General features: G+C 48.8%; 1 protein-coding gene across 8 annotated transcripts; it reads right to left on the minus strand.

Annotated features, from left to right (window-relative positions):
• Nucleotides 1–26,693: 26,693 nt before the first annotated feature.
• st6gal1 (ST6 beta-galactosamide alpha-2,6-sialyltranferase 1) lies at nucleotides 26,694–213,227 on the minus strand. Of its 8 annotated transcripts, XM_072474622.1 has the most exons (10): nucleotides 157,919–158,117; nucleotides 129,745–130,010; nucleotides 111,254–111,365; nucleotides 100,040–100,177; nucleotides 92,755–92,845; nucleotides 70,859–71,723; nucleotides 54,193–54,290; nucleotides 50,227–50,328; nucleotides 40,482–40,656; nucleotides 26,694–30,563 (listed from the first exon to the last, which is right to left on the minus strand). In XM_072474622.1, the coding sequence occupies exons 6-10, from the start codon at nucleotides 71,670–71,672 to the stop codon at nucleotides 30,313–30,315; spliced, it is 1,440 nt and encodes a 479-aa protein (XP_072330723.1). In that variant the 5' UTR covers nucleotides 71,673–71,723; nucleotides 92,755–92,845; nucleotides 100,040–100,177; nucleotides 111,254–111,365; nucleotides 129,745–130,010; nucleotides 157,919–158,117; the 3' UTR covers nucleotides 26,694–30,312. The 8 variants fall into 8 exon arrangements, 7 of the variants coding, with proteins under 7 accessions (XP_072330723.1, XP_072330720.1, XP_072330722.1 ...); XM_072474619.1 differs by lacking the exon at nucleotides 92,755–92,845; XM_072474621.1 differs by lacking the exons at nucleotides 92,755–92,845; nucleotides 129,745–130,010.
• Nucleotides 213,228–288,358: the final 75,131 nt, after the last annotated feature.

Genomic DNA, 288,358 nt, shown 5'->3' on the forward strand with positions numbered 1-288,358 from the left:
TAGGCATCACTCCCACCTGCGATCCAGCTATATCATTACCCAAGATAAACTGTATTCCTAGACAAGATAGTTTATCTATTACTCCTACTACCACTTCACCACTCTTCACTGGACTTTCCAACCTTACCTTATATAATGGAACGCTACTCCTCTCACCCTGAATTCCACATATCACCATCTTTTCTGGCAACATTCTTCCCAAACTACATAATTCCTCATCTCTTACCATTAAAGATTGACTCGCTCCTGTATCTCTTAAAATTGTGACTTCTTTACCTGCTCCTCCTGATACACATGAGTAAACTTTACCCACACAAGTAAATTCTTTAAAGACATCTGGCACCTTCTTAACAATTACTTCTTGAACAGGCTGTACAATCATTTGCACCTCCTTCGCTTCCCTTGGGCTTTCCTTTACCACTCTAACAAACCCCACTGTCTTATCCTGTTTTACCACATCAGCCTTCCCAGTGCTTTTCTTCAACCACCAACACTGTGACTTTACATGGCCTAGTTTATTACAGTGAAAACATCTGAAACTTTTCATTTCTTTTCCACCCTCCTGGATTTCTTTTTTAATCTGAGGTACACTCTCTTTATTGTCTCCCATCAGATCTCCTTTACCTTTACTACTTGAGTATTTCTCATGTCCCCAGTTTCTATCCCTCACTGGCTGAAACTGATGTCGGAAACCAATCTTTGATTTATGAACTAATTCATAATCATCTGCCATTTCCGCTGCTAATCTCGCAGTTTTAACCTCTTCCACATGAGTTCTCACTACATCAGGAATTGAATTGTTAAACCCCAAAAGTATAATTTCTCTGAGAGCTTCATACGTTTGGTCTATTTTCAAAGCCCTTATCCACCTATCAAAATTACTCTTGAGCCTTTCAAACTCCATGTACGTTTGACCAAATTCTTTCCTTAAATTTCTAAACCTTTGTCTGTAAGTTTCAGGTGCTAGCTCATATGCACTTAAGATGGATTTCTTCACCTCCTCATACGTTCCAGATACCTCCTCCGGTAGTGATGCAAACACTTCACTAGCTCTGCCTACCAGCTTTGTTTGAATCAGTAACACCCACATGTGGCCATTTCATTTGTTTACCTACCTTGCCTACCTTGGGCGGAGAGATGGCAGATGGAGTTTAATCCGGACAAATGTGAGGTAATGCATTTTGGAAAGTCTAATGCAGGTAGGGAATATACAGTGAATGGTAGAACCCTCAAGAATATTGAAAGTCAAAGAGATCTAGGAGTACAGGTCCACAGGTCATTGAAAGGGGCAACACAGGTGGAGAAGGTAGTCAAGAAGGCATACGGCATGCTTGCCTTCATTGGCCGGGGCATTGAGTATAAGAATTGGCAAGTCATGTTGCAGCTGTATAGAACCTTAGTCAGGCCACACTTGGAGTATAGTGTCGCCACACTACCAGAAGGATGTGGAGGCTTTAGAGAGGGTGCAGAAGAGATTTACAAGAATGTTGCCTGGTATGGAGGGCATTAGCTATGAGGAGCGGTTGAATAAACTCGGTTTGTTCTCACTGGAACGAAGGAGGTTGAGGGGAGACCTGATAGAGGTCTACAAAATTATGAGGGGCATAGACAGAGTGGATAGTCAGAGGTTTTTCCCCAGGGTAGAGGGGTCAATTACTAGGGGGCATAGGTTTAAGGTGAGAGGGGCAAGGTTTAGAGTAGATGTACGAGGCAAGTTTTTTACGCAGAGGGTAGTGGGTGCCTGGAACTCGTTACCGGAGGAGGTGGTGGAAGCAGGGACGATAGTGACATTTAAGGGGCATCTTGACAAATACATGAATAGAGGGATACGGACCCAGGAAGTGTAGAAGATTGTAGTTTAGTCGGGCAGCATGGTCGGCACGGGCTTAGAGGGCCGAAGGGCCTGTTCCTGTGCTGTACATTTCTTTGTTCTTTGTTCTTTGTTCTCAAATGAAATGAAAAAGGCTTCCACTTCCTTCTCGTCAAACCTTGGCAATCCTTGGACATATTTAAATAGATTCCCACCAAGCCTTCGACTATGACGCTCTTTCTCACTATCCTCATCATTATCATCCAACTGTACGTTTCCCTTTACGTCTGCCAATTTTAACTGATTGTCATGTTTCATGGCCATTTTCTGACGTTCAAATTCCCACTCTTTATCTTTTTCCCTGAGCTGTATCTTCCTTTCTTTTCCTTCTGCTCGGGCTATCATTCTTTTCTCCTTTCTTCTCTATCCTTTTCTTTTTCCTTTCTCTCTCCTTGTCTTTCTTTTTCCTCTCTCTCTCTTTCTCTTTCTTTTTACATTTGTTTAATTTGTAACTGAATTTTTGCCATTTCCAATGAGTCAAACTATATCTCAGGCAACTTTAAATGCTTAACCACCGCCATAATTACCTCACCTTTTCGAATTTTGTCAGGTAATGTTAACTGCAATGTTCTTGCCAAATCTAACAGTCTGCTTTTCGTTTCTGTCCGTAAAGTACTACGTGTGACATTCTCCACCCCCAAAAACTTCTGAGCCTCTGAAAGAGCCATTGTTCACAACACTCTCCCCACTTAAACTAAAATACCACACCGGAAAAGCAACAATGCTTCACTGCTTTAAGTTCACAAAAGCCAATCCAATGGATAGACTTTTATCCCCCTCGAGCCCCCAGTTGTTATGGGCAAGGCGTTTTCAGAACCCCAAAATGTATCATGGAGTTCAACCAACCTCTCCCTTTAATGTATTTGTTGCTTTTCCTAGCACACGGCTTGTTCCCCAGGCGTGGGATTACAATTATGGACACATGGGTTTTTAAGCACAAAACAATGTTTATTCCATGAATTCAATTTAACATCTGAAATAAACATTGGATCTCTTAACACCCCTTACTTCAAAGATAACTCAGAAAATATTGCAACAGTAAATAATTCCTCAAAATGTTCCTTCAAACTTCCAAGAGACTTAACACCTTTAAACAGAATCACATCAGGTTAAAGGCTTTACTATTATGAGTTTAAATCACCCAAATGATCCAGAGATTGTCTTTCATGGCAGATATTCAGCTCACTGCAATCACAGACACTCCCCGAGCTCTTTTTCTCCAAACTGCAGCTCTCTGGAAACACACAGACACACAAGCTTTTTAAAACTGCAGCGCTCTGGAAACACCCAGACACACACAAGCTCTTTTTCCAACTGCGAAACTAAACTGCAAAATGGCTGACCTGACCTCAGCTCCACCCACTCTCTGACATCACTGTTTTCTTAAAGCTACATTGCTTAAACATCCATGTCTTAAAGGTACTCTCACATGACACAATGTTGGGCAGTTAAGTCAGAATTTTGTTCCCCTGACTTTCATGGCATCTTAAAGGCAGATCGAGTGTCCCCGGATCTAGGTCGGGAATCCTATTTGCATCTCATGAATGCTCATTAAAAACACACATTTCGGCATCTTGTTCCCGCCTCCAAATTAAGTGCCCCGACAGCAGGAATGTAGAATATTCTTTTCAGTGACTGTACATAAATGACATGCACATAGTGAGGTAGCCTTCTTCCTGCAATAGCACATTATTGGACTCTGCTTTTACCTTCTGTTCACTCTGTCACAGATGCTGTGTCGAGGCTGGCCATGGAGGTGGTGAGGAGACCACGCTAACACTGGGGAGGGGATGGCAAGGAGTCAAGAATGAGAGTGGAAGAATGAATGACTATCTGGGTGACATTTAAATATGGTACACGGACATTGGTGCCTTTGAGGTGATGATGGGGTGGGTCTCTTCCTGTCCATCCCATCCAATCACAAGATTCGATGTGCTCCTCATGGTTGCATAGTTAACGAGCTGAACAGCACATGATCTCACGCGTTCAACTGCCTAGTTCCGAGCGGGAGTCATTCAAAGTTTTGTTCCTGCCACCAGTCCTCGGGCCCGTTTCTAATCACCCCCCCCATAAAATAGTGGGAGAGCATCTAAACGGGGTTCTGTGCCAAGTGCCAAAGGAGCACAAGGCTCCCGCCACGTGACACCCGTCGTTGGGCGAGAACCAGGTGGCCGTATTTAAATTGGTCCTTCAATTCATTTAAATATGCTCAGCCGGTCCAAAGCCAGAGTTTACCGGATCCAGAGATTCTCCAACTCACCCAATACAGCCGGAGGCCATGGGTGTCATGATATGCGGACACACACATAATGATGTACAGACAAGCAGCTAATGGACACGGAGCACATGACCAATAAACAGGCAGGACACTCAGGGGTGGGATCTGACTATAAAAGACACGAGGCACTCACAGTCCGCCTCTTTCCACTGATGAACATCTAGAGAGTCAGTCAATTGAGTTGTTACAATCTCACACCTCCACCACGTGGCTAAGAGCTAGTCTGGTTCAGTCAGACAGAGTAACCACACTTAAGTTGGCAGAGAGTCGAACTCACAGAGAACTGTGCTAACTGTGCTATTAGTTCAATAAACCTGATTGAACTAACTTCAAGGTCTGGAGTATCTTTTCGTCAAAGCTGCATCCAGTTGCAGCCTGTGCTATCCCAGAGTACATAACACATCATGCTACCAGGAGACTGCTTAATCTAGGTGGTTTGCCTCAGTCCGTTCCATGACGACCAGCGAATGTATCCCGGCACCATGGAGAAGATTCAGGCTCCTCAGTCTCGTGTTATTCACCCTGGGGTAACACGGACTGCAACTGAATGCAGTTGTACTGTAAAGTAGACACCAAACTTAGATGTTAGTTCAATACGTATTATTGAACTTCTGGAGCAATGCACACAACTTGCTGTGGGTTGACACTTTACTAATCTAAGTGTGCTAACTACAACTAACGAGACCAGACTAGCTCTGAGGCATGTGTAGAAGGTGCTAACTGATATATGCACCCTGACTGTCACTACAGTTGTCACCAGTGGAAAGAGGCAGAGTGCTGATGCCTCGTGTGCTTTATAGTGGGAAACCCCCCTCTAGTGTTCTGCCTGGTGATTGGTTGTGTTCTATCCTGTGTGTTGATTGGCTAACCTGGGTGTCTATCACTGCCTGTCTGTATCTCATTATGTGCATGAGTGCATATCATGACACTCACCAGCTCAGGACCTCCGGCAATCTCAGTGCCAACTGGTGGACATTCAAGCAAACGTTTCTGCTGTACATTGAAGCATCAGACCTCGTGGGTGCGTCTGGTGCAAGGAAGATCGCGCTTCTTCTTTCTGATCTAAGCTGCAGCCAGTGTTAGACCAGTGTAGCTAACACGACATGATACCAGGAGACTACTAATTTAAGGTGGCTTACCTCAATCCGTTCCGTGACGACTAGCAAATGTATCCCGGCACCATGGAGAAGATTCAGGCTCCTCACCAGCTCAGGACCTCCGGCAATCTCAGTGCCAACTGGCAGACATTCAAGCAAAGGTTTCTGCTATACATCGCAGCCTCAGACCTCGAGGATGCGTCTGATGCAAGAAAGATTGCGCTTCTCCGCTCAACAGCAGGTGATCAAGCCATCGAACTCTTCAACTCATTTAACTTCACCGAAGGCCAGGACAAGACAAAGTTTCAGACCATCCTGGACAAGTTTGATTGTCACTGTGAAGTGGACACCAATGAAATCTTCGAGCGCTACATATTCAAACAACGTCTTCAAGGTAAAGTTGAATCTTTCAATGCCTCCTTAACCAGCCTCCGCCTGCTAGCGCTCTCCTGCAACTTTGGTGATATTGCTGACTCTATGATCAGAGACCAAATCGTGTTTGGAGTTCACTCTGATCCTTTGAGAGAGCAGCTCTTAAAAATCAAGCATATGACCCTGCCAGTTGCGATTGAAACATGTACAGTGCATGAGCACACAAAAATCGCTATTCCCAATACAAATCGGCTGAAAATGAGAAACTTGCCTCCCACGAGGCAGTGAGTGTGCAGGCCATCTCCCAGATGCAGCGCCTCAGCATTGAAGACAGTGGCCAGCTCGCGCACTTTTCCTGGAGCCCCACGCATGCGCGATGCGAACGGGATAACGAAGCGGCCGACACCACACTGTGCAGGTGCAGATGTCTGCCAACCACACTGTGCATGTGCGATGACGTACACCGCGTCACGGCGCCGACGTCATGACGTGCCCGAACTGTGGCAACGCCCACTTAAAGGGACACTGCCCTGCAAGAGACAGGCGCTGTTTAAACTGCGGGAGGCCTGGACTCTGTGCAGCCTTGTGCAGGTCTGCACCACCAGTCAGAGGCCAGCGCTCCCAATTCCGACGACGGCGCGTCTATGATCAGAATGTGAAACAACGATTAGAGGATTCTGATCCTGGCAGTACAACAGGTCCAGAAGCCTGGAGTCCGCCTTCCGAGTGCGCATCATTACCACACGTGAACCCGCCACACCTAACTCATCTCGCATTCAGTCCATCCTCGCTGTGGATTCGGAGGACGAATGGCGTGCGGTGATGCAGGTCAACCGCTGCTCCATCCAGTTCAAGCTGGACACGGGTGCTTCTGCCAACCTCCTCTCACAGGCAGACTTCAAACGCATCAAGAAGACCCCCAATGACCTTCCAGCAACCTGCCAGCTCCTGGACTATAACGGTAACACAATCACGGCACTGGGGTCCTGCCATCTACTCGTCTCCAACCGGAGTACCCATGCACAGTTAAGGTTTGAAATTGTGAAGCCGGAGAGGGCATCCCCACTGGACGCGCAAAAAGCTAAACCTGGTGCAGCAGGTTTATTCAACGACATCCTCCAACGTGGATCTTCAAGCTGGCATTGACAACATACTCGCTCAGTAGCCAGATGTGTTTGACGGGATGGGCACTTTGCCATATCGGTACAAGATCCTACTGCGACGTGATGCCAAGCCAGTGGTCCATGCACCACACCGGGTCCCGGCTCCGCTGAAGGAGCGCCCGAAGGAACAGCTCAAGGAGCTGCAGCAGCAGTGGATCATTTCCAGGGTAACCGAACCGACTGACTGGGTCAACTCGATGGTGGTGGTCAAAAAACCCTCTGGGAACTTCCGGGTGCGGCGATGACCAGCTAAGTCGCACGTTTCGGCAGCTCCCGGTGGAACGGACTTTTGGGCTCTTAATAGGAGCCCCAACGGCAATTTTAACGGCTAAAAACGCTGTGCGGTAAACCAGAAGGGAATTCCCCCTGGATACGGATGGAAAAAGGAGGGGAAAGTGGCCGGATTGCAGTGGATCCCTTAGAGCAGCGGCAAGGAAGGCAAGCAAAAACCAAGATGGCGTCGGAAGGTGGCAGTTTAACATGGGGCCCTGAACAACAAGAGCTCTTGAAATGCTGTGTGGAAGAACTCAAAAAGGAAATGAAGAAAGAGCTGTTGGCCCCGATATTACAGGCGATCGAAGGGCTAAAGGATGAGCAAAAGACCCAGGAGCGGGAGCTTCGGGTCATGAAGGCAAAGGCTGCCGAGAATGAGGACGACATACAGGGCCTGGTGGTGAAGACGGAGATGCACGAGGCACACCATAAACGATGTGTGGAAAGACTGGAGGTGCTGGAGAACAACGCAAGGAGGAATAACTTAAGGATTCTTGGTCTTCCTGAAGGTGCGGAGGGAGCAGACGTCGGGGCATATGTGAGCACGATGCTGCACTCGTTAATGGGAGCGGAGGCCCCGGCGGGCCCGCTGGAGGTGGAGGGAGCATACCGAGTGATGGCGCGAGGACCGAGAGCAGGTGAAATTCCTAGAGCCATAGTGGTGAGATTCCTCCGTTTCAAGGACAGAGAGATGGTCCTTAGATGGGCAAAGAAAACTCGGAGCAGTAAGTGGGAGAACGCGGTGATCCGCGTATACCAAGACTGGAGTGCGGAGGTGGCGAGAAGGAGGGCGAGCTTTAATCGGGCCAAGGCGGTGCTTCACAAAATGAAGATAAAATTCGGGATGCTGCAACCGGCAAGACTGTGGGTCACATACCAAGGGGGGCACCACTACTTTGAGATGGCGGATGAGGCGTGGACTTTTATCGTGGAAGAAAAATTGGAATGATCGGGTTATTAAAAAGAACGTTTGGAACAAAGTGGTGTGGCGAGTATGGGGGGGCGAAGAGGGGGGTTAAAAAGGGGGAAAAGAGGAGTTTTATGTTATTAATCCTGCGATGTGGTAACTTTTCTCTCTTCCACAGGTGGTGGTGGGGGGAGGAAAAGAGGTGGAGGAGATGGGGCGTTGGCCATTGGGGGCGGGGCCAAGGGGGAAGCGCGGGCTTGGTTCCTGCGCTATGATAATCATGGCGGGAATAGGGAAGCAGGAAGGAGGGGGCGTCGCACGGTGCGAGCCGAGGTCACGGGGGGAAGCCGAGGTCGGCCAGAGTTTGCTGACTTCTGGGAGCAACATGGGGGATGTAACTACGCTAGTGGGGGATCTAGCGGGGGGGGGAGGGAGGGGGGAATTATTGGGTTGCTGCTGCTGGGGAGAGGGGGGAGCTGGTATGGGGTGGGGTGAGCGGGGGGGCACCGCCTGGGGGGACACAGCTGCGTGGGAACCGGGGGAGGAGCTGGAAAAAGGGGATGGCTAATCAACAAGGGGGGGGGGTAAAAAGCCCCCCAACCCGGCTGATCACGTGGAATGTGAGAGGGCTGAACGGGCCGATAAAAAGGGCAAGGGTACTCGCACACCTTAAGAAACTTAAGGCAGACGTGGTTATGTTACAGGAGACGCACTTGAAACTGATAGACCAGGTTAGACTACGCAAAGGATGGGTGGGGCAGGTGTTTCATTCGGGGCTAGATGCGAAAAACAGGGGGGTGGCTATATTAGTGGGGAAGCGGGTAATGTTTGAGGCAAAGACCATAGTGGCGGATAGCGGGGGCAGATACGTGATGGGGAGTGGCAAATTACAGGGGGAGACGGTGGTTTTGGTAAACGTATATGCCCCGAACTGGGATGATGCCAATTTTATGAGGCGTATGCTAGGACGCATCCCGGACCTAGAGGTGGGAAAGTTGGTAATGGGGGGAGATTTCAATACGGTGTTGGAACCAGGGCTGGACATGTCGAGGTCCAGGACTGGAAGGAGGCCGGCAGCAGAGGTGTAGACCCGTGGAGATTTAGCAGACCCAGGAGTAAGGAGTTTTCGTTTTTCTCCTATGTCCACAAAGTCTATTCGCGAATAGACTTTTTCGTTTTGGGAAGGGCGTTGATCCCGAAGGTGAGGGGAACGGAGTATACGGCTATAGCCATTTCGGATCACGCTCCACACTGGGTGGACTTGGAGATAGGGGAGGAAACAGAAGGGCGCCCACCCTGGAGACTGGACATGGGACTAATGGCAGATGAAGGGGTGTGTCTAAGGGTGAGTGGGTGCATTGAAAAGTACTTGGAACTCAATGATAATTGGGAGGTCCAGGTGGGAGTGGTCTGGGAGGCGCTGAAGGCAGTGGTTAGAGGGGAGCTGATATCAATAAGGGCACATAAAGGAAAGCAGGAGAGTAGGGAACGGGAGCGGTTGCTGCAAGAACTTCTGAGGGTGGACAGGCAATATGCGGAGGCACCGGAGGAGGGACTGTACAGGGAGAGGCAAAGGCTACACGTAGAATTTGACTTGCTGACAACGGGTACTGCAGAGGCACAGTGGAGGAAGGCACAGGGTGTACAGTACGAATATGGGGAGAAGACGAGCAGGTTACTGGCCCACCAATTGAGGAAAAGGGGAGCAGCGAGGGAAATAGGGGGAGTGAGGGATGAGGAAAGAGAGATGGAGCGGGGAGCGGAGAGAGTGAATGGAGTGTTCAAGGCATTTTATAAAAGATTATACGAAGCTCAACCCCCGGATGGGAGGGAGAGAATGATGGGCTTTCTGGACCAGCTGGAATTTCCTAAGGTGGAGGAGCAGGAGAGGGTGGGACTGGGAGCACAGATCGAAATAGAGGAAGTAGTGAAAGGAATTAGGAGCATGCAGGCGGGGAAGGCTCCGGGACCGGATGGATTTCCAGTTGAATTTTATAGGAAATATGTGGACTTGCTCGCCCCGCTACTGATGAGGACCTTTAATGAGGCAAAGGAAAGGGGACAGCTGCCCCCGACTATGTCTGAAGCAACGATATCGCTTCTCCTAAAGAAGGAAAAGGACCCGCTGCAATGCGGGTCCTATAGACCTATTTCCCTCCTAAATGTAGACGCTAAGATTCTGGCCAAGGTAATGGCAATGAGGATAGAGGACTGTGTCCCGGGGGTGGTCCACGAGGACCAAACTGGGTTTGTGAAGGGGAGACAGCTGAATACGAATATACGGAGGCTGCTAGGGGTAATGATGATGCCCCCACCAGAGGGGGAAGTGGAGATAGTGGTGGCGATGGATGCCGAGAAAGCATTTGATAGAGTGGAGTGGCATTATTTGTGGGAGGTGCTGAGGAGATTTGGTTTTGGAGATGAGTATGTTAGATGGGTACAGCTGTTGTATAGGGCCCCGATGGCGAGTGTGGTCACTAATGGATGGGGATCTGCATACTTTTGGCTCCATAGAGGGACAAGGCAGGGATGCCCTCTGTCCCCATTATTGTTTGCACTGGCGATTGAGCCCCTGGCAATAGCTTTTAGGGGTTCCAGGAAGTGGAGGGGTGTACTCAGAGGAGGAGAAGAACACCGGGTATCTCTGTATGCGGATGATTTGTTGTTATATGTAGCGGACCCGGCGGAGGGGATGCCAGAGATAATGCGGACACTTCGGGAGTTTGGAGAATTTTCGGGATATAAACTGAACATGGGGAAAAGTGAGTTGTTTGTGGTGCATCCAGGGGAGCAGAGCAGAGAAATAGAGGATTTACCGTTGAGGAAGGTAACGAGGGACTTTCGTTACTTGGGGATCCAGATAGCCAAGAATTGGGGTACATTGCATAGGTTAGATTTAACGCGGTTGGTGGAACAAATGGAGGAGGACTTCAAGAGATGGGACATGGTGTCCCTGTCATTGGCAGGGAGGGTGCAGGCGGTTAAAATGGTAGTCCTCCCAAGATTCCTCTTTGTGTGTCAGTGCCTCCCGGTGGTGATCACGAAGGCTTTTTTTAAAAGGATTGAAAAGAGTATCATGAGTTTTGTGTGGGCCGGGAAGACCCCAAGAGTGAGGAAGGGATTTTTACAGCGTAGTAGGGATAGGGGGGGGGGCTGGCACTACCGAGCCTAAGTGAGTACTACTGGGCCGCCAATATCTCAATGGTGAGTAAGTGGATGGGAGAAGAGGAGGGTGCGGCGTGGAAGTGACTGGAGAGGGCGTCCTGTAGGGGGACTAGCCTACAAGCTATGGTGACGGCCCCATTGCCGTTCTCACCGAAGAAATACACCACAAGCCCGGTGGTGGTGGCCACTTTGAAAATTTGGGGACAGTGGAGACGGCATAGGGGAAAGACGGGAGCCTTGGTGGGGTCCCCGATAAGAAATAATCATAGGTTTGCCCCGGGGAGAATGGATGGGGGATTTGGAATATGGCAAAGAGCAGGAGTAACACAATTGAAAGATCTGTTTGTGGATGAGAAGTTTGCAAGTCTGGGAGCGCTGACCGAGAAATATGGGTTGCCCCAAGGGAATGCATTCCGTTATATGCAACTAAGGGCTTTTGCGAGGCAACAGGTGAGGGAATTCCCGCAGCTCCCGACGCAGGAGGTGCAGGACAGAGTGATCTCAAAGACATGGGTGGGGGACGGTAAGGTGTCAGATATATATAGGGAAATGAGGGACGAGGGGGAGATTATGGTAGATGAGCTGAAAGGGAAATGGGAAGAAGAGCTGGGGGAGGAGATTGAGGAGGGGCTGTGGGCGGATGCCCTAAGTAGGGTAAACTCATCGTCCTCGTGTGCCAGGCTAAGCCTGATACAATTCAAGGTGTTACACACGGCGCATATGACTGGAGCACAGCTCAGTAAATTTTTTGGGGTGGAAGATAGGTGTGCGAGATGCTCGAGAAGCCCAGCAAATCACACCCACATGTTCTGGTCATGTCTGGCACTACAGGGGTTTTGGGTGGGGGTGACAAAGGTGCTTTCGAAAGTAGTGGGGGTCCGGGTCGAACCAAGCTGGGGGTTGGCTATATTTGGTGTTGCAGAAGAGCCGGGAGTGCAGGAGGCGAGAGAGGCTGATGTTTTGGCCTTTGCGTCCCTAGTAGCCTGGCGCAGGATACTGTTGGTGTGGAAGGAAGCCAAGCCCCCGGGGGTGGAGACCTGGATAAATGACATGGCAGGGTTTATAAAGCTGGAACGGATTTAGTTCGTCCTAAAGGGATCGGCTCAAGGGTTCACCAGGCGGTGGCAACCGTTCGTCGAATACCTCACAGAAAGATAGAGGGAATGGAAAAGAAGAAGGCAGCAGCAGCAGCCCGGGAGTGGGGGGGGGGGGGGGAGGGAGGGGGGGGGGGGGAACCAGAAGGACTCTCAGGCCCGTTAATATATATGTATAATATGTATAGGTTGTTGCTATAGTTAATTGTATATTGGACTGTCAAATCATATTTTTGGAGAGTGTTTATCTGAGACAAGGCAGTTGCCATTTCGAGTTAGTTTTCGTTTTTTGTTAGATATTATTTATTTTTTGTTTATAAAACAGGCCATTGTTATTTATACTGTTATATTACTGTATAAAGGATACACAATGTACTGGGATGGTTGGCCAAACATTTTCAATAAAATATATTTTTTTTAAAAAACCCTCTGGAGACCTGCACTTCTGCATTGATCCCAAGGATCTCAACCAGAATATAATGCGTGAACACTACCCCATCCGGAAGCGGGAGGAACTCAGCTGTGAGATGGCACATGCATGGTTTTTCACTAAGTTAGATGCGTCACATGGATTCTGGCAAATCCAGCTGGATGAGTCCAGCAGAAGGCTCTGCACCTTCAACACACCGTTTGGCAGATACTGCTATAACCGTATGCCATTCGGCATTGTCTCGGCATCGGAGATATTTCATCGCATCATGGAGCAGGTGATGGAGGGCATCGAAGTGGTTCATGTGTATGTGGACAACGTCATCATATGGTCCACGACCCCTGAGGAGCATTTTTCCCGTCTCCAGTAGGTATTCCGCCATGTCCACGGCAATGGCCTGAAGCTGAACAGGGCCAAATGTTGCTTTGGCATGTCGACACTCAAGTTCCGAGGAGACCAGATCTCTCAGCAGGACATGTGACCTGACACAGATAGGGTCAAGGCCATCGCAGCCATGAAGGTCCCGGAAGACAAGAAGGCAGTATTGCGCTTCCTGGGCATGGTCAATTTTCTGGGCAAGTTCATCCCAAACATGGCCTCACAAACCACGGCCCTACGAAACCTAGTGAAGAAGTCCACTGCCTTCGAGATTTAGGTGGCTCATCAGGCAGTATGATTGGAGCTGAAAGCCAAGCTCACCACTGCACCCATAGTGGCATTTTTCGACCCAGACAGGGAAACGAAAATCTCGACAGATGCGAGCCAGGATGGCATCGGTGCGGTCCTGCTGCAACGCGATGACACTTCATCCTGAGCACCGGTTGCCTACGCATCAAGGGCAATGACGCCCACCGAACAAAGGTATGCACAAATTGAGAAGGAATGCCTGGGCCTTCTCACTGGAATTCTCAAGTTTCACGACTATGTCTACGGCCTGCCGACATTCACTGTCGAGACGGATCACAGGCTCTGGTCCACATTATCCACAAGGACCTTAATGACATGACGCCTCGGTTGCAGCGCATCCTCCTCAAACTCAGAAGGTACGACTTTGACCTGGTCTACACGCCACGCAAGGAGCTCATCATTGCCAATACACTGTCCGCTCCATCACCATGCCTAGTGAACCACTGAACGTCATCCAGCAAATTGAGTCACAGGTTGAGTCACAGGTGCAGCTGTGTGCTAGCATCCTCCCGGCATCTGATAAGAAGGTGGTTCGTATCCGTGAGGAGACAGCCAAAGACCCCCTCTTGCAGCGTGTTATGCAACACCTAGCCAATGGCTGGCAAAAAGGGCAGTGCCCTCAATTTTTCAATGTAAAGGACGACCTGACGGCGTTTGATAGTATCCTCCTCAAACTGGACCGGATTGTAATTCCACACAGTCTCCAGAGCTTGGTGCTCCGTCAAATCCATGAGGGCCACCTGTGTGTGGTAAAGTGCAGACGCAGAGCCAGGCAGGCTGTCTTCTGGGCCATGATCAGCCAGGACATAGCGAACATGGTCCTTAACTGTGCGACCTGTCAACGCTTCCAGCCAGCGCAGAGTAAGGAGACACTTCAGCAGCATGAAATTGAAACCTCTCCGTGGTCCAAGGTTGGCATCGACCTCTTTCATGAAAATGGTCGTGATTACGTGTTAATCAGTGATTACTTTTCCAATTACCCTGAAGTCGTGAAGCTCTCAGACCTCACATCTCGGACAGCCATCAAGACCTGTAAGGAGACGTTCTCCAGGCATGGTATCCCACTCACTGTTATGAGTGACAATGCCCTGTGCTTCAGCAGCCATGAATGGTCTCTGTTTGCCCAGTCATATCAGTTCAAACACGTCACTTCCAGCCCACACTATCCGCAGTCAAACGGAAAAGTTGAGAAAGGGGTGCACATAGTAAAGCAGCTCATCTGCAAGGCCACAGATTATGCGTCTGACATTCACCTTGCGCTGCTTGCGTATAGGGCCACCCCACTGTCCACTGGCATGTCGCCAGCACAACTCCTGATGAACAGGGACCTGCGAATGACACTTCCAGCCATACACGTGCCCAACCTGGATCACCTCCCGGTGCTGCAGAAGGTGCAGTAACTCCGAGACCAGCAAAAGAAGGGCTGTGATGCTCATGCCACCGATTTGCCCGTGTTATCCCCGGCAGACACTGTTCGGGTCAAGATCCCTGATGGAGGCTGGTCAGCTCCAGCTGTCGTTGTTCGACAGGCTGCCCCCCCCTCGTATGTTGTGCGCCTGGCTGATGGTTCTGTTGTGCGACTGAGAGTTTTGAGTTTGGCTCAAGAGGAATAGAGCTTGATGGGAAATGGAATGTCAAGTGGAGTTTTGTGTAAACTGGAGTGTCAAAGCTTTGTAACTGTGTACGTGACTTTCGGGATGAATCACTTCTGCTTTTGCACTCGAGAATTTGCAATAACTGGATGCAGGTGGGAATGGGTTCTTCATTCCAAAGATAATTATAGTTTAGCTGAGAGCAATAGAATGTCACAAGTGAGGCCTCCCAATTTTGGGAACCAAAGGGGGCTGTCCCTGATGCTGCATATAACCTGCAGTGTAATGTTTGAAGACTGACTGAGTGCTGTAGCTGTTACTGATATAGCATCTTGGTCCCGGCTGTGAAATAAACTATACGTTGAAGTGACTTGGTGTTCGATTGATCATTTCATCCGGACTGACAATAGCGAATCCTTACGACGAAACAGACGGGCACTGCGCAAAGTTGTCTGCCCGCAACCACATTCTTCTCCGTTTCCTTCTGTTGTTTTGCCACCTCCTGATACCTCGACTCACGAGGTCGCCAGTCAGGCTTCAATCCCGCCCATCAAGGCGCTGTCGCCCCCACCACCACCTCTCCGGTGGTCGACCAGGATCAGACGCAAGCCACAGAGACTGGACTTATGAACATTTGTTCTGTTTGCTATGTTCTGTGTTCTCACATGTACATATGTTCACATCCACTACATGTATATATGTTAATATTGGCCTATTCTTGTAAATACGTTCACATATGTCATCCAAACATTAAAAAAAGGGGAGATGTCATGATATGCGGACACACACATAATGATATACAGAAAATCAACTAATGGACACAGAGAACAGGACATGACCAATAAGCAGGCAGGACACTCAGGGATGGGATCTGACTATAAAAGACACGAGGCACTCACACTCCGCCTCTTTCCACTGATGAACATCTAGAGAGTCAGTCAAGGGTGTTGTTACAATCTCACACCTCCACCACGTGGCTAAGAGCTAGTCTGGTTCAGTCAGACAGAGTAACCACACTTAAGTTAGCAGAGAGTCGAACTCACAGAGAACTGTGCTAACTATGCTATTAGTTCAATAAACCTGATTGAACTAACTTCAAGGTCTGGAGTATCTTTCTGATCTAAGCTGCATCCAGTTGCAGCCAGTGTTAGACCAGTGTACCTAACACGACAATGGGGAATCGGTCTACACGAGCAGGAGTCTCGGGCATCCCAGCCATGTGTTTCTCGGCGGCTGAGGATGGCGTGCCATTTTCTGGCAGTGGAATTCCCATTGAAGCCACCACATCGCCGGGAAACCACGGGAGAGGGTGCGCTGCCAGTGGGATCGGAGAATTCCACTGTTGTGAACGACCAGAGAATTCCAGCCCATGAACGGAGACCAGACATGGTGACCACGCTGGGGGGGCTCAGACGCTTTATGAGCCCTCGGGTGGCCAGGGTCTTGAGACTGCCAGGTTGGCACTGCCTGGGTGCTAAGGGGCACTGCCAGGGGTGCACTTGAGAAGGGACATGCCCATGAAATGGGAGGTGGGCGGGAGGCATGAAGGGGGGCGTTTGAAAGGGGGGAACATGAAGTGGGGTTATGAAGGGTGGGGCATTTGATGACCCCATAGCAGGATGCCAATTACTTGGTTGGGGGGTACTGGTACAGTGATGGGAAGGGAGGGGTGCCAATGCCTGCAAGTGTTGGGGGAAGTCTTTGCCGGTGAGTGTGGGAGGGGGGGGCAGTACTGTAGAGCTGTCTGGAGACTGGAGCTGTCTGAGGGGCCAGTCTTGCTGTCCTCTTTAGGTCCTCATGCCAAATAAAATTCTAAGTGTGGGAGAGTTCAGTGAGAATTTCCCAAGCACCAAATAAATTACCATGGGCGCGATTCAGTGGACAAATGTTAAAGTCCGCTTTTGGATGTGTTGAGCGGGGTGCTTCTCAGCAGGTGCAGCGCAAAGAAACACTCTGCTATTTAACGGGACATGGCTGTTCTTTCTTTGGCCTCCTTGAGGAGGATGATTCCTTGTGGACATGAGGACGTTCAATGTTTTTCTAACACAGGAGACAGGTGAGATGTTTTTTAACAAGGGCAGGGGAGTCTATACCGAGTAAGGATAGCAAACTTGGTTTATTTACAATTACATTACACACGAGTCCCAGTAAATCCCTACCAGGTTTTTCCATGGTCGGTGCCTTACTGACCGACATTTTATACACAGTGGAATGTGGTTCCCCTGCCCCTCGTTGGGGAGCTCGTACTCAGTGAGAAACACGGGGAAGATAATCATTCACCCAGTTGGATATCTAACGTCTTAGTATGGCAGTTCATGAGGTTGAATGGCAATACTCTGCTGTTGGGTGGACAAGGGTGAGTGAAGCAGTGATTAGTGTGGTGGCTTTACAGCCCCTGGTGGTACCTGCCAGTTTCCGTATACGATTCCGTGGTTCCGGTGTTTTGAACGTGTTGCCAATAAGTCAATATCCAGTCAAGAGTGATGCCAAGATGTTTTGGCATTTAGTTGTGAGTGAGACATTGGCCACAGAACTGGGCATGAAGTTCTTCCCTGACCTTCGAGCTGTTCACGCGGAAAGCGAAATCAATAATCTTGGCAGTGTTTGGTCAAAGTTTCCGTTTTCTGAAGTAGGTTTCCAGGGAACGTACATCTTCAATGAATGATTTCTTTCTGAATGCAAAAAATGCAATTATTGACTTATCCATCTCCAGCAATTGAACAATGCATTCTGTGTAACCTCAATAGTGAATTTGCTCGGTTACATTTGGGCCAAGGCAGCTGAGGACATTCCGCAGGTAGGCATCTAACCAGAGATGACTGAATCCTCATTAACATCGATACTCTCAGGGATAGAAAAAAAAAAACAGCACAGAACAGGCCCTTCAGCCCACGATGTTGTGCCGAACCTTTGTCCTAGATTAATCATAGATTATCATAGAATTTACAGCGCAGGAGGAGTCCATTCGGCCCATTGAGTCTGCACCAGCTCTTGGAAAGAGCACCCCACCCAAGGTCAACACCTCCACCCAACACTAAGGGCAATTTTGGACACTGAGGGCAATTTATCATGGCCAATCCACCTAGCGTGCACATCTTTGGACTGTGGGAGGAAACGGAGGAAACCCACGCACACACGGGGAGGATGTGCAGACTCCGCACAGACAGTGAACCAAGCCGGAATCGAACCTGGGACCCTGGAGCTGTGAAGCAATTGTGCTATCCACAATGCTACCGTGCTGCCCTTAAGAACAAATTAATCTACACTATATCATTCTACCGTAATCCATGTACCTATCCAATAGCTGCTTGAAGTTCCCTAATGTTTCCGAATCAACTACTTCCACAGGCAGTGCATTCTATGCCCCCACTACTCTCTGGGTAAAGAACCTAACTCTGACATCCCCTCCTATATCTTCCACCAATCACCTTAAATTTATGTCCCCTTGTAATGGTTTGTTCCACCTGGGGAAAAAGTCTCTGACTGTCTACTCTATCTATTCCCCTGATCATCTTATAAACCTCTATCAAGTTGCCCCTCATCCTTCTCCGTTCTAATGAGAAAAGGCCTAGCACCCTCAACCTTTCCTCGTAAGACCTACTCTCCATTCCAGGCAACATCCTGGTAAATCTCCTTTGCACCTTTTCCAAAGCTTCCACATCCTTTCTAAAATGAGGCGACCAGAACTGTACACAGTACTCCAAAGTGGCCTTACCAAAGTTTTGTACAGCTGCATCATCACCTCACGGCTCTTAAATTCAATCCCTCTGTTAATGAACGCTAGCACACCATAGGCCTTCTTCACAGCTCTATCCACTTGAGTGGCAACTTTCAAAGATGTATGAACATAGACCCCAAGATCTCTCTGCTCCTCAACATTGCCAAGAGCTCTACCGTTAACCCTGTATTCCGCATTCATATTTGTCCTTCCAAAATGGACAATCTCACACTTTTCAGGGTTAAACTCCATCTGCCACTTCTCAGCCCAGCTCTGCATCCTATCTATGTCTCTTTGCAGCCGACAACAGCCCTCCTTACTATCCACAACTCCAACAATCTTCGGATCGTCTGCAAATTTACTGACCCACCCTTCAACTCCCTCATCCAACTCATTAATGAAAATCACAAACAGCAGAGGACCTAGAACTGATCCCTGCGGTTCGCCACTGGTAACTGGGATGCAGGCTGAATATTTGCCATCCACCACCACTCTCTGACTTCTATCGGTTAGCCAGTTCGTTATCCAACTGGCCAAATTTCCCACTATCCCATGCCTCCTTACTTTCTGCATAAGCCTACAATGGGGAACCTTATCAAATGCCTTACTAAAATCCATGTACACTACATCCACTGCTTTACCTTCATCCACATGCTTGGTCACCTCCTCAAAGAATTCAATAAGACTTGTAAGGCAAGACCTACCCCTCACAAATCCGTGCTGACTATCCCTAATCAAGCAGTGTCTTTCCAGATGCTCAGAAATCCTATCCTTCAGTACTATTACTTTGCCTACCACCGAAGTAAGACTAACTGGCCTGTAATTCCCAGGGTTATCCTTAGTCCCTTTTTTGAACAGGGGCACGACATTTGCCACTCTCCAATCCCCTGGTACCACCCCTGTTGACAGTGAGGACGAAAAAATCATTGCCAACAGCTCTGCAATTTCATCTCTTGCTTCCCATAGAATCCTTGGATACATCCCGTCAGGCCCGGGGGACTTGTCTATCCTCAAGTTTTTCAAAATGCCCAACACATCTTCCTTCCTAACAAGTATTTCCTCGAGCTTACCAGTCTGTTTCACACTGTCCTCTCCAACAATATGGCCCCTCTCATTTGTAAATACAGAAGAAAAGTACTCGTTCAAGACCTCTCCTATCTCTTCAGACTCAATACACGATCTCCTGCTACTGTCCTTGGTCGGACCTAACCTCGCTCTAGTCATTCTCATATTTCTCACATATGTGTAAAAGGCCTTGGAGTTTTCCTTGATCCTACCCACCAAAGATTGTTCATGCCCTCTCTTAGCTCTCCTAATCCCTTTCTTCAGTTCCCTCCTGGCTATCTTGTATCCCTCCAGCACCCTGTCTGAACCTTGTTTCCTCAGCCTTACATAAGTCTCCTTTTTCCTCTTAACAAGACATTCAACCTCTCTTGTCAACCATGGTTCCCTCACTCGACCATCTCTTCCCTGCCTGACAGGGACATACATATCAAGGACACGTAGTACCTGTTCCTTGAACAAGTTCCACATTTCACTTGTGTCCTTCCCTGACAGCCTATGTTCCCAACTTCTGCATTTCAATTCTTGTCTGACATCGTATTTACCCTTCCCCCAATTGTAAACCTTGCCCTGTTGCACGCACCTATCCCTCTCCATTACTAAAGTGAAAGTCACAGATTTGTGGTCACTATCTCCAAAATGCTCCCCCACTAACAAATCTATCACTTGCCCTGGTTCATTACCAAGTACCAAATCCAATATTGCCTCCCCTCTGGTCAGACAATTTACATACTGTGTTAGAAAAGCTTCCTGGACACACTGCACAAACATCACCCCATCCAAACTATTTGATCTAAAGAGTTTTCACTCAATGTTTGGGAAGTTGAAGTCACCCATGACTACTACCCTGTGACTTCTGCACCTTTCCAAAATCTGTTTCCCAATCTGTTCCTCCACATCTCTGCTACTATTGGGGGGCCTATAGAAAACTCCTAACAAGTGACTGTACCTTTCCTATTTCTGACTTCAACCCATACTACCTCAGTAGGCAGATACTCCTCGAACTGCCTTTCTGCAACTGTTATACCATCTCTAATTAACAATGCCACCCCCCCCCCCACCTCTTTTACCACCCTCCCTAATCTTATTGAAACATCTATAACCAGGGACCTCCAACAACCATTTCTGCCCCTCTTCTATCCAAGTTTCCGTGATGACCACCTCATCGTAGTCCCAAGTACCGATCCATGCCTTAAGTTCACCCACCTTATCCCTGATGCTTCTTGCGTTGAAGTACACACACTTCAACCCATCTCCGTGCCTGCAAGTACTCTCCTTTGTCAGTGTTCCCTTCCCCACTGCCTCATTACACGCTTTGGAGTCCTGAATATCGGCTACCTTAGTTGCTGGACTACAAATCCGGTTCCCATTCCCCAGCCAAATTAGTTTAAACCCTCCCGAAGAGTACTAGAAAACCTCCCTCCCCGGATATTGGTGCCCCTCTGGTTCAGATGCAACCCGTCCTGCTTGTACAGGTCCCACCTTCCCCAGAATGCGCTCCAATTATCCAAATACCTGAAGCCCTCCCTCCTACACCATTTCTGCAGCCACGTGTTCAGCTGCACTCTCTCCCTATTCCTATCCTCGTTATCACGTGGCACCGGCAACAAACCAGAGATGACAACTCTGTCTGTCCTGGCTTTTAACTTCCAGCCTAACTCCCTAAACTCGTTTATTACCTCCACACCCCTTTTCCTACCTACGACGTTGGTACCAATATGCACCATGACTTCTGGCTGCTCACCCTCCTCCTTAAGGATCCTGAAGACACGATCCGAGACATCCCTGGCCCTGGCACCCGGGAGGCAACATACCTTCCGGGAGTCTCGCTCGCGACCATAGAATCCCCTTTCTATTCCCCTAACCATTGAATCTCCTACTACTATTGCTTTTCTATTTTCCCCCTTCCCTTCTGAGCCCCAGAGCCAGACTCAGTGCCAGAGACCTGGCCGCTAGGGCCTTCCCCCGGTAGATCATCCCCCCCAACAGCATCCAAAACGGTATACTTGTTTTGAAGGGGAATGAGGGATCCCTGCACTGTCTGCCTGTTTGTTTTCTTTCCCCTGACTGTAACCCAGCTACTCTTGTCCTGTACCTGGGGTGTGGTTACCTCCCTGTAACGCTTCACTATCACCCCCTCTGCCTCCCGGATGATCCGAAGTTCATCCAGCTTCAGCTCCAGTTCCCTAACACGGTCTTTGAGGAGCTGGAGTTGGGTGCACTTCCCGCAAGTATAGTCAGTGGGGACACCGGTGATATCCCTCACCACCCACATCCTACAGGAGGAGCATGCAGCTGGCCTAGCCTCCATCCCCTCTTACCTTACAGAATATAGCTGCCCTGTGGACCAACTTGACCTCCGCCCTCCGACTCTGCTCCCAGTCAGCTGCATTCTCTGTGAACTCCTGGCTCCCTTCTTGCTCTTTGCAGAAATGTAGGAAACTCCCTCCTCACCTAACTCCCTCAGTCACCAAACTCTCACTATAGCACTCAAATGCACCAAATTCAGCACTCCCTCAGTCACCAAACTCTCACTATAGCACTCAAATGCACCAAATTCAGCACTCCCTCAGTCACCAAACTCTCACTATAGCACTCAAATGCACCAAATTCAGCAATCCCTCAGTCACCAAACTCTCACTATAGCACTCAAATGCACCAAATTCAGCACTCAGTGCAAACAAAGTCTGCACTGTAGGGGATCACTTTTATACTGTGAATCTAGCCTCTGAAAACTGGCCTAATTCAATTAACTAATTAACAAGCTCCAGCTGCAAGTACCTACAAGTAGAACCTTTGTTTAAAGCTGATTGAAAATTCACCTTCTTCTAAACCAAACAGCGAATTTTAAGTTAATTAACTAAATAAAAGAAAGACTCGACTTTAGACAAAAATGAAGCCTTATACTGTAGCCACCTAAAATGGCTGATTCCCTATTAATTTGGCCAAAACCCGATTTAAAATGGCTAACCGAAAAGGCTGATGGGAAAAGCAGGCAACAGGACACAAACGGACAGCTGCAGACAGAATAGCGTATGCGGCTCTGGGGAAGTCGGCCCAGATCGATACTCAAGACTATTAGCAGCACATCAACCCAGACATCTGCAGTTTAATCGGCTATCCCCGGGAACAATTGCAACATATTAGCAATTGAATGCCGGGCCAGACCTGTCGGCGCCTGCAGTGGCCGAAACAAAGACAGGTGAACGACCACCCCCCGATCGAGGAATCGCCCCGTTATTGGATATATCGAACCCAGTGATTGGGAACAAGTCCAATCACTTGGGACTCAGGGTCAAGGGCCACCCCGAGAGGCGGGAAGCTCCGGGACCCTATAAAGTGAGGAGCCAAGTTCAGATCTCTCTCTCTCTCTCCCTTCTTCGCCTGCTTGCGACCTTCGCAAGAACATCGACCAGAAAGCGTAAGTTTGACTCCAGCGATCGCTACCCGATAGAGACTCCTAGCCATCGACCTGTATCAGCCTTTTGAATCCCGCGGGCCAGATCCGATTCGATAAGCCATTCGTTTCCCTGACCTGGTGGGCCCTTCCTAAAGTTAAGTATTGGCCAGTAGTGGTAGGTTTCTATATAGAGAGTAACATTATTGTGTAAGCATTACTTGTTGTATATAATGAATAACCGTTGATTTCAATCTTACTAAGCGGTGTGCTGACTTATTAATCATAACTCGAGCTTGAACCGCGTGGCGGAATCCGAAAGATACCTGGCGACTCATGAGCAATGGTGACATAATCAGAGGTAATAAACTAAGGCTAATAAGAGCAACAATACTCCCTCAGTCACCAAACTCTCACTATAACACTCAAATGCACCAAATTCAGCACTCAGTGCAAAAAACTCATGTTGGCCTGCTTTTAACCTCACCTTACTCGACATGTGGACCACCTGAGGATGACTATGTTCAACCTCTTGCATACCAGGCCTCCTCTTTAAGACCCACATTGTGCCCTTATGGCCAGCGCTGGCCACCGCAAACTCCAAAATGCTCAGACATCAGGAATCAAGGCGACGAGTCCTTGATAATAAACAGCAGACTCTAGCTTCAGTACATCCTTGCTTCTAACCCATTTCTCCCCTTCCAGAGCATGCTCAAAGGCTCTACTGACCACCAAAAATGATCCTTTGACAATTAGCATCACATCTCTCAGCTGGTGCTTTGGTGATGGGACACACAGCAATGCACGGCAACATTGTGACCAGAGGCTTCTGGCTGCAATACAGACACAATACAAGTTGAGAAACGCTCAAGGTTGGAGGTTTAAGCACCAAGGCAATAATGTGGCTGAGAGGGGCAGAGCTTTGGCAGCTTGAAGAGGCAAGATCCTCCACTTATTGGTCAGCTTAGCAGATGTTTACCCGGAAAGTCGGAAACGTAGTTGGCAGACAACAATGCTCACAAGCTCTGAGGATGAACTCATAGCATGAAAACCCTGCCTGATGACAGAAAGCACAGGGTGTTGCATGATATGTGAACCAATGAGCAGCACGGTAGAACAGTGATTAGCACAGTTGCTTCACAGCTCCAGGGTCCCAGGTTCGATTCCCGGCTTGGGTCACTGTCTGTGCAGAGTCTGCACGTTCTCCCCGTGTATGGATGGGTTTTCTCTGGGTGCTCCAGTTTCCTCCCACAGTCCAAAGATGTGCAGGTTAGGTGGATTGACCACTCTAAATTGCCCTTATTGTCAAAAAGTTAGGTAGGTTTACTGGGTTACGACGATAGGGTGGCGGTGTGGGCTTAAGTAGGGTGCTTTTTCCGAGAGCCGGTGCAGACTCGATGGGCTGAATGGCCTCCTTCTGCATTGTAAATTCTATGATTCTATGATCTCCAGGTGTAAACACATCTCTCCTTATGCACATTTCAAGAATGCAGACAAGATTTGGAGAACACCTCTGCCTCTATTTTCACAGCCAAGGATAGACATGATGGATGGATTTCTCCCGTTTTAAGACTAACTTCCGTGGCAGGCGGATCTGGCGGCAGCTTTCTTGTCGGCTGGAATAGTGCGATCCCTCGGCTTGGAACCTCATTAATTATGCAAATGCACATTCCCCTCTGAGTCACCTGGCAGGCTGGCAGCTAATTCATCCACCTGCTGTCAGCTGGAGGGATCAGAGGTCCTGGCATCATATTTAAATACCAGTCCAGCACATTCATATCACTCTCTCCAGCCCACCTGACTTCACCTGACCGTGCAGGATGTCAGCAACCCAGAGGCTAAATTGAAGTTTACAAACAGCCTTGTGAAGAAGTCTGTTTCTTGATTCAACCAGCCTCCCTCCAAGCCCATCATCTGCGAGGTGCCCATGCCCCACTTGGACCTCTACCCATCGCATCGGGAGTCTTCACCCATCCCCTTCCAGTGAATGATGTGGTATCCCTTTGACCCCCTTGCTTGTGAGCTTTTCATGCAGCTGTATTTGGTTTCAGCTTCCCCCGCCACCTCGGTCTTCTCTCAGCCTTCGAATGATCGTCATCCTCATCCAACTCCTTGCCCCTCTGCCTGCCATTGTGAACCCACCCTTCCTCTTTGCACAGCCCTCCTTCCACATTGCCTCCGCCTTGTCTTTGTCAAGCCACTTCCCACAACCACCCCAATCCCACCACCTCACCCTCTGGCCTCACCTCGCACTTTCCCCCCCACCCCAGTCGAATTTTGGACCTTTGTCGCAATGGCTGTGTGAGCTCTGCAGTACAGTGGTGTACAGATAGATACTGCTATGTGGCACCTCGGGCAGGGAGACCCTGATACTGCCCAAACCCATGTGCTGTATTGATCCCACTTGGTGACACAGGAGGGTCCATGGGTCCAGCAGCTCGGTGCTGTCCATGAAGACCAGTTTGGCCTGAGAGGGCAGGAACCGGTCCATTTGCAGAGTGGTGTGCAGCGCTTCAGGAGCAGGGTAACACTATGATGGAAAGTTGTTACGCTCACCTCAAGGTTCTCTGGCAAACTGAGGACTGCCTCATTAGCAATTAGATATGATGCCGATGTAATTTCCTGCTGTTGTAACACAGGATTGGGAGGCCCTAATAGAATACCAACGGCCAGCTATTTTAATGAGCATTCATGAGATGAAAATGAATGCAAATAGCGTTTGCACCACCTGCCAGCAAGTATTAAGAGAATTGCAATTTGATTTTAGGCCAGTGTGTTTCCGACATTTTGCCTTTTTCCAGATTCTCTGTGCCAGCCCACCACCAAACCAATCGTGTGTGAGTTGAGAGAATTCCGCCTGCCCTGCAAAGCTAGTGAATGAGGTTCCTTCCACAAGCACAGTTAACATTAAGGTTGAGGCATTATTCACATCAAGAATGAAAAGGAACCACCAGTGTGAGGAATACCATGGGTGGGGTGCTTTGTGGTGGTGCAGGATTCCCCATGGAGTCGGGTGTGTGGGGGAGGTCCTATATAGGACTCGATCTGGCTGTTTAAATGTCACACTGAAAGTGGAAGTGGTTTTATTTCTTCTAATTCTTTCAGAGTACCCATTATTCTGATAATGGTAGAACCATCCGAAGTTAGCAATTGAAATCGCTTTGTTGAAATGCTTCGCAGTGCAATTGTCCAGAAGTTGGCGCTTCTGGACAATTGTCACTTAAACCCTGAGCTGGGAACCTCCGAGCAGTATCCGGCAGATCATCTCGGAGTAGTCCCCAAATCTGACACTGGGGAGCCAGGAAGTTACGGGCTGTTGATTTCACCTTTCAGATGACTCCTGGATTGAGATTCCATTGAACTTCAAGAAACAGGATTTCTCAGGAAGCAATTTACTGCCAAAATATAGAGAAAAGTCCTGAACTCCCTCCTCAGTCTTTAGAAATTTCCTCTTCTTTTTAGACTAATGCTATTGCTGAATACCACTCATGACAAGAAGATTTGTGGCTCATTTTAATCACATGGCAGTTAGGAAGGCTTCACAATTGGTGGTCTAGGATTTATGAAGTAATGACATAGACTAAAATATTTCATAAGGTGGTTTTTATTAACCCATCACATTCAATCAGTTATTAAATGCTTTTGTTGAATATCTTCTAGAAAAAATGTCAACTGATACAAAATCTGGCAGACATTTTTTTACCTCAAGTTAGCTCCCCATTAAACCAATAGCACTACTTCACATGCACTGGTAAGGATACTTCACTAATGAAGAATTCACTTAAAGCTGCACCTATAAGCTACTAATTTATTTTTCCATGTTTACCGTAAGGTGCACTAGAGGCAAAATAGGGCATATTTACAGTTGGAGATTCAAAGTGCCTAAGCAAAATGAATTGCTACCCTAATATCAGTCCATTATTTTTCAATGCGTCTTCAATGACCTGACGGAATTTTGCGGCTGTCCCCGCTGGTGGGATCTTCCAGCCCCGGGACCAGCGGATCCCGACGCAGTTTCCTGGCGGCGAGCGGGGGGGGGGGGGGGTGTCGGACGGAGGAGGTGCATACAACAGGAAACCCCGTTGACAGTGGCGGGACCAGCCAGCCAATGGTGGGCCACTACCGCCGTCACGACACACACCGTGGGTGGCACGATAAACCCATCCAGGCTCACGATGTCAAATGGTTTAAAATCACGACCCAGGTTGCACATCGCACAGATTTGATACTAACACAACGCAAACGAACGTCTTTCACTGAGATTAGGTTACAGTTTGAAAATACAACAGACTATAACAGATCACATAGCCTGGTGGTTTACTTCTATCTCATATTTTTAGATTTACAAATGATAGATTACCAATTAAAATTCAATGGAATAAAAACTCTTAAGGCTATGAATTCGGTTAAATTTCAAAACCTCTGCTGTTTGAATCTCCAGGACATATTTAGAACACAGATTATAGACAACATGGAAGCAATTCTTTCCTAGGTTTTGGTTTATTCTTTCAGGCCAATTTCTTGTGCTGGTGCCTGTGGGGGCAGAGGCTGTAACGGTGGTTTGTAAAAGGCGTCACAAAAATCATGTATAAAACTGATAGTAGTCAAATGCTTGCTGGTTAATTGGCAGAAGTAATCAGTGCAAGTGGGACAGTGGCAAAAGTGTCTTCCGATTGGCTCCTGGGAAAGTTGTGCAAAATGGGTAATGGTAAGATCTTTTCCAACTGAATCAAATTTCCCACACATTGATCAGAAAAATGTACCAAACTTTCTCATGTCGCAGTGCTTAGAATAAGAGAACTCACTAGCACAGGATGCACTTAAGTGGAAGCTAGGTAAACGTAAGGAGAAGGAAATAGAAGGCTCTGCTCTTAGGTTTAAGAAAGAGGGCTGATGAGAGAGGCTCATGGACGACATAAAAATAGGACTTCCCAGCTACATCGGTCAGAATGCAACAATCTCCCTTTCTTGGTGCAACTATATATTTCCCAATATTTTTAATGTGGAACATTGGACGGTCTGTTTCTGTGCTGTACATCCTACATAATTCACATTTCAAATTTGAGATTAACTATATACAAGGCTTTCCACACATAATTCAGATAGTTTACTACCATGATGGGATCACTTTCACACACATTTATTGGTATAATCAGAATTATACGTCCTTAAGTTATGTTGCTTCAGATTCTTTCGGCATAATTCTAATTTAAAAAAAAAAATTCAATCCTGGGATGCGGGCGCCGTTGGCTGGGCCAGCAATTATTGCTCATTTAAGAGTTAACCACATTGCTGCGGATGTGGAGTCACACATAGGCCAGGCCTATGAAATAATGTTCAGTTCAACAGGCAATATTCTGACTGCAGGCATGAATCTGTATAGAGCAATGGACTGGTGCGACTATTCTTGTGGTTCAAATGATTGTAGAAACATGGGGGCTAAATTCTTCGCCACCAGTAGCGGATTTCGCTGAAAGGTGGAGAATTGTGTATTTTCTGGGGGGCTTCTTGACAAGGGTCTCTTTTCTGGGGGGCTTAACAGAGGTCTATTTTCTGGGCGGCTTCATGACCAGGGCCTTTTCTGGAGGCTTATGACAGGGGTCTCTTTGCTGAAGAGTCTGTGTGGAGGGGGTCTGTGGGGGTCTATTATTTTGGGGCCACTGTGTGTGTGGGGGGAGGCGGGGGGGGGGGGTAGTACAGGTCGGGTCACCCCCATACTTGTGGGGAGGGTGAACCCAGTAAATATCTGGGGGTGGGGAGGCTGCAGAGTGATGCGGGTGGGGAGGGGTCTGAATTACAATGTGGGGAGGGGAACGGCCAGCTGCTGGGCCTCACTAACGGGCCACCTGCTAGTAATGGCGGCCCGAAAGCAAGGTTCCCTAGAGAATACCTTGTAATCCTCGCCATGCATAAATATGCACGCAAAGGATTGGGAATTGCCTCCTGATTTGTGCTCATGTGCAATTCAGCTCCGGCAAGTGAACATAGTCTCCCAAATGGAAAATGTGACCCATGCAGGAGCTGGTTTAGCAAAGAAGGCTAAACAGCTAGCTTGTAATGCGGAACAATGCCAGCAGCGCGGCTTCAATTCCCGTACCAGACACCCCGAACAGGTGCCGGAATGTGGCAACTAGGGGCTTTTTGCAGTAAATACATTGAAGCCTACTTGTGACAATAAGCTATTATTATTATTTTGCACTTTTACTTTTTTTTAAATTTAGAGTAGCCAATTATTTTGTTTTTCCAATTAAGGGGTAATTTAGCCTGGCCAATCCACCTAACCAGCACATCTTTAGGTTGTGGGGGTGAAACGCATGCAGACATGGGGAGAATGTGCAAACTCCACACGGACAGTGACCTCAGCGCCGCAGTCCCAGTGCTAACCACTGCGCTGCATGCTGCCCTTATTATGCACTTTTACATGCGTGACATGGTCAGGAGCTATGGACGGTGATGGTTGAGGCATCACATGGCTGACCAGGACCAGAATCCGCCCCCCCCCCCCCCCCCTCCCCGAGGCAGGTTCTGGGGCAGTGGGTGTGAAACTTAATGGAGATGATTGCCTCTGGGATTCCGCCTCCCTTGAACAAATGGTAGGCAGGCCCTGCATGGGACCCTTTTAGTTGAGAAATATTTGGTTGCTCGTTGAAAATGCCCCCCCAAGGAGCCATTAAAGGATTCCTACATCCATTTTCTGACACTACGATCTAGGGAAGATCATGTAAAGGCTTTGCTTACTACCTACAAACTGCTTGCAGACCCAAACCATTTCCTCAGCAAGTAACTCCTGGCAATACAATTTATTTAATCCGCCAGAGTATCATATTTTTCTTAAACTACAGTTCAAGAGTTTAGAATCCAGTTCGGAGGCTGCTAATTCAATTGTGGTAAAGCATGAATTGTAAACTTTTATCTTTTAAACATTTTTGAACTTTTAGGATGGTAATTTTCAATTTATCCAGCCGAGTGATAACCAGGTGAAGTGGATTGCTCGCTCATTATAAAGCTTGCTCAATTTTCATTAATGGGCAGAAAACTGGGTAGGTCCTATAACAAGCGAGCAATGCACTTTGCCAGGTTAACACATGCCTGATATGTTCAAATTATCCTTTAATGTGTCTAGATCCAAAAATGACTTGCTGCATATTCAAGGTGACAAGCAGCAATTCAAACTGATGCTTACGTGATCACAAAACACACTGATAGCTCATGTCTCAGGACACTCAAATGTTCTGAATCCGGGTAACGTCACTTTGCCTTTTAAATAGATCTCCTCATCTGGACCCTGGTTTATACGTTTCACCAGATTTTTTTCAAACATCAATGGGTGATAAGCGCCCATTGTACAGGCCTGGTCTTGGAACCTTTCATAATAATGGCAGAGATCTGTTTTTCTCTTTGAGGGCAGAAACTCATAAACATCCGTTTGGTCACAAAAGGTCATCATCAATAGGATACCTGTGAATGAAAAAAATACATTATCTGATGGTGAATGTGCAAGTAGGAGAGGTAGAAACCAACAGGTGAGCATGTTTCTCGAAGAAGAACCACACAATAATATATACTGGGTGTGACGAGTGTAAACATGGAGAGGTATGCTCAACACAACTCTATATCCTTTCTGAAATCTTTTGTGGATGTTGGTTTTAAATCCGATTTATTACTTATAAGCAGGGTGTCTTATGTAAAGGGTGTCCTGAAGCGAGCTCCTGACTACCATAACCCATGAAAGGAACTTCTGCTCAATTGATCAGATTTGTCAGTGGGCACTGATACTATGTGGCCGTAATTTGTCTTCGCTGCCTTGGGCAGTAATCAAGTTGAGCAGGCCAGATCCCTTTGTAGAGGCCACCCAATTTTCATTCCATTGTTTTTGTGTCATCCAAAGCCACAGTTAAAAACACCCAATAATATGCTTGCAAGAGAACATGTGCAACGGGTTATTACACTGCCAAATGCATGTCCTGACGGCCATAACTGATGAGAGGGTGCTTTCTCTGTAGCGATCAGACCCGTTAGGAAGTATGGAATGCATAATACTTCCTGCTTTCAGCTGCAAATGACAGAGAGCTATTCTTAGCTCAGTATTGCTTTTCTAATCCTCACAGTACGCAAAGGAAATTGAGACATGCAGAAAGTTACTTTATTTAAATATTCACTGAGGCACACAAGCAGTTATGTAAAAAATCGGCAAAAGATTTCAGGCGTTGAAATTGAAAAGCAAATTGTGGGCAAGAGGTAATGTTCCACATTGACGATCTTGCCTGAGTTCAACTACAGTTGCATCAATGGCTGTAAGATTTATTGATATTCATAATATAAAATGTTCAAATTACAACATAGAATCATAGAATCCCTGTAGTGCATAATGAGGCTATTTGGCCCATCGAGTCTGTACCGGCCCTCCGAAAGAGCACCCTACCCAGATCCAATCTCCCGCCCGATCCCCATAACCCCACCTGCACATCCCTGGACACTAAGGCGCAATTTAGCATTTCCAATCCACCTAACCTGCACATCTTTGGAATGTGGGAGGAAACCGGAGCACCCAGAGGCAAGCCACACAGACACGGGGAAGACATGCAAACACCACACAGAAAGTCACGCAAGGCTGGAATCGGACACGGGTCCCTCGCGCTGCGAGGCAGTGGTGCTAACCACTGTGCCGCCCTGGTAAACATAAAACTTCACTGCCAGGAGTAACTTATTTCAATTTTGTAAAACTGCTGAATCGCTGATGGAATCATTCATGAGGCACCTGGAGCGATGTATTACACTGGCAAAATAAATGCAAATCCACTTTAAATTCACTTAACTTTTCTCGGTACTTTGGTAGATGGAGGAAATCAGTCCTCTGACCACCCAAATAAGTGTGTAGGTTATTGAAATCAAAACTCAATGAACTATCATCTGATTGGCAGTAAACCTAACCTTTGAAGGCAGTCCGAATCAGAGATTGAACTCAAGAGATGGAACTCCCAACTCCGGCATGGATGGTGAGATGCTCGAAACATATATGGGGTTTCTTCACCACATTTTAAAATGAGGAGGTCTAGTTACAATCAAAGGTCTAAGCGTATTGATGAACTTGAGAAGTTTTGTAGGCCACAAACAAATTGAGTTGGTAAAAAGGAAACTCGGTTCATTGCAAAGCAATTATATTTACAACATACATCACATCCCAGCCAGGTCTTATCTGTCGGTTTCATATCTGGTCAACTTTATAAAGAGCTCAATCATGAATGTCCTGGGCTCTCCACCTCCTTAGCGGGAGAGCTCGTACTCGGGGAGACTCAAGGGGAGACTGACTGCTCCAATCCTGTAGGTCTTGTGCAGGTTATAACATACAGCTCACACATGAGGCCATAGTGCAAGGATTGAGATATGACAATACTAATAGATCCGGAATAAACTGCTCTTGCACTAAAAGCTTTGCTAGTTCTGCAAAGCAATACGACTATCATTAAAATAAATTATTCATGCTCTGTTATATTCAATGGTAGGTTAATGTGACATCAAAAGAAATACAAAATGTTATTATTTTGTCAGTTTTAAAAAATTGACTTTATGCTGAATGAAAAAAGATGGCTGCTACAAGTGATATGACTACAGGGTTGACGCTTTGTTCTCAAAGTTACCAACAGGAGTTACAAGGACAAATAAATTCCTCAGCCTGTGGAATCTCACACCTCATTGTACAGACCCCTTATAATCAAGGAAAACAGAATGAGTGTAGATGAACTGGCTCCTCCATCCTGAGTTATCACAAATGAGAAAGATCAAAACTTATAACGGAAGAGACATTAATAACCACCTAAGGGGGTCTCTCTCCTAAGGGGGAAACAATGGGATCTGGCCAGAAGAACAGAAACTGATTGTTAAGCTGCAATTAACCCATTAATGATCCATGTCACATGACCCTAACCTTTGGCCTTTTGGACAATTTTAACAATACATCTTTGGCCTCACAGGCAGTTCGCTGTTTAATATCCAATCAGTGAAAACCAAGAAGCAAAACCCCAGGCTGAACAACAGCCTGCTCCTCAAAGCTTGTCTCTGCTGGAAGATTTCCTACCAATGCCTGCACAATTGACCCAGGCTCTGTGTACCTACTTCATCTTATGGCATCAGCACTAACTGTTAAGCGAACTCGCCAACTCCAGCCTACAGCCAGCTGAACTCCAGCTCATCCGTGAAATATTTCCTCATTGAGTTCTGATTCTTAAAATCAAGTGAATTAATTTTCATTTCTGTGGTTCCTGTACTGTTGCTATCTACAGTTGTAAAAGGTACTTTCCATCCCCCTGTGCCCTTTTACTGTTTGTGTGTGTTTGGTGGAGTGAGAAGTTGTGAATGCTCCTTTCCCTGGGTTCTGAATATGAAATGAACTAAACTTCTGAGTGAGTCACAACACACGTTTGCTGCAAGTAATTAGTAAATTGGATCACAAAACCTGTTTGGGAACACACGCCACACATACTTGAAAAATAATTCAAAACACCCTCTGTTTACAGATGAGAGGACAGAAGTCCAATTTATCGGTCTCGCTCCTGTCCGTGACATCAGATTATATAATTAATAATCTTATAGACATGCTAAGGAAATGAAATCAATAAATAGATAATTGTTTCCTTCTTCAAATATGTACATATATACGCATCTGATGTTGAGCACAAATCTTTTGTACAGGTGAGTAGGATGCAGCTGCAGTGATGCTGCCAGCACTGGCAGGATATTCATGTTGAATATAAATGAAAGGAAGGAATGACTGGGTGAATGGAGAGTGCTGAATCTCTGCAGTTAATCATTCCATTAGCCTGCTTGCCCAAATTAAAATAGGAATAATTTGCTTATCAACTGCAACAGTCCATTAAACCCATTAGCTAGTAAATCGATGATTGAGATTGCTGCTTGTTCAAAATTAGTCGTTGAAACGTTGATTTGCAGATAATGCTGTTTCGCTGTAATTGTATTCACAGGGGACATGAGAGAGCTCTGTGCATATCTACTCACACACATCCATTCTCAACACAGTGCATCGATTTGGTCATCATTCACTTCAGTAAGGCTTTTGACAAGGTCCCGTATGAGAGACTGATCGTGCATGGGATCCATGGAAATTTGTAAAATGGGATTCAAAATTGTTTTTGTGGCAGGAGGCAGAGGGTGTTGGTCGGAGGTTGTTTTTGTGTCCAGTGGTGTACCGCTGGGATCGGTGCTGGTCCCTTGCCGTTTGTCGTGCACATTGATGGGAATGTGGGGTATGATCAGAAAGTTTGCAGTTGACACAAAAATTGGTAGTGTGGTAAATAGTGAGGAGGAAAGCCTTCGGTTGCAGGGTGATATCGATGGGCTGGTCAGATGGGCAGAACAGTGGGAAATGGAATTTAACTCTGAAAGTGTGACGTAATGCATTTTGGGAGAAGTAATAAGGCAAGGGAAAGCATAATGAACAGTAGGGAGCTAGAAAGTACAGAGGACCAGAGGGACCTTGGGGTGCATGTCCATAGGTCCCTGAAGGCAGCAAGACAGGTAGATAAGGTGGTTAAAAAGGCAGATAGGATACTTGTCTTTATTAGCCGAGGCATAGAATATAAGAGCTGTATAAAATGCTCGTTAGTTCACAGCTAGACTAATGTGTGCAGTTCTGGTCGCCACACTATAGGAATGATGTGATTGCATTTGAACTGCAGAGGTTCATCAGGATATTGACCGGACTGGAGCATTTCACATCCCGGGACTATACGAAAGCAATTTCCGCATTGCCTTTCGTTCATCTTTGGATAAGAACAATGGCTCCGATACACCCATGGTGGTCAATGCTCACCATTGCAGTGGACCCTGTTTGCCAGCATCTTGGCCTTCCTGAGGTCCTGCTGTCTCTTGCTGCTCAGGCTCTTGCTCCTCCTGGCCTCGTGCCAACCTGCAATAGGCCTCGCTCCCCTTGTCTGAATGAGAGCCAAGGCAAGGTTGCCTGCAGCCTACATCACCAACACCTCAATGGATGTGTGAACAGGTTTCCCTCCATCTCAAAGCCAACATGCAAATGCTAAACCCTTTACCTGGCCTGGGTCTAGAAATACCCCTAGCTTTCCAGGCAAAGCACATCCTGGAGACCAGAGATAGGTGTTCCTCCCATCCATACATGAATGCACATGGAGACATTGCTGTTTGATCAGGGTGATGAGAGTCGTGTCCCTGGGCACTTTCTCCACCCTGCCCCATAAGCCTGCCTTCTTGATCCATCCTTTACTCCAACATTCCACCCTAACCGCTCACCCATTCTGCTTTTGGCTGCCTCCCTTCTCCAGACGTAGCACAGCTTTGCTAACAGCTCTTGAGTAAAGTTACACAAGGTCCCCATGAAGGAGAATGCAATATCTACGGACCTCAGAGTCATGAAAGCAGTGTTCCAGGTGCTTGCCACTTACAAACAGTCGTAAAACTGAGCATTCTATATTCTCGCTGGTGGGGAGTCTACTTTGGAAGATGAACTTAATTCCAAGCCAAGTGGTCTTTTAATGAGCATGGAGCATGCATGAGCTCCGAATGCATTGTTCATGGGGAAGCTCGATAGACTTTTTACCCACCTTGAAAGTCAGGAGAACAGAATTTCAACAGTTTATCCTACTGTTGGAAACAGCTCTATTTCCTCCCGCCAAATTTAGTGCCCTTGACCACGATGGTTCCTGCTGCTCATTCTATGAGGGTGAGTACAAGTGATCCCTGAATACGGTTATCACGTGGTCACTCAGCAGCTGCCAACAGTAGAGTTTAATAATCAATCAGAACAACATATTCTACAGGAGAAAAGGGTGTTGATTGGTTGGCAAGCCAACCTTGATTGACAAAATGTTGCCATGGAGAAAGCAACAGGGAACTACAGGCTCCCCAAGCTTCTGGGTAATTCAAAAAGACGCAAGACCTGAACATATTCCTTTTGTTTGCAGAGAACGTGTCCCTGATCTGAATGTATGTCACTTCTAGCAAATGTAAATGAGCCGCTTACTCAACTGATTATCTTAAATTGGTTGTTAGTGTATCTACGAGTGCACTCAGGATTATTCAGCAAGTGCTGTCCATTAGCAGAACCACATCTAACAGTAGATGTTTTGCTTTGGGCTTTGGAAGCGCATGTTGAGTACAGCTATATACTCTGCTTGTTACGAACAGCCAAAGGATTATGTTGTTTAATTCAATTAGCCAATGACTGGGGTGTTTGACCTACATACTGGCATTGGACGAGCACTGAAATTCATGCATGATGTTGCCCAATTGTGTGGTAGGCAGAATGTCTTTTTGGACCAAGGCAGAATCCTGCTAGTGGAAAATACCACTCGGTCGCTACTTCATAGTAGCACCATACAATAGCTTGCTTAACATGCCTCTCAAATGTTTGAGATAATTTGCCTTTCCAGGATATCATACCCACAACCTGCATGAAAAGGGTTCAGATACATTTCTATCCCGTATAGTCACTCTTTCACTTTGATGACAAGCTTTAGCCATTAGGAACACGTATTAGGAAATCACAAACATACTCTGAATCATTTTCTGTCCTTTGAAAATTAGTGAATGTAAATCAAAATGAGCTGTCCTCAGCTTTCCTGAGGGCAGCATGGTAGCAGGGTGGCACGGTAGCACAATGGTTAGCACTGTTGCTTCACAGTGCCAGGGTCCCAGGTTCGATTCCCGGCTTGGGTCACTGTCTGTGCGGAGTCTGCATGTTCTCCCCGTGTCTACGTGGGTTTCCTCCGGGTGCTCCGGTTTCCTCCCACAAGTCCCAAAAGACGTGCTTGTTAGGTGAATTGGACATTCTGAATTCTCCCTCAGTGTACCCCAACAGGCGCCGAGTGTCGTGGCTAGGGAAATTTCACAGTAACTTCATTGCAGTGTTAATGTAAGGCTACTTGTGACCCTAATAAAGATTATTATTATGAATGTGCTGAGTGGATCAGGTTCCTTATTGTAGGGACTCTGCATTATTAGTCCTAGGATATTTTATTCAATCCCCAGCCTCCATTTTAAGCTTGGTAAAGACCTGGAGAAATTTACCTACTTGTTCTCTCAACTGGATCGTAATGCGTTATTTGGGTAGGATTAACTTTCAATATATGAGGAACAACAAGAAGAGTGGACAGCAAGCACTGATTGCAACTTGGTTAAAAAATCTGTGATGTTCACTCTCTGTTGAAAACTTGTATGCTTTTGGTCCAAAGTCTTTTTTTTTACCTATAGTTCAATACTTCCACCTGCTGGTCAGAAATTCAAAAAGAATTTTAAGATAAGCTCATTTGCACTTAACTAAGATGTTTTTTATGAACCAATGTTTTTTGTAAGAGACCATAATCCAGGAATCAGGCATGGGCCAGCGATGGGGCTGTAACCTTTTTTTTCATTATTCATTCTGATGGTGTGGGCACTGCCTATCCCTATTTCCCCTCAGAAGGTGATTGTGGGCCATCTTTTATTTGATACAGTGTAGCAGCCAACCAACAGCTTCTGGGGCTGTTAAGTGCCAATCATGTTGGTGTGGGAGTCCCATAGAAGCCAGAACAACAACACCAATTGTGTATATATAATACATCTTTAATACAATAGAACACCACAAGGCATTTCACAGGAGCATTTAAAAGCCAAGTTTTAGACCGAGCCACATAAAATATATTAGTGCATGTAGCCAAAGGCTCTGTCATTGTGGTAGGTTTTGGGAAGTGTCTTAAAGAAAGAAAAGGAGGTCGGGAGTTTAGGAAGGCAATTTCAAAGCTTAGGGTTGAGGTAGCTGAAGATGAGGCCGCTAATGGTGGAGTGGTTCAAATTGGGGATGCTCAACGGACTAGGTTAATGGGGAACAGATCATTTCAGAGGGTTATCGGGCTCGAGGAGGGTACAGTGATAGGGAGCAACAAGGCCATGGAGTAATTTGAAACCAAGGATGAGAATTTTTCATTTGAGGCAATGCTTAACTGGGATCCAGTGTAGGTCAGTGATGGGTGAACGGGATGTGGTGTGAGTTGAGACATGGGCAGGCATGGCTTAGATGAGCTCAGATTAATAGAAGGCGAAATGTGAGAGACTGCCAAGGAATGCTTGGAATAGTCAGTTCTGCAGGTAACAAAGCTATTAATGAAGATTTCAGCAGCAGGCGAGATGAGGTGGGATGAGTTTGAGAAAGATAGATTTTCTTACCTAAGGACATTAGTGAACTAGTTGTGTTTTTGTGAGGAAGTGGCATATTCATGGCGGCTTTTATGAATAGCAATATTACAATGCACTAACTTTGCCGAGAACACTAGTGTCCTGAATCTCAGGCTAGTGTTCAATGCTAGGAAGGTACGTTGACAGCAGAACTTCGTAAATTTGGCAATTTACTTTTAGCAATCATTTGAGCAATCTTTTCCATCATACCTACTTCGAGATCAAAGGGTGATGTCTCCTTGGACATTACCAATGAGGCTGAGAAGAGCACTATTGTGGATTCGCATTTTTTTTCATGTGAAATTTGTTTGGTGATATTCCATTCAAAAGAAAAAAGTGGCATTTTGATCTTTTAAATGTGCTCGTTCATATCTGTGGCTTTACCCAGCAGTTCTTGAGGTCGAAATGCTTCAAGCCAATTTGGTCAAACATGCCGATACGTGATGTGCAGATCACTTGCACTGATCATTTTGTTTGCCTGGAGCTGTATGGTCCTGGAGGTTAAATTTTACTGTGATTTTTTTTTATTTTGTCCCATTTACTGGAAATGTTCAATCCTTTTTCCTCGCCTCAAATTTCAACTCGAGGATTATCCTGCAGAAATCTATTCCATTCTTTGTTGCTGCATTGTTTTGATTTTTCCAATTCCATTTGATCAGGTCATTAACCTTTGGTTCTTTCTCATATCCCTTTTCAGCCATGTTTCTCTCATCCATCAATGGGACTGTGAATGATTTCAGATTATAACAGTGCAGAAGGAGGCCATTCAGCCCATCGTGTCTGCACCGACCCTCTGAAAGAGCACCATACCTATGTCCACCCACCGCTCTATCCCCACTGGAGTCACTGGAGTGACTCACGCTGCTCCAGCTGCCGAAACCGGCGGCAGCACGGCCGGCGCGGGTCCACGCATGCGCTCCATGGCCGGGGCGAGTTCGTGCATGCCCGTGGGTTGCCTTCTCCGCGCCGGCCCTGACGCAACATGGCGGAGACCTACAGGGGCCCAGAGCGGAGGAATATAGGCCCCCACCGGGATAAGCCCGCCTGCCGATCGGTAGGCCCCGATCACGGGCCAGGCCACCGTGGAGGACCCCCCCTCCCGCACCGGGGTCGGACCCCCCTCCCTCCCACCAGGCCGACCCTCCCGCAACATGAACGGCGAGGTCCCGCCGGGTAGGACATACGAGAACGGCGCAGGCAGGACTCGGCCTAACTCGGCCCATCGTGCACTCGGGGGTTGCTCCGGCACCGCGCCGACGCCAATGGTGGCGATTCTCCAGCGTTGGAGCAGCGTTACATGATTCGCGCCCCCCCCCCCCCCCCTCGCCGATTCTCCGCCAGCTGAAAAGAAAAGGTTATATTACTTCACAAAGAATAACATGGCACAGAACAAGAAAACGATCTATAACCAAGAGCAATTACAAAACAGAGTTGAGGAGAAGCTACTTCTCCCAAAGGGTTGTGAATCTGTGGAATTCGCGCACTTCAGAGTGTGGTGGATGCTGGGACAGTGAGTAAATTTAAGGAGGAATTAGGCAAATTTTAAATTGGTAATGGGTGGAAGGGTTATGGAGAACGGGCATTACGGTGGAAATAAGCCCAGAATGAGGGGCTGGCTTAGCACAGGGCTAAATAGCTGGCTTTTAAAGCAGACCAAGGCAGGCCAGCAGCGCGGGTTCAATTCCCGTGCCAGCCTCCCCGAACAGGTGTCGGAATGTGGCAACCAGGGGCTTGAGGTACCCTCAATAATGACGCTTAGAGATTAAACTGTAAAGAAGGCTTTATTAGACTAATAACTATACTACAGCTAGAGACGAGTGCTGACTGTTACACAGACCATGAGGCAGGCCTTTATGTATGGCTCCCAGATGGGCGGAGCCAGAGGCGGAGTCCCCAGGGTTCCAAGCCCGGTCTTAAAGGGGACATCACCTTACATGATGATAAGGCAGTAACCGTTCATCACAGGGCTTTTCACAGTAACTTCATTTGAAGCCTACTTGTGACAATAAGCGATTTTCATTTCATTTTTTCATTTTCAGAATTAGATCAGCCACGATGGAATGGCAGAGCAGAATCAATGGGCCAAATAGCCCAATTCTGCTCCTATACCTTATGAACTTATGGACTTATTACTGAAGCACACAAAGTCAGCCCCGTTGCTGGAGACTGGTCACTCACCCATCAAACCAGAGGAGGGAGGGTTGCGTTGGATTTCTTCAGCTGTGTTCTCCTGCAAGATGTCCCAAAGTTGCCACTGCATCTTGGGGTTTATTATGTAGAAGGGCTGGTTTGGATTACTTTTACGATACCTTTTGTAATGATCAAAGAAATTATAGTCTGGATGCTTGAACCACTGGAAGAAAATAGAAATAATGAATACCATAATGTAGGGTAGCACTGTTTCCCTCTCCTTCACTGACCAAACTATTGTTGTAATTTTCAAAAAATGACTTGTGCCATTCTGAAGTACATTCACTGAAATTCCACCATCGCTGAGTATTCTGTTAAATTAGAGCAGATGAATCCATTATGTAATTGACAAAAGTAAGCAACTACTTAACTTTCACCTACAAAGAAACGTGAGTGACACTTTAAAAGCAATCGAACAACACCACAATTGTTCTTTTTAAAAAATATATGTTTATTCAAATTTTCCAACAACATTTTTAACAACCCCCCCCCCCCCCCCATAACAAAAAGAAAGAAACACAAACACAAGTCAAAAATTATACAAAACTTATACATTGGGTTTCCCCATACACAGTAACCCCCCCCCATATGGCATTCAAAGGTACCCGTAGGGAAGCCCCCCCCACCCACCGAATTCCCCCCCCCCCACCCTTGCGTTGCTGCTGCTGCTGACCTCCTCCTAACGCTCCGCGAGATAGTCTAGGAACGATTGCCACCGCCTGAAGAACCCCTGCACAGACCCTCGTAAGGCAAACTTTATCCTCTCCAGCTTGATGAACCCTGCCATGTCATTTATCCAGGCTTCCACACTGGGGGTCTTTGCATCCTTCCATAATAGCAAGTTCCTCCGCCGGGCTACCAGGGACGCAAAGGCCAGGATACCGGCCTCTTTCGCCTCCTGCACTCCGGCTCGTCCGTTACCCCAAATAGTGCCAACCTCCAACTCAGCTTGACCTGGACTTTCACCACCTTGGACATAGTCCTCGCGAAACCCCTCCAAACCCCATCCAGTGCCAGGCACAACCAGAACATGTGGACGTGATTCGCCGGGCTTCCCGAGCACCTCCCACATCTGTCCTCCACCCCAAAGAACCTACTCAACCTCGCCCCTGTCATATGAGCTCTGTGAGTAACCTTGAATTGTATTAGGCTGAGCCTGGCGCAAGAGGAGGAAGAAGTAACCCTACTCAGGGGATCAGCCCACAGACCCTCATCTATCTCCTCCCCAAGCTCCTCCTCCCACTTGCCCTTTAACTCCTCTACCGAGGCCGCCTCCTCTTCTTTCAGCTCCTGGTAGATCGCCGAAACCCTGCCTTCTCCAACCCATACACCCGAAATCACCCTGTCCTGAGTCCCCTGTGCCGGGAGCAGCGGGAATTCCCTCACCTGCCGCCACACAAACGCACTCACTTGCATATACCTGAAAGCATTTCCCGGGGGTAACCCAAACTTCTCCAGTGACCCTAGGCTCGCAAACGTCCCATCTATAAACAGGTCCCCCATTCTCCTAATCCCTGCCCGATGCCAGCTCCGAAATCCCCCATCCATCCTTCCCGGGACAAACCGATGGTTCTCCCGAATCGGGACCAAACCAAGGCTCCCACCTCGCCCCTGTGTCGTCTCCACTGCCCCCAGATCTTCAACGTCGCCGCCACCACTGGACTCGTGGTGAACCTTGTCGGCGAGAGCGGCAGCGGTGCCGTCGCCAACGCCCTCAGGCTCGTGTCCACACAGGACGCCATCTCCAACCTCTTCCACGCCGCCCCCTCTCCCTCCATTACCCACTTACGGATCATCGCCACATTGGCTGCCCAATAGTAGCCGCACAAATTCGGCAGAGCCAGCCCTCCCCTGTCCCTACTGCTCTCCAGAAACACCCTCTTTACCCTCGGGGTCTTATTTGCCCACACGAAACCCATAATGCTCCTACCTACCCGTTTGAAAAAGGCCTTGGGAATCATAATGGGAAGGCACTGGAACACAAAGAGAAACCTTGGGAGGACCATCATTTTAACCGACTGCACCCTGCCCGCTAGTGAGAGTGGCAGCACATCACATCTTTTGAAATCCTCCTCCATCTGCTCCACCAACCGCGTCAAATTGAGCTTGTGCAGGGCCCCCCCAACTCCCAGCCGCCTGGATCCCTAAGTACCGAAATCTCCTTTCTGCCCTTTTCAATGGCAGGTCGTCTATCCCCCTTCCCTGATCCCCTGGATGCACCACAAAGAGCTCACTTTTCCCGACATTGAGCTTATACACCTAGAAGTCCCCAAACTCCCTTAGGGTCCGCATGACCTCCGCCATCCCCTCCACTGGATCTGCCACATACAGCAACAAGTCGTCCGCATACAACGACACCCGATGTTCCTCTCCCTCTCGGACCAGTCCCCTCCATTTCCTGGACTCCCTTAGTGCCATGGCCACAGGCTCAATTGCCAATGCAAACAAGGGGGACAGGGGGCACCCCTGCCTCGTTCCTCGGTACAGCAGAAGGTACTCCGACCTCCGCTGATTCGTAGCCACACTCGCCACCGGGGCTCTATATAGCAACCTGACCCAGCTGATGAACCCCTCCCCGAACCCAAACCTCCGCAGCACTTCCCAAAGATACTCCCACTCCACCCGGTTGAAGGACTTCTCCGCGTCCATAGCTGCCACTACCTCCGCCACTACCTCCGCTTCTCCCTCCACCGAGGGCATCATAATCACATTGAGGAGCCTCCGCACATTAGTGTTTAGCTGCCTGCCCTTTACAAATCCCGTCTGGTCCTCATGAATCACCCCCGGGACACAGTCCTCAATTCTCGTTGCCAGCATTTTTGCCAGCAACTTAGCATCCACATTGAGGAGCGAGATCGGTCTATACGACCCACATTGTAGTGGGTCCTTGTCCCGCTTCAGGATCAGAGAGATGAGCGCCCCGGGCATTGTCGGGGGCAAGGTCCCCCCCTCCCTTGCCTTGTTGAAAGTCCTCACTAGCAACGGGCCTAGCAGGTCCACGTATTTCCTGTAAAACTCGACCGGGAACCCATCTGGCCCCGGGGCCTTCCCTGCCTGCATGCTCCCCAAACCTTTAACCAGCTCCTCCAGCCCAATTGGCGCCCCTAAACCAGCAACCTCCTGCTCCTCCACCCTCGGGAACCTCAGCTGATCCAAAAATCGTCGCATCCCCTCTTCCCCCGCTGGGGGCTCAGATCTGTACAGATCCCCATAGAAGTCCCTAAATACCTTGTTTATTCTCTCCGCACCGTATTCCCCCCGCTATCCTTAACTCCACCTATCTCCCTTGCTGCCTCCCTCTTACGAAGCTGGTGTGCCAACATCCGACTCGCCTTCTCCCCATACTCATACGTCGCTGCCTGCGCTTTCCTCCAGTGTGCCTCTGCTTTCCCTGTGGTCAACAGGTCGAACTCTGTCTAGAGGTTCCGCCGCTCCCTGAGTAGTCCCTTCTCGGGGGCCTCTACATATCTCCTGTCCACCCTTAAGATCTCCTCCACCAACCTCTCCCTCTCCCTACTCTCTCTTCTCACTGTGGGCCCTAATGGAGATTAACTCTCCCCTGACCACTACCATAAGCGCCTCCCAGACTACCCCCACCTGCACCTCCCCGTTGTCATTGGCATTCAAATATCTTTCAATGCACGCGCCCGCACACCTCCTCATCCGTCAATAATCCCACATCTAGACGCCACAGCGGGCGCTGGTCCCTCTCCTCTCCTAACTCCAGCTCCACCCAGTGCGGGGCGTGGTCTGAGATGGCTATGGCCGAGTACTCCGTTCCCTCCACTTTCGGGATTAGCGCCCTACTCAAAATTTAAAAATCTATCCGGGAGTAGGCTCTATGGACGTGGGAAAAGAATGAAAATTCCCTGGCCAGGGGCCTGACAAACCTCCATGGATCCACTCCCCCCATCTGGTCCATAAACCCCCTAAGCACCTTGGCCGCAGCCGGCCTCTTACCCATCCTGGACCTGGAGCTGTCCAGTGCTGGGTCCAGCACCATGTTGAAATTCCCCCCCCATTATCAAGCTTCCCACCTCCAGCTCCGGAATCCGACCCAGCATGCGTTTCATAAATCCGGCATCATCCCAGTTCGGGGCATATACGTTTACCAGTACCACCCGCACCCCCTGCAACCTACCACTCACCATCACATATCGACCTCCATTATCCACTACAATATTCATTGCCTCAAACGACACCCGCTTCCCCACCAGTATTGCAACCCCTTTGTTCTTCGCATCCAGCCCTGAATGAAAGACCTGCCCTACCCATCCTTTTCTCAGCCTAACCTGATCTGCCACCTTCAGATGTGTCTCCTGGAGCATAACCACGTCTGCCTTCAGTCCCTTTAAATGTGCGAACACCCGGGCCCTCGTGACCGGCCCGTTCAGGCCCCTCACATTCCAAGTTATCAGCCGGGTTGGGGGGCTGCTCCCCCCCCCCCCCCCCCCACCCCACACGCCGACTAGCCATCTCCTTTTCGAGGCCAGCCACGTGTCCGCGCCTCCCGTACCCTGCAGTCCCCCAGACGGCGGACCCCTGCCCCGACCACCTCTCCTACTTCCAGCTCCCCTTTGGCCAATGCAGCAGCAACCCTATGCCCCCCCTCTTCCCCCCGCTAGATCCCCATCTAGCCCTTTTGCTCCCCCCATAACACTTCCGTAAGTCAGCTGACTCCTGCTGACCCCGGCCCCTCCTGCCATTCCATCGACCCCCCCCCCCCCTCCCCTGGCAGTCAGTGTGCGCTCCTCTTCAGCACCGCCCATCCCCCCCCCGGCCCCCACCACCGTCCTTCCCTAGCGTGGGAAAAAGCCCGTGCTTTCCTGAGCCGGCCCCGCCCCCTCACCCCCTTTCGATGGAGCACCGCCTTAGCCCGATTGAAACCAGCTCTCTTCTTAACCACCTCTGCACTCCAGTCCTGGTAGATTCGGATATCCGTGTTCTCCCACCTGCTGCTCCGCTCTTTCTTGGCCATCTCAGGACGCACTCTCTGTCCATAAAGCGGTGAAACCTCACCACTACTGCCCTTGGCGGCACGTTGGCCTTGGGTCTCCTTGCTAGGACCCGGTGAGCCCCATCTAGCTCCAGAGGCCTCGGGAAGGCTCCCACGCCCAACAGCGAATTAAGCATCGTGCTCACATATGCCCCAGCATCGGGCCCCTCCACTCTTTCGGGGAGACCCAGAATCCGAAGATTCGTCCTCCTCGACCTATTCTCCAGGTCCTCAAATCTTTCCGCTCACCTCTTGTGCAGCGCCTCGTGCGCCTCCTCCTTCACCGCCAGACCCAAGATCTCGTCCTCGTTCTCCGAGGCTTTTTGCCGCACCTCCCGGATCGCCGCCCCTTGGGCCTTCTGGGTCTCCACTAGCTTCTCAATTGCCGTCTTCATTGGCGCCAGCATTTCGGTTTTCAGCTCCTCAAAGCAGCGTTTAAGAAACCCCTGTTGCTCCTGCAACCACTCCGCCCATGTTGCTTGGTCTCCACCCGCCGCCATCTTGTTTTTGCTCCCTCTCACTTTTCGCTGCTCCAAGATCACTTTTTTCACCGCTCCACTCCTGGTCCAATCCATATAATGTCGGGGGGACCTTGCTGTCACCTTCCCACACCTATTAAAAGTTGCGGGTCAGGTGAACTCCATGATACACTTTGGGGTTCTCTAAACCCTGGCCCATAACACAATTTACTTAGGGAGGGATATAATTGTCTTGGAAGAAGTTCATAGAAAGTTCACTGGGCTGTTTCCTGAGATGCCACCTGGGAGCAAGCCTGTCACTGCCATGGTGCCCAAGTTGAATGCCACCTAGATGGGCACTACCAGGGTGTCAGGTTAGCATTGGCAAGATGCCAAGTTGTTATTTTTTGCATCCACGCTGTCGAGCGGGGGGTGCCCTGCTTGGGTGTTGGGTGAGGTGCGGTGGGGCGGGGACCCTCCCATGGTGCGTTCATGCTGGGGGGTGCGGAGATTGCTTCTGGGGCCTCGGAGATCGGGTTGCTATTTAAAAATGCTGTACCTATCTCTCGCTACACTGGGGAATTCCTGTGGTTGGAGCTCACAGTGTACAAAATGGGGCTAAGTGCGGTCTCGGCCCTGCATTCCCCACTGATGCCCCTAAAAAAAGGGGGCGGCATGGTGGCACAGTGGTTGGCACTGCTGCCTCACAGCGCCTTGGACCCGGGTTTGATTCTGACCTCGGGTAACTGTCTGGAGTTTGCACATTCTCCTTGTATCTGCATGAATTTCCTCCGGGTGCTCCAGTTTCCTCCCACAGACCTGAGATGTGCAGGTTAGGTGGATTGACCATGCTAAATTGCCCCTGAGGGTGGAGTTGCAGGAATACGTAGGGGGATAGGCCTAGGTAGGATACAGGGTCATTGCAGACTCAATGGGTTGAATGGCCGACTTCTGAACTGTAGGGATTCTCTGAAAGGTTTGTTTTATGAGGAAATGTTGGACCTACGCTCAGTGGAGTTTAGAAGAATGAGTGGCGATCTCACTGAAATATTTAAGGTCTGAGGAAGCTTGACAATGTAGATGTTGTGTGGATGCTTTCCCTCTTGGGGAAATCTAGAACTAGGGGACACAGTTTACAAATAAAGGCTCTCCCATTTAAGACAGGGATGAGGAGGAATTTGTTCTCTCAGTTTGTAATTAATCTTTGAATTTGCCACCTCAGAGAACAATGGAAGTTGGGCCATTAGAGATGTACAGAGCTGCGTTAGACAGATTTTTGATCTAGTGGCAATCAAGTAATATGGGGAAGTGCAGGTAGGTAAGTGGAGTTCTGGGGCGTCATTCTCCGACTTCCCGCCGGGTCGGAGAATCGCCTGGGGCTGCCGTGAATCCCGCCCCCGCCAGTTGCTGAAGTCTCCGGCACCGGAGATTAGGCGGGGGTGGGAATCGCGCCGCGCCGGTTGGCGGGCCCCCCCACTCGATTCTCCGGCCCGGATGGGCCGAAATCCCGCCGATAAATTGCCTGTCCCGCCGGCGTAAATTAAAGCACCTATTTACCGGTGGGACAAGGCGGCGCAGGCGGGCTCCGGGGTCCTGGGGGGGGCGCGGGGCGATCTGACCCCGGGGGGTGCCCCCACGGTGGCCTGGCCCGCGATCGGGGCCCACCAATCCGCGGGCGAGCCTGTGCCGTGGGGGCACTCTTTCCCTTCCGCCTCCGCCACGGTCTCCACCATGGCGGAGGCGGAAGAAACTCCCTCCACTGCGCATGCGCGGGAAACTGTCAGCTGCCGCTGACGCTCCCGCGCATGCGCCGCCCAGACATGTCATTTCCGCACCAGCTGGCGGGGCAACAAAGGCCGTTTCCGCCAGCTGGCGGGACGGAAATTCCTCCGGCGTCGGCCTAGCCCCTCAATGTTGGGGCTCGGCCCCCAAAGATGCGGAGAATTCCGCACCTTTGTGGCGGCGCGATGCCCGTCTGATTGGCGCCGTTTTGGGCGCCAGTCGGCGGACATCGCGCCGTTTCGGGAGAATTTCGGCCCTGATCACAATCAAGATTAGCCATGATCTTATTTAATGGCGGAGCAGGCTTGAGGGGAGGAATAGTCTACTACTGCTTTCTTCTTTTCTTAAGGTTCCAAATGCAGGATTAAGTTTGTGGCGCATAGGATATAAATCTATCAATTGCGCTTTTTCATTGTTTGGGACTCCTAGGCACACTAAAGAAGAAATGGCCTGGTCCACATGCAAGATCTAGGATAATATTGTGTGCTCAACTTGCAGCAGAGTTTGATCCAGGTTCATCTACGGCCCATGGAAAGGTGATAAATTAACAAAGTGATTCAATGCCAATTAATCAAAATTAATTTTAATGTTCTTCCAATGAGAACGAATTAGGCAAAAAATAATTTAAGCTTTAAATAACTTATTTTTGAAGTTTTAAAGCAAAAGCAAATCTGCTATCACAGTACTTTAGGGGGATCTTCTGAGGTGAATTAAAGCGCATTACCAAAGTACTTGCACTCTTCTAGGTAATCAGATTGCTCAATTCAAATATTGAATATAAAAATATTTTCTTTGCTTTAACATTCTATTTGATGAGCTGAAGATGAAATGTAAACATATTTTGGTGGCAATTTCCATCTCTAGGCCCAGCGGTTTGAGGAGTATGGGCGTGTTTCATGCCTGTCCCTGGCCCACTGTTCACTTCACTACTGGTATTCAAGGTTTTCTGACTACTTTTGGAGAGTAAAAGCCAGCAGGCCCCACAGCCTGAAGACTATACCGGGCAGGAGCAGTAATAGGTCACAACTCTTCTAATCTCAGATCATTGGGCTGGACCCCAGGACCCCCACAGATCCTCCATTAACAAGAAGAGTCATGGTGCAAGCTCCACCACCAAGTTTATTGGGGTTCACCCTAAATCTAGCAATGCCACCTCCCCACCTCACGATTAACTATTCTGGGCATGCACCTACTCTGGTTTGGAGGAATCCTGAAAATCCCAGCGTATTGTTGGGAGGGCAAAGACATAGCAAAGTCAGTTTATTACACAATTTCTTACTAGAACTGACTTCCCCAAATATACCTAGAGGAAACTATGTGGGTATTGTGAAAAGGGCATCTCTACCCTTCTTCCTGAAAGTATAACTTGCATTAGAAATCCAAATAGGCTAACTTAATTGTTTTTAAATGAGTTTCTCATTTTTCATTTCTGAATCGTGCTAGAGTATTTTGCACCGACAGCCTCCACTGTCTTGTTAATATGGCCTGTATAAGACACCAATTAGGCCCCATCTGGAGCTTTGCATCAAGTTCTGGGTGCCATACTTAAGGAAGGAAGTAGAGGTGATCCATAAGAATGATTCCAAGGAGAAAAAGCTGTGACTATGAGCAGAGATGAGAGGAGCTGGGTCTGATTTCCTTGGAGAAAAGAAGGCTGAGAGGAGACTTGATAGAGGGATTCAAGATCCTAAGGGATATGGACAGGGTAAGAAGTGACAAGCTGTTCCCACTCAAGACAGCATCAAGAACTAGAGGGTACAGGTTCAAAATAATTGGCAAAAAGAGTAAAAGTGTGTGAGGAAAAACTTTCATTCAGAGGTTCTTTGGATTGTACAAGAGATTTCCTAAGAGGGTGGTGGAGGCTGGTTCTATTAAAGTATTCAAAGGGGAATCGGATTGCTATCTGTAAAGAAATAATGTGTAAGGTTATGGGGATAAGGCAAGGGAGTGACATGGTCCTTCAGAAAGGCAGTGCAGATCGATGAACGGAGTGGTCTCCTTCTGCATTGTAAAGATTCTGTCTTGATGTGTGAGGCTGGACTATGAGTGTTAGCGGGATATCTCTTTGTGGACAGCATCATTGGCAAGCCCAATGCTCCCCTCACTGAACAACCACATATACACAGTCACTGGGTAGTGACCAGGAGCTGGAATCTTGGATGATTTTATATTTAGTGTAACTAACATAAAGCTCCCATTCTCCTACCATTTGCAGCTAACAATGTTTTCAATGACAGTTAACGGTAGGCGAGTAAACATTTTGATCTGTGACCACAGCTGTGGGCAGGGTACAAAGGTTGCATTTCTTAACGTCATAACATTCAAGGCTATGGGCCAAGTGGTGGCTAATGGGATTAGGTAGGCAGGTCAGATGTTTTTCATGTGTCGGTGCAGACTCGATGGTCCGAAGGGTCTCTTCTGTGCTGCATTATTCTGTGACTCTTGCAATTCCTCCAGAAGGTGAGGGCGTACTCGAGTATGCTTAATAAGATCATACCTCAGTAAGATTAGCTGAGTACGGTGCTGGATCCCATGCTAATAAGACACCTGTTCTGTATAAATCTTGATCATGAAACTTGAGCTCTCGTCTTGAGATGACCTGGGAGGAAAAGTTCTGGTTTAGTATGAGGGAAGAGCAAAATAGATTGTTATATACTCAATACATACACTGAGTTTGTCAATTCTAATGGAGCAGTCACAATCTATACTGCTTCACAAAGGAAACTTTAAAATAATATCACCATATAAGTGCTTATAATTGACCTTTGGGAAGTAGCTGGAGCGTTTTAGTGTCTCTCACTATAAAGCACCACAGAAATACAGACCCATCAAAATACATAGTTTAACAAAAGATTATTTTGTATTTTTATAAAATGAAATTTAAAGCTGCAGTGCCCCATAACAATTATTGCAGTGTTAATGTAAGCCTACTTGTGACAATAAAGATTATTATTATTATAAAGAGTGCCTTTCTTTTAATGCCACAGTCTGCATCACTGAACCAGTAACAACGCGCCTAATTTTCACTGTTCCCAAAGCTTCCACATGTGACATAAAGACACACTGGGCCGGATTCTCTGCTTACCGACGTCGGAATCGTATTCGGCGATCAGTGAGAATCACTTTTGACGCTGAAATCGGGGGCTCTGCCTGTTTTGGGATGCTCCACCCTTTTTTCATCATAAGACGAGACACTTCCTTCAGGTGTAGCCTCAAAATTGGTGAATCCAGCCCACTGACAATCCCCAAACCATCAATAAATGTATCACAGAAAATACTCTGCTACTCCTGTACCTATAACCACATCAATCACCAGTCATAACAATCTCCATTTATATACTGCCTTCTTCACATTTTTAAAGAAAAATTGAAACCACAGTGTAATCAAAATAATGGAAGAAAGGGAATGCAAAATATCACTAATGAATGAATTCTCACCCACAATCCAATGATGCTACAAGGTTCATTGGAAACAAACCACAAGCCAGATCCACTAATTGTTTGCAAACTCAGATTCTAGTCCCTTCACAGTAGCAATGGGGCACTGCAGCTTTCAAAGCAACTTTTAAATCTGCAACTTTTTGCAACAAAAATGTCATTAAAAAAGTCAAATTCATCAACTTCTATCATTGAAGAGTCTGAGGTGGAAATATATGCATGTCATGGTTGATTTTTACTTTCACCACTGCTGGTTGCCTGGTGCATGTAAGGCTAAATAGATGCCCTGCAGACGTGTCAGCTTCTTAGAAGCGCTTGGCTTTTTAACTTTAGAACCTCTAATTTAATAGGGGCAGAAATAGGAGCTGTAGCAGCTGTGGTGGACACCCATCTTTTGCTAGGCTTTATATTCAGGTAAGACATTTTAGAATCAATCTTTTGGTGGCAGCCTCCAGGATCCCTTTAAGGAACAGATGGTCTGGCTGCTTCTGTGTGACAAAATGAACAACATCACCAATGGTGTATGCTGTACTCAGCCACATAGGCAATTAACAGACTTCTGTTAAAGGCACTGACTAATCAATGAAGCATATTATTCAAAAATACATACTAATAACAGCCCTAGATTTACAGAAATCATTATTAAAACACCTAAGTTCATCAAGGGTAGCACAGTAGCACAAGTGGATAGTTCTGTGGCTTCACAGCGCCAGGTTCGAATCCCCGCTGGGTCACTGTGCAGAGTCTGCACGTTCTCCCCGTGTCTGCATGGATTTCCTCCGGGTGCTCCGGTTTCCTCCCACAGTCCAAAGACATGCAGGTTAGGTGGATTGGACAGGATAAATTGCCCTTAGTGTCCAAAAAGGTTTAAGGGGTTGTTGGGTTACGGGGATAGGGTAGCAGTGAGGGCTTAATGTGGGTCGGTGCAGACTTGATGGGCCAAATGGCCTCCTTCTGCACTGTACGTTCTATGTTCTATGATACTTGGGGTGGTTTATCCTAAAAAGATAAATGTTTTTTTTAACATTGCCACTGAGCATGTATTATTTAAACAATAATGTATAGCTGAAATCACCTGGAACAATAACAAATGTTGGATAAATTAATCCAAAAATTGCTCAAGCACAAAAGAAATTGGAGAGATTGTATTGGGAAACCATCAATACCTCAGCTAATGATAGTTATATCTATGTAGCCCCTATTGCCATACATATGCATTTTCTGAATATATTAGAATGAGCCTTTGATACAAACGCTTCCAAAACCCATTTGTCTCCAGCATTTTTCAAATTGTTTCATTGATGGACACATGTTTGGGGCTAATAATCAAATGTTTGGCATACAAAACTCTGATGTGTGTTGGATGCCATCTCCCCTATTGTGGTTAGCTGGGCTAGATCATGTTGCTCCATACGGTTGGTTAAGGCTCCAGAATGGTTGCACATCAGAGGAATGCACCAGAATGTGGCTGGAGCACCTGAGCAGCATTCCAGAGGCATAGCACCAGTTTGGAATAAATGATAAGGAATAGGAGCTCCATTTGGTGCACTGAGCATGGTCTGCCATTCAATAGGTTCATGGCTGATCAGATTGTGGCCTTAATACCTTCTTCCAGACTTCCCTCCGTGGCCCTTGGCTCTCTTGTAGATCATGTAGAATGAGTGATAAAGGGGAGGCTGACAAAAATAAATACTTTTGTTCACCTCTAGGATGCTTCCAATGTGGCCTTTCCTCTTTCTCACCCTTGCTTCCGCAACCACCAATAGCAAAATGAGCAAAAGAATTGTTTAACTCTGAACGCGTTCCATTGGCCACGTAGGAGTACTTGACTGGTCACTGGTACCTGACCACCCCCCCACTCACCAGTCCACCCACCTCTTCAATCCTGGGACATCAACTATTTTTACCAGGAATGCTGTCCAATTATGTAAATGATCTCATTTACGTGTGATCACGGGCAGCACCTCAGGAGCAATAGTCTTGGATAGTGCCCTCACACTACGTTGTTAGCACCAATATATCCTTTGTAAGCACATGGTCAGGGATACAAGAATATTAATCCCCAGATTTTGAAAGGCTCATTTTTTTAAAATGGTAATAGAAGAGATCCTAGGGGGCGGCATGGAGTGGTTAGCACTGCTGCCTCATGACGCCGCAGACCCGGGTTCGATCCCAGCCCCGGGTCACTGTCTGTGTGGAGTTTGCACATTCTCCCCATGTCTGAGTGCGTCTCACCCCCACAACCCAAAGATGTGCAGGGTAGATGGATTGGCCATGCTAAATTGCCCCTGAATTGGAAAAAAAATGTTTTCAATTCTAGGCATCAGTTCAGTGATATACGCCCCACAGAATTTAGATAGTGTATTCCAAATTTATCTTTATGCTTGTATTTTGTTTTCCTTTGCTGTCCAGGGGCTTGAAAGGCTATTATTTATTGTCCATCCTTTGAGAAGTTGGTGGTGAACCACCTACTTATCTACTGCAGGTCATGTAGTGATGCACCCTCTGTGCTTTAAGTAAGGGAGTTCTGTGTGTAATGTTGCGGGATTATTTTTGAATAATACTGAATGAAATTTTTAAATATCTGCTCTCCGTTATATATTATCTTCTCCCCTCTTATTGTGCAAACCACTCCCAAACAAGAGGGTAGACCACAGCTTGTTCCCAGGCCACTGTCATTGCTACTCTTGAACCAACATCAAGGAGGTGCACAAGAAGAAGCTTTGATTGACTTGTGGGAAAAAGGTTCCTCCTTGTGGGAATTTGTCTCTTGTTTGCTCATTCCGTCCCCCACCCCAGGTGTGGAATGTGGGTATGAACCAGCATGTTAGCATTCTATAATGCAGCAGCACATCACAACAGCCATCTGCCATTTTCCAGGCTGCACGTTTATGATCATTCTTCTGCAGTGCCACTCCTGAGACACTGACCCCTTGTGGTGCCTGTAAAATACAATTGTAACGTACCACTTTGCTGTCGAACCCTAGATTTTTTCCATGTCGCAGTCAACCTTGCTTGACATTACCTGTGAATTAACTATCCGAATTGTTGTGCGTCTCCCCACATCAGACTCAAATCCTATGGTAGGTGCCCCATTGAACCTCAGAACAGCGTCATGGGCATCTGATAATAAGAGAAAGTGACAAGTATATTCCAAATGTTTATTTCTGTTTAGACCTTTATTATCTATTTGTAAATCCAGAGGGATATCGAGGGAAATTCTCAAAGTGCATGAAGTTGTGTGTAACCCAATAAATAGTTTAATGTTGAAACTGACCTGATGAAACATGAGAGTTGAAGTATTAAAGAAAATACATTTCATAGCATTATGAGTGAGATTGTTTGCCAAATCTTAGCAGGCCAATAATCCAATGGCCACACATGTTCAAAATTGTGTAAATTTAGAATATGTTGATTGTGTAATTAAGCGACACAATCTGGTCAGAGCGAATGCAATGTACTCTCCTCTACTGGCATAAAGAATATCAGTGATGGTCCTTGTACAGCAGCGCCTGGAAAACTGGAGCTGTTATGGATGTTGTTTGAAAGGATATCGACATGAAGAAGGTCAAGGTCACAGTCAGCCTCACAGCCAGTGGCAGGGCTATATTCACCCTTCTCTGAGGCTGCAAGTCTGCCCTCTACAGGTGGCAGATTTCAGTGAACAGACTCATCAGAAAGTGAAGGTGGTGCACACACTGTTCCTTGGTAAGACTGAGGGAAGAAACTGTTCCCTGAAACCTCGAATGGATAAGATGTCCTACTGAGAACTAACCTCCCCTCTCTTTGCTCTCTCTCTGAGTAGCATGATCTGCTCTCTTCTTTCTCTGCTCAATAACCTTGACATGCTGCAGATCAAAGTGGACGGTAACTATAGAATTTGCAATCAGGAGCAACTAATCTGCTGGGAACTGTTGAAGTTGGACCCAAGCCTCATGGGTCCACATTAACACGATACCTTGTTGATTTTCCAAACTTTAATGAGCATTAAAAAATTCACAGTGCTTCATCAAACTCAGAGACAGTAAAAAGCAATCAGCAGCTAATCTGAAAGGTGTTGATGATGCTGGTAAACGTGTTCTTTCTGCTACTTTAAAAAAACATTTACAGCACCCAATTCATTTTTTCCAATTAAGGGGCAATTTAGCGTGGCCAATCCACCTACCCTGCACATCTTTGGGTTGTGGGGGCGAAACCCACGCAAACACGGGGAGAATGTGCAAACGCCACACGGACACCCAGAGTCGGGATCGAACCTGGGACCTCGGCGCCGTGAGGCTGCAGGGCTAACCCACTGCGCCACCCTGCTGCCCTTCCTTTCTGCTACTTAACACACATTCATTAGCCACAACTTTCTGGTCAGAAGAGCCACAGGTTAGTATTAATTCAGCGTTAACCACTGGCTGATTTCACAACCTGCTACTGAGCATACTTCATGTACATGCTCTCACAGCCGTGCTAAACCCAAAATATCCAGTGCTGACTGTGCCAGAACTGTGTGGGTGCAGTGCTGACACCATTTTGCACTCAGCAGCATTAAACATTTGAAATATTCTGCTGCTACACATTGACTGCTGTGCTGAGACAGAGTGGCAGATAAGTGTGGGTCAGGAATGCACTGGTGAATGCACTCCTCTCCCTCTCACAAACACACAGATAACAATACCACTAACAATCACTCAGTAAAATTAAAAACTTGCCTGAAAAAAAAGATAATCAAGAATTTCTTCTGTATGTTCTCCCTACCAGCCGTCATACAGAATATTGGTAGAACCCCAGTTTTATGAGGTGGTATTTGAGGGGGTAAAAGGGGTTTCCGTCGATCATTTGCCAAAGTTAAGTCAATTGGGTGAATGCCTGAGGAACTTCTCAGCATACCTCTTGCCCCATAGCGTTTCAGTGCTGATTCACCTGAATGAGCTTCTTAGGCTCAGATTTTTGTCACAATGGAGAGCCTCTCCATCATGGTGAAAATAGTGGAAGAACCCAGAAATCTAAAGTCCCATCCCTGAAGACAGCACTTCCTATTTCCGCTGGGGGCTGGGGTTTGCGTTTGTGCAAATTACGGGGCAGCTGGCCTCTTAAATCATGAGCTGCCTCCGTTGAAGCGGGATGTTGGCAGACCAGGCATGTGAAACCCGACATGTGCAGATTAGAACAGGAAATTGGTAGATTCATTTGGATAGACACGATACCCCTTTGGCGAGTTAAGGGGTTCCTTTGGCGATATTCCTGGGACACCTTTGGGAGAAGGTGAGGGATCCTATGGGATTGTTAAAAGTAAACATGAATGTGTGCAAAAAGTGCATGAAGTGATTTAAACTGTCAAAACGAAAAGCAACTGGCAAAGAACTGTGAAACCTCAATGGAGCAGAAAAGAGTCCTGAGAGCTGTCAAAACTGTAAATGGATTTAACTGTGTCGAGCTTCAAATTTTAAGAAGTTTAGAGCTCAAAAAAATCAGTGCTTGATAATTAATTCTGTTGACATAATTCTGAGGGCCATCATTATAGAATTTGTGCTTCAATTACTGATCTTACAAACTAACATTATCATTGTGGGGATTCTGTTAAGTGAGCAGTTTAATAGCTTCAAATGGTTCTCGAATAGAAATGTTTGTTTTCATAAGAGGTTAGTTTAAGGAATTTATTTTTGTCAGAGAGTTTTTTGTTTAGAATAGTGATGTCATCAATAGACACATTATTTTAAGTCAGCATGGCTCCTGACGTTTAGCCTTGACAGATACTCGGTGAGTTAGCATGGAGGGTGTAAGGGTCAAGGGTAATAGATTGGGAGCATGGGTGGATACTAATTTGGCATAGGGCCTATAAAGGACCATGGTGAGGTGGGAACATAGCGGGTATGAAGGGCCATGGGGAGTGGATGGAGGGCATGTGTTATCATGGGGAGGTGTGAGCGGCCATGGGGTGAGGGTACCTGACGTTGACATGGATGGAGCATGTGAGGGGGTAAAGGGAAAGAGGGGTGAAAGCTAGATGGCTGGTTTCTGTTTTAACTTTTGTGCTGTTGCGCAGAGGCAGGCCCTCTGCCCAGCACCCGGCAGCCTCCTCACTCCTTCCAGGCTTGGCGAGCCCAAATTTTAATACAGCCCACTGGAACGAAAAGGTGGAAGTGTGGACTTGCCGGAAATTCTCCCATCTCTAAGCACCTGGTCCCGGAGAATACATTTGGGCCGTAAAAACCATGAGGTCAAATAAAATGGCCACCACAGTGGAAAATAAATGTATTTTTTTTCTTTGGCATATGTAAACACAGAAGGGGCAGCTGCTGCATTTGACTTCTCAGTGAATTTTCTAAGTCCCTGTAGGCTGGGAAAATTCCTCAGAGCTGCTCCCAATCAACAAACGTTCCTTTCTCACAAGTATGGCTGCAATTGTGCATCTGGCCGTATTGAATGCAATGTCACTCGGGTATGTCCTGCATTGGGCGGCTGAAACCTCTACAGCAAAGCACTGTTCATGTGGTGAGAATAAAAATGTAACCCCATGTTTGTTAAAGTTACATCCACTAAAACCTCAATCGATCACCCCCCTGTAAAAGGTAGCAAGGTGAAGTCACTTTGCACCTTGCAAAATATCCTGAACGTGGTATGATTTATTACCCGAGTACAACAGTAAACTGTCCAAGGACACTGAAGTCACCAATTTGTGAATGCTAGTAAATCACTCGCGCTAGTTATCAATCCCAGACAGCAAGTTCATTGCATTCCCTGTGACATAATTAAACATAGATCCAGCAAGACATTTTGTTTTCAAAAAGCAAGCAAGAATTAATATGACATGTGAAATCACGAGTGCCTGGAGGAGGCGATCATGAGGTGCAAAGGATGTAAGAATTCAGTTCCAATAGATACTTTTTTTAAAATGAAATAATCGACAGAAGCAGTTTGAGCCCAGCACCTAAATCAATGTCAGCATCAAGAATCTAAAATCTACCTCACTTTCCATTCCAGTGAAATCAAGGACTCAGCTTCTGCCTGGATCCAGATGGTGAATGAACTTGCAAGTAATCCTTGAATTTCCCACCCATGAGATAATCAGAGTGCATTGTGCAATAGAAAATTGAGAACCCAAATCTCTGGACATTGGATACATTGTAACATAGTGTTTGGAGGAGTGTGGACAGCATGGTTTTGCACAGTTACAGTGGGTGAATAAGATGGAATGAGGGTCTTTGATGGGGCAAGGGAGAGAAGGGTACTTTGTGATCACGGGAGATGAGTGGATGTTAGCTTGGGGGTCTGCGTGGGCAGGTGAGGTGCACCTGGTCTACCCAGCCCACAAGCAGTGTTGGAAAAGTGATGACCATTTCCATGCAGTATTCCCTCCCTTTTTGCTGGATTCTCCAAGGTCTGGGAAATTTCCCAAGGTCCATTAGACCCACATTGAAGCTGGGTTAGAGATCAAATCTAAGACAAGCGGTTTCACTAACATATTTGACTCAGTGATGCACCTCCCAGCCCTTCCCAACCCACAGAATGTAGGAGGAGGCACACTCCAAGAAATGCACACAGCGATCCTGGATGCAATCGGCTATAACAGAAGAGACCCCGTAGAGGGCCTAAACAAGTGTGGGCACAAGAAAACAGAGCACCCCACAGCGTTTGCTGGACACTTGTGGATACATTTCACAGCAGTATTCGGAGAGTTAGCCCGCGCCCATTTGTCCGCGGATAATATGGCCAAATGGACTTGAATCCTAGTCTCTCATGCGACAGAGGCAGGACAGAGAGCTTGTGCAAATTACAACCCCTCAAAGGAGGCCCACAACGAGAAATGGGTTTTAAAAAGATTGTCCCGCACTTGGGAACTATCCTTCCAAAGCAAAACAGCATTTGCAAAACCAGAGGAAGAGCAGGCAGACATGAATCCAGTCAGGACGCACCAGAATCCCGCATGGGTAAATGAGGGCAGGAACAGCCCACTGCAACCAAAATCCCAGGAATGCTACAACTGTGGACAATTAGGACACTATGCACGAGAGTGCAACGCGCCCCAAAAGCAGCAGAAAAACCAACAGACAGGCACCCTAAAGAAGAATAGGGCAAAGCTAATCAATAGTGTTAGCGCCCGTTCAGAGAACGCAGACATAAACGGCACCGACTGACGGTGTTCGGGCTCCCCAACTTGGGTGACACCCTTTGGGACAAGTCCGGTAGATCGGTCGTAGCAGGCAAAGTCCGGGGACAGCCCGTAGAATTTCTTTGGGACACAGGAGGGTCCCGCACCACGCTCAATTCCTCCACGATGTTTCAACGAGACACGTGGCCCACAACAGACACCATCACACTCAGCGGCTTTACAGGTAATTTACAACAAGGACACATCGCAGCCCCTGTAGCGATACAAATAGCGAACATTACGACTAAACACCCCGTAGTTTTGGTCGATCTACCCCAGACAGCTGAAGACATCCTAGGAATCGATTTTATGAGCTCCCACAACCTCTCTTTTGATCCAGTTAATAAATGTGTTTGGAAAATGGCAAAGGCAGCACGTGCCCCCGCCACGCTCACAGTTGGAGACTATGAAAACAGAATCAGCGCAGTAGGAGACTTCTGGTTCGACCCTCGAGCCATTAGTTAGGACAAATAGGTTAGGGAAGTCCTGCAGCAACACAAAGCAGCATTTGCACAGCACAAGCATGACTGTGGCAAGATAGCTGGCTTGGTGAACATTACAGGTCCCGACCCCAGACCCCAAAAGCAGTACGGTTTTCCCCAAGAAGCAGAGGGAGAAATCTCAAAGGTAATAGAGAATCTGCTTGATCAAGACGTACTCTGATCAGTAGCCTCCACGAACAACGCACCAATTTGGCCCGTCAGGAAACCCGATGGATCATGGCGACTGACCATTGATTACCGGGAACTGAATAAAGTAACTCCAGTAGCAGCCCCCACCGTAGCCACAAGTCCTGAGACCACGCTCAAACAGGGACCCCAGTCAAAAAAAAATTTGGTTTTGGACATTACCAACGGCTTTTGGTCCATTCCATTGGATAAAGCGTGCCAATATAAATTCGCCTTTACATTCCAGGGACAACAATATACGTGGACATGCCTTCCACAACTCCCCCTCCATTTTCCACCGACAGCTGGCAAATGGACTAGCAAAATTTTCCCGACCCGGTTGTCTGGTCCAGTATGTAGATGACTTGCTACTCGAGACAGACACAAAGGGAGAGCACATTCCGCTTCTCGCCGAACTCCTAGGACTCCTAAAACAGATTGGATGTAAAGTCAACACCAACCGGCCCAGAGTTTGCAGGAAAAGGTTATTTACTTGGGTACAGTAATCACTCATGGTAAACCCGAGATCGAGCAAAAGAGAATTGACTCGATCGTCAAATTGCCCCTTCCCCATAACGTGACAGCCCTCCGGTCGTTTCTAGGACTGGTTGGCTACTGCAGAAACCAAATTGACGGTTTTGCCACAAAAGCAGCGCCCCTATCCGAACTTCTCAAGAAGCAAGCACCTTGGGAATAGCTTACACAGCACACGGATGCATGGATGCTTTAACGAGAGTCCTCAGCACAGCCCGCGTGTAACAGGTCCCAGATCCACTTTCCACGTACGCAATCGAAGTAGCAAGCACCAACCGAACCCTTTCGGCCGTACTCCTCCAGGAATGCCATGAACAATTACGCCCCGTGGCATACGCCTCACGCGTGTTAGATCCTGTCGAGCAAGGATTTTCTGCCTGCGAAAGGCACCTGCTCGCAGTTTTTTGGGCAGTACAGTACATCGCCTACATTACAGGACTCAACCCCATCACTATTCTCACTGAACACACCCCAACATAGCTATTATTAGACGGTTGACTTAAAGATGGCACAGTCAGCCAAATCCGCGCAGCCCGTTGAACCCTTCTTTTACAGGGACGGGACATTACAGTTAAAAGAACCAAGACCCACACTTTCCTAGCTGACAATTTGCAATATGCAGGTACCCCACATGAATGTGAGATCATCACCACAAACCAGAATTCAGGCCCATTTATACCTAAGCCAGCTCCCAGGAAAGCAGGTAATACACCCCAGAGACCGCAGCCCACAGACACATGCGCACTCCTGAAAATTTATGTGGATGGCTCCTCCACAGTTTTGAAAGGAAAGAGAATCACGAGTTGCGGCATTTATGTAGAGGATGCGCAGGAACTTGCCCTTGAAGAGATTTCATTTAAGTTACCAGGACATCTAGGCTCGCAGGCAGCAGAACTGGCAGCCATAGCTTACATTGTTGGTCACCCTGACTCGTTTCCGACCCCAGCCGACATATATTCGGACAGTTTATATGTCTGCAATAGTTTAACGGAATTCCTACCCCTGTGGGAAATAGAGGATACATTTCCACAGACGGAAAGCCCCTACCCTCAGCCCCATTACACCGGCACATCCTAGAGACAGCTAAAGATAGGAGATATGGTAGAATTAAGGTTCGCAGTCATCACCGTTCTTCCCCCCCTTGGTAACATTAAAGCAGACGCCCTAGCGAAGGCAGGTTCCAGACATGGTTACTTTTGGAACCCCCCCCCCCCGAGAGCACCCCAGTACACGTGGTTCAGGTCTCACAGACCAACATTCAGGATCTAGCGAAAGCCCAAAAAGATGAAAAGCTCAGGGAAGTTTTAAAAGGAACCTTCCCAGCCCCGTACGAGAAGTTTAAGAACGCAATAGCCACACATGACGGTGTGATTTTGAAAGGCGGCATTTATGTAGTTCCCAGCCAGGACAGGAACCAGATTATTTGTCAGTTCCATGACAATCATGGACACCAAGTCATTGAACCCACCCTAACCCACCTCAGACCTCTCTGCTGGTGGCCTGATTTGAAAACCGATGTAACCCATTACATTGAAAATTGCTTGATCTGTGCCCAGAACAATCCGGACAGATATGCAAGGAAGGCACAGCTTAGTCACACCCGCCCCGTTAATGGCCCCTGGACGAATTTGCAGATAGATTACATAGGACCCCTACCCCCCTGCAGAAATGGTTTTAAGTATGTGTTGGTGGTCATCGACACCTTCACAAAATGGGTGGAAGCTTTTCCATCCAGAACAAATACAGCCAAAACAACAGCTAAAATCCTAACACAGCACATCTTCACAAGATGGGGCCTCCCACGCAGTATAGAGTCCGATCAAGGCTCCCATTTTACAGGACGAGTAATGAAGAACGTCTTTACAATTTTCGGAATTAGGCAGAAGTTTCACATTGCATACCACCCCCAGTCAAGCGGCATTGTAGAGAGGATGAACAGAACTCTAAAAGCCACTCTCAGGAAAATGGTGCAACAGAACAACAGCATCTGGGACTCAGTTCTCCCATTTGCTTTGATGTTCCTAAGAAACATGGTATCCATGTCCACAGGATACACCCCCCCCACACCCTCATGACCGGACACCCCATGAAAGGGACAGAGTATTTATTAGGACTGGATTTGGCCAGCCCCGCAGTCACCGCCCCCACGCATGAAAATGCTGTACAGCAGATTATTGAGAATATAAAGGCAGCCCAGCTCGCAGCAGCTGTGAGACTTGGGACCAGCAGGAAACAAAGCAAAGCTTGTTTCGATAAAATGGTACACGCCACCGAGTTTGTATTAGGGCAGCAAGTGATGCTTTCCCTATACAACCCCAGTTCATTCCTTTCCCCAAAATTTTCCGGACCATATTCCATCTCTGACAAAGTCAGCCCCTCTATATACAAGATCACATATCCCAACGGCAAGTCTGCGTGGTTTCACATAAACCAGCTTAAGGCTTATGGATCACAGAACAACCATGCACACCACATCTCGCTCGCAGCAGCAGATGAGCACGCCCCGCCCACAGATGACACATTCCTACCCTCCCCCAGCCAATCCAGCCCGTCCTCAGACACATCTTCAACTCTACCCCCAGAGGCACGAATCCGCCTCTCCCTTCCTTCAACCAGCAGCGACAGCGACAGTGATAGCGATAGCAATGACGACAGACACAGCACAACACGTTATGATTACACCCCCTGCACCAGGTACCACTCACAGCGAATCCGAGCATGATTCCAGTGACCCCTTCGAAATCACGTACATCAAGGCCCCTGACCCATACCCACCGCCCGACGATTACGGATTAAAACCTAGTAGCTCCAACCTCGACACACGATTCTGGCACTGAGATAATTCGTTCAGGCTCATCCGGAATGAAGAGATGGACCCCAATTCGCCCCAAGTAGCTTTAGCCAAACTACCCCAGTCAAGAGTATGGCAGCCGGGAGAAGATTATGACATAGAGTCTGACTCCCACCAAACAAATCCCTTTGCGACCCTGTTTGCTCTTGAGCAATGAGGTATCCACATTATGGTAAAAAGGAACCGATGGAGAGATACGGTGTCCTTTCTGATGGAACCTGCACCATGTTTGTTGTATGTTTGTTCGTTTAGTGTACATGTTAAATGTTGTTTGTGAATTTAAAATCTTTCATGGCCCCACGCCACTACCCTTTTGACGCCCAATGGCTGTTAATGGAACAGGTTTGTCGACAGACAACCGTTCAGAGGAACTAGTTTGTCGGCAGATAACACTCATAGCTACTCTTCTGATTCGATCACGAGGGGCAGCCCCCACGACGACCACATTCTTACCCGTTCTTGCCGGTCGCTCAGGCAGTCGAGAAACGGCACTGGCCCCCGCCTTGCCTGAGAACACCCCCTTCGGTCAGCTACGCTCGGGTAGAGCACAAACGGCAATGATCACCGTCCTACCTGGGGATTCCGCCCATACACACCCCATTTTGGCACATTCAATTCAAAATCTTTTTGTTTGTTTCTGGCGACCCTTAGGTTGCTTTTGTATGCTATTTACATCCTCAAAAACTAGGATGGTAGATCGCACAGGCTGCGAGACGGCTCACACTGTGTCAGTATATTTCTCGGATGTCTTGTCCAAATATTCGTTTTTTTTTTTAAATGAGGGAGTCACAGATGGTGACCAATTATAATTGGTAATTGGCAACAAAGGACAGACAGACAGACATACGAGATCTTAAGCAAGATAATAACAGATATTGTGCTTGTGTCCACAGAACTCCGGAACTCAGGAACCCCAGAGGAAGAAAAAGAAGACCGACAAAAAGGAAGGATGAAGACAACCTTCATGTTTTTCACCTGGATCTTAGCGGGATCCCTTCAGTTGCGCGCGGACGCTACCCCCCTGACCCCTACCACACAGGCCTTAAATGATTCCCACCCCCGCCATACACGGTACCCCGAGATAGTTATCTCCGAGATAGTTAACCCCGAGATAATTACCCCGAGACAGTTACCGAAACCCCGACCTGGTGTGACAACTTTATCACCTAGTATTCACTATCTTACATCGTAGAAGCACTCTTAGTACTGGCGATACTCTGCAGTGTCGTGCAGACACTTAGACACAGAAAATGGCGAAGAAGAGCCTCCCACTCTCGCACCCCGGTATACAATTTAGGTCCCCTATTTTCAGACGTCACCAAACCCCCCTACCCCTTGAGTGAATTAAAGTGCATCCGTTTCTTTGTGTGTGTTTTGTTCGTTCAATAAAGAAATGTAAACCTCTGTGCTTGACTGCCAAGCCAGAGAAACCTGTGTTGCTGCTATTTGTACAGTTTAAAGTGTTGTAGATTATTTTTGATTGTTTGAGTGAGGATAGTTTATTGAGGATAGTTAGAGGTTCCAGTTTTTTAAATTTTGTAATGCATGCCTGAATGTCATAGTGCCCCGTAGAGTTTTATAATGATGTATGTATGTAAAATGATTTTAGGTAAAATTGTGATTCATAGGATAGGGCAGTGTAGAGCCCGTGAAGTGCTTATGGGTGCCCAGCTTGGTCAGAGAACGAAGACGATGCGGTAATGTGATCCTTCATGCTTCGCGTTGAGGATCACAAGGAGGGAGTGTGGCCATCTGGGATCGCCACTTCCCGATTACAAAATGGTCTTTGCAAAGATTGCAGGGAAAATGGACAATACTGAGAAAACAAGCAGGTTCAGGGTTTGTCTGCATATTGGAGCCGCAGCTCCCAGACAAGACCAAAACTGTAGGCCCATTAGCATACTAATGGCCCATCTCCGGGAACAAAAGAGTAACATTTGAGTAACCGATACGAATGCAGACAACCCGGTGCCAGAGGAGACCAAAACAAAGCAAGCCAACGGCCACCTAGGACACACCCAGCCATCAGGGCACCCACCCCTTTCTTGGATGAGATCAATATGAATGATCAAGAAACGGCCCAATTGATTGGGACCATGTTCAAGGCCCGCCCAAAAGAGCGCGAAGCCCCTTTGAGTATAAGAAGGAGCCCCCAAGAGAGAATCGTTCTCTTGGACCCGGATGTCACCAGAGACCTGTCCACCAGCTGCACCAGAAGCAAGTAAGTTCAAAGTCAACGCACGCTACCAGACAGACGACCTTAGCTGTTCCCCTTCACCACTTCGACCCCAGCAGCCTCAGAACCGAACAACGGCCATTGTTCCTCTGACTGAGTGGGCTCCAGAAGCTAAGTAAGGCTTTAACAGTAGTGATAGTTTAGTCTGTAGAGTTTCGTGCATGAGTATATTTATCTGTGTGTGTAAATAAATAAGCATTTGACTTTGAACTATCGAGTCTTTGATCAGTATTCGGTTTGAACCTTGTGGCGATATCGAAAGATACCTGGCGACTCTAGAGCAAACATAATTAGAATTAAGGAAGGCGACCATATTGACCGCCATATTGAGAGCCAAATAAATATAGCAACAACCCCACAAACCCTACCGACATGTTTTCCGACGGAGGAGGCGCCTCCCCATTGACTAACGATGGGGGACCTTCTGTCCCTGCCGATGCCGATGGCATTTTGCGTGGCTTGCAAGTCCCGCAGTCAGCGAACCGGAACCAGAGACCACCGTTGGCAGGACCAGAAGATCTCACTGGCGGTAAGGGTCGCAACATTCTGCCCAAAGTTAATCTAAAAAGAACTGAGAGATAATAGTATGGACAGGAAGGGTGATTTTTACTGAATTTGTAAAAAGCAGATCCATTTACACTTTAAGTTCAGAAAAGGCAAATTTCATGACACAACTTGACCAAAATTAGAAAAAGAAATATGAACGGTGCACAAATTGTGTAAGTCTGAGTGACTCAAATGTGCACACTGGGGTCTGACAAAGAAGTCAGATAATTGAGTAGTTAACCTTGATGAACTTCAGAAATGTTATTAGGGTTCACATAGGGTTGACTGTGGTGCAGAATCAATGCAACTAATGTAGGCCCTGAAATGTGTTGCCCCATACAAATGGAGAATGATTTGTTTTTATTCTCATTAAAAGTGTGTTTCTATATTTTATATATATAATTTAGAGTTGACACTGCTTTAATATAACATTTCTGGATAGCTAAGCAGTTGTACTAATCTAATGAAGGTACTCATTTCAATTACATAAGAGTAAAGGCTTTGAAAAACAGGTTGGACTACGGAGGTTGAAGCTTGCCTGGATGGACAGATGCGGGATTCTCCAGATTCACAGCCGTGTGTTTCTCGGCTGCACCATTCGCTGATGGCGGAATTCTCTGCTTCCACCGCTGTCAATGGGAATTCCCATTGAAGCCACTCCAAACCGGCGAAATTCCTGCCAGCGGGGGTTCACTGCTGGTAGGACCAGAGAATCCTACCGTCAGCAAACATCCGGAGAATTCTGGCCAGTATAAGGGTTAACTGACCCATCAAGACTTTACACATGATGACCTGGATTTTCTGTTCTGGAGGCTAGGTTCACCCGCCGGCAGAGAATCACTACACTTCTCCATTGGCACTAGGAGCGGCACCCAGGTGCGAGTCTCTCTCCTTCACCGTGTACATTTATGCATGGGGAGAGCTTGCTGTATTCCGTCAGAATCCAGGTATCGAGCGCCAATTTGAGTGGACGGCCTGATACCGAAGTCCGGGTATCTCCCCCTCACCCCTCCCCGGGAATAACTGGTCCCCTCCCCCCAATAGCACGCACATATGAGGGTGACCCACAATGTTTACAAACACCTATGCTATGATTAACAGTTCCTCTCCACATCAAAAGGAGCTAAGTGCTTTCACTTTCTCTTTTTCACAGCAGAAAGCATTTAGCTCCTTTTGATGTGGTTACGAACTGTCAATCATAGCAAGAATATTTATGAAAATTGTGGTTAACATCAAAGCAAGGTGCATGAGATGCATTCAAGTGTGAAGGGAAAGATAGATCAACAATCCACCAGCATCTGTCTCTGGATTAATAAAATTGTCATTCACTGGCTAGTGCAATGTATGACTGTGTGAAATTGAATGGAAGATTTGCATTTCAAAGGCTAACAAACGATTTGAAGCTCTTTGAAGTGTACTTGGCTTTCAAGGAAGCCTCTGACACTTGTAACAGCTGCTGCTTGAAACACTTTTGTCTGAGGCAGCAGATGTTAGGGAAGGGTAAGCGAAAAGCAGTGATTATTCACTCTATTGCCTGGACTGTTCTTCAGCTGATGGGAGTCTCTGGGAGAGTGTCTGATGGCGATTCTGACGGGGGGGCTCTGATGGATGTTTTGATGTGGGTCTCTGATGGGGACGGGTTGGGTCACCTTCATGTGTGCATGCTGTGGGGGGTGACCCATTATTACTGTGGTGTGGGGGCAGGGGGGGATGCCCTTACTTTTCAGCAGGAGGGCAGGATTTGTTTTGTGGGGGCCTTCCGATGGACTTTGGGGGGCACCTCAGTTAGGCACTGACCCTTTTGACCCACTGCGGGGTCCACCGCATCAGGGCCACATTTGGGCAAACTTGCACCAAGTTGTGGATTTCCCGCTGTGGGTGTCAGTGCATAAGGTCGGGGAGGGGTGGAGGTAGGAGACATAGGCGACCAGCTTGTTAATTAAATGGTGATTTGCATCCTCCCACCAGCATGGGATGGGTAGTGGGCTGAGGTCGCTAGCGGGGGTTCGGAGCTGCCACCAGCTAGTAAGACAGTAGACTCAACAATAAGCAGAAATCGTGATCAAAAGAGCCAGCTTGACAACACTTCCACCTTTGCCTGCAATGCAGTTGTTAGTTCCTGCAGCTGCCCACCAAACACAAGTGATGGAGATCAGAAGGTGGTAACTTTTAGCCACCGTAAGGAAGCACAGTAAGTTGCACTGTGCTTTGAGTCTGAAAAACCTCCATTATCTGACCTCCTTGCAGCTGCAGGAGGAGGGGGGGGGGGGGGTGGGGTGGGGTAGGTGTTGGCGGGGTCCTAGTAACCAAATGTGCGCTGGAGCGGCCATCAAAAATGGCGCTCCTATCTTTGACGGATTAGTTTGCTGGTGGGGCGGGCTCTGCGGCATGCGACCCTGTATGTGTTTTTACACTAAGTCTGGGATGATACGATGGAGAATGCTGCCACTGCTGTCGGCAGCTTCAATGCTGCTTTCCCCGCCTGCTTTAGGCCTTTGCTGATATTGGGCGAAATTCAACCCCAAGTTTTGTGTTTCGCCTAGTACAGAACTCCCTCACATAAACGTGCAACATGCAGTCAACTGTTTCTCAATGCACCTGTGCCAATAAACTACTGCTGGACATAGCTCCCATTCTGAGCAAGACTTGGTGACACAAAGCTTTTAGAACTGGTTCATAATTTTTCATTGCATGTAGAGATTGTTTCCTTTATCAAACTCTTACTAATGTTTCCTCTCCCAGTTTATGATTAAAGGACAAATGTCTGAACCCACAACATTTTTTCCCCTTTTAACCTCATTAAACAGGTGATTGGGCATCTGTCTAGTGCTTTTCAACAGCCGATCTTATGCAAAGATGAGAATAAGGGAGGTCTGTATCTCGTCCTTGCAGGAATCAACATGCTGACAGTCAAAGTTGTGCCAGGTGTGTAAAAGAAGGGAGAAGAAGATCAAATTCAGTTCAGCAGCATGATTGCAATCAGGGGCGTAATTCTCCAGTATCGGCGCGATGTCCGCCGGCCTGCGTCAAAAACGGAGCTAATCAGTCCGGCATCGCGCCGCTCCAAAGGTGCGGAATCCTCCGCATCTTGGGGGGCCGAGCCCTAACCTTGAGGGGCTAGGCCCGCGCCGGACTGATTTCCGCCCCGCCAGCTGGCGGAAAAGGCCTTTGGTACCCCGCCAGCTGGCGCGGAAATGACATCTCCGGGTGGCGCATGCGCGGGAGTGTTAGCGGCCGCTCACGGCATCCCCGCGCATGCGCTGTGGAGGGAGTCTCTTCCGCCTCCGCCATGGTGGAGACCATGACGAAGGCGGAAGGAAAAGAGTGTCCCCACGGCACAGGCCCGCCCGCGGATCGGTGGGCCCCGATCGCGGGCCAGGCCACCGTGGGGTCGGCCCGCGCCCCCCCAAGGACCCCGGAGCCCGCCCGCGCCGCCTTGTCCCGCCGGTAAGAGAGGTGGTTTCACCCACGCCGGCGGGACAGGCATTCTAGCAGCGGGACTTCGGCCCATCCGGGCCGGAGAATCGCGGGGTGGGGGGGGGGGCGCCAACCGGTGCGGCACGATTCCCGCCCCCGCCGAATCTCCGGTGCCAGAGAATTCGGCAACCGGCGGGAGCGGGATTCACGCCAGCCCCCGGCGATTCTCCGACCCAGCGGGGGGTCGGAGAATCTCGCCCCAAGTTTCATCTTTTGACTTTGTGACTCAACAAAATTGCTACGCCCTGAAACCAAGCTGAAAAATATGCCTTTTTATTTTCCTGATAGACAAGCCGTAAATCATGACAATTGCGAGGTCAGATTGGAGGAGAAAGCACTGAAATTAACCTTCAAAGCATAATCGCCCCGCATCTCTTTCCTCCTTCGGACATAAAACAGACTTTCGGGGGTAACACTGCCACATCCCAGCCCACCCAGAATGTGTTGCAATTCCACAGCATCGCTGTACCTGTGAAACCACAAGTATCAGTCTAGACAGCAAGTCTGCTGAGTGTTATTTGACCTTGGGAGCCCTCGCTCTGCCTTAATGTTACTGACCTGAGAAAATGAAAGTCCTAATTGTCTTGGAAGGCATTTTCCCTGCCCATTGAATGCCCTTGAGTTAGAAAAACCTTTAGAGCCAACAGAAAGTTATGGTGCAGAAAGAGGCCATCCAGCCCATCGTGTCCATGCCGGCCAAAAAAAAAGAAAAAAGAAATTTGCCCCGGCCAAAAAAAAAAGGAAAATATAAACTTCCGCTCATTTTAATCCTATTTTCCAGCATCTGGCCTGTAGCCTTGCAGGATACAGAACTTCAAATGCAGATCCAGATACTTTTTAAATGAGTTGCGCATTTCAAGCCTCAAGCACCAACTTAGGCAATGAATTCCAGACGCATGCCACCCTCTGGGTGAAAAATCTTGCCGAAGGGCCTGTACTGTGCTGTACAGTTCTATGTTTTATGTCCCCCCTGATTCTTCTACCAATCATCTTCGATCTATGCCCTCTGATAATTGACCCCTCACAATTTTCCGCACCTTTTTCTGTAACCCTAAGCAACTGCTGTCCTGCTGACATGTACAGTTAATCAATATCTCAGCATAATGGGATTCAGTCTGTACCTTGTCATCCTAATTGCTAGTCTTCAGCCTCTGAAGTTTATTTTTCTAGTGGGAAAGAAAGCTTCACAAAACATTAACATGGAATTGCTGCAGTCAGAGGTTTATGCGTGAAACTCACCTATTTCCCTTCCCAGCCTCGATCGGAGAATAGAGCCAGCTGAGGCCACAACAGCACACGTCTTGAATGGGCCCAGTGCTTGGGTAAGATTTTTGTTTGGGATGCACTCTCGCCAGTCAGAGGTCGTGAATGACTCATCTCCGTACTCAATGGACACCACTTGGACTCTCTGTTTCAGTTCACATAACAGTTCTTTGCTGTTGAGCTTCTTCAGCTTCTTTGTCCCAGTGAAGTTCACAGCATATTTATTCATAGAGACATAATTGTTTTTGACGGTCTGCAGGCGCCGGTTGAGGTTGTTCGACGAGCTTTCTTCGTTCCAAATCATCCACGAATTCCACTGATTTTTAAAATTGAGCTTCACCGTATTGGATTTCGCTGCTGTGTTGAAAAAGATCCTGGATAAGTCCTCTTTAACCACAGATGTGGGCGTGCGATTCTTCGAAACAGTTGTTTTTTTAAACCGAATCTCTGATTTGCTGGACCCGTTCACTCTGCTGTTGTTTGTCCTCAAACTAATTCTAGAACTTAACAAACGGTTTTGTGCTGCCTCAAAGCTTTTCCAAAAGGAAGCCGGGGTGGCAAATGCATGACTTGGCTGAAGTGTATCCTCTTTACCTCGCAATGCCTCCTGTACGGCCCACTGAATCAAATTATATTGGAGGCTCTTGGCCTCTGTGCTGTTCAATCTATTTCTGAGCAACAGGTTTCCTTTTTGACAACACATTTTATAAAATACCATGTAGAGGCAGAGAACTGTGACGCTTGTAAAGAAGAAAACTTTCTTCATGGTCCAAAGTCTACGTCGAGCCATATTAATCCACAGTTCAATTCAACCTATCACTTGCTGGACAGTGTAGGAAACCTGAAAGCAAAACAAAAATCACATTTTTAGAGCTTCTTTCTGCTCATTTCAGCTGTCGGTCTTTGGCAGTTTGACAATAGCTTGCAGCTGGCTGCCTGAAACCTGCTTTCTGGAATAAGTAACACAAATACTACTCTGACACCAAACGATAAGCGCTGTTAGGGAAATTAATTATCAGAACTATTTATGGAAGAGCTAACTAAGTATTTGTCACATTGGTTTGGCTCAACTAATCTCACGGTCTTCTGAGTCATGAAGGTTCTATTCGGAATTCAGATAAGTGAAAAAAAGACTTGAACTAGCAGTATGGAATGAAAAAAGTTGGACTTGCTTTAATAATCTGCCTTGTTTAAAGAAAGAAGTGGTTGAAGATTGTGGTAGTATGTATTGGGGGTCATGTGGGACTGGAAGCCCTAATGTCATTGGCTGACACATCCCGGGTCCTGGTTGGCCGTTGACCTCATACTCCGCCCTGAAGGCGAAGTATAAGAAGCCGGTGCCTTCCCCCACAGGCCAGTTTACTATCGGGCTGCTGGGGAACAGACACGCTTAATAAAGCCTCATCGACTTCACTCTATTTGTCTCACGGAGTCTTTGTGCGCCACAAAGATTCTTCAGGTGGGGAATTAATAATCGACCAACAAACCAAAATATAATGCTTCCATTCTGTTTCACGGACTTTCACTCCCTCATAACCCACACCAAATTCTCAGAACACAGAGTGGAGGGGAAGAATGGGTATCAAATGACACCAAACAAATTTTTTAAGAAAGTCCCACTGCTTCATACAGGGGAAAGAACTGAGTGAAATGCAGAGAAACGTGTACAAAAAAGACAACTTCAGAAACGTTTCAAAAAGTCCCGTTAAATGAAGATATATTATTAACAGTACTACTGCCTAACACACTCTCCACCCCCCCACACACACACATAAAACACTTCATGAAGTAGCTCCTCTGGAAGGTGAAGTGCATTACCTTCATTGGAATCCCTCTTCACTACAGAGGCTGATCTGCTGAACACCATTGTGCTTTTTGAACTACACGCACCTTCATGGCCTATTTGTGTTCCTCCACCGTAGCTAAACACCCTTGTGGTTTTGCTACATCCTTTTCCTGTGCTCACACAAAACTCTAGTTTGTTTTGCCAGCAACAATGTCGAACAACATTCTTGATATAAATATCATTCTAAATTTGTTTGTATTTGGTTTAGGGCAGATAACCACCTGGGAGTTAAAACCTCTTGAGTCACACATTACTGTGGTCAGTGTAGGGTTAGTATAGTCTCACAGCTTTCCCGCCACCCTTCCATCTGATTTCCATTTCTTCAGAGCCACAATTTCTGGAACCTCAGCTTCCTCTTTCCTCAGGATTCCAGCGAATGTACAGGGCACCCTGAGAACTTCCAATTTTCTTTTCTTTAGTAAAGACCAAGGTCAAATACTTGGCAAATGCTTTCTTTGTGATCATTACGTATAAATTGACAATTTGTGACACTCACTTTTAATAATTATTGGGCTGGATTTTCTGGCCATTTCCCCCTCGGTGGGTGAACAGAGCACCAGGAGCACTGTGACATTGGTACACTCAGTCTCTGGTAAACTGAGGAGGACCGCCTTCTGCACGGCACTCTTAGCAGTCGGATTTGACGCCGATGCGATTTCCCACTGGCCTGATGCAAGATTGGAGGGCCTGACGAGACAGCGGTGGCCAGCTGTTTTAATGAGCTTCATGAGATGCAAATGGCATCCACGCCACCTGCCAGCAGGAAGACCAGCTTGCCATTATCCCGCCATTGAGAGAAATGCAACGTAGTCATACGCCAATGGGTTTCTGACTTTTGTCTTTCCCAAGTCAGTCCTAATCCAATCCATTGTTCTAGTTTATGTGCAAACTAATTTTCTTCCTGGTAGGATCTTAAACCTTTGCCAGGGTCGGCCGTACAGGTGGGTCAGTGCTCAGGGTGCTGTGGTCGAGGAAGGGGTTGGAGTTAGGGTGCAGGATGACATGGTGGGAACTGACCGATGACTAAAGATGAAAGGCGACGCAATAATCTTTCACTTTTGCCAGAGCTAGTAAGTGGCAGTTTGAGCAACCAATTGTTCGCGATTAAATTGAGCAGAACCTCCCTCACCGACCCCCTCCCCTCCCCCCACCAGCAAACCTTTCAATAGAGTTCCAAGATTGTGCTGTTAGTTTGTCTGATCAATAATATGGACAGAAGAATCAGTGCTCCCATCGGGAAAGTGGATTAGATGAGTAAATGAATACTGGATTTGTTAACGGTTTGTTGATTATGGTGTTAAGATACATAGATGATGGGCATTGTTTGATTATGGGCTGGGATCACTTATAAAGAGCAGGCTCATCCTGGGTACAATAGTAGGCTTGAGGTCTTTTGTTGCTGTTGGATGCAGCAGAGTCTGAAGTGCATCATTGGCCCCTAAAACGTTGGGCCAGATTCTCCGGTCCCCCAGAAGCCTGTTTCTCGACTGCGCGCCATTTGGTGACGGCGGGATTCTAGCTTCCCACTGCTTGTCAATGGTGTTTCCCATTGAAACCACCCAACAACGCCGCGAAACCCGCTGGCGGGGGGGTGCTGCCACCGGAAAGAGTGAATCCCGACGACCGGAGAATGCCGGCCAACATTTTCATTTTTTCAGTTTCTGTTAAGATTGTGTCCTCTGTCACAGTGCTCCTTAAAGGGACTGGCTACTTCATTTAGGACAATGCCTACAGAGGAGCCCTGAGAGTGGTGTGACGATCACCAGGTGAACCCACAGTTGCCAAGGTTAATGGTGAGCATCAGGGTAAGTTCAGACAGGCTTCTAAATAAATGAATGAATCTATAAAGTAGAAAAATCTCTGTTTAATGCAGACTTTTCCAAAAGGGGGGAGTTGATTTTTTAATATTTACATAAGTAGTGGTCGGGAATGACACTTTGTTTATGCTAATTGTCAAGTGAAATTTGTTTGGAGAATGCAAATTCTTTGGCAGGTTGATATTGTTTATAATGATGAAAACGTTTTTGGACATTTAAATGTGAAGCTTTTATCATTAGCACAAATGGTGGCGAAATGCAAGTTCACCCAGTTGCCAACCCTCCAGGTTTGACCTTGAGACTCCAGGTACTGAAGATCAATTTTTCCGACAACACCCATTTGGTAATCAAGAGTCTTTTTTTGCTTTCCAGTTGGCGTAAAAAAGCAGCGCTCCGCAAGGATGGACACATCTGGCAACCCACGGTGAGCGAGTGGAGGTGTGCAGTTAGGAAGGGAAGAAGAGATCATGTGGTGAATTCTCCAGGATAATGTTCAACTGGAATTGGCAACCCTGCCATTGTGCCGTTTTCCCTCAGGCTAGCCCTGAATTTCCCATGATGGTCACAACTCCCAAGATGCTCACACACATTTAGCCCTGCTCTATCTCAGAAGTCATAGCAGGATCTCGTAACATTATGATCGGCAGAATTAATGACACATGGGAAAAAGCGGGGACAATGCTGGAAAATGAAAACCATTGTCGGATAAGGCGGAGAACTATTCCAGTTGCAAATTATTATCATAATGTTATTGTCACAGTAATTAAAAAGCACCTTCCTTGGGAGTTTTCTTTAATCCAGTTTGTATCTCTTTATTCAGCACCAATGCCTAATTTGTTTTAAATGGCTCCCTGTCTCTCTGATTTCCTGCTCCTGTTTCCATTCAACGCCTGAAGGTTCTCCGTGATTTGCTGCTCTTTTAAATCATGGAAAATCCTGTGTGCAGGTTTTGTTGCTGCCACATCTCCAGGGGACATGAAGTAATTCATGCATGAGTCTGGCAGACATTTGAGGAAACTTAAGTCTTATTTATGTGTCACCTAAAAGCCAGGCTGCACATGTAGGAATAAACTGCAGTCACAGTCAAGTCTTCAGCAAGCTAAAACATTGTGAGGAACTATATTCTCCAGGCAAATATTTCAATCCAGCGTTCCTCCACTTTTAATACGGACAAATGAATTACTGAGATGTGACGCATGATGGTGGAACCAACGACGATTACAACACTGAGGTGGCCATTGTGTTTGTGTCAGCTCCTGATTATAGTAACCCAATACTAACCTTACTGTCCATGCTCTCCGCAAAGCCACGTATCTCTCCCGGCTTCAAATATTTATTCATTTTCAAGAAGCAATAGTCTCTGCTTCAACCTCAATCTGTGGCCCCAGGTATAGAAATTATCCCAAACTGTTTGGGGGGTTGGGGAGGTGGCATTATCGGGAATGTGTACAGCACATTAAACAATCTTTTGCACAAACATTATGATGCCTCTGTCACTTTCTTCCGCAATGCGGGCTGGCCCCAGGACCTTTTGCCTATCTCTCCAGGCAAGCACCCCTCCCCGTGGCACCCACCCACCCTTCGGCCGTGGTCATGTCCCGGGAACTGTAAACCCATTCCCTGTGTGTTCGGATGTTGGCTGCTGCGTGTGTGGTGTTGACTCCCACACAGTGTCCAGGCATCAAGGTGCAATCGGAATGATAGGCAATGACTCCCACATACTACATGACCCGCCAACCCATGGGAACTCACTTGGCATGTGTCAAGTGCTTACTTCACCATGATTGCCAATTCCCATTAGTGATAGCCTACAGCTGTGCAGCCAGCAGCCTCAGCAGTCGGTGGGGGTTATGGGTGATCGGTGGGGCAGACGGGCAGGGACAGGCGTTACCCCCGGAATGGGATCGGGATCCAGCATGGTGGTGCTGCAAACGATTGCCCCCAGTTGCCCCCCCCCCCCCCCCCAGTGCTTCCCCCCAACCTCCCATGGCGGCCCACCCCCCGAAGAGCACTGGGGTGGCAAGCCCAGCACCCCCATTCTCTTTCCCTGTGAACAAAGATTGCTACTCACCTCGGCTCCCCATGGAAGCCCTACCGCCAGGTTCACATTTTTCAGAAGGAGTACTAATCGGTGCCAGTTGTTGGGGAGGCCGCAAAATGACAGGAGGCCGTTGGATGACAGGTGGCTCTCGTTAATTGTATAGAAATGGGACGTAAGTGGTGATAATTGGTTTCTCGCCACGCTATGGCGAGATTCTGATTTTGCCTACGGGAACAGGCCAGTTGCATCGCAAACTGTTTGGCACTTGGCGCGGTTCCCGCTTTTGGCCTCTCTCGCTATTCACCGGCCTTGTTACTCTTCTGCGGGAGTGCAACGAGGCCGGAAGATCGCGCCCAGTATCTTTACTTAAATAAATGGACCAAAACTGCTCACAGTAATCCAGATGTGGTCTCACCAGTACCTTGTGAAGTTGCATCATGATTTCTCTACTCTTATGCTCCAACCACCTTGAAATAGGGGCCAACATTCCATTACTGTACTGATTACCTGCTGCACCTGTGCTAGCTTTCTGTATTTCGTGCTTAAGCACTCCAACTCTGTTCTGCTTTACATGTCGAAAGATTTTTAACTATTGATCAGTGGCCTGTTTGCGAACCTTTCTGCCCAGTTAGTTAAAATTATTTATTACCTCACTGAACCGTTCTGGTCCAAAACATGCCCTTTTTCTGTTTTCTCGTTGAACCTTGCTGTAGCGTGGTCACCATTTCACCTATCCTGACAACCCCTTCATCTCTCATATAGCAGATAGTACACCACACGTACATTTTGTCAGGCACAGCACCTGTTTCAGCTGTGCCTGATCATTCTGACAGCCAGCGGATCATTGATTTCCCAAATTGGTTCCGGATACATTTGTGCAGAATGCAAGAGGCAAGAACGTGGGGCCAATTTTACAGGAGACAGAAATTTTGAGCAATTCTTTATCATATGCATTTGGTAAACTAAAGCAGTATCTTTAGTTAACACACAAGATTATTGGGTTGCAGAATGATCTTCTCTTGACTGCTGCAACTGAAGTTCCATTGCATTACATAAGCCTCTCCATAACTGTGACAAATCTACATTACCTCTTCAGCAATGATTCAGAACAAAATAAATGTTAAAATTAACTAGTGGGAAAGGTGTTGTAGTGAGCAAAAAAATCAGAAATGATTGAAAGAATTCTCTGGCATTTTCTTTCTCTCATGAACAAACCTCTGGGGCTGGATTCTATCAACCCCGACGCCGAAATCGCATTCAGTGACACGGCGTCGGTGGTCTAGGTCCACGGGCTGAGTCCGACATGGAGCACGGCGCGGCCACTGGAGGCCGCCGCTGTGTGCATGCGCGGCCTCTGACCTGGAAGTGTGGGGGGCCGTGTCGGTAGCTGGAGCTGACAGTTCCACAACAGCTGCCTGCTAGCCCCCTGCAAGACGGTGAATCTGTGGCCTTTTGACGCCAGTTTTCCTGGCATAAAAGAACACAGTTTTTACGACGGCGTGGGGACATAGTCCCCAAAACGGAGAATACATCCCACGAGCTCAGTGGGAAACTCAGATAGGGAGCTGGATTCTCCGCGGGCTGGATGCTCCATTTTGCCGGCAGCCCGGGGGTTTCCCGACGGCGTAGACTGCCCACAATGGGAAACCCCATTGACCAGCCGGCGTAACGGAACATCCCGCTGGCGTGCTGAAACAGAAATGTGACACAGTGGGGCGGAGAATCCAGCCCAGGGTTTCAGCTGTACTCCAGGAAGGTTGCAGTAGTGAGCAGAGCTCTTGCGGAAAGTCCAGGAAATTCAATTTATAGCCAATGACATTAGTCACTGGGAAATCCACACTTCTCTGACACTCGCCACATGCTGTCATGTTTTGCCTGATGCGCAATTCACCGCTGCACCGGGAACTTCACTACCAGCGGCAGGCAGGGGCGAATCCACCCTATGCTTCATACAAGTAGTCATTTTCATGAGCGAACCTAACATGTATTACGAGGTATGAAAGGCCTCAAGTTATTCCTCTCCTATTTTGAACAAATCAAATAAACTGAGGGACAAATTAAAGAGGCAGCTCCTTCAAGGGATACTGTCTGAAACAAAGAACAAATCAAAAATAAACTTAAAACACTGAACCAAAACCTGATTAAGAGGGTCAATAAGGCACCCCAGTCCCCTGGTGCTCACCAAGCATGCAAGGCCTTGACGGTGCTGGTAGGCACCATGTGCTCCCTCTCTAGGGACACCTCACCGCGAATGTAGCCATAGTAGATGGCAGACAGTCAGGTCAACACTCTCCTCTGACTGAATACCCAATGCATATGCTTCCAGGAAGGAGTGTGGATAGCAATCTGTTGTGAGATCCATTGGATGTCATGGCTAATAGCCTTTTTAACTATGTAAATAGGATCTCCAAGCTGTGTCACTTCCCTGTCCCAAGGCTTGGGGAGTAAAAAGGGACGTTATCCTCAAATTAATATTGATTAGGTTAATGTTGGTGGAGAAGCTGGGTAAATAGCCACTTAACTCTCAGTTTGTTCTGTGAACTGATATTAATGTAAATGTAACCATTTGCTGTAAGCTTGTTACATTGTACTCTCTCTTGTAATCTGAGGTCACGTGATTTGATCAAATTGGTCACACCAAGAGCAAGCGCAGTGTTACACGAGGGAGATATTAAGAAATTGGGTCCAGAAATGAGACCCCAACATAGCAGGCAATGTAGGGGTTAAACAGATTTGGGAAAAAAAATCTGTTACACAGAGTCAGAGGGGTACACCCTCACCTGATTGAGTTACACTGTCCCAGTCAGACTGAAACTCGTTAGTCGAAATACACATGATGCCCCAGATCCATTGTTCTTCGGGATACTCCTACCTGACCAGCTATTAGCCCAACAGAGTCTGATGGCCTCTTTATCTGTCAATGGGATTAGTTGCATATCAATAGCCTGGCTCTGTTCTTTTATATAAAAGGGAGTGGGCAATCAAACAGCCAAGATAACGGAAAAACACAGCAGAGAACCTTCGTTGAGGTGCTGTGGGGAGCTTAGGGAGAGAGGAGAGAGAGAGAGAGAAAGGAATGCTGTTTTGAATAGAGAAGTCTTTGGAAATCGACCAAGCGGGTCATGAAAGTTGCCACGAGGCATGTTTTGGAAAAAGGGTTAAAAAAATGTCCCTACCAGAAGAACAATTGCTTCATAAATGCATGTATTGCCTTTGTCTGTCTGTGAAAGTGGCTGCATATTCTGTTACAGTGGTATTTAATGGGAACTAGTGTGATAAGGTTAAGAAACTTTATGTAATCTGTCATTATTAGGGCTGAAGTTTAAAAGTTTAAATATGGTTTTACTTTCTTTTAGTAAAGTTTGTTTATAAAATAAACAAGCCCTCTTGGTTATGGGGAACAGCAAGAAAATTGCGGAATTGAGGCCAAGATCTGATCAACTGTGATTTTATTGGATCAGACTCAAGGGTAAGTTGGTCTATTCTTCTGTCTTATGCTCTTATTGGATAATAAAGGAAACAATTGAGTCAAAACAAATTGTGACTCACGGGTAATTAGGGTTTGATATCTGAATAGAAAATGGAGGATGCGAGATGTAGAGCGCAAATGAACAGAAATGAAACAGAGTCCCGTATCAGGTGCATTTAGCCAGGTGTTTCCCGATGCTGGCAGTGCCAAAGAATGACCCCGCTATTAAACAGTACACTGCTTCATTTCTGGGCCTTGGTGAGGATCGCCCTGCCAAGGCTGCACTTAGACTCACTTCCTGCACTAACGAGCTCCGCTCACCAGTTGAGGAAAAGATTTTAAAATAGTGCCCCAATCTCCAAACACCCCACCACGGCCTTCGTACCCGCCCCCCCCCCCCAAACTCCAACTTACCAATTAGGGGGTGATCGAGCCCCTTGCTCCCACCTCTTAAGGGAAGGGCATCCCGACATGGGCAAGATGCCACCTGGGCACCCAGGCAGTGCCATCCGGGCTCCTGGCAGTGCCACCTGGGTGCCACCCTGGCAATGCCAGGGCATCCAGATGGTACTGCCACTGTGCCCAGGTGGCATCGGAAGTGCCAGGATACCACCCTGCCCAGGTCCCAAACTTCCAAGGGCCCCCTACTGCCTGGAAACCCCCCAAAGTGACAATATACCTGGTCCACATTTGTGGAGACCAGTGCTAAACGGTGCCACGTGGGGTCTTCCAGGCTGGGTAGATCCGATGTAGACTTATTGAGACTAACTGCTCACTTGAATATGAAAATCTGGATCCTGGCCTCAATGGGCAGGATCCAGGTCACACTGGTAAATCTCACGAGAGGCTGCTCATGAGACTTACCAGCCTTGTCACATCCCGAATGGGGTGCGACGAGACTGACAGATCGCACCCGTAATCTCAAAAGATTTTCAGTCAATATTTTTACACCCATACATTCTCAGAAAAGCTGCATCAGCAAACAAGCAGCATATGGGAGCCACAATGGAAACATCAGTTATGTCCCCGGGGTCTCCCACTGTGACTTCAGCAAACTGGTAATTCTCAGATGTGGTACAAGCTCTGATATATTGCAATTTCTCTTTCCTTTCATGTGAAAAATATAATTTCAAAACTCTCAGTAAACAAACTTCCACTTGTATATAAAGTTGAACCTTGAAAAGCATCTCGTGATACTCGATAGAGGCTTAAGCAAAATATATACCGAGTCAAAATAGAAATTAGGGGTTGTATTTTCCTCATGGAGGTGGAAAACAGGAACTAGGGGCGAGATTCTCCGACCGCCCAGCGGGTCGGAGACTGGCCGTTGGCCGCCGTGAATTCTGCCCCCGCCGCCCGCCGAATTCTCCGAAGGGAGAAAAGTCGGCAGGGCGTCAATCACGCTGCACGCCTCGGAGAATAGCACGGGTGGGCGCGAGGCAATGGATTTCGGGGCTGCCGATATTCTCCCGTCCGGATGGGCCGAAGTCCCGCCGACGTGATGACGGGTCACGTCGGCGTAAATCAAACCACCTTTCAATCGGCGTCAACCAGTGCTCAAGGTTTACGCCGACCAGCGTGGAGGTGGGTGACGGCCTGGGGGGTTGGCCGCTGGAGAGCCGCTGGCGTGGCCGCAGTCTGTATGTGTGGGGGAGAGGTGTGTGTAGGGTTGTGTGTGTGTGTGCGGTTGGGGGGGGGGGGGGTGGTTAGAGTGGGCTGGGCTCCGGGGAGTGCCGGGAGGGGGGTTGAGTGCCGGGGACGGGAGGATGACTGCCGGGGAGGGGGACGGGGGGGGACAGGGGTCCATGCCGGGGAGGGGGACGGGGGTCCGTGCCGGGGAGGGGGACAGGGGGGTCGGGGTCCGTGCCGGGGAGGGGGACGGTGGGGACGGGGATCCGTGCCAGGGAGGGGTGGACGGGGGGGTCCGTGCCGGGGAGGGGGACGGGGGGGACGGGGTCCGTGCCGGGGAGGGGGACGGGGGTCCGTGCCGGGGAGGGGGACGGGGTCCGTGCCGGGGAGGGGGATGGGGGGAAGGGGTCGTGCCGGGGTGGGGGACGGGGGGGGGGGAACGGGGGGTCCGTGCCGGGGAGCGGGGTGCGAGGGCAAGTGAGTTGGTCCACCTGGCTAGGTGCCAGCCTGCAACAGTCGGACCCATGCGGTCCATGCCACCTGGCTGGGGGAAGAAGGGGGTATGGGCAATGAAGACATGTCGTCGTTCCCCTCCCCCCCGCAGGCCGTCATGTTTTCCGGTCAGCCAGCGATGTTGGCCGCCGTGGCGGCAGCCGCTAATGTCCATGTTGCCCTGGATGAGGAGGAGGAGGAGGAGCGTGCCAGAGAGGCGGCGCAGGCTGCCGCAGAGGGGCAGGCGGCAGCCGACCAGGCTGGAGGGACACCTGACCGACAGGACGAGGAGGGGGAGGAGGACGTCGCGGCCCCACGGCAACGGAGGCACCCGAGGGCACCCCGTGTGTACCGGCCCCGGCTGTCATACCTGGACCTCACGGACCGGGAATGCAGGAGGAGACTCCGGATGAACCGGGAAACCGTGGCACACATCTGCCACCTGCTGGCGCACCTGTCACCGCGTGGCACTGGTGGGGCACACCCTCTCCCCGTGTCCTTCAAGGTTACGGTGGCCCTGAACTTTTATGCAACGGGGTCATTCCAGGCACCGAGTGGGGACCTGTCCGGCATATCGCAGACATCGATGCACCGGTGCATCCGGGCAGTGACAGACGCCCTATATGCCATGGCTCACCGCTACATCCGCTTCCCTGTGGACCGGGCCAGCCAAGATGCCCGGGCCGTGGGCTTCTCTGCCGTGGCCGGGTTCCCCATGGTCCAGGGCGCGATTGATGGGATGCACGTCGCCGTGCAGCCACCTGCAGATAACAGGGCCGTGTTCACCAATAGGAAGGGGACCTATTCAATGAACATACAGGTGGTCTGCGACCACCGCATGATGATCCTGCACGTCTGCGCCCGGTACCCGGGCAGTGTACACGACTCATACGTGTTGTCGCGGTCATACACCCCGGCATGTACGAGGGACGCCATCCCCGGCTGAGGGGCTGGTTGCTGGGTGACAGGGGCTACCCATTGAGATCGTGGCTGATGACGCCTATACGGAGGCCACGGAATGAGGCGGAGAACCGCTAAAATGATGCCCATGTAGCGACAAGGGGAGTGATAGAGAGGAGCTTTGGCGTGCTGAAGATGCGTTTCAGGTGCCTGGACCTCTCTGGGGGCGCCCTCCAGTATCGGTCAGATAGGGTCGGCCGCATCATTGTGGTGTGCTGCGTCCTGCACAATATAGCCCAGCAGAGGGGCGATGTTCCGCAGGCAGAGGACTGCGGAGTGGAGGAGCAGCAGGAAGAGGCGCAGTCCTCCCCAGATGAGGGGGATGGGGGCAATGGTCAGGGCAGACGGGCTAGACACAGGCGGGTGGCTGTCCACCGTTACCGGCTGGGCCAGCGGGCACGGGACAGGCTGATAGACGCCCGCTTCACTGACTAGATGGGCGTGGGAATCGGGTAGTATGGTCACAGACCGCACACCATGGCAACACCCGACCACCCACACACCCCATCCTTCCACCCACCCAGCACCCTCACCCCCCCTCCCCAACCCCACCCACCCCACCCGCATGCACACCACCCCCCCATTGCCGAACCACCTGCGGCACAACGGCCGGACTCACACAGTTGCCGGTGGACGCGTGTCTATTGCAGGCCATGGAGGATGATGACAACCCGCCCTGCGATGAGCTCCTAGCTCCACATCGTTGGACTATGTCTGACCCATGGCCACAGTAACACCATCCACCCGGACCATCCCTGCATGCGGCTGTGACACTGCAGCGCACGGTCCCGTCCTCTGCCCGGGGGGGATGTTGATGGCGGCCCAGGGGGAAGGGAGCAGACTCACCTGGGGCTGAGGTAAGACCACCCCTCACACACACACTTGCGCTCAACGTACATGACACCCCCCGCACACTTTGGACAGAGCACAAAGGCAGCTTCTGTCGGTGTAACATTGACTTTAATAACGAAAGGAGTTCATGCACGTGCCCTAGCCCCTAAAACTCATCTGTGCCCTGCACCCGTGCCAACTTACTCAGTGTCTAATTGTTTGGCCTTACGGACCCTATGACTACGTCTAGGTGGTTCACCAGGCGGTACAGCAGAACTGGAGGTGGATTCCTGTGATTCCTGCCCTCTAACACGGGATCCCTTTGGCGGCCGTTTCCTGGGGCATCCTGGCCGAGATGGGCCAGGCTGTGGCCCGGGCGACTGGGATGGCGAGCTGCCAGCCTGTCCTGCCCGGTGCCCACCCGATGCACCTGGGACGGAAGGGGGGGGGAGTCCGAGGTGTTGAGGTGTTCTGGGACCTCCCATACAATGGGACCCGGAACAGGCCCCAGCACCTCCTCCTCCCTCGGGGTGCCCGATGGCCCCCAGGCCTCTACATGGGTGGGGGATGTGAACGGACTGGCCATCCGACGCCATCCGACGCTGCCAGTCCTGGAGGCCCGTGCTGGTATCAACAAGGATCTGCAGGTTTGCAGCCATGGAGCTCAGGGAGTTGGCCATCCATGTCTGTGTCTGGGCGACGCCGGCTAGCACATGGGCAATGGCACCGATGCCCTCAGCGATGGCCTGCTGAGACTGGGCCATGGCCTGCTGGGATTGGGCCATTGCCTGCTGAGACTGGGCCATGGCCTGCTGAGACTGGGACATGGCGTTGAGCGCCTCTGTCATCTGCCGCTGGCTCATGGCCTCCTGTGAGAGGGCAGCCATGTCCTGGGCCACAGACGCCGCCTGCACGGAAAGCCCCAGGCCTCGCAAACCGCTCCCCATGTCTGACACCGTCGCACCCATTGCCTCCACCGCGGACGCCACCCGTGCGGTGTCGGCCTGGGTGGCACGCATGACCGGCACCACTGCCAGCTCCTGGACGCGGGTGGACTCCTCCACCTGCGACTGCAGCCGCCGCAAGCTGGCCGTCACCCTCTTCGCTCGTCTCCGGTTCGGTGGTTGCATCGGACCTATGGGTGGGTGTGGTAACTCCAGGAACCCGGGTTGCATCTGGGCGGCAGATGTTCGCTTGGGCTGGGCTGCCCTCCGACCGCCCAGCCCCTTTGCTGCTCCTACCTCCACCTGCTGTACCGGGACGGCTGTGTTGTGCGCACCAGTGAGTGTACCAGACGCCTCATCACTAAAGTGCCCAACCGAGGTGAGTGTTTCTGCGATGGTGGAGGGTGTTGGTGACAGCAGTGGCGTTGTGTCGTGCGCATCGTCCGACTCTGAGTCCATGGCACTTTGGGGTGGCGGTTCGTCTCCGCCCATCCAATCTGTGTCACTGTCCTGTACTTCAGTTTCCTGGGTAGTGGTGTCCTGGGTAGGGGTGTCCTGGGTAGGGGTGTCCTGGGTAGGGGTGTCCTGGTTTGTGATTTCGTGGCTCGGCTGTGACGGGGGCCTGTGGCTGCCCCTCTCGTCGCTGGGTGGCACACGCCTGCGTCTTCGCACCCGCACGAGACGGGGGCGTCGTCTCCCTGTTGCTCCAGGTCTCTCCGTCTCCCGTGGTCTCCGAGGGGCATCGTGCGGGCGTCGCATGCCAGAGGGCCCGGGTCTCTCCATCTCCAGTGGTCTCCGAGGGGCATCCTGCGGGCGTCGCATGCCAGAGGGCCCGGGTCTCTCCGTCTCCAGTGGTCTCCGAGGGGCATCCTGCGGGCGTCGCATGCCAGAGGGCCCGGGTCTCTCCGTCTCCCGTGGTCTACGAGGGCATCATGCGGGCAGTCTGCATCTGCGGGGATGGGTGCCTCGACGTTTGCTCCTGCGATACACAATGAAGCATGCATGGTTAGACACGCAGGCAGTGATCAGGTGATATGGGGGAGGGGGGATATGGGGAGGGGCGATATGGGGGAGGGGGATATGGGGGAGGGGGGATATGGGGGAGGGGGCATATGAGGGAGGGGGATATGGAGAGGGGGGATATGGGGGAGGGGGGATATGGGGGATATGGATATCGGGCGGGGGGGGAGGCTCACCCTGGCTGCTTTGACGAGGTCGTTCACCTTCTTGTGGCACTGGGTGCCTGTCCGTGGTGTCAGGGCCACAGCGGTGTTGGCCTCTGCCACCTCCCTCCACATACGTCAGCTGTGGCGTGGGGCGACTCTGCGGTCGTGTCCGGGATACAGGGCCTCCCTCCTATGCTCCACTGCATCCAGGAGCGCCTCAATATCGCGGGACTGGAACCTTGGGGCTGAGCGGCGGCGGCCATCCGGTCGGGTCTTCTGGTCGGGTGGGGGGAGCAGCGCGTCTTATGAGCCATCACGTCGTGCGGCGTGTATGACGCCGCACGGCGTGAACCACGTGAGCCAGCGCGGATAGCGTCACGTCGCTGCTAGCCCATTCCGGGCCAGAGACTTTGCGACGTTTGGGGCGGCGTGATGCAGGTGGGATTTGCGCCGTTTTTGGCGCCGGTTGGCGGACATCGCGCCGATAACGGAGAATTTCGTCCCAGATCTGTTTTTTCCCACATCTGCTGAGAGTTTAACTGGGTGCGCCTTTAATTGATATGAAAACAGGTTTCATGTACACCTATTAAGAGTCAGCTAGGAGGGGGTGGTGGGGCAAGAATGGAGGTCAGTCGTATGAGGTGTAAGTCTCATTTTGGCACCCCATGGCAGCCATCACTGAGGCTGCTGATTATCCTGAGAGAGATCTAGGATTTGTGCCAAAGCCTTCCACTTCATCAGAGGGAAGTGAGCTGTCACAAGAGAGAAGGTGGCCAGGCACACTGGGGAGGACAGACTCTTATTTCATTGATGCTGACCCGGATTTCTTTCCAAAGGCCTCTGTCAGTGGCCCCACAGAGGGGTGAGTAGCCATCTTTTTGAGGTATTTTTTCTCTGATCCTGCTCCTATAGAATTTATCCATACACTTTAAAGGGTTGGAGTGACGATCTGAAGTAACCTGGACTACTGGAGGATGAAAGAGCCATGGAAGCAGCCAGGAAAACAGGTGCACATTTGGTGATCCATAAAACGTAAGAGTAAAAGTAAGTCATTCGGCACATCATAGATTATCATAGAATTTACAGTGCAGAAGGAGGCCATTCGGCCCATCGAGTCTGCACCGGCTCTTGGAAAGAGCACCCTACCCAAGGTCAACACCTCCACACCCTATCCCCATAACCCAGTAACTCCACCCAACACTAAGGGCAATTTTGGACACGAAGGGCAATTTATCATGGCCAATCCACCTAACCTGCACATCTTTGGACTGTGGGAGGAAACCGGAGCACCCGGAGGAAACCCACGCACACACAGGGATGATGTGCAGACTCCGCACAGACAGTGACCCAAGCCGGACTCGAACCTGGGACACTGGAGCTGTGAAGCAATTATGCTATCCACAATGCTACCGTGCTGCTATCGAACTCTGCTCCACCATTCAATGAGATAATGACTGATCTGATATGATATTCCTCAACTCCACTTTCCCACCTTATCTCCATAACCCTCAATTCTATTACTGATTAAAAATCTGTCTATCTTAGCCTTGAACATTCTTAACGACCAGCTGCAGTAAAGAATTCCACAGATTCACTACCCTCTGAGAGACGAAATTCCTCCTCCTCCCTGGCGTGAATAGGCTAAATCTAAAAATTCCTAAATGGGTTGTTCTCGTTGTGGTTGCAGACTAGTTGAATGTTGAAGTCGTGGAAACCCTTCTCATTAATTAATCTCACCTGTCGCTCATTTGGTACGCTGATGCAATCAACAATGTTCTGTATTGGGGGAATCCAGCAATGGCAGCGAAACCCTAAGGTCACTGAACCTGCGATATTTGCTATTGTGAAGTTGTGATATTGGATATGTTGTGAAGCCTTGGCGAAGAGAGCATTTGTCAACTGGGCGAGTGTTATAACCTGCCTGCTTACCATTGGCTGGGGACTAATGACAATCCCACAATCCTGTGGGAGTATGAGCTTCCCCAATGAGGGGGGCGGAGAAACCATTAGTAAACTCCAAGTATAAATAAAGCTGGCCAGTTTGGAAACAGCAGGAAGGAGTGTGCAGCAAGGGAAGTTGCTGCTGCTGTTATATATATATATATGTTATTGTAAATAAATGTTATTACTTTGTATCCTTAAACTCGTGCTGGATTCTTCGTGGCCCTTACAAAAGCGAGGTAGAGGTGTGCAGCTGTCTTTGAGATGCCACAGAGGTCCGCAGCTAACCCTTAGAAGGATCCAGCAGCATGATAACTCAAAGTGGGGGAATGAGGTTGAGCTCTTAACAAGCCACGATCTCAATTGGTTCTGAGTGCAGAATGTTCACAGCCTCACCCTCTGCTGTCACAAAAATGTCCAACCTGGCGAATGGAGGCAGTAGGAAGGATGTCAGCGCAGTTCCATTTTCCTCCATTCAGACTCGATCCCAGCAGTGACTTTCCAACCGTAGGAGGCAGGGCCAAAGAAATTAATGGAACGGGATGGGTCTTAAAGAGGCTATTCAAAGATCCGAGGAAGGTGGAAAGATGAAAGGGTTGAAGATGTGTCTACCGATCACAGGGAATGCAAAGCAGACCAGAGAAATGAAGAATTCCAAAAGGGACTGGAGAAGGCTACAGTGATGGGAGGAACATAAGCAGAAGAATGAGAATTTTAAATGTGAGGTGTTGGGAGTAAGTGGAATGAGAATAGGAATAGATTTTGGTGGTGTCTGGGCAGTGGAGATTGCTGCCTATTGCTATGAACAGATGCCTTGCATTGTGGTGTTGCAACCTCATTTAATTCTGGCTGGTGAGCTATGGGATACCCATCAGCCCTCCTCGCGCAGCTTGGCCGATCGGTGAGGTCGAATGATGAGGGCCCTTTCTAAATGAAGCGAACTGTATCGCTGTGATTATGGAAAAATATGGATACCATTTTGAGGATGTTACTGCCACATGTACGGCAGACACAAGGATCAGTATCAACCCTGGTGCGTTATGCCATGCTTTCAAAGATAGCCTTATAGGAATATGTTGTGAAGCCTTGGCGAAGAGAGCATTTGTCAACTGGGCGAGTGTTATAACCTGCCTGCTTACCATTGGCTGGGGACTAATGACAATCCCACAATCCTGTGGGAGTATGAGCTTCCCCAATGAGGGGGGCGGAGAAACCATTAGTAAACTCCAAGTATAAATAAAGCTGGCCAGTTTGGAAACAGCAGGAAGGAGTGTGCAGCAAGGGAAGTTGCTGCTGCTGTTATATATATATATGTTATTGTAAATAAATGTTATTACTTTGTATCCTTAAACTCGTGCTGGATTCTTCGTGGCCCTTACAAAAGCGAGGTAGAGGTGTGCAGCTGTCTTTGAGATGCCACAGAGGTACGCAGCTAACCCTTAGAAGGATCCAGCAGCATGATAACTCAAAGTGGGGGAATGAGGTTGAGCTTTTAACAAGCCACGATCTCAATTGGTGCTGAGTGCAGAATGTTCACAGCCTCACCCTCTGCTGTCACAAAAATGTCCAACCTGGCGAATGGAGGCAGTAGGAAGGATGTCAGCGCAGTTCCATTTTCCTCCATTCAGACTCGATCCCAGCAGTGACTTTCCAACCGTAGGAGGCAGGGCCAAAGAAATTAATGGAACGGGATGGGTCTTAAAGAGGCTATTCAAAGATCCGAGGAAGGTGGAAAGATGAAAGGGTTGAAGATGTGTCTACCGATCACAGGGAATGCAAAGCAGACCAGAGAAATGAAGAATTCCAAAAGGGACTGGAGAAGGCTACAGTGATGGGAGGAACATAAGCAGAAGAATGAGAATTTTAAATGTGAGGTGTTGGGAGTAAGTGGAATGAGAATAGGAATAGATTTTGGTGGTGTCTGGGCAGTGGAGATTGCTGCCTATTGCTATGAACAGATGCCTTGCATTGTGGTGTTGCAACCTCATTTAATTCTGGCTGGTGAGCTATGGGACACCCATCAGCCCTCCTCGCGCAGCTTGGCCGATCGGTGAGGTCGAATGATGAGGGCCCTTTCTAAATGAAGCGAACTGTATCGCTGTGATTATGGAAAAATATGGATACCATTTTGAGGATGTTACTGCCACATGTACGGCAGACACAAGGATCAGTATCAACCCTGGTGCGTTATGCCATGCTTTCAAAGATAGCCTTATAGGAAATCGATAATGTTCGCCTAAATGGCCTGATAAAGCAGAAATAACTATTCAAATAATGCTGATACCTAAGTAATAATGGCCTGTCAAATGTAACAATAATATTACAATCATAGAATTTACAGTACAGAAGGAGGCCATTCGGCCCATCGAGTCTGCACCGGACCTTGGAAAGAACACCCCACCCAAGCCCACTCCTCCACCCCATCCCCGTAACCCAGTAACCCCGCCTAACCTTTTTTAGACACTAAGGGCAATTTATCACGGCTAATTCACCTAACCTGCACATCTTTGGACTGTGAGAGCAAACCGGAGCACCTGGAGGAAACCCACACACACACGGGGAGAACATGCAGACTCATAGACAGTGACCCAAGCCGGAATTGAACCTGGGACCCTGGAGCTATGAAGCAAATGTGCTAATCACTGTGCCACCGTGCTGCCATGATGGATTCTGATATCCCAAAGTCATCTGAATTCTTGGGCAAAGTGCTCCATTCTTCTTCATTTCTAGTTATACCAGGACTCGATAAATACAAATCTACCAAATCTACCCTCAAGTAAAATATTCTTGAAACCATTGACATTTCAAAGGTATTTTATCAAAAATGTGTCACCTAGCAAGATATGTTATTTTCTTCACCAATGAAACACATGCTTAAAGTCCATGAATTTTAAATTTACTTTTTAATAAATGCTGCTTACACGTGTTCTTGTTTGAACCAATGCAGCTGTTTGAAAAAATTGATTTAAAACGCTTTGAGAAGTTCACATACAGATATATGAAACACCATGGGCGGGATTCTTTGTTCCGCCAGACCCATTTTCTGGTGCGGTGCGGCACCGCCCCTCCCGCCAGCAGTGGGATAGCCTGTCCCGGCAACCGCTTATTATAATAATCTTTATTATTGTCACAGTAGGTTTGCATTAACACTGCAATGAAATTACTGTGCAAAGTCCCTAGTCGCCACACTCCAGCACCTGTTCGGGCACACAGAGGGAGAATTCAGAATGTCCAATTCACCTAACAACAGGGGCGGGATTCTCCGATATCGGCGCGATGTCCGCCGACCGGCGCCAAAAACAGCGCGAATCAGTCCGGCATCGCGCCGCCCCAAAGGTGCGGAAGTCTCCGCATCTTGAGCGGCCGAGCCCTCACCTTGAGGGGCTAGGCCCGAGCCTGACTGATTTCCGCCCCGCCAGCTGGCGGGAAAGGCCTTTGGTGCCCCGCCAGCTGGCGCGAAACTGACTTTGCCGGGCGGCGCATGCGCGGGAGCATCAGCGGCTGCTCACGGCATCCCCGCGCATGCGCAGTGGAGGGGGTCTCTTCCGCCTCTGCCATGGTGGAGACCATGGCGAAGGCGGAAGGAAAAGAGTGCCCCCATGGCACAGGCCCGCCTGCGGATCGGTGGGCCCCGATCGTGGGCCAGGCCACCGTGGGGGCACCCCCCGAGGCCAGATCGCCCCGCGCCCCCCCAGGACACCGGAGCCCGCCCGCGCCGCCGTGTCCTGCCATCCCAAAAGTGGTTCAATCCACGCCGGCTGGCGTGGGTTGACAGCGGCGGGACTTCGGCCCATCGCGGGCCGGAGAATCGCCAGGGTGGGGGGGGGGGGGGGGGGGGGGGGCCGCCGACCGGCACGGTGCGATTCCCGCCCCCGCTGAATATCCGGTGCCGGAGAATTCGGCAACCGGCGGGGGCGGGATTCACGCCAGCCCCTGGCAATTCTCTGACCCGGTGAGGGGTCGGAGATTCCCGCCCCAGATCTTTCGGGACTTGTGGGAGGAAACCGGAGGAAACCCACCCAAACATGGAGAATGTGCAGACTCCGCACAGACAGTGACTCAAGCAGGAATCGAAACCAGGACCCCGGTGCTATGAAGCAACAGTGCTAACCACTGCTACCATGTCGCCCATGTGGCCACCCCGACGCTGTCGGGAAATTCACGGGCGCGAGTGCACTGCCGGCAAAGCAGAGGACCCTGCCGACGGAGAATCCCGCGCATTTGTCCAATACAGTTCTGGGGAAAGTTCCCAACAAAATGTTAATTCAGTTTTCTCGATCAGCTGCTGGCTAAATTACGCATTACCAGCTTTCTTTCGTCGCATGGAGTATATTTTCAGTGGTCGATGGTTCACAATTTTGCATTGGCTTTCACTGAAAATTGGCCAGATTGCAAGGAAGTGCTATGTCAAGCATGCTGCTAATGCTGAGGCAAGTGGATTGTTCAAAATTTATTGTAAGAGCGATCGTTTGATTTCTTGCTTTGACCTGAATTACAGGCATGTTTCCTCCAGATGTTTCATGGCTCATTCGGAATTCTGGCCTTTCTTTTTCTATTGAAAACTAACTGATGGTCCTCACGGTGCTGTTCCAAGCAATTGTCACTCTTTATTCTCACTCTCAGCTAAGGTCGACATTTTAGGTTTTCTATGAGCTGAATCGATCTCATACAAGCAAAAAAAAAGTCTTGATTTCGAAAAGCACTTTGGAAAAACAAGTCCCTTTCTCTCTACTTACCTAATTCTCATTCTTTCCTTTTACTTGTTGACTTTTATTTTCCATACTTTAAAATTAACAACTTGAATTTTTTTCTCCAAACACTTTATTTCTAAAAATAAAAGAAACGGTAAAACTATTTTTTTCATCTCGCCTTCTCGTATTCACCATTCAGTAGGAGCATCTTTTTTCAATTAAAATATTCTTTAGTTGGCTTGAAGTCAAAGTCGTCCTTTGCAATTTAAACCCCAATAGCTGCAGGTTGACAAAGCCAAAGTCTGACATGGAAAATCACCTCACTCTTCAAACACTTTCACAACCGGTGTTCATTGAACACCGTTTGTATCAATTAACGTTCGTGGGTGGTAAGATTGCTCAAACAATGCGATCTAACCAAAATAAAACAGAGTGCTTTTCTGGGCGGGATTAGCAGGTTTGTTTCCGGCACTCGTAGCTGGAAATACCCCACTATCTAATGGCACTCTGTCTTGTTTTCGTTCCCCGGCGGGGTATGTCCACCTGAAGCAACACTCAGTGTAATTTCCTGCACTGAGGCTCTCCAACAAGCCGAGCTCCTCAGTGCACAAAGGGATTGGGACGCTCCCTGATCTCATGACCCTCCGACCCAAATCCCGGGCCCGCCCAATGCCCCAACTCACCTGTCGGGGTGTCCTCAGACACCCGCACCCCACTATATATGGGCAGGGCATCTCCAGATCCGATTCCCAGCACGGGCACAATTCCAACTTGGTACCTTGGCATTGCCAGCCTGGCACTGCCACCCGGGCACCCTGACAGTGCCAGACTGGAACCCAGGTGGCATTGCCAGAGTGTACAAGTGAAACTGCCAGGGTATCAGGTGGACAATGTCAAGGTGCCCGGGTGGCACAAGTGAAACTGCCAGGATACCAGGTGAGCAATGTCAAGGTGCCCGGGTGGCACCAGCAATGCAAAGGTGCCAAGCTGCCTGGAGGTTGACCACCTGGGAGCCTCCAATCACCTGGGAAACACCCCGCCTACCGTTCTGCCTGGTCCGTGTTTGTGGAGACCAGTACTGAACGGCACCCATCTGGGGTCTCCTCTGTAAGGGTGATAGATGCCGGGTGGCCATTCGATCTGGCGAAGGCAGAGGTTAGTGAGCTTCTAAGCCAACTTCACTCTGTAAGACTGGATTCCACTCAGTGTGGGCGGGATCAAGATCGTGACGTCTCGTGAGATCTGGTTAGATCTCGTGAGGTGTAACGGCCATCCCGACATCTACTGGTCACCTCGCGCTCCTGTTCAGTGCCCCAATGCCCCCAAGAATGGATGGGTGTGGGGCAGGCTCACCCTCATGCCTGGGTGGTGGGCTCTGCTAACTTTTATTGATTACGGGGGGGAAGGTTGCCCCACTGGGGTTGAGCGGGTTGAAATGTCGTCGGGAGGTCGCATTGTCCATCCGTGGGTGGGGGTGTGGTGAACACTCAAGCTCATTTTGTGATTGGGTCATCATTTCAAAATGGCGCCCTGATCTCTGAGGACTTGGTCAGGCCAGCGAGTTTAATTCCCCACTGCCGGAAAAAATTCTGGACGGGATTACCCGACCAACCGAACGTGTGTTTTTCAGCAGCAAAGGTGGCCCGCCAGCGGGATTCACCAACCCCGCCATTGTCAATGGGATTTCCTGGTGAATGCACCCCTCATCGCCAGGAAACCCAGAATATTCCACCGGCAAGAACAACGTGTAGATCGCTCCCTAGTGTGGGCTAGGCCAGAGAAAAATCCCCAAACCCCCAGATTTCAAGAGCGGGATTCTCCGGCCACGTCCACCCGGTGATCGGACAATCAATTGCGGCATGGTCAATTGATTTCTCCATTGTCGGCGTCTCAGCCTGTGGCGTTCTTGCAGAGAGCGGGGCGGAAGAATGCAACCTGAAGTGCGGGTGAATACAAGTCTGGTTCTCACCCAAAAAGCCAGCGGGAAACACCTAGCCAAATTTACTCAAAATGACACCTAGGGTGCGATCCAATGGCCACACTGCACCCGAAAAGCAACTCCCCGCGGCACAGCTTTCCGATAAAAGTCAGGAGACCCCACTCCCATGATCTCCCTGGCTCATGAGGTACAATGCAATCTTGCGAGACGTTGAGATGTAAATCCCGCCCATTGTGGGCAGGATCACTTTTTGATTCATCTGCATATTACAGCGAGACAGTTAGCCTCACTCTAATGTGCAGATTCCCGGGTGCCTGAGGTTTTGGGATTCATCCCCTTTGACTCGGAGACCTCGGGTAAGTGCCGGTCAGCACTGGTCCCCACAAAAAGAGACCAGACGGAACTGCAATCGTAGGGGTCTCCCAGGGGATCAGAGGCTACCAGCTATACGCCCTTTGGGCAGGATGGAGCCTTGGCATTGCTGGTGCCAAGTACTGAAGTACCAGCACCCTGGTGGAAGTGCCACTTGGGTGTCAGCCTAGCACTGACATGATGCCCAGATGATATTGCCAGCTGGCATGGCAATGCCAAGCTGGGATTGTTTGTGCGCGCATGATCGGGCCGCAGGTGCCCTATGTGGGTGTTGGGGACGTGCAAGGGCAGGCCAGGGACCCTCCCATAGTGCGTTTGGGCTGGGGGGTTGTTGGGGATCGCTTCGGGGCCTCAGAGATCGGGTTGCCATTTAAAAATGGAGTCCTGACCTCACGCTACACTGGGGTGTTCCGGCGAGTGGAGTTCCCCAGTGTACAAAAATGTGCTGTGTGGCCTCGACCACCTTTCTCGCTGAGGTCCTTTTCGATTTGTATAACCATGTGTTTCTCGCCGCTGCGAGCGCCAGGAAACATGCGGCTAAATATGCTCGCTGTGGGTCTTTGTTCCCATTGAGGTGAATCGAGCCCGCAGTCATTTTTTGGAGTGAATTGCCCAAATTCAGAAACTACAGTGCAAACTATGACAGACTGGAAAGCAGAAATCTCGATCCGAAAGCCTGCTTTGAATGAAGGTCTGCTTAAAGACAATCATCTGAAAAAAAATACTCTTCATCATTTATTTATTCATTTATATCCCTCTCTTCCCCTTTGTGTTTGTTTGTCATGTGAGTAGAGGGTGAGGGCAAGTTAAAGAGGGGGATTAGGAATTAGAAAATAGTTAACCAGTTCATTTTGACTCATTTTTCATTGTAGTTCTTGTTATTAAAAAAAAGTATTGTGTTTAAATTTACAAACCTGGTGACTGTAATTATTGGGCAGTCAAGGGCCAAAGACGTCAGAGGCTGGATTCACTGCTCCCCGACGGCAAAATCGCTTTTTGATTTGGTGTCAAAATCGGGAGTGGTGCCGGTTTCTCCGCGCCCCGAAAATCGACCAAGTATACACCGCCTCAGGCCAGTGCCGGAGGACTGCCCCGCGATGCTCCATTGCCGACAGGCCGAATTCCCGATGGCGTGGCTTACGTGTGCTCACACCCTCTGGGATCCTCACGTGGCGGCTGCGGACTCAGTCCGGGTAGCCACAGTTGGGGGAGGGCCGATCGGCGGACAGGGGGGGCTTCATTCAGGGCTGGGGGTAATGTGGGTGGGCAGTCCGGGGTGCGCGAGCGGCCGATGTGGGGCACTACTTTGCCAGCCCAGGTCCATGGGCTGAGTCTGCCATGGAGCACGATGCGACTGCTGCAGGCCGGTGCCGTGCGCATGTGCGGCCTCTGAACCGGAAGTGCTGGGGGCCCTATCGGCAGCTAGGGCTATGGCGGCTCCCAGCTAGCCCCCAGCAAAATGGGGAATCTGTGGCCTTTTGACGCCAGTTTTCACAACGGCGTCAGCACTTAGTCTCAAAATCGGAGAATCGGTATTTTTCGAAGAATTATTGGTTAATTCAATTGTGTTACAACTCCGTGTTAAGGGGTGGCTGGAATTGACCATGCCTTAGCCCAGGGTGCCGCACCAAAGGGACTAGTTTCAAAAATAAGGTGTCGCTCATTTAAGACCGAGATAAGAGCAATATTTTCTCTGAGGGTTGAGAGTCTTTGGAACTCTTCTTGAAAAGGTGATGGAAGCAGAGTCTCTGAATATTTTTACGGCAGAGGAGGATAGATGCTTGCTGAGCAAGATGGTGAAAGGTTATCATGAATAGGCGGGAATGTAGAGTCGAGGTTACAATCAGCTTGGTCAGATCTAAGTAAATGGCTAACAGGCTCGGAGGGCTGAGTGGCCTACTCATGTTCCCAATTCAAATGTTCAGACAGGCTTCTAAATAAACAAATTAATCCATGAAATAGTAACTCTTGTGTTTAATGGAAAAATGTCACTGAGCCTTGTTCAAGAGAGTAGATTTTTAATATTTAAATATGCAGAGTGTGAAAATAAATTGTGCAGCACTGGCCTATGTTGGTTCTTTGGGGGTTGGCAGTGCCATGGCCAGCACCTGCGAAGCTCTATGTAGTGTCCTCCAGGAATAAGGGCACTCAGCTGCATCTCCCATGTGCACCCGAGCAAATGGAGCTGGGGTTACACTAATGTGATGCCAGCATTGCAGATTTTGAGAATGTAGGTCCTGTGCTGTCCACTCCTTGGGCAAAAAAGACGCATGGGGCTGGATTCTCCACAGCCCCCACGCCTAAATCGTGTCTGGCGCGGGGGCGGAGAATCCACTTTCACGCCGTAATCGGGCCCAGCGCCGGTCTGGCAATTCTCCGGGCCCCGAAAATCAGCGTGACCGCGGAGTACGCCGCGTGGCTGGGGGCCCATTGCCAGAGGCCTGCCCAGCAAACCTCCGCTCCCGACCGGCCGAGTTCCTGTGGTGTGGAACTAACCACCTATTGCCAATCGGGATGCTGGCGTCGCCCTTGTCGGGAGCAGGGGGATCAGAGGCCAGGGGGGGGCCTTATCGGCGGCCGGGGATTAGATCCGCGGATGTTAAGACGCTCTGGCGCGTTTCTGATCGGGGGGGGGGGGCCTCCTTTCTGATGTGTGGCTCCGTGGTCCGGGTCTGCCATGGAGCTCGGCACGGCTACTGGAGACCGCCATGCGTATGCGCAGACTCCGATCCGGAAGTGCAGGGACCCGTATACGCAGCTAAAGCTGAAAGATTTACTCCAGGTCCCTGCTAGCCCTCTGCAGGGCATTGAATTAGGTCAACTTTTTTATCGTAATTTCGGGAGTAAAACACCACCGTCTTTACGCCGGCATGGGGGCATGGTCCCATTTTGGGATAATCCAACCCATGAAATATCACGATGGACCCTGCAATCATGTTAGCCTCCAGCCACTTTGATTGTAGCTAAGTTACGCTTTTGGAACATTGTGTATTAGAAAGTATCAGATTCTCCAGTGCTTTCCTTTTTTCTGGGTGTTTTGGTGCATTTACCAGAGTGTCACTACTTCCTCACAGGGATGTCAAGGATGTAACCTGCACACAGTAGTATGGTTGCACAGCAGCACAGCAAAGAGTTGGATCAGACAATGCAGTGAGTGCAACCTCTGCACCATGTCCTTTGCCACAGTGGAACTGGATTTGTCCATTTCTCTTCACAGCAATGGAAGACTGTATGGCAGGCCTGCCAACGCACCCAGCGGCTCATTGTGTATGACCAGTGACATGCGGTTACTCTCTCTCCCTCTTCTTCCTGCGGCTATTCTGACTGTGCAAGTAGCAGCGTTTGTGTGTTGAAAAACAGGAAATCAGAAGGGGAAGGGTAGTATACAGTCATGGGGTTGGGATAGGAAACAAGTGGCCATGACCAGATCTTGAGCAGCTTGTTTATCATGTCAGATAGCAGGGAAATGAAATGAAATGAAAATCGCTTATTATCGCAAGTAGGCTTCAAATTAAGTTATTGTGAAAAGCCCCTAGTCGCCTAATTCCATTGCCTGTTCGGGGAGGCTGGTACGGGAATTGAACCGTGCTGCTGGCCTGATTCCAAAGCCAGCGATTTAGCCCTGTGCTAAACCAGCCCCTGGTGCTGGGGTGATGGTGTGCTGGGATTTAGAAGGAGCATAAGGTAGGATGATTCCTCTTCCTCAATGTTCTCAATGATGCTGCATTCTGGGGGCATTGCAGCCATAAGACATCGGAGTAGGCCGTTCTGATGTTGAGAGCTCTCTCTTCCTTTGGGCTGAGGAGATACCCGTGTCCTTGCCACCCATAATCTCTCCAAACCCTTCTGCCCCTTTCTATACGGGCTTTGAAAGCAGACCAAGGCAGGCCAGCAGCACGGTTTGATTCCCGTAACAGGCGCCGGAATGTGGCGACTAGGGGCTTTTCACAGTAACTTCATTTGTAGCCTACTTGTGACAATTACCGATTTTCATTTCATTTCATCTGCCATCTTTTCCTGCAAAGAGAGGGCAGAATGCCTGATTGTGTAGCACTGTTTTGTTGATGTTCCTGACACAGCTGAATAGTTGGAGATACATGAGACCAGGGTATGAAGGCCCTAGCATTGGAATGTGTGTGAGGGTGAGGTGGTGTATCTTAATGTTAGATATAAGTCTTTGAGTGCCGGAGATCTGCTGGGTGAATGATGGGGGTGTGATGCATTGAGCAGCATGAGAGGTTAGTGATGTGCTGGATAAGCGATGTTGTGTTAAGATTCATTCACTGACGTTGACCAGCACAAATCATATCCTTGTGGCACTGCTGCCTGGTTCTGGGATGCAAACCCCATGAGTTGACCTTCTCGGCCACCTGCTCCCTCCCTCTTCCGAACGTGGTCTCTGAGGCTCTCCTAGCTCCTCACAAGACTGTGATGTTTCTCACCCTTCCCAACTGTATCACTAATGCCTCCAATGCCACATATATGTGTTTGGATCCTTCTGTCTGCCCTGATATTCAGTTTCCAAGAATTTCCACTGCAATTATCTTCATTTAAAGGCATCATGCTATGTTTAGAGCTCAACAGCAGCGTTAAAAAGGAGAAAGTAACACTAGACACACTGAAACCTGAGTAGAAATCATTCAAGTGAAGTGATTAGGTAGAAAATGTTGTGCCCAAAAATGAAGGTTAAAGGACTTTGCACCTACAGCGGCTAGCGTCACTCTGATTGCCATTAGTCATGGGTGATAATTGCCTGGATGATGCCAATTTATTGACATGTTGCCCTTGTTTATAATGGAGGCAAGTCGGTTTAGGCATTTCAGAGATGTTTCCCCTCATGAATACGTCTGCATAATGAAAGGGTGCTAAAATACATGTTCACCCGAGGGCACAAGACTGCCCTGGGTTTTTCTATTTACTGGTTAATCTCATTGAACATTTATGAGAATTACCCTTTTGTTTTCTCCTTATTGCAGTATGGAAGGTCATAAGCATTTGAGACAAAGATAAAGGACTTACACACAAAACAAGGTAATTTGGCATCTCTGGTACATGCCGGAACTTGCTGAACTGCTGTTGTCGAACTGTTGTCTGTAATGGTGAGATTAGTCTTCACCTTCGACACAACCTGACGCTTAGGGACTCCAAAGCCAAAACCTGAAAGAATAAGGAACATTTGACTCAAAAAACAATAATCGGGTTGATCAAGCATACATGATTCATATACCGAGTTAGTAGCTTTAAAAACACTGCGGTATTTAGTTATCTCGTTCAAGGGAACATTTATGCACTTCGGGACTTAACAGCAGCTAGTGCTGAGCATTATTGAGAGAATCTGACACGGTGGGGAACATACAAACTCCAGACAGTGACCCAAGGCCGGAATTGAACCCGAGTCCCCGGCGCTGTGAGGCAGCAGTACTAACCACTGTGCTGACCCTATGCTGATGATAAAACTAGGTTTATGTGATCACCAGGGTACCTAATGCAGACCAGAAGAGAATCTAATCCTCGTGCATTTTTCTTCAGCTTCTCTCTTAGAATTTTATCTCCTGTTGCTATTTCTATAATAATTCTACATCGCAATCAGCAGTTTTTCCTGTTTTGTATTCCATGTTCACCCTCTCCATGGGCACTTCTAATTTCAATGACATTTTGAATCCCTCTGCATTAACGTTATCCACACTGCATATTGTAGATTTTTAAAGAATTTGAGAACCAATTCCCAAATCCATCCTGGCAGGATGTTGCTGACTTTGATAAGTCTTCCAACACCAGGTTAAAGTCTAACAGGCTTGTTTCAAACACTTGCTTTTGGAGCACTGCTCCTTCCTCAGGTGAATGAAGAGGTATGGTCCAGAAACATATATATAGACAAATTCAAAGATGCCAGACAATGCTTAGAATGCGAACATTTGCAGTTAATTAAGTGTTTACATATCCAGAGATGGGGTAACCCCAGGTTAAAGAGGTGTGAATTGTCTCAAGCCAGGACAGTTGGTAGGATTTCGCAAGCCCAGGCCAGATGGTGGGGGGTGAATGTAATGCGACATGAACCCAGGTCCCAGTTGAGGCCGCACTTCAGGAGGCGCTACAATGCAGAATCGCCGAGCAGAAACTCCTGGGTTTTTATGATATTCTGAATACTTCACAATCACTTTATTGACGTCAGCTCTTTATTTCCGGAATTTTTAAACTGAATCCAAATTCTCAGAACAGCCAATGTGGGATTTGAAATTGTGTTTTCTGGATGATAGGTCCAGCCCTCGAGATTACTACCCCAGTAACACAACCTCACCATGTCCAAAATAGGAATGGGCATGAAAATCAAGCCATTTGTTCAATGGGCAGGCAATCCACGCACAGTTTCATGCCTGGGAAAGCAGTTGAAACTGCCTTCATATGTTGCCAAATATGGTGAATTAAATGTTACTGCGGTAAAAAAACATCAACCACTGAAAGCATTTCCACTGGCACAAATTGGGGAAATGTGGGCTTGAAAACATTACATTTACAAATCTGTTGGCTTTCTGCTTATTTACCACAGCACATTAAATTCCTATCTGTCTGCTGGCAATCTTCAGTTACACAGAATTATAGGTACATATGGAAATAATGAGACGGTCCATCGGAGTTACCTGTCTTCCTGCCTCTTTCAACACTAAGCTACACCATTTAAAATAGGCATTGAAGGTTAGTGATATTCTTACTAGTCAGTAAAGCATCTGCTCCAACTGTACTGCTCATCGCATTTTCCTGACATTCTGTTGAAATCTATAGAGATTGGTATCTGAGCTGCCTTCCAGCTGGAGTTTACTGATGTGGCAAAGAACGAATGCTGAGAGATCGGATAGTGCCAGGATCAAACCACCCACCCTCACACGTTATTATCCACAGGTCCTAGCCCTTCTGTCAAGTATCCGTGTCTTTCTCACAGGTACTTCGGTCCCTTTTAAACCAAACCAACACCAGATGAGATGAGGTTGAATCCAAATCATTACGCTGCTCTAGTTGACAGCTAGATAAATAATGCAGAGCAGGAACTAATGATCATAGTCATTTAATCCAATAGGGTTTATCTTCATATTCTGGTGCAAATCCATAAACACTGGCCAGGATTTTACACCCCCCCCCCCCCCCCCCCCCCCCCCGAGCTGCCAGCAGGATCTTCTGGTCCCGCCGAAGTCTGTGGCTCACCTGCCCCGCCGCTGGGAAACCCACTGTGGGGTCCGCCGGAATATCCCGTCCACTGTATACATTCCCCTATTAACGGTAGCACAGTGGTTAGCACTATTGCTTCACAGTGCCAGGGACCCGGGTTCGATTCCCGGCTCTGGTCACTGTCTGTGCGGAGTCTGCACGTTCTCCCCGTGTCTGCGTTGGGTTTCCTCCAGGCGCTCCGGTTTCCTCCCACATGGCCCAAAAGACGAGCTTGTTAGGTGAATTGGACATTCTGAATTCTCCCCAAATGAACCCGAACAGGCGCCGGAGTGTGGCGGCTAGGGGATTTTCACAGTAACTTCACTGCAGTGTTAACCTAAGCCTACATGTGACACTAATAAAGATTATTATTATAATAGTGGGCTTACCTGTCTTAAAGAAAATAGCTCATTTGTATTCTGAAACTCAATACAGGGCAAAAACACTATTCTCCTTGCACATTTATGTTTGTTTTTAGCTCTCTCACTCTCCACCTGATTCCAGTGCCATCTTTTAGTAAAACAGCCTGTCCTCTCTCTGCATCCAAGAAAATCCACGAGGCTAACTTGGCAATGATCTGTGCTGAGTTCAGATAAATATAGTTTACCAGCAGCACCGCATGTGATTCATTACGAGAATGTGAAACGATCTTTCATTCTGCCCAAAGTGCTGAATTAGATGCTTCTTTTTCTTTTAATGTATTTTATTACAACAAATCAGATGCTTCATGGAATGCAACCTCCTAACAGCAAACTTTGTTCAATCGCAACATTCTTAACGTATATTAAAGGGTGCCCAGCAGCCCATCGGAAATCCCCCAGGATGAAACACTTTAAGAGTCATTTCAGAATTCTAATTGTTTGGCTGGGCTTTTACTGTACCACCCATGGTGGGAATCATCGTAGGAGCAGGGGGAGAGGAAACATAACATTTGGAGAGCAACAAAGGGCTGGAAAATCCCATCCTTTATCTCCAACAAAACAGCTCATGATAATTAACTTTCCAGGGTGGAAACGGTATCAGCACGGCTGCCCTTCATTTTGTTTTGTATCAAGGTCTCTGGATGAGGGAAATTGGGCACCATTCCAATATCACCCATTTAATACAATCCACAAAGGTTTATCTGATCTCCTTGCCTGGTGTAAAGAAAATTCAAGGTTAGGAATTTCATTAACAATCAGACGTACAGTATTGAAGTTTCAAGTGAATTCTAAACTGTTCCAGATATGCAGCTTGTGACAGTGAATCGTGAGAACGTGTTGACTGAAACCCCTAAAAGATGTCACAGTGAGCATTGAAAGGAACAGGTAAGTTAGAAGACGCGGGCTGAAATTTTCCGGCCGTTCCTGCCAGCTGGATCTTCCAGTCGAGCCGACACGAGCCCTCATCATGGGTCCCCGGCGGTGGACAGTGCGACCAACAGAAAAACTCGTTGACAGCAGCAGGATTGGAAGGTCCCGCCCCCAGACAATGGTGGGCAAAACACACCATGGGGGTAGGGGCGAAAAATCCCACGCACAAGGTATGATTAAAGGGGGTAGGCAGAATGTGGAGTTGAGGTCATATTAAGACCAGCCATGATCTTATTGGATGGCGGATAAGGTTCAAGGCATTATGTAAATTGATCGCACTAATTAATCTACACATATGACAACTGGGAAACTAAAGATGTGGTAAAAGGCTTGTCAGGAAGAATACTAAGGAGTTTATTGATTGGGAATCTCTTGCTCAGGTCCTTACAAAGCTGATGATAACACATGGAAATGAAAAGGCATAACTCTGCACCAATATAAATTCTTTCAGAGTTCTCATCAACTGTAATTGATGAGGGGAAAAAATATTATATTGGAATTAGTTTTAAAAGCTTATCCATTTAGCACTGAAGGGGTCAAACACTTCTATATTGATCTGCATTACGCACACAAGCTTTTAGCTGAAGTTGCCAATTGTAAGGATACGCTCAGGACACAATCAGCCTGTGCTCCTTCTCAGACAGAAACTCCAGATAGCTCTCAAGGCCTGTCATAACAATGTGCGATATTCTATCATTTGCCCTGGGCTATGGTGTCTGGAGATAACGGAAGGGAGTCAATGATCAGCTGGAGCTGTTTGTCTACTACAGCATCCATTCCTCAAGAGGGGCTATTAAACAGCAGGGATTCTCGACAAAGAGGGTGATTGGTAGCCACATACCAGATATCACACCACCGATATAAATAAATGCAAGACAACATGTATGTGTGCCTTTGCACCGATAGGATAATATAATTAAACATGCGAATACTTGATGTGAGTGGTTAATTATTCTCATATACTATGCATAATGTAAACCTAATCTATAGTCATGATTGGACATAGATAACTAATAACTAGTGATTGTTATATGCTAATTTCCTGTAACTTAATTTGAAGTATAACTGGCTGCAATTGCTGAAATCAGGGCAGTTAGGTGTGCTAGCTGCAAATGCCACCAGTCCAGTGAGAACAGCAATAAAGGTTGTGTTTATAACTCCAAGAGTCTTCATCTGGCCTCTCATGAGAGTGAGGGTGAAGTACACTTTGAATAGCTGTACAATTTTCCCCACTGCATTAACCAATGCTCATTTCACGAATTTGTCTACATGCGTGTTTGCTCACAGAAGCAACTCTGCAGTTAAGAACAGGAAGCGAGAAATCATCTGTCTAGAGCTGTGATGTGGAGATGCCGGCGTTGGACTGGGGTGAGCACAGTAAGAAGTTTTACAACATCAGGTTAAAGTCCAACAGGTTTGTTTCGATGTCACTAGCTTTCGGAGCGCTGCTCCTTCCTCAGGTGAATGAAGAGGTATGGTCCAGAAACATATATATAGACAGATTCAAAGATGCCAGACAATGCTTGGAATGCGAGCATTAGCAGGTGATTAAATCTTTACAGATCTAGAGATGGGGTAACCCCAGGTTAAAGAGGTGTGAATTGTGTCAAGCCAGGACAGTTGGTAGGATTTCGCAGGCCAGATGGTGGGGGATGAAGGGAAAATTCCTGCCTGGTGATTGTCGCACGATGTCCGTTCATTCGTTGTCACAGCGTCTGCATGGTCTCGCCAATGCCTTCCAGTCGGGGAACACTTCAGCAGTCAAGAGCATTCAGCCTCTGATCTCCGGGTAAGCGTTCTCCAAGGCAGCCTTCAGGACGCCCGACAACGCAGAATCGCCGAGCAGAAGCTTATAGCCAAGTTTCGCACACATGAGTGCGGCCTCAACCGGGACCTGGCATTCATGTCGCATTACATTCATCCCCCACCATCTGGCCTGCGAAATCCTACCAACTGTCCTGGCTTGAGACAATTCACACCTCTTTAACCTGGGGTTACCCCATCTCTGGATCTGTAAAGATTTAATCACCTGCTAATGCTTGCATTCCAAGCATTGTCTGGCATCTTTGAATCTGTCTATATATATGTTTCTGGAACATACCTCTTCATTCACCTGAGGAAGGAGCAGCGCTCTGAAAGCTAGTGACATCGAAACAAATCTGTTTGACTTTAACCTGGTGTTGTAAAACTTCTTGCTGGAGCTGTGAACATAGAGGGCATTAAGAATCAACAATGAGAGTGAATCCCAAGCTGGAACTGAGGAATTCACAGTTCTGAGGTCTTAAAGGAAAGCTGTAGGGCCATTTAGCCAAAAGCCCTTGGAAGGTTCCCTTTAAAATTGTGTACCTCGGAGAATAGCTGGAATACTGTGGGGAATAATACTGAATTCCAGAGAGCTGAGGCAGGCCTTTGATTTGGTACCAGATGGAGAAGTAAATGAACTTTCAAGGTATCAAAGGTACTGACTTTGTTTAATATTTATATACATATATCAGTCTGTTTTTATTTAAAAATGTGAAATCTTGTGCTGCTGTTTTTTCAGTTAATCGTTGCATGTTTGAATTTCTTTGCAAATATCAATAGCCTGGAATGGGGTCGAAATGTTATGAATTCTGATTTTCAATAATATATCATATAAACAATTGGTTCATCTTTCCTGGAACATTTGGAAGTTACCACGTCTTTCGAAATCTCTCCAGCTCCTGAGGATTACATAGAAGATTCCCTGAGTCACGGAAAAATCTGCAGCATCCACAGACCTAACTATTTAATATTTTAATCTATGATATGGATTAATAAGATCTGCAAACTTGATTGAAACTCTGCCAACAAACTGAATGAGGATAAAATAAATCTTGAGAAGAAATATTTGAATCATTAACTTCTGAAGATGAACTAATATTAATAATAATAATAATAATCTTTTATTGTCACAAGTATGAAGTTACTGGGAAAAGCCCGCCTGTTCGGATAAGCTGGTACGGGAATTGAACCCGCGCTGCCTGCCTTGTTCAGCATGACAAATCAGCTGTCTAGCCCACTGAGCTAAACCAGCCCATATTAAATAATATTAGAACCCTCTAGAGATGAAGCAATACATAAATTGTCTTCTTCTACTGATAACCAAGACACCCAGCAAATTCTATATCTATTTTAGCCAAGGTTATCAGAGACAGCTCTTTTAAGTGACGGCAGAAGTTGATTTTACTATGGTACTATCACTTTGGCCTGGACAATTACTGGACCCACCAACACCACTCTGCAAAATCATCAGGAAAGTGTTAACGGCCTTAACCATTTTAAAATGAGGAAGGCCTTCCTCAGGTAGTGTCCTCAGCCCAAACATCTTCAGCTGCTTCATCAATGAAGTTCCCTCCATCATAAAGTTGGAAGTGGGACGTTCACTGATGATTGCCCTGTGTTTGTCCCATTCGGAACTTATCAGATGATGAAGAAGCCATGCCCACACTCAGCTAGATGCGGACAACATACAGGCTCGGATTAATAATTGGGAAGGAACATTCATGGCACACAAGTGTCAGGTATTATCGACCTCCAACAAAAGACAGTCAAATTACTTCCCCTCAGCATTCAACGGTATTACTATCGCTGAATCCTCCACCATGAATATCCTGCAATTACCGGTGACAAGAAACTGAGCTGGATCAGCCACAGACATACTGTGGCCACATAAGCAGATCAGATCCTGAGAAGAAGTGCCAATGATACCCACATCCCAATAACAAATAAAATACATTTTTAGTGCAGTAGATTTCTAGTTGTGCAGATATCCTGCCCTGAAATATTTAAATCAGGCTTCCATATTGCATTTTGGAACCCCATTTAAATTTAACAATTGTCAGCAGGGTTTTCTAGGACTAGAGAAATGCTGTACCAATAGCAGATGAGCGATGCCATTTCCAGAATGTAAATGCCCTTTACAGCACTTCTTGTGGGCCAAGCGAAGCAGACGTAATCTACCGGACACTCCAGGATACCATCAGCCATTCTTCTGGCCAAGTAGTCCAATCATAGGTCTCCCCACCTCAAGCCTTAATCTTTCTCCAGCAATCAATGCTACTTCTCCCCACTCTTCAATCACTTGGTGTAACCCCCTTTCAATAGATAGGTTGTCACGGCTGCCAGCTGGATAGCCTGCCAACTTAGCCAGGTGCTAGGCGGGAAATGGAAGAAAGATAAATAAATTAGGCTGCACTGTTAAATGTGACTGGATCACCATATCTCCACTTTGCCAGGTTTTTCCTCATCCTACCGTATGCCCTTACAACCTCCCAGTTTCTCATAAATATCAGGGTCAGATCAGATTGAGATCATCTCTCAAGCACCAAAACATATTTTATCAATTTATTCTGACTACAGGCATAGCTGGCAATGCTACATTAATTATCAACCCACCAATGCTCCTCTATTAACTCCTTCCAAACCAACAACCTCGACCATCTAGGAGGTCAAGAGCAGCCGACACATGGGAACCACCTCATGGAAGTTCCCCTCCAAGCCACTCACTGTATTGACGTGGAACTATATCACCGTTTGTTCACCATCACTGGGTCCAAATCCTGGAACTCCCATCCTAACAGCACTGTGAATATACATACACCACATGGACTGCAGCAGTTCAAGAAGGTGGTTCACCACCACCTTCTCAAGGGCAAATAAGGATGAGTGATATAAATGCTGGCCTAGCCAGTGATGCCCACATCCCATGACATAATTTTATAAATTAATTGTCCAGAATAACTGAGCTCATGCACTCGGTCACATGAGGGCATAACAGTTATTAATGCAGGGGAGCTCTCACTCCTTACAATCTTGAATATTTTCACATGCCATTATATCTAGGGCTATACTCCGGCTCCCCACTGTCGGCAGGATCAGAGTTCGCGCCCAGGTACACTGAAACCATAATGTTTACAAACATCAATGTCCAGAATCTCCGTGCCCTCATGATTCTCTGGGCCAGTGGGCCAGGAATCACGTGGATACGGATAAAAGCGGGTATCACCAAACGTGAACCTGACGTGGTGGTCCTTGTGGTGGGCCACGGGACTAACTCCTGAAGGGAGTTTCCCCCAAAGTCCATCCGAGGCCCCCCTCTCTCCCCCCGCCACATGCATGCCTCGCATAACCCTCCCCTACCAGACCCCTCCCAACTGCACGCCCACCCAGAGACCCCCTAAAATGGAAGACCACCCCAGGGATCCCCTAACTACAGGGACCCCAACAGGCACCCCCTAACTAAAGGAACCTCCCCACAGGGAATCCCTAACTGGAGGGACCCCACACAGGACCCCTAACCAGAGTGACGCCTTCCCCCCCGCCCCCCACCCCCACCCCCCGGGGGCCCCCAGAAATGATATCCCTGTCTGGAAGCTAGAGAGAAGTCCAGACAGGGGCAGTTAAAAAAAATTACAATTGTAGCACTTACCTGGAAGCACCACATGTCCATTCCCGGAAAGAAAACAGCTGTGACCTGTGTTTAAATCCCTCAGATACAATAACTGCTAGCCATTCATTCATTTCCGGTAGTGGGCTGTGATTGACAGCTTCCAAAAACCAGCTGTTAACATTGCTCCATTCATATTCTTCATGAATGGGTAAGTTTAAGTGCTGAAATCACAATATTTACAAACATCAACCACATCAAAGAGAGGTAAGTGCTGTCAATTTCCAGCTCAGTGCTTCAAAATCACTGATGATTGCACAATGTTCAATACCATTCATGACTCCTCAGACACTGAAGCAGTCCATGTGCAAATGCAGCAAGATCTGGACAATATTCAAGCTTGAGTTGACAATTGGCAAGTAACATTCACACCACACAAATGCCAGGCAATAGCCATCTCCAATAAAAGAGAATCAAACCAACACCCCTTGACATTCAATGGCATCACCATCACTGAATCACTAACTCAACATTCTGACCGGAAACTGAACTGGACTATCCATATAAATACAGTTGCTACAAGTGCAGGTCAGAAGCTAGGAATCCTGTGGTGAGTAACTCACCTCCTGACACCCCAAAGCCTATCCACCACCTACAAGTCACAAGTCAGACGTGTGATGGAATACTCATTTGCCTAGATGAGTGCAGCTCCAACACTCAAAAAGCTCAACACCATCCAGGAAAAAGCAACCCGCCTGACTGGCACCCCTTCCACAAACATTCACTCCCTCCACCACCAATGCACAGTAGCAGTAGTGTGTACCATCGACAAGATGCACTGCAGAAACTCACCAAGGCTCTTTATGCAGCACCTTTCAAACCGACGACCACTACCACCTAGAAGGACAAGAGCAGCAGACACATGGAAATACTACCTGGAAGTTCCCCTCTGAATCACTCAACATGCAAATTGGAAATATATTGCCGTTCCTTCATTGTCACTAGGTCAAAATCATGGAACCCCTCCTCCCTAATAGCGCAGTGGGTGTACCTACTCCGTATGGACTGCAGCAGTTCAAGAAGGCAGCTCACCACAACCTTTTCAAGGGCAATTAGGGATGGGCAACAAATACTGCCCTAGCCAGCGAAGGCCACATCCCATAAAAATGAATTTAAAAAGACCAGGCGTTATACCTGATCTCACGTTTGACCTTACACTTGTCCAGATTTCCCACTTGGAGGAGGAGGCTGGAGGGCAGTATTGTCTATCTTTGGGTCACGGCACCTCAATTATTGTATCAGACCTCCTCAAATTGAACACACCTGACTGAATTTGTAGCTGATTCTCTACCTCCCCTTCACGATTCTTTCCACCAAATTGGCAATGCAGCTCACATGTTTGTGCTGCTTCATTATTAAGTAACAGCATTTGTCATCTTGCAGACAGCCTGCTGGGTACATGGGTGAGGAAGGTTACTAACTGAAAAGGTCAGCGTTTCTTGTGAGCATTGTACAGAAGAAAACATATTTCCTCATTTTGCTTCTTGGCAGCAATGTGAGAAATGCAAAACATGGAAATAAGTATCTTGCCCCACCCCCTCTGTGGTAGAGAGTGCATGTCGGACTGACAAACATTGAAACTGAGGAGGAATAAAGTAAGCTCAAAACTTTTATTTTTAAAACTACTTTGCGCTGAGATGCAAACCACAATCATTTTTCTTACTGTGAGACATGTTGAACAATCATCCCTCATAAACATTACACTTTTTTAAAATGAGAAATATGTGAGAGACGATACTGTTGAACGAAAGATAGGTTGCAAAGCAAAATGAGGCAAAGTCAAAGGGGTAGTTTAAGGAGCATTTTTACAGCAGGTAGAATGGCCAGAGTATGCAACAGGTCAGAATTAGGAGGCTACAGAGGCCCTGAAAGTTAGAGGTAACAAAGATGGCGGAGGGTATGACCATGGAGAGATTTGAAATCAAAAATGAAAATTGTAAAATAGAGGCACTGCCTACTCTACTGTTACCAGAGAAACATTAGAAAATAGAGAGAAAGTTTCCCTTTCATCAAGCAGCAGATCCCTCACCCAACTAATTCATTAAGCGATTTTATGTTGTCCTTATCTATTATTCTGACAGTGAACAAGAAGATGAAGACGGGTAACATTTCTAAAACTGGTGTTTGCTTTTGTCTCAGTTCAATAGTTGGAATGGAAATTTTTACAACCAGAATGAGAGATGACAGATTTTTGGTTTAATTCGCTATGCTTACTTGCATTTCTCAAGCAAGCTTAAAAACATGCACAAAGATCAAAGGTTGGTTAATGTTCTTCCACTTCTGACATCAAAGTTGTGCAATTCTAGCCCATACTGATGTGAATTATCTGTAAGAAATAAATTTGAGTAACTTCAATTCAATTTATAATGACAGAGTATGTAGCATGAAATTTCTTAGCACGTTGGCTGCAGACAATCAATAAGATCAAGGAAAAACTTCAAAGACTTCTCGCTTCTTGAATGAAGCACTGGGGTTCTTGATGAAGAACGGGGCAGCACGGTAGCATTGTGGATAGCACAAATGCTTCACAGCTCCAGGGTCCCAGGTTCGATTCCGGCTTGGGTCACTGTCTGTGCCCTTAGTGTTGGGTGGGGTTACTGGGTTATGGGGATAGGGTGGAGGTGTGGACCTTGGGTAGGGTGCTCTTTCCAAGAGCCGGTGCAGACTCGATGGGCCGAATGGCCTCCTTCTGCACTGTAAATTCTATGATTCTATGAAGGAGGTTGGCAGGTGAAAGAATGTCATCATTCCACCAAGAAACAGGACCATATCATGACATGCTGCTCAGTGATAGTGTCTGGAGCATTAGTGGCTATGCAAGAAAATATTTAATAATTTGACCAGGGTCCTTCCTCTGTCACCCCTGTGCTGATCTACATTGGTTGCTGGTCTAGCAACAGCTACATTATAAATGTTCAACCTTGATTTTGAAGCTCTCCATAAGCCTAGCTCACCCCACTCCATAATCTCCTCCAGTCCTACAGCTCTGAAAATCTCTTCCACGCTCCAATTCCGGTACCTTGCCCACTTTTGTGATTTGTGGCACAGCAGCAGTGGTTAGCACTGTTGCTTCACAGCGTCAGGGTCCCAGGTTCGATTCCCGGCTTGGGTCACTATCTGTGCGGAGTCTGCACTTCTCCACGTGTCTGCGTGGGTTTCCTCCTGGTGCTCCGGTTTCTTCCCACAAGTCCCGAAAGACGTGCTGTTAGGTGAATTGGACATTTTGAATTCTCCCTCTGTGTACCCGAACCGCAGTGTGGCAACGAGGGGATTTTGACTGTAACGTCATTGTAGTGTAATGTATGCCTACTTGTGATAATAATAAAGATTATTATTAATTGCCCCACCACTGGTGATCATGCCTGGGCCCTAGCTCTGGAACTCCCTCTCTGCGAGTCTACCTTAATATTGACCTTTTCTAATATCTCATTATAGGCTTCAGCATCAAGCTTTTGATAGAACACGTGTGAAATGTCTTGGGATGTTTTCCACTGGTAAAGGTCCTGCATAAGTGAGATGTTGATGTTGTCTGACTACTAACAGTAAAGTCACATCGCTCTCTGTATAAACCTGCATTACCTGTAGCCCCACCCACAATTCCTCTTTCCCCCTCCCCCACCCCACCCAACTTTTTGCACACACATACTCCACTCCTCTCCCCCTACTCTGATATTCTGCACCCTCTATAATCAAAGCAAAATTCTGCGGTACTGGAATCTGGGGAACAGAAAATTCCGGGAAAACTCAGCAGGCAGCATCTGTGGGGAGAGAAAATAGAGTTACCGCTTTGAGTATATATGACTCTCCCTCAGAGTTAAAGAGAAGTAGAAATGTGATAGCTTATGTGTTGTGTGGAGGGGAGAGGGGCGGCGGGGGGGGGGGGGGGGGGGGCGGGAGGGAGGTTGCAGCAGGTCGAACAGAGTAGAAGATCAGTATTTGGTGGGAGGGAGCAGAGATTGCAACAAAGGTGTGCGGATCACGAGCCAGAGGAAGCGCCTTCTACTCTATTTGCCTCTTCACACCTCCGAGACCCTACACAAATGGGCCTATTCTGCATTAATAGGCACATCCGCAAAGCATCTCACGTGGTTTTCACTTTCCTTCCGAGTCAAGCTCGTAAGCAATTGTAAGAATGTGCAGCAGAACCTGTAGGGCACATAATAAAGGGTTCTTGTGTTGGGTGAAATGAGTTCTGTTGTTGGGAGTCAGTATTTTTAAAAATAAATTTCGAGTACCCAATTCATTTTTTCCAATTAAGGGGCACTTTAGCGTGGCCAATCCACCTACTGGGCACATTTTTTGGGGGGTTGTGGGGACGAAACCCACGCAAACACGGGGAGAATGTGCAAACTCCACACGGACAGTGGGAATCAGTATTTCAATACAAATGATTAATGGCATATTTGAAAACATAACACAAAATTGTAGCTGGAGGTGCTGGCCTGAGTTTTCAGAACAGTGGGGGCATTGCCCCTGCCATCCAAAGAGTCAGCTGGGAACACAGCCCCAATGCCATTTTATGCACTAACCAGGAGGATGACCCACCTGAGAAGGCTGTTGGCCAGTCTCTCCAGCAACAGCGCTTTAGTGTCCAGAAGAAGAACTGCACACCCCCCCCCTTCCCCCCACGGGAGACTAAGTCCGGGAACCGGAAGACCAGGCAAGTGAAATGCCCCAGGTCGGGGATCGTAGGGAAGGCTAGGGGAAGAGGGTGGAAAGAAGTCAGGTGGTCGCCAGGCCTTCATAAGGAGGGATCATCAGTCAGAACGGCGTTTTCTGATGAAGGCACCCCCACCCCAGTCTAAATACTTTGGGCTGGGTGGGAAACCATCAATGGGCCACTTATGGGCCTTAGTTGGGGCATGGGGTGGACTTTCCATTCGCGGTCTTGCTCTCCCCATCGTAAAATTCCTGCAGGGTCAGGGTGGTTCAGGAAGCGAATCCCTTACGAGCAATTTCACGCTCCATCCTACACCGCTCGGAACCTGTCTGCGAGGGAGCTTAAATCTCTGGCAACTGAAGCACTGAATCTTCAGAGTATAAAGGGGGTATTTAAACATTAGATGAAGTCCCCAGTGTTGCATGGGAAGATTCTGGAGTGAAGAAACCTAAAGCAGGGTTTTTTTAGTATTTGCCTTAGTTCAATGGTAACAACCACTCCTCTGAGTCATTAGGTTGCTGTCGGCAACAATCTCGTTTATTCCTCCAACTGCCGCACAGCAGCTGTCCTCATGTTTGCTGTGAATAACCTTTTAGCTCAATAGCCACAGTGGGCAACATAAAGAATGAAGTTGATGCGAAACAGCTACGCTTTATACACACATATATATATATGTAAATATTTTTCGTTCATAGAATGTAGGCCTTACTGGCTGGGCCAGCATTTATGGCCTATCCCTGAGGGCATATTTAAGAGTCAACATTGGTGTGGAGCTCGAGTCACATGCTGGCCAGACCAGGAAAGGACAGCTGATTTTGTTCCCTAAAGGACATTAAGTGAACCACATGTTTTTCTATGACAATTGTTTCATGGTCATCACTACACTTTTAATTCCAGGAGCGAAATTCACTGGTATCGGCGCGATGTCCGCCGACCGGCGCCCAAAACGGCGCTAATCAGTCGGGCATCGCGCCGCCCCAAAGGTGCGGAATCCTCCGCATCTTGGGGGGCCGAACCCCAACCTTAAGGGGCTAGGCCCGCGCCGGACTAATTTCCGCCCCGCCAGCTGGCGGAAAAGACCTTTGGTGCCCCGCCACCTGGCGCGGAAATGACATCTCCGGGCGGCGCATGCGCGGGAGCGTTAGCGGCCGCTCACGGCATCCCCACGCATGCGCTGTGGAGGGAGTCTCTTCCGCATCCGCCATGGTGGAGACCGTGGCGAAGGCGGAAGGAAAAGAGTGCCCCCACGGCCAGAGTGGCCCCCCGGGGCCAGATCGCCCCAGGACCCCGGAGCCCGCCCGCGCCGCCTTGTACCGCGGGGGGGCGTTGGGAGTGTTGGGGGGGACTGGGACATCAGGGGCGATGTTGGGGGGGTCAGGGGGTTTGGGGGGGCGTCACGGTGCCCAACTATCTACTCGACCCACATGAGCCCCGGGACCCCCCTGGAGCGAACCCATGGCGTGCTGTCTCCTGAACCAGCAACAATGTTGTCAATATCTGCATGCCCTGATGATGCCCGCCTAACGGTGATGCTTTATCCAACCCCCCCCCCCCCCCCCCAGGACAAGACAGCACATAACCAGCGGGAGCGCATGAGAACCGGAGCGGGTTCGCCTATCCTGCACCCCCTAACCGTTCACGAGCAGAGGGCCCTGGACCTCGCTGGGGGATCCGCCACCCGGGAGGTCGCGCCATGCCAGGTCGGAGGCGCAGAAGCAAGTGAGAGAACCCTGCATGTCCTCTCCACCCCCAACCCATCATCACCCCCCTCACACTCTGGCCACTGCACCCCCGATCCCCTCCCCCCTCACACTCTGGCCACTGCACCCCCGACCCCATCCCCCCTCACACTCTGGCCACTGCACCCCAGATCCCATCCCCCCTCACACTCTGGCCACTGCACCCCAGATCCCATCCCCCCCTCACACTCTGGCCACTGCACCCCAGATCCCATCCCCCCTCACACTCTGGCCACTGCACCCCAGATCCCATCCCCCCATACACTCTGGCCACTGCACCCCAGATCCCATCCCCCCCTCACACTCTGGCCACTGCACCCCAGATCCCATCCCCCCTCACACTCTGGCCACTGCACCCCAGATCCCATCCCCCCTCACACTGTGCACCCACCACCACCATACACCCGGGCCACCGTGTCTAACGAACCCCAAATCTTTTATGTTCCCCAGGGCCATCCGCCGAACCTTCAGGGACGTCTCGCCCAGGAAGCAGCGCAACGCCACCCACCACAACGGCACCCAGGGACGCACGCCAGAGGTTGGCAGTTGGTCGGACAGGAGGGCAGACCTCACAGTCTGGGACACAGGACCGGGACGCTGAGACCTCCGGGACAGACATTAGTCAGGGGCACAGGGTGGACAGTTACGCCGAAGCCCACATCACGGCCACCCACCCGCTGGATCGAACTGGAGGTCAAGACGACATGGCCCGCATGGAGCTTGCGCCGGGCCATGAGGGGGAACAATACACACAGACTTCTTGACAGATGATGACCTCGAGCTTGCGGCACTGCTGTCTCCCACACCGTTCACCATCGCAGAGACACTCACCTCGGTTGGGCATATAAATGATGAGGCTCCCGGGTCACGGTCTGGTGCGCACCCTACAGCCGAGCCGGTACAGCAGGTGGAGTTTGGAGCAGCTGAGGGGCTGGACGGTCGGAGGGCAGCCCAGGCCCAGCAACCAGCTACCACCCAGACGGTTCCCGGGTTCCTGGATGTAATTGACCCACCCGGACAACTGATGCGTATGGACACCCAGGGACTGAGTAACGGGATGAGGGCCATCATCCAGGACCTGCACACGCAGCTGGAGGAGTCTATCCGCGTCCAGGAGCAGGGAGTGGTGCCGCTCATCGCAGCCACCCAGGCCGACACCACACGGGTGGCGTCCGCGGTGGAGGCAATGAGTGAAGGGGTTTTGGCCATGGGTCAGGTTCTGCAAGGCGTTGGGCTTCACGTGCACGCGTCATCCATGGCCCATGAGCGGGCTGCCCTCTCACAGGTAGCCATCTCACAGAGCCAACAGGACATTGCCGCCGCTCTCCGGGCCCTGGCCGAGTCTCACCATGCCATGGCCCGGTCCCAGCAAGCGATGGCTCAGTCCCAGCAGTCGGTCGCGGAGAGCATTGACCGCCTGGCGCACGTGATGGATGGCGTCGCGCACTCACAGGTTGAGATAGAACAGACCTTGGCAGGAATGTGGCACTCGCTGGGCTCCATCTCGGCGAACATTCGGACCATGGTCGATCCCGCTGCAGGCCTCCAAGACTGGCAGCGCCAGGTGTCGGGGGTGTGACGGGGCATGTCTCCGAGCGCATCTCCGTCCCACAGTGAGGCCCGGGGGCCACCGGGCTCCCCGAGGGAGGAGGAGGTTCTGGGGCCCGTCCCGGTAGCTCCACCAAGGGACGTCCCGGTACACTCGGCCTCCCCCCGTTCCGTCCCTGGCGCATCTGGTGGGGAGCGGGCAGGTCAGGGTGGCACCACGCCATCCAGCACGCCCGCAGAGCAGCCTGGCCCATCGAAGCCGGGCCGCCCCAGGAAACGTGTGCCGAAGGGGAGCCATGTCGAAGGGCGTGATTCTCAGCAGTCCACCTCCACTCCTGCTGTACCATCTGGGAACACACCTAGACGTCGTGGTAGGGCCCGTAAGGCAAAGTCGTTAGGCACATAAGAAGTTGTCACGGGTGCAGGGCACAGTCTAGTTGTAGTGGGTAGGGCACCTATGTTCACCACACGAATAAACGCACTGTTAAATTTGACTTGTAAGACTGTGTGCTATGTCCGGTGCCAGGGGGCTCGGGAGGGTGCCCGATTGGCGTTGTGGTATAGGAGCCGTTCAAGGTCTGTTCCGGATGTGGTGACCCTTCCCCCCCCGCCCCCCCATAATCGGACACCGTTGTCCTCGGTACACGGACGCCAGCCACCCCACACGGGCATGTGGTGAAATATCCGTCAGGAAGGCTGTGACCACCGGAGTGCATGGTTCAGCTATAGCCATGAGTCAGACCTTGGCTGGCGAATCTGAGCACACAGCTCATCGCAGAGCAGGCTGTCATCATTCAACATGGCACTGATCACACCCGCTTACACAATCATCAATGTTGTGCAATCCCGTAGTGCCGCAGTGGTAAGGTGATGTGGAATTGTTGCCGTGAACGCGGTGTGGGGGTGCGGGGGGGTGGGTTGCTGTGTGGTGCCCGTGTGCAGGACTGACGGTGCAAGTGGCAGTGTTCAGCGAATCCCACCCCCATAGTGCGTGAACCGTGCGGCCACCAACACGTCGCGTGCCCGCTGTCCCCGGCGGTGCCGTCGCGCAGCCTCCTGGACGTAACGAGCTGCCGGGCAGTGTCTGCGTCCTGCGCCCCTCCCCCCACCCTGATGCGCCCCATCATCCTCATCCTCCGCATCCTCCTCTTCCCCATCCCCCTCGTTTGCGTTGGCTCCGGTGCCGTCGGGTCCTCCCACCGGCTCCTCCACCAGGTCATCTCCCCTCTGCATGGCAATGTTGTGCAGCACACAGCAGACCACAACTATGCAACCGACCCTGTCGGGCCGGTACTGCAGGGCCCCTCCTGATCGGTCCAGGCATCTGAAGTGCATCTTCAGCAGCCCGAAGCACCGCTCCACCACACCCCTGGTTGCTGCATGTGCCTCGTTGTATAGGCTCTCCGCGTTGGTGTGAGGCCTCCGTATTGGCGTCAGCAGCCATGACCTCAATGGATAGCCCTTGTCGCCCAGCAACCAGCCCCTCAGCCGGGGGGGGCATTCATCGAACATTGTGGGGATGAACGACTGTGCCAGAATGTAGGCGTCATGCACACTGCCGGGGTACTTTGCACACACGTGCATGATCTTCATGTGGGGGTCGCACACCACCTGAATGTTCATGGAGTACGCGCCCTTCCTGTTCATGAACACGTCCCTGCTGTCTTCAGGCGGGCGTATGGGGACGTGCACACCATCGATGAAACCCTGGACCATCGGTATCCCGGCCACCTTGGCGAATCCACGTGCCCGTGCTTCCTGCTGTGCTCGGTCCTCGGGGAATTGAATGTACCTGTCCGCGATGGAGTACAAGGCGTCGGTGACGGCCCTGATGCACCTGTGGACCGATGCCTGTGAGATCTCGGATAGGTCCCCGCTTAAACGTTTAGGGCCACCGTCACCTTGACGGAGACTGGTAGCGCGTGTCCTCCTCCCATTCCACGTGGTGTGAGGTGCACCACGAGCTGGTATATATGTGCGACCGTCTCCCTGCTGAACCGTAGTCTCCTCCTGCATGTGATGTCCGGTAGGGCCTCGAACGACATTCTGTCACGGTACACCCTAGGCCTTGCTGGACGCCTGTGGCGCCCTGGCACCACCATCAGTGGATCCTCCTGCTCCACCTGCTCCTCCTCCTCCTCCTGCTCCCCCCCAAGCACTTCTTGTGCATTCCTCGCCGTCTGGCGGTCAATGTTCCCCTCGGCATCCCCCTGTACATTCGGGTCCTGAGCGCCTGCGCGGCGACGACGGGCCACTCCGCGGCCATTCCCTCTGCTGCACCGGCGACCGCTGCATCTGCAGCCACTGTGGGCCGTCCGACTCTACGCTGCCGGATGGCAAACTCCAGAACTGCGGCTCCAACCACGGCAGTAAACATCGCTGTCTGGTTGGCATACATGGTGACCTGCAGGAGGGTGGTGGGGGGCAGAGAAACGACATGTTACACCAAGGTTCTTCCACACCTCGCCAGCCGGGCTGCAGGGGATACCTGTGTGCCCCGGTGGCCTGGTCGCGCTGCAGACACGCAGCCAGCCTAACACCTGGTCACTGTCTGCGCCCAACGGTCACTTCACACCGTACTGCTCACCAGTGTGCCACTCGCCTGTGCCCATCAGCCACACGCACCCTGCGGCCGTGTCCTCGTCACTGTCCTGCCATATCAGGGCGGCTGACATGTGGCATCCGCGGATGGACGATACCCTCCACACTCTCCCTCATCCCCCCCCACCTGCACACTCTCCCTCACCCACCTCCCACCTGCACACTCTCCCGCACCCCCCTCCCACCTGCACACTCTCCCTCACCCCCCCCCGCAACCTGCACACTCTCCCACACCCCCACCCCAACCTGCACACTCTCCCTCACTCCCCTCCCACCTGCACACTCTCCCGCACCCCCCCTCAACCTGCACACTCTCCCTCACTCCCCTCCCACCTGCACACTCTCCCTCACCCGCCTCCCACCTGCACACTCTCCCTCACCCCCCTCCCACCTGCACACTCTCCCTCACCCCCCCCCGCAACCTGCACACTCTCCCACACCCCCACCCCAACCTGCACACTCTCCCTCACTCCCCTCCCACCTGCACACTCTCCCGCACCCCCCTCAACCTGCACACTCTCCCTCACTCCCCTCCCACCTGCATACTCTCCCTTCCCCCCCCACCTGCACACTCTCCCTCACTCCCCTCCCACCTGCATACTCTCCCTTCCCCCCCCCACCTGCACACTCTCCCTCACCCCCCCAAGCTGCACACTCTCCCGCACCCCCCCCCACCCTGCACACTCTCCCTCACTCCCCTCCCACCTGCACACTCTCCCTCACTCCCCTCTCACCTGCATACTCTCCCTTCCCCCCCACCCGCACACTCTCCCTCACCCCCCCCAACCTGCACACTCTCCCGCACCCTGCACACTCTCCCTCACTCCTCTCCCACCTGCACACTCTCCCGCACCCCCCCACCCTGCACACTCTCCCTCACTCCTCTCCCACCTGCACACTCTCCCCCCCCCCCACCTGCACACTCTCCCTCACCCCCCCTCCCACCTGCACACTCTCCCTCCCCTCCACCTGCACACTCTCCCTCACCCCCCTCCCACCTGCACACTCTCCCTCACCCCCCCCCCCCCCAACCTGCACACTCTCCCGCACCCCCCCTCCCACCTGCACACTCTCCCGCACCCCCCCCTTTGGCCGCAGCCTTCTCGGGGAAGTCGACCCGGTCTCCGGGCGCTGCGCTACAGTCCGCTCACCTCCTCCCTGCTCAGCGTCAGCCAGCACGACTGGCTGACGACTTTAAATAGCAGGTGTGAATGGCGATGGCGTGAACTGGGGTCACGCCGTCAGGACTTCGGCACATCCGGGCCTGAGAATAGCAGGGGTGCCGGAGAATCGCCGTTTTGGGTGTCTTGGGCGATTCTCCGGCCTGCGGCCCTCGAAACTCGACCGTGCCGTTCCCGCCGCATGGGAGAATCGCGGGAGGGCGTCGGACCGGCGTCGCGGGAAATTTTGGCGGCCCAGGCGATTCTCCCAACCGCCGTGGGAGTGGAGAATCGTGCCCAGGGTGTTCCTAGTGTCCTCACTAATGCTTATCACTCAATCAATGTCACCAAAAGGATTGTCTAGTGCTAGATTGCATGCACGCTGAATGCTGCATTCATTTTAAAACAATGCCGGCTATTTAAAAGTGCTTTCATTGGTCGTGAAATTCTTTGGGATGTCGTTAATTGCCAAAGTTGCTTTAAACCTGCATGTTCTTTCTTTTACAAGTTTGTGGTGAAAATAAGAGAAAAATATATACAGTAGCTCAAAGTATTGAAAAAGGATTCTGAAAATAATACTGAGAAAAAGGATAGTAGAAAATAGCAGGGCCCACAGTAAGGTATTGTTTAGATATGTTAAGACCTCGACTAGACATGTAAGTCCTGATCATAAACAAAGATAACTATATGATTAATAAGTTAAATAAATGCTTTAAATTTATTTTCACTTTTCAGGAGAATAAGTTTCTAGGATAGCCAATTTGATAAATTGGTCCAATCTAAGATTAATTTGGCACTTTATTGTCGCCAAGATGAATGCTTAATTTTTGGCTACAGTTCACAGGTTCTACTCAGTTGTTGTGAGTGAAAGTGAGTTCCTTGTGAGTCTGTTGGGAAAGTTTGAACTAGCTTAGCTGGGATGTGGGAAGCAGGAGATAATGAGTGGGATTCTCTGGTCCCCCAGCCGTGTGTTTCTTGGCCCGCCGCTCGCTGCCGGCGGGATTCTCTCTTCCCGCCGCTTGTCGATGGGATTTTCCATCGAAGCCAGCCCACATCGCCGGGGAACCCGTGGGTGGGATTGTGCTGCCAGTGGAAAAATGGAATCGCAATAGCCGGAGAATTCCAGCCGAAATCAGAGAGAAATACCAAGATACATGGAATATTGGGAAAGATAAATTGCACTAGGGTAGGGAATAGTAAGTTAATAAAAGGCTTCAGAATAAACGAGAAAGTAAGAGGGTGGGATTTTGCAGTGGCAGAGGCGGCCAGCTTCTGATCTTCCAGGACAGGCCAGAGTAAAAATAATTAACCAACAGAAAGCCAACTTCAACTGGGTAAGAATAGATCTGGGTCAAATAATGTGGAATGAAAGGTTGGCATGAAAAATAGTAGCTGATCAATAGCCTCCCTTCAAAGAAGAGATCATTTTGGCTTAGTCAAGGGATATTCCCTCAAAAGGGAAAGGTAGGGCAAACAAATCCAGAGCTCCCCAGATGACGAGGAAGACAGAAATTAAGATAAAGAAGAAAAAGTGTGCTTATGGCAAGCAGTAGGCAAAAACTACAACTGAGAATATACAAGGTTCAGACAGGAGGTAGAGAAACAAAGAGGGAGTATGAAAAAAGATGGTAGCTAACGAAAAAGAGAATCCCAAAGTCAAAGTCATCTATCGATACATAAAAAGTAAAAGGTTGATGAAAGAAGTAGGGCTGATGAGGGACCAAAAAGGGAATCTACGTATGGAAGAAGAAGGCATTACTTTGGTATAAAATGAATACTTTGCATCTGTCTTTGCCAAGGAAGAAGGTTCCACCTTGACCACAGTAAAAGATGAATTAATTCAGACACTAGAAGGGTCTAAAATTGAAAAGGAGGTGGTACTGGAGAGGTTACCTGTGTGATGAGGCACCAGGACTGGATGAGATGCACCCAAGGATATTGAGGGGAGTGAGTGGAAAGTGTAGTGCCCATGGTCATTGTTTTGTAATCTTCCTTAGACTAAAGCGTAGTGACAGAAGACTGGAAGTTTGCAAACATTACACCCTGGTTCAAAAAAAGGATTTAAGGAGTAGCCCAGCAAGTACAGTCCAGACGGTTTTATTTAATAATAATAATCTTTATTGTGACAAGTAGTCATACATTAACACTGCAATAACGTTATTGGGAAAAGTCCCTAGTCACCACATTCCGGCACACAGAGGGAGAATTCAGAATGTCCAAATTACCTAACAGCACGTCTTTTGGGACTAGTGGTAGGAAACACATGCAGACTCCGCACAGACAGTAACCCAAGTCAGGAATCAAACCTGGGACCCTGGAGCTGTGAAGCAACAGTGCTACCCACTGTGCTAATGTGCTTTCCATTCAGCAGTGGGGGGGGGGGGGGGGGGGGGGGTTGCTGCTTCTAACTTGGGACAATGTTAATGGTCACATGGACAATTGTGCCTTAATTAAGGAAAGCCAGCATGAATTTCTTCAGGGAAAATCATGGTTAGCTAACTTGCTGGAGCTTTCTGAAGAGGTAACAGACAGGGTTGATGAGGGCAATACTGTTGATGTGGTTTACATGAATTTGCAAAGGCGTTTGTAACAATTCTGCACAACTGATTTGTGAGAAAAGTTATAGCTCATGGAATAAAAGGAACAGTAGCAACATGTATATGAAATTGGTTGAGTGACAGGAAACAGAGAATAGCGTTAATGGATTCGGCGGGGGCGGGAAGCGCGCCGCGCCGGTTGGCGGGCCCCCCCGCTCAATTCTCCACTAAAATGCCTGTCCCGCCGGCGTAAATTAAACCACCTACCTTACCGGCGGGACAAGGCGGCGCGGGCGGGCTCCGGGGTCCTGGGCGGGGTGATCTGGCCCCGGGGGGTGCCCCCACGGTGGCCTGGCCCGCGATCGGGGCCCACCGATCCGCGGGCGGGCCTGTGCCGTGGGGGCACTCTTTCCCTTCCGCCTCCGCCACGGTCTCCACCATGGCGGAGGCAGAAGAGACTCTCTCCACTGCGCATGCGTGGGAGGCTGTCAGCGGCCGCTGACGCTCCCGCGCATGCTCCGCCCGGAGATGTCATTTCCGCCAGCTGGCGGGGCGGAAATTCGTCCGGCGCCGACCTAGCCCCTCAATGTTGGGGCTCGGCCCCCAAAGATGCGGAGCATTCCGCACCTTTGGGGCGGCGCGATGCCCGTCTGATTTGCGCCGTTTTGGGTGCCAATCGGCGGACATCGCGCCGTTTCCGGAGAATTTCGCCCACGATTTCAAAGTTTGCAGCTAATACAAAGCTTGCAAATACTTTGAACTGTGATAAAGATAGTGTGGAACTTCAAAAAGACACAGACAAGTTGGTGGGATGGGCGGCCAACTAGCAGATGAAATTCAATGCAGAGAAATGGGAAATGATCTGGAAAAGGGAACTGAGGGCATTGTTGCTAAGTTTGCTGATGGTACAAAGCTATGTAGAGGGACAGGTTGTTTTGAGGAAGCAAGGAGGCTGCAGAAGGACCCGGACAGGCTAGGAGAGTGGGCAAAGAAGTGGCAAATGAAATCTAATGTGGAAAGGTGTGAGGTTATGCACTTTGGTAGGAAGAATAGAGGCTTAGAGTATTTTTTAAATGAAAAAAGGCTTCGGAAATCAGAAACACAAAGGGACTCAGGAGTCCTAGTTCAGGATTCTCTTAAGGTTAACGTGTAGGTACAGTTATCAGTTAAGAAGGCAAATGCAATGTTAGCATTCATGTTGAGAGGGTTAAAATACAAGAGCAGGGGTGTACTGTTGAGGATGTATAAGGCTCTGGTCAGACCCCATTTGGAATATTGTGAGCAGTTTAGGGCCTGTATCTAAGTAAGGATGTGCTGACCTTGGAAAGGGGAGGTTCACAAGAATGATCCCCAGAATGAAGGACTTGTCATATGAGGAGCGGTTGAGGACTGTACTCGATGGAGTTTAGAAGGATGATGGGGTATCTCATTGCAACTTCCAGAATACTGAGAGGTCTAGATAGAGTGAATGTGGAGAGGACGTGTCCACTAGTAGGAGGAACTAAAACCCAAGGGCACAGCCTCAGACTAAAGGGACGATCCTTTAAAACAAAGGTGAGGAGGAATTTCTTCAGCCAGATTGTGGTGAATCTGTGGAACTCACTGCCGCAGAAAGCAGTGGAGGCCAAGTCACTGAGTGTCTTTAAGATAGAGATAGGTTTTTGATTAATAAGGGGCCAGGAGTTATGTGGAGAAGACAGGAGAATGGGGATGAGAAACACATTAGCCATGACTGAATGGTAGAGCAGACTCGATGAACCAAATTGCCCAATTCTGCTCCTATGCCGTATGATCTTATGATTCATTTTGGTTGGAAAAAATGGAGAGACCTTATAAAATAGGGGATACAATTCTAAATTCAGAGAGACCTGGGTATATATGTGCATATGTCATTGAAGGTGGCAGGATAGGTTGAGAGCGCAGTTAATAAAACATACAGTATTCCAGTCTTTATTATTAGGGGAACAGAGTACAAGAGCAAGGAGGTTACGTTGAACTTATATACGTCACTAGTTTGGTTTCAGCTAGAGAATTGCCCCCAATTCTGGGCACCACACTTTAGGAAAAATGTGAAGGCATTTTGAGAGTGTAGAAAAGATTCATGAGAATGATTCCAGCGATGAGGAACTTCAGTGATGAAGAAAGTTTGGAGAAATCAGAACTGTTTTCCTTCGACAAGAAAAAGCTGAAAGGAAATTCGATCGAGGTATTCAAAATCATGAGGGTTTCTGGACAGGGTAGATAGGGAGAAACTGTTCCCATTCGTGGAAAGATTGAGAAAGATACAGATTTAAAGTGATACGAGGGGAAAACAATTCACACGGCGAGTGATTAGGATTTGTAATGTTCTGCCTGAGATGAGATGGAGAAAGGTTCGATTGAAACATTCGGAAGGAAATTAAATTATTATTTGCAAAGAAAGAATGTGTGCTGGGTTATAGGGAAAAAGCGGGAAAATGGAATTAGGTGAGTTGCTCAATCAGAGAATCAGTGCAGACACAATGGGCCTAGTAATCTCCTTTAGCGCCGCAGCAATTCTGTGAAATTTTCAAGCTGGCAGAATATAGATTACAGAACGGTTTCCCCGCCTACATCCATAGCGATAGGGGGTCCTCCTTTATGAGTGACGAACTGCGTCAATTCCTGCTCAGCAAGGGCATAGCCTCGAGTAGGACGACCAGTTACAACCCCCGGGGGAACGGGCAGGTAGAAAGGGAGAATGGAACGGTCTGGAAGGCCGTCCTGCTGGCCCTCCGGTCTAGGAGTCTCCCAATTTCCCGCTGGCAGGAAGTCCTCCCGGATGCCCTTCACTCTATCCGGTCCCTGCTGTGCACCACCACGAAGCAAACGCCTCACGAGCGCCTCCTTCTCTTTCCTAGGAAGCCCTCCTCTGGAACGCCACTTCCGACCTGGCTAGCAGCTCCGGGACTCATCCTGCTCCGGAAACATGTGCGGGCGCACAAGTCAGATCCTTTGGTGGAAAGGGTGCATCTCCTTCACGCGAACCCGCAATACGCCTATGTGGAGTACCCCGATGGCCGACAGGACACGGTCTCCCTGCAAGACCTGGCGCCCGCCGGAGCTACCCACACCCCCCCCAACACCAATCACCACCCCCTCACTCCCGCCGGCCCATCCCGCAGCCACCCCCTTCCCGGGGGGTTCGGTTCTCCTCCCAGACCCGCCCAGGAGTAAGGAAACAGGGGACAGCGCTACGCTCCCAGAGACGATAGGACTCGAGCCAGTGCCATCACCACCACGCCTGAGACGGTCGAAAAGGACGACCAGGGCACCCACCCGGCTCATCGAATCACTTTAATTCATCTCAACGTTTTCAGTAGCCCGTTAAAAGCGGCATTATTGTGTATTGTTCTATTTATGGCACAATGCCGACCCTGTTTAGCCGTGTTGCCCGGTAAATGCGGCATTATTGTAGATAGTTTATAGTTATGGCACCATGCCGACCCTGTTTGGCCCGTTGGCCCGGTTAAAGCGACAATTTTGTTTATAGTTTATAGTTACGGCACAATGCCGACCCTGTTTGACCCGTTGGCCCAGTTAAAGCGACAATTTTGTTTATTGTTCAGAGTTACGGCACAGTACCGACCCTGTAAACCCCTACCACCATGCGAACCACCATTCCACCGGGTTCTTTTTGAACAAGGGGTGAATGTGGTGGTATGTATTAGGGGTAATACGGTACACCACGATGCCGACAGGCTATTGGTAGATGGATACCGGGTCCTGATAGGTTCTGCCGCCTACTGGGCTCCACCCAGAAATGCCGGTATAAGAACCCGGATTTCCCCCAGCAGCTGCATTCTGTAACCAAGCTGCTGGGGATCAAGTTCTGCTCAATAAAGCCTTTAATTGATGTTACTTCAACCTGCCTTGCGTCATATTGACGGTACAACACAGTATTCCTGTTTCTCAACCCAAAACTCTGGGTTTCAATCCCAGAGGCCAAACAGATTGAGTATTAACTTGCAAATCCTTCCAGCACACATCAATGGCAGGAGGTAAAAGTGAGAGAGATTCTTGGTCAGCCACACGATGGAAAGTACACTGGAGCCTCTATCTTCACTATCCCATAGCTCTGGACTACAACATGCAATTAAAAGTGGTCCAGTAACTCGGACTCCCTGTGTGACCTGAAATGCAACACCCATTTAACAACATTGTATAAACTTACCTCTGTTAGTTTATAGCAAGAATCCTGTGACATATTCCATTAAGTCAGAACATCTCATTTACCTAGAAATTGGGATGGTAAAGGCACAGAATGGCCCGTAAGGAATGTGAGTTCTACTATTGGGAGCGGTCAGTACCTTTGAACCCAACTAAAATATCCGGTGTGAGAACCCAAAAAATGGAGGAGCGACATTTAACCTGCTATCAGCAAATGGTAATGAATTTAAGTCAGATCGCTGCTGCAGGATCGAAATTGCAATATCCAAAAGGAAATTAAGTCATGGTCGAGTTGCTGATTGATAATTTCCTTCCATTTAAAATAATTCTTGAGGATTGAATGATGGCTTGTGTTATTTAAACTCAGCAGGTCAGGCAGCATCTAGTAGAGAGGGAAAAAAGAGTTAACGTTTCAGGTCTGTGAGCTTTAATCAGGACTGGGAGCAAAGTTAGATACGTAATAGGTTTTGAACTAGTGAAAAGCGGGGAGAAGACCAAAAGGAAAGGAAGGTCTGTAATCGGGTGGAGGGCGGGAATAGAAGCCTTTTAATATGGCATCAACCAAATTAGTTTAAAGCAGTTAACACTGACATTAAAGTAATGCCAGCCAGATAATCTATGCATATGTCTTCCACTCCTTACTTTTGCAATCGGCATACAAATAATCTGAACCTGTTTTCTTGGGATGTTGATACCCTATGTACTAGCCAGGCAGGATGTGCCAATCTCAAGACTATTCTGAAAGTGAGAGTACGAATACACTGGGCATTACAACCTAAATTGTTTTTAACCTCCTCGCTAACCGCTAGCATATCGCCGTACCTGCCCTGTCGCAGGGTCAAAATCCTGGAACTCCCTCCCTAACAGCACTGTGGGTGTACCTACACCTCACAAACTGCAGCAGTTCAAGAAGGCAACTCACCACCACCTTCTGAAAGGCAACTAGGGATGTGCAATAAATGCTGGCCTACCCAGCGACGCCCACATCCCGTAAATCATTAAAAAATACATGGATAGCTTATTTTGTTGAAATCTGATGGCACTATTCGTTCAAGTTAGGATCAAGGTACCTTGCCCAGGTTTTAAAAGCTCCTGTTTGGTGTGAAAACCACATTAAAACACATCTGTTCACATCTAAATCTTGACAAAATGAAAAAATAAACCTTTTGGAACTAATTTTCAGCTAAGCAGAAAAAATATTTTCAGTATTGGTCGCAACATCAATCTGGAGAACAGAAAGAATTGCAGGTACATTGGTTTATTGTTAAAAATAGAACACATAATTTGGATTATATCTGACTGGATTCAAAAATTATTAGACAAAATAGATAAAAAGTAATAGTGAAAGGAAGGAGAGAAAATAAGTTGAAAATGTTTTTTAACTTTTTTATCAATTGTTAGCTTTAATATTTCACACATTTTAAAAGAATCAAACTATTCCTGACCACCATACAGCCTTACTAATATGTTCAGTGCAAAATTGCGAAATGAACAGCCAGTCCAGGCATACTGGAATCTCCCAGCAATCAATGGATTAATTAGGATATTATTAAAACATTTACTTTGGACTGGGTTGTTCACATTTCTTTGGTGTGGCTGCAATAGCTAACTCACGCAGAAAGGATCTACTGTCTTCCACAAGGCAGCTGGTTACATATCACTTGAGGGATGAAGGATTTGAGGATGGGCCCACATGCGGAATGCTACCTTTTCTTTACTCTCCTCCCACCGCTGCCTGACCTGCTGAGCGTTTGCAACATATCTGTTTTGGTATTAAACAGTGACAGCCATTTTTACTGTGGCAGCACACATTACATGTTTTTCTTCACAATATCACAATGTGTGTGGCATACCACAACAAAGTGCGTTTTACACAAGCCATACTCTGGGGCGAGGTCACATTTGTAGGAGACGGAATTCCTATGAATTGAAGTCGTCAAGAAGGAAAATAATGCTGAGCATATGGTGGGCAACTAAACCTTATCTGCCCATTCAATGGCCCTTCATAAATTGAATTTTACCCTCCTTCGCAAATGAAAAAATGAATTAGTTTTACAGGAAAGCGTTGCTTGTCTAAACACAATCTTTAGAAATGCAGCTTATTTACTACATCTTCTGCAAAAGCTAAGAGAATTTGCAATATGTTCATAATCCACAAATAGCAATGTCACAATTCTTTCTCCATGGCATTTAAAAAAAATAATGTTCTGCAGATTGCAGGAGGAAAAATGTTTCCAAAATAGCACACTTAGTCTCACACATTGTTCCGTACCTTGTGTACTTGAGAAGAGCAGCTCTGGCTTCATGCATGGTCCCTGTCATTGATGGTGTTTAACTCCCCAGACGGCCTATAAGTCTTCAGGAATCTCTCTAATTACATCCCCAGAAGCAGTTGTACGCTGCACAGCAAATCAGCAATAACTTGAAGCAGCAGAAAAAATGGCTTGCAGGATGTTCCTCGTATAATAATAGATACCCATGAATCATCAGCTCCAGTTACGGTGGTATGGGAGGGGGGTGGGGGCTTGCTAGTGAGGGCTGCAGAGAGGAAATGGACAGGAAAATTACAGATTGAGCGATTTCATTTGGAAACGGTAAATGTCCTTCACAGCACTAAAGCCCATTGTTTGTATCGAACGCAGGATAGAATCTTAACCTGGGGACTGCTAGCAAAGCCACTACGAATGGAGCCTAAAAATCTGCATGCAGACAAAGTGTGCCAGTGTTTACACTATACTGTTCACTTGCAAATGTAGAATCTCAAGGACGGCCGTGAGGATGTTTGCTATGCTACACAGGGAGATCTGAAAATAGATTCAAACAAAGAAATGTAGACACAGCCCATCTCTATTCAATGGAATAACAAAGGACTGAATCACATTATGGCTTTTTCCCGTTTCAGGCTGTAACACTGCCTCATCTCCCTCAGCTGAACTGAAATGTGAACTGACTTCAGAAAATGGTGACGTTTGTATTTTCTATTTCAAACTTTCTCCAGGAGAGCTGAAAGTTTAGGTGTTCTAATGCAGGCAAATGATAGAATGATTTAATCTCAAGTAGTCACATCTTTGATAGCTTTGAAGAGGGAAATACGCAGAGCTTTTGGCTGGATGTTATTCGAAGTGTCTGTGACACATACAAAAGGAGAATAGTGCATGAGAATGAGGAGCTCTGAAGCATTTTTTTGTGATAGCAAAACCTAATTATTTCACGAGCACTCATTCATGTAAATCACATTTTTTTTTAAATTAGGAAAACTTAGGGAACAAATGGGTTGTCAAGCTGCATGGAGGCCGGAGATGAGTTAAGGTTGGAAGTGGTAGGGGGTGTGTAGGTTATCCAAGGAAGAAAGACAGGCTGTCCGGGGCAGGGATGGAGGCAGCAAGGGAATGGGAGGGTGCAGAGATGAGCGGTGGATGGATGGGCTTTGCTTGTTGGGTCTGTGGGTCCCGTGATTGGGTAGTGGCGGGGGAGGGGGGTGGGTGGGGGTGGGGGCTGGATAGCTGGTTCCTGATGCAGAACAAGGCCAACAACACTGGCTGAGGATATTCATGAAGGCCCCCCTTCTCAACCTTGCCCCACGCCTGAGGTGTGGTGATCCTCTGGCTAAATCGCCAACAGTGAGATCTCCCCCTCAAAGGGGAAGGCAATTTATGGTGATCTGGTACGATGATGACTTTAATTTTTTTTAAATCCTTATTGTCACAAGTAGGCTTACATTAACACTGCAATGAAGTTACTGTGAAAAGCCCCGAGTCGCCACATTCCGGTGCCTGTTTGGGTACACAGAGAGAAAATGCAGAATTCTCAGCTGGTACGGGAATTGAACCCGTGCTGCTGACCTTGTTCTGCATCACAAACCAGTTGTCTAGCCCACTGAGCTAAACCAGCCCCCTTTTACTTTTGGTGGATGGTGTTTCTGAGGAGGAATGGTATAAGAGAGATGTCCTCGAGGGCAGGGACAGTGCTGTCTATGGTGTGGTCCTGGGGGTTTAACTGAGGGCAGCAGACAGAGATCAGAGTGAGAGGGAGGAATGGGGTAGGGCTGGGTGGTAGGTACAAGGTGATAGTTGGGTAACTAAAGGTTTCATGTGTTTTTTGGTGGGTGGGGGCGATCATGCAAATCAACGAAACATATGGCTAGGGTAGAGGGAAGGGGCAGGGTCATGCATAATAATAATCTTTATTGTCACAAGTAGGCTTACATTTGCACTGCAATGAAGTTACTGTGAAAAGCCCCCAGACGCTGCATGGGGACATTCTTAGGTGTAGGCTCAGAGGGGAGAAAAGGCAAGTGGCGGGTGATGGTTGAAGGTGCAAAGGTTTCGTGAAGGTTCACGTGTGACAGAGGGCAGAGGAATGGTTATATTGGGTGAATCAAGGGTGATGGGCAAGCTGTGTGATGGGGAGAGCAGAAGGTGATGGAGCAAGTCTCGAATGTCGCGTGCACCATTTTTGGATTACAAGCTAAGCAACATTGTTGCTCGCCCTTAAAATGGAAAGAGGGTGTTTTTGGGTGAGTGGAATTAAAGGTTGGTGCAATTGACTGACTAAAGTAATCGTGAGGCAACTGGATGCGAACCCAGCTCAGCTGTGTTCTCTCTATAGTGAAGCCCACATAGCAGCAGGTTTGTTCCCAACTAATGGGTCTCATAATATCGAGATCCTAGCAAGTTATGGAGCTGCGCTTCATTCTGTACGATTTGACATCTGCTGTCAGCGGTAGGGATGGAGAGTGAGGCAGGGGGAGGCATTGCGGTGGACGTGAATGCCCCCAAGAGACATAAGTGGTGGACAGCAGCAAACTCTTGACTTCAAACCTCCCGTACCAGCCTCCCCGAACAGGCGCCGGAATGTGGCGACGAGGGGCTTTTCACAGTAACTTCATTGAAGCCTACTCGTGACAATAAGCGATTTTCATTTCATTTTCATTTTCATTTCATTTCATCCTCCACAATGAATAGTCATGGCTTACAAGGGATCATGTGATAAGCCTTTCTATGCTGCCGTGGCAATGGTCTCTCTTTGAGTCTTGAGGGCAATGCAAACAAGCTGAATAGTGTCAGAGCGAAGCTTCTCGCAAAGCCTGTCACCGTCACGGTCAAAGATAAATGTCTCCATGCACAGTCATGCATTAACGGGAGGAACACTCATCTCTGTCCATCTAGGACGTCCTTCAACTGGAACAGGTGGCACGTAGATGCCATGTCTAGAGAGATGCCAGGCACAGAGCCTATCACTGACTTGGTGGCTCTGAGATGGGGATAAACCTGAATGGAATATGCTCCCTAGATTGATTATTGTAATTTTCTCACACATCCACTGAGGCCTAGATGATGCAGGCTCCACATATACCTGCCTTTCTACTTGCTCTGATCCAGATCACAGATGAGGAGGGACTGGCACAGATTGTCTATCTACAAATGAGCAAAAGGCAATGCTGGTGGCACTTTAGAATGTCCTGGAATGTGGTTGCTCACATCTGCCATCTTCTCCATGAGTACCTGGGCTGCAAGGGGAGGCTATCCCATGCCAGTGGCATTAAAGGTCTCTGCTACCTTAAACTTCTCTGTCAGTGGCTCCTGCAAGGGTTCCACTGGGGACCTATGCAGCATCTCCCAGTCAGCATTACACAGGTGTATCCTGGAAGTGCCTGATGCTCTGTTCAGGTGAGCGTACCAATTTGTCAAATGGTTCCCAAAAGCAAGACTGCAAGTGTTTGGTTTTGCAGGTTTCCTACAAGTGCAAGGAACTATTGATTGCACACGTACAGCACTGAAAGGTCTCCGGCAACAGCCAGTTACATTCATCAACATGAATAGTTTCCACTTTTCGATATCTCTGATATATGATCACACAGACAAGCCCTGCATGCCTGTGCTCTGTTTCTAGGGAGCTCTCACAATGCCTACAATCTGAACCACTCCCAGGTACCACAGGGTTCTGAAGGAGCTTGTCGATTGTGGGGCTGGCTCCTTGGAGACACGGGATACTCCGATAAGACATAACTGATGACACCTGTTCGATGTCTGCAGAATGCTGTTGAGCTGAGGGACAATGCCGCATATGCCTCCACCAGTTTGAGCTTACGCTAGGTCTAAAGATGTGAGGTTCAGGTGTTTGGATCACTCAGGCAGGGCTCTCCAATACTCACCACAGTGTCCCAGGTCATCAATATCTGCTATCTCCTGCGCAGCCTCGCGCCACAAAGCAAGGGTGTCCCGGCTGACAAATGTCTCCTCTGGTATTGAGGATGGTGAAAGAGATGGTGATGACAAAGGCCAGGATGTCACAAAGCCACAGGCTGAGGCCATTGCAAGGATGCAATGCAATTGAGAGACCCGTGACAAGATGATAGCTAATAGATTCTAGGCAGAGCAAACTGCGGAGATTTTCCTTTACTATTTTATTTTCTATCCTCTGCTGGTTGGAAGGCTCCAGCTTCGTTTTGGTTACAGACATTGTACTTTATCGAATATACAGTGATTCATTATAGCTGAAATAAATGGCACAACTTAACATCTGCCCGCTCGTGATCTGCTCCTTTGCTGAACTGCTGATATATAGAGCCCTGACATTAAATGTGCATATTAGAACCTGCACCAATCTATTTTCCCACGACCTTGGACACCTGCAAGTAGAATTGAGAATTTTCCTGTGTCCTTACAAAGTCCATATCCATGGCAATTTGGAAGAATATCAAATGGAACCTCAACAGAGATGCACTCACGTCGCTTTCACACCTGTTCTCAATGGGCGCCAGACCTTCAGGGAGTTCTTTGAAGCAGAACCAGAAAGATGGGTCCACAGGAGAAGCAGCAAGAGAACACCATTCGGCCGCTCAAAATCACTCCTCAATGCAGACTGATCAGGAAAGATCATGTTCCTGTTCAACAATCACCACTCGCCCATGGACGGTACAGTGACAGAGTGGTTAGCACTGCTGCCTCAGACCCTGGGGACCGAGATTCAATTCCAGCCTTGGGTCACTATTTGTGTGGAGTCTCTACGTTCTCCTCATGTCTGCGTGGGTTTCCTCTGGGTGCTTCAGTTTTCTCCCACAGTCCAAAGATGTAAGGGTTAAGTGGATTGGCCATGATAAATTGCCCCTTAGTGTCCAGGGATGTGCGGGCTAGGTTTTGGGGTTACGGGGATAGTGCTGGGTGGATGTGTGAGTGGACTTGGGTAGAGTGGAAATAATTCTATGAGTCATAGTAAACCTATATCCTTTGGCATATTTATCATGCCAAAAGGTTTTGAGGTTACTTTGGAGTCTACTAACAGAGTGTGCCTCACTTCCACTTTAGGTTGTTGAGTAGCAACGACTCTAGACCCTCCAATCTCAGAGACTCCTACAAGTTCTAGATGGCCTTACTATTGGTGCAAGACTGTTATTATGGACACCCCAGCCAAGGTAAACATCTTTCCTGCATGGACCCTGCAGAGCCCTGTTAAAGCTGCTGATGTTTTGCATGAGGGACTTGGCAAGGTCCAGCACTCAGACTCACACACCTTATACATTAAAGTCCTGGGGCAGGATACTCAGCCGGCGGGATTCTCTGTTCTGTCGGCAGCGCGCCCACCCCCGCGGGTTTCTCAGTGGCCACAATGGTGAATCCCATTGGCAAGTGGCGGGAACGGAGAATCCTGCTGCCGGTGAAAGCGCGTTGCCCAGGAAAGCACGGCTGGCGGACCGGAGAATCCCGCCTCAGGTCTTTGAATGGCCGATGTGCTATGGTTACAAATATGTCTGCGAGGTCTACTGTCATCCCTGATAAGGAGATGAGAAGGCCAAACAGATATCCATGTGAAATTTGACAAAGGCTTCAGTCAACTGCCTATACACCTCTTTCATCCTACACTCAATCCCTCTTGCAGTCAAAGCTAACTTGCCTGTTGCCTCCTTACTTGTTACCTTCACCTGCATGTTAGGTCAAAATGACAATCACCAAGGAAGGTGATTAATGAATGGACATGCCCACCACATCATTCTCCTAACATTTTGGGACACCTCTGGTGTTCTACTGGTTTTTTTTTAAATTTAGAGTACCCAATTCATTTTTTCCAATTAAGGGCAATTTACCGTGGCCAATCCACCTAGCTTGCACATTTTTGGGTTGTGGGGGCGAAACCCATGCAAACACGGGGAGAATGTGCAAACTCCACACGGACAGTGACCCAGAACCGGGATAGAACCTGGGACCTCGGCGCCGTGAGGCCGCAGTGCTAACCCACTGCGCAACCGCGCTGCCCCTGCTTTTCTACTGTTAAGAAGACACTGTGGAGCATCACTCTCTCAGCCCTGAAACTGCATGTACATTGTTCCTTGTTGCTCACAGAGCAGGTTTAACTTCCGTTGACTACTCGTGGCATCCATCCACATCTGACATCAGAGCAACAGCCCCGGGAGTTGCAATAACTTTGCTGAACTCATTTTCAGAGATCAGAACACAGTGGCTGTAAGTAAAGGCTTGCAGAATGTACGCCTAGGCTGCACACTGATGGCCAGTACTCAATCATGAACATGTGGGATTATTGAGTAATCTCGAGATTGATAACATGGGAGAACTGAATCGAGAAGAGTTAATTATCAGACTCTGATGGGGCCCACATTCCACACCCCTAAATGCTTGCTCTCATTGAAGCGACTTGGGGCAAAATGGAATCCAGGACACTTCTAAGCAGTGCATGTGAACCTATATTTACAAGTGCCAAAAGTATGTGCAATAATTGTACATGTGTGCCAGCTGTTTGCCTTCAAAACGTATTTATCTTACTTCTTCTATGACTACATCTAGTTGCAGACCTGACATCCATGGTTGAGGTGGAGGCAGCCTACTGACTGCTATGACCTGTTGACTGTGATGACCTTAATAGGCATCCTGTTAAATCATCCTCGGCCTGACCTGCTGGAGGCAATGGGGTCACTGGCAGAGGAGAGGTGGAGGGTCAGGGCACCATTGGAGTGTGCTAGGATGAAGATCTGGTGGTGCATAGCTGGTGCTCATCTTTATTGGTGCTCAGTGGAACCTCCCTGACTCCCTGGAGCTCAGCAAGAGCCTGGTTTCCAGCAGGCCTCTGAGTGTTAGAGATCTCAGCTGTCACCTCTTCTGCCAGCTGTAGACCTGTGTCTGTCACGTGCTCACCAGGTTGTGACCCTTGAGCCTACTCTAGATTGTGCACCCACCAAGGTGTCTGTATCTCCATTGGTGGAGGGTTGTGTGAATGCCATAATGGTACATCCTTCCAAGACCTCTCAGATATTCTTCTCAGAGGGAGGGTTGTAGATGGAGCTTTGACTCGTCTGCGTTGTGGGCCGCCCCTTTTCTTGCTGGTATCTGGAATGGAGAAAATAAATATTTAGTGGGTCCTAAACAGGTTACTTTATTAAACCAACTTGTTACTGTGTGGGCGAAGAATTGAAATAACTCAACTTGGGTGTGGTTTAATAGAATATATCACTGGCTTCCTGTAGCAGTCTTATTTTATCTTCAGCACAGCTACAGTCCTACTAGATTTATTTGTGGGAGAGCACTTTGGAGGTAGTGACCACAATTCGGTGTCTTTCACTCTTGCAATGGAGAGGGATAGGACCATACGGCAGGGCCAGGTTTATAATTGGGGGAGGGAATTATGATGCGATTAGGCAAGAATTAGGGAGCATAAGATGGGAACAGAAACTGTCAGGGAAAGGCACGAATGAAAAGTGGACCTTGTTCAAGGAACAAATACTGTGTGTCCTTGATAGGTATGTCCCTGTCAGGCAGGGAGGAAATGGCCGTGTGAGGGAACCATAGTTCACAAAAGAGGTTGAATGTCTTGTCAAGAGGAAAAAGGAAGTGTAAGTCAGGATGAGAAAACAAGGTTCAGTTGGGTCGCTTGAGGGTTACAAGGCAGCAACGAATGAGCTAAAAAGAAGGCTTAGGAGAGCTAGGAGGGGGCATGAGAAGTCCTTGGCGGGTCGGATCAAGGAAAACCCCAAGGCTTTTTACTCTTATGTGAGAAATAAAAGAATGACCAGAGTGAGGTAGGGCCGGTCAAGGACAGTAGTGGGAACTTGTGCATGGAGTCAGAAGAGATAGGAGAGGCGTTGAATGAACACTTCTCTTCAGTGTTCACCAAGGAGGGGGGCTATGTTTTTGAGGATGACAGTGTGATACAGGCGGATAGGCTGGAGGAGGTAGATGTTCTGAGGGAAGATGTATCAGCAATTTTGAAAAACCTGAGGGTTGACAAATACCCTGGGCCAGATGGGATATATCCTAGGATTCTTTGGGAGGCAAGGGATGAGATTGCAGAGCCTTTGGCTTTGATCTTTGGGTCCTCACTGTCCTCCGGGATAGTGCCAGAGGACTAGAGAGTGGGAAATGTTGTTCCTCTGTTCAAGAAAGGGAATAGGAATGACCCTAGTAATTATAGGCCGGTTAGTCTTACTTCGGTGGTCGGTAAGTTAATGGAAAGGGTCCTGAGGGATAGGATTAATAACCATTTGGAAAGATGCCACTTAATCCGGGATAGTCAACACGGATTCGTGAAGGGTAAGTCTTGCCTCACAAATTTGATTGAATTCTTTGAGGAGGTAACTAAGTGTGTAGATGAAGGTAGAGCAGTTGATGTTGTATACATGGATTTCAGTAGCGTTTGATAAGGTTCCCCATGGTTGGCTCATGAAGAAAGTAAGGAGGTGTGGGATAGAGAGAAATTTGGCCAATTGAGTAAGTAACTGGCTATCACATAGAAGACCGAGGGTGGTGGTGGATGGAACATTTTCAGACTGGAGATCAGTTACCAGCGGTGTACCACAGGGATCAGTGCTGGGTCCTCTGCTATTTGTGATTTTTATAAATGACTTGGTGGAGGGGGCTGAAGGGTGGGTCAGTAAATTTGCTGATGACACCCAGATTGGTGAAGTAGTGGATGAGGTGGAGGGCTGTTGTAGGCTGCAAAGAGCCATTGATAGGATGCAGAGCTGGTCCGAGAAATGGCAGAAGGAGTTTAACCCTGATAAGTGTGAGGTGATTCATTTTGGTAAGACAAATTTGAATGCGGATTATACAGTCAACAGCAGGGTTCTGAGGAATGTAGAGGAATAAAGAGATCTTGGTGTTCATGTCCACAGATCTCTGAAGGTTGCCACTCAAGTGGATAGAGCCGTGAAGAAGGCCTATAATGTGTTAGCGTTTATTAACAGGGGGCTTGAGTTTAAGAGCCGTGGGGTTATGCTGCAACTGTACATGACCCTGGTGAGACCACATATGGAGTATTGTGTGCAGTTCTGGTCACCTCATTATTGGAAGGATGTGGAAGCATTGGAAAGGGTGCAAAGGAGATTTACCAGGATACTGCCTGGATTGGAGGGTAGGTCTTATGAGGAAAGCTTGAGGGAGCAAGGGCTTTTCTCATTGGAGCGAAGGAGGTTGAGAGGCGACTTAATAGAGGCTTATAAGATGATGAGGGGGATAGATAGAGTGGACGTTCAGAGACTATTCCCTCGGGTGGATGTAGCTGTTACAAGGGGGCATAACTATAAGATTCGGGGTGGGAGATATAGGAGGGATGTCAGAGGTAGATTCTTTACTCAGAGAGTGGTTAGAGTGTGGAATGGACTGCCTGCTGTGATAGTGGAGTCGGACACTTTAGGAACTTTCAAGCGGTTATTGGATAGGCACTTGGAGGATACCAGAATGCCAGGGAGTGGGATAGCTTCATCTTGGTTTCAGACAAAGCTCGGCACAACATCAAGGGCCGAAGGGCCTGTTCTGTGCTGTACTGTTCTACATTCTATGTTCTATGTTCTACTCCTCCCTCGCTATTATGGTTAGGTGGATTGGCCATGATAAATTGCCCTTAGTGTCCAACATTGCCCTTCGTGTTGGGTGGGGTTACTGAGTTATGGGGATGGGGTGGAGGTGTTGGTCTTGGGTGTGGTGCTCTTTCCAGGAGCCAGTGCAGACTCGATGGGCTGAATGGCTTCCTTCTGCACTGTAAATTCTATGATAATCTATGATAATCTTGGCGGCCTGTCTCTCAAAAGGGGTGATGACTCAAATGTCCAGAATGTCACTGTTGCTAACTTTTGGTTGGTTCAATTGGCTCTGTTTTATAACCTTTGCTCTCGAGTCGCCAGTTATCTTTATGATACTGCCACGAGGTTCAAGTCCAAGTAATGATCAATAACTCAATACACTGATTAGTAAGATTCAAATCAAAGCACATTTATTATACACAGTAATCGCTACTCATGCACAAATTCTACTTCTAAGCTACTTCTACAACGAACAGGCCTATACTTAGCTTCGGACTGGCCCACCAGGTCAGGGGAACAAATGGCCTTTCGTTCGGGTTCTGAGTCTGCGGGATTCGAAGTTGGTACGGATTGGTAGCTAGGAGCGCCTATTTCGTAGCGAGCGTTGACTTAAGACTTACTGGATGTCGGCGGCAGTTGAACCGGTCACGGTCAAGGGTTGGTTCGTGCTGCTGAGTGACCCGGTCAAGAAGAACGATTTGAACTTGGGGGCTTAACTTTATAGTCCCCAGGGGCTTCCCGCCTTTCGGGGCGGACCCTGTACCTGGTTCCAAGTGATTGGACTTCGTTCCAATCGCTTGGTTCGATTTCTTCAATACTGGAGCGGTTCCCTGATCGATGGGCGATCTTGAGGTGTCCGTTAACCTCTTTTGTGTTGGCTCCTGCTGGCGCCGGGGAGTCTGGCTTAGCTTTGTTTGTCCCAAATGTTGCGATTGTTCCCGGGGATCGCTCATCAGTATGTAGATGGCTGCTACATTATTATGCAGATGGCTGCTTGTATCGATGCTGTCTGGGCTTTTGCAGAGTTTAATACACAGTAAACTTGCACCTTCTGGTTTCTGCCTGTGTTGGCTGAATTTCCCTGCAGCCTTTGCTGTTCTCCATTTTACATCGGGAGTTGGCCAACCCAGGTGGCTACATCACCTCCTATCTTGGCCCACACCCTCTTATTGTAGTTGTTTTTGTCCTGCAGGCAGACAGAAGGATTGACTGTCATGCCAGTGTTTGCATGGGCAGTTCAGGAGTGTGCATACCCATGCCAGCTGCTAAGCCTTCTCCAGTAAGTGATTAACAAACAGGATATCCTGCTATCGATAGAACATTGTGAACATGAAGCACTTGGCACATTTATAGTGCAGATGTCCCATCTCCTGCTGAGTCCATCAACCCAAACTTCTGTCTGACGCTCCTGTGCACTTGTACACTTAAAACTGCCTGATGCCCATTCTGAGTGTCAGTTTGCAGTGAGTGGACGGTGTATTTACCTTGGGGGAATGCGGAAGAATGTTCATCCTCTTCCTGCACTGCTGGGCAGTTCCTTGGTGGGCCCCACAGGTGCTAACCTCCACTGTGACCTTCGTCCAGATCTCTGTGGTCAGACGGAAGCAGAACCTGCTGCCACCCTGGAGAAACATTACCTCACACCTTTCCTGGATGCCCTGGAGGAGAGTCTCCAGGGAGGCTCTGCTGAACTTTGGGGCCACACTGTTAGGAATTGGGGAAAATTAAGATTAAAAAACAATGTAAAACAGGGAGTTGATTAGAGGCAGACGTCTGGAGAAATGATGAGATGCAAATTTGCCTATGGGAGAACAAGTATTTTACATATGTGACTAAAGAAAACAGTGGGGTTACAGTGGTGGTAACTGCAATGTGGAGAAATAAGGAAATTGACAGGTACCTGCCAAAAGCCAACTCCACAGGGTGAAAAACATCAAAGGGAAAGAAATGGTGTAACTATGGGAAACAGAGCGACAACGAACATCAGAAGTGCAGCAGTTGCAAATGTAAACTTTCGATAGAAAACAGCCATTTTCCACTTTCACTGAGACTGAAGACTATTTCCCAGACCTGGTCATCTTAACCTGGTTGTGGTAATTACTTTCTGGATTTAGCTCATTGAGTTACTTAATATTGGATGTTGTTTGGGAAAGGGGGTGTCTCAGAGTTGAGATAAATTAGGTTTGGGGACCAAGGGATAGTTTCATGTAAAATTATGTGTATAGTCATCAGTCTACTTTAGTGTTATAGTGTATTATACTCTTCTTGTTGTGTGAGTTTTATCTTTCCTTTAAGTTAATAAGTATTGTTTATAATGGTTCACTCAATGACTGGACTGTTCCTCATTGGGTTCTACATCATTCCTCACATTATACCAAAAAGAAACCCTACACCACTCCGAACCATTGTTCCAAGTGACCTGCCTTGGTTTTGGAATACCCTTGCATTTAACATCAGCATGGTTCGTAACAATACATGGTCTGCTCTGGAACATTCCGAACCGATAGTCCGGTATTACGAGAGTGTCTGGGTGCCGATCAGATATGGTGCTTGGATCTTCGACCCCATGAGGTCTTGGCGGAAATAGCGACCTGTCCCCACATTCGCCGAGCTCCTCATGGGTGCAAAAGTAATGAGCTGAACATTGTAAGTGCATGATCAGGCATCCAAACCCCCAGTGGAAATCACTCCCACTTCTGCTCCCACCACGCAACCTGGACTCCAGAATGGAGGATTCCAGCCCAGAAATGGGGATATTCGCTTTTGATTGCACAGTTTTCAGTCCCATTCACAACTCCTCAGATAATGCCACATGCAGCAAGACCTGGACAATACTCACGCTTGGGCTGATTGGTGGTAAGTGATATTTACACCACACAGGTGCCAGGTATTTGATATTTCCAACAAGGGAAAATCTAACCATCATCCTACAACATTCAATGGCATTATCATCACTGACTCTCCCATTATCAGCATCCTGCGGATTGACCAGAACTTTAACTGAATCAGCTATCTAAATACTGTGGCTACAACAATTGGTCAAGACTGGAAATTCCGTGGTGAGTAACTTACCTCCTGACTCCCCAAAGCCGGTCGATCATCTACAAGGCACAAGTCAGGGGCGAGATTCTCCGACCCCCCGCCGGGTCGGAGAATCGCCGGGGGCTGGCGTGAATCCCGCCCCCGCCGGTTGCCGAAGTCTCCGGCACCAGAGATTCGGCGGGGGCGGGAATCGCGCCGCGCCGGTTGGCGGGGCCCCCCCGCTCGATTCTCCGGCCCGAATGGGCCGAAGTCCCGCCGGCGTAAATTAAACCACCTACCGTACCGGCGGGACAAGGCGGCGCGGGCGGGCTCCGGGGTCCTGGGGGGTGCCCCCACGGTGGCCTGGCCCGTGATCGGGGCCCACCGATCCGCGGGCGGGCCTGTGCCGTGGGGGCACTCTTTCCCTTCCGCCTCCGCCACGGTCTCCACCATGGCGGAGGCAGAAGAGACTCCCTCCACTGCGCATGCGCGGGAATGCCATCAGCGGCCGCTGACGCTCCCGCGCATGCGCCGCCCGGAGATGTCATTTCCGCGCCAGCTGGCGGGGCACCAAAGGCCTTTTCTGCCAGCTGGCGGGGCGGAAATTCGTCCGGCGCCATCCTAGCCCCTCAATGTTGGGGCTCGGCCCCCAAAGATGCGGAGCATTCCGCACCTTTGGGGCGGCGCGATGCCCGTCTGATTTGCGCCATTTTGGGCGCCAGTCGGCGGACATCGCGCCGTTTCCGGAGAATTTCGCCCCAGGAATGTGCTGAAATACTCTCCACTTGTCTGATGAGTGCAGCTCCAACAACACTCAAGAAGCTCGATACCATCATAACAAAGCATCCACTTGATTAACACACTATCCAGCACCTGACACATTCACTCTCTCCACCATAGACACCTTCCACCGAATGCACTTCAGCAACACGCCAAGGTTTCTTTGAAAGCACTTTCCAAATTCACAACGTCTACCTCCTTGAACCGCAAAGGCAGCAGGCTCATGGGAACACGACCACATGCACATTCCCCTCAGAATCACACACAATACTGACTTCAACCTACATCATAGTTATTTTACTGTGACTGGATTAAAACCCTGAAACTCCCTCCCTCACAAACCTTTTGGTACATCAAACATTCATAATTCATAAAGTTGGCTCACCTTCACTTTATCAGCAGAATATAGGGATGAACGGGGACTTCCGGTGACGGCGGGTGGGAGGCAGCCGCACACTGGAGGGCACCCGCTCGGGAATAGAAATTTCAGGGTTTTAACGCCCTGTCCCAGGGGCAACGGAGGCTGAAAAGGCTGTAAGAAGGCACAGGAAGGAGAAATGTCCAAGCTTGAAAAAAAAACGGCTGTGAAAAAGGGGGTTAATGAAAGACCCCCGGTGAGTGGAAAAGTCAGCGCAGGATCTGTAAGGAAAGCGGAGGCTGGAGCACCAGGGGAGGCTGTATCGCTCACAGCAGAAGGAATGACCAAAATGATGGTTATTGAACTTGAAAAACAGTTCACAAAGCACATGGAAGCGATGAAGAAGAAGATGGGGGACTTCCGGTGGCGACTATGAGGGAGTAGGTCGCACATTTTGTGGCTCCCGTTTCGGTCGGACTTTTGGACCTTTTCCCCCGACTTTTTTGCGCTTTTAAGCACGGAACTGGAAAGCAATAGTACTCAGGCACAGGACCCATACAGAATTGTATGGACCTAAGAAGCCGGAGGGACCGTAAACAGCAGAAGAAGTGGTCGAGTAAGGGCACAGTGGAGGCTGTGAGAGAGACCACCATGTCTGGTGTTCAGAGCAAGGAGCCGACAGCCCAGCCCACAATGGAGCAGCTGCTGCAGACTATGCAGGAGGGCTTTTTGGCTCTGAAGCATGACAACTTGGAGCCACTACAGAAGTCGATTGACCAGATGGAAAAAAGGCTGGATGATCAGGCTGAGAAGCACCAGCAGTTGGAGAAGTCAGTGGAGGAGCAGGCTGACTTACAAATGGTGGCGGATGTGGAGATTCAGAGGTTCAGGGACCAGCAAAAAGTGCTTCTGGAAAGGCTGGAGGACCTGGACAACAGATCTCGCCAGCAGAACGTGAGAATCGTGGGCCTCCCGGCGGGGGCAGAGGGGCTGGACGCTGCCGCGTATGTGGAGGGTATGTTTCAGAAGTTGCTGGGGAACGTGGTGTTCCCATGCCTGCCGGTGGTGGACAGGGCACACAGAGTGCAGGCGAGGCAGCCGCGACGAGGGGGTCCCCCACGAGCGATGGTGGTATACTTTCACAGGTAGCTGGACAAGGAGCGGGTGCTGCAATGAGCAAAGAGCACAAAAGCTGTATTTGGGACAATACCACACTGCGTGTTTACCAAGATTTGAGCGCTGAGGTGGCCAGGAGGAGGGAGGCTACAGGCCGCTGAAGGAGATACTGTATAAAAACAAGGTGAAATTCAGGCTGCTTTTTCCGGCGCGACTGTGGGTTGCTTATGAGGGTCAGCACCACTATTTCGAGGAACCGGAGGAGGCGATGGACTTCATTGAGAAGCAAGGGCTGGCCCTAAGCTGAGGACGTTTGGACTCATGTTAGAACTTTTAAGTAGATGTCGTGTCTCTCCCGTTTTGAAAATTGCCTGTATGTTTGGGTCCGTTTTTGTCGTTTCTTTTTTCGACCTTTTTAGGGGGTTGGAAGGTTGTAGTGATGTGTTTTGTTTGCGTGGTTTACCTGAATGTTTCCTGTTTGGGCTCTTTGATTAGTTGGAGTTTGGCTGGGGGAAAAATAATAAAGAAAACAGTCAAAAGGTTTGGGTTAAGATGGATGCTTCAGGGGAACTTTGTGCAATATTTTCCTGTGTCTGTATGGGAAGGACTGAGAGTGCCTGTTATTTCTTATCTCTTTTTTTCCCTGTTTATCTTGAATTGTGCTATTGTAGGGGTTGTTTATGACTTGTATAGAGTGTTTGCTGAGGTAGGGCTGATCTGGGGAAGTGGTATGGATGGGTTGGGGGAGGGATGACTGGGAACAATGGGTGGGAGACGCGCTGGCGCCAAGGCTGGGAGCCCCAGGCTAGCTGAGTGGGGATAGTCAACGGTAGCCGGGTGGGGGGTATGCATATAGTTAGATTAGAGCAGGGGTTAGGTGATAGGATGGTGTTGCGAGGGGGGGAATGTGGGGGAGTCGTTCCGCTGATGGGGATGGAAACTGGGCATGGCAACAGTGAGGAGGTCATAGGTGGAGCCGGTCAGGGGGCGGGCCAGATGAAGCGCGACACATGGCTGGGGGGCTGGCCAAGGAAAGGGGATGGCTGATCGGCAAAGGGGGTGGCCGAAGTGCCCCCCAACCAGACTGATCACCTGGAATGTTAGAGGGTTAAACGTGCCAGTGAAGTGGGTGCGTGTGTTTGCACATCTGCGGGTTCTGAAGGCGGACATAGTCTTGCTGCAGGAGACGCACCTGAAAGTGGCAGACCAGGTTAGGTTAAGGAAGGGCTGGGTCCGTCAGGTCTTTCATTCGGGGCTTAATTCTAAGACGAGGGGGGTTGCGATCCTGATTAATAAAAGGGTATAATTTGAGGTGGAGGGCACAGTCATGGATGGGTTGGCAGGTTCGTTATGGTGCGGGGTAAGCTCGAAGGGGTGAGAGTAGTCCTTGTCAGTGTGTATGCCCCTAATTGGGACATAAGAACATAAGAACTAGGAGCAGGAGTAGGCCATCTGGCCCCTCGAGCCTGCTCCACCATTCAATGAGATCATGGCTGATCTTTTGTGGACTCAGCTCCACTTTCCGGCCCGAACACCATAACCCTTAATCCCTTTATTCTTCAAAAAACTATCTATCTTTATCTTAAAAACATTTAATGAAGGAGCCTCTACTGCTTCACTGGGCAAGGAATTCCATAGATTCACAACCCTTTGGGTGAAGAGGTTCCTCCTAAACTCAGTCCTAAATCTACTTCCTCTTATTTTGAGGCTATGCCCCCTAGTTCTGCTTTCACCCGCCAGTGGAAACAACTTGCCCGCATCTATCCTATCTATTCCCTTCATAATCTTATATGTTTCTATTAGATCCCCCTCATCCTTCTAAATTCCAACGAGTACAGTCCCAGTCTACTCAACCTCTCCTCGTAATCCAACCCCTTCAGCTCTGGGATTAACCTAGTGAATCTCCTCTGCAGACCCTCCAGTGCCAATACGTCCTTTCTCAAGTAAGGAGACCAAAACTGAACACAATACTCCAGGTGTGGCCTCACTAACACCTTATACAATTGCAGCATAACCTCCCTAGTCTTAAACTCCATCCCTCTAGCAATAAAGGACAACATTCCATTTGCCTTCTTAATCACCTGTTGCACCTGAAAACCAACTTTCTGCGACTCATGCACTAGCACACCCAGGTCTCTCTGCACAGCAGCATGTTTTCATATTTTATCATTTAAATAATAGTCCCTTTTGCTGTTATTCCTACCAAAATGTGGTTGGAATGTGGATTTTATTAGGGGGATGCTAGGGAAGATCCCCGACTTGGATTCGAGTAAGTTGATCATGGGCGGGGACTTTAATACAGTCCTGGACCCGAGCCTCGACCGGTCATGCTCAAGAACGGGCAGGTTGCCAGTGATGGCAAAGGAACTGAGAGGGTTCATGGAGCAAACGGGGGGAGCAGATCTGTGGAAATTTAGCCGGCCAATGGCGAGGGAGTTCTCGTACTACTCCCACGTCCACAAGGTGTATTCCCGAATTAACTACTTTGTTGTGAGTAAGGACCTGCTGGCCGGAATTGTGGAAACAGAATATTCGGCAATTGCCATATCGGACCATGTTCCGCACTGGGTAGACCTGCAGTTTTGTAAGGACAGCTTTCAGCGCCCACCATGGAGGCTGGAAGTTGGATTACTCGTGGACGAGGCGGTGTGTGAGAGGCTGAGGAAATGCATGCAGAATTACCTGCAGGTGAACGATACTGGAGAAGTCTCGGCAGCGGTGCTCTGGGAGGCACTGAAGACAGTGGTGAGAGGGGAGCTGTTTTCAATCCGGGTACAGGGACAGGACAGATAGGGCAGAGACGGACCGACTGATTAAGGAAATTCTATGGACGGACAGGAGTTACGCGGAATACCCGAGGCCAGAGTTACTCAGGAAACGACAGAGGCTGCAGGCCGAATTTGGGGTGCTGACTACAGGCAAGGCTGTAGAGCAGCTTAGAAAGGTAAAAGGCGCGATTCGTGAGCATGGGCAGAAGGCCAGTAGAATGGTTGCGCAACAACTAAGGAAGAGGGAGGCTGCTAGGGAAATAGGAAAGATAGTGGATGGGGAGGGAAATCTAGTGGGGGACAGGTATTGGGGGGCCTGAGGGTCATGCAGTCGGGTAAAGCCCCGGGGCCAGATGGGTATCCGGTGGAGTTTTACAAAATTTGCAGGGATAGTGGGGCCGGTGCTGGTCAGGGTCTTTAAGGAGGCAAGAGACAGAGGGAGTTTACCCCTGACGATGTCGCAGGTCACCATCTCGCTTATTCTGAAACGGGATAAGGACCCAGAGGCTTGCGGGTCATACAGGCCAATCTCTTTGATCAACATAGACGGCAAGTTACTGGCCAAGATCTTGGCGACTAGAATTGAGGACTGTGTACCGGATGTAATTGTGGAGGACCAAACCGGGTTTGTAAAGGGGGGGCAGCAGGTGGCAAACCTAAGAAGGCTGCTCAACGTGATTATGATGCCCTGGAGAGTAGGGAGGTAGGGATAGTGGCAGCCATGGATGCTGAAAAGGCTTTTGACCGGGTCGTGTGGGATTATCTGTGGGAGATACTAGGATGGTTCGGGTTCAGGGCGGGGTTCATCGACTCGGTTAGGCTATTATATCAGGCCCCGGAGGCGAGTGTAAGGACGAACAGGATGACATCGGACTACTTTAGAATGCACCGTGGGACAAGACAGGGTTGCCCTCTCTCCCCACTGCTGTTTGCGCTGGCCATAGAGCCGCTGGCAATTGCACTGAGAGCTTCTAGGGGCTGGAAAGGGCTGGTCCGGGGGGGTGTGGAACATAGAGTCTCGTTATAAGCAGACTATCTGCTGTTATATGTATCGGACCCAATGGCGGGGATGGACGGTATTACGGCAATCCTGAGGGAATTTGGCCAGTTCTCCGGATACAAACTGAACATGGCTAAGAGCGAGTTGTTTGTGGCACAGATGAGCAAATTCTTCGGGCTGGAGGACAAGTGTGCTAGGGTCGGCTAACCATGTACACATGTTCTGGTCGTGCCCTAAACTCAGGGCCTATTGGCAGGGATTTGCAGATGTCATGTCCCGGGTACTGAAAACTGGGGTGGTAATGAGCCCTGAGGTGGCAATCTTTGGGGTTTCGGAGGACCGGGGAGTCCAGGAAGAGAGAGAGGCCGGCGTTCTGGCCTTTGTTTCCCGTGTAGTCTGGCGACGAATACGGTTAGCATGGAGGGACTCAAAGCCCCCGAGGGCTGATGTATGGCGAGCGGACATGGCAAGCTTTCTTGGCCTAGAGAAAGTCAAGTTCGCCTTGAGAGGTTCGCTATTAGGGTTCGCCCGAAGGTGGCAGCCATTTATTGACTTCTTCGTAGAGGAGTAAGCGTCAGCAGGGGGGTGGGGGGAGGGGGGGCTAGTGTAGTGTAGAGTAGGGAGATATTTAGGCAGGCCCTTGCGGGAACAGAGCCGTGGTTTGCACTATGTTGAATTTGTGTCTTGACTTCTTTTTTTTTGTACTGTACAATGTCACTTTTTCTATCTGCCTAAAATACCTCATTAAAATTGTTTGTTAAAAAATAAAGAAGGCGATGGGGGCAGTATTGAAAGTGCTGGTGGAGGAGGCGATTGCCCCGATGAGGGCGGCGGTATCAAGCACAGCAGCAGAGGTGCGGGAGCAAGGTGAGACACTGAAGGAAGTGGAAGAGGTATTATCACAGCACAGTGATCAACTCACCTTGATGGGGAAGGTGTTGCGGAAGGTGACAGAGACCAACCAGGGTCTGCGAGCCAAAATGGAAGACCTGGAAAACAGATCCAGGCGGCAGAATCTGAGGATTGTGGGTCTGCCCGAGGGGGTGGAAGGCCCGAGGCCGACAGAGTATTTTGCCACGATGTTGGCGGAGCTATTGGGGGAGGGGGACAATCCCTCTCGATACGAACTGGATCGGGCTCATCGGTCATGGAGGCCTATACCAAAGGCGAGTGAGCCGCCAAGAGTAGTAACTGTGTGTTCCGTAGGTACAGCATGAAGGAGAAGGTCCTGTGCTGGGCAAAGCAGAAGCGGGTGGTGCAGTGGGCTGGAGCTGGTATATGCATATACCAGGACTTTACGATGGAGCTGGCGAGGAGGTGCGCTGCCTTCAGCCAGTTGAAAAAGGCACTGTACATCAGCAAGGTGCAGTGCGGCACTGTATATCCAGCTAAGTTGAGGGTGACCTACAAATCCAAGGACTTTTATTTTGGGATGGCGGAAGCGGCGGAAGAGTTTGCGAAGGCAGAAGGACTGTGGCAGAATTGAGAAATGGGACTGAGAGCGGGTCGTGTACCGATGTTGCCTCATGTAACTTTATTTTTTCACTGCGTGTTGGTGTATGTACTAAATGAGTCGACGCTGTACATTTGGACAAGGGAAGAGTTGGGACTTTCATTTGCAATGATGGTTCTTTGGGGCTTGGGTGTGTATGCTGGGGTTGTGTGCTGAAGGGGATTTCTTGGTTTTCCTGGGACCGGGAAAGGGGGAAGGAGACCCGGGCGGGGGCCTCCACGCTGGCCGGTTTAAGCCGGCCAGTGAACGGGAGTGAGGTGGGGGGAGGGGCTGCGGCCATTGGAGCATGGTAGAACAGGTTTTGGTGAGTCTAGCTGGGTGAAAAGTTGGGAGAAGGAACCACGGTTGGGGGGTGGAGTGGACTATATGTGTCAATGGTGACCAGGGGCGATTCCTGATTCCTTTTTCCACCTTTGTTTTATTTGAGGCTTATATTGTCAGGTGGGCCGTTATTTAGGCGTTGGTGGGAGGATGGGATCGTTGTTGGTAGGGGGATTGACATTGTATTCGTTACCGTTTACTGTTTTGTTGGTGGGGGGGTAAATTCTGAAGAAAATGGAGAATAAAAATATTTTTCAAAAAAAGAATATAGGGATGAACATTTACTGCTATCCTTGAGAGTGATGCCCACAGGCCATGGAAAACAATCAACTTTGTGGTATGATCAAGTTTTAAGTTTCTTCTTGGATTGTGGTATGCTCTCAATGAGGAACAACAACCTGTGAAAAAGTGCAGCCAAGTTGGTTCTTGTACAAGAAATCTGGTCAAGCAAATTCCAATTCTGTAACTGAATCTACCAAACAGTTTCAAACAATGACACATATAATGCATTTAAGCTGGAAGTGTGAAGTAAAAACAGGAAATGCTGGAAATATCTAATGGTCAGTCTGTATTGGAATGAGAATGCTGGACTACTGTTTTGAACAGAGGTTAAAATGGAAGCTAAGAATGGCTGTTTCAACATCGGCATTTAAAGGCTTTTAATGTGATTGTTGCTGCAGTACCAACTGGTGCTTGATTTGATATATGGTTTTTACTATGATCCCGTCCTCAAAAAACTCTTTCATCCTCCAAGAGGTAGATCATATTTATCATAAATTTGAGCTCTATTTGCGCACAAGGTCCAAATTTAAGAGTGAGTGTTTATCCAATATATCCTAATCTCCCGAACGTTTCTAGGTATGCCAGTACTAGTTTATTGTTTGTGGCAGTTCTTTTAAGGGAAGTTGCATTTATTGTTGGTGCTTATGTTGCAGATCACTGAACATATTAAAAGTTCATTTAGTTGCATGAGTTCCCAGGACTGGAAAGAATTTGCTATGAGGAAAGACTGGATAAGCTGAGGTTGTTTTCTTTGCAACGCTGAGAAGAAATTTAACTGAGGCATGTAAAATTATGAGTGGCTGACACTGAGTAGATACGAATGACCTGTTTTCCTGAGCAGGGAGATCAATAACCAGTGGGGCATGAATTAGCTGGTAGCAGGATAAGAGATAAGTTGAGGTGAATTTCTTTCACTCAGAATAGTGGGTGTTCTGAACTTCACCATCGGAATGAGCAGTGCAAGGAGAAACACTCAATCACATTTAAAAAGGTATTTGATTGTGTATTTGGTGTAGTGTCTACTGCCAGCTATGGATTAAGAGTTGGAAAGTGAGGTTAAGGTGGATAGACCATTGTCGACTGACACAGGGACGATGGGCTGAATGGCCTCCTCCATGCCGTACATTTCTATGATCCCATGGTGAAACTACTGACCAATACAGGTGTGTCTATCAACGATGTGTTTCAAGTGCTCAAAAGCAAAAGTCTTACTTACATTCTATTGCTGTGGAGAATTGTTGAATGGTGAGAAAACAGGAGACAATTTAGGTACATACTTCTTGTTCCTGTCTCTCTTCCAAAAAAACATTCTTAGCAGCCAGGTGCTGAGGCAAAACAAAAGCGTACACATTCCAGTACTGATAACAATCTTCTGAAGCCTTGTATATCCATTTATCCATACGAATGTCTAGCAAGGGAAATCAAATGACCCTCAACATGAGGTAAACTAAAAAGTAATCTTGACGTAAGTGATGGCAATGGCAGAGAGGTGACCATCTTGACATTTTGGGTACTTGACCTGTATCCATTAGCGAGGAAGGTTCAAAGAAGCAATTGACAGAAACCTATCAACCCCTAGAGGTAAAGGGCAGGATTTCCAGCCGTTCTGGCCAACAGGATTTTCCGGTCCCACCGACAGAGTCCCCGCCACACATGAAACCCCATTGATAGAGACAGTACTGGAAGATCCCATCGTCAGCCAATGGCAGGCCGCCTCGGGGTGGGGCAGGGGGAGTTCGGAAAAATCCCCCCCAAAGTATATTACCAAGTGGTTGGAGACAGGGGGCAGTCTTCGTCAGGCAGCTGACTTCTTCAGCTCGGCCATAAACCAGGGAGGATGGAGGAAGAACGACAAAGAGTTCCCTAATGTTACAGCTAGAGAGCTGAATGCTGCCATCACAGGTTCTTGAGATCAACATGTGCTATGCCAAATGTTAGTTCATCCTCTGGGATCAGTGAACTATTCTTAACTTTAAAATTGTATACTTTTCCTGTCAAGATTTGTATACATCCCATCTATGGAGCTAATTTAAACTGTTGCTTCTTAATAGACTTAATAAGCTACCTTCAAGTTACTTATCAGTACTAGACTGCCTATCTTAGCTATCTATGGCTCCTGAATCCAAATTCTTCCAGATTTGTGTCAGATGCAGGAAATACAGTAGTTGAGCTGTCACTGGCTTGGAATTTGAGAAGCTACAGTCTTAGACTGTGGTTAAATGCACATTGAGTGGTTATTTAGCAAAAGCCCGGAGTCAGAATGGCACTGGCATATGCTAAGAAATGAGAGATAGATTGTCTAACTGAGAAAACAGGCGCACCTCGAGTGATAAATATCCTCGTAGCTGTAGAAGATTGCGACGGAGATTGTGAGTATTTATTTGATGAGTTTTCGATGAGGCTCCAAAAGGAAAGATTGGGTGGAATTTTCCATCCCCTCCTGTCGGTGGGATTTTCCTGTCCCACCAAAGTCAATGGACGTTTGAATGGTTCACTGCACTTTCTGGCCCTGCCCTGCTGCAACTGAGCCACAAAATTCCACCCATTAAGTTGAGAAAAGGCTGGAATAAGTTGGCCTATGGTGCACTTGTGTTTGTCTTCCAGCTTAATAAAAAGTACAAGGCGTTAAGGGCCAATAGGTTGCAAAAGGAATAACAGCTCGCAGTAAAGTTTGTTTTTACACAATCAGCTGCACTGGGAACAAGAATCGTATGATAGAGCACTTTATACAATAAAAAACTAGATCAAACTCTGGGACTCGTGAGAGCTGAAAGTGACTCGTGAGAAACCATTTGAGTCAAAGGAGGCCAAGACCAGGCCAGCTGAGTTAAAAAGGATCATAATAGAACCCAAGGGAGTTAATGGAGCCAAAGCCAGGCCAGTAGAATTAAACTGGGTCAAGGAAGGACCCGCGGGATTTTAAAAAGACGAAGCGTCTGATTCAGATATTGGGTTGACAGACTTTTTCTTTTCCGAGTTAAATAGGGACCAGGGGAGTCCCAAAACAAACAAAGGGTGGGACTCTCCAGTCATGTCCATGGTGGGACCCGTTGCAAGCGAGAATGGAAAATCTGGCATTCCAGCCAAAACTCCATTCCCTTTCAGCAGCACTAGAAAACCCCAACCGCGAAAGAGGGCCGGAAGATTTTGACCAAACAGATAGTGAGGGAGATGCCTCACCTAGTTGAAGAGCCACAGGGCAGCAGAAGCTAGCCATCCTGAAGAACATAGGACAGACTGGGGACCAACCCATCCCGACTCTAGCCAAATTGGGGAAATCATTACCCCTTGAGCAAAAACACACTTGTTAAAGCCCAAAAGGAATTCAAGTGCTGCAGGCGCCTATTTAACATTTAAAACACCAAGTGACTGTTAAAACAGGGTGTTTGTGTGAACTGAAATGTACTTGTATAGCTGTAACAAGGCTCTTCTACATATTGTTTTGCAATGACATGAATATCAAATTTGGACTTTTCAAAACATTCGTACCGGAGTTAAAGAAGAACTACTAAAATTCAAATTAAAGATGTGTTTTACAGACTGTTTCATTAAAATTTGGTTAAGTGGTGAATATCACAACTTGAAAATTGCTGTAAAGGAGAAATAGGATAACGAAAAGAGAAATGGGAAAGATTATGTTCCTTGTCTACAGCTAGCATGGAGAGTTTACTGTTGCCTTTTTAAGAAGGCGCTGCCTCTTTAACTCTTTTAGTCTTCCATTCGTGATTGTACCAAACGATCTTGGGTGAGAAGACCATAAGAATAAGGCCACTCGGCCCATCGAGTGGGCTCTGCCATCTTACAAAATATTAAAAGGTTTTCAAACAATTGGAAATTAATCTCAAATTTGAAGAAAATATAATTTTAAAATGTTTACAATGGAGTTTGTTTCTTCTTGATGAGGGAAGATTTTTAAAAAAATTACAGGTCAAAACTTCCATCAAGTAGCAGTCAGCATCAGATTGCCGCTCCGCACCGACTTACCCACACTTGCATTCCAAAGTGCCTGTCTCACCCGACCTTCCTGACCCAGGCTGGATGAGAGTCAGGCATCCCAGAACGTTCATGGCTCCAGCAACAAAGTGCAAAATAAGCAGAGCGAAGCAGAGTACACCTCTTTTTTACGATGCTAGCTGCTGTAAAGCAGGTGAGTTTAAATGTCCCATTGAAAATAACAGACCAGGAAGAAGGTAAGTGAATTGGATGTGGGAGGTGGAGGTGCAGACATCGGGGATGGGGGGGGGGGGGGGGGGGGGGGGGGGGGGGAGGAGTCAGACATGGGGATGGGGCAGTCTGACATCAGCGGGCATGGGGGAGAGTCGGACATTGGGGAGGAGAAAAAGTTGGACATTGGTGGAGACATAGGTCATCTGGGGGGAAGCTGGATATCAAGGGGGAATCGGACATCGGGGTGGGTCGGGCTGGTTGGGGGTCAGGTCGGGTTGGGGTGGGTGGGAATCCCATGCGGGTAGTGAATACTTTGTGCAGGTGGGGGGGGGGCTTAGTTGGCGGGGTGGTGTCCTGGGGGCCTGGGGTGTGGGTGCACCCAGTGCAGGCTTGGTCTGGGTCTTTACAATATTTACACTGTAGTTAGGAGTTCTTTTATTTCTTCCAATCGTTTCAGATTAACTGTTAGCATGACACTGGCAAAACTATCTGAAGTTAGTGATTTAAATCGCTTTGTCGGATGATTCCCAATGCAACACAATTGCCCAGGGGACGCTAGCGCTTCTGGACATAAACCCTGACCTGAGAAAGTCCAACAGGGATTCCACAGCACCTCTATGGGGTGTAGTGTGTACTATCTGCAAGATGCAGCATTCATACATAACATTAATGTGCTTCACATCGCACTCACATACATTGCCTGGTGCAAGCCTCTCACAGCTTGGATACACACTGCTATTCAAAGACAACAACTGCATCACCCAAACATTTCACACAAAGCTCACTGACAAATTTCCCTCTCACTTGCAGGATGAGGTAGGCGGCACATGGCCAGATTCAGTAGCACCTAACCAAAGTGGAGATATGTGCCTGAATGTCCTCACGCCATGGAGGATATAGTGCTGTCCATCACTGCTTAGTCTGTGGCCAATGGCAGAGCGGGAATCATTGAAGACGATGACATCTTCTTTTCACATTCTACTTTCCCCTCATCTCACAATATCTTTTTAGCATGCACCTCATTCTTTATCCCCCTCCCGTGCACCAGTTCACTTAACTTTCAGATACTCAAGAGGGGAAACCTGGCCAGGCAGTGGAGGAATACCAAGGAGAGGGTGATGATAAAGAACCACAAATCATTTGATTTCACACCTGCAGCCACCAGCTCAGATACAAATCTTGAAAGACAGTTTAGAACCATGACTTAACCTACACATCTTTGAACATTCAGGGGCAATTTAGTATGGTCAACCCACCTAACCTGCACATCTTTGGATTTTAGATTAGGAGAATTCCCTATGATCCCTGAATAATAAACTTCTTCTGAGCATTCCCCTTACTGCACTTCTCTACAGCTACTAATATTTGGGAATAAAGTAGAAAATAGGGTTGAATGATTGATTGTATTTTAGTTAGTGTGAGGAATGATTGTCCCACTGAGATATTGTTTCACATTCTATAGATGTACACAGTTACACAGTTTGCTCATGGCTTCGGGTGGGGGTTACTGATGCTGTGCAGTGATAAGGGATCAGTAAGAGTCTTACAACACACTGGGAATACTGTGTGCAGTTCTGGTCACCCTATTATAGGAAGGATATTATTAAACTGGAAAGAGTGCAGAAAAGATTTACTAGGATGTTGCCGGGACTTGATGGTTTGAGTTATAAGGAGTAGATGTACGAGGCAAGTTTTTTACGCAAAGGGTAGTGGGTGCCTGGAACTCGCTACCGGAGGAGGTGGTGGAAGCAGGGACGATAGGGACATTTAAGGGGCATCTTGACAAATATATGAATAGGATGGGAATCGAAGGATACGGACCCAGGAAGTGTAGAAGATTGTAGTTTAGTCGGGCAGCATGGTCGGCACGGGCTTGGAGGGGCGAAGGGCCTGTTCCTGTGCTGTACATTTCTTTGTTCTTTGTTCTTTTTGAGAGGCTGGATAGACTGGGACTTTTTTCCTTGGAGCGTAGGAGGCTTAGGGGTGATCTTATAGAGGTCTATAAAATAATGAGGGGCATAGATAAGGTAGATAGTCAACATCTTTTCCCAAAGGTAGGGGAGTCTAAAACTAGAGGGCATAGGTTTAAGGTGAGAGGGGAGAGATTCAGAAGGGCCCAGAGGGGTAATTTCTTCTCTCAGAGGGTAGTGAGTGTCTGGCATGGGCTGCCAGAGGTAGTAGTAGAGGCGGGGACAATTGTGTCTTTTAAAAAACATTTAGATAGTTACATGGGTAAGATGGGTATAGAGGGTTATGGGCCAAGTGCGGGCAACTGGGTCTAGCTTAATGGTAAAAACTGGGCGGCATGGACTGGTTGGGCCGAAGGGCCTGTTTCCATGCTGTAAACTTCTATGATTCTATGAACACCCAGGTTAAAGTCCAACAGGTTTGTTTCGATGTCACTAGCTTTCGGAGCGCTGCTCCTTCCTACCAACGGTCCTGGCTTGACACAATTCACACCTCTTTAACCCGGGGTTACCGCATCTCTGGATCTGTAAAGATTTAATCACCTACTAATGCTCGTATTCCAAGCATTGTCTGGCATCTTTGAATCTGTCCACATTTATGTTTCTGGAACGTACCTCTTCATTCACCTGAGGAAGGAGCAGGACATCGAAACAAACCTGTTGGACTTTAACCTGGTGTTGTAAGACTCTTACTGATCTCACCCCGGTCCAACGCTGGCATCTCCACATCGTGATAAGGGAAGATACGCCTGTTGTTCCGATCTAGCTGAGGTCAGAACACAAGCCTGGGTAACAGTACGGGGAGTTAGCAACAGGGCTATAACGGAGTGCAAATTCCAGCCAGGAGGAAGGAGGGGGACAAACAGTCGAGGGCAATTTGCTTCTACCAACCTCATTTTCACCTTCTTCCTTTTTCTTTCAAATGTATAAAAAAAATAATGGCATTGGGTTGGTTCTTTGAAGGGGGTCAGAATAAATGATTAAAAATGGCAATTCAGCAGACGATCAGTCACCGGCAGCAATTAAAACAAGAAGAAAGCGAAAACCCGTCCCGAAGGCAGGGGGGGAAAGGGAGATCAAACGAGAAGAGGTGGAGGGAAAAGCTGCAGTTTGAAGCCCAGTTTATACCTACAGATGCACAGCGTCAAGAGACCGGCTGTAAACTATCCCATATACACTGGTGAAATTTGAGCCAGTGGTTTTAATTCTGAAATGGCCGAAGTGGCTTTCTTTTAAAACAGCACAGTAGAAACGTATCAGCACTGCTCTCAGTCTGAAGGAACAAGAAGTGGTAGCATCTTGGCAACCGGGCAGCGATCCCCATTGAAACACTGGCCAAGTACTTACTTGAGAAACTGCACCTCCATGTATTTCTGAAGATTGTTTCTGAAGTATTGTATCACTATCATTCTGCAAGCGGCAAGACAGTTGCAGATTGATCGCTGAACTCAATAAACGATTGGCAGACTGTAAACTAGATTACAGCTGATCTGGGGGAAGATTTCACGTCAGAATAGAGCAACAAAGAGAAAAGAGATGTGGTGGGGAAAAAAACTATGCGTTTCTCGTAGAGCCGTCCTCTAAAAGGTTTGAAGTGGGTGGGAGGAGAAAAAATGAAGTTGCTGCGGGAGAGCCAATTGAACTTAGATCGGGACGAGGAGCAGTTTTGATGTTACTGTCAAAAGTTGAAGTACATGGGCTAATTTTATGGCAACGTTTTTCAAACGTTTTTTCTGCGATCCGCGCCGGCCGACCTTCGCGACCCACATCGGCCGACCTTCGGTACATACCATTTTTGCTTACCTTTAATGGGACAGGTGAGCCTGCTTGGTCCTCGCGATCTCACTTGCTTTGTCATTTAATGTTACATTTCTGCTAAGAACTTCAACTGACAATTTAAGTTCTCGCTGCATCCTTTTAAAAAATCAAGAGGTTTGTCCTCAAACTCGCCATGTTTGGCCTTCAAATGTGCTTGAAGTTTTCAGAGTTTTAAACTGTCGTTTGCCAGTACTTCCTTGCATATAACACACGCATTCTGATTTGCGTCGGCAAAATTAACAATGCCATAGCGCTCAAAATCACCTTTACATTGCTTTGTTCTCGATTTCAGTTCCTTCTTAATTGTTTGTTCACCAGAGGCCCTGGAGCTCTGGATACAGCTCACAACAGCACTGCTTTGTCCTGCCGTGGACTCTCCTGTGAAGCTCTCTCCAGCAGATTCAATTGTGAGATCCTGGCCTGTTTGTGTCTCTGGCCCTCTCTTCCTTTATTACAAAATGATCCATCTTTAGTTGTTCACAGGTCCTGTTGCTTGCTGGCATCTACAAAATGGAGGAAGCTCGCCTCTGTGATAGGACACTTGATGTCAGTGTATGGGGTGCGTGGCCTGCTGTCTGCCGCCAATCCTGACGGGAGACTGCATCAATTTCTTTTTAAAATCTGGTTCTGGCACAACGCACTGATATCAGGAAGAGGCAGTCTGTCCCGTTGAGCTCTGGACCTGTGAACTGATGGACCCAGCTAAGGGGGCACCCATGTGTGGGACCGCCAGCATTCTTGAAAGCCGGTCACAGCCGTTGGGCACTTCCCACGATTGGGAAAACCACGACATATCTCTCCGCAACCCCCTCGATTCTCGCCCGCAACTCACCCGTGGGTCGCGACCCTGAGTTTGAGAATGACTGTTTTATGATGTGATGGGATAAGAAAAAATACATTAGCTCAAAAATGTTATTCTAACCAATGGTGCTTGGATTGGATTTCTTTCTTCAATTGAAGGTTGGTACACTAACCCCTGCTTTTGCTTTTCTGATTAATTTCACATTTTGTGCACCTGGGAGACTGGTTTGATTTCTTTTCTTCCTTCCTGTCCAGGTGACGCTGAATACTGGGTTATAGTTCAATGGGCACAGGGTGCCTCCCTGTACCTAAAGTCAAGTGGCCATTATTTGCGCGTGAGTCTTAACAGTGTGTTGTCTGACTAGTCGCTGGTAATACTTTGGGTATTATAGCTGAAATTAATCTTCTCCCCACATACACTCACACACACACACACATATAGGTTGAGGCTAATTTAATTTAATTCACAATAACCAAATTTACAACAGGCTTAGTTGTGGGAGATGCATCATATTGGTGTCTTTGGAAAACAATTCCATAAATTTAGAATCTAAATGACCTGTAACGGATTCAGGTCTGCCATATCAATGCTTTTCTGGTTCATGGATGCTCATTGCTTCATCAAGTTTGGCATTTATAGCTGTTGATTCAAAGTGACCTTTATCTATTTGCACAGTACTGCAATGTGATAGTGTAATCACAGTCTTGTTTTGTGATCTGGACCAGATATTTGGGGATGGTTGAGTACAGGGCTAAATAGCTGGCTTTTAAAGTAGACCAAACCAGGCCAGCAGCGCCAGTTCAAATCCTGTCCCAGCCTCCCGAACAGGCACCGGAATGTGGCGACTAGGGGCTTTTCACAGTAACTTCATTTGAAGTCTACTTGTGACAATAAGCAATTTTCATTCATTTGTACTTCAGTGTCACCAGGGGACGGAGCAAAGACTTGCTGAAGTGAGACCAGGTGTTGTAGAGTCGCAGAGTTTTTACAGCATGGAAAGAGGCCCTTCGGCCCATCATGTCTGTGCCGTCCATCAAGCACCTATTTACTCTAATCTCATTTTCCAGCACTAGGCCTGTAGCCTTGTGTGCTATGGAATTTCAAGTGCTCATCGAAATGCTTCTTAAATGTTGTGAGGGTTCCCGCCTCTACCGCCTTTTTGGGCAGTGAGTTCCAGATTCCCACCACCCTCTGTGTAAAAAGGTTTTTCTTCACATATCTTAAACCTCCCTCCTGCCATTAGCTTAAATATATGCCCTCTGATGATTGATCCTTCTGCTAAGGGGAAAAGTTCCTTCCTATCCATCCTATCTATGCCCCTTATAATTTTATACACCTCAATCAGATCCTCCCTCAGCCTTCTTGGCTCCAAAGAAAACCAGCCAGCCTATCCAGTGTCTCTCAATAGCAGACATGCTCCAGCCCAGGCAACATCATGGTGAGCCTCCTCTGCTCCTCTCTAGTGCATTCACTTCCTTGCTGCAGTATGGTGACCAGAACAACACTACTACAGCTGTGACCTAACCAGTGAGTTGATAAGTTGTTTTATGACATAATAGGCATGTCACAGAATGGCTTTTATGATTGGCGCTGTGCCTGTTGAAGGCAGTCCTGTTAATACCATCATACATGGGCTGCAATCAGTATATAATCTTCTGGAACTGCCTTATATTTCAAAATGGACACCAACAAGGCTGCTAAGATGGCTGCCAAGGGTCAAGTGACCTCTGCACAAGACTACCTCAAGTCCCCAAAAAGACCCTGGGCACGGACTAACTGAATTGCATCAAGTACCGTGTCGAGCACATTTAGCCGGATGTTTCCCGGCACTTGCAGTGCCAAGAAAGACCATGCTATTGAACGTGAATTTATTGCAATTCGTATCCTCAGAGGGGGATACCCTGTCAAGGCAGTACTTCATCACGTTTCTTGCACTGAGGAGCTCCACTTGCTAGAACTCCTCAATGCAGGAGGAGATCGGGACACCACTTTTAAATGCATCGTAATCTCTCGACACCCCCTCCCCCGACCCAATACCGGACCCCCATAAAGCCCCAACTCATTTATAAGGGGAACCCCACCTGACATGGGCAGGGCACCCTTGGGTCCGATCCACAGAAAATTGTTTCCCCCGGGTGCTCCCCACAGTTCCTTCCACAGTCCAAAGATGTGCAGATTAGGTGGATTGACCATACTAAATTGACCCTAGGGTCCAGGTATGTGCAGGTTAGGTTACGGGGTTGTGGGCCTGGGTAGGGTGAAGGCTCGATGAGCTGATTGGCCTCCTTCTGCACTGTAGGGATTCTATGAACATTAGCTATTATTATGCAGGAGGCAAAAGCAAGCGGTTTCCTTTCAGTTCCAGTTTAATGGCCTGCTTCTTTAGTTGTTCCCTTTTTATTTGTTCGTGTCACACTCGAGGACAACAATATACCCATAAGTATTTTGCTATGCAAGCATTGTTCAACCTGTATCTTTCCAGCAGCATTCATACATTTTATTCTCTTTTTATTTCTCCTGGTGTTCTACCAAAAGCAGCCATTGCGCCTGGAGTCACCGAAGACCATGTATTATTCACTTCACCTGTCACAAGTAACAATATATATACCTCGTCTATAGACCTAAATCTGTCACGTCTTGTCCCACTCATGAGTCGTTCTGTACAGATGTATCTTAAAGGGAGAACCACACTATAAAATGCCAGCGATCTAATCCTGTGGATGCATGTCTCCATCATGAGCTACCATGTCTTTGTTTTTGGAGACCAGATATGAGAAGGCTACTGCCAGGGGCTGATAGTTATTCCTCCAACTTCCACACTCCAAATAACTTCAAGTTAACCTTGAATAACCTTTTAGATCTTGTTACCTACCCTGCTGCAGCAGCAGCATGAGCCAAAAGTGGACCACTGAACAAGGTCCTTGTCTGGCAAGTATAAAGTCAGCACAAAATACTTGCTCCCAGTTACACTCACTGAGCTAAAGTATCAGCCTTGGCTCAGAGCAGCATTCTCTTGGTTGAGCCATATAGTTTTGTGTTCAAGCTCCACTCCATGGACTTGAACAGTAAGACCATAAGCCCATACGATGTACTCAGTAGGCCATTCAGCCCATCAGGTCTACTCGGCCATTGAATGAGATCATATGATCTGACATGATAATCCTCAACTCCACTTTCCCGCCTTATTCCATTAGCCCTTTCGGGTAACTTGAGACCATGGGCGCAATTTAACGGAAAAAAACAGGGCGCATTTAGCAAACGGTTTCCTGGTGCTGGCATCGATCCCGTTATTCAATGGTACTCTGTTCTTTTTTTCAGCCGTCGGCGAGGAAGGCCCCACCAAGGTTGCACATACCTTCATTTCCTGCATTGAAGAGCTCTGCTAACCAGTACAGGAAGAGATCGGTACGCCATGTTTAAATAGTGTCCTGATCTCTCGATTCCCCCAATGCAACCCTCAGAATCCCCCAGCGCCCCAACTTGCCAATTAGTGGGTCCTCAAGCCCCCTCACCCCACCTCATAAGGGCAGGGTAGCCCTAGGCCCAAATACCAGTGTGCCACCTGGGCACCCTCAGCCTTGCACCCTGGCACTGCCTATGCCACCTGACCATGCCAACTGGGCATCTGGCATTCACATGGTGGTGCTTGGGTGGCATTGCCAAGGTGCCCAGGTGGCATCAGCAGTGCCAGGGTACCACCCTGGCCAGAAGCCAACCACCTGGGCTCCTCCAATCGACTGAGAGACTCCCAATGCGGTTCGACCTAGTCCATGTTTGTGGAGACCAGTGCTAAATAGCACCCAGCCAGGGTCTCCAAAGTGAGGGGATTCAATCCTGGGCGCTGGGTAGATCTGGCTTAAGCACATTCAAGTAAGCCTAACTGCTTATTTGAACATTAGGAAGGTGGTAGCTATGAATAATTTCAAACAAAATGGTCCAGTACCTAGGACTATGAGACTGCATCACAGGAGAGTTTTTCGCAGACCCCCAAGTCCATATTACAGAGTTAGCAACTATGACAGATAATGGACGGAATTTTACCGGAATTTGGCAAAGTGTCAGGCTCAGGGAGAAAACTGGTGTGGAAGACAGTTGCATAGACCTTTTCTCACCAAATCCTGAGCCTCTTAGTCAAAGGAAAAATGAGTGGCCGTGGTTTACATCATCACTGTGGTGGGATGGGGCCTCATTGAGCTGGCAATGGCCTCCAAAGAGATCTTTAAACGGTGCCCAGATCAGCACTGTTACTTAAAGTCCCCCCAGACCCCGCCCCCTCCCAACAATCCTCTCCAGCATTCCGTTCGCTCCTCCACCTCCCCGCATCCGCTGTCAGCATTGAACACCCCACCTGAAAGCAGAACCAGCACTTCCCCCGCAGCACACATCAGAGCACCCCCACCCATGGGGCTCGCACGAGGGCCTGACCCCGGCACAGGTTGGGACCGACATGTTGGCATGACAATGCTGGTACGGTACCAACCTGACAACCTTGATGATATGCCATCACAGAATTTAAGGGGATGTGAAGTGTTACAGCGGGGTAAATTCCCCATCTCCCCAGCCCCATTGTCCTTGGCGACGCTTTCGTTAACAGCGGGATTCTCCATTCCCACCGTTGGCCAATGGGATTTCCCATTGTAACCACTCCACTCCGCCAGGAAACTCGCAGGCAGAGGCACGCTGCCCGCGGAATGGAGAATCCTACTGGAGGAGAATTCACCCCTGAGTGTTCTTATAAGCCTTTCTCCAACATAACTGTTTTACTGGTGTCTGCATGTGGGAAGGGAAATGCAGAACACAAATGTAAGCAAGGGCAAAGGAATATTACCCAGTACAAGGCAAGGTGAAGAGGCGGCATAATTTTTAATCTAAAAACATTTTTTTTTCAATAAGTGTATAGGGACAAAATGGCTTGCGATTGCCCTGGAAAATATACCACCGAGTATGTTCCTTGAACACTTGCATTTTCACCTTGGGGGTTTCACGTACTTGTGAACTTTTTTTCCCCTTTAAGGTACAAGCTGCATAAAATGGCTTGTTTTAACATGTCAAAGTCATTGTTGAGTTGTCAGTTATTTAGGAATTACCAGCGATATGCTATTTTTCTAGTCTAGTGTGCATGCGTTTTTTTTACATCTTTGATTTCTCATTATAACTGAGGAGCCTTACTGATCATGTATTTACAAAGCTGATGAACAAACACCAGAACTATGCCTTGAAGCACAGCATTTTCTGGATCTAATAGGATGAAACTGGCATCTGAATGCTTGATTCATTTATGTGGAATTCTTTTCCATTTTTGTTTTGACACTGGTGTTAATGGTAATATACGTACGTGGACCTTTGTGCAAACATTGTTTTTTTTGACACCTTGTTTGTGCTTTACAAAACTGTATCCCATTAACCAACCACTATCTAAGTGTGGTTGTCACAAGGCAGCCAGCACTTAAGTGCATAATGTTGTTTTGCAAATTTAGAAGGCTGTGAATTTGTTCAAAGTCAGCTTGGCTTCTAGTTCTATCAGATAGAATTTCCTGTTGAAGGAAATAGCTGCCGTATTGCTAATCAAAGATTACACTTATTCAGGGCAGCACGGGTTAGCAGTGGGTTAGCCGTGCTGCCTCACAGCGCTGAGGTCCCAGGTTCGATTTGGGTCACTGTCCGTGTGGAGTTTGCACATTCTCCCCATGCTTGCGTGGGTTTCGCCCCCACAACCCAAAGACGTGCAGGCTAGGTGGATTGGCCACGCTAAATTGCCCCTTAATTGGAAAAAAATGAATTAGGTACTCTAAATTAAAAAAAAAAGATTAAGCTTATTTGACTGAACCTTTAATTTTGCAACTCGGTTGGCCTCAAAGGTCAGGTATAGTTCAAGTCAACTCTTGGACCTGTCACAGAATTGCACTGCAACAAATCCTATTCCCCTCCAACCCCCTCCGCTGCCCCTTTCCCCCATATAAATTACACACATTTTCTATAAAAGGGAGTTTTGTTTAAAATGTGCCATCAACTCAGCAGCTTCTGCTGCAAAAAAAATTCAATATATAAACATTTAGCCTTTATTTAATGTGGAAAATTGTATTGACAGCAATTGCTGAACGGTTTAGAGAAATGTCCATCTTCTCGGGACACTTTTAAACTTACCAAGGGAGGTATTTTCCATTCTCTGCACAGTGTGATTGGCTGAGGTGAGAAAAATATCACGCAGGCAGTGCGGAGGCCAGAAAATGCTGGGGGCAGCACCACGGTGTCACGCCAGGGGGCAATGCTAGGGCAATTCCAGGACACTCGAGGAGATTCCCAACCTTGCTGGCAACCTAATTGGAAGGAGGCAGGAAGAACCAGAGAATGAGATTTCGCCAGCGGAATCTCATTTTCCATGTCTCGCAATATTGTGCACCTGCATTACGGTTTGCACTCATGGCAAATGGGGGTGCAAAATCATGGCCACAATGTAATATTGAAACAAGCAGTGATAAAGCTACCAAACGTTTCAGAGTATCTTTAATACTGTTATTTGAAGCCTAAATTAGAAATACCTAGAGCAGGAAATATCATTAAATTTGCTCTCCTTCAGCAATTTTGCCCTTTAGAACTCTCTTCCGAGACAATTAGCCTTTATTTATCATGTTGTTCTTCACCTGTGTGTCTGTCTCCCTCACTTTCTATCTCTCTCACTGACTCACACTCCTCTGACCTTGACTTCAAAAGCTTCCAAACAATTCATCTCTTACGCTATCAGTCCCTTCTTTTACATTCCTTCACTTCCACATACAGCTCTTTTGCATTTGAAATGTGTGGCGATGCTTTGGGCTACAGGAGGCTATAGAAATACAAGTTATTGTGTTCATTTTCTGTTCAGTTTTTATTTTTAGACTTTTAATTCTGACTTAGGTCTTGAACCACTGAATCAGAAGCTGGTCAGGAAGTAGCTTTATCAGACACTCCTCAACACTACTGTGCTATACTGCTTTGAATTCTCTCTGTATTCTTGTAATGTTAGTCTTTTAATTTATTTGCTGTGCAGGAAAGTATGATTGAATATTCAAGTCGTGAGCACCGAATTTTTGAACTGATGACAGTGCAGGAATGATTAGATTTAGCAGAAAGAAATCATCTGCAAAATGAGGAAGCTTATTAAAGCTAAGTTTAGGGGAGATGTCATGTTTAAGGAAGCAAGCACATTGGTTACTTCTGCAAAGGTAAAACATTTGGGTAAACATTGGGCTGGATTCTCTGTTTAGAAGATTATGTCCAAAGTTGTGCAGGCTAGGTGGATTGGCCAATCTAAATTGCCCCTTAGTGTCCAGGGAAATACAGGTTAGGTGGGGAGTGGCCTAGGTTGGGTGTTCTTTCAGAGGATTGGTGCAGTTCGATGGGCTGAAAGGTCTCCTTCTGCACTGCAGAAGTTCTATGATTCTATGCTCTGCTACTGGAGCTGAATCACTTCTGGTTTAGGCTGGCACTAGCCACCATTTTGAGTCTGTTTCCGCTTCCTTTTGAAATGCAAATCCTGCCCCTGCATTCCCCCCCCCCCCCGCTGAAAAGTAGGGGCATCCTCCCCTTTCCCCCACTATGTGAATTTCTGGGTCACCCCTCCGCCACAGAACCCATGCATGAGGGTGACCCGACATCCCCACCAACTCCCCACCAGAGACCCATCCCCACCAGAGACCCCCACAAAAGAACCCCAATGTTAGAAACCCCATACAGAGAGCCCCCTCCTTATCAGAGACCCCATATTATATTTGAATACATCTCAAGTACCCTGCTGTGAACCTAACCATAATGTTTATAAACATCTAGGAGTTAAGTGCTTTCACTTCCTCTTTTTATTTGCAGAAAGCACTTAACTGCATTTGGTGTGGTTAGGAGCTGTCAACCATAGCTAGATGTTTATAACTTGCAGCTAGGTTCACAGCAGGGTACCTGAGATGCATTCAAGCATGATGGGAAATTAAAATAAACAATCTTGCCATCTGGCTGCAAGCTATAACCCTGTCAATTGCAGCCAATTAAAAGCTATTTCTCTTTGAAAGTGAATGGAAGCCTTGTATATCAAGAAATCTGAGTGGGTTTAAAGCCTTGTGATGTGTTTTGAGTATCTAACAACTGCTGCTTTCCAGCCATCTGTCTGAGGCAGCAGGATAAGGGTCAAACACATGAAAGAGCAGAGATTCTTCACTGTTTCTGCCTGGACTGCCTTTAAGATTCCTGTAATGATACGTATATGTGTGGATAACTAAAAGGTTAGTTATTACATCTCAGTGTAACACAACCACTAGAGGGCACCACTAGATCCCACTATAAATAAGAACACCTAGAGAATCTTGGTCTCTCTCTTTCAACCAGGAGTGACTAGACAGTAGAGTGTAAGATAGATCATAGCATAGACCATAAGACCATAAGACATAGGAGCGGAAGTAAGGCCATTCGGCCCATCGAGTCCACTCCACCGTTCAATCATGGCTGATTTCAACTCCATTTACCCGCTCTCTCTCCATAGCCCTTAATTCCTCGAGAAATCAAGAATCTATCAACTTCTGTCTTAAAGACACTCAACGTCCCGGCCTCCACCGCCCTCTGTGGCAATGAATTCCACAGACCCACCACTCTCTGGCTGAAGAAATTTCACCTCATCTCTGTTCTAAACTGACTCCCTTTTATTCTAAGGCTGTGCCCCCGGGTCCTAGTCTCCCCTGCTAATGGAAACATCTTCCCTACATCCACCCTATCTAAGCCATTTATTATCTTGTAAGTTTCTATTAGATCTCCCCTCAACCTCCTAAACTCCAAGGAATATAATCCCTGGATCCTCAGACGTTCATCGTATGTTAGGCCTACCATTCCTGGGATCATCCGTGTGAATCTCCGCTGGACCTGCTCCAGCGCCAGTATGTCCTTCCTGAGGTGTGGGGCCCAAAATTGCTCACAGTATTCTAAATGGGGCCTAACTAATGCTTTATAAAGCTTCATAAATACACCCCTGCTTTTATATTCCAAGTCTCTTGAGATGAATGACAACATTGCATTTGCTTTCTTAATTACGGACTCAACCTGCAAGTTTACCTTTAGAGAATCCTGGACTAGGACTCCCAAGTCCCTTTGCACTTCAGCATTATAAATTTTGTCACCGTTTAGAAAATAGTCCATGCCTCTATTCTTTTTTCCAAAGTGCAAGACCTCGCACTTGCCCACGTTGAATTTCATCAGCCATTTCTTGGACCACTCTCCTAAACTGTCTAAATCTTTCTGCAGCCTCCCCACCTCCTCCATACTACCTGCCCCTCCACCTATCTTTGTATCATCGGCAAACTTAGCCAGAATGCCCCCAGTCCCGTCATCTCGATCGTTAATATATAAAGAGAACAGCTGTGGCCCCAACACTGAACCCTGCGGGACACCACTCGTCACCGGTTGCCATTCCGAAAAAGAACCTTTATCCCAACTCTCTGCCCTACATAGTTTAGCACATGTAGTTTGAATTAGTTAATACTTTAATATAAATTACTTGATTACTAGTTATAGTTCTGTGGAGTGTGCAAACTCAATATTAATCAATCTTTACTCCAGAAATTAGTTTGCTTTAAGTTGAAGACTCGTGGTTTCTTCAGAATCACACCATCAGACCATTCTGAATAAGAAGCAATGAGTAACGAGATATATTGCCAAAAAAGTAATATAACATGGCTACATAAACAAGTTAGTATAATCCAGTAAGATAAGAAAAAAGTAAAAACTTAACAGCTATTCGACTGGCGGTGCATCATCTTCCGATTGCAGAACTTCGAAGAATCCCAGCTCGATGGATAAAACTCAAGCTCCTCGACATCTCAGGATCACCAGTAACTTAAATGTAAACTATTGTTTATTCACACAGCAATTTCAGATTTATATAGAAGCTTCTGACTTAACTAATGAAACAGATGCATGTAAAATTGCTCTGCTATTAACTATGGCTGGTCCACACGCAATTGAGATCTAAAGTTCCTTTCAGTACACTGCGGGTCAAGACAAAACAAAGTTTGTGTAATTCTTGAAAAATTTGATAGCCACTGAAAAATTCAAACTAAGAAATGTTTGAGCGCTACATATTTAAGAAGAGATTACAAAACAAAGGTGAATCATTTAGCAGCTTTGTAACTGATCTAAGACGGCTAGCACATTCCTGTAACTTTTCTGCACTTAATGATTCAATGATTTGTGACTAAATAGTGTTTGGCATTAATGATGAACAACTAAGAGAAAGATTTCTAAGGCAAAAGGATCTAACTCTAGAAATTGCGATAGAAATGTGTATTGTTCAGCAATAATCTAAAAATCAGTACTAAGAGTATTTTCCACGTGAAAAGGGCCTGAAAATTCACCACGAGGTAGAGTGTGTTAAAGCAGTGTCACAGATGAAGAAGATGCACATTTTGAATGGCAGCCATCTTGCAGGTGCGCATTCTAATCCTGTACATGCGCACTTCATCAAAAGATGCGAGATGGACGAAAGCCGATCTGCGCATGCGCAAAGAAATGTTGTGAGTAATGACGTCAGCATCATGGCGTATTCAAGTGTGGAACCTCCCACTTTCCGAAAAAATGCCCTGCCTGAGGAAAATAATGCTTACAATGTGGCAGATTAAATTATTATGCTGCACAGTGCAGATCTTCATTCGCATTTAAATCTGCTCAACCGATTTCAAGACAGGTTAGTGTTCACAGTGTTGAATCCAAGGAAGAAGATGTCGAACAGAAATTTTCAACAGATTAAGATAGTTACTCTCTGGAAAATACATTCTTTGCAGGGATCATTGAAAAATATGAAGACTCCATGAAGTAACATCACCTACTAAATTAATTAATTCCATTAATTCCGACACAGAATGGAACACAGTGTTAAAAGTTAACCCAATTAATTTCACGTTGGATACAGGTGCTTCAACTAATTTGCTTTCAAATCTTGATCTTGCGAGGCTTAAGCAAACCCCTAAAATACTTCCAGCTGCCTGTACATTAAACGACTACAATGGCAATTCAATCTCATCAATTGGATCATGCTATTTGATAGTTTCCAATAAGGATGTTGAGACAACACTAAGATTTGAGATTGTCAAGTCAGATAAATCATCACTCTTAGGTGCACAAGCCTGCAAGGAGTTACACCTAATACAGTGAATTCATCTCAACCTGTACTGCATGATGATATCCAAGGTATCATTGATCAATATCCAGATGTCTTCAAAGGCATGGGCACACTCCCATTCAAATACAAGATTTTACCATGGACGGATGCAAAACCTGTAGTTCATCCACGTAGGAGAATTCCTGCTCCACTAAGAGAAAGGTTAAGGCTCGAATTAGAAAGGCTTCAACAGCAAGGAATAATTTTCAGGGTCACTAAGCCGACTGACTGGGTCAGTTCGATGGTTTGCATGAAGAAACCGTCAGATGATCTGCGGATATGTGTAGACTCCAAGGATCTCAACAAAAATATCATGAGGGAACATTGTCCCATTCCAAAACAAAAGGAAATCACCAGCGAGATGGCAAATGCACGCATCTTCACAAAATTAGATGTATCGCAAGGTTTCTGGCAAATGCAGTTGGATGACTCGAGCGGAAAACTCTGCACCTTCAATACACCTTTTGGCAGACTTTAACAGAATGCCTTTCGGAATAATCTCTGCATCTGAAATCTTCCACCACATTATGGAACAGATGACTGAGGGAATAGAGGGTATTCGTGTCTACATATGGTCATCAACAAAAGAAGAAAATATTGCAAGACTGAGCAAAGTTTTTCAGTGCATACACAAGGTATGGCCTGTAGCTGAATCAATCCAAGTGTAGCTTTGGCGTTTCTACACTCAAGTTCCTTGGAGACCAAATTTCTGAAAACGGTGTGTTACCTGACACTGACAAAATTGCAGCCATTCAAGGAATGAAAGTCCCAGAGGACAAAAAAGCAGTTCTACGTTTTCTAGGCATCATCAACTTCTTAGGCAAATTCATACCTAATTTATCAAACCGAACAACAGCTCATAGAAACTTGATCAAGAAATTGACCTCTTTCGAATGAACAAGTGATCATCAAAACGGGTGGCTGGATTTGAAATCACAATTAAAATCTGTGCCAATGTTGGCATTTTATGCTCCAAACAGGGAGACAACAATTTTGACTGATGCGAGTAAGGACGGACTAGGAACAGTGTTGTTGCAGAAAGACGACAGTTCATCCTGGGTTCCGGTCGCATGTGCATTAAGAGCGATAACACCAACAGAATGTCGTTATGCTCAAATTGAAAAAGAATATCTTGGTCTACGAACCGGCATATTGAAGCTCCATGACCATGTCTATGGACTCCCCACTTTCACTGGAGAAACGGTTCACAGACCGTTGATTCATATTATACAGAAGGATCTCAACGACATGACTCCACGACTCCAAAGAATTTTGATGAAACTCAGAAGATAGGACTTTGACCTCGTCTATACACCAGGAAAAGATCTGATCATAGCAGATGCGTTATCACGCTCCATCACTTCACAAAGAGAACCATTTGAGTTCATACAACATGCTGAATCTCAAGTACAGCTGTGTTCAGACAGTCTTCCGGCCTCGGATGAAACGATCAACCTTGTCCGAGAGGAGACAAAGAAGGATGCATTGCTACAACGCGTCATACAACATATCAATAATGGGTGGCTGAAAGGGCAGTGTCCTCAATTTAGAAACGTTCAAGCAGATTTGACGATTGTGGATGGTTTACTTCTTCGACTCGACCGGATAGTCATACCGCTGCATCTCAGACCCATGATACCCAGTCAGATTCATAAGGGTCACCTCGGAATTGAGAAGCATAAGAGAAGGGCTAGACAAGCAATATCCTGCCAAGGTATAAATCGGGACATCACTAACATGGCACTTGGATGTGAGACGTGTTAGAAGTTTAAGCCTGCGCAGTGCAAGGAGACTCTACAGCAACATGAGTTGGATCCTTTCCTTGGGCCAAAGAAGGTACAGACCTGTTTCATTCAAATGGTCGTGACTACGTGCTCATTATCGACTATTACTTGAATTATCCGGAGGTATTGAAGTTACCTGATCTGACATCCAAATCTGCAATAAAACAAGCAAAGACACCTTCTCCAGACATGGGATGTTAGACGTTTTAGTTGCTGTGAAATGAAGAGTCTAAAGTTCTTGTTCCTTTTCACCAAACACCATTTATTTCACTTCCACAGCCTCTGCACACAACTCTTAACACACCACCTGACAGAGGCCACCTGAAGCCCCTTTACATATCAGTGTCAATTAATGGATACTTAACATAAATGAGACAACTAATTGCAATGTCTCTTAACCCATTACTTAACAGTTGTACCTACCACTGTCATGTCAGACAATGGACCTTGTTTCGACAGCAACGACTGGGCCGAGTTTTCAAGACTCTACAATTTTAAACACATCACATCAAGTCCACATTACCCACAGTCGAACGGAAAGGTAGAAAAATGAGTGCATATCATAAAACAACTCGTAAATAAAGCTTTGGAATCTGCGTCAGACATCCATCTTGCGCTGCTATCAGACAGAGCAACTCCTTTATCAACAGGACTGTCACCGGCACAAATGCTTATGAATCGTGATCTGAGAATAACATTACCATCGATACAACTTCCAAATCCAGATAATCTGCCATCGATACAGAAAATGAAACAGCAACGTTATCGTTAAAGAATATACTGTGACATGGATGCTACCAATCTGGACTCACTACTCCCAGATGACACCGTCAGGATTAAGATACCTGATGGAGGTTGGTCTGCTCCGGCCAGAATTATAAGACAAGCAGCACCACACTCATACATAGTCAAGACAGCTGAAGGAAACATCCTATGTAGAAATCGTAGAGCACTTCAGAAAATTAAAACACAACAAGTTTTTCCAGATCAGCAATTCAAAAAAACAATCTTTCAAGATACGCAAACTAACAATCAAAGTAATGTAACAATTCCAGGCAGGGATGATTGATGGGGGGAGGGGGAGGGGTGCTCTGATATGGGGTGGGTGGGGGGTTCTCTGATGGGGGATCTCTAATAGGGAGGGTCTCTGATATGGGGGATCTCTGTTGTGTGGGTCTCTGATAAGGGGAGTCTCTGATATGGGAGGTTCTCTGTTCTGGGGTGTCAAGATACGCAAACTAACAATCAAAGTAGATTTCATAGAATTTACAGTGCAGAAGGAGGCCATTCGGCCCATTGAGTCTGCACCGGCTCTTGGAAAGAGCACCCTACCCAAGGTCAACACCTCCACCCTATCCCCATAACCCAGTAACCCCACCCAACACTAAGGGCAATTTTGGACACGAAGGGCAATTTATCATGGCCAATCCACCTGACCTGCACATCTTTGGACTGTGGGAGGAAACCAGAGCACCCGGAGGAAACCCACGCACACACGGGGAGGATGTGCAGACTCCGCACAGACAGTGACCCAAGCCGGAATCGAACCTGGGACCCTGGAGCTGTGAAGCAATTGTGCTTTCCACAATGCTGCCGTGCTGTCACGCAAAGAACTGTGAAAACATCATCGTCACCTCCTCGTCCACGAAGAAGATCAACGAGACAAAGAAAGAATCCCAAATAGACTGAACTTGTAGATACTTTACAGTAAATTGTGTGATCATTACTCATTTTGCTATGTACAGAGATATACATATCATGTTTTTTGGTTATAATATTGTTATATATTTTTCTTTTTATTAAACATAAGAAAGAAATGTTAAAAAAGGGCGATGTAATGATATGCATATATGTAGATAACTAAAGGGTTAATTACTACATCTCAGTGTAACACAACCAGTAGAGGGCACCACTGGGTCCCACTATAAATAAGAACACCAATAGGATCTTGGTCTCTCTCTTCCAACCAGGAGTGACTAGACAGTAGAATGTAAGTTAGATAGATCACAGCATAGTTTAGCACGTGTAGTTTTAATTAGTTAATACTTTAATATAAATTACTTGATTACTCGTTATAGTTCTGTGGAGTGTGCAAACTCAATATTAATCAATCTTTACTCAATAAATTAGTTTGCTTTAAGTTGAAGACTCATGGTTTCTTCAGAATCACACCATCAGACCATTCTGAATAAGAAACAAAAGGTAACGAGATATATTACCAAAAGAGTAATGTAACAATTCCAGGCATGGATGACTGATGGGGGAGGGGTAGGGGTGCTCTGATATGGGGTGGGTGGGGGGTTCTCTGATGGGGGGATCTCTAATGGGGAGGGTCTCTGATATGGGGGATCTCTGTTGTGTGGGTCTCTGATAAGGGGAGTCTCTGATATGGGAGGTTCTCTGATCTGGGGGTGTCTGATATAGGGGGTCCCAGTTATGGATTGCTAATATGGGTGGGTCTCTGATATGGGGGCTCTCGGCTATGGGGGTTCTCTGCTGTGGGGGTTCTCTGATTTGGGGAGGTTCTCTTATGGGGGGTCTCTGATATGAGAGGGTTCTCTGTATGAGGGGGGTCTCTGTTATGGGAGATTGTCTGATGGGGGCTCTGGCGGGGTGTCTGATGGTATGGTCTCTCATAGGGGTCTGTGGGAGTCTGCTGGAAGTCTCTTATGGGGGGCTGGAGGGTTTGGTTGGGAAGGATTTGCATCGTGGGTGAGGGGCCCTTCAATGGTCTTTGGGGGCATCTACTTAAATACTTACCTCCTTGGCCCACTATGAAGTCCACACATCAGGGTCATGCTGGCAATACTTGCACCAATCCGGCCCAGAGGACCAGAGCATCATGACAATCAGGTGACCCATTTGCATCCTCCCACTAGTGGGGGCGCGGACCCCAATGATGGCACCAACAGGGGACTGGGGCATCACAAAGGCGCCGATCCCATTTTTTCACTTGACACAAGGGACGAGATTCTCCGACCCCCCGCCGGGTCATAGAATCGCCGGCGGGGCGCCGTGATTCCCGCCCCCGCCGACTGCCAAATTCTCTGGTGCCGGGGATTTGGCGGGGGCGGGAATCGCGCCGCCCCGGTCGGGGGCCGTTGGCAGCGCCCCCCCCCCAGCGATTCTCCGGCCCGCGATGGGCCGAGTGGCCGCCTGTTTTAGGCCGGTCCCACCGGCATAAATTACAACAGGTACTTACCGGTGGGACCTGGCTCCGTGGGTGGCCTCCGGGGTCCTCGGGGGGGGGGGGGGTGCGGGGGATCTGGCCCCGGGGGTTGCCCCCATGGTGGCCTGGCCCGTGATCGGAGCCCACCGATCCGTGGGCAGGGCTGTGCCATGGGGGCATTCTAGTCCTCCGCGTCGGCCGCTGTAACAGTCCGCGATGGCCAACGCGGAGATGAACCCCCCGTGCATGCGCTGGGATGGCGCCAGCACACGCTGACGCTCCCGCGCATGCGCCAACTCGCGCCAGCCGGTGGAGGCCCTTCGGCACCAGTTGCCGTGGCGCTAAGCCCCTTCCGCGCCAGTGCGGCGCAAACCACTCCGGCGCCGGCCTAGCCCTGAAGGTGCGGAGGTTCCGCACCTTCGGGGCGGCCCGACGCCGCTCCTTCGTGCCGGAGTTGCCCGCCCCGTCGGATAGCAGAGAATCCTGCCCAAAATTCTCTGCCGCATCAGGAACACCGCTACTGGCGGCGTGCGGTGGACAATATGGCTCATTATCTTTTCGACTGCATGTACTATTGCATATACTGGATACAAACCTGTCTCACCTCCATGTCTAAGAGCCTCATTGAGTAGATAAAATATCTAATTGTGAATTAAAATTCTCTATCACATTCTAATCAAAAACATTTTGTTCTCTGAGTAACAGCCAAATCCCATAAAAGCTGCCATTGTCTTGTGAAAATCCAACCAGTTCAGTCATGACCTTCTGGAAGGGCCCTGCTGTTCCCCCCCCCCCCAGTCTGATCAAATTCTGACTTTAGATTCACAACTATGGGTATGACTCTAAATGGCAAAAGTTCAAATGAGCAGAGATGGCAAAATCTGAGGCAACCAGTAAAAGCAAGAAATTAAATCAACACAAGATAGTTCTCCCAAATTAGTGCCTGGCTCAATGAAATGCACATCAAGGATTAGTTTCATCAAGGGACGAATGCAAAATCTAGTATCGATTAGAAAGCAGATTTAACAGCTTCTGCAACTGTCCCCTTTTGATTATAGTCAGCTGGAGCAAATGTGAAGGTTTATACGGGCATCTCTGAATCCACTGATGTCAGATCAATCTCCTCACATCGTCAGATTCTGCGTCATATTTCACAGAACTGGGTCAACTCCAGGAACCCTTTAAAAATGGCGGGCGAGACCTGGATGCAGGTGTCCCGCTCCCATTTTCAGCAGATTCAGTATTAGCTGACAGCGGGAGGGGGCATGTGTGAATCATATAGAAAGGAAAACTAAACGCAACATGCCAGTTGAAATTAGTGGCGAGTTCAAACAAACCCCATTTTCACTGTTTCAAGGGCCTTAACCCACAATGTAGGAGTTACAAATTGATGGAGGAGATCAAGGAGATGATAAGGTCCATTAAGTGTTATGATCAGAAATTATTTGAATTCCAAGCCCTTCAAACGTGAAAGAAACAAGATACAGCTGTCAGTTAGACTAAAAAATATCCTCTGCTGGAGTGGATTGATTGACAGGCCTTCTGATATTGCTTGAAAAAACATCCACCGTCTGTTCCAGTAGTTTCAATAAAGCTCATTGTTAATATTTCTCAATGGCTGTTATTAGAGCTGAACCCACGAATGCTTGGCTAGGTTTCAAAAGTACTTATCTCGGTCGGGGATATGGCTGACGTCACATTTTAATTGACAGCTTTAAGAGGTTACTAAAGGGATAGCTGTCTTTGTGGGTATTGAATAAAGGTTTGTTTTTATAATGGATGGACCATATGAGATGACTCAAAATTTTTGAGTGGGTTTCATGAAAGAGATTTTTTTGTATCAAATGTGTATGAATGAGAGTTCTCTTTGATTGTTAGAAGTTTAAATTTTTCACCTTCCCAGGTCTGCCTATCGTAAGTAGATACTGGGTAATTGATGGAGGTGGCATGGGCGTATGAGAAGGCTTGGTAAGCAGGGCTGTGAGGACCAGAGGGCTCAGCAGCAGCTTTTAAAATAACTGCAACCAGAAAACCAAGGCAGGCCTGCTGACCAGCCACCCTCGGCACTCACCCCTCCCTGTGGCAGCTACCAATCTCATTCTTGGATCAGCAGGCCTGATTCAATTCCTCCACGCAGTGAAAATTGTGTTGGATGGGGCATTTTTCAATATCGAGGTGGGTCCCAAATTGGGACATTTCCCAATTCGAGCAGCTATAGCGCCCCCGCCGCTTCCCCCCCCCCCCCCCCCACCCCCACCCCCCCCTACCCCCACCCCCCGAGTAGCGAAAACCCAGCCCTCAGGAACTTTTCATAGACAATCTTTCACAATTATTGAGATGATCTGTATTATTCTAAACATCGAACAATTATTGAAATGGGAAAAAGGACCAATAACTAAAAATATACTCTATACCGTGATAATTGCAAATCAAGAACCTAAATTTTTGTATTCAATGAGCATTGCTGTAGTTATACTGTAATACCATACACAGTAGAATAAAAGATGAATACTGTTGGTATCAATAAATTAAAGGCCATCTTTATTTGGATTTTGAAGATGAGATGAGCTGAAAATTTTGTTCATATTCAGCTGAACAGTGCCAGTGACCTGTAAAAACAAAACAAACTTGTGAACTCTGACCTGCAATTAAAAAATCACTGCAACCCCGCAGATTCCAGGGGGTGATTGGCACTTCATTCTTAATTCCGTTGGGTGTATGTGGCTACCAAAACTTCCCAACATCAGGAATCAGTGTAGGTTGAAAGGACCAAATGTCAGAACTCTCACATTCATCGAGATGCTGTCAATCAAGTCTGTCCCTGTACTACCTGCAAACCAATGTCGTGTTTTCCAGAAATATTCGCCTGGATCTTTACAAGATGTACTTTATCACATGAAACGTTAAATCAAAGAAGGAAATTAGCACTTAAGAGCTAGTAGCTTTTCTTATTTTTGCACTTTATGGCTTAGTATTCCATTAGGCAACCGTGATAACACTTCAGATACAATAGATAACACTTAAAGAAAATTGTTAAGTAGCTATGGTTTACGTTAAACCTCTAGTTCTGTGCCTTCCCATGTACATGGCAGGTGAAATGGAGTGATCATGAAAATTCATTGATTGAAGGTTTGAAAATGTGGAGAGCCAACCCTCCCTGGCAGCACTGTGGTGAGGCTTCCAGATCAAATTATTTTAGGGATGAGCATGGCCAAAAGTGCCCCAATATGGTTCAGTCTGGACGATAAAATAGTTGGCTGACCCTTTGTCATTTGCTCGGTAGCTCATAATAGTGACAACAGTTTGCGTTTGAATGCATCATTGTTCATGTTGTACATTAAATTGTTGTGACAAAAAAATTCCATGGTTCTCTTTGTGTTTGTTTTTGTCTCAAATAAAATAAAACCTTTGCTTTCCATGTAAAACTATTTTGGCACATCTTTGAATGCCTGGGTTCACGGTAGCATTGTGGATAGCACAATTGCTTCACAGCTCCAGGGTCCCAGGTTCGATTCCGGCTTGGGTCACTGTCTGTGCGGAGTCTGCACATCCTCCCCGTGTGTGCGTGGGTTTCCTCCGGGTGCTCTGGTTTCCTCCCACAGTCCAAAGATGCGCAGGTCAGGTGGATTGGCCATGATAAATTGCCCTTCGTGTCCAAAATTGCCCTTAGTGTTGGGTGGGGTTACTGGGTTATGGGGATAGGGTGGAGGTGTTGACCTTGGGTAGGGTGCTCTTTCCAAGAGCCGGTGCAGACTCAATGGGCCGAATGGCCTCCTTCTGCACTGTAAATTCTATGAAATCTACTTTGATTGTTAGTTTGCGTATCTTGACACCCCAGAACAGAGAACCTCCCATATCAGAGACTCCCCTTATCAGAGACCCACACAACAGAGATCCCCCATATCAGAGACCCTCCCTATTAGAGATCCCCCATCAGAGAACCCCCCACCCACCCCATATCAGAGCACCCCTCCCCCTCCCCCCATCAATCATCCCTGCCTGGAATTGTTACATTACTTTGATTGTTAGTTTGCGTATCTTGAAAGATTGTTTTTTGAGTTGCTGATCTGGAAAAACTTGTTGTGTTTTAATTTTCTGAAGTGCTCTACGATTTCTACGTAGGATGTTTCCTTCAGCTGTCTTGACTATGTATGAGTGTGGTGCTGCTTGTCTTATAATTCTGGCCGGAGCAGACCAACCTCCATCAGGTATCTTAATCCTGACGGTGTCATCTGGGAGTAGTGAGTCCAGATTGGTAGCATCCATGTCACAGTATATTCTTTAACGATAACGTTGCTGTTTCATTTTCTGTATCGATGGCAGATTATCTGGATTTGGAAGTTGTATCGATGGTAATGTTATTCTCAGATCACGATTCATAAGCATTTGTGCCGGTGACAGTCCTGTTGATAAAGGAGTTGCTCTGTCTGATAGCAGCGCAAGATGGATGTCTGACGCAGATTCCAAAGCTTTATTTACGAGTTGTTTTATGATATGCACTCATTTTTCTACCTTTCCGTTCGACTGTGGGTAATGTGGACTTGATGTGATGTGTTTAAAATTGTAGAGTCTTGAAAACTCGGCCCAGTCGTTGCTGTCGAAACAAGGTCCATTGTCTGACATGACAGTGGTAGGTACAACTGTTAAGTAATGGGTTAAGAGACATTGCAATTAGTTGTCTCATTTATGTTAAGTATCCATTAATTGACACTGATATGTAAAGGGGCTTCAGGTGGCCTCTGTCAGGTGGTGTGTTAAGAGTTGTGTGCAGAGGCTGTGGAAGTGAAATAAATGGTGTTTGGTGAAAAGGAACAAGAACTTTAGACTCTTCATTTCACAGCAACTAAAACGTCTAACATCCCATGTCTGGAGAAGGTGTCTTTGCTTGTTTTATTGCAGATTTGGATGTCAGATCAGGTAACTTCAATACCTCCGGATAATTCAAGTAATAGTCGATAATGAGCACGTAGTCACGACCATTTGAATGAAACAGGTCTGTACCTTCTTTGGCCCAAGGAAAGGATCCAACTCATGTTGCTGTAGAGTCTCCTTGCACTGCGCAGGCTTAAACTTCTAACACGTCTCACATCCAAGTACCATGTTAGTGATGTCCCGATTTATACCTTGGCAGGATATTGCTTGTCTAGCCCTTCTAAGACATAAAATGCCATGGAACTATTTGAACAGGACTCGAGGTTCTTAGCCAACATATCTTTTAAACCAAAATATAACAAATAGTGTGGCCATTTATCAAATTCGCTGCTTACAGGACCTAGTTTTGGGCAAATTAGTTGCCCAGTGCCTGAAACATTTGTTTAACTAACCATAGTGACCTCTACATAATCTCACTATCATCATGTTCAGGACCTGCTCATGCAAGATAAGGAATCGCAGTTCCTTGCTCAGAAATTATTTACATGCGCAGCACCCAAAGCCACCTCAGTGGACTCATGTTCCCACATTAAATACTTCAGCTCTCCCATACCACTCTCCTCAATTGCTCATCTAGTCCTCATTCTCTCATAAGAGGAAATGCACTGGGCATGACTTTGCAGCTCTAAACATCTCCCTATTTTTTCAAGAAGGTCATGGCACTTATGGGGAGGTATTTATCTCTTGTCATGTTGCATGGGGAGGTTGGACTAACCTACAGTCTTGACCTGGTATCCTTGAACAGCTTCACAATCACCTGCTCTGATCAGCTTCTTTAATTTGGAGAGGTCATACACACCCATTCTTTGCTTCCATCTATCTTCCATCCAGACACTGCAGCAATTTTTGGTGAAGGAGGAAGTTGACGATGAAGGTGAAAAGAATGTTATGAACCTGGCCCCCACAGTAGTCACAGCTACCTTTATTGTATTCTCCGAAGAGATTAATGCGTGCCAGATTTCTTGACTTCCTTCTCAGGGAACCAAACCAATGCAGCGTGCGAGACTCTGCCAGGTTACTGAAGATCAACTTTCAGATATGTAGACTGCAACAGCAACAAACAACTAAAACAAGCTGCCATTTGCTAAGAGCCATTTCATTCTCATGATCCTGATGTACAACTCCCATCATAATTTTTAAAAATCATTTATGGGAAGTAGGCTTCGCTGGCTAGGCCAGCATTTTTACCCATCCCTAATTGCCCTTGAGAAGGTGATGGTGAACTGCCTTCTTGAACTGCTGCAGTCCTTGTGGTGTAGGTACACCTACAGTGCTTTTAGGGAGGGAGTTCTAGGATGTTGTCGAGCGACAGTGAAGGAACGGCAAAATATTTCAAAGTCAGGATGGTGAGGGGAGCCTCCAGGTACTGGTATTGCCATGTATTTGCTGACCTTGTCCTTCTAGGTGGTAGAGGTCGTGGTTTTGAAAGGTGCTGCCGAAGGAGCCTTGGTCAGTTTCTGCAGTGCATCCTGCTGCCACTGTGCGTCAGTTGTAGAGGGAGTGAATGTTTGTGGAAGCTTCTGAGTTGTTGGAGCTGCACCCATCCAGGCAAGGGGAGATAATCACATTGCACTCCTGACTTGTGTCTTGTAGATGGTGGACAAGCTTTGGGGAGTCAGGTGGGTGAGTTGCTTGCTGTAGGACTCCTAGCCTCTAACCTGCTATTGTATCCACAGCATGAATATGGCGAGTCCAAGGGTGGCATGGTGGTGCAGTGGTTAGCACTGTTGCCTCCAGGCGGCGAGGTCTCAGGTTCAATCCCGGCCCGGATCACTGTCTGTGAGGAGTTTGCACATTCTCCTCATGTCTGCATTGGTCTCACCCCCACAACCCAAAGATATGCAGAGTAGGTGGATTAGCCACGCTAAATTTCCCCTTAATTGGAAACATTTTTAAAAATCTGGCTAGTCCAGTTCAGTTTCTGATCAATAGTAACCCCAGAATGTTGCTAGAGGGGGATTCAGCGATGCCATTGAATGTCAAGATGTGATGGTTACATTCTCCCTCGGTGGAGATGGTCATTGCGGTGCACTTGTGTGGCACAAACAGTTATTTGCCACTTTTCAGCCCAGGCATAGATACTGTTCAGGTCTTGGACATGGACTGCTTCTGCTATGATCTGTTCCTTCAGGTAGTACTTAGTAGAAGTACTGGCAGAGGTGATAGAAAGGCAGACATATGGGCATCCAAGAAAAGCAGGCAGTAGGAAAGAATACGGGTCATTTGCAATCATTGCTTTAAAGTAGACTGCACCGACAAAGCAATTTGTTATTCATGGGGATTACAAGAAAGGTTGGCTCATTCGTGTTTCACGATTAGGAGAACCACTACCCCCTTAGCTGTATGAAATCACATTGTGCCATCGAATTTGAGGGCAGTAGTCAGCTTCATAACCACTGAGGGGGCAGTTTGGACAGGCATGCATGGTTGCAGCTCTTCAGAAAACAGTTCACCATGGTGCATTGTTGCCTCTTTGTTTAGGGTACACTTCTCATTCATTGTTCCTCAAAGAAATCAAGGTATAAAATTGCTTGATTTTTGACTTAATTCTCAGTTCTCTGCATCAAGGACTAGTTTACTAAGCTGCCTATCAGAACTTCATCCCTGAATGTAAAATCTTTCCCACGAAGGGAGAATCTTTGGTAACTATTTGGTAAGTATGTAGCTAAGTATTTGCTAAGCTTACTTCTGGACGTCTCTGAATAAAATCATTCAGGCATTAAAGATAGGCACCTCTTTAAGATGTGTTGGATGACTTCCATTTTTGTCAACCTGAGCTAGTTTGTGAGAATGCACAACTGTAATATAGCTGGTTATATGGTATTTGAAATTATTTGTCCCAAGCAACAGAGACCCAGATTTTGCAGCCCAATTGTGGCCAATTCTGAGATGTTCGCCACTATTGAGGGCACAAAGGCACCCCAACATTTGAGGATTGCACTTGCACCAAGTAAAGGTGCACCTCAATGGATTCCAATGGTTCATATGCCAATGGTCCCTCGTGTACAGTAGTTGGGATCGGTAACTGGGCAATTGGGCTGATTGCTCACCAGTTAACCTCATTTAACAATTTTTTTTTAGGGCTGATAGCAGGCGCATAGCCTGCGTAGGAACACAGCCACCAATGGGAAGTCACTGGAAGCAGCATTGTTGATGAATTCGAGGGTCATGTTGTATCCAGTTTTTGTACATTAGCTTAATGATAAACTTTCACTGCAATTTTCAGCAACAATATCACTGCCGTAGATGACAGTGTGTAAGTCAACCTTTGAAACCGCCCAGAAATTCTTCCAAAAACGGGAACCGATTTATATACTGAGTATATAATGTGACTCGTCGATGTCGGTGGTTGCCAATTCGAAATGTGAAACAGCATAACAGCAAATCATTCTGAATTGGCATGGTTCATTGAATAAAATAATTGTAGAAATATACTTTTAACCACAATTTTAAAACCGCCAAAATCATTGTCTTCCGTATTTGATTGCAAAGAGTTAATCAAATTAATTGTCAGTTGCTTTGGCTATGGTGCGTTCAGAAGGATCCCACTCTGGATCAGATTTGGTGCTTCGGTTTCAGAATCATCTCTCCACAACCAATCATCTTCCTCTCCATCCATTGAATTAGACATTCTGCATTTTCTTCAATGATCTGATGGCACTTTGTGCATTACTAGCATCCCATAACTTGGTGACAAAACCACACAAACTATCACGTGGGCAGCACACATACTTTCACTCTTTGTGAAGGTTTTTTCCATCAACCATGCACCTATCCTATCCAGCGCAAACATGACGATATCTGAATGGCTTGTTGAGACACACATTCAGAAGTTGAACGACGGATGCTGGACTTCCTGGTATAGCTACAATTTGGATATTATTTCTTCACAGAATCTCATCGGTTTTATGGGATCCTCCATTACTGAGACAATCGGCGGGATTCTCCATTGCCCGACGCCGAAATTGAGAGCGGCGCCTGTTTTCAGATGCCGACGTGATGTGCCAAAACAAATTATTCAGACAGCCTCATTGTTGTCTTTAAAAAGATTAAAAGACCGACTTTTCCCAACTAGTCAGTGCAAGAAGCTGGGCCGTCCTCTCAGAAAACTAACACACAGAGAAACAGCGCTCTAAGCAGTGTGGCTGTTTTGCGTGGAGGATGATGCAGGCAAGGAATGTAGTTTATACTTTCCAAAGTAGTGAATGCAGACTTTTGGACAGCTTAAAATGCTCATGTTAAACCATTTAGCGTTAATCAAGCACATTAACAAGTCATGGGATAATTCATATAAATAAACTTCAGAGACATTTCCTGCCCTCTATGAAAATGATTGCCCTGGGGCTGTTCTCGCTGAGGATCCTTTGACAAAGAGTCTTCCAGGCTCAAAGCATTAGCTTCCTTCTCTCTCCACAGAAGCTTTCAGACTTGTTGTGATTGTCCAGTATTTTCTGTTTTTATTCACTCCTGCATCATTTAGTACAACCTGCCTTTCTGACTCACAGAATCCTAAACAAGACCAAAAAAACTGCAAAGAATTATGAATTGCAATTGCATTCTTTGATGGAAAATTATTGATATCATTACTTGAGGGCATAGAAAGGCATCGCCTGTCTACTGTGGGCTTCATTTTCCTCCTTCAGGCATCATACCCCTAAGATTGGTCCATGATTATTCTTTGAAGAGTACTGCAGTGGCTTTCCATTGCCTTTTGCAATACGGTCAACCAGGCAACTCTCCCACTCTTACCACCTGCCACCATTGGAAGGATTTATAGGCTGTTTTGCCACATTATGAACACACTTTCTGTGGCCATCAGGTCCAGGCGTAGGACTTGAACCCAGAGCTCCTGGCACAGAGGTGGGAATGGTACCCATTGCGCTACAAGACCTATGATAGCTTGTCCAAGATGTTCCTCAGGGACAAACACTGGACATTCAAATTTTGTTAAAGTTTTATAGGAGTATTTAAGCGGCACGGTAGCATAGTGGTTAGCACTGTTGCTTCACAGCACCAGCGACCCGGGTTCGATTCCCGGCTTGGTTCACTGTCTGCACGTTCTTCCCGTGTCTGCGTGGGTTTCCTCCAGGCACTCCAGTTTCCTCCCACAAGTCTCGAAAGACGTGCTTGTTAGATGAATTGGACATTCTGAATTCTCCCTCAGTGTACCTGAACAGGCTCCGGAATGTAAAAGCTATGGGCTTTTTACAGTAATTTCATTGCAGTGTTAATGTAAGCCTACTTGTGACACTAATAAAGATTATTTTGATAAGTCTATAAAAATGCTTTAAAGTATGTTTTTAAAGGATAATGTATTTCATCGTGTTTAAAATCATATTAAACAACTCACCTGCCTTTAAGCTGAAGACTAATTTCAAGGGAGATATTTGTAAAAAGGAGTGTGTGGTTTCATTGGCAATGCGCCTCGCTGTCCAGTCTTGGCTTTGGAACATGCTTCAGTACAAAGTGGAAATTCGCACTGTAGCTGTTAGTGTTTAATTTTTTTGTACAGTCCTTTGTGAAACAAATCTAACTTCACAACAATTTTGAAATGGAAATTATGACTCCCAGACCAAATGAAAAAAATGTTGGAAAATTCCTCCACCACCTCCCCTCACCCCACCTCCACAAGTGGGCCTCACCACAGATGCTGCTGCAGTGGCATTAGCGTTCTGATCCATTACATCTGTTGCCAAAGTCTCGGGGACCAAAATTGGATAGTCCCTGGAAACAGGTGCAGGGTGGCAAAGTGTAATTAATCCACACCTGTTGCAAGCAATGCACGCAGCAAATAAACTTCATGCTGTTTGCTAATTATAAGGATAGTAGCATGAAGCCCAGCGCTGTTGAATGGCCCCATGTCTCAGCAGGGGGCTAAGGTTTTTGTAGGGCTATAAGAACCATTTGAGGCTAGCATGTTCGACTTGAAATGGGCCATCACCTCTTAAAGGCAAAATGTATTTTGGCTATATCAGTGGAAAGAAGAGTTGCAGAAAGAACATAGAACATAGAAAAATACAGCACAGAACAGGCCCTTCGGCCCACGATGTTGTTCCGAACCTTTGTCCTAGATTAATCATAGATTATCATAGAATTTACAGTGCAGAAGGAGGCCACCCGGCCCATCGAGTCTGCACCGGCTCTTGGAAAGAGCACCCTACCCAAACTCAACATCTCCACCCTATCCCCATAACCCAGCAACCCCACCCAACACTAAGGGCAATTTTGGACACTAAGGGCAATTTATCACGGCCAATCCACCTAACCTGCACATCTTTGGACTGTGGGAGGAAACCGGAGCACCCGGAGGAAACCCACGCACACACGGGGAGGACGTGCAGACTCTGCACAGACAGTGACCCAAGCCGGAATCGAACCTGGGACCCTGGAGCTGTGAAGCAATTGTGCTATCCACAATGCTACCATGCTGCCCTTAAGAACAAATTAATCTACACTATATAATTCTACCGTAACCCATGTAACTATCCAATAGCTGCTTGAAGGTCCCGAACGTTTCCGACTCAACTACTTCCACAGGCAGTGCATTCCATGCCCCCACTACTCTCTGGGTAAAGAACCTACCTCTGATATCCCCCCTATATCTTCCACCATTCACCTTAAATTTATGTCCCCTTGTAATGGTTTGTTTCACCCAGGGAAAAAGTCTCTGACTGTCTACTCTATCTATTCCCCTGATCATTTTATAAACCTCTATCAAGTCGCCCCTCATCCTTCTCCGTTCTAATGAGAAAAGGCCTAGCATCCTCAACCTTTCCTCGTAAGACCTACTCTCCATTCCAGGCAACATCCTGGTAAATCTCCATTGCACCTTTTCCAAAGCTTCCACATCCTTCTTAAAATGAGGCGACCAGAACTGTACACAGTACTCCAAATGAGGCCGTACCAAAGTTTTGTACAGCTGCATCTTCACCTCACAGCTCTTAACTTCAATCCCTCTGTTAATGAACGCTAGCACACCATCGGCCTTCTTCACAGCTCTATCCACTTGAGTGGCAACTTTCAAAAATGTATGAACATAGACCCCAAGATCTCTCTGCTCCTCCACATTGCCAAGAACTTTACCGTTAACCCTGTATTCCGCATTCATATTTGTCCTTCCAAAATGGACAACCTCACACTTTTCAGGGTTAAACTCCATCTGCCACTTCTCAGCCCAGCTCTGCATCCTATCTATGTCTCTTTGCAGCCGACAACAGCCCTCCTCACTATCCACAACTCCACCAATCTTCGTATCGGCTGCAAATCTACTGACCCACCCTTCATGGGCACGGGAGCAATAGGTCAGAAGGTGAGAGCATTGAGGGAGAACTAGGGAATAGGGACAGTGGGGCTCTGAGGCAGAGCAGACAGGGAGAAGTTGCTGAACACATCGGGTCTGGTGGCCTGAAGTGCATACGTTTTAATGCAAGAAGTATTATGGGTAAGGCAGATGAACTTAGAGCTTGGATTAGTACTTGGAACTATGATGTTGTTGCCATTACAGAGACCTGGTTGAGGGAAGGGCAGGATTGGCAGCTAAACGTTCCAGGATTTTGATGTTTTAGGCGGGATAGAGGGGGATGTAAAAGGGGAGGCGGAGTTGCGCTACTGGTTCGGGAGAATATCACAGCTGTACTGCGGGAGGACACCTCAGAGGGCAGTGAGGCTATATGGGTAGAGATCAGGAATAAGAAGGGTGCAGTCACAATGTTGGGGGTTTACTACAGGCCTCACAACAGCCAGCGGGAGATAGAGGAGCAGATAGGTAGACAGATTTTGGAAAAGAGTAAAAACAACAGGGTTGTGGTGATGGGAGGCTTCAACTTCCCCAATATTGACTGGGACTCACTTAGTGCCAGGGGCTTAGACAGGGCGGAGTTTGTAAGGAGCATCCAGGAGGGCTTCTTAAAACAATATGTAGACAGTCCAACTAGGGAAGGGGCGGTACTGGACCTGGTATTGGGGAATGAGCCCGGCCAGGTGGTAGATGTTTCAGTAGGGGAGCATTTAGGTAACAGTGACCACAATTCAGTAAGTTTTAAAGTACTGGTGGACAAGGATAAGAGTGGTCCTAGGATGAATATGCTAAATTGGGGGAAGGCTAATTATAACAATATTAGGTGGGAACTGAAGAACATAGATTGGGGGCGGATGTTTGAGGGCAAATCAACATCTGACATGTGGGAGGCTTTCAAGTGTCAGTTTAAAGGAATTCAGGACCGACATGTTCCTGTGAGGAAGAAGGATAAATACGGCAATTTTCGGGAACCTTGGATAACGAGAGATATTGTAGGCCTCGTCAAAAAGAAAAAGGAGGCATTTGTCTGGGCTAAAAGGCTGGGAACAGACGAAGCCTGCGTGGAATATAAAGAAAGTAGGAAGGAACTTAAGCAAGGAGTCAGGAGGGCTAGAAGGGGTCACAAAAAGTCATTGGCAAATAGGGTTAAGGAAAATCCCAAGGCTTTTTACACGTACATAAAAAGCAAGAGGGTAGCCAGGGAAAGGGTTGGCCCACTGAAGGATAGGCAAGGGAATCTATGTGTGGAGCCAGAGGAAATGGGCGAGGTACTAAATGAATACTTTGCATCAGTATTCACCAAAGAGAAGAAATTGGTAGATGTTGAGTCTGGAGAAGGGTGTGTAGATAGCCTGGGTCACATTGAGATCCAAAAAGACGAGGTGTTGGGTGTCTTAAAAAATATTAAGGTAGATAAGTCCCCAGGGCCTGATGGGATCTACCCCAGAATACTGAAGGAGGCTGGAGAGGAAATTGCTGAGGCCTTGACAGAAATCTTTGGATCCTCACTGTCTTCAGGGGATGTCCCGGAGGACTGGAGAATAGCCAATGTTGTTGCTCTGTTTAAGAAGGGTAGCAAGGATAATCCAGGGAACTACAGGCCGGTGAGCCTTACTTCAGTGGTAGGGAAATTATGGAGAGAATTCTTCGAGACAGGATCTACTCCCATTTGGAAGCAAATGGACGTGTTAGTGAGAGGCAGCACGGTTTTGTGAAGGGGAGGTCGTGTCTCACTAATTTGATAGAGTTTTTCGAGGAGGTCACAAAGATGATTGATGCAGGTAGGGCAGTGGATGTTGTCTATATGGACTTCAGTAAGGCCTTTGACAAGGTCCCTCATGGTAGACTAGTACAAAAGGTGAAGTCACACGGGATCAGGGGTGAGCTGGCAAGGTGGATACAGAACTGGCTAGGTCATAGAAGGCAGAGAGTAGCAATGGAAGGATGCTTTTCTAATTGGAGGGCTGTGACCAGTGGTGTTCCACAGGGATCAGTGCTGGGACCTTTGCTCTTTGTAGTATATATAAATGATTTGGAGGAAAATGTAACTGGTCTGATTAGTAAGTTTGCAGGCGACACAAAGGTTGGAATTGCGGCTAGCGATGAGGACTGTCAGAGGATACAGCAGGATTTAGATTGTTTGGAGACTTGGGCGAAGAGATGGCAGATGGAGTTTAATCCGGACAAATGTGAGGTAATGCATTTTGGAAGGTCTAATGCAGGTAGGGAATATACAGTGAATGGTAGAACCCTCAAGAGTATTGAAAGTCAAAGAGATCTAGGAGTACAGGTCCACAGGTCATTGAAAGGGGCAACACAGGTGGAGAAGGTAGTCAAGAAGGCATACGGCATGCTTGCCTTCATTGGCCGGGGCATTGAGTATAAGAATTGGCAAGTCATGTTGCAGCTGTATAGAACCTTAGTTAGGCCACACTTGGAGTATAGTGTTCAATTCTGGTCGCCACACTACCAGAAGGATGTGGAGACTTTAGAGAGGGTGCAGAAGAGATTTACCAGAATGTTGCCTGGTATGGAGGGCATTAGCTATGAGGAGCGGTTGAATAAACTCGGTTTGTTCTCACTGGAACGAAGGAGGTTGAGGGGAGACCTGATAGAGGTCTACATAATTATGAGGGGCATAGACAGAGTGGATAGTCAGAGGCTTTTCCCCAGGGTAGAGGGGTCAATTACTAGGGAGCATAGGTTTAAGGTGAGAGGGGCAAGGTTTAGAGTAGATGTACGAGGCAGTTTTTTACGCAGAAGGTAGTGGGTGCCTGGAACTCGCTACCGGAGGAGGTGGTGGAAGCAGGGACGATAGTGACATTTAAGGGGCATCTTGAAAAATCCATGAATAGGATGGGAATAGAGGGATACGGACCCAGGAAGTGTAGAAGATTGTAGTTTAGTCGGGCAGCATGGTCGGCACGGGCTTGGAGGGCCGAAGGGCCTGTTCCTGTGCTGTACATTTCTTTGTTCTTTGTTCTTTTGTTCAACTCCCTCATCCAAGTCATTAATGAAGGACCCAGAACTGATCCCTGCGGTTCGCCACTGGTAACTGGGCTCCAGGCTAAATATTTGCCATCCACCACCACTCTCTGACTTCTGTCAGCTAGCCAGTTCGTTATCCAACTGGCCAAATTTCCCACTATACCATGTCTCCTTACTTTCTGCATAAGCCTACCATGGGGAACCTTATCAAATGCCTTACTAAAATCCATGTACACTACATCCACTGCTTTACCTTCATCCACATGCTTGGTCACCTCCTCAAATAATTCAATAAGACTTGTAAGGCAAGACCTACCCCTCACAAATCCGTGATGACTATCCCTAATCAAGCAGTGTCTTTCCAGATGCTCAGAAATCCTATCCTTCAGTACCCTTTCCATTACTTTGCCTACCACCAAAGTAAGACTAACTGGCCTGTAATTCCCAGGGTTATCCCTAGACCCTTTTTTGAACAGGGGCACGACATTCGCACTCTCCAATCCCCTGGTACCACCCCTGTTGACAGTGAGGATGAAAAGATAATTGCCAACGGCTCTGCAATTTCATCTCTTGCTTCCCATAGAATCCTTGGATATATCCCGTCAGGCCCGGGGGACTTGTCTATCCTCAAGTTTTTCAAAATGCCCAACACATCTTCCTTCCTAACAAGTATTTCCTCGAGCTTACCAGTCTGTTTCGCACTGTCCTCTCCAACAATATGGCCCCTCTCATTTGTAAATACAGAAGAAAAGTACTCGTTCAAGACCTCTCCTATCTCTTCAGACTCAATACACAATCTCCTGCTACTGTCCTTGATCGGACCTACCCTCGCTCTAGTCATTCTCATATTTCTCACATATGTGTAAAAGGCCTTGGGGTTTTCCTTGATCCTACCCGCCAAAGATTGTTCATGCCCTCTCTTAGCTCTCCTCATCCCTTTCTTCAGTTCCCTCCTGGCTACCTTGTATCTCTCCAGCGCCCTGTCTGAACCTTGTGTCCTCAGCCTTACATAAGTCTCCTTCTTCCTCTTAACAAGACATTCAACCTCTCTTGTCAACCATGGTTCCCTCACTCGACCATCTCTTCCCTGCCTGACAGGGACATACATATCAAGGACACGTAGTACCTATTCCTTGAACAAGTTCCACATTTCACTTGTGTCCTTCCCTGACAGCCTATGTTTCCAACTTATGCACTTCAATTCTTGTCTGGCAACATCGTATTTACCCTTCCTCCAATTGTAAACCTTGCCCTGTTGCACGCACCTACCCCTCTCCATTACTAAAGTGAAAGTCACAGAATTGTGGTCACTATCTCCAAAATGCTCCCCCACTAACAAATCTATCACTTGCCCCGGTTCATTACCAAGTACCAAATCCAATATGGCCTCCCCTCTGATCAGACAATCTATATACTGTGTTAGAAAAGCTTCCTGGACACACTGCACAAACACCACCCCATCCAAACTATTTGATCTAAAGAGTTTCCACTCAATGTTTGGGAAGTTCAAGTCACCCATGACTACTACCCTGTGACTTCTGCACCTTTCCAAAATCTGTTTCCCAATCTGTTCCTCCACATCTCTGCTACTATTGGGGGGCCTATAGAAAACTATAGAAAAGGTGACTGCTCCTTTCCAATTTCTGACTTCAACCCATACTACCTCAGTAGGCAGATACTCTTCGAACTGCCTTTCTGCAGCTGTTATACTAATTCTAATTAACAATGCCACCCCCCCCCCCCACCTCTTTTACCACCCTCCCTAATCTTGTTGAAACATCTATAACCTGGGATCTCCAACAACCATTTCTGCCCCTCTTCTATCCAAGTTTCCGTGATGGCCACCACATCGTATTCCCAAGTACCAATCCATGCCTTAAGTTCCCCCATCTTATTCCTGATGCTTCTTGCGTTGAAGTACACACACTTCAACCCATCTCCGTGCCTGCAAGTACTCTCCTTTGTCAGTGTTCCCTTCCCCACTGCCTCACTACACGCTTTGGCGTCCCTAATATTGGTTACCTTAGTTGCTGGACTACAAATCCGGTTCCCATTCCCCTGCCAAATTAGTTTAAACCCTCCCGAAGATTACTAGAAAACCTCCCTCCCAGGATATTGGTGTCCCTCTGGTTCAGATGCAACCCGTCCTGCTTGTACAGGTCCCACCTTCCCCAGAATTCGCTCCAATTATCCAAATACCTGAAGCCCTCCCTTCTACACCATTCCTGCAGCCACGTGTTCAACTGCACTCTCTCCCTATTCCTAGCCTCGCTATCACGTGGCACCGGCAACAAACCAGAGATGACAACTCTGTCTGTCCTGGCTTTTATCTTCCAGCCTAACTCCCTAAACTCATTTATTACCTCCACACCCCTTTTCCTACCTACGTCGTTGGTCCCAATGTGCACCACGACCTCTGGCTGCTCACCCTCCTCCTTAAGGATCCTGAAGACACGATCCGAGACATCCCTGGCCCTGGCACCCGGGAGGCAACATACCTTCCGGGAGTCTCGCTCGCGACCACAGAATCTCCTATCTATTCCCTTAACCATTGAATCTCCTACTACTATTGCTTTTCTATTCTCCCCCCTTCCCTTCTGAGCCCCAGAGCCAGACTCAGTGCCAGAGATTTGGCCGCTAGAGCCTTCCCCCGTTAGGTCATCCCCCCCAACAGCATCCAAAACGGTATACTTGTTTTGAAGGGGAACGGCCACGAGGGATCCCTGCACTGTCTGCCTGTTTGTTTTCTTTCCCCTGACTGTAACCCAGCTACTTTTGTCCTGTACCTTGGGTGTGGTTACCACCCTGTAACTCCTCTCTATCACCCCCTCTGCCTCCCGGATGATCCGAACTTCATCCAGCTCCAGCTCCAGTTCCCTAACATGGCCTCTGAGGAGCCGGAGTTGGGTGCACTTTCCGCAAGTATAGTCAGCGGGGACACCGGTGGTATACCTCACCACCCACATCCTACAGGAGGTGCATGCAACTGGCCTTGACTCCACCCCCTCTTACCTTACAGAATATAACTGCCCTGTGGACCAACTGGACCTCCGACTCTGCTCCCAGTCAGCTGCACTCTCTATAAACTCCTGGCTCCCTTCTTGCTCTTTGCAGAAATGTAGGAAACAAAATTAAAGGAGCACCTTACTCCCTCCTCACCTAACTCCCTCAGTCACCAAATTCTCATTATCGCACTCAAATGCACCAAATTCAGCACTCCCTCAGTCACCAAACTCTCACTATAGCACTCAAATGCACCAAATTCAGCACTCCCTCAGTCACCAAACTCTCACTATAGCACTCAAATGCACCAAATTCAGCACTCCCTCAGTCACCAAACTCTCACTATAGCACTCAAATGCACTAATATTGTTATAATTAGCCTTCCCCCAATTTAGCACATTCACCCTAGGACCACTCTTATCCTTGTCCACCAGCACCTTAAAACTTATTGAATTATGGTCACTGTTCCCGAAATGCTCCCCGACTGAAACTTCTACCACCTGGCTGGGCTCATTCCCCAATACCAGATCCAGTACAGCCCTTTCCCTAGTTGGACTGTCTACATATTGTTTTACGAAGCCCTCCTGGAAGCTCCTTACAAACTCTGCCCCATCCAGGTCCCTAACACTAAGTGAGTCCCAGTCAATATTGGGGAAGTTGAAGTCTCCCATCACACCAACCTGTTGTTTTTACTCATTTCCAAAATCTGTCCACCTATCTGCTCCTCTATCTCCCGCTGGCTGTTGGGAGGCCTGTAGTAAACTCCCAACATTGTGACTGCACCCTTCTTATTGCTGATCTCTACCCATATAGCCTCACTGCTCTCTGAGGTGTCCTGCCGCAGTACAGCTGTGATATTCTCCCGAACCAGTAGCGCAACTCCGCCTCCCCTTTTATATCCCCCTCTATCCCGCCTGAAACATCTATATCCTGGTTCGTTTAGCTGCCAAATCTGTCCTTCCCTCAACCAGTTTGGATCAGAAATTGGCTAGCTGGAAGAAGACAAAGGGTGGTGGTTGATGGGAAATGTTCAGACTGGCGTCCAGTTACTAGTGGTGTACCAAAAGGATCTGTTTTGGGGCCACTGTTGTTTGTCATTTTTATAAATTACCTGGAGGAGGGCGTAGAAAGATGGGTGAGTAAATTTGCAGATGATACTAAATTTGGTGGAGTTGTGGACAGTGTGGAAGGATGTTACAAGTTACAGAGGGACATAGATAAGCTGCAGCGCTGGGCTGAGAGGTGGCAAATGGAGTTTAATGCAGAAAAGTGTGAGGTGATTCATTTTGGAAGGAATAACAGGAAGACAGAGTACTGGGCTAATGGTAAGATTCTTGGCAGTGTGGATGAGCAGAGAGATCTCGGTGTCCATGTACATAGATCCCTGAAGGTTGCCACCCAGGTTGAGAGGGTTGTTAAGAAGGCGCACGGTGTGTTAGCTTTTATTGATGTGGAGATCTCTACCCAGCTGCAGGAAAGGATGTCCCGAAGCGTGGTACATTGGCGAGACCATGCAGACGCTGCGACAACGAATGAACGGACATCGCGCAACAATCACCAGGCAGGAATGTTCCCTTCCAGTCGGGGAACACTTCAGCAGTCAAGGGCATTCAGCCTCTGATCTCCGGGTAAGCGTTCTCCAAGGCGGCCTTCAGGACCCGCGACAACGCAGAATCGCCGAGCAGAAACTTATAGCCAAGTTCCGCACATATGAGTGCGGCCTCAACCGGGACCTGGGATTCATGTCACATGACATTCATCCCCCACCATCTGGCCTGCGAAATCCTACCAACTGTCCTGGCTTGATACAATTCACACCTCTTTAACCTGGGGTTACCCCATCTCTGGATCTGTAAAGATTTAATCACCTGCTAATGCTCGCATTCCTAGCATTGTTTGGCATCTTTGAATTTGTCTATATATGTGTTTCTGGATCAGACCTCTTCATTCACCTGAGGAAGGAGCAGCGCTCCGAAAGCTAGTGACATCGAAACAAACCTGTTGGACTTTAACCTGGTGTTGTAAGACTTCGTACTTAGCTTTTATTGGTGGAGGGATTGAGTTTCGGAGCCATGAGGTCATGTTGCAGCTGTACAAAACTCTGGTGCGGCTGCATTTGGAGTATTGCGTGCAATTCTGGTCGCCGCATTATAGGAAGGATGTGGAAGCATTGGAAAGGGTGCAGAGGAGATTTACCAGAATGTTGCCTGGTATGGAGGGAAGATCTTATGAGGAAAGGCTGAGGGACTTGAGGCTGTTTTCGTTAGAGAGAAGAAGGTTAAGAGACGACTTAATTGAGGCATACAAGATGATCAGAGGATTGGATAGGGTGGACAGTGAGAGCCTTTTTCCTCGGATGGTGATGTCTAGCACGAGGGGACATAGCTTTAAATTGAGGGGAGATAGATATAAGACAGATGTCAGAGGTAGGTTCTTTACTCAGAGAGTAGTAAGGGTGTGGAATGCCCTGCCTGCAACAGTAGTGGACTCGCCAACACTAAGAGCATTCAAATGGTCATTGGATAGACATATGGACGATAAGGGAATAGTGTAGATGGGCTTTAGAGTGGTTTCACAGGTCGGCGCAACATTGAGGGCCGAAGGGCCTGTACTGTGCTGTAATGTTCTATGTTCTATGTTCAGGTCTCTGTAATGGCAACAACATCATAGTTCCAAGTACTAATCCAAGCTCGAAGTTCATCTGCCTTACCTGTAATACTTCTTGCATTAAAACAAATGCACTTCAGGCCACCAGACCTGCTGTTCTCAGAAACACCTCCCTGTCTGCTCTTCCTCAGAGCCATACTGGCCCTATTCCCTAGTTCTCCCTCAATGCTTTCACCTTCTGGCCTATTGCTCCAGTACCCACCCCCCTGCCATACTAGTTTAAACCCTCCCGTGTGACACTAGCAAACCTCGCGGCCAGGATATTTATGCCTCTCCAGTTTAGATGCAACCCGTCCTTCTTATACAGGTCACACCTGCCCCGGAAGAGTTCCCAGTGGTCCAGATAACGGAAACCCTCCCTCCTACACGAGCTGTTTAGCCACGTGTTTAGCTGCTCTATCTTCCTATTCCTAGCCTCACTGGCACATGGCACAGGGAGTAATCCTGAGATTACAACCCTAGAGGTCCTGTCTTTTAACTTTCTGCCTAGCTCCCTGAACTCCTGCTGCAGGACCTCATGCCCCTTCCTGCCTATGTTGTTAGTACCAATATGCACAACGACCTCTGCCTGTTTGCCCTCCCCCTTCAGGATGCCTGCTACCCGTTCGGAGACATCCTGGACCCTGGCACCAGGGAGGCAACATACCATCCTGGAGTCTCTTTCACGTCCACAGAAGCGCCTATCTGTGTCCCTGACTATAGAGTCCCCTATGACTATTGCTCTTCTGCACTTTGACCCTCCCTGCTCAACATCAGAGCCTTCCGTAGTGCCACTGCTCTGGCTGCTGCTGTTTTCCCCTGATAGGCTATCCCCCCGGACAGTATCCAAAGGTGTATACCTCTTCGAGAGGGGGACAACCACAAGGGATTCCTGTACTGACTGCCTGCCCCTTCTGGTGGTCACCCATTTCTCTGCCCGCACCTTGGGTGTGACCACATTTATATAACTGCGATCTATGACGCTTTCCGCCACCTGCATGCTCCTAAGTGCATCCAACTGCTGCTCCAACCGAACCATGCGGTCTGTGAGGAGCTCCAGTTGGATGCATGAGGTACCCTCAATAATGATGCTTCGAGATTAAACTGTAAAGAAGGCTTTATTAGACTAATAACTATACTACAGCTAGAGACGAGAGCTGACTGTTACACAGACCAAGAGGCAGGCCTTTATGTATGGCTCCCAGATAGGCGGAGCCAGAGGCGGAGTCCCCAGGGTTCCAAGCCCGGTCTTAAAGGGGACATCACCTTACATGATGATAAGGCAGTAACCATTCATCGCATTCACCCCCTGTTTAAAAAGGAGTCCGACGGGGGTGAAGATGCTGTGCAGTGCCTTAATCACCGTGGCTGAGGTCATGTCGGTGCATGGAATGGCGAATGGGAAACGGGAGAACTCATCGATCACGGTGAGGAAATAGGCATAACGGTTGGTGGATGGGAGGGGCCCCTTAAAGTCCACGCTCAGTCGCTCAAAGGGGCCCGAGGCTTTCACGAGCCGAACCTTGTCTGGCCGATAGAAGTGCGGTTTGCACTCCGCACAGACTTGGCAGGTCCTGACCATGGCCTTGACCTCCTTGGTTGAGTAAGGTAGGTTGCGGGACTTGATGAAATGGACGAGCCGGATAACCCCCGGGTGGCAGAGGTCATTGTGGATGGCTTGCAGGTGGTCCTCCTGCGCGTTGGCGCATGTGCCGTGGGACAGGGCATCTGGGGGCTTGTTGAGCTCCCCTGGACGACACTTGATATCGTATGAGTAGGTGGAGAGTTCGATCCTCCACCTCAAAATTTTATCGTTTTTTATTTTGCCCCGTTGCGTGTTATCGAACATATAGGCGACCGACCTACCAGCGAGGTAGTGTCTCCAGCACCGCACAGCCTCCACAATGGCTTGTGCCTCCTTTTCGACTGCAGAGTGTCGAACCTCGGAGGCGGTGAGGGTTCGGGAGAAGAACGCTACTGGTCTGCCTCCTTGATTGAGGGTAGCAGCCAGGGCGATGTCTGATGCATCGCTCTCTACCTGGAAAGGGATGGTTTCGTCCACTGCGTGCATGGCGGCCTTGATGATGTCAGCCTTGATGCGGTTGAAGGCCAATTGAGCCTCAGCCGAGAGGGGAAAAGTGGTGGTCTTTAGGAGTGGGCGGGCTTTGTCCGCATACTTGGGGACCCACTGGGCGTAATAGGAGAAAAGCCCCAAGCACCGTTTGAGGGCCTTGAGGCTGCGGGGGAGAGGGAGTTCCTTAAGGGGGCGCATGCGGTCGGGGTCGGGACCTAGGACCCCGTCTTCCACGACATAGCCGAGGATGGCCAGCCGCGTGGTGTGGAAAACGCATTTGCCCTCGTTATAGGTCAGGTTAAGGGCTCGGGCGGTCTGGAGGAACTTTTTGAGGTTAGCGTCATGGTCCTGCTGATCATGGCCGCAGATGGTGACATTGTCCAAGTACGGGTATGTAGCCCGCAAACCGTACTGGTCCACCATTTGGTCCATCGCCCTTTGAAAGACGGAGACCCCATTTGTGACACCAAAGGGGACCCTGAGGAAGTGGAAGAGCCGGCCGGCTGCTTCGAAGGCAGTATAGGGGCGGTCTTTTGGTCGGACGGGGAGCTGGTGGTAGGCAGATTTGAGGTCGACCGTGGAAAAGACTCGGTATTGGGCGATCCGATTTACCATTTCCGCGATGCGAGGAAGGGGGTACGCATCAAGCTGCGTGAATCGGTTTATGGTCTGGCTATAATCCACGACCATCCGTTTCTTCTCCCCGGACTGGACGACCACCACTTGCGCTCTCCAAGGGCTGTTGCTAGCCTCGATGACACCCTCTCCCAGTAAACGCTGGACCTCTGACTTGATAAAAGCCATATCTTGGGCACTGTAGCGCCGGCTCCTGGTGGCGACGGGCTTACAGTCAGGAGTGAGGTTAGCGAATAGCGAGGGGGGTGCGACTTTCAGTGTCGCAAGGCAGCACACCGTGAGGGGGGGCAAGGGTCCCCCGAACTTCAGTGTCAGGCTTCGGTGGCTGCACTGGAAATCCAGTCCGAGCAGCAGGGGGGCACAGAGGTGAGGGAGGATCTAAAATTTGAAACGGGTGTATTTGGCACCTTGGATCGAGAGATCCGCAATACAGTACCCCGTGATTTGTTTTGGCCGAGTTTGATCGAGGGTGATCGCACCCAGTCGCGGGTAGTCAGAGTCGTCAGCCGAGTCGGACTCGTAAAATGGCCGCTGCCGTCGGTCGCACGTGTCGGGTCGAGAAGATGGTCGCCGACCAGATGGCCGCTCCCATGATTTGCACGAGGCTGATGACGCGTCAGAAGAGGGCGTGTCGGGTCGGTGCGCAGCAGCATTGCGAGGCCTGCGGGCCTGAGAGCCTGATTTTCGGGCCGGCTGTTCTTTGTTTTTCTGGCCCCTGGGTCTGGCCAGGCAGACCCTCGCAAAGTGCCCTTTCTTCCCGCAATCGCTGCAGATAACGGAGTGGGCTGGGCAGCGTGGGCGTGGGTGCTGGCCCTGCCCGCAGAAGTGCATGGTGTGCCACCATGGTGAGCAGGTCACCGCGTGGCGCAGGCCTGTAATACGGTTGAGTCTGAGGATGTCCGGGGGGGGCTGGCAGAGTCCGCGGGGTACGTACCCAAGTTATGTCGGGCCACCTCCAGCGAGGAGGCGAGCGTTAGCATCTCCTGGAGGCCTTTTGCCCCGTTTTCGAGCAGCCGCTGCCGGATGTAGGTCGAGCGGATGCCGGACATGAAAGAATCTCTGATATGCAGGTTCATATGGACTTCCCCTGTCACATCCTGATGGTCACAGTCTCTGGCAAGTGCGGTGAGTTTTTCAACAAACTCGTTGAGCGATTCCCCCGAGCGCTGCCGGCAGGTAGAGAGCAGATGCCGGGCGTGCACTTCATTGACGGGTTTGACAAACCGCTTGCGGAGCAACTCAATCGCTTCCTCATAAGTCGTCGCCTTTTCGAGCGTGGCGGAGATTCTGTGACTCACCCGGGCGTGGAGTAGACGCAGCTTGCGTGGCCCTAGGATGGGAATCTGCGGAGTCCAGGTAGGCCTCGAAGCACCGCAGCCAGTATTTAAACATTTCCTTTGCCTCCGCCGTTCATGCTTCCAGATTGAGCTTCTCTGGTTTTAGGCCTGCGTCCATCCTGAATCTAGTTTAGTCTAATAAATTGAGGTACCCTCAATAATGATGCTTAGAGATTAAACTGTAAAGAAGGCTTTATTAGACTAATAACTATACTACCGCTAGAGACGAGAGCTGACTGTTACACAAACCATGAGGCAGGCCTTTATGTATGGCTCCCAGATGGGCGGAGCCAGAGGCGGAGTCCCCAGGGTTCCAAGCCCGGTCTTAAAGGGGACATCACCTTACATGATGATAAGGCAGTAACCATTCATCACAATGCACTTTCTGCAAATAAAGCCATCAGGGAAGCTGGAAGCCTCCCGGACCTGCCACATCTCACAGTCAGAGCACTTCTGGAAAATCCTGTCCTATAATTCTGCGGAAAGTGACGCGTAATGTACAAATGTTTTTTTTAAATTTACGGGATGTGTGCTTAACTGTGGTCAGGGGTTATTGGTAAAATCAAGAAACTAATATGATTATTTTCTATGGTTTAGAGTATTAGTTGCCAACTAAGTGATGTTCAGCCAATGGTGATTTTAATTTGTCACAGTGAATGTTTTAATTATTGAAACTTTGCCATATAATTACTTTAATCAGTCACTGAGTTCCTGTTTCTTGTTAAAAGTTATCTGTCTCTATAGCAATTTCAGCAAAGGCTTCCTACTGAGAGACCTTCTCCCCATACTGCTCCTTCTGTAAGGAGCTCATCTTCTTACTTGCTGTCTCTAATTATCTCCCTCTCATGCTGAAGTCCAAGGGAGATGACTATTATAGGACCCATGACTGAAAGTAAGTGCTCAGCGCCCTAGCCCTTGCAATCACAACCAATGCAGCACAGTGATATAGTGGTTAGCACTGCTACCTCACAGCGCCAGGGACCTACGTTAGGTGACTGTCTGTGTGAAGTTTGCACATTCTCTGCATGGGTTTCCTCCAGGTGCTCCGGTTCCTTTCCATGGTCCAAAGATGTGCAGGGTATGTGGATTGGCCATGCTAAAATTGCTCCTTAGTGTCCAGGGATGTGCTGGTTAGATGGGGTTATGGGTATGGGGGGTGGGGTTGGGCGGGGGAATAGATATAGGTAGAGTGCTCCTTTGAAGGCTTGGTGCAGATTTGATGGGCTGAATAGGATCCTTCTGCACTGTAACGATTCTAAGATTCTAAGAATGCCTGCAAGGGCGTAAGGTGAAAGGGTGAGGAGAGGCGATTGGAGGAAGAGGTGAAAGGAGGTGGATGACGATGACGAACAATGGAAGGCAAGAAAGACTGAGGGGAGGGAAGCTGGACACTGACAAGGCTACAGGAAGCACACACAGAAAAGTAGGTCAAAGGGATACCATATTGTTTATGGAAGAGGATGTGCTGGGTAGAGATCTATATGGGACATGGGCACCTCACAGCTCTCCGGCTCGGCGGGGGGAAGATGGTTAAATCGAGGTACAGGCTGCTTCTTGAGGCGACTAGCCTTTTGCCTCCGAGTTTGGGGCATCATGTGCGGTCTCGTGAGGAAAGATGGGCTGGAGAGAGTGATACGAGTTTAATGGAGTGGTATTTAAATATAGCATCGGGAACTTCAAACCTGACAGGTGACAGTAGGTGGATGAATCACCTGCCTGGAGATTTGAAGGGAAACTCGCCTGTGCATAATTAATGAGGCTCCAAGTGCAGAATCTAGCCCGGGATCCCGCCATTCTGGGCAGTGTGAAACGTGCGCCATAGCCGCTTGCTACTGCACTTTGTCTCAAAAACGCAGAACCCGCCTCCCAGCTGCGTGTTTTCTGACGGCGGGAGGTGGCACGCCGTTCACTGGCTGCGGCATTCTCAGTTCGCACCACTGTGAATGGGAATTCCCATTGAAGCCACCATCGGAGCAGGATCAGCACACATCAGGCCCATGCAATAATTACTTGCACCAGTTCATGCCCACATGAATCCCGGCCCAGAGAGACATGGAGGCATGGAGAATCCGGTGCCCAGCCGTTGCAAGTGGGTCATCCCGTTTTTCCCCAACATGGGATTCTCTGCCAAATTGGGAGCTCAGGTACCTGCGGCGGGCAGCGGAGATTCCAGCCCTTTATCTTACCGACCAGTTAGTGGCTTACAGAATACACCCTTTATTGGGGTTTCTTTGCTGGAGATGAGGAAAGTTGGACAATACATTCACACATACGTTGAAATACTACAGATATGCTCGAAATATCTAATACAAGCAAATTTCTGTTACCCCAATTATTTTTAAACCAAATATTTATCTTTTGTCAAAAGATCATTTTTAAATTCCAACCTTGGTCCCTTACCATTAAATAGCCACTTTCCTTTAAATAGCTGCGACAGCGCTTGACATCACTTCAGCCACACACAAACTCTAACCCCCTCATAGCGTCAACTCTCACGCATGTTCCAGGCTGAATATTAATATTAGCATGGTGTACATGATTAACCAAGCTTATCTCAGGCACAATCAAACTGCATAATGTTCTAACTGCCTTCACAAAAAATTCCACAAACCTTTTCAGAATTGTCTGTTTATTTTATATTCTGCTGTCTGCTCAGTAACCAAGGGAATAGATTATGCCACCACCTGCAAACCCACAGGTGGGCGGGGAACGCCATCGGTAGGAAAAGAGGATCCCAATAGTTGGTGAATGCCAACCATCAAATATAAGGCTTCATTCCTCCTCTTCAATCCAGAGTTATACTGGTCCAATTGAGTCACTGAATAGCAGAAACAATTTCACAGCGCCTCAAGATCTAGTGTGGAAGTGTAGCTGCATCCAAATGTTGAGTAATAGGTATTAGTCTGGATCTTCCACTCAGCTGTTGTGCTATGATCCCACCTTCAGGAATGAGCTCTAGGCCCCTGGGCAATTTTCCGAAAGTGATGTGCAATTTTCCAGGCAGCGTACCCAACTAATGCCATTAGTCTGCCTGGCTGTAACAGGCATCAGGGGCATTACTGCAGTATTATTGTGCTGACAGCTTCTGTGTTGCTGGCTTAGAAGGGAGGGGGAAGGTTTAAAATGTTTAAAAAGATTGGCTAAGGCTATTCAACCAATTTCTTATGTGGTGTATTTCTACCATGTCTGCAGCATTTATGCCTGCAGTGTTTGAATGGACGCAATTCAACTAATTGGGAACAAATTCCCATAGCAAGCACATTTAACCATGTGTTTCCTGGCACGCGTAAGGGGCCTAAGCAGGGGATGGCTTCCAAGGCTGTTTAAAAAATGCCAGCTTGGCAGTGCCAACCTGGCAATGCCCATGTCAGCTGGCAGTGCCATCTGGGAACCTTGACAGTGCCAGGCTGGCATCCAAAGGGCATGCAGCTGGGGGTCTCCAATCCCCTGAGAGACCCCCACATGTGTTGTTCCACCTGGTCCCCATTTACAGAGTACCAAACAGCGCTTACCCAAGGTCTCTGACGCGAAGGAGATAAATCCCAAAGCCTCAGGTACCTTGGGAATCTACACATTAAAGTGAGACGAGCTGTCTTGCTTTAATATGCAGATTTATCAAAAAGTGATCCCTCCCCCCTCCCTGCACCCCTCCTCCTCCGCCCGTTTCCTGGCACCACCTTTCGCCCTGGGTGTGGTATTACTGTGCTATGTTCCTCTCATCTGTTGTCTTTGTGGTTCGGTTGGAGGAGGGCATCATACCCCCTCGCCTCCTCCCTTTTTACCCCATGTTTTTTTCTGTGACTCCCCCGGGGTCTCTCCTTGCCTCCCCTCCCCCTCCCCCTTCTGCTCCTCTCCATTGTGTCTGCTCCTGTTTGATCTACTTAGTCCCCCCTTCCCCCCTCTCTATTGGTCAAATATAGTCACTATTGGCCTCGAACAGGCTGATGAATAGAACATAGAACATAGAACATTACAGCGCAGTACAGGCCCTTTGGCCCTCGACGTTGCGCCGACCTGTGAAACCACTCTAAAGCCCATCTACAGTATTCCCTTATCGTCCATATGTCTATCCAATGACCATTTGAATGCCCTTAGTGTTGGCAAGTCCACTACTGTTGCAGGCAGGGCATTCCACGCCCTTACTACTCTCTGAGTAAAGAACCTACCTCTGACATCTGTCTTTTATCTATCTCCCCTCAATTTAAAGCTATGTCCTCTCGTGCTGGACATCACCATCCAAGGAAAAAGGCTCTCACTGTCCACCCTATCCAATCCTCTGATCATCTTGTATGCCTCAATTAAGTCACCTCTTAACCTTCTTCTCTCTAACGAAAACTGCCTCAAGTCCCTCAGCCTTTCCTCATAAGATCTTCCCTCCATACCTGGCAACATTCTGGTAAATCTCCTCTGCACCCTTTCCAATGCTTCCACATCCTAATGTGGCGACCAGAATTGCACACAACACTCCAAATGCGGCTGCACCAGAGTTTTGTACAGCTGCAACATGACCTCATGGCTCTGAAACTCAATCCCTCTACCAATAAAAGCTAACACACCGTACGCCTTCTTAACAGCCCTCTCAACCTGGGTGGCAACCTTCAGGGATCTATGTACATGGACACCGAGATCTCTCTGCTCATCCACACTGCCAAGAATCTTACCATTAGCCCAGTACTCTGTCTTCCTGTTATTCCTTCCAAAATGAATCACCTCACACTTTTCTGCATTAAACTCCATTTGCCACCTCTCAGCCCAGCGCTGCAGCTTATCTATGTCCCTCTGTAACTTGTAACATCCTTCCGCACTGTCCACAACTCCACCGACTTTAGTGTCATCTGCAAATTTATTCGAAATAGCCTCCGCACTTTGTGGAAGCCCCCGTCTGGCCCTTGGATGGTGCGCTTGATCTTCTCCAGGTGGAGAAATTCCGACAGGTCTGTGAGCCAGTCTGCAGCTGTGGGTGATGCTGCTGATCGTCAGCTGAGCAGGATTCCCCAGCAGGCGATTAAGGGAGCAAATGCCACGGCGCCGGCCCTCTTCACCATGAATAGTTCTAGCCACTCTTAGGCATGGCTCCATCCTCACCCCCAGAACCTTGGACATCGCCTCAAAGAAGGCTGTCCAGAGCCGACAAGACTGGGGCAGGCCCAGAACATGTGGGCATGGTTGACTGGGCCTCCCTGGCACCGTTCACATTTATCCTCCGCATTCGAGTTCTGATTAGGTGCGCTCTGTGCACCACTTTAAACTGCCTGAGTCGTGGCCTTGCATAGGAGGAGGTGGAGTTTGGCCCTACATAGTGCTTCGCTCCAGAGTCCCCAACCCACTCCCATCCTGAGTTCGTCCTCCTTTTTTTGTCTAGTTCCTTCCAGTGGTGACCTTGGCCTTTCCAGAAGTTGTCTGTAGATGTCCCCACAGTTCCCCTCTCCTTACTGTCCGTGTTTATTAGCTCCTCCAGTAAAGTGGTTTTCGGAGCCCTCGGGTACCTCATTGTCTCCTTGAGGAGGAAGTGTTTGGTTTGAAGGTGCCAGAGTTCCTGTCCTGTCGGTAGCTCCAGTTCTTCCGTTAGTTCGTCCTGGGTCGTGAGTCTGTTCCCTATATAAATGTCCCTGACCGCTAGCATACCCCCGTCCTGACTCCATTTTTAAAAGGTGGCGTCGAGCATGGCTGGCAGGAATTTGTGGTTACCACAGATGGGGGTCCTGGAGGATATCCTGGTTAGACCAAAATGCTGCCTCATTTGGTTGCATGTCCTCAATGTGACTACCACCACTGAGCAGAATGTGTATTTTGCCAGGGGAGGGGGAGTGGAGATGAGAGTGCTGCTGTGGCGAGGGATCGGAGGGTTGTTCCTCTGCAGGATGACTCCTCCACCTCACCCATTCCATGTTGGGTTCTCGTATCCATCCCCTCACCCTCCCGGTTGTGGCTGCCCTGAGTATTGCAGGTTCGGTAGGGCCAGACCGCCCATATTTTTTCTCCTTTGAAGTGTTGACTTGCGGATCCTTGGGTTCTTTCCCCGCCACACAAACGCCATGATCATTTTGTCTATCCCTTAGAAAAAGTCCTTGGGGATGAAGTTTGGTATGGATCTGAACAGGAAGAGGAACCTTGGGAGGGATTCTCTCAGCCTGGGAACGGGCCGGAGAATTCCCGGGGCCGGCGCGAATCGCGCCACGCCGACGCCGGCACGCGATTCTCTGCAGAACGGAGAATTGGTGCCATTGGCGCCGGCGTGGTTGGCGTGGCGCCGGTCGCTGGCCGCTCTACGCGGCCAGCCCGCCGATGGGCTGAGCGACCGTCGTAAAAAAGCCGCGTCCCGCTGGCACTGTCCACACCTGCTCTCAGCCGGTGGGAACTCGGCGTGGAAGAGTCGGCGGATGGCCTGTGGGGGGGTGGGGGGGGGTCCGACCCCGAGGGGGGCCTCCGATGTGGCCTGGTCTGCAATCGGGGCCCACCGATCGGCGGGCAGGCCTCTCTGGCTGGGGGCCTCGTTTCTTCCGCACCGGACCCTGTAGCCCTGCGCCATGTTGCGTCAACACTTAGCCTCAAGATCACAGAATCCCGCCCCTTGGTAGCACGTTCATCTTGATCATCTTCATCTTCCCCGCCAGGGAGAGCAGGAGTGCATCCCATTCCTGTAAGTCCTTTTTTACTTCCTCCGCCAGACTGGTCAGATTCCACTTGTGGATCTGTGTCCAGTCATGGGCTATCTGGATCCCGAGGTAGTGGAATTTGCTTTGGGCTAGTTTGAATGGTAGACCTCCCAGCTCTGTCCCTCCCCAGCATGGGTTCACTGGGAATGCCTCACCGTTGCCCAGGTTAAGTTTGTAGCCCGAGAAGGCCTAAAACCCTTCCAGGAGCTTCATGTTTACTTTCAGACCATTCTGTAGGTCTGAGATGTAGAGGAGCAGGTCATCCGTATAGAATGAGACTCTCTGCTCTTTGCCTACTCTTCAGATGCCCTTCCAGTCCTTCACGTCCTGCAGGGCAATCGCCAGGGTTTCGATTGCCAAGATGAACAAGAGCGGGGATAGTGGGTATCACTGCTTTGCGCCTCTGTGCAGCTGGAAGTATTCAGAGCTGGTGGTGTTCATTGAATTCATGGAATTTACAGTGCAGAAGGAGGCCATTCGGCCCATCGGGTCTGCACCGACCCTTGAAAAGAGCACCCTACTTAAGCCCACATCTCCACCCTCCCCAGTAACCCCACCTAACCTTTTGGACACTAAGGGCAATTTAGCATGGTCAATCCTCCTAACCTGCACATCGTTGGACTGTGGGAGGAAACCGGAGCACCCAGAGGAAACCCACACAGGCATGGGGAGAAGGTGCAGACTCCTTACAGACAGCAACCCAAGCCGGGAATCGAGCGTTGATCTAAATGCTCACCTTGTGGGCGTTGTACAGCAGTTTCACCAACGAGGTGAACCCTGTCCCTAGCCCAAACCGCTCCAGTACCTCAATTACTTCCATTTGACTCTGTCGACGGCCTTTTCCCCATTCTGCGGTTTGATCAGTCTGCCAATGGGTCCTGTACACAGTTGATGTCACCCCCCATGATCAGTCAGTTTGTGTCGATGTCGGGGATTTCCGCCATGGTCTTTTTTATGAAGTCCGTGTCATCCCAGTTGGGAGCGTACACGTTTACCAGGACTACCAGTGCCCCATCGAGGACACCGCTGACCGTGAAGTATCATCCCCCTGGGTCCGTAACCGTCCTTGTCACCGTACACACTGTCCTCTTGCTCATCAGTATAGCCCTTATCCTGTAACACGAGTGCTACGCCTGTCCCACCCAGCCTTTCGTTACCCGCAGTCGGTCCTTCTCCCTCAGGTGTGTCTCTTGCAGGAAGACTATGTCGGCTTTCAAACTTCTTAAATGGGCGAGGGCTCTGGATCTTTTCACTGGGCCATTAAGTCCCCTAACATTCCAGCTGATAATCCTGGTGGGTGTTTCTGTCCCCCCGTTCCATACTTACCTGGTGGACGCACCCCTGCACTCCAGGGTTTCCCTTTGTTAGGGGGCTGTCCACAATGGCTGCCATCATCATTCTCAAAAAGGCTGGCCCCCTGAACTATGGGGCATCTCTTTGTCCAGCATGACCGCAAACTGTGTGCAACGGGATCTCCCGATTTTTAAGGATCTTCCAACGTGGCTGCTTGCGGCGCCATCTTGTTTCCACAACTTGCACCTTACCTGCCAAAGCCAATCTATACGTCAACCCTTTCTTCCCTTTGTGTTCCATTTGTGTTCACCCTCGCCTTTCCCTGTGAACCGGTCTTTCTGATCAGAGTGAGGCATTACAGTCCCGCGCAAACATATTATGTGTCCAAGAGTCTATCTCTCGTTCCTCCTCTGCTCCGCCTTCATCGCTGCCTTGACTGCCCATTGTCCAGGCTGTTAGATTTCACAAATTTGTCTGCCTCCGCCGGGGTGTTAAAGTCATGCTTCTTGTTCTGGAACGTGACCCAGAGCCTGCCTGGGAACAGCATTCCGAATCTTAAAATAATAATCATTTTTATTATTGTCACAAGTAGGCTTACATTAACACTGCAATAAAGTTATTGTGAAAATCCCCTAGTCGCCTCAGTCCGGCGCCTGTTCGGGTATACTGAGGGACTTAATGTCCCTCAGAATGTCCAATTCACCTAACAAGCACGTCTTTCAGGACTTGTGGGCGGAAACCAGAGCACCCGTAGGAAACCCATGCAGACCCAAGGACCTTTTCTCTTGGTCCTTGACTTTCCCTTTTAAGTTCCCTTGGGCCGTCACCAACCTTTTGACTACTGCCTCCAGGGTGACGATCCTGTCGCTCTGGTGTGTTGATGCTTTCTCCAATTCAGAGATTGTTTTTTTCTTGCACTTTCACCTTCTTCCATTGATCCAATCCTTCGATCACTTTTTGCATAGTAACCATCGCCTCTGTCACCGCCAGCTTGACCGCCACTTTGATTTCGACCTTTATCGCCTCTCTCATTGTGGCCTGTTCCTTCAGAAGGAATGCTTCCCATCCATCTCCAGGTGGTGGTGGTGGAGGCTGCTGCGCGGGTTGTCGGCCTCCCTCTCTCTTGGGGCTTGTGGGAGGAAACCGGAGCACCCGGAGGAAACCCACACAGCACGCAGACACGGGGTGAACGTGCAGACTCCGCACAGACAGTGACCCAAGCCGGGAATCGAACCTGGCACGCCGGCATTGTGATGCCATAGAATTAACCACTGTGCTACCGTGCAGCCCATCTCCACCTTACTTTTTGGACACTAAGGGCAATTTTGCATGACCAATTCCCCTAACCTGCACATCTTTGGACTGTGGGAGGAAACCGGAGCACCCTGAGGAAACTCACACAGACACGGGGAGAAAGTGCAAACTCCTCACAGACAGTGACACAGCGGGGAATTGCCCCAGGAGCTGTGAAGCAACAGTAGTAACCACTGTGCTATTTTGCTGCCCAAATGAGTTTGTTGGAAAGGTTGAATTCACGAAAATGTATTTCAGCAGCTGCCACACCACGCCACTTAGACATTTCAAACTTGGAAACAGCTATGAAAAGTGCCAGACATGTGTAAAACAGTAGCAACAACCAGCAACCTGCCAGCAATCAATAATTTCTTTAGTGCTGATGGGGGGAGGGCTCTTCATGCTGCTTCACATTTGTTCAGCTTTGTGAGGTTAAGTTTAGGCATTGAGTGAAAGATGGAGCAGAGTTCCCTATAATTTAAGTTTGTGTTTGTGGCCATTAGTTGCTCGACACAGCAGTGCAGCCACATATGTGGCATCTTAAAGGGAACTCTGGTTGTGCTAGCCTGTTTGTTCCCTGTGTTGTATATTCCAGATAGTTGCATAGCTGCACATCCATATGTCTTACGAAAAATTGGTAAGTGGAACTCCACAATGGCATCAAATCAACATTGCACACAATTAGCGTCATACCTGTCAGCTCTCTATACTCCCAGTGCACTTTAAGTGCACGCGCAGTAATGCATTCACCAAGTACCACCTACCAAACTTCATGTCACATTTGTGTGTGCAGGCCACGTATGTCATTTCATCCCTGCTACTTATTTCCACCAATACTGTGATAGAAACTATTTTGCTGGCGTCAGAACCACAATATCAAGGTAGGCTTTTACACACTTCAAAAGGCACCCAGTCTTAAAAGGGTACCCTAACTAACCATTAGTCATAGGCCGGGAATCGACTTTAAAAGAAAATGTACGAAAGAGCCAGGCATCTACCTATATGTATAAAGCTTATTTAAAATAAAACAACTTATTGCATTTTAAGACCAAACAAACCCTATAGTTTGCAAGCAGACATTTCAAAAAGGCAAAGCAAGTTGGAGCTTGAATGTTTTCATAAGCATTCCCATGGGAATATACCTGCTTTGCGAAATGCTTGCCCACTGTGTGCTGCACATACTTAACCTCTGACACCCTCGTTTCTTTGAAAATTAATCCTTAGTTAAAGGGTTTCTACACAGACCCCAGAAGAAAAACATTGCATTGCAAGGAAAGTGAAGCAGATGTGCTTCACTGCCTTCAGTCAATGGAATCCTCACTGGAGTTCACAAGCTCACTCAGAATGGCTCCCATAGAAATACTCCTTTTACACAATGATCGCAAGCAGCCTTTATCTCTCCCTGGTTGGGTTTTTATATTCCCTGATCTGTCTTTGTGTAAAATGATTTCCATCATCAAATACAAAGTCGACTCTTTATCCCAGCCAATACAACAGCTTAGAAACCTACTTTGCTCATTTTCAACATGCGTGTAAAACAGGCATCGCGGATTGACTACTTATCAGATTGCATTATGTTGAAATAAAAAGTGGGCTAATTTTAAAATGGGTGATTGACTCCCAAATAAAAACAGAAAATGCTGAAAAGCTCCAGCAGGTCTGGCAGCATCTGTGGAGAGAGAAAGAGAGTTAAGATTTTGAGTCCAATGGACTCCTCGAAATCATAGAATTATAGCAATTACAGTGCAGAGGAGGCCATGCAGCCCATTGAGTCTGCACCGGTCCCTGGAAAGAACACCCTACTTAAGCCCACGCCTCCATCCTATCCCCGTAACCCAATAACCCCAACTAACCTTTTGGACACTAAGGGGAAATTAAGCCTGGCCAATCCACCTAACCTGCACAGCTTTGGACTGTGGGAGGAAACCAGAGCACCCGGAGCAAACCCACCCAGACACAGGGAGAAGGTGCAAGCTCCACCCAGACAGTGACCTGAGGCTGGAATTGAACCCGGGTTCCTACAGCTGTGAGGCAGCTATGCTAACCACTGTGCCACCACGCTGCCCCATCAGGCTCACAACGCCAGTTTTAAATCCAGTCAGCAGATTAAAACTCTATCCCCAGTATGTTAAACATGTCAACTCTGTCTCTTTTTAGTTCAAGGATCCTTAAAATTCCAGAATGGTTTATTAAAATGAGCTACACATCACATCTTGTGGAAGCTGCCATTACAGACAGAATCTACTACTGACTGAAAAGTGACAGAGCCAATCTCAGTGGCAGTAATTTTACCTACGACTGATTCAAAATCTCACTCCACCTTCATTTTCAGGTGTGCTATTGTTCAAAGTGGATCATTAGAAAATTCCTATTCCGACTCTAAGCTCCCGGAATCCCCATGGCAACAAATGCTGGAAGAGGTTGAAGGCTCTTGCGAACTCTGTAATGCTGCACCTGGGCAATAGCTTCAGGGTTGAGGGAGCTGCAAAGAAGCCAGCATTCTTGTTCCTGATCTCCCCCCCCCCCACCCAGCGACCCGCGGCATGCGTATGTATGCACATGAAGGAGCACAGGAATGTCTTTGGCTGTTGTGGGTTCTTCGTCTTCTCACTGCTACTTTAATTCAAAAGCTTGCAACACTATGCACACGCATGAGGAATGGTTACTTGGGAATTAAAGCAACTGGAACACAACCAACACGCTTGAATACCCTGCACGAAGAATTTTCTCAGGCAAGGAAAGTGTTTTTTAAAAAAACAGTGGAGTAATCTTTTGGCACTCACTTTCTTACCGTTAGCGGGTGGAGCCGTCAGTGCCAGCATGACTCACTGACTTCAGAAAAAGTGAGAAATGTCACATCATTTCTGTCCCCTTTCTGACATCATATATAACATTGCAAGTATTATTACTTTTGCATTACACACCGTGAAGTAGTGCAGACTACCGATACATTAGTTATTTCCAGTAATGTCATCGCCAAGCATAACATTTGAACTGGTAATTGGAACAAGTCAAATGTAAAAGCACAATAAAGGAACTCATTTTTAAAAATGTGCCAGCAGTTCTAAAATCATTAACTTTAAATCGTTGTTCTGCTCACTAAGCAGCAAATGTGTTTGTACAAAGTACAAGGTGAACTGAACAGACCTGTGGCAGGATGGGGTAACTGGAGTACTAGTCCATTCTGTCTACACTTTTGACTGTCTGTTATCTGAATTATATTTTGCATCAATGCATCCGTTTCATGTATTTTACCACACCTTTGTAAAGGAATGCTTCAGAGCTCTCTATGACAACGTTCACTTCTTAAAGTAAAGATAACACAATAAGTAAGTATTGAAAACAAGGTCTTAATTGAAGGTGAAGAGCAAAAATTATAGTTTAATTTGAGTTTCGCAGTCACTAAGATCATGTAATGCAATACAGTACAACATGGAATTAAGAAACAGGAGACTTCATCTTTCCACGCTGTACTGTATTTCATTAAATGATCTAGAGTGCCTGTGGAACTCAAGTGAAAGACTCAAATTACCTTGTGCTAAAGTACTGTCGATCACTGCTGCAGATTGCTGTTGTAACTTGTCTTTCCCTCCTTGCAAGTTTACATATTCCGTTCCAGTGCCTCAGGAGTAAATTTCAGAAGCCACAGAGCTCATTGGTCACGCAGGCCATGAGGTTTCTGATTTCGCCTTCAATTTAAGAAAGCAAAAACCTGTGAATTGGTTGGTGTTGTAAGCTCTGTCATTGAACTCCTCACACAACATTGTCATGATATGCAAACATGCACCTACTGAACACATAGAATAGGACACGACCAATGAGCAGTCAGGACACTCAGGAGTGGTATCTCACTATAAAAGGGATGAGGCACTCACACCCCGCCTCTTTCCACAGACCAACATCTACGGAGTGAGACAGGGTGTATCCTCAGCATCACACCCCAGCATGTGGCTTAGAGCAAGGCTGGTTCAGTTAGATTGAGTTACTACATTTAGATTAGCAGAGAGTCGAACTCATTGAGAACTGTGCTAATAGTTCAATAAAACACATTGAACTCACTTCAAAGTCTGGAGCATCTTTTACTCAAAACTGCATCAAGTGGCAGCTTGTGTTATTCCAAATTACATAACACAACATGATACCAGGAGTCTGTTCAATCCAGTTAGTTCAACTCAGCAAGACCCGTGATGACCAGCGAATGTATACCGGCACAATGGAAAAGATTCCGGCTCCTCACCAGCTCAGGACCTCTGGCAATCTCAGTGCCAACTGGCGGACATTCAAGCCGAAATTTCAGCTTTACGTCGAAGCATCAGACCTCAATAGTGCGCCTGATGCACGGACGATAGCTCTTTTCCTCACATCAGCGGGTGATCACGCCTTGGAAATATTCAACTCCTTTCACTTCGCCGAAGACCAGGACAAGACAAAGTTTCAGACCATCCTGGACAAGTTTGACAGCCACTGTGAGATGGACACCAACAAAATCTTCGAGCGCTACATATTCCAGCAGCGATTGCAAGATAAAGACGAATCCTTCAACTCATATCTAACTAACCTTAGACTGCTAGCGCAATCCTGTAACTTCGGTGATATCACTGACTCCATGATCAGAGACCAAATCGTTTTTGGAGTTCACTCTGATCCTCTGAGAGAGCAGTTACTGAAGATCAAGCATATGACCCTGCCAGTCGTGATTGAAACATGCACAGTGCACGAGCACGCTGAAAATCGCTATTCCCAGTACAAAACGGCAGAAAATGATAAACTAGCCTCCCACAAGGCAGAGAGTGTGCAGGCCACCTCCTGGATGCAGCGCCTCTACATTGACGAAGGCGGCCATTTTGCGGCTCTTCCCAGGGCGCATCCGCGATGAGAATGGGATAACGAAGCGGCCGAAACCCGCACTGCGCATGTGCAACGACGCACGGAGCGTCAGGACGCCGACGTCATGACGTGTTCGAACTGTGGCACTGCCCATTTAAAGAAATACTGCCCTGCAAGAGGCAGATGCTGTTTCAGGTGTATCCAACCGACACACACAAGCACGGTTACGCTTTGAAATTGTTAAGCTGGACAGGGCATCCCTACTAGGTGCACACACCTGCAAGCAGCTGAAACTCATTCAAAGGGTTTACACCACAGCATCCTCCCATGTGGATCTTCAGGCCGGCATCGACGACATCCTCGCCCAGTATCCAGATGTGTTCAATGGATGGGGACGCTGCCGTATCGATACAAGATTCTGCTACAACCTGATGCCAAGCCAGTGGTCCACACACCGCGATGAGTCCCTGCTCCACTGAGAGAGCGCCTGAAGGCACAGCTCAAGGATCTTCAGCATCTTATCCAAGGTCACCGAACCGACTGGCTGGGTCAGCTCGATGGTGTGCATAAAGGAGCCTTCGGGGGACCTGTGCATCTGCATTGATCCCAAGGATCTCAATGAGAATATCATACGGGAACACTCCCGAAGCGGGAGGAACTCACGAGTGAGATGGCACACGCGCGCTTCTTCACCAAATTGGATGCATCACAGGGATTTTGGCAAATCCAGCTGGAAGAGTCCAGCAGAAGGCTCTGCACCTTCAAGACGCCTTTTGGCAGATACTGGTACAATCGCATTCCATTTGGCATCATCTTGGCATCGGAGATATTCCATCGCATCATGGATCAGGTGCTGGAAGGCATTGAAGAGGTTTGTGTGTACGTGGACGGCATCATCATATGGTCCACGACCCCTGAAGAACATGTGTCCCGTCTCCAGAAGGTATTCCGCTGTGTACATGCCAATGGCCTAAAGTTAAACAGGTCCAAATGTTGTTTTGGCAAATCGACGCTCAAGTTCCTAGGCGACCAGATCTCACAGTATGGTGATCGCCCAGACACAGACAATATCAATACCATCGAGGCGATGAAGGTCGCTGAGGATAAAAAGGCGGTGCTGCGCTTCTTGGTTATGGTCAATTTTCTGGGCAAGTTCATTCCACACATGGCCACACACACCACGGCCCTACGCAACCTGGTGAAAAAGTCAACTGCCTTTGAGTGGAAGGTGGCACACCAGACAGAGTGGCTGGAGCTGAAAGCCAAGCTCACCACTGCACCAGTCCTGGCATTCTTCGACTCGGACTGGGAGACAAAGATATCCACAAGGTGAGTCAGGATGGCATCGGTGCGGTGTTGCTTCAAAGAGATGACACATCATCCTGGGCACCAGTAGTCTGCGCATCAAGGGCGATGACGCCCACTGACACCAGATATGCTCAGATTGAGAAGGAGTGCTTGGGTCTTCTCACCGGCATCCTCAAATTTCATGATTATGTCTACGGCCTGCTGACATTCACGGTTGAGACGGATCATAGGCCCCACATCATCCACAAGGACCTGAATGACAAGACGCCTCGGTTGCAGATAATTCTGCTTAAACTTAGGAGGTATGACTTCAACTTGGTGTATACACCTGGCAACGAGCTCATCATCGCTGATGCATTGTCCCACTCCGTCACCTCGCTCAGTGAGCCACTGGAGATCATCCAGCACATCGAATTGCAGGTGCAGCTGTGTGCTAGCACTCTCCCGGCCACAGATGAGAAGGTAGTTCTCATCCGTGATGAGACAGCCAAAGACCCCCTCTTGCAGCGCGTCATCCACCACCTCACCAATGGCTGGCAGAAAGGGCAGTGCCCACAATTTTACAATGTGAAGGATGACCTGACGGTGATTGATGGTATCCTCCTCAAGCTGAACAGGATTGTCATTCCGCTCAGTCTCCAGAGCTTGGTGCTGCACCAGATTCATGAGGGACACCTGGGTGTTGAAAAGTGCAGACGCAGAGCCCGGCAAGCTGTCTATTGGCCCGGCATCAGCCAGGACATAACGAACATGGTCCTGAACTGTGCTACCTGTCAGCGGTTCCAGCCAGCGCAGAGCAAGGAAACGCTCCAACAGCATGACATAGTGACCTCTCCGTGGTCCAAGGTTGGCATCGACCTCTTTCATGAAAATGGTCGCGACTACGTATTGATCATCGACTATTTCTCAAATTACCCTGAGGTGCTGAAGCTCCCGGACCTCACCCCCTCGGACCGTCATCAAAGCCTGTAAGGAGACGTTCTCAAGGCATGGCATCCCAATCACCGTCATGAGTGACAATGGCCCGTACTTTACCAGTCGAGAATGGTCCACGTTTGCCAGGTCATACAATTTCCAGCATGTCACCTCCAGTCCGCACTATCCGCAGTCCAATGGAAAAGTCGAGAAAGGGGTGCACATTGTGAAACAGCTCATCTGCAAGGCCGCAAACTCTGCTTCCGACATACACCTTGCACTGCTCGCGTACAGGGCGACTCCATTGTCCACTGGCATGTTGCCGGCTCAACTCCTGATGAACAGGGACCTGCGGACGATGCTTCCAGCCATACACCTGCCCAACCTGGATCACCTCCCGGTGCTGCAGAAGATGCAGCAGCACAGAGACCGTCAAAAGCAGGGCTATGATGCCCATGCCACCAATCTGGCCGTGCTATCCCCGGCAGACACTGTCAGGATCAAGACACCGGATGGTGGATGGTCTGCCCAGGCTGTCGTTATTCGACAGGCCGTGCCCCGCTCTTATGTTGTACGTATGGCTGATGGCTCCATCGTGCGAAGGAATCGACGGGCACTGCGCAAAGTTGCCTGCCCGCAACCACTTTCTCCTCCATTTCCATATGTTGAATTGCCACCTCCTGATACCTCGCACCACGAGGCCACCAGTCAGGCTTCCATCCCGCCTGTCAAGGTGCCGTCCCCCCCCCACCACCTCTCCGGCGGTCGACCAGGATCAGATGCAAGCCTCAGAGACTGGACTTGTGAACGTTTGTTTTGTTTGCTCTGTTCTGTTGTCCTCCGTCAGTCACGTTCAACAGACTCATTCACAAGTAAATACATTCACATACGCCAACAAAACATTTAAAAAAAGGGGAGATGTCATGATATGCAAACATGCAGCTAATGAATATATAGAATAGGACACGACCAATGAGCAGTCAGGACACTCAGGGGTGGTATCTCACTATAAAAGGGATGAGGCACACACCCCGCCTCTTTCCACAGACCAACATCTACAGAGTGAGACAGGGTGTATCCTCGACATCACACCCCAGCATGTGGCTTAGAGCAAGGCTGGTTCAGTTAGATTGAGTTACTACATTTATATTAACAGAGAGTCGAACTAATTGAGAACTGTGCTAATAGTTCAATAAAACACATTGAACTCACTTCAAAGTCTGGAGCATCTTTTATTCAAGTGGCAGCTTGTGTTATTCCAAATTACATAACACAACAAACATCACCCCCACTCCCCCCCATCCCCATCCCTAACCTCAGAGCTCCTTCCATTAGCATCATGATATGCGCTACCCTGCAGCAAAGCACTTTCTGTATTGCACAGTCTGTTGACATTTTGAATACAGGTTGCTCAGTCAGTTTAATTATCCTTACAAGAACAGGCTGGGAGTTCCCTGTGTGAGAGCATCTGAAGCAAACTGATAGTGTGTTTATCAAATACTTACAGTGGGGAGGGAGAATCTGAACTAAAGGATTAAACCAGTGTTCTCAAGCTCGAACATGTATGGGCCAGAATTGTTGCCAAAGTAATGGTGAGTTTAATGGTGCGTGTCATTTCAAAGAATAAATTAATCTGGCAACTTCAGTAAGGAAGAGATATTCAATGCATTAAAACTTGCTTTGAGTCACTGGACAGTTAACATAGTGACAACAGGCAGCTCACCTTCAATCTCCCGGTGAGTTTCAAGATATTGCTGGAATTACACATCAGTTGCCAAAGAAATATACTGCGGAAGGTTGGGCCAGAAAATTAACAGTACAGTGTACAAATACCTTTCGAATGAGGAGGTTACGTTTCCATATTACTCAAAAAAAGGAATGGTTGAAACTGGAGTCGCATTCCTATAGATGGCAAATTGGTTCCAGAGGTCCTTAAAATAAAAACTTTAAAAATAATCTTTCATTTACTCTGTCTCTTTTTTCTCTTCATTCCCTCTTTTCACTTTTCATTCCACCTGATTTGTCATCTTCTGTTTCTAACTCAATCCTTGCACCTCATTGTGTAAGGATAGACTGTTGGTCCCACCATTCACTAAAGTCCATGATGCCCCATTGCCCATTATCAGCTCACGCTTACAGCAATTTACAGACAGAATTGTTCAAGTTGAAGGGTTATGAATAAATTCTAACTGATCAGCATTGCTGCCATAGCCAGGGAAGCAGGTACTAGAATGGTGCACATCATCTTCAGTTAGATCAATCCAGCAGCCAGAGAAGTGGGGAGCTTGGATAAACAGCTTTCTCCCAGAGCATCAGAAAATGAATGAAGAGGTCCAATAAACTTTATCTATAAAGTGCTTAAGGACATTCTGAGGTCATGAAAGGCTTTATATAAATGTGAATCTTTCTTTCTTCAGTAAAAAGTCAACTGATCTGCTGGATCTTTGCCAGTATTTAAAATGTTAAGAAAGTGCGGTGTAAAATTCTCTGTGTTGCCGGATGACTCCCTGTAGCTTCCTCAAGTAGCCACTCTTCATTTCGGAATCTAGAGGTTGATTATGGGTCAGCTATTTGACTGTGAAAAGGCGTCACAACCACTTGACCTGAACCTCACTCAAATCTCTCGCATGTGCATTCACCTACCAGAAGAGATCATCTAACAAGTCTGGAAATTGAAAGCTTCGCTCATGCCGATGCCACCTACCATTTTTGCAAGAATAAGAATAGGCGGCAGGTCATGATTCATGGATGTGCATTTTATAGAAGCAGTTGCCCATTTAAATCAGCAGCTGTCTTCACTCCTGTGTGATCTTAATGAAGTAGGACTGTGAAACACTAATGCGCGCAGGTTCGATCTGCTAAGAGCAATTCTGAACGGGTGAATTTTTTGGGATAACCCTGCACCTTTCTCAAGAGGTGAAGGGACTCATTTGGATTTTTCTGCCCCCGAAGTGGCAAAAACACAATACTAACATTCTGACTTAAACCTAAGGGAGTAGGAGGGAGGGGCTGGTAGACCTAGCAAGGTTATATTTGCCCTTACTGCCTCATATAATCAGGTGCCAAAAGCTTGAGAAGGGCGCATTTTGCTTTAGGAGAAGGAAAATACTCACTCTAGATGTTGTATATCTCAGTCAGGCCAGAAGCCAGAGGGAATGAAATGAAATGAAATTCGCTTATTGTCACAAGTAGGCTTCAAATGAAGTTACTGTGAAAAGCCCCTAATCGCCACATTCCGGCGCCTGTTCGGGGAGGCTGTTACGGGAATTGAACCGTGCTGCTGGCCTGCCTTGGTCTGCTTTCAAAGCCAGCGATTTAGACCTGTGCTGAACAGCCTAAACAGGAGAGCACGAAGATCAGGAGGCAGAGGCAACACCATGTACAGCAGGCAGGAGGAGAGTCAGGACAACCTGGTATTAACCTGTGGGAAGGGTGTAGAGACCAAGGACATCCTACCACAATATGACGAATGACCAGTGCCAAAAGTGCCTGAGATTAAGCTGTGAAGTGGAGGCAGACGTGTGCTGCATGGCCCAGCAGCAACTCAGGCCACACTCTATTGATTCCGACACCATGCAAGTGGCTGTAAATCATGGCTATTAATTTTTATGTCTCAAACTTTTCTCTTTTCTCTGAACCCTCTTTCCAGGGCTCAGCAGCAGATCAGCCTGTGCATCCAACTCAGCAGCACACATCTCCATTAAGGCTGTAACTAATTCCCTGTTTCCTTGCATGGGGGAGCACGTTAATTTCCCTGTTGATTTGGTGTCTTAGACACAGAGTGCCACAGCCTTTGCCCAATTCGCTGGCTTCCCTTGGGTACAGGGTTAAAGATTGTTACTCGAGTTGCCATAAAGGCCCCCATTCAAACTGCAGACACCTTTGTCAACTGGAAGCCTTTCCACTCACTCAATGTCCAGGAGGCAGTCTGTGACCACTACAAGGTCTTCTTCCGGAAAGGTGGGGGGAGAGAATGACTGCAAAAATGTTTGGTGCCAGGTATGCTGTGGCTGTGGCTCCAAGTTAGCATGCTGCGCTCCGCAACCACTTACTGCCCTTTACTCCCTCTTAATCACACTGTTATGGCATGACAATGTGAGGGACCTGGTAAAGGCTCAACCGTGTGGCTGCATGTGAATAGATGGGTGACAAGAGTGCAAGTGGATGGGATAATGACTGTTAAACTGTTCATCATTCATCCGCTGAGCATTGGCAGCTAACGACATGACTGAAGAATATCTTTGGCAGATAGGGTTACCGAGGGTAAGGACCCCCCCCCCCCCCCCCCCCCACCATGGCTGTGACTTGTGAATTCAATACTTCAGTACAGTAGGGACATGATTCTCCTGAACAATTTCTAAGTGTGGCAGCGAGCGGAAATTACCGCGAGTTTCCCAGCGCTCAGCCCAGGGAGGCCGGCAACGCTACTCAACGTTAGTTGGTCCACTTAACAAGGCCTCACAGTGCAAATGAAGGCTCTCCAGCCGATTCGGCGGCACAACACTCGCCAGTCCCCGTCTAACAAGATCGAGCAGCATCTAAGCTGCACCTGCTCGGCCAACCCCAGCTAGCTCGCAACAATGGCGCCGAGGAGACCAACCCCAGGCGGGGACGCTGACCTGGGAGGCTGCTAGATGCTGTGGAGGCCAGGAGGGATGTGCTGTTGTCCCGAGGGCCTAGGAGGGTCAGTCAAAGGGCAGCCTGTCCTGCCTGGGACAAGGTGGCGGCGGCAGTGAGCTCGGGGAGTGTGACCAGGAGGAGTGTGACCTACACCGGGCAGCATGAGTGAACAGACAGCAACACCCACTCCCTCCCCTGATACCTTCCCCCCCGCCCCACAGGAATGCCTACACCCTTCCTCCTTCAACCTTCCCCAACCTTTCCTTTACCCCATTCCCCCCTCCAATCCCTCCTTCACACCCCCCCTGCCACCATTGTGAACTACGCGTGTAGTAACGATGCCCCCTCTATGTCTCAGGAAAGCGCTGCCACAACCTCTGGGAGAGGGCCCAGGCTGGCAGTGGTGTGCCAGACATCAGGATCCTCACCACCTTTGAGGAGCATGCCTTGGAGTTGACTGGGCTGGCCGAGGACAGGTTGGTCACCAATGCGGAGGCTGGCGGATAGCGCAGAGGTGAAGAACCACCGGCTCTACCCGGAGGACCTGTCAAACGTGAATAGTGATTGCCTTACTGACTGACCCATCCCTCCCACTGACCACATGCCCATTCTCCCGCAGATTTTCCAGCCAGCGGCGCTGGCCCAACCCAGGCGGCCCCCTCTCCAACCTCCCAGGAGAATACCTCAGAGTAGAGCTCCGAGGATGCCACCATAATAGTCACATCACAATTGTCATCGCCACCCTCCACCAGCACAGATGCACACACCTCGGTAGGAAATGTTAGTGGTCAGGCTTCTGGGGCACAATCTGGTGAGCACTGCACTGCTGCTGATGTACATTAGGTGGAGGCAGGAACCCCCAGGCGAGACGGCAGTCGGAGATCCCAAAACCCAACTGGGTTTCAGCATGATGCTGAGCCTGTGGAAGAGGTCATCCCGGAGCTGATGGAGACAATAGGGTGTGGCCGGCACAATCAGAGAGTGCTGTCAGCGACAGTGTAGCAGATCCATAGCCATTTGGAGGAGTCATAGGTTCATAGCAATTACAGTGCAGAAGGAGGCCATTCGGCCCATCGAGTCTGCACCAGCCCTTGGAAAGAGCACCCTACCCAAGCCCACACCTCCACCCTATCCCCGTAATCCTACCCAAGCTTTTTGGACACTAAGGGCAATTTAGCATGGCCAATCCACCTAACCTGCCCATCTTTGGATTGTGGGAGTAAACCGGAGAACCCGGAGGAAACCCACGCACACACGGGGAGAACGTGCAGACTCCGCACAGACAGTGACCCAAGCCGGGAATCGAACCTGGGACCCTGGGGCTGTGAATCAACTGTGCTAACCACTGTGCTACCGTGCTGCCCCCAGAGTCCCAGAGGCTATGAGTGCCGGAACTTTTGCCGGCAATGCTTGGCACCGAGGTCAACACTGCTAGGGTGGCGACCGCAGTGGAGAGTCTGATGCATGACGTCGGCACCATTAGTGAAGGTGTCCAAGGCATTGTGCAGATGGTGACTGCCATGGTTGAGAGTTTTGACAGAATGTCCGCCTTGCTGAGGAGTGTCACCCAGTACCAGGCTAACCTTGATGAGGTTCTGCGGGACATGTCCCGCTTTCAGATGAAAATAGCTGAGGCGCTGCGGAGTTTGTCCCTGTTGCAAGTGAGCATTGCCGAGGTGCTGCAGAGCATGTCCCAGTCACTGAGGAGCGTCACTGAGGAGCATCGCTGAGGGCATCGACACAATGGTGCGGCCAAGTGGAACTGCCAGGGCTGGCAGAGCCAGATGATGCAGGGGCAGCCGGGGCTCAAACCAGCTGCCCCGCTGTCCCAAGGTGAACCCAGGGCCCTATGGGCACCGAGCGGGAGAAGGGGGTGTTGAGTGCCAACCCAGACATGTCCCATGGAGTGGCGAAATGGCCATCAGCTTCCCTGCGTTCCACCCCTCTGATGAGGCCGTGTCTCACAGCCAGCACATGGGGCAGGAAGGTACGGCTGTGCATGTGCCATCAACAAGTGAGCCGGAACACTCCGGCCTCAGAGCCCTTAGAGAACGCCCGCCAGGGGCCTCAAAGGCACTGGACAGGGTAAGCAGCTGGCTGCCTCTACCTCAGATGTGCATCGTGGGGACACACCTAGACGTAGTGGTGGAGCTCGGAGGGCCAAGCACATTGAGGATCACTGAGGGCACTGGAGTTTGGGAATGGGGGGGGGGGGGGGGGGGGGGGGGGAGTGAGGGAGCTGGAGGTGAGGAATGGGGGAGAGGTCAGCACCATCGGGAGGGTGGGGAATTGTCAAACCCAATAAACACCTTTGTGCACAACCATTATGATGCCCCATTACCTTCTTCCACAAAGTGGGCCGACCTCCGAACTCTTGGCCCATCTCTACAGGCATCTCCCCTCTATGTGGCACTCACCCACACTCCAGCCATGGACATGTCCCCGGAGCTATGTTCTATCCCCTGGGTGTTTGGATGTTGGCTGCTGTGTGTGGTGTTGCCTACCACAGTGTTCAAGCACAGTGTCCATGAATCAAGGTGTGATAGGGATGTTAGGCAATGACTCTCACATGCCACATGGCCCACACATCCACGGGATCCACTTGGGTTGTGTGAAGTGCTCACTTAACCATGATAACCAATTCCCTATCAGCAATAGCCTTCAGCCACAGGCCTCAGCAATCGGTGGGGGGTATGGGTGATCGGTGGGGCAGACATGCAGGGACAAGGGTTGCCCCAGGAATGGGTACACACGATCCAAGGGTTGACATGGTGGCGCCGCGAGCAGTTGCCTCCCGGTTGCCCCCTTAGCAACCACCCCCAACCCTCCCATGACGGCCCATCCCTGCGGAGGGTTCCGTATCCCCAGCCGAGAGTCCCTCGAGCACTGGTGTGGCAAGCCTAGCACACCTGGGCTCTTTGCCTGTGAGCAAAGATGGCTGCTCACCTCCTCAGCTCCCCACTGAAGCCCTTCCGCCAGGTTCAAATTTTTTAAAAGTACTAATCGGCGCCAGTGTGACCTCTTGCGGGGTAGACCGTTGAATGATGGGAGGCCGTTGGATGACAGGTGGCTCTCGTTAATTGTATGAAATGGGGCTTAAGTGGTCATAATTGGTTTCTCGCCTCACTACGGCAAGGTTCCGAATTTGCGTAGGGGGCTGGTTGCACCAAAACTGTTTGGCGCCTGGCGCGGTTCTCGTTTTTGGCCTCTCCCGCTATTCACCGGCCTTGTTTCGCTTGAGCGAGAGCGTAAGGGGGCTGGAGAATCGCGGCCTATACTTTGAATAGGCAGCAACAATGACAGTTCCCCCCCATCTCACAAGAAAGGCCAAAGTGCCATCCGATCCAGGGACAGTTGACAGTTGGGCAGCATTTACAGAGTTCGCCACTCACCTCATAAGTCAATGACCTTGCATTCAAAGCACAGGGACTTTACCATCATTTTCCAACCTCTCAATTGGGCATTATTGTATAGCCTCTTTTTATCTGTGCCCGAGTCAACCAGCCCAGGCTGGGCCCACCCCCTGGCTTCTCACTACTTAAGGAGTCACCTAAATATAGCCAGACTCCTAATACAGCCCGCAAGGGCTGAAAATCATACTTTTGGGGCCAACATTTATAAAAGTTGGGTTTGCGGAGCAGGGGATTCTCCCAACTCTACACCAGGTGCACAGTCAAAAATCCAGGCCTTCATCCTTCTCTTTTCAGAAATGCTGTCTCCAGTGTTTTCTGTTTAGTACTCGCGTAGGGCGGCAGAGTGGCACAGTGGTTAGCCCAGGGTCCCAGGTTCGGTTCCTGGCTTGGGTCACTGTCTGTGCGGAGTCTGCACGTTCTTCCCGTGTCTGCGTGGGTTTCCTCCGGGTGCTCCAGTTTTCTCCCACAGTCCAAAAATGTGCATGCTAGGTGGATTGGCCATGTTAAATTGCCCCATAGTGTCCAAAAAGGTCAGGTGGGGTTATTCGGTTATGAGGATAGGGTGGAGGTGTGGGCTTAAGTAGGGCCCGCTTTCCAAGAGCCGGTGCAGACTTGATGGGCCGAATGGCCTCCTTCTGCACTGTAAATTCTATGATTTGTCTGAATTTATTTTGTCCTCCAGATGTCAGGTCATTTGACTCTGTCTGATTAGCATAATTCTGGATGTTCATAGTCACAACTTCAAAACAAAGTCAATAAACAGATATTCCACAACTGAAGGGTTCTCTGTGGTTTCACAAAAGGCATATTTACTAATGCATAAATTGTGCTATCCTGTTGGCTGAAAGCTTCCCTGGTGGGTTGTCTCTTCGAAAATCAAATAAATTGTTTCAAAAGAGAGAAACAGCCCTGAGGCAATCTGTTTCATGTCAAACAACCGGAACAGCGGTTAACAAAAAAAACTGCAATAACTTTTAACAGTGTGGAGACAGAAATGAAACTTTTACATTAAACAGGACTTTGCTGCATAAGTATTTTTTATAAGCTGTCACAATATGTCTCTGCGATATGCTCGCATGTTATTGAAAACCATGATGTCTTGAAGGAGGAAGGAAGTTCAGCCTGAAGTTTATCGCAGCAACACTTTTTCAACATTTCTGGTCCAGCTGCAACGGATTGAAGTGCAGGAACCAAACAAGTCTGCACTAATCACCAGCATTTGCTATTACCTGATCAAACAGTCTAAATTACTACATAGAAAACAGAGCACCAGGGATCAAAGGGGAAACCTAGGGACAGGAAATGGTCAAGAACCAAATTAAAAGCCAATTCAAATGAAAGACAGCCTGGAGAAGCATTCTCTCCCGCTTCTTTTTGAAAGGCTACAGTCTGGCAGAAAGATGGGATGTTAAGTTAGCCATGAGCAATATTGCCTCTCGCCACTTTGTGAGGATAAAGGTTAAATGCGCAGTTCAAAGGTAAACTTGGAATGAAGTGATGCTTGCCAGACATTGGTCTGCATGGCAAAGGTGAACTTCCCCTTTTGAACAAAAACAGAAGCACTATGATCCAGTTAGTGAGGGTTGTGTGCGTTTCCTGGGACTTTAGCTGCAGTGTTCTGTGGAGCCTGGGTCTTACACGTAGGTTGTGACAGGGACAGGTTTCCTGGTCAGAGGGGGGATGCATGAGATTAGGGGCATGGTGGACAGGCAGGACTTGGAGACATCTCGTGATCCTCAGGGATGGGCTAGCTGATAATGTCACTGGTGAGGCTTTTACTCTGAGAGAGGCAGTGTTCCCGGGAGGCTTCAGTGGCCACGGTACATGTGTTCTTTGTTTGGGGTGAGCTCTGCCAACCCTCTGCGTCCTCTGTGTGGGGCTGTGCTTCTGAGGCGTGCACTGAGGAATGCCAACCTGGTGGGCCCGAGAATGAGGGTTTCCAGATGGACGGACTGGGTGGGTGGGTTTCCACATGGTCAGAAGTCTGCAGAGTATTTTGCAGGATACTGACAGCAGTCTCAACAGACAGAAGTCTGTAAGTTGCATTTAGGGGGTGGGTTTAGATGAAATTGTGCAGCCATGGAGGGTCTCAGCTAGGAAACCCCAATTACAAGGGGGATACCCCCAGTCTACGCAATTTCCAACAAGTCATTCCCCATTACTCCCTGAAGTCCAGGCATGCACCCTTCAACAAGACCAGAAAGTTTGAAACCTTTGCTTCCTCCTTTCTCCCCCTCAACGGCCATGGTGCCCTGGCCCCACTGGTAATTCACTCCCGGGTGATTCCTGACTGAGAGTGCTGGAGCACCACGGGGCTGGGAATCAGACTTCCAGGCCATTAATCAGATGCAAATTGGTGCAAATGACTGATTTGCAGCTGCCCACCAGCATAGGCCGTGTAGCTCGTACACCGTAGTGTTTCCCAATTAGCTACAATAAGCCTCTACTGACTATCATTGTGGGGTTAGTGGGCAGGAGGTAAGCAGGATCTTCCTGAGATCAAGGTAGCTCTAAGTTGACACAACTGGCAATAGAAGTTCAAAACCAACACAACTCTCTGTGGGAGATTCAGTAACACGAGTCCACAGTATTCGGTTAATGGCCGGAATTCTCCAGCTCTTTACTGGCGACGGGATTCTGCTGTCCGGCCAGCAACGCACCCCCGTCCTGGTTTCACGGCAACGTGAGGTGGCTTCAGTGGGAATTCCCATTGATGGCAGCGAGAACAGAATCCCACCGCCAGCGAACGGCGCAGCACCTCCCACCGACAAGAAACACGCGGCTGGGAGGCCGGAGACTCCTGCCCAATGATTGCTCAGCTTAGACTGACGCAAGCCAATACCAGATGGATTTGGATGGTCCTAGTTGCACTTCGCTTTATTAACCTCCACAAGTACTCTTACACACACACTTGGGGTTCCCAAAGCATCAGCTTCACCAACTTGCACCTACGTTTCCAACAGTGCAGCCTCGGTAACCCAAATGCAAGATCTGCACCTGCAGCTCCCTCTCAATTTCTATTCTTATTGAAATTTCCTTATTGGTCGTGCACCTTAATTTATGCCGTGGAACAGAATAAAAGCTCAACTGGGGAATTTTCCTTACGCAGCCAAAACATGCTTTACAATTGATTGCTGAGGTTTAAAACGAGGTTCAATATAATGCAATTCTCATTCATCAAAGGCATGATAGGCATCTTTGCACACATTGCTTAGAAAACATTAACATTTCTGTCCATATATTATGCAATAACAGCTTGTGATTATTTCTGCATTGCATAGGATTTAAAAAAATAGAACATAGAACATAGAACATTACAGCGCAGTACAGGCCCTTCGGCCCTTGATGTTGCGCTGACCTGTGAAACCACTCTAAAGCCCATCTACACTATTCCCTTATCGTCCATATGTCTGTCCAATGACCATTTGAATGCCCTTAGTGTTGGCGAGTCCACTACTGTTGCAGGCAGGGCATTCCACGCCCTTACTACTCTCTGAGTAAAGAACCTACCTCTGACATCTGTCTTATATCTATCTCCCCTCAATTTAAAGCTATGTCCCCTCGTGCTAGACAGTAGTAACAGTAGTAAATAGTAACTTAAGGAACAAAATATTGATTGCATATGTATTTCCATGAACAGGCGCCGGATTGTGGCGACTAGGGGCTTTTCACAGTAACTTCATTGAAGCCTACTTGTGACAATAAGTGATTATTATTATTATTTCCATGTCCCTAAATATTTAATTCAAATATATTTACAATACACATAGCAACACTGCGATCAATATTTTGTCTGCACATTTTCTTCATTCCTATGTTGTAAAAATGACCTGTGGCTAGTTGAATATAGTTATGTTTATAAGAACACAGTGATCTAAACACTTATCTTAAATCTCATCACATAAAGTCATATCAATGGCATTTAATGTTTATTTAGAGAAGGTGCAATATGGTTTGTTTAACTTACACCAGTTGCGATGTACAATGAATAAAATTAAAGTAATAGGAGAATTAATGAGCTACAGGAAATACAGATTGGATGTATTAAAAGAAAATGAGCTTGAAGTACATTGAATGTTTCAAGGAACTTAATAAAAATGTATAAGGCATTTAGAACTATAATAGATTAGGGATGAACCCAAGCACTGTGCAGTTCAATTACAACTTACAGGGCCAGAATTTGCATAAAAAATAACAGTGTGTGAACAATGTACTATTAATTATAGGAACCTCTTTATTAATATGAAAATTGTTGAGAACATATGGTGAGGACTACATAACACATGAATTGCATTTTGTGAAAGCGATATGCCGCACTTAACCTCCCCACATGTTTCATGAAGTTGCTGTAGTTGAACGTTAAACTGTTATTAACAGCTATTAAACTCCCCATATGAAGTTGCATTTAGTGATTAAATGTGTGAGTACACTTTTAATGTCATGATAATTGTTAATGGCTGCCAATCAACCACTCTGAATCAGTAAGTGAACACTTAAATGGAGTCTCAATCCGTCAGCTAATGAATTGCTGTTCGAGATTATAAGCATCATGCCTAGTGAAACCCTGTCCTATTCAGAACCTTAAACGTTGACTGTGCTCGTCTGGAAGCTTCTGGAACTGTCTTTTTTTTTTCATGAAAGCTCTCAAGTTATCGAAGGTAGCTGCCAAGGGTCAGGTGACTTTTGAAACTTCCCCTGGAATGGACATATCAAGACAAATACTATCTGTGGAATTCGCATTTGCCATATTGTTTGGGGATTTACCCAAAACACAAGTCTGACTCCATGGGTGGAATTTGCTGAACAAATGGTAAACTGTCATTTTTGGCATGAAAAACAGATCCCACCGTGCCCGGCAGTGCAATTTGGATCACAGAATGTTTATTTGCCCCACGTGAAAAACACCGTGCCTGAGGCACAGAGACTAATTTGCCCGCCCTGGGGGTCATCTGAGCACTTCAGTCAAGGAGGTATTGCATTTAAACATCTCCATTGCCATTGCTCACAGTCAGACCAGGAGGATAGCAGCTAGAAAACCAGCTCCCAGATTTTTGGAGGGCGCCCTGACTCGATTGCTAGATGCTGTGGAGGAGAGGCGGGCCACAATTTACCCATGGGTTGGCAGGAGGGTCTCCAGCAAGGTCACCACTCCCACCTGGTCAGTGTCAGTGACCTCACCAAGAGGACGGGGATTCCACGCAAACAAAATTAAATTAACTATTACAATCTGCAAGGGTAAGTGTCCCCTACTTCCCCTTGGTTCTCCACCCTTCCATCAGTCCCTTGAATGCCGCCTTGAACACACGTGCCATCACCTTGCAGGTTCTCAGAACCCTTAACCAGGCCATGTACTAAAAAGATTTTTCCTTGCCTTGCAGGAACATCAACCGAAAAGCCTGGCCCATCTACCAGCAGTGCCACCCCCACTGACCACTCTCGACACCACCTCAGAGGAGATCTCTGAGGAGTACACAGATGATATATCTTGGTTATCACCTTCATCATCCACCATGCCAGAGACAAGCATCTCAGTGGGCAAGCTTAGCAGACACGCTTCTGGGTCACTATCTAGTGAGCACCACACTGCTTCTGAAGCATATTAGGTGAAGGCAGGAATGTGCTCAACCAGGGGCTGTGCCTCTGGATATGTTCATCCCTTTAGCAGAACTAGGGAGCATAGCCTCAAAATAAGGGGAAGTAGATTTAGGACTGAGCTTAGGAGGAACTTCTTCTCACAAAGGGTTGTGAATCTATGGCATTCCCTGCTCAGTGAAACAGTTGAGGCTCCTTCATTAAATGTTTTCAAGGACTTCCGGTGGCGACCATGGAGGAGTAGGTCGCACATTCGATAGCTCCCGCCTGAAACGGACTTTCGTACCTTTTTTCTCGACTTTTCTCGGACTTTGGGGGATAGATCGGTGCAGTGGACGATATTAAGAAGGATTCCCCCTCCGATGTATGGCTAATGGGACTAGAAGTGTCCGTGTGAAAAGACTCAGCCCGGATAGAGTGAAGCAGTCGGAGCTGGGACCGCGGTGCAGCATGGCGGAGGGTCAGGACCAGGGAGCGGTGGCTCAGTGGTCTAAGGAGCAACAGATGAAGTTCTTTAAGGACTGTTTCGCTGAGCTGAAAAAGGAAACGTTGGACCCGACCAAGGCTGCGATCGATCAAGTGGTTTTGAATCAGGCGGCCCAAGGGAAAGTGATACAAGAAATTGAGCTGAAGTTGTCCAGCCAGGAGGACTATCTAACCGTGCTGGAGCATAAGGTGGAGGTGTTGGATGAGCGCCACAAGAGAATGCAGGAGAAGTTGGAGGACCTAGAGAACAGGTCCAGGAGGCAGAACTTAAGGATCATTGGCCTCCCTGAAGGAATTGAGGGGTCGAATGCAGGAGTATATGTGGCGAGCATGCTGGAGACGCTGATTGGGCCCGGGGTGTTTTCTCGGCCCCTGGAAGTGGACGGAGCACATCGAGCCCTCGCAAGGAAGCCTAAGGCGAATGACCCGCCGAGGGCCATGGTGGTGCATTTCCACCGTTTTTCGGACAAAGAACTCGTCTTGCGGTGGACCAAGAAGGACCGGAGCAGCAGGTGGGAGATCAGCGAGGTGCACATCTACCAGGACCTGGGAGCGGAGCTGGCCAAGAGACGTGCTGAGTTTAACCGGGTGAAGGCGATCCTCTTCAAGAAGGGGGTGAAATTCAGGATGCTGTATCCAGCGCGGTTGTGGGTTACGCACGAAGACCGGCAATTTTACTTTGAGGCACCGGACGATGTATGGTCTTTTATCAAAGAAAAGAAGTTGGAAGTGTCTTAAAGGACACTTAAGTCTTGATGGAGCTATGTGGCGGTGGTTTGTTATTTTTGTAATTCTTGTATCGGTTCAAATAAGTCTGTATGTGGTTCTGGGTTAAATATGGGGCTGGGGTGGTGTTTTAAGGGTGCTTTGTTTTTGCAGAGATTGGATGCGGAAGGGGGAGGGGAGCCCCAAAGTTGGTGCTACTCTGTGGGAGGGTGGATTTAGTTCCAAGCGATTGTTTTCTGCATTGGTTTATGTTAATTTCTTTTACTTGAGGTTGTTTACTTACTGGGGACGGCGATGTTGTTAAATGGTTTATGCATGTCGGGGAAAGGGGTTCAAACAATAGGGAGACAGACTGTTTGGCACCAGGGGCGGGGGCTGGTCAGGGTCAGCATGGGTCAGCTCTTGGAAGCGAGGTGGGGAGGTGAACATGTGCTAAGATGGTGCTTGACCTGGGGGATTAGGTTTCGGGTGCTGTTGTAGGGGGAGAAGGGTCGGGAAGGGGGAGGCTGCTTCGCTGACGGGGGAGGAACTATTATCAGGGAACAAAAGGGAGGGTGGGTGGTTGCTGCTTGTGGGGGAGCTCGGGGAAACGGGGGCCGCGGGTCCTGGGCTGGCCAAAAAAAGGTTATGGCTAGTCGGCAGGAGGGGGAGGGGGGCTGGGGGGGGAGGGGGGTGGGGGTGGGGGTGGTGGCAGCCCCCATCCAGGCTGATTACGTGGAATATGAGGGGTTTGAATGGGCCGGTCTAAAGGACTCACATTTTCGTGCATTTAAAGGGGCTGAAGGCAGACGTAGCAATGCTTCAGGAGACGCATCTAAAGATTATTGATCAGACGAGATTGAGAAAGGGGTGAGTTGGTCAGGTGTTCCACTCTGGGCTGGACTCAAAGACCAGGGGGGTAGCGATATTGATCAGCAAGCGGGTGGCGTTTGAGGCTGGAAGAATTGTGGCAGATAAGGGTGGTAGATATATTATGGTGAGTGGGAAGCTGGAGGGTGTACGGGTGGTGCTTGTAAACGTATACGCTCCGAACTGGGATGATGTGGGATTTATGAGACGGGTGTGAGGCAAGATCCTGGACCTGGAGTCTCATGGCTTGATCATGGGGTGAGACTTTAACACTGTCATGGATCCCGATCTGGACCGGTCAAAATCCAGGACTGGAAGGAGGCCTGCCGTGCGGAAGGAGTTGAGGGGTTTTATGGAGCAGATGGGGGGGCCTGTTCTAAGCAGGGCGCTAATTCCGAAGGTGGCAGGGACGGAATATTCGATGATTGCAGTCTCTGATCATGCCCCGCATTGGGTGGATTTGCGGTTGAGTGAGGAGAGAGGGCAGCCCCCGCTGTGGAGGCTGGATGTGGGGTTGTTAGCGGACGAAACGGTCTGAGGGCGGGTGAATACGTCCATACAGAATTACCTGGATACAAACGATACGGGTGAGGTATCAGCAGCGGTGGTTTGGGAGGCTCTGAGAGCAGTTGTCAGAGTGGAACTACTTTCGATTCGGTCCCTTAGAGAAAAGGTGGAACGAGCAGAGAGGGAGAGATTAGTGGAGGAGGTACTTCGAGTGCATAAGAGATATGCGGAGGCCCCGGACGCGGGGCTCCTGAGGGAGCGTCGGAAACTACACGCAGAGTTTGAGTTGTTGACCACGGGGAGGGCGGTGGAACAGTTGAGGGGGGCAAGGGGAGCGGTCTATGCAATGGGGAAAAGGCGAGCAGGATGTTGGCACACCAGCTTAGGAAGAGAGAAGCGGCCAGGGAGATTACGGGAGTAAGGAATAGGGGGGGCAACATGGTTTTGGACCCGGGGGGGGGGGGGGGGTGAACAACATTTTTAAAGAATTTTATAGCAAACTATATGAGTCGGAACCCCCGCCTGGTGTAGATGGGATGAGGCAGTTCCTGGATCAGTTGAGGTTTCCGAGGGTGGAGGAGAACCTGGTTGAGGGGCTGGGGGCCCCGATTGATGCAGAGGAAATTGTTAAAGGACTGGAGGGCATGCAGCCGGGCAAGGCTCCGAGGCCGGACGGTTACCCGGTAGAATTCTATGAGAAGTTCTCAGAGGTGTTGAGTCCACTGCTGATGAGGACCTTTAATGAGGCTAAAGAGAGGGGAATTCTCCCCCCAACGATGTCGCAGGCCTCGATCACGCTCACCCTTAAACGAGAAAAGGACCCGGAGCAGTGTGAGTCATATAGGCCGATCTTGCTTTTGAACGTAGATGCCAAGCTGCTGGCTAAGATTTTGGCCACTAGGATAGAAGACTGTGTCCCGGGGGTGATAGGGGAGGACCAAACCGGATTTGTTAAGGGTAAGACAGCTCAATGCTAACATTCGGAGGCTTTTGAATGTAATTATGATACCCTCAGAAGGAGAGGAGACGGAGGTGGTGGTTGCGATGGACGCGGAGAAGGCTTTAGATCGGGTGGAGTGGGAGTATCTTTGGGAGATGCTGGGAACGTTTGGGTTTGGTGAGGGCTTCATCGACTGGGTGCGATTGCTCTACAAGGCGCCGGTAGCGAGTGTCGGCACGAACCGGCTGAGGTTGGGGTACTTTAAGCTACACCGAGGGACGAGGCAGGGGTGCCCCCTCTCCCCGTTGCTGTTTGTTCTGGCTATAGAGCTGTTGGCCATGGCACTGAGAGCATCAAGGAAGTGGCAGGGCCTGGTTCGGGGGGGGGGGGGGGGGGGGGGGGGGGGGCGGGGATGGTGGAGCACCGGGTTTCGCTGTACACGGACGATCTGCTCTTGTACATCTTGGACCCGCTGGAGGGGATGGGGGAATTTGGCAGGTTCTTGGGGTGCAAATTGAACATGGGGAAAAAGTGAATTGTTCGTGATCCAGGCAAGGGGGCAGGAGAGGAGACTGAAGGAGCTGCTACTCAGGATGGTAGAGAGGAGCTTTTGCTACCTGGGAATACAGGTGGCTAGGAAGTGGGAGGCATTCCACTGGCTCAACCTAACCCGGCTGGTGGAGCAAATGGAGGGGAATTTAAAAGATGGGATATGCTCCTGTTATCATTGGCGGGGAGGGTACAGACCATGAAAATGACGGTCCTCCCCAGATTTTTGTTTGTCTTCCAGTGCCTCCCCATCTTCATCCCTAAGGCCTTTTTCAAACGGGTAAACAAGATTATTTTGGGCTTATATGGGTGAATAAAACCCCGCGGGTGAAGAAAATGTTGTTGGAGCGCAGTTGGGGGGAGGGTGGGTTTGCGCTGCCGAACGACTGCAACTACTACTGGACGGTGAATATAGCGATGATTAGAAGTGGGTAATGGGGGAGGGGTCGGCATGGGAGCGGATGGAGACGGCGTCATGCAAAGGCACCAGTTTGGGAGCACTGGTAACGGCACCTCTGCCGTTCTCGTCGGCCCGTTACTCCACTAGCCCGGTGGTGGTGGCGGCATTGAGGATCTGGGGGCAATGGAGGAGGTATAAGAAGGTGGAGGGTGCATCAGTTTGGACTCTGATTTGCAATAACCACAGGTTTGTGCCGGGCAGGATAGATGGAGGGTTCCGAAGTTGGTAGAGAGCAGGAATTAGACGGATGGGGGATCTATTCATAGACGGGAGTTTTCGCAGTCTGAAGGCGCTGGAGGACAAGTTCAAGCTGCCGCCAGGGAATGGTTTCAGATATTTACAAGTCCGGGACTTTCTGAGGAAACAGGTGTTGGCTTTCCCGCTGATCCCGCCACGGGGGATACAGGACAGAGTAGTGTCCGGTACCTGGGTGGGGGATGTAGCGCACAATGACTTACGCGAGACAAGAAGCGATGAAGTCTATCTAGGCTTTATTAAGCGAGACTTGTTCCCCAGCAGCTCAGTAACAGAATGAGGCTGCGGGGAGAACTCGAGCTCTTATACTCCGCCTTCAGGGCGGAACCAGAAGTCGGCAGAGCCAACCAGGACCCGGGATCTGTCAGCCAATAGCCGCTCGGCTTCACAGGTACCATATTACCCCTAATACATACCACCACAGGGGAGGGGAAAGTGTCGGATATCTATCAGGAATTGTTGGAGGCGGAGGAGACTCGGTGGAGGAACTGAAGGGCAAGTGGGAGGAGGAGCTAGATGGGGAGTTAGAGGTGGGTCTGTGGGCAGATGCCCTAAGCAGGGTTAATTCCTCCTCATCATGTGCTAGGCTCAGTCTAATACAGTTTAAGGTGGTACACCGGGCACACATGATGGTGGCGAGGATGAGCAAGTTTTTCGGGGTAGAAGATAGAAGATAGGTGTGCGGGAAGCCCAGCAAACCATGTCCACATGTTCTGGGCATGCCCGAAGCTTGGAGGATTCTGGCAGGGGTTTGCCAAGGCAATGTCCAAGGTGCTAGGTACGCGGGTGGTGCCGAGTCTAGAGATGGCGATCTTTGGAGTGTCAGAAGACCCGGGAGATCAGGGAGTGAAAGAGGCCGACATTTTGGCCTTTGCCTCCCTGGTAGCCCGGAGATGGATCCTTTTAATGTGGAAGGACTCGAAGCCCCCGGGTGTGGAGACTTGGGTCAGTGACATGGCTGTGTTTCTCAAGCTGGAGAAAATAAAGTTTGCCTTGAGGGGGTCAATGCTGGGGTTCTCCTGGAGGTGGCAGCCGTTCGTCGACTTTCTCGGGGAAAATTAAAATGTCAGCAGAAGCAGCATTCTGAAGAGTAGGGGTGGGGGGGGTAGGTGTAATATGGTTAAGGAATGCACAGGAGGGGTTGGGTGGGAAATGTCTAGTTTACCATGTTGATGTTTATGTTATTATTGTTTTGTTTGTTATTGTGAAAAATTTTTGCAAATGCTTCAATAAAATATTTTTTTAAAAATTAAATGTTTTCAAGCTAAAGATAGATCGTTTTTTGAAGAATAAAGGAATAAAGGGTTATGGTGTTCGGGTGGGAAAGTGGAGCCGAGTCCACAAAAGATCAGCCATGATCTCATTGAATGGCAGAGCAGGATCGAAGGGCCAGATGGCCTACTCCTGCTCCTAGTTCTTAAGTTCTTATGTTCTTATGTTCTTAGCTGCTGAAGATGCAAAGGTAGAGCCGGGAATACCAGGAGGGGTTGTCAGTGAAATTCCAGCGGCTGCAATGCCAAATAGAGGAGTCCCGAAACCTTCTTTTACAGGACATTGGACCAACGTTGCTTGGCAACCAGGTCAACACAGCAAGCGTGGCATCCACAGTAGAAAGCCTGGGGCAAGACATCAGAGCCATGACTGGGGAACTCCAAAGCTTGGCTCAGTCCCTGAGGACCATGGCTGAGAGGGTCCGACACCATGGTGCAGACACTGGTGGGCCTCCAGGACTGGCAGTGCCAGATGGTGTTGAAGCTTCTGGAGCTCACTCCAGCTCACCCTCTGTCCCATGGAGTAATCCAAGCGCCAAGAGCACCCAGAGGGAGGAGGAAGAACTGAAGCACCTTGTGGGGCCTTCCACTCACGAGAGCCTGGGAGAGATCAGCTCTTTTGAATTCCCCCTTCCTGATACTGGCACACTTCAGGGGCACTGGGCAACATCGGTACCACCAAAGAATAACCTGGGGCCCTCCAGGTCCCAGCACTCGAGAGGACGCCCGCCAAAGGCATCTCAGTCAACAGGGCATGGAAAGGCAGCAAGCCGCCTCCACTTCTGATGTGCATCTTGAGACCAGGATGAACACAGATGAAGTTGATGCTCATCTAATGAAGGTCCGGTCCTGGGCACTGTACCGTCTGCTCCGGGTGGCGATGGGTTTGCAATCCGGGGTGAGGTTCGCAAAAAGGGAAGGCGGGTCGACCTTGAGGGTCGCGAGGCTGCAGACAGTGAGGGGGGTATAGGGCCGCCGAATTTAAAAGTTAAACTCTGGAGGTTACATTTTAAATCTAACCCTAGGAGCATGGCAGCGCTGAGGTGAGGGAGGACGTAGAGGCGGAAATTTTTTAATTCCCTTCCCTGGACCGTGAGGTTCGCTACGCAGAACCCTTTGATCTCTACAGAGGAGGCCAGGGAGATTTTTTGATTAACTGGGTGGATGGGAAGAGAGCGCCTTACCGTGTTGGGGTGTATGAAGCTCTCTGTGCTCCCGGAGTCGATCAAGCAGGATGTTTTGTGCCTATTGATGAGCACGGTTGTCGTCGCGGTCGAGAGCGTTCGGACCGAGACTGGTCCAGGGTCACCGAGGCAAGTCGTGGCAGAAGTTGGAGGTTTTCCTCGGGCGGTGTGTGGTCATCCGTACCGGGGTCCTGAGACTCCAGCCAAGATGGCGGCGCCCACTGGTCGCACATGGCTGGGGGTGTGCAAGATGGCGGCGCCCATCCGTTGCACATGGTCCCCGGGGAACAAGGTGATGGTGCCCAGGGCCCGCACGTGGCTCTGGAACCGGGTTGGGGTGGCGGTCCCAGTTCGCCCCCAGAGACCGCGGCGACCGCCCGGGCCTGGCATACCGCCACAAAATGTCCCTTTTTGCCGCACCCTTTGTAGGTGGAAGAGCGGGCCGGGCAGCGCTGCCGTGGGTGCTTGGCTTGCCCACACAAATAGCAGCGGGACCCCCTGGGGTTGCCTGGTAGTCGTGCAGCAGATGTTTCTGGGGGGGATGGAGGCTGCATCGGAGTCGGCCGCGGGGGGGTTCCACGATGCCCAAGGGGCCGCCGCGTGGTCGGGTACGTAAGCGCGGGCATTTCGGGAGGCCACATCCAGGGAGCTAGCAAGGGCCCTTGCTTCCTTGAGGCCTAGTGTCTTTTTTTCTAGCAGCTGCTGGCGGATCTGGGAGGACAGCATACCTGCAACGAAAGTGTCCCGGATCAAAAGTTCTGTGTGGTCGCTGGCTGAAACTTGCGGGCAGTCACAGTTCCTACCTAACACCAGGAGCGCATGGTAGAATTCCTCCAGCGATTCCCCGGGGATTTGTCGCCTCGTCACTAGCAGGTGTCGGGTGTAAACCTGGTTTACTGGGCGAATATAGTGTCCTTTCAGCAGGGTCATTGCGGCCTCGAAATCATCCGCATCCTCGATGAGGGTGTAGATCTCTGGGCTCACCCTCGAGTGGAGAACGTGCAGTTTCTGGTCCTCCGTAGGTTCAGTCGTGGCCGTCCTAAGGTACCCTTTGAATCACGCCAGCCAGTGTTTGAAGGTTGCCGCTGAGTTTGCCGCGTGGGGGCTGAGTTGCAGACACTCCGGCTTGATTAGGAGCTCCATTCTTTAAAATCTAGTCCAATAAATTGATGCTCGATCAATAACTCCAGAAGCGAGATTGGATGACAATTGAAGGCTTTATTGGACTAGATGTTTCCCCCAGCAGCGCAGGTACAGAATGCAGCTGCTAGGGAGACACAGGCTCTTATACTCCGCCTTACTGGGCGGAACCAGCAGGCAGGGTTCACCAATGATATTGCTGTCTCAGGTACCTCCCCCACCAATGGTCTTACAGCATCAACCTGGGTAACATAATACTCCTAATACCGACTACCACAGAAGTTCGGCACAGTTGTTGGGGATCATAATGAAATTCCACAATTGCACGTCTCAGCTTATTATAACCTCTTGTTGTTACCAACCTTCAGGCCACACTCTCTTTGACCCTCCCCCCACTGGGAAAGGTCTTCATCCCATCTGGACACAGCTTTTCTCACAGGCCCTCAATATACGGAAAACGGATAGGCCCACTCCAACAGAGAGTAACATACATCCTAGAAGGACTCTGGCATTAATCAGTGAACCCTAGACCTTCGACCCTATTCCCCCTCAAGGACCTCGCCTGCTGTTGCGACAAGTTATGAAAGGCACAGCAGACCACAATGATGCAGGTAATTCTCTGCATACTGCAGGGCCCCACCGGACCGGTCAAGGGAGTGAAAGTGCATCTTCAGCAGCCTGATGCACCACTCTATCACAGACCAGGTGGCACTGTGAGCCTCATTTTACCAGGCCTCTGCATCGGTCTCAGGCCTCAGCATAGGCATTTCAGCCAAGACCACAGAAGGTAGCCCTTGTCCCCAATGAACCAGCTTGCGGCCTGGACGCTTATGTATACCTTGAGGGCTAATGGATCCTCTATGGCAGGTGCAATGGTCTGGCAATAATGCTTCCCCTTCGATCTCCAAACCCAACCCTTTATCCTTGAATCATGAGTTTTCACCCACATCTTTGACTTGAGAATGTGGACAGCTGACATTGTTAAGGGCTAACTCATGATGGCCAATTAGTTTGATAAGCATGAGTCTCAAGAATATTAAAGGCACAATTACTCTCTGAATCAGGGATTGGCAAGACGAAGGGACACCATTCTTACTCAGGCTGAATTACCCCGAGATCTCATTGCCGTCAGGGCTTTACACTTAAAATTTTTTTAGAGTACCCAATTCATTTTTTTCCAATTAAGGGGCAATTTAGCGTGTTTTAATAATCAGAGTATCCAACCACCCCGCCCCCCCCCCCCCCCCCCCTTGGTACTGAGGGTACAAAATTAGTGTTTGTACCGTTTGGCTTTGTCTATATTTTTGACTGTTTTAATAAAAAGATATGGCCAATCCAACTAGCCTGCACACCTTTGGGTGTGGGGGCAAAACCCATGCAAACACAGGGAGAATGTGCAAACTCCCCACAGACAGTGACCCAGAGCTGGGATCGAACCTGGGACCTCGCGCCGTGAGGCCGCAGTGCTTACCCACTGCGCCACCGTGCTGCCCTATAATAATCGCTTATTGTCACAAGTAGGCTTCAAATGAAGCTACTGTGAAAAGCCCCTAGTCGCCACATTCCGGCTGGTACGGGAATTGAACCTGCACTGCTGGCCTTGTTCTGTATTGCATTGTTAGCTTTTATTGGTAGAGTGATTGAGTTTCGGAGCCATGAGGTCATGTTGCAGCTGTACAAAACTCTGGTGTGGCCGCATTTGGAGTATTGCGTGCAATTCTGGTCGCCGCGTTATAGGAAGGATGTGGAAGCATTGGAAAGGGTGCAGAGGAGATTTACCAGAATGTTGCCTGGTATGGAGGGAAGATCTTATGAGGAAAGGCTGAGGGACTTGAGGCTGTTTTCGTTAGAGAGAAGAAGGTTAAGAGGTGACTTAATTGAGGCATACAAGATGATCAGAGGATTGGATAGGGTGGACAGTGAGAGCCTTTTTCCTTGGATGGTGATGTCTAGCATGAGGGGGCATACCTTTAAATTGAGGGGAGATAGATATAAGACAGATGTCAGAGGTAGGTTCTTTACTCAGAGAGTAATAAGGGTGTGAAATGCCCTGCCTGCAACAGTAGTGGACTCGCCAACACTAAGGACATTCAAATGGTCATTGGATCTACATATGGACGATAAGGGAATAGTGTAGATGGGCTTTAGAGTGGTTTCACAGGTCGACGCAACATCGAGGGCCGAAGGGCCTGTACTGCGCTGTAATGTTCAATGTTCTATGCAAACCAGCTGTTCAGCCCACTGTGCTAAACCAGCCCATCAGGCCTTTAAATTAAGACTCCTGAACAGCCACTCCATGATCAGAATTCTCCGGCCGGTATCTTTGGGTCCTGCCGGTAGCACATCCCTGCCTTGGGTTACCCAACGGCTAGGAGTGGCTTTAATGGGAATTCCCATTGATAGCGGTGGGACCAGAGAATCTTGCCATCAGTGAGCGGCGCTCTGCCTCCCGCCTCCCATGGCTGGGAGTCCAGGAAGTTGAATTTTAAATGCTTGCCTATCCGCCCGGCAGAGTGCTTGGAGATAACTTTTAAATACACAGCCTGCAGGGTTCAGTACAACTAACGCCAGTCACGACCCCCATCCTGGAGGATGACACCCTTGCACCACACGACCCCCTAAAGTTGACCAGTGATAACTGTTCCTTTGAAAGCCCTGGTGCAAGGTGGAGAGAGGGTTGGAGAGGGGGGTGGGGGTGGGGGGTGGGGGGGGGGGGGGGGCTCATCTCCTTCTTCCCTCTCGAAGGTCATGGTGCCTGGTTTCCATTTTTAAAAACCAGCAGTAATTCACGCTAGTGGCTGGGAAGATTTAATGAGGCCTGAATATTCTCCGTTAAACTTGCTAGTGATATTAAAATTGATTCAAATTCATTCGGACCTTTCGGTGTGTACCTGATCACGTCATCAGGGAGGGTCTGAGAAGATAGTGTTCCGAAATCTCGCCGGCGCGAAACCCGTTTTTGGCCTTTCGTGAGATCTTGCGGCCATTACAGCAGAATCACACCCAATCCACTGTGTCTCTGAGCGGGAACCCGAACAATGACCGCTGGGCAGGAACCGACTCATCCTTATCCATTGGTTGGAATTTTCTGGTCCCGCCAATTGACTTTTGGCCGCTTCGATTGCGTCAAACACGTAAACTGTTCACTATTTTTTTTGGCTTAACACTTGTAGAGGTGCACTATTTTATTTAATTATATCTTTCTTCAGTATGTGGTGTGTGAATGGTACGACATTTAGATTTTCATGGGCCATCTGTTGATCAGTAATGCTGCTTATTTAGCCCCACAAAGGTCTCCTGCTGGATTGATAAGGAGGGCTCAGAAACATGTACATTTCACTTGCCGAAAAACCCACACTCATTAGGAACAATAAGGGGAGGGGTTTCAGGATATCTCCCATTCCCTGTCCGTAGCAATAAGAACGTCAGGGCTGGCTGGGGTGGCGAGGAACACCCGCCAGGCCCGGAGGGGGGGCAGCGGGGGTGGATGGAGGTGAGCACTGACTGCCCACAATGGCCCGTGGTTGTGCGGAGTACCACTGTCCGTATTTCTGCCCATGCCACCTTGCACCCCAGACACCACCCTCCACCCCACCACCCCCGCACACTACCTCCATCCCACACCCCTCCAACTCCCCTCCCCCCAAAAGGCCGCCACCCGCCGGCAGGGCAGCATGAAGCCCACCCAAGGCAATGCCCGCAGTAACCCCTGCAGGAGGAGGTCGGATGGGGGTTGCGGAGCGTACTGCTGGAAGGTTGGGTAGCGCCAGCCACCTATACCACTGGCAGCAGGGATAGGTGCCAGGGCCAGAGGCCCCCATGGTGCCGAGCACCGACAGGGCCAGACTGGTGGGGGGCAGAGTGCCAGGGTAAACGACCAGTTGTGGGTGTGGGTATGGGGGAGGAAGGGGGGAGGGAGGGAGAAATGCGGGGGCAGGGTCTGCAGTGCAGGCCGGAACCACTGTGTATCCTGTTGGACTTGGTTGAGCACGGGGGAACGCACCATGTTAACATATCTGACTTTCACCCCCTACAGACAATGGACTTCGGGATTCAAGCAGGAATGGTGACCTTAATCCTAGTCACTGCAGCCCTGGGGGATGCACTGAGGGTGTTCAAGCTAGAGTTGCTTGGGGAGGACCCTGCAGCAGTGGAGCCGGCCCCAGAGGAACAGGAGGCAGCCGATGAGGGTGGAGAGCTGGCCACCCAACAGGCCGAGGAGGAGGTGGGAAGGCGGTGCTGCATGAGGCCATCGTCCGTATTGGCAGCGCCTGTCATTCGAGAACCTACCGGACCGGGCATGCCATTGAAGACTCCGGCTGAGCAGGGGAACGTGTGACAGATCTGTGCGGAGTGCAAACCGCACTCTACCGGCCAGACAAGGTTCGGATCGTGAAGGCCTCGGGGCCCTTTGAGCGACTGAGCGTGCACTTCAAGGGGCCCCTCCCGTCCACCAATTGTAATGCCTATTTTCTCACTGTTATCGATGAGTTCTCCCGCTTCCCATTCGCCATTCCCTGCCCCGACATGACCTCAGCCACCGTGATTAAGGCACTGCACAGCATCTTCACTCTGTTCGGTTTCCCCGCTTATATCCACAGCAACCGGGGTACATCGTTCATGAGCGATGAACTGCGTCAGTATCTGCTCAGCAAAGGCATCGCCTCGAGCAGAACGACCAGTTATAACCCGCGGGGAAACGGGCAAGTGGAGAGGGAGAACGCAACAGTGTGGAAGGCTGTCCTTCTGGCCCTACGGTCGAGAAGTCTCCCAACTACCCGCTGGCAGGAGGCCCGATACCCTACACTCCATTAGGCCGCTCCTCTGCACGGCCACGAATGAGACCCCTCATAACCGATTGTTTGTCTTCCCCAGGAAGTCGACCCCCGGGGTCTCGCTTCCACCTTGGCTAACGGCTCCGGGACCTGTTCTTCTCCGGAGGCACACGAGGATTCATAAAACGGACCCCCTGGTCTAAAAGGTCCGACTGCTCCACGCCAACCCCAGTTACGCCTACGTCGAGTACCCCGACGGCAGGCAAGATACGATTTCCCTCCGGGATCTGGCACCCGCTGGATTCCCCACAACAGACGCCCCTTCCCGCGCCGCTCCCCTGCAGGACCCGGCACCCCCTACAACTCACCCCCTCCCGGCCCCAGCCCCCGTTGGTGAGCACCTACCGCGCGCCCTCCCTCGCGCCCCCCCCTTTACACACCCCGCCGGCGCCGGCACCGCTACCCCCGGCCCCGCCTATTCTCCCTGTGCCCTGTTCCCCTGCCCTGACCCAGACCGAAGCTCCGACCACTGTCCGTAGGCGTCCGTGTCCGCCACACCACCGCCCGAACTGAGGAGGTTGATGAGGATGATCCGGCCACCGAGACGGATGGACTTATGATGGCATTTCACCCCCGCCGGACTCTTTTTTAAACAGGGGGTGAATGGATGAACGGTTACTGTAACACTGTACCCTTGTCATCATGTAAGGTGATGTCCCCTTTAAGACCGGGCTTGGAACCCTGGGGAACTCCGCCTCCGGCTCCGCCCACCTGGGAGCCGTATATAAGGGGCCGCCTTGTGGGCGGCGTAGCAGTTAGCACACATCTCGGCACCAGTCTAGTTCTTAGTTTATTAAAGCCTTCTTTACCGTTTACACTCTAAGCGTCGTTATTGAGGGTACCACAGTGTGTGTGGGGAGTGAAGTGCTTATATGAGACTACAGCTTGTCAGCCTCTCGTGTGTCAATTCTGACTACAGAGAATCGGACACCATTTTTCATTGCAATCGATCGTGTTCCACGGAGTGCCTGTTATAGCCTATTAACGTTTGATGAATTGCTCTGGGAACTGTGGCAGTGTTCCTGTCGTAGAACACTACTGATTCAGTCCCAGCGTCAACACTTAGAACGTGATTCTCTTGTCTCGTTGCGCTCAAGCGAGAGCATCCTGGGAAAGCCCTCCAGCGGGCCTCCTGACAGCTTCCACGCTTCGCAGGATTTATCCAAGTCTCTCGGGACATCGGAGTCGGAAATCCACCCGAAAGAGGAAGGACAAAATGACGCTCGTGGAAGTAGGTCTTAAACCTACTTAAGACCTACCTGCCCAATATCCACCGGCCTCCCCAGGGATGCTGCAGCCGGTGCCGTTCAGCACAAACGTGGACCGTGGGGAACGACAGCCGGGTGTAACCTGGGCCATCAGAGACCCCTTGGTGTCCAGGTTAAGTGCAGGGTGACTTTGGGTTTGAAGGGTGGGTTTGAAGTATGGGGGTGTGCAGGGCAGCTACGTAGGGGCTTCTGGGAGGTTTGGGGGGGGGGGTGTAATGGCTGGGGAGGGAGTAGGTGCTGTAAGGGGGCTTGTGGGGGGCTTGGAGGGGGCCCCCCGGTGACCCCATATCAGGGTGTCCTCACTTGGGGGGGGTGAGGGTTAATGCCCATGTGTGTGGGGGGTGACATTGCCCATAGTTAGGGGATGTGAGGGACCCACAATAATAATAATCTTTATTAGTGTTACAAGTAGGCTTACATTAACACTGCAATGAAATCACTGTGAAAATCCCCTAGTCGCCACGTTCCGGCGCCTGTTCGGGATACACTGAGGGAGAACTCAGAATGTTGAATTCATCTAACAAGCATGTCTTTCGGGACTTGTGAGAGGAAACCAGACCACCCGGAGGAAACCCATACAGACATGTGAAGAACGTGTAGACTCCACACAGACAGTGACCGAAGCCGGGAATCGAACCTGGGACCCTGAAGTTCACTTAGAGATCGGGGCACCATTTCAAAATGGCGGCCCGATCTCGGAATTCAGCCACAAATGAATTTCGAAATTCCTCCGGAGAATCGCACCCTTAGTTTTGAAATGGAGAATCCCGCTGCCCATGTTTTCCTTGCTGTACTGTTGTCAGCTTACATCTGACATAACTTACAGGACAAAAGAAAATTCAGCTGAAGAAGGCAGGAAAACATCGAGTTAACCAAGCATTCTGTGTGAGGCCAAATCCTTTCCATACCCATTAATCGATTTGCCGATCACCACATGATTAAACATACTGCCAAGAATTACTGGAGGCAGTGTCTCACTGATATTCACCGTGTTTCATATTACCAGCAAAAATTGAGTTATTCAGGTAACTGCCATCTTGTACTTTGAAATACTGCTGATGGTGAAAGTAACCTGTTTTCGAATATGAACAATGTAAAATAAGAACACTGCGCTATTCATTAGCGGACAGGCAACAGGATGGGTGGGTGCTCTGTTGACTGATAAACAGCTCTTGAGATAATGATACGCAATAACAGGGCTAACTGCACTCTGAACAGTGCTCGTACTGTTCAGACACATGTTAATATATTACAGTTGAATGGGCTGAAAGCAGCTGTTGTAGCCCATTAAGAAAAGCAAACACGTTAAACAATCCTCTATCAGTCATACTGAGCTTCATCAGGCCAAAATATTTACTTGAGCAGTTCTGAGTATGTGGCACATGACCAAATGATTATATACTTATTTTTTTCAGGTTAAAGTGCCAGTTGGATATGTTTAACCAGTTTGCAGCCAAGTGTCCTTCCAGGTATTTTAGTTTTACTTTTTTGTTGGCTGAAGGCAGAAACCTGCTGTCCCACTGGCCAAAATGGCAGCATCCTGCGCCGGATTCTGCACTTGGAGTCTCATTAATAATTCACAGATGAGTCACCCCCCCCGCCCCAAGGAACACATCTGTTCCTCGATTCAACCACCTCACCCACCCCATCCTAACATACAGCCTTGTCAGGGACCAGCTTCCCTCCCCTCCATCTTCCGTCTGCCTTCCAATATTCGTCTTCTCCATCCACATCCTTGCTATTCTGCCTGCCATCCTGAGCCCTTCTTCCACATTGCCCCCCCCCCCACCATTGTCTTTATCGGGCCACCCACCTCCACCTCACCCCACGCTCCACCCACAGTCAAACGTCAGACCTTTGTTGCGGTTGTATGAGTCCCTCAGCATGGTGCTGTCCATGAAACCCAACTTGGTATGGAGATGCACAACAGGAACCAGTCTGTCCTGGCAGAGTGGTGAAGAATGCATCAGGAGCAGTGCAGCATTGTGGCAGTGTTGCACTCGCCTTGAAGACTCTTGCCTACTAAGGAACGCCTTGTGCATGCCATTCATTAGCAATTGGGCATTAGATTGGCGGAATTTCATGCTGGCGTGATGCAAATGTTACTTGACTGGGAAAGTACGCGGTCAATTCCAGCCCCACACGATCCGGAGTCACAACACAAGTGAATTAACCAATAATTCTTATAAAAATTCCCAAAGTCTATGGCCCCATAGCTGCTCAATAATTACAATCACCAGGTTTATAACTTTCCAAAATTACTGCTTATTTATAATGAGAACTATATTGAAATATGTAGTGTCATGTGAGAGTACCTTTGAGAAATGGGTGTTTTTTATAGAATAACTGTCGTGGGTGTACCTTTAAGAAATGGGTGTTTATTACTGCAGTGATGTCAGAGTGTGGGTGGAGCTGGGCTGTCTGTCAGCTTTTAGTTTCACTTTGAGAAAAAGCTTGGGTGTGTCTGTGCTTTTTTGGTTTCATTTCAGTGTTGGAGCTGCAGTCAGCCACCGAAGGTGTGCTGTTGTTCTCTCTGCCATGTAAAGACTATCTCTTGATCATTTGGTGAATTCAGAGTGATAACTGTTCTCAGTAGTGAATTTAAACTTGACGTTCTTCTGTTAAAAGTTTTTTTTAATGTCTTATGGATGTTAAAAGGAAAGCAAGGATTACTTAGTGTTGTATTCTTTGGGGGTTGTATTTGAATTAATGGTTGCTAAGATGTTCACTGTATGTTTTTAGGTTAACTTGAGTTCATAGAATAAACATTGTTTTGCTTTTAAAAATACTGTTAGATGTCTGCTGCACCACACCTGTAGAGTGGGCCGTTTGCTCCCCATACCACAAGGTCAGGTGAACTCCATGATACACTTTGGGGTTCTCTAAACCCTGGCCCATAACAGTAGTAAATACAACTGGATAACAACAAGCTAATACCTACTATCCACTTTTAACAGACCCACCCTCTGATCACACACACACAAGACACACAAACACAAGGGATGGAAAGGGGTAAAAACAATAAGGATGAAGGTCAAAATTGTAGCACAGTGGTTAGCACTGTTGCTTCACAGCACCAGGGTCCCAAGTTGATTTCCGTCTTGGCTCACTGTCTGTGTGGAGTCTGCATGTTTTCCCCGTGTCTATGTGGGTTTCCTCCAGTTGCTCTGGTTTCCTCCCACAAGTCCCGAATGACGTGCTTGTTAGGTGAATTGGACATTCTGAATTCTCCCTATGTGTACCCGAACAGGTGCGAGAATGTGGCGACTTGGGGATTTACACGGTAACTTCATTGCAGTGTTAATGTAAGCCTACTTGTGATAATAAAGATTATTATTATAAAAGACCTTTGCTTTGCTTTAGATGGTGGTTCTTCAGCACATGTTCTTCACAGCAGGCATGCTAATTAAAGTCTCTGGTAATGGCCTTCTTTGCTGTGTCATTCATTCAGGGTCCTTCCAAGTTAGAAAATGCAGTACTCACAGGCTTTCTGGAGAGACACAATGAGCTGGATTCTCCGTCCAGCCGCACCAGATTTCTGTGGCGCGCCCCTGGGATCCTGCATCTCACCAGCTGGCCAATGGGGTTTCCCATTGTGAGCAGCCACACACACTCTGAAAACCCCTGGGCTGCCGGCGCAATGGAGAATCCTGAAAGCGGAGAATCCAGCCCTTTATTTCCCATAAAACTGGGCCTTCAGCTCGAAGTTCGCATTCAGGCCTACACCTTTCTATAGAGACACTCTATTTCACATCAAACCTTGCTTTCAGCTTGTGGTTGGACTTCAGGCCTTTGCAGTCTCAAGAGGATAGCACCCAGACATGGGTGGGAGAGTCAGTCCTCGCAGTGGCAGTCTGTAGAAAATTGGTTGGATCATTTTGGAGAGAGCTAGTAAGATCCCGTCATCAGGCTGCCAGAATCAAAACTGAAACCAAACTAGAACCTCAAGACTCTGAAAAACGTCCAGTGGGATTAGACCCAACCACAACCTGTTACTGGGCAGAGCACAGCCTTTTGTGCCAACTCCCTGGCTTCCAGTCAAATCAATCAAACCGAGTCCAAGCCAATCTCTGTCATTAGAACTGGACAGTCTGCAACTCAGATTTGAATCAGCACAGAATAATGCTTGAATTAAAGGCAGAGGCCACTGCTTTCTTCTGCTTGGGGAAATCCAGAGAGTGTAAAAGGTCCTATGTGGGCTGAATGAAATGCTCTGAAAGCTGGAATGTTATACACCTGTGCTGATGAATTACTGGACGTGATGACATGAGGTAAAGTTCCTGACATCGTCATGCCCGATCCAGATGATGCATTAGGTGGGCAGGGGTCAAAATTGGGAGACTGCCTCTGTTATTCGAATTTTATCAAGTGGTATTGTTAAGCTCATTAATCTCCTCATTGACTGCAATAATAGGTGGTGTGTGCAATAAAATGTGATTGCAGAATGTGTTTCACAGCAGGCGGGCTTCTTGGTTTTCTTTAGCAGCCAACCTGTGAAGGCAACTTTTACTTCCCCAGCTGAGCCCCGAGTTTCAGCTCAGCAGTTTAGGCTGCTGTGACTGCTGGCAATGATTCATACAAGAAGCAGAGTTTCAGTTTCAAGCTTCTCTTATTAAGAAGCTTTAATCCTCCCGCAGAGAGATATATTTTGATCCACATTACAACTCGGCTGTTTAACTAGGCCAAACATTGGGCATCCAGCATCTTCCGCCTTATAGACGACTCAAGAGGCTTATCAACTAACTCAAAATGTCTGGATCACCCCTGATACCCCTCCAACAGCCTGAGGCCTGCTCCAAAATACTCTCTGGCAGCAGCACATGTGAACGTGAAGCGTCCTCACCAGACTGTGTCCGCCCTTGTCCCAATGCACTAATCCCTGCTGTCACGCTAATATCTGCGCTGGTGTCTGTGACAGAGGGAGAATGTGACAGCGCTTCCTCTGGGAATTCTTCCTCATCCTCGGAGAAAATGACAAGGTGGCATCAACGAATTGGCCCATGAAGAGGCTGAACCTGAGCAAGAGAGACAGAACCAATGGGCTTTTGTTTGCTTTCCAAACCTTTCAAGAGCTTAGCAAGGTCACAATGCACAGCACCATTGCAATACTTAAGAGGGGGTAGAGTTTCAGAATCTGAAATTGGTGGGGGTGGAGGGGCAGGTATTGAAGGCCCCGAGATGGCACGAGAAGGTTGTGAATGTGAGGAGTGGGGAGGAATTGGAGGCTGATGGGGGCGAGGGGGGGGGGGGTGAATTCCAAAGCCCCATAGTGGGCATCAGAGACCTGAGAGAATGTTTGTGGAGGGGTTGGGCGAGTGCTGTTGTACTCTGCTTTTAAGGATAGTAGCATGCCATTACTTTAAGGGAAGTGCCTTGCAGTCCTAATGTCTTCAAGATTTCTATCCATGTATATATATTCATCTGTACCTCAAATTAATAAATTAACCCACAACCTATTTGCACGACTCCTTATGAGTGGCTGGTGCCTTTATTTTATTGTAACACACTCAACAGGGGCATACCTGATCGCCATGTCTCTTCAAGATCCAGAATGTAGGTGTGATGACACTCACCTCCTGAATCAACCAATCCTTCCCTTGATGAAGCTGCTGAAATTCCTGACCCTTGGAAAACCCGGCCAACAGTGATTAAGGATTAAAAGCAGAATGATATTGAGCCTCACCCAGGGTTTGGGCAGGGAAACAAATTTCCTCGTCTGTAATCCAGCCCCCTCCCGAACCCAAACTCATCTTTTTTTTTAAAGTTAAAATTCACACATCTCCCCCCCCCCCCCCCCCCCCCCCCCGCCAACCTTCCCCCCACCCCCCAGAGAGTCACAGTTCTGAAAATATTGCTTCATAACCAGATACAAAATGGTGCACCAACGAAGCCGAAAGCCATTTTCAATCTTTTACATACTTGATTATGATAACAAAAATAAAATATAAACAGAGCCCGCAAAGAATGGCTGAAATTGATTCCTTTATTTATTCATACATGTCATGTCAAATAGAACTTACTGTAAAATATAAAACTAATACTTCAGATCATTGGTGAAATAAACCAATTTTCATTTCCTCTGTCTGGGTTCCAATGACTCGATAAAAACCCCATCTGCAGCTATAAATTCATGAAAGCTAGCACACAGAGATAAATACTGGAGGGAGGTGTGTTATCTTGAATTTAAACTAATTGCTTGCTATCTCCTAAACCATTTGCTTCTATGCTTCTGCAAGCAAGTAACTGATGCCACAAAGTATTGTTTAAATTGTTGTCACAAAGTATTGTCATTTGTTTAAATTACTAAATGTGATCTGATTAGATTTGAAAACTAGCATATTAATTCCTGGAACATAAAGAATACAGCTTTTGTTATTAATGGAATTAAGAATTAAATGTAACAGCACCAGGTTTTACATTATTTCAATAATGTGGTGGAGTTCCCACATTCGGCACAGTTAGCAAAATGGGCACAAATTGCCCCCAAATGTCACCTGTTTAAAAAGTGTTCCATCTTCTCCCCCCTCCCCATTCTCCACCCCCACCCCCTCCTGCCTCAAGTTAATTTGCATACCACTGAATGCAAAATTTATCATGAACAATCAAGAAATACTTTTAAAAGTAATTTAAGTCAAACATGTTCCTTGATACATTTAAGGACGGCAATTTGATAAAATTGTACAGCTAAAAATAAGTTTTCCACAAAAATAAGCATTTCAAATCACAGTATCAATTTACCACTTGTGAGAAATCCAATTTTACATATCTGAAGTGAATTTTGAAGAATTTCTGTAACTACTTAGCAATTCAATTGGGGTAAAATAGCTCATTCTTTCATAAATATAGGTTTAAAAAATTTCAAAGGTTTTGGAAGAATACCTATTTTTGAGTCCTTGTGCTCTGGACATTCAAGTACAACATCCTATCAGAAAAATGATCATTATTGCAAAACAATCAGTTGCCACTAACCTAACCAGATAACGGTACCTTTGCATTTTTTTATACAATCGCACACCTGCACATATTTTGCACTGGCCAAGCACACAGATGGAGATCCTCACAGGTAGGCAGCAAGACTGACTGGCACACAGATGGAGAGAGAGGTAGGCATACAAAAAATGTTTCATAGATCTTGGGTGTTAAGACAATAAAGAATGAAACTACCAGCTGGGTAGAACAGAAAATAGCTGCAGTGTGAATAAAATCTACGCATCGTTTAAAAAAATGAAGACGGCAAAGGTCATCTCTGCAGTGCCCATTTTTTCAGCAGCCCCAGTGTCAATTTGCCCTCCTAAATGGTACTTGCAATGCATGTGCATTCTTCTGGTACTAGTCTTGTGGATGCCATTAGCATACAGAAGCATATAGGTTGTAACGTGTTGATACCCTCGCTGCCATTTTGGAACTGCATCAGCTGACACCCCTCTTGCCAAATGGCACTGGCTCTATAAAATGGTGCTTTAACAGTACCTATAAGTATGTAAATAGGCTGCACGCCTCTTATGAGCACATAGGTGCTCCACATTTGGTCCTGTCGTTGAAAATAATGATCTGGAAATGCCGGCGTTGGACTGGGGTAAGCACAGTACGAAGTCTTACAACACCAGGTTAAAGTCCAACAGGTTTGTTTCAAATCACTAGCTTTCGGAGCGCTACTCCTTCCTCAGGTGAATGAAGCGGTAGGTTCCAGAAACATATATATAGGCAAAGTAAAAGATGCAAGACGATACTTTGAATGTGAGACTTTGCAGGTAATTAAGTCTTCACAGGTCCAAACGGAGAAACTGGAGAGAGGGATAATTGCAGGTTTAAGAGGTGTGAATTGTCTCAAGCCAGGACAGTTGGTAGGATTTTGCAAGCCCAGGCCAGATGGTGGGGGATGAATGTAATGCGACATGAATCCAAGGTCCCAGTTGAGGCCGTACACATGTGTGCGGAACTTGGCTATAAGTTTCTGCTCGGCGATTCTGCGTTGTCGCGCGTCCTGAAGGCCGCCCTGGAGAACTCGTTCCTAGAGATCAGAGGCTAACTGGGCAAGATTCTCCCGCAATTGACGGGGCGGCCCGTACCGGCGCCAAGAGCGGCCTGAACCACGCCGGCGTCGGGCCGCCCGGAAGTTGCGGAATCCTTCGCACTTCTGGGGGCTAGGCCAGCGCTGGAGGGCTAGCGCCGCGCCAACCGGCAGCGAAGGGCTGCCGCTGGCTGGCGCGAGTTGGCACATGTGCAGGACTGCCTGCGTGTTCTGGCACATGTGCAGGGGGTTTGTTCTCCGCGCCGGCCATGGCGGAGCCATACAGAGGTCGGCGCTGAGGAAAAGGGTGCCCCCACGGCACATGCCCACCCTCATATCGGTGGGCCTCGATTGTGGGCCAGGCTACCGTGGGCACCCCCCCCCCCCGGGCTGGATCCCCCGCGCCTCCCCGTGGACCCCGCTCGCCGTCCTCCAAGACATGTCCCGCCGGGATGGACCATGTCTATTTCATGCCGGCGGGACTGGCCGAAAACGGGTGGCCGCTCAGTCTATCGGGGCCCGGAGAATTGCCGGGGGGGCCGCTGCTAACGGCCCCCGACCGACACGGCATGATCCACGCCTCCACCGGCGCCGGAGAATTCGGCATCCGGCACCGGAGCAGTGGGGCGGGATTCACGCCGCCCCCCCCCCCGGTAATTCTCCGACCCGGCGGGGGATCGGAGAATCCCGCCCACTGTCCTTGACTGCTGAAGTGTTCCTCGCCTGGAAGGAAACATTCCTGCCTGCCGTTGGTCGCGCGATGTCTGTTCATCCGTTGTCGCAGTGTCTGCATGGTCTCACCAATGTACCATGCTTCAGGACATCGGGACATGAAAATAATGCCGTGGCAGCAGGACTGCATCTGGATGTCATCCCAACATGTCTCCCTGCCATCACCTCACATTCCGCAACCTGGAGTCCAGTCAAATTCTGCCCAGTCGGTCAGATGTTTCACTAAGGTGGTATGAACTAAACTCTGCCATCAGCTTCAGTCAGGGCAAGAGTGGCACGGCCAATGGTAAAGTGATCTTTTATGCATTCGGCTCTTTTTAGGCTGGAGCAGGTGATACACCGATACATGCCAATAGGAATTTGTGAGAACTCATCTCGTCTAAATTAACACTTTGGGGTAATTTCTGCCTTCAGCACTTACACAATAAACTGACAGGAAGCACCAAACTTCAATTTCAGAAACTTCCCAACAATTATTTCCATTGATTAAAACTGATTTGCCATTCGAGCAGTGAAGATAACAAGTTATCTGAAATAAAAAAAAGAAAATGTTGTGTCATGTGAGAGTACCTTTAAGACATGGATGTTTAAGCAATGTACCTTTAAGAAAACAGTGATGTCAGAGAGTGGGTGGAGCTGAGCAGATCAGCCATTTTTGAAGTTTGCAGTTTGGAGGAAAAGAGCTTGAGTGTGTCTGTGTTTTGCAGTGAGCTGGATTTGCTGTGATCTCTGCCATGATAGACTATCTCTGGATCATTTGGGTGATTTAAACTCATAATAGTAAAGCCTTTAACCTGATGTGATTCTGTTTAAAGGTGTTAAGTCTCTTGGAAGTTTGAAGGAACATTTTGAGGAATTATTTACTGTTGTAATATTTTCGGAGTTATCTTTGAAGTAAGGGTGTTAAGAGATCCAATGTTTATTTACGATGTTAAGTTGAGTTCATGGAATAAACATTGTTTTGTGTTGAAAAACACATATAAGCATAATTGTAATCCCACACCTAGGGAACAAGCCGTGTGCTAGGAAAAGCAACAAATACATAAAAGGGGGAGGCTGTTGAATTCCATGATACATTTTGGGGTTCTGAAAACGCCTCGCCCAGAACAGTTGTAAAAACCCAGCAGATCCAGCAACATCTGCGGAGACAGCAACAGAATTAACGTTTCAAATCCACATATGTACCTGTCGAGATTTACCGGCACTTTTTGTTTTTATTTCAGATTTCCAGCATCCATAGTGTTTTGCTTTGATAAAGAGTTATCACTTGGGCTTCCAAAGGCTTGTTGAGACAATATTGTATGTAACACTTTTCCGTGAACGTACAGTAAGGATTGGTTCCAGTCCTGCTGCATGAGCATTGTTTGCAATGTTATTTTGCTTTGATGGATTATTTTCTCTGTAAATGAATCCGAGCAAGCCATTTCAGATTGATGTGGCAAGTCGACTTCCATGTACTTTCCTGCTGCCAGAGATGCTGGGAGTGCGTGGTAAGCACCCTGCAAATGCTTGACTGCAACTCAGTGCTCATTATTAAACTTGGCCAACTAATTTATATTGACAGAGAATAAAGTTACATCACTTGATTCATATGGCACTCTCTGTCCACTCTTTAAGACTATGATGCAGATAGGTATAGGACATTTTCACAGTAACTTCATTGCACTGTTAATGTAAGCCTACTTGTGACAATAAAGATTATTATTATTATATGAGCTAAGACACAATGAGAAACTGGTACTTTGAATCTGCTGCCAGAGTAAAGGTGGCGTTAACACCAGATGCCAGGTCGCAGCAGGCACCAGTTACCTGGGGTGGGATTCTCCCTTCTCGGGACTAAGTCCCCACGCTGGCGGGAAAACCAGCTCCAACCACTCCGGCATCAACAGCTCCCGAAAGTGAGGAATTCTCCAAATTTTCGGGGGCTAGGCTGCCGCTGGAGTGGTTGGCGGCGCTCCAGCCGGCGCCGAAGGGCTGGCAAGAGTTCGCACATGGGCGGAACGGCCGGCGTGATCTCGTGCATGCGCAGACCGTTTGATGTATTTCCACGCATGCGCGGGGGGTTTCTTCTCCGCGCCGGCTCCCAGGCAATATGGCGGAGCCGTACAGGGGCCCGGCGTGGAGGAAAGTAGGCCCCCACAGAAACAGCCCGCCTGTAGGATCGGAAGGCCCCGATCGCGGGCCAGGCCACCGTGGGAGCTCCCCGGGGTCAGATTCCCCCCCAGGACCGCTCCCGCACACTTACCTGCCAGGTCCTGCCGTGCATAAGGTGAGTAATTCACGCCGGCAGGACTGGCCAACCCTGGTCGGCCACTCGACCCATCGGGGCCCGGAGAATCACCGGGAGGGCCGTTGTCAACGGCCCCCGGCCAGCGTGGCAGGAATCCCGCCGCCCCCCGAAAAACGGCCGTGGAGAATAGGGCAGCTGCCGTCGGGGCAACGGGCTGGAATTCGCGCCTCTCCCGGGGATTCTCCAACCTGGCGCAGGGTCAGAGAACCCCAGCCCTGGAGTCCAGTGGAAAAGTTCTTTCTGTGTCAGACAATAAAAGTTGTTATCACTCCCCTTCAGTGTTTGTGGTGTAAGTCATTAAGAAAATAACATATTTGCAATATGTAAAAATAGAAAATTCTAGAAAAACTCAGTGGGTCTGGCAGCATCCATGAAGAGAAAAACAGAGTTAATGTTTCGAGTCTACGTGACTCTTCTTCAGAGCTGAAGAGACGGCGAAATGTGATGGATTATCTTCTGTCAAAGAGGGGTCGGAGCAGCTGGAACAGGGCAGAATATCAGTGATAGGTGGAAGCTAGGAGAGATTGCAATAGAGATATGCAGGGTAAATGCAGAGGAAACAGTGAGAAAGGCTAGAGAAGGTGATCATAGTGGCATAAAGGTAAGATAGAAGGATTCCAGGTTTTTCCAGAATTTTCTGCTTTTATTTCAGATTTCCAGCATCCACGGCATTTTGCTTTTATTTTCCTGAAGCACTGAAAGTAAAACCCTGGCTAAACTCACAGTGCAGGGTTTTTGAAAATCGTTTCGCTCTTATCTCCCTTGTCTTCGGCTGATAAAATGGAGGAAAGTTGGAAGTTTGTGTGGGTGAAGCAGTTGGCTCTGAAACACTCTTGAGCACCAGCTTCAATTTCCATGCTCAATGTTTTGACAATACTTCGGCCCATAGGAAGCTGCTTTTGAGTTGAGTTTTGAGTAAGCTCTCCACAGATCACAGGGATAATTCTACAGGGAGCACCAAACCCTCCTGACCTCACCATAGTCCTTGTTTTGTTCAGTAATGTTCATGGGAAAGGGACCAGGAACACAAACTGAATTTCTTTCCCCTTTTCTTACTCAATGGGGTTGAAGCCAATTATTATGAACCGTTACTTCACGAGGAGACCACTGTGTCGTTCTCTGCCTTGCTCTAGCTGGATGGCTTCGATGTGTAGTGTTGATCAGGGAACAACAAATCTTGTAAACCAACAAAACTATTTTATTAAATACTACTAACTGGATTTGACACTTATCCCTGAGAAACAAACAATTGATTGATCACACATAAACTGTACTCACTGTACTCACCTATATCTAACTCACTAACATAATAAACTATTCTCTTGCACTCTCACTATCTTCAATGCTTCTAGCCAGCTCCTGCTCCTATAACCTACTCCAACCTTCTGTCCCACAAGGCTCCGCATCATCCCTTATATACTTCTGAGACTTCTCGTGGCTCTCTGAGAACATTTTATTAATCCTTACTGTACTGGCATGCATAATAATACCACAGCCAGCTCAGCTTTAAAATGTATGACGCCATTAGTATATGTTCGTCTAAAATGTTGCTGTATCGAAAACTAAAACTTCTTTGCTATAATATGAAGGAGGCAAATTTGACATGACTGAAACTATTTAGAAATGTGTGGAGGTGCTCCGCCTGATTGTCCAATGGAGGCCAAAGGCAAAAATAAAATGGCGAGAGCAATATTTAGAGGATAGTGGTCATTTGAGCAGTGCCGCAGTGCAGGTATCAACAGTAAGCTGTCGTATGTCCAGGGAAATTCTGTATTTTGTCTGTCAGTCCTTTTGTGAAATGACTTAATTTAAGTGGCACCAGAGCTTTACAGTCGGTTAACCTCAGGCAGACAGACTAAGCAAAAACAGTACCCGCTTTTGCTTAATATTCCCTTTGAAAGCAATTTTGTCTTCATAAGATAGGGTCTGGCAAACTTATCTCCTGTTTAAGGAGAGAGGAAAAATACTCGTCAATTAAGTAATGATTGTGCCACGTGCAAGATGCCCTTCATGATGTCTAGGTCCCCATTGTGTCAGAGAGTCATCTATTTATCAAGAAACAGAAAGGGATTAGTTGAACAACGACACTTGGTGCTGCCAAAATATAATTTAGCACAGAATCAATACCTGTATTTAAAAAGGGAATATCATAACTGTTGAAAATGCAAATGAATTGTCCTTTTAAAGAAACAAAATACATAATTTTCAGGCTTTTTAGAATATGAAGCAACAATCTTTCTATTTTGAGTTATATTTAGATGCATTTTAAATATGATACTGACAAAGAGCAGCATTTTTATTAGAAGACACTGGGCGAAATTCTGTATCCCGTGCCGCCAGTAGCAGAGTTCCCGATGAGGCGGTGGAGAATCCAGCAGTTCTGACGAAAATGGGATCAACCGGCGCCCGTTTCTAATGCTCCAGCCCTGCTCTGGCATCGGAATTGATGTTTGTGCCCATGCCAGTGAATTTAGTGGGCCGGGCACCATATTCTCCAGTCCTCTGGGCTGGGAATCACATAGGCAAGAATCACTACTGGTCATGCCAAGCGTGGCACTGATGGGATAAACCATATAGTGGGCCAAGGGGGTAAGTTGTAAAGGGGGTGGCCCCCAAAATCCATCCAATGGCCACCCTCCACCCCCCCACAATGCAAGGCCTGCCCACCCCACTCCCACTGCCAGGCTGCCTGGGTGCCAGGTTGGCAGTGCCAGGGATCAGTGCCGGGGCCCGTTACCAGGTAGAGGGGGCTGAGTGGGGTTTCCCAGGGGCCTCCCCAAGGTTGGAGGAATTGGGGGGGTCAAAAACAGGGAGGGGGATAAAATTGGAGAGGGGGGGGGCGATCAGTGCAACCTTCCAAAATAGCATCCGATCTGCAAGGAGCCTTTCCTTCTGGCGAGCTTAGGGATGATCTCGCCCAAAAAATAGATTATATCAAGACATCAGTCATGTACTTTGTTTTATTCCACTACAACTCTTGGGATTGCATTTACTCTTGCACCCACCGGGTGGTTTGCAAATATCTTTGGGGTTGTATAATGTGACCCTCCTAATTAATAAATTTCTCTGCCACGAATATAATCTGGAAAGACTGGCCCCACAGCGCTGAGCTATGAGGTCTCAGTTTCAAAATGCTCACATCAGCAGAGGTCTAGTTTAGAGCCATGTAAATTGGAAAATATGCATCAAAGCACACATCGCCGAGTTCAGCTGCTTGGATGTTAGGAGAAATGTTTGTACATATGCTAAGATGTGCAATGCATCCTGTTTCTGGATCCTAGAATGGGGTGGTGCCTTGCACCCAGTAGTTCTTTGATCATCATTAGACAATGATCTCAAGATGCCAAAACACTTTGCAGCTTTCATTGGTTGCCAAATGAAACAATAGTTATTTCTTTGCTTAGTTTCAGCTCCATACTACTCTGCCCTTGCCCATCCTATGATATTCATGAGCCATTCCATTCCCAACAATGGAGCAGCCCCTTTTAGATAAAGTAGTTACTTGTTGAGGATTGAAGGCCCTCATCTCACTTTTGACATACCTCTCCGAAATGTTCTTGGACACTACCCTCTCCCTCCTTTGGGTCTAGCATTGCACAACATAATTTTCTAACTGATGGTGAGATTGCAAACTCACCCATCATGAGTGCCAGATTTTGCAGGAGGAGAAACCTATGGGCCACTTTGGGAGGTAATTCCCTGATAGCCTTTGAGTTGTTGCTTGGCGTGCTATTGCAAGCCTCAAATGGGACGCAGGAAGGAGCCCACAAGGGACCCCACAAGCCTATGTTTTTTGGAAGATGCATTAGGAAGTGGACATTATGCTATCATTGTACAGAATTTGCACCCTGCCAGCAAACAAATATTTAATTGCATCGCATTTGCTTCCCTCATTGGTAGCAATTTGAAAGAGAAGGAAAGAAACCTGCAGGAGCATCACCCAGTGGTTCAAATAAATATCTGAAAGCGACCACTTAAACATGGCAAGCTGGAATACAATAGTCACATGTGCCATTCGGAGGCCTTCCAGTATTTCCTTTCAGCCAATGGTCTCAGGGACCTCACAGGAAAACCTGGCAGCCGAATGGCATGCAGACAGTCATCCAGCATGTCTGTTCTTCGGGAAGACCCAATGTGAACTTCCTTATTTGCTGGTGAGGAGAACCACAATTCAACAATACTTAATAGAGGGAAGTGCATGAAATCTGGGGGAAATCTCCAAGATAATGGAAAATGTTGGCAGTTCACCAAGGCACTAGGTTCCTTTGTACATTTACCTGTCCTTCCCTCATCCAGTTCCCGAGGCATGTCATGAAGTATTTCATCATCCGTCCTGTCCACATACACACGGATGTTTATTGCACAACCTGGCCTACTGTCTTGCCAGGATAGTACCACAAGCCACTTCCATGATATTCAGTAAACGTGACTGCATTTTGCATTGCAGCATGTGGGGGAAGAGTTCACAAAGCAGCAAAATTGGAACAATATACTGGTTATTGCTTCCCCAACTCAACTCTATTCATCTTCTTCTGCTTCAGTCTCCCTGCTTCAGTGACCAACTCTTATCCAGGAATAACTCCATTTGGGTTCGTAGTTTCCAAACTATGATCCACCTAGAAAAAAAATACTAAAAATTGGGAGGGAGCTGACTGATCATTAAATGCATAGGCAGTAAGGAACATTTGGAGGAGTTCAAAATGGTCTGCTTTGATGATGCATGAGACGTCATTTCTATCACTAAGGGGTTGGCCTTCCTCAGGCACGTTCTATAATAGTCTCCATAATACATGCCCTCAATACTGCCCTCTACCAAATTTCTATGGTTTTCTCTGTATTTTTATATTCCCTCTTATCTTATCTCTCCAGAAGAATGGATCTCTCCATGTCTGCATATGTGACATGAGATCCAAAGTGATGAAAATGTTAGATATTTTAACAATACATGGTTGCTCACAACTGGGGCTTGGTTCCACTTCTCCTTCAAGAGCTCTTAGAGAGCTGATGTAACTAAAGCAACACAGGCAATGGAAGTGGAATTGTAGGCTGACTGTATTGCTGGAAAGAATTTACTTTGTGGACTTAACTATCAACCTCCCACAAGATGTATTTACAAGTTTCAGGAGATCAATTACCACAGCACACAAAAAACAGGTCATTGCAATTCACTTCCCCCCCACCCCCAGCAGTGTACTCCAGCAGTGCGCCGCTGAGAAACCCATGGCTGATGGGCGGACTGGGGAATCCCGCAACATTGCTTTTGTGCATTGGCATACCGGAAACAGTGGATCCTTGATTGATTCATGGAATAAATGCTCTGCTGGCCGCTCACTGCCATCCTCTTGTTGACTTTCTTCAGCTTTACGGTCATGTGTATATTCAGTATCTGCAAAGGAAAAGAACAAGTGAAGGTTGGAGATGGTTTCATGTAGACAGCAAAATGGTGCAACCCCTAAAAGTGAATTGCCATCATATATTGCAGTACCAGTGCTTTTTGAAAGTTTCTTGGAAGTGAGGTCCAAGAGGGGACCATTACCATTCGGAGCACCACAGAGCTCTGGCTGCTCAATGCAGGAATTTATCAGTTCAGGAACTTACATGAAGGTTTTGTTGCAGAACCTTAGAGAAACTCTTGCACACCATCCTGGGCATTTTGTGGCCACAAGGCCATGAATAATGAGGCCAGTCAGTCTTTCCAACTGTATGCATCATTGCTAATGGCGGGGCTGAGTTTACATTTTGAGCCCGCTCACAATAAGTTTTCATGAGCAGCAAAATAAGCAGAGCTCCAGACATGATTCCATCCTCTGTTCGCAAGATAATTGTGGATGAGAAAGGCCATCTCGCCCAGCTCATTTTATCCATCCAGAATGACAAACAAACATAAGTTTTATGAGCAGGAGTAAGCCTGCTTTACCATGCGAGAAGACTGCCTACATTATTCCAGTGTCTGCAACTCAAACGTACTTAATTGGTTGTAAAGTGATTTGGGCCATCATGTAAGATACTGTACAAATGTAGCATTTTGTCCTTTCATCACACATGCATGCAGTCGGCAGAGTGATGGTAAAATTGGAGACCCAGTGATGAGTCACTAAATAGAATTCATCATAGAGCAATCAACTGATGTTAGGAAAATGGCTACTAAATAATCAGTACATTTAGAAAACAATTCAAATCTGTAGCTAACCTCCTCCAACCGCTCTCCAACCTTCCCCCCCCCCCCACCAACCCCCACTCCAACCTCCCCCTAACCTCCCTCCAAATCCACTCCATTTTCCCTAACCTTCCTCCACCCTCTCCCTTCAACACACTCTAATGTTTCCCTCACCTTTCCCCCAACCCCCACTTCAACCTGTCCCCACTCCACCTGCGTCCCACAAGGCCTCCAGTTGGTGGTAGAAATACAGGGGTTTGACTGACCATTTTTCAAGCAGGAATACTCTCAGTTGCTGCTGCTGTTTCTCACCTTCAGGCAGCTTTGTGCTTTCCTGCCGGACGTAGCAAAGAAAGTTGAACCCACGGAACTGCCCAAAGGTTAGAAGCAGCAGCGACTAGTGGAATTGACCCAAGGTTTTTTTTGGATGGGTCAATTCTGCTAATTCATTTAAACTATGAAGATGCCATTTTCTCACCATAAAATCCACACAGCTTTTGCGCAAACATTTATTCTGAGTATTCTGTCTGTCATTAACCTCCAAATCTGCAGAATCACACCTATTAATCTTGCGAACCTCCATCCACGCAGGCAAGCACACATTGGAAGGGGTCTGCTTATGTCCAATCTTTTTTATTATTAATATATCAGCATCATTGCTAGTTCTTACTAGTCTGCCAGTTCACCAAAACGACTGGCACTTTCTAATGGAATGCCAGTTCAGAACTGCTTTTCATTTCCCCATCCAGAACTGTATCTAGCTGGTATCAGTACCAGAAATTTTACTGTATACGAAATTGAAAGAGGTACAAGTAGATCAATGTTTCACTTGGATGGAATGTTTAGGGCCTTGCACAGGGAGAAGGGAGGAGGTGAAAGGACAAGTATTGGATTTCCTGAGCTGCCATGGAACGGTGCCACAGGGAAGTGAGGGGGGGGTGAGAGGTAACTGAGGAGTGGACTCGGGTGCCGTGGAGGACTGAACGTGGAGGGCACGGGAAGATGTGTTTGATCGTGGCAGCGCACTGAAGCTGTAGAAAAGGTGGAGGATGATCCATGCAGACCCCAGTGAAGTGGGCTGGTGGGCGGATGGAGAGGGCATGTTGGAGAAGCAGCAGGGGAGGATGGATGCAAGGGGGGCAGAGGAATTCTCTGATTGTCACAGAAGGCCCTGGAAAGAGGCACCCCCTCCCCCTTTCATTGAACAGCAGCTCACAGGGTTAAACCTACCAGTTTACATGTTAGGCGCAGACCTTTTCCACTGCCCATTGAATTAGAGTGGCGGTGTGATACGACCCTTAATTGGGCATGCAGTTCCCACTTAAGGCATCAATTGGACCTTGGACAGGTGGCCCACCTGACAACCCCCCTGGCTGCCCAGAAAATCGTGGAGAGGCCGGGCTGGCAGGCCAAAAGTAGGTCCATCAGCAATGGCGCAACACCCCAATTTACAGGGCCACACCCCTGGCTTCCTGCCTGAAGCTGGCCTGCAAAACTGAGATGAATGATTTTGGACTTCCAAATGCTTAGTTGGAGGAAATTCCTGCTCAAATAGAACAGGATTTCAGATGAGGTAAAGATAGTCGACGAGTTGAGAGTGGTGATGGTGAGGCAGAATCGTGTGTGATCAGCGTACATGGTGAAAGCTAACTTTGTGTTTTAGGACAATGTCGCTGACTTGCAGTATGTGGATGAGAATAATAGATGTAGGGTGAGAATTTCTCATTGTCGCCAAAGGTCAATGACTGGCAGGAAATTGGTGTTGAAGTCACCAACAGCAATGGCAGTTTTCTAGGCTGCATAGTTTGGGACCTTGGAAAAAAGGCTTGAAGGATCAGGTCCCACAACCTATCACTGGTGAGTGACATCTGATTCACCCGTTCCAGCAGCAATTTAGACAGCCGACGATCGGGGCACCATTTTTAAAGGCCACCCCACCACAGAGAGGGCACACCACTGTACCCTTGGAACCCCTTCGCCCCCCCCCCCCCCACCCCCCCCCCCCCCCCCGCCCCAAACAGGGCACCACCTGCTCTATCGGCCGCTGCCACCTGGATCAATTTGGGGAAAGAGTTTACATTGGCAATTATATAACCAAATGTAGTTCTATGTGGAAGTTCACCAATACAAAGAGCAGGATGATTTTAAAAGAAACTTCAAAAAACACTGGAGCAAAATTTAAATAGCAACTAGATTCAAAAAGGGTTGCCAATCAGAAATATATTTGATCAAATGGTACAGTATGTATGTTCGTAAACTAGGTGGTGTGGCTTCACTCACATATCGACCACCTAACAACATCTATTAAGATTTACAAGTATTGTAATAAAATGAGCTACAACCCCTGTCTGTAAGTCCAGCTGGTCTTAAATCCTTCAACTAGTTTTGTTTCTGTTACAGTGGGCACGATTTATCAGCCGTGTCGCCCTGATTTGATGACGCGCCGAGACTGCTGAATGTCGCGAGAGGCCTCTCACGCGATTCTTGACACTTGAGACGTCTCGCGAGATGCAACCTAACCTCGCAAGTTGTCGTGATCTACATATTTAAGTGAACTGTGTGGCTCATTTAAATATGTCTGTGCCGGATTCTCCTGGCTCCCGGGAACTAAAAGCCTCCCTGCGAGACCCGGATCGGGCACCATTTACTCCTGTTCCACACAAATGTAGACCAGGCATTACGGCTCCTGGAGGGTCTCCCTTGCCATTGGAGACCCCTGGGTGGCTGGGGACAGGGCAAGGTGGCACCCAAGCTCTCCCTCTGGCACCTGGGCACCTTGCACAGCCAACCTGGCACCTTGGCATTGCCACCCTGGCACGGTCAAGGTGCCTGGGAAGTGCTGGCAGGGGAATTGCCAGGGTGCCCAGGTGGCAGTTCCAGGTTAACTAGGTGTCAGGGTGGCACTGCCAAGTGTCTGGGCCTGAGGAGGGGCTGAGCCCAGGAAAGGTGGGATGGGGGCGGGTATGAAGGGGGGTGTCATGATATTCAAACACACACATCATGATGGACACACCAACAGGCAAATCAGAGCACACAACACCACAACCAATCACACACAAGAACACCAACCACATAAAAAGCACGAGCACGACACCTGGTGGTCAGTAGGTCTGGGGACAAAGACACGGAGAAGAGCTGTTACAAAATCACAAACAGGGAATCCCCACGTGCAGAGTGTCAAGACAAAACTGTACATAGTAAGTTTAAATAAAATAGCGTTGTACCATATACAACCGTGTTGGCTCATCTGTGTGTCAGAACACCCAACGCCACATGGTACAGGAGTGGATCGATACCTGCCAACTAACCTGCCATTCTGGACATGGACCGCACCGACAAACCGCAGCCGTTGCAAGTCGCGGGGAACCTAGGTACCAATTGGAAGCTCTTCAGGCAGCGATTTGACCTGTACATCCGAGCCACCGAAAAACAGAGTGCCTCGGATGAAACGAAGATTGCAATGCTCCTCTTCTACGCAGGTCAGCACGCCCTCGACGTCTTCAACTCACTGGTGTTCGAAGAAGGCGAAAACCAATCCAAATATGACACGGTCATCCTCAAACTGGACCAGCACTTTAAAGTTGAAGTAAATGAAAGTTTTGAAAGATACCTCTTTCAGCAACGCCTGCAAGGTAAGGAGGAGCTTTTTCAACCCTTTTTGACGCACCTCCGGATTCTAGCGCAGTCCTGCGGTTACGGCACCACCACAGAGTCCATGATCAGGGACCAGATTGTTTTTGGCGTTGCCTCTAGTGGCCTACGCCAGCAGCTTCTTAAAATAAAAAGCCTCACCTTAGCATCTGCTGTGGAAGCCTGTGTCCTCCACGAAAATGCTACCTGCCGTTTTGCCCGATTTCAGGCGTCCGAGTTGGCACGGAGGGGGTCCCCAGCCGTCGAATCGGCAAGCCAGGCCGTCCACGACGTCGAACGCATCCAGGCCGTCGATTACTTCCCGACCCACGGCCCGGACGACAGCGGCCGCTTCCCGCGCTTTTCGCGGTCTCCCGCGCTGGTGCGCGCCAAAAATAACTGCCACATCGAGGGACGCACTGCGCAGGCGCGCCCACCGCAAGATTGCACTGCGCATGCGCAGTGGCGCAACGAACACCGTGACGTCATGACGTGCGGCAATTGTGGAGCTCTACATTTAAAAGGGCAATGTCCTGCAAAAAAACCGACAGTGTCTCAGATGTGGCAAGATGGGCCACTACGCTGCCCACTGTCGTTCGGCTCAACCCATGGATCCGGCACATCCCCGACAATCTCGCAGACAAGTCAGGACCGTCCAGCCCACGCATCAAGACTTCCAGTTAAGTGATGCAGATGACCAGGATGCCTTCCGCGTTTCCGTCATCGATGTCAACAAAGTCAATGCCATCAATCCAGCCGATGAGTGGTGTGCCACCCTGACGGTCAACCCGAACTCGTCACAAGCCCATTAGACTGGACTTATAATACCGTTCATATGTCTAACAAGTTGCACAATTTTACATGATAACCTGTTGTTGTTTATCGTTCCAGATATCGTCTGACTGGACAACTGTTCAAGTTTTTTTTTTCTCTCGTTCGCATTCATGTTATGTTATGGTACAACTTGGTTCATGTGACGCACCCGACATCGCCCCATGTAAATAGTTCCGTCATATGCACATGCTGTACACGACACACACACACTCTTAGATGCACTCACGACACGATCATATTTATTACCACGTAGGCACATATCTTTGTAAAAAGGGGGATGTCATGATATTCAAACACACACATCATGATGGACACACCAACAGGCAAATCAGAGCACACAACACCACAACCAATCACACACAAGAACACCAACCACATAAAAAGCACGAGCACGACACCTGGTGGTCAGTAGGTCTGGGGACAAAGACACGGAGAAGAGCTGTTACAAAATCACAAACAGGGAATCCCCACGTGCAGACTGTCAAGACAAAACTGTACATAGTAAGTTTAAATAAAATAGCGTTGTACCATATACAACCGTGTTGGCTCATCTGTGTGTCAGAACACCCAACACCACAGGGGGGATGAAGGGCGTGTATGAAGGGGACTCATAAATGCTGAGGGAGTTAAGGGTGGGGGTTATGAAAGGAGGGACCAGAAAAGGGGGTGGTGGGAGGCCTGAAAAGGAGGTGACATTGCCGGTGGGTTGTGGGAGACATTCAAGCTCATTCAGAGATCGGGGCACCCTTTCAAAATGGAGGTCTGATCTCTGAGGAGCCAGTCTTACCAGCCAGTTCAGCACCCCAGTGTTGTAAAAATGTATGTGTGGGCTTGACCAGGGTGAAATTCCGCAATGCCCCAAAGAATGACTAAAGGTGAGATTTATTGGAAAAATTTCTATGTGTAATTTTGGGCAGGATTAGAGGGGTGTTTCTCGATGGCCACATTTGTGAGATCGCAGCAGGTATTCAACGGCACTTAGTGGCGGAAATGAACCCCCCGAGCTTCTCGACATTACTGGCGTCTCGCCGTCTGATTTGACCGACTCATGTCTCAGCGTCTTGCTGCTAACAAGGGAGAGCTGCTTTTAAATGCTCTTTCACCATTCACTGCCAGTGGACACACAAGGCTGGCAGCACGCACATCTGCTCCTTGCTTTGGGGCTGACAAGCTGCCCAGGCTTCCTGCTGCCATCGAAGAGAGATGGGGCATCTGATGGACATCCAATTCCCCCAAGAGGGTCAGAGGACCAGCAGCTGGGTCACCAATACCGCCTAGGGGACAGTGGCGGTGGCAGTGGCTGTCAGTGCAGGCAGCATTTACCAGAGATATTGGGCGTCATTCTCCGACCCCCCAGAGGGTCGGAGAATGGCCGTTGGCCGCCGTGAATCTCGCCCCCGCCGGTTGCCGAAGTCTCCGAAGGGAGAAAAGTCGGCGGGGCGTTAATGCCGCCGCTGCCGCGGAGAATGTCACGGGTCTGCGCAAGGCAGCCGATTTTCGGCCTGCCGATATTCTCCCTTCCGGATGGGCCGAAGTCCCGTCGACGTGATGACCGTTCACGTCGACGTAAATTAAACCTCCTTTTCATCGGCGTGACCCTGTGCTCCAGGTTCACGCCGACCAGCGTGGAGGTGAGTGACGGCCTGGGGGGTTGGCTCTGGGCAGGCAATGGCGTGGCCGCAGTCTGAATTCGTGAGGAGAGGTGTGTCTCGGGTTGTGTGTGTGTGTGTGCGGCGGGGGGGGGGGGTGGTTAGAGTAGTCTGGGCTCCGGGAGAGTGCCGGGAGGGGGTCCGTGCCAGGGTGGAGGTTGGGGGGGGGGTCCGTGCCGGGGTGGAGGTTGGGGGGGGGGTCCGTGCCGGGGTGGAGGTTGGGGGGGGGGTCCGTGCCGGGGTGGAGGTTGGGGGGGGGGGGTCCGTGCCGGGGTGGAGGTTGGGGGGGGTCCGTGCGGGGTGGAGGTTGGGGGTTGGGGGGGGTCCGTGCTGGGGTGGAGGTTGGGGGTTGGGGGGGGGGGGTCATTGCCGGGGTGGAGGTTGGGGGTTGGGGGGGGTCCGTGCTGGGGTGGAGGTTGGGGTTGGGGGGGGGGGGGTCATTGCCGGGGTGGAGGTTGGGGGTGGGTCCGTGCTGGGGTCGAGGTTGGGGGGGGGTCCGTGCCGGGGTGGAGGTTGGGGGGAGGGGGGTCCGTGCCGGGGTGGAGGTTGGAGGTTGGGGGGGGGTCACTAATAGGAAGGGGACCTATTCGATAAACGTACAGGTGGTCTGTGACCACCGCATGATGATCCTGCACGTCTGCGCCCGTCACCCAGGCAGTGTACACGACTCATTCGTGTTGTCGCGGTCATCCATCCCCGGCATGTACGAGGGACGCCATTCCCCGGCTGAGGGGCTGGTTGCTGGGCGACAGGGGCTACCCATTGCGATCGTGGCTGATGACGCCTATACGGAAGCCACGCAATGAGGCGGAGAACCGCTACAATGATGCCCATGTAGCGACAAGGGGAGTGATCGAGAGGTGCTTTGGTGTGCTGTAGATGCGTTTCAGGTGCCTGGACCTCTCTGGGGGCGCCCTTCAGTATCGGTCAGATAGGGTCGGCCGCATCATAGTGGTGTGCTGCGTCCTGCACAACATAGCCCAGCAGAGGGGCGATGTGTCGCAGGCAGAGGAGGGCTGAGTGGAGGAGCAGCAGGAAGAGACCCAGTGCTCCCCAGATGAGGGGGATGGGGGCAATGGTCAGGGCAGACGGGGTAGACAAAGGCGGGTGGCTGTCCACCGTTACCGGCTGGCCCAGCGGGCACGGGACAGACTGATAGACGCCCGCTTCACTGACTAGATGGGCGTGGGAATCGGGTAGTATGGCCACAGACCGCACACCATGGCAACAGCCGACCACTCACACCCCCCACCCATCCACCCACCCAGCACCCTCACCCCCCTCCCCAACCCCACCCACCCCACCCGCATGCACACCACCCCCCCCCCATTGCCGATCCACCTGTGGCACAACGGGCCGGGCTCACACAGTTGCGGGTGGACGCGTGTCTATCGCAGGCCATGGAGGATGATGACAACCCGCCCTGCGATGAGCTCCTGGCTCTACATCGTTGGACTATGTCTGACCCATGGCCACAGTACAACCATCCACCCGGACCATCCCTGCATGCGGCTGTGACACTGCAGCGCACGGTCCCGTCCTCTGCCCGGGGGATGTTGATGGCGGCCCAGGGGGAAGGGGGCAGACTCACAAGGGGCTGAGGTAAGACCACCCCTCACACACACACTTGCGCTCAACGTACATGACATCCCCGCACACTTTGGACAGAGCACTAAGCCAGATTCGGTAGGTGTAACATTGACTTTAATAACCAAAGGAGTTCATGCACGTGCCTAGCCCCTAAAACTCATCTGTGCCCTGCACCCGTGCCAACTTACTCAGTGTCTAATTGTTTGGCCTTACGGGCCCTTTGACTACGTCTACGTGGTTCCCCAGACGGTACAGCAGAACTGGAGGTGGACTCCTGTGATTCCCCTCTGACACTGGATCCCTTTGGCGGCCGTTTCCTGGGGCGTCCTGGTCAAGATGGGCCAGGCTGCGGCCCGGGCGACTGGGATGGTGAGCTGCCAGCCTGTCCTGCCCGTTGCCCACCCGATGCACCTGGGACGGAAGGGGGGGAGTCCGCGGTGTCACGGTGTACCGGGACCTCCCCTACAGAGGGAGCCAGGACGGACCACACCACCTCCTCCTCCCTCGGGGTGCCCGATGGTCCCCAGGCCTCTACATGGGTGGGGGATGCGAACGGACTGGCCATCCGACGCCCCCCCGACATCTGGCGCTGCCAGTCCTGGAGGCCCGTGCTGGTATCAACAGGGGTCTGCAGGTTTGCAGCCATGGAGCCCAGGGGGTTGGCAAACCCTGTCTGTGACAGTGCGACGCTGGCTCGCACATGGCCACTGGCGCCGATGCCCTCAGCGATGGCCTGCAGAGACTGGGCCATGGCCTGCTGAGACTGGGCTATGGCGTTGAGCGCCTCTGCCATCTGGCGCTGGCACTGGCTCATGGCCTCCTGTGAGAGGGCAGCCATTTCCTGGGCCACAGACGCCGCCTGCACGGAAGGCCCCAGGCCTCGCAAACCGTTCCCCATGTCTGACACTGTCGAACCCATTGCCTCCACCGCGGACGCCACCCGTGCGGTGTCGGCCTGGGTGGCACGCATGACCGGCACCACTCCCAGCTCCTGGACGCGGGTGGACTCCTCCACCTGCGACCGCAGCCACCGCAAGCCGCCCGTCACCCTCTTCGCTCGTCTCCGGGTCGGTGGTTGCATCGGATCTATGTGTGGGTGTGGTAACTCCAGGAACCCGGGATCCATCTGGGCGGCAGATGTTCGCTTGGGCTGGGCTGCCCTCCGACCGCCCGGTTCCTCTGCTGCTCCTACCTCCACCTACTGTACCGGGACGGCTGTGTTGTGCGCACCAGTGAGTGTACCAGACGCCTCATCACTAAAGTGCCCAACCGTGGTGAGTGTTTCTGCGATGGTGGAGGGTGTTGGTGACAGCAGTGGCGTTGTGTCGTGCTCTTCGTCCCACTCTGAGTCCATGGCACTTTGGGGTGGGGGTTCGTCTCCACCCATCCACTCTGAGTCACTGTCCGGTATTTCGTCTTCCTGGGTAGTGCTGTCCCGGGTAGGGGTGTCCTGGGTAGTGGTGTCCTGGGTAGTGGTGTCCTGGGTAGTGGTGTCCTGAGTAGTGGTGTCCTGGGTAGTGGTGTCCTGGCTCAGATGTGACGGGGGCCTCTGGCTGCCCCCTCGTCGCTGGTGGTCGCTCCCGCACGTGACGGGGGTGTCGTCTCCCTGTTGCTCCAGGTCTCTCCGTCTCCCGTGGTGTGCGAGGGGCATCCTGCAGGCATCGCATGCTGGAGGGTCCGGGTCTCTCCGTCTCCCGTGGTCTCCGACGGGCATCCTGCGGGCGTCGCATGCTGGAGGGTGCGGGTCTCTCCGTCTCCTGTGGTCTCCGAGGGGCATCCTGCGGGCGTCGCATGCTGGAGGGTGCGGGTCTCTCCGTCTCCTGTGGTGTCCGAGGGGCATCCTGCGGGCGGTCTGCATCTGCGGGGATGGGTGCCTGGACGTTTGGTCCTGCGATACACAATGAAGCATGCATGGTTAGACATCAGGCAGTGATCAGGTGATACGGGGGAGGGGGATATAGGGGAGGGGGGATATGGGGACGGGCTGTCGGTCGCTCACTCGCTAGTACGCCCCCGACCTCTGCATCAGCAACCTCCCGGTCCTCAGGTCCGCCAGCCAGTTGGGGATATGCGGGATATGGGGGAGGGGGGGATATGGGGATATGGGGGATATGGGGGAGGGGGGATATGGGGGAGGGGGATATGGGGGACGGGGGATATGGGGGAGGGGGAATATGGGGAGGGGGGATATGGGGAGGGGTGATATGGGGGAGGGGGGATATGGGGGAGGGGGGATATGGGGGATATGGGGAGGGGGGATATGGGGGAGGGGGGATATGGGGGATATGGGGGAGGGGGGATATGGGGGATATGGGGGAGGGGGGATATGGGGGGGGATATGGGAGAGGGGGGATATGGGGGATATGGGGGGGGATATGGGGGAGGGGGGATATGGGGAGGGGGATATGGGGGACATGGGGGAGGGGGGATATGGGGGAGGGGGGATATGGGGAGGGGGGATATGGGGAGGGGGGATATGGGGAGGGGGATATGGGGAGGGGGGGATATGGGGGAGGCTCACCCTGCCTGCTCTGACGAGGTCGTTCACCTTCTTGTGGCACTGGGTGCCTGTCCGTGGTGTCAGGGCCACAGCGGTGACGGCCTCTGCCACTTCCCTCCACAGACGCCAGCTTTGGCGTGGGGCAACTCTGCGGCCGTGCCCGGGATACAGGGCGTCCCTCCTCTGCTCCACCGCGTCCCGGAGCGCCTCCACATCGCGTGACTCGAACCTCGGGGCTGAGCGACGGCCAGCCATCCAGTCGGGTGTTGCGGTCGGGTGTTCCGGTCGGGTGGGGGGGAGCAGCGCGGCCTTATGAGCCGTCACGCCGTGCAGCGCGTATGACGCTGCACGGCGTGAACCACTGCGCAAGTGCGGATCCCGTTACGTCGCTGCTAGCCCATTTCGGGCCGGAGACTATCGACCCATTTTTCCGACGTGACGCAAGTCGGATTTGCGCCGTTTTTTGCGCCGATCGGCGGACTTTCCGCCGATAACGGAGAATTTTGCCCTTGAATCTTCACCCCTATGAGCAAATGCCCCTGAAAATTGTGAAATTGACCGTGGAGAGAGCAGTCTCTCGCAGCAAGATTAGCCTCCACAATAAAGGTGTGGATCCACTGCCCCTCCACCCCACTGATCTGTATCACGTGAGTTGTTAATGTCAGACAAAATGGTCCTACCCTTTCACTGACCAGGGATGGTATTCTCCGACCCCCAGTCGGAGAATCGTCTGGGAACGGCATGAATCCCGCCCCCACCAGCTGCCGAATTCTCCGGCGCCGGGGATTTGACAAGGGCGGGAATCGCGCCGTGCCGGTCGGCTGCCACTGGCAGTGGCCCCCCCCCCCGCCGATCTCTGACCCGTGATGGACCGAGTGGCCGCCCGTTTTAGGCTGGTCCTGCCGGCGTAAATTACAACAGGTACTTACCGGCGGGACCTGGCTGCGTGGGCAACCTCCGGGGTCCTCGGGGCGGGGGGGGGGGTCTGACTCCGGGGGGTGCCCCACTGTGGCCTGGCCAGCGATCGGGGCCCACCGAGCCGCGGGCGGGGCTGTGCTGTGGGGGCACTCTATTCCTCCGCGTCGGCTGCTGTCAACCTCCACTATGGCCGACGCGGAGATGAACCCCCCTGCGCATGCACTGGGATGATGTCAGCACACGCTGGCGCTCCCGTGCATGCGCCAACTCGCCCCGGCCAGCGGAGGCCCTTCAGCGCCGGTTGCCGTGGCGTCAAGCCCCTTCTGCGCCAGCCGGCACGGCGCAAACCACTCCAGCGCCGGATTCTGAAAGCCTTGACAGCCTGTCCCAATCGATGAGGGACATGACCCAGATGCAGATGTACTTCGCCAAGGCACTGCAGAGCGTTGCCCAGTCATAGAGGAGTATTGCTGAGGGCATCGCCACCATGGTGCAGACAATGGGGAGCCGCCACGACTGGCAGAGCCAGACGATGCTGAGGTCTCTGCAGCCCACTCCAGCTGCTCCTCCGACCCATGGAGAGCCCAGGGCCCTGTGGGGACCGACAGGGAGGAGGAAGCACTGGAGGCCAATCCGGGGCCTGCCACCAAGGAGATGGCAGCAGTGTCCAGTTCTTCTGAATTCCCCCCCCCCCCTCATGACACCAGCGTACCTCAAGGGCAGCAGGCAGAACAGGGTGGCATGGTGACACCAGTGACACATGTAAGTTGGCTGGGGCCCTTCGGCTCCAGGCACTCCAGAGGACATCCGGCAAGAGCATCAAAGGCACAGGCGCGAAAAGCAGCTGGCTACCTCCACATCTGGTGGGGGGGGGGGGGGGGTGGAAATGTCAACTGTTCACAATGAAAACATGTTACACCTGATACATTATTCATCACAGCAGGCCTGCCTGCACTCCTACCCCCTGTTGTCTCCATTTCCCTCAGCCCCCCACCCAAAGGCAGAATGGTCCTAGATCAAATACCCCCGATGCAGACTCCATTCAGAGGATGGGTGTGGGCGCGCTGTCAGCAGAAAGACAGGAGTCAGACTAACATAACCTGAGGAGCACCAGAGCTTTCCTCACAGCGAGTTATTATCACTCTCCTGCCTTGCATAGTGACCCGCTGACAATGTTAATACAGGCCCACCCCCTGGGGTGATGTTACACAGACCCTTAGAGGGCAGAAGAGGATAATTGGGGGAGCAGGGAGTGTGGGGATGTGGGAGGGTCGGGGAATTGTGGGGGCGAGTCAAGTATGTAGGAAGTTGGGGAATGGGGGGGTTTGGGGTGAGGGGAGGGATTGGAGAGAATGAGGGATGGGGAGGGGGGATTGGGGGTAGGGGGAATGAGGGGTGGGAGGGATTCGAGGGGAAGGGGTTAGCTGACAGAAAAGCCTCTTCCTGAGAGAATTGGGTGCGGATGGGGACGTCCCTGGTCATCTGAGCATGCCAGACGCTTGCCTCTGCCTGATCTCCATCCTCCGCACCTCCTGCAGCTCCTCCTTCCAGTCCCTGCTAGTCCACCACCTCCCCCTCAGACAAGGCCACATGCCCCTCTTCCTCCTCCTCCAGCGCATCGCCACGCCACTGTGCCAGTTTGTGGAGGGCATAGCAAACCACCACAATGGTAGACCTTCTGGGGGGTGTAATGCAGTCCACCTTCAGAGCCGTCAAGGCGTTGGAACTGCAAGGATATACTTATCAGGAAAGGTTGATCAGAGGAGGATGATGGTCGTTAACAATAATGAAAAGTTTTGATTGAATAGTCACAGAAAGAGGGCTGGATTCTCCGTTTGGGAGGCTAAGTCCCCACGCCGGTGTGACAACGGTGGTGTTTTACGCCAGGAAAACTGGCACAAAATGCCCACCGATTCCCTGCTCCGGGGGGGGGGGGCGGCTAGCAGGGAGGCAGCGTAGAGCTCCCAGCTCTAGCTGCCAATACCGCCCAGAGCATTGCCGGGTCCGTGGCCGCGCATGCGTACGGCGGCGGCCTGCAGTGGCTGTGTTGTGCTTCATGGTTGACATAGCCTACCCACCCGGAACACAAAATAGTACCCCTCTTCGGCCGCTCGTGCGCCCCGGGCAGCCCCTCCCCACAGTGCCCCCAGACCGAATGAAGCCCCCCTGCCCGCGGATCGGCCCTCCCCCGACTGTGGCGGCGCCGGACTGAGTGCGCAGCCGCCACGCTGAGTTCATGACGGGTGAGACCATGAGAGTCCCACGCCGTCAGGAACTCCGTCGATCGGGGACGGAAAATCGTGGGGCGGGCCTCAAGCAATGTTCTGAGGCCGTGGATAAGGCGGGCTGAGTACGCCGCTATTCAGTGGGTGGGGCCTCGCGAAAGCGGCGCCGCCCCCAATTCAGGCGTCATTGGGGATTCCCTGCCCTCTCGCCGAACGCGATTTTGCTGTCGGGGATCGGAGAATCTAGCCCAGTGTTTCCATTTATGGGGAAGAGCAAACCGAGAGGCCAGTAATATCAGATAGACACCAAGAAATCCAGTGCGGAATTCAGATTAAACTTCTTTACCCAAAGAGAGGTGAGAATGGGGAACTCGCTAGCACCAGGAGTAATTGAGGAAAATAGTACAGATGTATTTAAGGTGAAGCTAGATTACATGAGTGTGAAGTGAATTGAGAGTTGTTTCCGTTTTGTAAATTCTCTGTCTTGCCATCATTATCAAACAATCGTATAATAACAGTACAGATTCTTTTAAATATAATTGTTTACTGTTGCTCGTTCCTTGCACAGTAGTTAATGAATAATTCACAACTCCTATGATAAACTAGGATAGAATTTTATTTGATTTTGTTTCTTTCCTTCTCACCAAATGTTCACCAATGCAAAGGGCAGGATGCTTTTAATAAAAAAACTTCAAAAATACCAGCTAAACAAAATTTAAATGGTGATTAGATTCAAAAAGGGCTGCTAATGTGACACTTATTTAAACAAATGGTACAGTATGTATGTTTGTAAGTTAGGTGGTGTGGCCTCCCCCACAATCAACCACCTGACAACATCTATTAAGGTTTACAAGTTTTGTAATAAAATGAGCTGCAAACTCTCTCTGTAAGTGAAGCTGGTCTTAAATCTTTTATGATGTGGAGATGCCGGCGTTGGACTGGGGTGAGCACAGTAAGAAGTCTTACAACACCAGGTTAAAGTCCAACAGGTTTGTTTCGATGTCACTAGCTTTCGGAGCACTGCTCCTTCCTCAGGTGAATGAAGAGGTATGTTCCAGAAACATATATATAGACAGATTCAAAGCTGCCAGACAATGCTTGGAATGTGAGCATTAGCAGGTGATTAAATCTTTACAGATCCAGAGATGGGGTAACCCCAGGTTAAAGAGGTGTGGATTGTGTCAAGCCAGGACAGTTGGTAGGATTTCGCAGGCCAGATGGTGGGGGATGAATGTAATGCAACATGAATCCCAGGTCTCGGTTGAGGCCACACGCATGTGTGCGGAACTTTCCCGGAGCGGAGAAACTACGACATCTTCTTCACAGCCTTCAACACGTCATCGATGAAGATGAACATCTTGCCAAGGTCATCCCCACACCCCCATTACTTGCCTTCAAACAACCACGCAACCTCAAACAAACCATTGTTTGCAGCAAACTACCCAGTCTTCCGAACAGTGACCACGACACCACACAACCCTGTCATGGCAATCTCTGCAAGACGTGCCAGATCATCGACATGGATACCACTATTACACGTGAGAACACCACCCACCAGGTACGCGGTACATACTCGTGCGACTCGGCCAACGTTGTCTACCTCATACGCTGCAGGAAAGGATGTCCCGAAGCGTGGTACATTGGTGAGACCATGCAGACGCTGCGACAATGAATGAACGGACATTGCGCGACAATCACCAGGCAGGAATGTTCCCTTCCAGTCGGGGAACACTTCAGCAGTCAAGGGCATTCAGCCTCTGATCTCCGGGTAAGCGTTCTCCAAGGCGGCCTTCAGGATGCGCGACAACGCAGAATCGCTGAGCAGAAACTTATACATTCATAATTTCAAACGGGTCACTATAAAACATTTCACTGTTCTGCACAATTGAATATCTAACTAACACTATCTTAGCTACTCTCATGCTGCTGGCAAATATCAAAAAGAACTTATGTACAATACAAGATTTCAAAACAGTAGCATCACATTTCTACTTAATCTATCAAAGGTACAGAGGTATCCTGTCTTTATTTTTATCAGCGATTACAGTGTTTGTTGAGTTGGGTGAATTCCAAAGAAGGTGTGTACATCGGGGAGCGGGAGGCTCTTTTTCGCCATTTGCGGAGTCTAAGGTCTGGATGACACTGCTATTATTGCAATTACTAGAAGGGCCTCTACTGTGTATGAAAGGGGGTACCATTTGGCAATGTTTTCACACCAAGTGGGGGTTTCAGTGTCTATCTCTATGTGTGGTGTGGTGTCCGGGCTAGGGGTGTCATGTTGTGTGGTGGTGTTCGGGGCTGGTGTGTGTGGTATAGAGGCTTGTAACGCGCGCAGTTGTAGGAGTCCAGCGATGATCACAATGTAGGTCATCAGTCCTCTCTTCATCTTCTCTTCTGTCTTCCGTTTTCCATATATTTCTGGGGCATAATTTTTGTTATTATCATCGGTTAATATCTCGTTTATTTGTCTTTCTCTCATTAACTTCAATTACCAATTAGAATTGTCACCAAGTGTGACTCCCTCATTTAAAAAAAAAATAATATTTTGAGAGACAAGACATTGCCAAAAAACAATTTATTTGTAAATGCAGATTCTCGTAGCTGGTGGCTGATGTGGGGAGTGGGCGGACAATTTCTCCATCCAGTCTTTCCTTTACTGCAACCAGTGATGCCTGAGGCCCATCTTAATTAGCCAAATTTTAGGACGACCAGTTTTATAGAGTTCGTCGTCCAAGGTCCAGAGGTACTTCGCGTGTAGCAGCATATGTGGCAACCAAGTGTGTCAAACATGTAAATAGCAGGTGGGGAACGACCAGAGGGTCGCGGAAGGTAAAGGGATGAGTGAACAGACTGTGGCAAAGGGCATTCTTTAAACCACAATAAAAGAGCAGAGAAGGGAAAACTAAGACCTGCCAAAGACAGTGAAAAGTGTAAAGAACCATTCCAGAGTACTCAAAGTGACGGGAACTGAGGTGCGTGTGGGCCGCGGCAGGGCAAGAATGGGTGGAATCCCCGGGTAGGGCGGTGATCAGTGCCATTGCTCCACTACCCAAGTTTAACTGACCGGATGCATTTGGGGTCCTCAGGCAGGGCGGGGATTAGTGCCGTTATTCCCCACCTGGGTGACCTAAACGAGCGGAAAGAATTTGTAACACATCTGAGATCCAACAATTGTTCCTTTAACGGCCTTTGGTCAGTAAATGGCGTCGGAAGAGTAACTCTGACTGTATCAAGAAATTGGGTGTCAGGCCGACATTAATTAAAACCATGTAACAAGAAGAAAGAAAGAAGGAAAATGAAAAGGCGGGCAGGCTCCATCAGAAAGTAGGACACCGTAATTCTTATGCGGCGTCTTTTTCTCGTCATCTGGACACCTCAGGGTTCCGTATCAAAAAGCTTGTAAAAGGATCACCATAACCAGAGTCAGAATCTGAATCATCACCATCTACCGGGTGCCAGACTCGTGTCTGCTGGTTTTGTGCCATGGCCGCATGGGCCGTCATGAAATCCGAATTGTCATGTCTAACCAGTCTACAAAAGTTGTCGTGGTGCCAAAACGAGTCGTTTGTCATGAGGCGTAGGGACAATGGCAGTGAAGGACAATTTACTGTTCCCCTACATAAATCTTTAAAGCATTGTCTATGGTGTGTGGATTCTGCGTTTTACTGCCTGCTCATGTGTGCAGTTACTTTGGAATAAAGGATCCTGTGCGGTGTTGGGCTGCTATGATCTGGCACTCATGTGGGGTCCCTGCATACTGAAGGTTATCTGCTAGAAATGTGTGGGTCTTTGTACGTTTGACTGTAATGTCCTTTCCTTGAAATAACAGTGTCCAGCGAGCTGCTCTGATCTGGCTGACTGAACCGTCCTTTAACCTACCATCTAACAGTAGCTGCGTTGGGGTGTGCTCAGTTAACATCGTTACTGGGTTGAGGCCTGTGATGTATGCAAAATACTGTACTGCCCAAAAGACTGCAAGCAAGTGCCGTTCGCAGGCTGTAAATCCTTGCTCTACGGGATCCAAAATTCGTGAGGCAGAGGCTACGGGTCCTAAGCGGTCATGTCTTTCCTGTAGGAGTAATGCTGATAGGGTTCGGTTGGTGGTTGCCACTTCTAGGGCATAGGGAGAGTGTGCGCCTGGAACTTGCAAAGTGGATGCTGTGCCTAGGGCACATTTTAATTGATTGATGGCGTCTGTGTGCTAAGGAAGCCATTCCCATGGGGTGTTCTTTTTAAGGATCTCTGTGAGTGTGGCTGCTTTTTTGGCAAAACCATCCATTTGGTTCCTACAATATCCAACTAATCCTAAGAATGACCGGAGTGCAGTGATATTGTGGGGCAGGGGCAATTTAACTATTGACTCAATTCGCTTCTGTTCAATCTCTCTCTTCCCGTGGTGATAATGGTGCCTAAATAAAGGACCTTTTCTTTTAAGATCTGGGCTTTCTTTGGGTTGACCTTGCATCCAATGGATTGCAAAAGATCTAGTAATTCCGAAAGAAGCTTTACATGCTCTTCCTTTGTGTCCGTCTGTAGGAGTAAGTCGTCCACATACTGTATAAGGCATTCGGGGCGGGAAAATTTGGAAAGTCCGTTGGCCAATTGTCGGCGGAAAATGGAGAGGTGTTGTGGAATCCTTGCGGGAGGCATGTCCACGTATACTGCTGCCCATGAAATGTGAACGCAAACTTAAATTGACAGGTCTTGTCTAGCGGGATGGACCAAAAGCCATTGCTGATGTCCAGCACTGTGAAGTACTTTGCCTGTACTCCCTGCTTGAGCATGGTCTCAGGACCCGTGGCAACGGTGGGGGCTGCAAAAGGGGTGACTTTGTTAAGTTCTCGGTAGTCGATTATCAGTCGCCGAGAACCATCGGGTTTGTTACGAGCCAAATTGGGGCATTATTTGTTGAGGCTACCGGCCAAATTACTCCTTGATTTAATAAGCTATTGATGTCTTTTGAAATCTCACCCTCGGCTTGCTGTGGGAAAACGTATTGCTTCTGTGGCTTAGGATCGGGATCTGAAATTGTGACCATTCCTGGGATCTTCCCACAATCGTGTTTGTGTTGGGCGAAGGAAGCATTATGTTTTCTGAGGACCTCTCTAATTGTCTGGTCTGGACTAATTGTTTTCAGATCAAACCAATAGTTTCCTACTGAGAAAATCCTATGTTCATAGTCCCATACTCTGATCGTAGCGGGGGCTCTCGCTGTTTTGGCCATTTTCCAGACACACCTATTCACGGGATCAAAGGAAAGGTTATGGGAGCTCATAAAATCGATTCCTAGAATGTGCTCGGCTGTTTGGGGTAAGTCGACTAAAACAACAGGGTGTCTGGTGCTTATGGTTCCTGTCTGAATATCTATCTGAATATCTACGGGGGTTGTGATGTATCCCTGCTGTACGTGTCCGGTAAATCCACTAAGGGTGATGGTGTCTGTGGTGGGCCATTTGTCACGCTGGAACATTGTGGAGGAGTATAAAGTGGTGCGGGACCCTCCTGTGTCCCAAAGAAATTCTACTGGGTGATGGATAATGGGGTGGTGTCAACGCAATCGGGCTCCTCCCGATCTGATGACTTGCGCTGTGTGGTGACCAGATTCATGGGGGTGTGTGCTGCCTGTGCAGTCGGTGGTGAGGGTGCTTTCCTTTTCGGGGCATGGGGGGGCTCTATTGTGATTTTCTGTGTCCTCCACATATCTCTAGGCGGTTTCATTTAGTTCTTGCCAATTGGGGGCACCTTCCTCATCTAAATTTTGTCCAAAGGTATATCTAAATCCGTTTTGCACTGAAAGCAGTGACTGCAACTTCTCTATTTGTTGTCTACATTTTGCGTGGTCCACTGTGCTCTGTCTTTGTTCTGTAGTGGAGCTATGGAGCGCTCGTAAAGCTGCCTTTAAATCCGCGCATTGTCCTGTTAACTGTGCTACCTGCTGTTCTGTCTCTTCTCGTACCAAGACTGCGTGCTGTGTACCTTGGTAGGCTTTATCGTACTGGGTCTGAAAGCTGCTAAGATGAACGAAACAAGATTGGTGTGCCCGTTTGACATCAGCCGTCTCCTTATCTTTAGCTGCCAACTGATCCCAGAGTTGTTCAATAATTTTTTCGCTTTCACTATTGTTTCCCTCATTCTTCTTCTCTTTCTCAACTAGCTGCCTGCAGAGCATCCTCACGACCTCCTCTGTACCTCGCAACTGTGCCAAACAGGACACTATTGCCATCGGCTTTCGCACTTTCGCTGCATTTTTGTTATGCACCTCGGTTAGATTGTCCCACCAAGTTTGTCCTATACTTCCTGGACCCGACTCTTCATTTGAACAAAAATCGGACCAAAGGGGCCATCCTTTCCCCTTTAAATACTTCCTCAACTCTTCTTCCCACATGGGGCACTGCTCTGCTCTGTTGGTCGCTGCAATCTTGGGTTCCTGTGGGTTCATTAAACGTTCTATCGCTTTTGTGGCCATTGCTCTAATCTCTCTTTTATTTCCTCTAATTTCTCTTGCTCTACTTGTAACTTCTCTTTCCATACCTTTAATTTGGGACAGGGGAATAAGGCATCGATTTGAACTGCGGGTATGGCCTAAGCTATTTTCCGGTTCACAATTCGATAGTTAAAAAAAAATATATATATTTATTCAAATTTTTCAACAAGAAAAAGAATCAAAAACACAACAAGCAGAAATTATACATAGGGTTTCCCCCAGATACAATAACCCCCCATGTAACAGTAGAAAATGCAAATAGGGAAACACCCCACCTTAACCCAAACGCCACCACAAAAGAAACCCCCCCTCCCTCTGCCCCCCCCTCCCCCCCCCCCCCCCCCCCCCCCCGGGTTGCTGCTGCTGCCGACCGCCTCCGAACGCTCCGCGGGATAGTCTAGGAACGGTTGCCACCGCCTGAAAAACCCTTGCACAGACCCTTGCAAGGCAAATTTTATCCTCTCCAGCTTGATGAACCCTGCCATGTCATTTATCCAGGCTTCCACACTAGGGGGCTTCGCATCTTTCCACAGTAACTAAATCCTCCGCCGGGCTACCAGGGACGCAAAGGCCAGAATACCGGCCTCTTTCGCCACCTGCACTCCCGGCTCGTCCGATACCCCAAATAATGATAACCCCCAGCTCGGCTTGACCCGGGCGTTCACCACCTTGGACATAGTCCTCGCAAAACCTCTCCAAAACCCATCCAGCGCCGGGCACGACCAGAACATATGGCCGTGATTTGCTGGGCTTCCCGAGCACCTCACACATCTATCCTCCACCCCAAAGAACCTACTCAACCTCGCCCCTGTCATATGCGCTCTGTGAATAACTTTAAACTGTATTAGGCTGAGCCTGGCGCAAGAGGAGGAAGAATTAACCCTACTCAGGGCATCAGCCCACAGACCCTCATCTATCTCCTCCCCAAGCTCCTCCCCCCACTTGCTCTTTAACTCCTCCACCGAGGCCTCCTCCTCTTCCGGCAGCTCCTGGTAAATCGCCGAAACCTTGCCTTCTCCAACCCATACACCCGAAATCACCCTGTCCTGAATCCTACGTGCTGGAAGCAGTGGGAATTCCCTCACCTGCCGCCTCACAAACGGCCTCACTTGCATGTACCTGAAAGCGTTTCCCGGGGGTAGCCCAAATTTCTCCTCCAGTGCCCCTAGGCTCGCAAACGTCCCGTCGATGAACAGGTTCCCCATTCTTTTAATCCCTGCCCGATGCCAGCTCCGAAACCCCCCGTCCATCCTTCCCGGGACGAACCGATGATTCTCCCGAATCAGGGACGAAACCAAGGCTCCCACCTCGCCCCTGTGTCGTCTCCACTGCCCCCAGATCTTCAATGTCGCCGCCACCACTGGACTCGTGGTGTACCTTGTCGGCGGGAGCGGCAGCGGTGCCGTCACCAGCGCCCTCAGGCTCGTGCCTACACAGGACGCCATCTCTAGCCTCTTCCACGCTGCCCCCTCTCCCTCCATTACCCACTTATGGATCATCACCATATTGGCTGCCCAATAATAGCCACATAGATTCGGCAGCACCATACCTCCTGTCCCTGCTACGCTCCAGAAACACCCTCATCAACCACGGGGTCTTATTCGCCCACACGAATTCCATGATGCTCCTGCTTACCCATTTGAAAAAGGCCTTGGGGATCAAAATGGGAAGGCACTGGAACACAAAGAGAAACCTCGGAAGGACTGTCATTTTGATCGACTGCACCCTACCCGCTAGTGAGAGTGGCAGCATATCCCATCTTTTAAAATCCTCCTCCATCTGCTCCACCAACCGCGTCAAATTGAGCTTGTGCAGGGCCCCCCCAGCTCCTAGCCACCTGGATCTCCAGGTACCGAAAGCTCCTTTCCGCCCTCTTCAGCGGTAGCACGTCTATCCCCCTTCCCTGATCCCTGGATGCACAACAAAGAGCTCACTCTTCCCTACATTGAGTTTGTACCCCAAAAAGTCCACAAACTCCCGAAGGATCCGCATGACCTCCGCCATCCCCTCCACTGGGTCCGCAACATACAACAACAGGTCATCGGCATATAACGACACCCGGTGTTCCTCTCCCCTCTGGACTAATCCCCTCCATTTCCTGGACTCCCTCAGTACCATGGCCAGCGGCTCAATTTCCAGTGCAAACAACAAGGGGGGTAAGGGACACCCCTGCCTCGTCCCCCGGTACAGCCGAAAATACTCCGACCTCCGCCGGTTCGTAGCCACATTCACCACAGGGGCTCTATATAGTAGCCTGACCCAACTTATGAACCTCTCCCCGAACCCAAACCTCCGCAACACTTCCCAAAGATACTCCCACTTCACCCGATCAAAGGCCTTCACCGGGTCCATAGCTGCCACTACCTCCGCTTCCCCGTCCACCGAGGGCATCATAATCACATTGAGGAGCCTCCGCACATTAGTATTCAGCTGCCTACCCTCCATAAATCCCGTCTGGTCCTCATGAATCACCCCCGGGACACAGTCCTCAATTCTCGTAGCCAGAACCTTCGCCAGCAACTTAGCGTCAACATTGAGGGGCGAGATCGGTCTATACGACCCACATTGCAATGGATCCTTGTCCCGCTTCAAAATCAGAGAAATCAGCGCCATGGGCATTGTTGGGGGCAAGGTCCCAGCCTCCCTCGCCTCATTAAAAGTTCTCACTAGCAACGGGCTCAGCAGGTCCATGTATTTCCTGTAAAATTCAACCGGGAACCACAAGCTTCTCAATCGACGCCTTCATTGGCGCCAGCATTCCTGGCTTCAGCTCCGCAAAGCAGCATTTGAGGAACTCCTGCTGCTCCTGCGACCACTGCGCCCACGCTGCTTGGTCTCCACCCGCCGCCATCTTGTTTCTCCTCCCTCGCACTTTCTGCTGCACCAAAATCACTTTCTTAACCGCTCCACTCCTGGTCCTATCCAAACAGTGCCGGGGAACCTTACTGTCACCTTCCCACACTGGGAGCCATCGAACAATTTCCATTGGGCCCCCTCTAAAGAGCCCAAAAGTCCATTCCTGGCGGTAGCTGCCGAATGTACGACCTACCTCAGCATAGCTAAATCGCTGGCTTTGACAGCAGACCAAAGCAGGCCAGCAGCACGGTTCAATTCCTGTACCAGCCTCCCCCAAACAGGCGCCGGAATGTGGCGACTAGGGGCTTTTCACAGTAACTTCATTTGAAGCCTACTTGTAACAATAAGCGATTTTCATTCAATTTATTTCATCTAGTCATTTTGCTCCCCCCATGACACTCCCGTAAGTCAGCTGACTCCTGCTGACCCTGGCCTCTTCCGCCATTCCATCGACCCCCCAGTGTGAGAATCCCCTCACCTCCCCTTGGCAATCAGTGTGCACTCCTCTCCAGCAGTGCCCTTCCCCCTGGCCCCGCCTCCTTCCTTTCCTAGCACAGGAAAAAGCCCGCGCTTTCCATCTGAGCCGGCCCCGCCCCCTCTGGCGCCGCATAGCCGCAACCGGAAGTCTCCCTCGATAGTTTTAACACAATCTAACGAGTTTACCTTATATCCCTGTTAGTACGCATGCAGGTTAGTACACACTCCCGAAATTCGGTGATTTGGTCAATATGGGCTTGCATTTGTGGTTCTTTCTCTTTCACGCAATTGGATTTCAAAGTTTGTGGGTTCTCTCGGAGTGACAAATACACTTCTAATTCGAGTCCCGTCAGATGTCGCCAATAATGGTGCTAATCAGCACCAGAGTAATGTCGCCAATTAATAATGATGCTCTTTAGAGTCGCCGGGTATCAAATGATACCACCACAAGGCTTTACCGGATATCGATCAAAGGACCACACAACCAGTTAGTCAGTTCAAGTTCAAAGATGGTTTATTTACACAAGGATGACTTCAACATGCAACACAAAACACTACAAGTTAAACTACACCTCACAACTACAATAACCTATACTTAACTTCAGGACAACCGGCTCTGTGCAGATGGACAAGGCCTTTGTTTGGATCTTGACTGGCTGGGTGGAAGAAGTGGCTCTGTTTCTGCTGGGCTCATCCGTCTGGTAGCGAATGTTAGTCTTGAACTTGTCTGTCTGGTCGTTATGCTGCACTTGGGTTGGCAGAGGCTGGATCCAAGAGAGACCGAGCACATGGCTGTGTCTCTTCTTATCCCTCTGGGATTTCGCGCACTTTGGGGCGGTCCTTAACTTGGACCTAATAATTCGACAGGCTTCGATCACTGCCTTCGATTTTGGCCAATAAATGGGTGGGTGCCTTGATGGCTGGGCGTGTCCTTAGCGGTCATTGACCTTGGCTGTTTGGGCTCCCTGAGTAAAGGGAGTGGTGCCGATTAGTCTGTATCTGTATCGGTTACCTGAGTACAGTTCTTTTATTCTGGGGAAATGGGCCATTAGAATGCAAACGAGCGAGGGTTTCGATCGCGTCTAGCTATCTGGGTTGCAAAAACATACACAAGCTCTGAGTCTGTCTGACTCCTGGGTTGGCCATAATTCCCATGGTCCTTTGCAGGTGGCCAGCTGAGATGGCTACACAGCAAACCACCACAAAGCGGTAGATTTAAATATGTCTGTGCCAGACTCTCCAAGCGTCCGGGAACTAAAAGCGTCCCCAGCGAGGCCTGGACCAAGTGCCGTTTAGTACTGGTCTACACAAACATGGACCTGGTGTGACGCCACCTGGGGGGGTCTTCCTGGCCATTGGAGACTCCTGGATGGTCGCGGATAGAGCAGGGTGGCACCTTAGCTCTCCTTCTGATATCCAGGCACCATGGTTCTGCCAGCCTGGCACCTTGGAACTGCCACCCTCGCATTGCCAAGGTTCCAGGAGGTACTGCCAGGATGGCAAGTGAACTTCCAGGGTGTCCATGTGCCGGGCACTGTCAACAGTCTGGCCCTGAGGGGGGAACCATGCCCAAGAATGCGGGGAAAGGGTGGGAGGGGTGAAGGGCGGATATGAAGGCCTCAAAAAGATTGGGGGGTTAAGAGTGGGTGTTCTGCAAGGGGGTGCAAAGGGGGTTGGGTGTGGAAGCCTAAAAACGGGACCATCAATGACCCAAGCGGGGCATCCTTAACTGGGGGGTTGTGGGGTAATGTCCATGTGTGGAAGGTATTACAATTCCAGACCAGACCCCAACAGTGGCTAGGATACTGGACCAAATCCCCAATATTTTGGATTATGATCATATACAATTGTGTCAGATAAATTGTTACTAACATGTAACCAATGCCAAACTTGTCTCCTTCTCGATGGTTGAATATTTATTTTGGTGAATGTTGGGATTCCTCGAAAAATACCCGATTGGTCTTTCAATTCCCCCGTCGTCTTCCTGCAATAGTATAGCACCATCATCCACATCATTGCATCAATTGCCACGGAAATGGTTTTTGCATAATTAGGAGTCATCAACGCTGATGCAGTGGTTAACACAGTCTTCAGATTTTCAAATACCTCCTGACATTCCGCTGTCCACTGAAATTTGTTGTGTTTTTTTAGATGTTCGGTCAGGGGAGCAAACATGTTTCTGAAATGTGGCGCGAATTTCCAGAAATCCCAGTACTTCTCTCCTACTTAACCCTAGTACTGGAAATCCTCCAATAGCTTTCGGCTTCACATTTCATGGAGCCATCTGACCATGTCCAGTGGTATGGCCTAAGAAGGTGACTTGAGCTTTTCCAAATTCACTCTTCGCCAAATTTACCACCAACCCAGCTTCCTAAAATCGATCACACAATTAAAAGAAACGTTCCAAATGCTCCTTCCATGTTTCACTGAACACTACCAAACTGTCATGTATACTGCACAATTGTTTCGTTCCAAGATGACCTTGTTGGTTAATCTTTGGAATTTTGCTGGCGCATCCTTCATTCCAAATGGTATGAACTTAAATTGATACAGACCATTTGGCGTCACAAAAGCCAAAACTTTCTTTGCCCTGTCTGATAAAGGTATTTGCCAATATCCTTTAAGTAAGTCATGTTTGGTAATAAAATGTGCTTGTCCCACCTTTTCAACACAGTCTTCCAAACAAGGACTCGGGTACGAATCTGACTTTGTAATTGCGTTGACCTTTCTATAGTCCACACACAATTGTTGTGTTCCATCCAGTTTTGATATCATAGAATTTACAGTGCAGAAGGAGGCCATTCGGCCCATCGAATCTGCACCAGCTCTTGGAAAGAGCAGCCTACCCAAGGTCAACAACTCCACCCTATCCCCATAACCCAGTAACCCCAACCCAACACGAAGGGCAATTTTGGACACTAAGGGCAATTTATCATGGCCAATCCACCTAACCTGCACATCTTTGGACTGTGGGAGGAAACCGGAGCACCCAGAGGAAACCCACACAGACACGGGGAGGATGTGCAGACTCCGCACAGACAGTGACCCAAGCCGGAATCGAAACTGGGACCCTGGAGCTGTGAAGCAATTGTGCTATCCACAATGCTACCTTGCTGCCCCATGATATCAAGATATCATGACTATCTTTTACACATAAGGTACTCTCACAAATAAAATCCTTTAAATGTTCTGGTACCTGCTTATCCAACAATCTCTGAAGGGACGGTACACTCTGTTTTACCTATTCCACTGGGACAATAGATTTTCCTTCCACATTAATAAACCCCACGGGCTTATCCTGCTTTAACATCACCAACTAAACCTCCTTTGCCTTGGCTACCTGTGAATATCTAATTTCCCCAGTTCTTATCCTTCACAGATTGAAATTGAT

Source organism: Scyliorhinus torazame, chromosome 14, assembly GCF_047496885.1.
Source record: "Scyliorhinus torazame isolate Kashiwa2021f chromosome 14, sScyTor2.1, whole genome shotgun sequence".
NCBI lineage: Eukaryota > Metazoa > Chordata > Chondrichthyes > Carcharhiniformes > Scyliorhinidae > Scyliorhinus > Scyliorhinus torazame.

Coding starts and splice junctions, on each gene's coding strand:
- st6gal1 (XM_072474621.1), bottom strand. CDS start 71,672: ATGGCTCGACGTAGACTTTGGACCATGAAGAAAGTTTTCTTCTTTACA. Junction 54,291..70,858: donor GAGGCTGGGAAGGGAAATAG/GTGAGTTTCACG, acceptor TCTTATTATCAG/ATGCCCATGACGCTGTTCTG. Junction 50,329..54,192: donor TTCGGATAGTTAATTCACAG/GTAATGTCAAGC, acceptor TTTTCCTCCCAG/GTCATCTCAAGACGAGAGCT.